Here is a 288,358-nt window from a genome sequence, read left to right as displayed (position 1 = left end):
TGCCACCATGCCGAATATCCAAATCACTCCATGGTTTCGCACCTCCCTATCTCTTTCATCTCCTCCAGCCCCACGAGCTTTGAAATATCTGCGTTTCTCTAATTCTGGCTTCATGGGCATCCCAGATTTTTAATCACAGCACCAGGATTTGGAGTACCGTTTCTCTACCTCTCCATCCTCTCTCCCTCATTTTCTTCCTTTAAGACACTCCTTAAGACATACCTTCTTGACCAAGCTATTGGTCATCTAACCTAACATTTGTTATGTAGTTTGATGTCATCCATTAGTCGGCACTGTAGCAGTGGTTAGCACTGTTGCTACACAGCGGCAGGGTCCCAGGTTCGATTCCCGGCTTGGGTCACTGTCTGTGCGGAGTTCTGCACGTTCTCCCAGTGTCTGCGTGGGTTTCCTCCGGGTGCTCCGGTTTCCTCCCACAAGTCCCGAAAGAATTGCATGTTAGGTGAATTAGGTGAATTGGACCTTCTGAATTCTCCCTCTGTGTACCCGAACAGGCGCCGGAGTGTGGCGACAAGGGGATTTTCACAGTAACTTCATTGCAGTGTTATTGTAAGCCTACTTGTGACACTAATGAAGATTATTATTATTAATGGATGAAGTACCTAATATGTCTTATTATGTCAAAGGTGCTATCGAAATATAAATTAATAACGTTGCGCAGGTTATTCTGTTTCCCTTCCAGTAACAAGCTGCAGATCAGTGTTGATGCAGCAGATCAGTCTGGCTTCAAGGTTGTAAATAGTGATAGGCAAAGATCAACCTCACAAAAGGAAGTATCATGATGGCCTCTAACTTCCTAGCTCCTCAGCATTGGATTTGGGGTCCCCGCTTCTGGGCTACTGACTCCTGGGCTTCCCACCCCTGGTCTCCTTGATGCTCGGCTCTCCGCTCCTGGGCTCCTGGGCCCCTGGGTCCCGAACACCCAATGGCTGGTGTTGGCTGCTCCTCCAAACAAATTATTTCCCTCCCATATGAGCTTATTGACAGCAGACGCAGTAGAGAAACATCCTGCGATTGGAGGAGAAGCTCCATGCAGAATCCCCTATTCAAACTTCCCTTAAGACCTGGATTTTGAAAACTTGCTCAGGGGGCCACGTCCGAGGCAGACGTTGGATGAGCCTGATTTAGACTGTGCTATGGTGACAGGAATTATGACTAAGTGATATCAACCTGTAACTTAACCAGCTAACCAAACATATACTGAACTGTTTTAAAAGGACCTATAAAGGCAAGAAAAAAATTGGTAAAGGTGGCTGCCACAAATCAGGCGCGGGATTCTCCACTCCCACGCCGAAGTGGCTGCGCCGTCATGAACGCCGTCGAGGTTCACGACGGCGCTGAACGGCCCCGGTCCTGACCGATTCAGGCCCTGACAATGGGCCAGTATCGGGGCCGCGTCATCTACCCGCGCCAGGCCTTGTCGCCCGCGTAAAAGCGGCGCCGCATAGATGACGAGGCCGGCGCCGCATAACGGACGTCATCCGCCCATGCGCGGGTTGGCCAGCGTCAACCCGCGCATGCATGGTTGCCGTCCTCTCTATGTCCGCCCCGCAAGAAGATGGCGGCGGGTCTTGCGGGGCCGCGGAAGGAAGGAGGTCCTTCTTCAGAGAGGACGGCCTGACGATCGGTGGGCCACCCCACATCTGAGGTACGCCCCGGTGCAGGATCCCCTCTCGCCCCCCCACAGGCCGCCCCCCCCAGCGTTCACGCACCGCCCACAACTGCGGCGACCAGGTGTGGACGGCGCCGGGGGGAACCCGCCGTTTTGGCCTGGCCGCTCGGCCCAGCCGGGCCTCAGAATAATGGGGGTGCCGGAGAATCGCCATTTTGGGTGTCTCCGGCGATTCTCCGGCCTGCGGCCCGCGAAACACGACCGGGCCATTCCCGCCGCTTGGGAGAATCGCGGGAGGGCGTCGGACCGGCGTCCCCGGAAATTTTGGCGGCCCAGGCGATTCTCTCAACCGGCGTGGGAGTGGAGAATCGCGCCTCAGATGTCTGATATTGTAAATTGAACAATTTTCTGGAAAGTTCCTATATGCATTGCACTGTTGACATGCCCTGACATGTTGCTCATTGGGATTTTCACACCTGAAAGTATCAAGGTCAATTTCAGAAAGAAACTATTTGCATCTTTATAAAACTACCTTTTCAGCCGAGACTGAAAGTCTCAATAGCCAGCTGGTAGGGGATCATCAAAATGGGTAATGATTCATTTAGAAGCTAATCACTGGGATATTGCAAGCCAAATTCAGACGTCAGATAAGCAACCCATTCTGAAATCATTGTGAGGGAAGAAGGTCATATGACTCATCACCATTTTGGAATCTCTTGAATACAGCTACTAAACACAGGAACAAGTGTGTTCTGGGAAAACTGCAATGGAGCAGTAAAGGAGTTCTCCCCTCCCTTACTCCTCAAGTTAAAGCCCTATCCCTTGCATTTTAAAATTCCAGCACAGAGAGTGAATTTCACCAAAAGGAACCTCAGGAGCAAAACGCATTGAAATGCAGATTATGGATTAAAAAGGAAAATTGTCTCCAGCAATTGTGGTTACATGGGCTTCAACTCAATTCCTGGAATTTAAAGGAAACAGGAAAGATCTCCGCCACAGCCAAGGACTCACAAACTGTGAATTTTAGATGCTTGTGTATGTGTGAATGTGAAAGTCGAGAAGCGCACGTTTACCTTTTTAAAATACATTACTATCTTTACCTGAGTGTGTTTTTAACTCAATAAAAACTTTTTATTTCAAAACCAGGAGAAAGCTCGCCACTCTCACTTCTTTCCCAGGTTCGCTCCCGGCTCTGGGTCACTGTCCGTGAGAAGTTTGCACATTTCCCCGTGTCTGCGTGGGTTTCGCCCCCACAACCCAAAGATGTGCAGGGTAGGTGGATTGGCCACGCTAAATTGCCCCTTAATTGGAAAAAAATGAATTGGGTACACAAAATTTTTTTTTTAAGTACATAATTGATTGACTGATTGAATTATTGTCACATGCACCGAATTACAGTGAAAAGTATTTTTCTGTGGCCAAGGGAATGTACACAGTACGTACATAGTAGGCAAAAAGAATAATCGACAAAGTACATTGACAAATAAGTAATTTGGTTACAGTGCGGAACAAGGACCAAACAAAGCAAATAATAACTATCACCTTTATTATTGTCACAAGTGGGCTTACATTAACACTGCAATGAAGTTACTGTGAAAAGCCCCTAGTCGCCACATTCCGGCACCTGTTCAGGTACACGGAGGGAGAATTCAGAATGTCCAATTTACCTAATAACATGTCTTTCGGGATTTGTGGGAGGAAACCGGAGCATACGGAGGAAACCCACGCAGACACGAGGAGAATGTGCAGACTCAGCACAGACAGTAACCCAAGCTGTAATCGAACCTGGGACCCATGTACTGTGAAGCAACAGTGCTAACCACTGTGCTACCAGCATGAGCAAGAACAGCATAGGGCGTCGTGAATTGTGTCTTACAGGGAACAGATCAGTCCAAGGGACAGTTGTTCAGGAGTCTAGTAGCTGTGGGGATGAAGCTGTTCCTATGTTTTCCTTTATTTCCTTTTCTTTTCATGTACTTAATGATCTGCTGAGCTGCTCGCAGAAAAATACAATAAATAAAATCCAAATCCAATGTCTGAATGTGCGGGTCTTCAGACTTCTGTATCTCCTGTCTGATGGAAGCGTCTGGAAGAGGACAAAGCTTGAGGGGTCTCTGATAATGCTGTCTGCCTTCCTGAGGCAGCGGGAGATGTAGATAGAATCAATCGGAGGGTGGCAAGCTTGTGTGATGCGTTGGGCTGAGTTCACCACACTCTGTAGTTTACTTGCAATCTTGGGCAGAGCAGTTGCCATACCAGGCTGTGATGCAGCCAGATAGGATGCTCTTATGGCACATTTGTAGAAGTTTGAGAGAGTCGATGCAGACATGATGAATTTCTTTAGCTTCCGTAGGAAGTATAGACGTTGTTGGGTTTTCTTGACTGTTGCATCAACGTGAGTGGACCAGGACAGATTGTTGATGATGGTGACACCCAGGAACTTAAAGCTATCGACCATCTCCACTTCGAGCCATTGATGTTGATGTGGGCGTGTATTAAACATAGAATTGATAAAAATCCTTCATCCACCTAAAGGAGGGGGGAGGGTGTGGGACAAGCGAGGGTGTGAGGGGGAAGAGAGAGTATGAGGCGGGAGAGGGAAGGTGAGAGGGAATGTGATGGGGAGAGTGTATGGGAGGGAGAGGATGTGAGGAGAAAAGGAGAAAAGAGGGGAGAGAGAAGGGGTATGAAGGGAGGGGGAGAGTGAGTGTGAGGGGATCAGGAAATAATGAGGTTGTGTGAGAGGAAGAGAGGGATTGTGAGGAGGAGAGGTTTTGAGTGAGGAGAGGGTGTGAGGGGGAGAGGGTGTGAGGGAGGGTGTGAAGGGGAAGGAGCAAGGGAGAAGTTGTGATGTGAGAGGGCGTGAAGGTAAGAAGGAGAGGGCGTGAGGGGAGAGGGTATGAAGGGTAGAGGATGTGAGGGAGAGAGTGTGAAGGGAAGGGGAAAGGGTGTGAGATGGAGAGGGTGTGGGGAGAGACGATATGAGGAAAGAGAGGGAGACGTTATGGGGGAGAGAGAAAGGATATCAGTGGGGAGGAGGGGTGAGTAAGAAAAAGAGAGGATGTGAGTGTGAAGGGGAGAGAGTGGAGAGACAAAAGCAGAAAATACTGGACAATTTCAGCAGGTCTGACAGCATCTGTGGAGAAAGAAGGAAGTTAACGTTTCAATCCGGTTGACTGTCAAAGCTTTATCAAAGAGAGGGGAGAAGTTATGAATGAGGAGTGTGAGGGGGAGAGGGTGTGAGGAGGTAAAAGGAAGAAAGTGTGAGTGGATATGATGGGGGAGGGGAAGAAGGTGTGAGGGTGTGTGTATTCATAGGCAGAGTGTTTCCATAACTCTGGCTCACTGCCAGTTTCAGGTTTTTCATTCCGCCTTGCTTACATACACAATCATGCACTCTCACTCTCACAGTGCTGAATGTGAGTGAGTGAGCACCCTGGGATTGGGAGTGAACCGGACATAACACTTTCACCCTATTACGCTTTAATATTCATCCAAAGATGTGCAGGTAAGCTGGATTGATCATCATCAATGTGCGGGGTTAGGGGGATAGGGCGGGGAGTGGGCCTAAGTAGAGTACACTTTCGGGGTGGTGGTCGGTGCAGGTTTGATGGGCCGAAGGGCCTCCTTCTGCATCGTGGCGATTGCATGGATTTATTTATTTCAGATTGTTTCGGTTTTGCTCAGCAAGTTGTTTCTATCTCGAACCTTTTTTTAAAAAGATTAAAGCGTAATGTTTCACAGAACATTATTTTTCCGAAATTTGCTCTTCAGCCCCCTGAGCGAAAAACGTTTTGAAATGTGGGCCCTTTGGCAAAAATGTTGGACACCACTGGTCTAGATTATTGCATGCTTTATTCTCTAGGATGGAACTGGAATTCCAAATTCTCTGGTTCACAGTGGAGAGTGCTACCACTGGGTGATGATTTCCTCAGTGACTCAACTAGTAAACCACAAATCAACTACCCTACCCTTAGCACACATTTTCCACATGATCGTTCTCTGTTATATATTGTGTTACTGCCTTGTCGGGTACTATTTTTAAATTTCCCTTCAAAAAGAAGGTAGATGCACGGAGTAAGAGTACATTATTAAACTTGCAGCACAAAAGACAGAACAAAGCAACCTGAGGGCTACGAAACATGATTCCCAGTATTTCAATTTATTAAAAGGAAGTTGGCAGCTGATAAGAGAAAACTAATAAAGTCTCCTGAAATTATCAGGCTGGTAATTTTTTTTATTGATCCATGAATGCACAGATGTACATTTCCCAGTATGCAATTTGGAGAAAAGGCATCCAGTGCAAATCCACAAACAATGTTTATGATTAAAATTTAATCAAGTCCCAGAGTCAACAAGTTTGTCTTTGCAAATGGACAGCACCTGAGCCCCATACCATAAATCTTTGCTTAAGCCAGGATCTGGTGGAGTTAACAACCTCGGCGATTGCTGCAGAAGAACTTCCAATTAAGCAACCTGCAATTTTCACCACATTACCTTACAATGAAATCTGCAAACATGAGTCACGTCAATGGCTGGCAGCCTGTCACACAGAAAACTCCACTAGTTTCACAAGCTCAGAGGATATGCTGCTTGAAAATAAGGCCTTGGAAACGTAACTATTGAAGTCAGCCAATATGTCCAGCGGGGCGAAGTACAATTATAGGAGATAACATTAATTACGACAGTGTTGTTGACATTTCCATTCCGAAGCATGCTTCTGAGTAGGTGGCTCTTTGTCATTCCGGGTACCCTGACAGTCTATAAGGTTCCATCTTCAATTGGCTGGGCAGCTGGGAGGTAAATGGATTTCGACGGTTTGTATGGTATCATTTGATTGACGTTTTGTTTTGCACTGAGCAATTGGGTTGAGCAGAGGCCTTGTGGAGGCTAAAGGCTGACAGAGAAATGTAGGCATGATTCTCCATCCAGCGATGCCAGGAACTGCGAAATGCGATTGGGCAGAGAATCACATGTGTCCAGGGGTTGTCCAGGTACACCATTGCTGAGCACCTCACTGACCGCCCACCATGGCCCGTGGTTGCGCAGAGTTGGAAACCCACAGTAGCGCGTACAGGAAGGCCCCGGACAGGGGCCGCAGAGCATACCGCTGACATGGGTAGCTCCAGCCACCAGTACCCCTGCCAGCAGGGACAGGTACTGGGGCCTGAGGCCTCCATGGTGCTGGGCCCCTACAGGGCCAGGGGTACAGTGCCAAAGGCAGAATGCCAAGAGTAATGGCCGGGGATGGGGGAGGGGAGGAAGGTGACATGCGAGGCAGGGGCTGCAGTGCAGGCCAAGTCCACTGTGCAGCCTGTTGGACTTGGTTGGGTACACGGGTACGCACCATGCTAACATGTCTTCCTTTCACCCCCTGCAGACAATAGACTTTGGAATCCAATCAGGAATGGTTATCTTCATCCTAGCTGCCACAGCCCTGGGGGATGCACTGAGGCTGTACAAGTAGGAGCTGCCCGGGGCAGACTCTGCAGCAACGGAGCCTGCCCCAGAGGAACAGGGAGCGGCCAGTGAGAATGGTGAACCGGCGCCCAATCGGCCAAGGAGGAGGTGGGAATGAGGCGCCACATCAGGCCTCATGTGTACTGGCAGCGCATGATATTCGAGGACCTGCCAGACCAGGCATGCCATCGAAGACTCCGGCTGACTAAGGGGACAGTGCGACATATCTGAAACATCATGGCGCAATTGGAGCCGCGGGGATATGGGGGCAGTATGCGCCCCGAGCAGTGACCTAGGACGTGAACAAGCGGTGCATCAGCATCCTGAAGATGCGGCTCAGGTGCCTGGACTGCTCTGAAAGGACCCTCCAATATAGAACTTGGAGGGCCTCCCACATCGGGGTGGCCTGCTGCGTCCTCCACAATATCGAGCAGCAGAGGGTGACATGCTGGAGGAATGGAATGAATGGAAGGCCTGAACCATCGGGGAGATTGCGGCAGATGGCCAGAATAGGCAGAGCATGGGGCCCAGGCAGGTACAGGAGGCCAGCGTGCATGGCCCGCTCTAATTGCCTCCAGGTTCAGCAACTAGGGGCCTCGCCGATGGCAAAAACATCCCATCCCACCCCCACACCCCTCTCTGCTGGCCGATCAGCCCCTTCGATGACCACCCTCCCTGTACCAATCCCCGCAACCCCCTCCATGATTCCTACCTGCTTCACGATGGCCCTGGACTTCACCAGGAGATGAGGCTGCAGCTGGAACAAACTCCATGGGCTCCTCCACCAATTGGCACTGCCAGTCCTGGAGGCCCGCTCTCATCTCGACCAGGGTCTCCATGCGCGCAGCCATAGGGCACAGGGACTGAACCACCTCCCTCTGGGACAGTGCCATATCACTCAGTGACCGTGCCACCTCCCTCTGGGTCTGTGCCACATAGGCTAGTGACTGTGCAACCTCCCTCTGTGCCCGGTGGTGTGAAGATAGTGGGATGTTCCCTGTTGTGTCTATCAGGTTGTCTTGAGAACATAGTGTTGAACAAAGAACATCAAGCTCAGTTACAAGCTCAGAACAAAGCTGATTTATTTACACAATTTAAACAAGATTTGAATAAGTCACAAGGTATAAGTTATTTAATTAAACTATACGATATCTCTAATACAGAACTCTACGCTGTGCAACAAATCTCTTTCATGCCAAAACACCTTCTCCCAGAATCCCAGGAATCACATGATATTTATATGGCTGCTCCTTATCTCCATCTGGTGGTGAGAAGTATTAACATAAAATTGTCAACCCTTTGTATTCCTTACAATATACATATTGTTACGTCCCCCTTTCTTTGAAGATGTTTGTACATCATTATAAACATTTATACATGGTAAGCATTGTATGCTCTGTACAGGTAAATGAATATTGTTATGTGTTAACAATTTTAAAAACTCTTTTACAGTTCATAGATTGAGTCTGTCTGGCTGTCTTTTGATTTGAGTCGACCTTCTCAATCTCGGTTGTTCCACATCAGATGTTTCTGGCTTTTCTGTAGTGACTACATCCCGATTTCTTGATGTGAAGTTGTAGCAGTGGATTTGAGTAATTCTTTGTTGAACGTAATATTCGGAAAGATCGGCTGAGTTGCCTTCACTTTTCGAAGTGCTCTCCTGTTTCTTCTCAGAATAGACCTTCATTTGTCATCATGGCATATGAGTGTGGAGCTGCCTGGCGTATCACACATGCCATGCAGGACCATCCTCCAGTGGGAATTTGTACTCCGACATGATCACCTTGTTCTAGCTTTGCTAGTTCTTGAGCTGCCCTGTCCCAATACTGTTGTTGCATTTGCTTGTGTTGCTTCATCCTGTTTACAGCATCTTCAGTATCAGGATCTGCTAGTTCTAAGCATGGTAATATTGTACGTAGCTGTTGACTCATCAACAATTGAGCTGGTGGCAAACCTGTAGCTAGCGGTGTAGCTCTGTAGCTAAGTAGGGCTAAAAATGGATCACTTCCTGGATCCAGAGATTTCTTCAGGAGTTTCTTCGCAATGTGAACACCTTTTTCTACTTTTCCGTTCTATTGCAGATGTAATGGGCTAGACGTTGTGTGTTTAAAATCATATCGCTGTGAAAATTCCATCCACTTGCAGCTGTCGAAACATGGGCCGTTGTCTGCCATGACTGTGAGCAAACACTTATTTTGTGGCTTTGATCACTGCTTGCGAACTAGTTAGGTAATCTTATCACCTCAGGGTAATTCGTATAGTAAAAAAAATTTTTTTTAATGAAAATCGCTTATTGTCACAAGTAGGCTTCAATGAAGCTACTGTGAAAAGCCCCTAGTCGCCACATTCCGGCGCCTGTTCGGGGAGGCTGGTACGGGAATTGAACCGTGCTGCTGGCCTGCCTTGGTCTGCTTTAAAAACCAGCAATTTAGCCCAGTGTGCTAAACCAGCCCCAGTAATCGATGATTAGTAAATAATCTTTACAATGAAAGTAGAATAGGTCAATGTGAACCTTTGATCATGGATCTTTCTAAGATCATGCATTGTCAATTTCTCTTTTTGTTGCAATGATTGGTTGCATTGAAATGTTTCACACTCTTAACATGAGGTTAGTGATGTCTGCATTAATGCCTGGCCAGTAGACTGATTATCCAGCTCGACTTTTGCACTTTCCGATTCCCTTGTGAACCTTGGTTAGGATCATCTGCCTTAGGGTAGTAGGATAGTTGGAATCACTATGCAATCTTGCCTAAGCAGGAATCCATTGATTATGCTCAGATCAGCTCCAATGTTCCTATGACGAGAACAATTTCCTTTAGGCCAACTATCTCTCATATAACGCATCACACACTGTAATGTGTCATCTTTGTTGGTTTCTTCTTTTATCAGCTTGAACTTTTCATCTGAGACAGGTAGATTCTCTTCCAAGCAATTAGCTTGAGCTTCTACTACCTGAACTATGTTAATCATCCCATTATCTTCTTCAATTGTATGTGACAGTGCAAGCTGCTTACCGGGTGTGTATGTAAGCTCAAAATCATAACGTCGAAGTTTCATTATGATTCTTTGTAGTCTCGGTGACATATCATTCAAATTCTTTTTAATGATGTGTCCAAGTGGACGATGATCCATCTCTACAGTAAAGGTCGGTAATCCGTATACATAGTCATGGAACTTCTCAATGCTTGTGAGAAGGCTGAGACATTCCCTTTCTATCTGCGCGTAGCGCTGTTCCATCAGAGTCATCGCTCTTGACACATATGCCAAGGGTCGTCATTGCTCATCAGAGGTTTTCTGAAGTAGCACAGCTCTTATGCCATCCTTATTTGCATCGGTGGAGATCTTTGTTTCCTTCAACGGGTCGAAGAATGCTAGTACTAGTGCTGTGGTGAGTGCTGTTTTTAAACCAGACCACACGTTTGCAGGTTCTTCTGTCCATGAGAATAGAACATTCTTTTTTATCAGCTGTCTCAAAGCTGTTGTTCCAGAAGATAAGTTTGGAAAACGCTTTCCAAGGAAGTTTATGCCACATAGCAATCTGGGAACTGCTTTCTAGTCCTTGGGCATAGACATATTGTTAATTGCTGCAACCTTCTCGTCGTCAGGTTGCACACCATGGGCGCGATTCTCCGACCCCCCCCCACCAGGTCGGAGAATCGCCGTGGGCCGTCGTGAATCCCGCCCCCGCCGCCCGCCGAATTCTCCAAAAGGAGAAAAGTCAGCAGGGCGTCAATCGCGTCACACGCCTCGGAGAATGGCACGGGTGGGCGCGAGGCAATGGATTTCGGGGCTGCCGATTTCTCCCGTCCGGATGGGCCGAAGTCCCAGTGCTCAAGGTTGACGCCGACCAGCGTGGAGGTGGGTGACGGCCTGGGGGGTTGGCCGTTGGAGAGGCAATGGCATGGCCGCAGTCTGTGTGTGTGGGGGAGAGGTGTGTGTAGGGTTGTGTGTGTGCGGCAGGGGGGGGGTTAGAGTGGGGTGGGCTCCGCGGGAATGCCAGGAGGGGGGGTGAGTGCCGGGGACGGGAGGATGACTGCCGGGGATGGGGACGGGGACGGGGGGGTGGGGGGGTGCCGGGGATGGGGACGGGGAGGTGCATGCCGGGGAGGGGGATGGGGGGGTTCCGTGCCGGGGACGGGGTTCCATGCTGGGGAGGGGGACGGGGAGGTGCGGGACGGGACGGCGGTTCGTGCTGGGGAGAGGGATGGGAAGGTGCATGGCGGGAAGGGGTACGGGGGGGGGTGCGTGCCGGGGAGGGGGACAGGGAGGTACGTGCCGGGGAGGGGGACGGGGATGTGCGTGCCGGGGAGGCGGACGGGGACGGGGGTCCGTGCCGGCGAGGGGGACGGGGAGGTGCGTGCCGGGGGGGCGGGGGGATGTGCGTGCCAGGGAGGGGGACGGTGGGGGCTCCGTGCCGGGGATGGGGACAGGGGGGTCTGTGCCAGGGAGGGGGACGGGGAGGTGCAGGATGGGGCGGGGGGGGGGGGGGTCCGTGCTGGGGAGGGGGTCGAGAGGGGGGGGTGCGTGCCGGAGTGGGACGGGGAGGTGCGCTCAACGTACATGACACCCCCGCACGCTTTGGACAGAGCACAAAGGCAGCTTCTGTAGGTGTAACATTGACTTTAATAACAAAAGCAGTTCATGCACGTGCCCTAGCCCCTAAAACACATCTGTGCCCTGCACCCGTGCCAACTTACTCAGTGTCTAATTGTTTGGCCTTACGGGCCCTTTGACTATGCTTAGGTGTTTCCCCAGACGGTACAGCAGAACTGGAGGTGGACTCCTGCGATTCCTGCCCTCTGACACGGGTTCCCTTTGGCGGCCGTTTCCTGGGGCGTCCTGGCCTAGATGGGCCAGGCTGCGGCCCGTTGGGATGGCGAGCTGCCAGCCTGTCCTGCCCGTTGCCCACCCGATGCACCTGGGACGGAAGGGGGGGAGCCCGAGGTGTTGAGGTGTTCCGGGACCTCCCCTACAATGGGACCCAGAACGGGCCCCAGCACCTCCTCCTCCCTCGGGGTGCCCGATGACCCCCAGGCCTCTACATGGGTGGGGGATGCGAACGGACTGGCCATCCGACGCCCCCCCGACATCTGGCTGTAGTCAATAAACAGGAGTCTAATGTCGGAGTCCCTGTTTTCGAGATGCTCTAGGGATGAGTGTAGGGCCAGGGAAATGGTGTCTGATGTGGACCGGTTGCAGCGGTATGTGAATTGCAGTGGATCAAGGCGTTCTGGGAGTATGGAGGTGATGCGCTTCATGATCAACCTCTCGAAGCACTTCATTACGACTGAAGTCAGGGCCACTGGTCGGTAGTCACTGAGGCATGTTGCCTGGTTCTTCTTTGGTACCGGTATGATGGTGGTCTTCTTGAAGCAGGTGGGGACCTCGGAGTGGAGTAGGGACAGGTTAAAGATGTCCGTGAATATCTCTGCCAGCTGGTCCGCGCAGGCTCTGAGTGCACGACCAGGGATACCGTCTGGGCCCGTCGCCTTCCGAGGGTTCACTTTCAGGAAGGCCAATCTGACTTCGGAAGCTGTGATGGTGGGTATGGGTGAATTATGGGCTGCTGGGGCATCAGCGGATTGTTGGTTACCTGCTCGAACCGGGCATAGAATGCATCGAGTTCATCGGGGAGGGGTGCGCTGCTGCCAGAGATACTGTTCGGCTTCGCTTTGTAGCCCGTTATGTTGTTTAGCCATTGCCACAACCGCCGAGAGTCTGTCTGTGACTCTAGCTTGGTTTGATATTCTCTCTTGGCATCTCGGATGGCTTTGCGGAGGTCGTACCTGGATTTCTTGTATATGCCAGGGTTGTCTGCCTTGAACGCCTCAGATCTGTCCTTCAGTCGGGGTCAATCTCGCGATTGAGCCATGGTTTCCGGTTGGGGAACGCACGTACTGCTTTCTTTGGCACGCAGTCGTCCACACATTTGCTGATGAAGTCTGTGACGGTGGTGGCATACTCATTTAAGTTGGTCGCTGAGTTCTTAAATATGGACCAGTCTACTGGGGAGGAGGGATATGGGGGATATGGGGAGGGGGGATATGGGGGAGGGGGATATGGGGGATATGGGGGAGGGGGGATATGGGGTAGGGGGTTATGGGGGATATGGGGGAGGGGGGATATGGAGGATGGGTGATATGGGAGATATGGGGAGGGGGATATGGGGAGGGGTATATGGGGAGGGGTATATGGGGAGGGGGGATATGGGGAGGGGGGATATGGGGAGGGGGGATATGGGGAGGGGGGATATGGGGAGGGGGGATATGGGGTATATGGGGAGGGGGGATATGGAGGAGGGGGATATGGGGAGGGGGATATGGGGAGGGGGATATGGGGAATATGGGGGAGGGGGGATATGGGGGAGGGGGATATGGGGGACGGGGATATGGGGGAGGGGATATGGGTGATATGGGGATATGGGGAGGTGGGATATGGGGAGGGGGATATGGGGGAGGGGGTTATGGGGAAGGGGGGATATGGGAGGGGGGCTATGGAGAGGGGGATATATGGGGAGGGGGATATATGGGGAGGGGGTATATGGGGAGGGGGGATATGGGGGATATGGGGAGGGGGATGTGGGGGATATGGGGGAGGGGGGATATGGGGGATATGGTGAGGGGATATGGGGAGGGGATTATGGGGGAGGGGGGATATGGGGCTTATGGGGAGGGGGATTTGGAGGACATGGGGAGGGGGGATATGGGGAGGGGGGATATGGGGGAGGGGGATATGGGGATGGGGGATATGGGGGATATGGATATCGGGCAGGGAGGGGGGGGCTCACCCTGGCTGCCCTGACGAGGTTGTTCAACTTCTTGTGGCACTGGGTGCCTGTCCGTGGTGTCAGAGCCACAGCGCTGACGGCCTCTGCCACCTCCCTCCACAGACGCCAACTGTGGTGTGGGGCGACTCTGCGGCCGTGTCCGAGATACAGGGCCTCCCTCTTCTGCTCCACTGCGTCCAGGAGCGCCTCGATGTCACGGGACTGGAACCTCGGGGCTGAGCGGCGGGCGGCCATCCGGTCGGGTGTTCTGGTCGGGTGGGGGAGCAGCGCGTCTTTTGAGCCGTCACTCACACCGCACGGCGTGAACCACGTGAGCCACCGCCAAAAGCGTCACGCCGCTGCTCGCACATTCCGGGCCGGAGAATTAGCAACATTTGGGGCGGCGCAATGCAGGTGTGATTCGCGCCGTTTTTGGCACTGGGGGCGGGATTCACCGCAATCAGCGCGCTGTCCGCCGACCAGCGCCAAAAATGGCGCAAATCAGTCCGTCATCGCGCCGCCCCAAAGGTGCGGAATCCTCCACATCTTGAGGGGCCGAGCCCTAACCTTGGGGGCTAGGCCGGCGCCGGACTGATTTCCGCCCCGGCAGCTGGCGGGAAAGACCTTTGGTGCCCCGCCAGCTGGCGCGGAAATGACTTTGCCGTGCGGCGCATGCGCGGGAGTGTCAGCGGCCGCTCACGGCATCCCCGCACATGCGCAGTGGAGGGGGTCTCTTCCGCCTCCGTCATAGTGGAGACCATGGCGAAGGTGGAAGGAAAAGAGTGCCCCCACGGCACAGGCCCGCCCGCGGATCAGTGGGCCCCGATCGCGGGCCAGGCCACCGTGGGGGCACCCCCCGGGGCCAGATCGCCCTGCGCCCCCCCCCCCCAGGATCCCAGAGCCCGCCTGCGTCACCTTGTCCCACCGATAAGAGAGGTGGTTTGATTCTCGCCGGCGGGACAGGCATTCCAGCAGCGGGACGTCAGCCCATCGCGGGCCAGAGAATCGCCGGGGGGGGGACCGCCAACCGGCGCGGTGCGATTCCCACCCCCGCCAAATATCCGGTGCCAGAGAATTCAGCAACCGGCGGGGGCGGGATTCACGTCAGCCCCCGGCGATTTTCCGACCCGGCGGGGGGTCGGAGAATCCCGCCCAAGGTCACCCAAAAATGTGAGTTTGCATACAGAAAATTGACATTTGGTCCAATTGACCTTCAAACCAATTTTATCTACTCATTACATTACCTGCAGAAGTCTTGCATTATGTTCCCCACGGGTTGAAGGCCATATAAACATGCACACCTTCAATTCCTTCAGTCATCTGCTCCATTGCAAAATGGAATACCTCTGAGGTGGATATTATGCCAAAGGGCATTCTTTTGAAGCAATATCGACCATAGGGAGTAGTGAATATGTATAACTTTCTATAATAATATAATCTTTATTGTCACAAGTAGGCTTATATTAACAGTGCAATGAAGTTACTGTGAAAATCCCCTAGTCACCACACTCCAGCACCTGTTTGGGTACACAGGGGGAGAATTCAGAATGTCCAATTCACCTAACAAGCAGTCTTTCGGGACTTGTGGGAGGGATCCAGAGCACCCGGAGGAAACCCACGCAGTCACGGGGAGAACGTGCAGACTCTGCACAGACAGTGACCCAAGCCGCAAATCGAACCTTTTGTATTCCTTTCATTATATAAATGGTGTGGGGGTGGTGGAGTGGGAGTTGTGCCAAGCACGCCACAGGGACACTGCAACTCAACGGGGGCTCATTTGGCTTGCCCGATGCCGACCTCTGCCTCAGTGACTGCCCTCTGTCCAGCCCATCAACCATGTCTAGTGCCTGCTGCTCTGCGATGGTGAGGGGCCGTAGGTCCGGCGGTCGCCCTTCGGTCTCTATCTCTGTGGTTATACGTACCTTCTCCTGGGGGTGGTGGGAAAGCGCACATTGTTAGTCATCTGAAGAGGCACATAAACAGACGGGGTATAGAAGGATAAATGCGGTTGTTCTCGAAAGGACACGTGTTCGGCGCAGGCTTGGAGGGCCGAAGGGCCTGTTCCTGTGCTGTATTGTATTTTGTTCAGTCGGACGTGTGCAACACAGGGGGTGGGCGACTGGTCGCCTTTGTGGCCAGGGCACCCGGGCATGGCAGGCGGTATGGGTGATGGCATGTGGTGCAGACTGGGGTGCGAGCAGACTGCAGTCGGATGGGGTTCGGTGCCCTCCAGGTCTGTGTGACGGGGTTGGTGCCAGGGGCATTGTGCTGTCCACTGGCTCTGGCCGTCCTAAGAAGGTCATGCAATGTTTTCCAGCGCTGCTCTCCGGTCCTGGCGGTGGGGCCCATTGCGCTCATGACCTCATTACAAACTGTACAGGTAATTCCTGTTCCATAGAATCCCCTGGTCGTTTGGCCCATCGAGTCTGCACCGTCCCTTTGAAAGAGAACTCTTCCGAGACCCACTACCCATAACCCAGTGCATTGATCATAGCCAATTCACCTAACCTGCATATCTTTGGTCTGTGGAAGGAAACCGGAGCATCCGGAGGAAACCCACGCAGACACAGGGAAAAAGTGCAAACTCCACACAGAAAGTCACCCAATGTCGTAATCGAACACAGGTCCCTGGCACTGTGTGACAGCAGTGCTAACCACTGCATAGTGCACAAGTATATATGTTATACTTTAAAAATGATTAGGGCTGAACAAATCAATGTTTTTGTAAATGAAGCAATTAGGATGACCATTATCATAACTTTGAGCCTGCCTTCTCTCTTACACCACTTCTTTAAACTTTGGGCGGATCACTAGCAATCAGGTTGTTTTTCCTAGCAACATGTCCTTTCTTAGGTTGAAGGATTGCAGCATCAAAATTCCAGCAAAGCAACAGAAGATTCTTCATGCAGAACTCCTCCAAAAACACCAGTGGATTCGTCTTCTTGAGTTTTCTGTCCAAAGGCAGCTCTGACCCACAGTTCCACAACCTCCTCCACTGGTAAGACAAGGAGGCAGGTCCTGAATCCACTCCAGTTGGAACAGGTATTGAACCCCAAAGAGTCTGAGATGCTGTGGCAACATTCACCTTTGCAGGCATGTTCACAGGACCACAGAACAACAGTGCAGAAGAGGCCTTTTGGCCCATCGAGTCTGCACGGATACATGAAAAGTACCTGACCTGCCAACCTCATCCTATTTACCAGCCCTTGGCCCATGTTGTGACATGCCAAGTGCTCATCCAGGTACTTTTGAAAGGATGTGACGCAACCCGCCTTTACCGTCCTCGCAGGAGGTGCATTCCGGACCGTCACCACCCTCTGGGTAAAAAGGATTTTCCTCATATTCCCCCAAACCTCCTGCCTCTCACTTTGAACTTGTGTTCCCGCGTGACTGAGCCTTCATCAAAGGGGAACAACTGCTCCCTATCCACCCTGTCCATGCCCCTCATAATCTTGTACACCTTGATCAGGTCGCCCCTGAGTCATCTCTGCTCCAAATAAAACAACCCAAGCCTATCTAACCTCTCTTCATAACTTAAATGCTCCATACCAGGCAGCATCCTGGTTAATCTCCTCTGCACCCCCTCCAGTGCAATCATATCCTTCCTATAATGTGGAGACCAGAATTGCACACAGTACTCCAGCTGTGACCTCATCAATGTTCTATACAACTCCAACATGACATCCCTGCTTTTGTAATATCTGCCTTGATGGATAAAGGCAAGTGTCCCATATGCCTTTTTCACCACTCTATTAACCTGCCCTTCTGCCTTCAGAGATCTATGGACAAACGTGCCAAGGTTCTTTTGTCCCTCAGAACTTCCTAGTATCATACCATTCATTGAATACTTTCTTGTCAAATTACTCCTTTCCAAACCTTTCATGGTTAAATTTCATCTGTCACCTATCTGCCCATTTGATCATCCCGTCTACATCTTCCTGTGACCCAACACAATCAACCTCACTGTTAATCCCTCAGCCAATCTTTGTGCCATCTGCAAACTGATCCTGCCCTCACATAGTCATCTATGTCATTTATATAAACAATGAATAATAAGGCACCCAGCCCGGATCCCTGTGATATGCCACTGGACACTGGATTTTAGTCACTAAATAGCCTTCTGTCATCACCCTCTGTCTCCTACAACTAAGCCAATTTCAAATCCACCTCATCAAATTACCCTGTATCTCATGTGCCTTCGCTAAATTCCAACAACACTCAAGAAGCTAAACACCATCCAAGGACAAAGCAGCCCGCTTGATTGCAACCCCTTCCACAAATATTCAAACTCTCCACCACTGACGAACAGTGACAGCCGTGTGTACCATCTACAAGATGCACTGCAGGAACTCACCAAGGTTCCTCAGACACCACCTTCCAAACCCACAACCACTACCATCTAGAAGGACAAGAGCAGCAGATACCTGGGAACCCCACCACCTGGACGTTCCCCTCCAAATCACACCATCCTGATTTGGAAATATATCGCCGTTCCTTCACTGTGGCTGGGGCAACATCCTGGAACTCTCTCCCTAATAGCACAGTGGGTGTACCTACACCTCAAGGACTGCAGGGGTTCAAGAAGGCAACTCACCACCTGAAGGGAAACTAGGGATTGGAAATAAATGCTGGCCTAACCAGCAACGCCCACAAACCGTAAATGAATAAATAATTAAATAAATAAGTCTCCCATGTGGGACCTTGTCAAAGGTTTGAACCAATTGCACAATCCTCATCTACACACCTGTTCACATCCTCAAATAATTCAATAAAATTTGTGAGGCATGACCTCCCTCTGACAAAGCCATGCTGACTATTCCTGATCAAACCTTGCCTCTCCAAGTGGAGATAGATTCTCTCCTTCAGAATTTTCTCCAATTGTATCCCTGCCACTGATGTGTGACTCACTGGTCTGTTGTACCCTGGCTTATATCTACAACCTTTCTTAAATCGTGGGACCACATTAGCTGTTCTCCAATCCTCTGGCCCCTCCCCCATGGCCAGAGGGGAAGTAAATATTTGGGACAGAGTGTGGTAGTATGCATTAGGGGTCATGTGGGACTGTGAAGCCGTGATGCTATTGGCTGACAGATCCCGGGTCCTGGTTGGCTGTTGATCCCTAGCTCCGCCCTGAAGGCGGAGTATAAGAACCTGGGCTTCTCCCCGCAGCTCCAGTCTGTTGCTGAACTGCGGGGAACACGTCACGCTTAATAAAGCCTCATCGACTTCATCTCTATTCGTCTCTCTCGTAAGTCATTGTGCGCTACAATTTATTAAGCATGCTTAAAGGACTATAGAGCTCAGGATCGCCCCGGAATGCCTGCGGATCAGCCCCCACGCAGTGAACTCAGCAGCAGTTTTTAAACACTGGCAGGCTTGTTTCGAAGGCTACCTCCGAACGGCCCCCGGCCGGATCACAGAAGACCAGAAACTACAGGTCCGGCACTCAAGTGTAAGCCCGGAAATTTACCCTCTCATAGAAAACGCAGAGGATTTCCTGACGGCGCTCGCAGCACTAAAGAGCGTCTACGTTCGCCCCGTGAACCAGGTCTACGCACGCTACTAACTCGCAACGAGACGGCAAAGTCCCGGAGAATCACTAGAGGAGTTCTACGCCGCGCTGCTAATTTTGGGACGAGGCTGCGGCTGCCCGCCGGTAAACGCGACTGAACACACGGACATGTTAATTCGCGATGCGTTTGTGGCAGGTATGAACTCTCCTCAAATCCGCCAAAGACTTTTAGAAAAAGAGTCGCTAGGACTCTCAGAGGCACGGGCCATCGCAGCTTCCCTAGATGTGGCCTCGCAAAATGCCCGCGCCTACGGCCCCGACCGCGCGGCAGCCCCTTGGGCTCCGTGGACCCCCGTCGCGACAAACCCCCCCTCCCTCACAGGCTTACGCGGTTAAGATGCCAGATCATCCCGGGGGGGCCCGCTGCTATTTCGGCGGGCACCCCCGGCAGCGCTGCTGGCCCGCGCAGCGATTTGCAAGAGCTGCGGCAAAAAGGGCCATTTCGCTGCTGTGTGCCGGTTCCGGGGGGTCGCCGCTGTCCCCAGAGAAGAAAGAGTCCAGCGCATCCCAAACGCTCCCCAACCCCCCCAGCGCCCCAGGTGCGACCCGCGGGTGCCGCCATTTTGGGTCCCGGCCACCACGAGGGGAGGATGGGCGCCGCCATCTTGTGACCCCCCAGCCATGTGCGATGCATGGGGGTGGCCATTTTGTCCACCCCCGACCACGTGCGATCCGTGGGGGCGGCCATTTTGTCCACCCCGGCCGCGTGCGATTCATGGACGCCGCCATCTTGGATGACAACAATGGACACCAGCATCGACGGCTCCACGGGGTCCGAAGAAGACGCTGAGACACTACAACCACATCTGGCCTCGGTGACGCTGGATCAAGCACGGCCCCGGACACTCCAGACGACGACAACAACGGTGCTGATCAACGGACACGAGACACCATGCCTGATCGACTCCGGGAGCACCGAAAGCTTCATCCACCCCGACACGGTAAGACGCTTTCGCCGTCCCAGTACGCAAAAGATTTCCCTAGCTGCAGGATCCCACTCCGTAGAGATCAAAGGGTTCTGCATAGTGACCCTAACGGTGCAAGGAGGGGAGTTTAAAAACTACAGGCTCTACGTCCTTCCCCAACTCTGCGCGCCCACATTACTGAGATTAGATTTCCAGTGCAACCTGCAGAGCCTAACGTTTCAATTTGGCGGCCCAATACCCCCACTCACTATCTGCGGTCTCGCAACCCTCAAGGTTGAACCACCATCCTTGTTTGCAAACCTCACCCCGGATTGCAAACCCGTCGCCACTAGGAGCAGACGGTACAGCGCCCAGGACCGGATATTTATCCAGTCCAAAGTCCAGCGGTTGCTGAAGGAAGGCATAATCCAGGCCAGCAATAGTCCCTGGAGAGCACAGGTGGTAGTAGTAAAGACCGGGGAGAAGCAAAGGATGATCATAGACTATAGCCAGACCATCAACAGGTACACACAGCTAGATGCGTACCCTCTCCCCCGCATATCCGACATGGTAAATCGGATTGCCCAATAGAAGGTCTTTTCCACCGTGGACCTCAAGTCCGCCTATCACCAGCTCCCCATCCACCCAAGTGACCGCAAGTACACAGCCTTCGAGGCAGATGGGCGACTATACCACTTCCTAAGGGTCCCATTTGGCGTCACAAACGGGGTCTCGGCCTTCCAACGGGAGATGGACCGAATGGTTGATCAACACGGGTTACAGGCCACGTTCCCGTATCTTGACAACGTAACCATCTGCGGCCACGATCAGCAGGACCACGACGCCAACCTCCAAAAATTCCTCCAGACCGCAAACGCCTTGAACCTCACATACAACGAGGACAAGTGCGTGTTTAGCACAAACCGGCTGGCCATCCTGGGATACGTAGTGCGCAATGGGATAATAGGCCCCGACCCCGAACGCATGCGCCCCCTTATGGAATTTCCCCTTCCCCACTGCTCCAAAGCCCTGAAACGCTGCCTGGGTTTTTTTTCATATTACGCCCAGTGGGTCCCCCAGTATGCAGACAAGGCCCGCCCACTAATACAGACTACTACCTTCCCCCTGTCGACAGAGGCTCGCCAGGCCTTCAGCCGCATCAAAGCGGATATCGCAAAGGCCACGATGCGTGCCATCGACGAGTCCCTCCCCTTCCAGGTCGAGAGCGACGCATCCGACGTAGCTCTGGCGGCCACCCTTAACCAAGCGGGCAGACCCGTGGCCTTTTTCTCCCGAACCCTCCACGCCTCAGAAATCCGCCACTCCTCAGTGGAAAAGGAAGCCCAAGCCATAGTGGAAGCTGTGCGACATTGGAGGCATTACCTGGCCGGCAGGAGGTTCACTCTCCTCACTGACCAACGGTCGGTAGCTTTCATGTTCGATAATGCACAGCGGGGCAAAATTAAAAATGACAAGATCTTAAGGTGGAGGATCGAGCTCTCCACCTTCAACTACGAGATCTTGTACCGTCCCGGAAAGCTGAACGAGCCGTCCGATGCCCTATCCCGCGGCATATGTGCCAACGCACAAATAGACCGTCTCCAAACCCTCCACGAGGACCTCTGCCACCCGGGGGTCACTCGGTTCTACCATTTTATAAAGTCCCGCAACCTCCCCTACTCTGTGGAGGAGGTCCGTACTGTCACCAGGAACTGCCACATCTGCACTGAGTGCAAACCGCATTTTTTCAGGCCAGATAGAGCGCACCTGATCAAGGTTTCCCGCCCCTTTGAACGCCTCAGTCTGGATTTCAAAGGGCCCCTCCCCTCCACCGATCGCAACACATACTTCCTGAACGTGGTGGACGAGTACTCCCATTTCCCTTTCGCCATCCCCTGCCCCGACATGACAGCGGCCACAGTTATTAAAGCCCTTAGCACCATATTCACACTGTTCGGTTGCCCCGCATATATCCATAGCGACAGGGGGTCCTCCTTCATGAGTGACGAGCTGCACCAGTTCCTGCTCAGCAAGGGTATAGCCTCGAGCAGGACAACCAGCTACAACCCCCGGGGGAAGGGGCAAGTAGAGAGGGAGAACGGCACGGTCTGGAAGACCGTCGTACTGGCCCTACGGTCCAGGGATCTCCCAGTTTCACGGTGGCAGGAGGTCCTCCCGCCACCGTGTATTGTAAATAGTTCACAAACCCTGTACATAGCCCAATGAGCTAAATAGCCCACTTCCGATGAGCAATTACCCTGGACCTGGAAACTTTCAGCCCCCCCACCTCCCTGCCAACGATCGCCCGACCATCGCTATTGGAATGCTGTTTCTGAACTTTTGCATCATTATTACTCCCTCACATTCTCAAAAGTCTCCTCTGATTTCATTGACCGAAACCATCAGCCAAAAAACATTTCATTTCTCACTCAAAATGTCTATATATGCAGTCCTTTCTTCAAAGTCCAAAAATGTAATTGATACACTTTATGGGCAAGCTCATAAGCATTAAGTAATGCAATTTTAACTGCCTCGGTCTTGGGTGGCAGGGAGCTCAGTTGCAGGGCCACAAGGCTGTCTCCCTACACCAGTTCAGGGAAACGGCAGAGATTCCTCACTGCTTAGCCGGCCTCAGCCAGCGTGAAGTGAAACAGTTGGGATAAAACTTAATTCCAAGTCTGAAAGGAAGGTGTTATGTTCTGTGTTGTGGCCATGGTAAAGGTGCACACAAAACATCTAGTTCTTGACTAGTAAGATAGTTTATTAACAAATGAACACGTGGAAATATAACTAACGAACTATGATATAAATGGGAACGAATAAGTGAATTCTCCTGGAGCTACTTTTAATGTGACTTTCCGCTAATATGACTTCCCACCAACTGCTGGATTTCTCGGGTCACATGGTAGATCTCCATCGCTACCTGCTGGTCGGAGGTCATATAGATAACTAACTACATTAATAGATAACTATATATTTAACTGTGCATATGCATATCACCGTAGAAGATATTGAAACTCCCAAGTTTCTCCACTTCCTCAGTGTACCCTACTTCCCTCTCTCTGACTCGAGCACAAACTGGTGGCAAAAATTGCAAGATTTCACAGCCCTTGCATGAGATCATGAGTGTGACTGAATTTGAGTGAGAAATCGCATCTGTCACAATCAACAGTGTCATGTCTGCATGCTGGAGAGATCCTGTAGATGTGCTACTGCATAGTTACTGCTTATATTGGACTAAAATGGCAGCCATATTTTTGGCAATCTTAATCCCCTGCACTGAATTAAATCCAATCTCTACAAATTTATATACTGTGGTAGTATGCATTCGGGGTCATGTGGGACTGTGAAGCCGTGATGTCATTGGCTGACAGATCCCGGGTCCTGGTTGGCTGTTGACCTCTAGCTCCGCCCTGAAGGCGGAGTATAAGAACCAGGAGTTCTCCCCCGCAGGCCAGTCTGTTACTGAACTGCGGGGAACAAGTCACGCTTAACTAAACCTCATCGACTTCATCTCTATTCGTCACTCGTGAGTCTTTGTGCGCTACAATTTATTAAGCGTGCTTAAAGGACAATGGAGCTCAGGATCATCCCGGAATGCCTGAGGATCAGCCCCCACGCAGTGAACTCAGCAGCAGTTTTCAAACACTGGCAGACTTGTTTCGAGGCCTACCTCAGAACGGCCCCGGCCGGGTCACAGAAGACCAGAAACTACAGGTCCTGCACTCGAGGGTAAGCCCGGAAATTTTCCCTCTCATCGAAGACGCAGAGGATTTCCAGACGGCGTTCGCAGCACTAAAGAGCATCTAATTTCGCCCAGTGAACCAGATCTACGCACGCTACCAACTCGCAATGAGACGGCAAAGTCCCGGAGAATCGCTGGACGAATTCTACGCCGCGCTGCTAATTTTGGGACGGGCCTGCAGCTGCCCGCCGGTAAACGCGATTGAACACATGGACATGTTGATGCGCGATGCTTTTGTCGCAGGTATGAACTCTCCCCAAATCCGCCAAAGACTTTTGGAAAAAGAGTCGCTGGGACTCTCAGAGGCACGGGCCCTTGCAGCCTCCCTGGATGTAGCCACGCGAAACGCCCGTGCGTACGGCCCCGATCGCGCGGCAGCCCCTTGGGTTCCGTGGACCCCCGTCGCGACAAACCCCCCCCCACCCCACAGGCTTGCGCGGTTCAGACTCCAAGTCGTCCCGGGGGAGCCCGCTGCTATTTCTGCGGCCAGGCGAAACACACCCGGCAGCGCTGCCCGGCCCGCGCAGCGATTTGTAAGAGCTGCGGGAAAAAGGGCCATTTCGCGGCTGTGTGCCGGTCCTGGGAGGTCGCCGCTGTCCCAGGAGAGGAAGCAGTCCTGCGCGTTTCTGACGCTCCCCAACCCCCCCAGTGCCCTATGTACGACCCGCAAGCGCAGCAATTTTGGGTCCCGGCCACCGCTGTCCCCGGAGAACAAGGAGTCCTGCACGTTTCAAACGCTCCCCAACCCCCCCAGCGCCCCATGTGCGACCCACAGGTGCCGCCATTTTGGGTCCCGGCCACCACGAGGGGAGGAGGGGCGCCGCCATCTTGGGACCCCCTAGCCCTGTGCGACGCATGGGGGTGGCCATTTTGTCCACCCCCGCCACCATCTTGTGACCCCCCAGCCATGTGTGATGCAAGGGGGCGGCCATTTTGTTCACCCCCGCCGCCATCTTGGACGGCAACAACGGACCCCAGTGTCGACGGCTCCACGGGGTTCGAGGAAGACCCTCAAGCACTACGATCACGTCTGGCCTCAATGAGGCTGGACCAAGCACGGCCCCGGACGCTCCAGACGACGACAACAACGGTGCTGATAAACGGGCACGAGACACCATGCCTGCTCGACTCCGGGAGCACAGAAAGCTTCATCCACCCCGACACGGTAAGACGCTGTTTTTTGACCATCCGTCCCAGTGTGCAAAAGATTTCCCTAGCTGCAGGATCCCACTCCGTACAGATTAAAGGCTTCTGCATAGTAACCCTAACGGTGCAAGGGAGGGAGTTTAAAAACTACAGGCTCTACGTCCTTCCCCAACTCTGCGCGCCCACATTACTGGGATTAGACCTCCAGTGCAATCTGCAGAGCCTAACCTTCCAATTCGGCGGCCCAATACCCCCACACACTATCTGCGGCCTCGCAACCCTCAAGGTTGAGCCCCCATCCTTGTTTGCAAACCTCACCCCGGATTGCAAACCCGTCGCCACTAGGAGCAGACGGTACAGCGCCCAGGACCGGACATTCATTCGGTCCGAAGTCCAGCGGCTACTGAAGGAAGGCATAATCCAGGCCAGCAATAGTCCCTGGAGAGCACAGGTGGTAGTAGTAAAGACAGGGGAGAAGCAAAGGATGGTCATAGACTATAGCCAGACCATCAACAGGTACACACAACTAGATGCGTACCCTCTCCCCCGCATATCCGACATGGTCAATCGGATTGCCCAATATAAGGTCTTCTCCACTGTGGACCTCAAGTCCGCCTACCATCAGCTCCCCATCCGCCCAAGTGACCGCAAGTACACAGCCTTCGAGGCAGACGGGCGATTATACCACTTCCTAAGGGTCCCATTTGGCGTCACAAACGGGGTCTCGGTCTTCCAACGAGAGATGGACCGAATGGTTGATCAACACGGGTTGCAGGCCACGTTCCCGTATCTCGACAACGTAACCATCTGCGGCCACGATCAGCAGGATCACGACGCCAACCTCCAAAAATTCCTCTAGACCGCTAAAGCCTTGAACCTCACATACAACGAGGACAAGTGCGTTTTTAGCACAAACCGGCTAGCCATCTTGGGATATGTAGTGCGCAATGGGATAATAGGCCCTGACCCCGAACGCATGCGCCCCCTCATGGTATTTCCCCTCCCTCACTGCTCAAAAGCCCTAAAACGCTGCCTGGGGTTTTTTTCATATTACGCCCAGTGGGTCCCCCAGTACGCAGACAAGGCCCGCCCCTAATACAGACCACGACCTTCCCTCTGTCGACAGAGGCTTGCCAGGCCTTCAGCCGCATCAAAGCGGATATCGCAAAGGCCACGATGTGCGCCATCGACGAGTCCCTCCCCTTCCAGGTCAAGAGCGACGCCTCCGATGTAGCTCTAGCGGCCACCCTTAACCAAGCGGGCAGACCCGTGGCCTTTTTCTCCCGAACTCTCCACGCTTCAGAAATCCGCCACTCCTCAGTGGAAAAGGAAGCCCAAGCCATAGTGGAAGCTGTGCGACATTGGAGGCATTACCTGGCCGGCAGGAGATTCACTCTCCTCACCGACCAACGGTCCGTAGCCTTCATGTTCGATAATGCACAGCGGGGCAAAATTAAAAACGACAAGATCTTAAGGTGGAGAATCGAGCTCTCCACCTTCAACTATGAGATCCTGTACTGTCCCGGAAAGCTGAACGAGCCGTCCGATGCCCTATCCCGCGGCACATGTGCCAACGCTCAAATTAACCGCCTCCAAACCCTCCACGAGGACCTCTGCCACCCGGGGGTCACTCGGTTCTACCACTTTATAAAGTCCCGCAACCTCCCCTACTCTGTGGAGGAGGTCCGTACAGTACAAGGAACTGCCACATCTGCGCAGAGTGCAAACCGCACTTTTTCAGGCCGGATGGTGCGCACCTGATCAAGGCTTCCCGTCCCTTTGAACGCCTTAGTCTGGATTTCAAAGGGGCCCCCCCCCCTCCACCGACCGCAACACATACTTCCTGAATGTGGTGGGCGAGTACTCCCGTTTCCCCTTCGCCATCCCCTGCCCTGACATGACAGCGGCCACAGTCATTAAAGCCCTTAACACCATATTCACACTGTTCGGTTGCCCCGCATACGTCCACAGCGACAGGGGGTCCTCCTTCATGAGTGACGAGCTGCGCCAGTTCCTGCTCAGCAACGGTATAGCCTCGAGCAGGACGACCCCCGGGGGAACGGGCAAGTAGAGAGGGAGAACGGCACGGTCTGGAAGACCGTCCTACTGGCCCTACGGTCCAGGGACCTCCCAGTTTCACGGTGGCAGGAGGTCCTCCCGGACGCTCTCCACTCCATCCGGTCGCTACTGTGTACTAGCACTAACCAAACGCCTCATGAGCGCCTCCTTGTCTTCCCCAGGAAGTCCTCCTCTGGAACGTCGCTGCCGACCTGGCTGGCGGCCCCAGGACCCATCTTGCTCCAAAAACATGTGCGGGCGCACAAGTCGGACCCGTTGGTCGAGAGGGTTCACCTCCTCCACGCGAACCCGCAGTACGCTTACGTGGAGTACCCCGACGACCGACAGGACACGGTCTCCCTGCGAGATCTGGCGCCCGCCGGCAACACGCACCCCCCCCCCGACACCAATCACCCCCTCCCTGCCACCGGCGCACCCCGCCACCGCCCCCTTCCCGGGAGGATCGGTCCTCCTCCCAGGTCCGACCAGAAGTGAAGCTGAAGCAGAAACCGTAAGGCTCCCGGAGACGACAACACGGGAACAAGCACCACCACCGGGGCCGAGGCGATCGACAAGGACGACCAGACCGCCCGACCGACTCGTGGCATGGATGTAACACAATATTGTGGACTTTAACGAGAACTTTTTTTCTTTCCCCCCTTACGACTACTGTAAATAGTGCAAAACAAAAAAAAACCCTGTACATACTGTGATGACATGCAAAAGTTTTCCTCCCAGGACCAGCCTTGTAAACCCCTACCACCATGCGAAGCACCACCCCGGTCATGTGGGACTGTGAAGCCGTGATGTCATTGGCTGACAGATCCCGGGTCCTGGTTGGCTGTTGACCTCTACCTCCGCCCTGAAGGCGGAGTATAAGAACCAGGAGTTCTCCCCCGCAGGCCAGTCTGTTACTGAACTGCGGGGAACAAGTCACGCTTAATAAAGCCTCATTGACTTCATCTCTATTCGTCTCTCGTGAGTCTTTGTGCGCTACATATACAATGGGTAATAGACGGATGAAGGCACTGTTGAAAGGTGGATCCCTCTCAGGCACTGCATTTCACATATATTTTATACAATAAATGTCTGCTTTAAGGCCCATTTGAAGTAGGCCTTTGCACTCACCATTTTGACCTCAACGTTATTAATCTTTTGTTTACAGAAATAACTTCCAGGATTCAAGAAGTCTCAAAGTGCTTACAACCAATGAAGACTTTTAAATCATAAGTGCAGGAAACATGACAGCTTTGAGCACAGCAAGGTTCCATCTCATGGAGGTGGGTTTGACTTTTGCCGATAATGTATCCCTCCTCTTCCTGTGTACAAGTTTCCGAATGCAGACCAGTCTTAGCCTATCCTGTAAACAACATGTGGTGCCAGTCTCTGAACTGATATTGGATACGGTGAGGTGTCGTGGGCCTTCAACCATTGTCAGATTCCTTCCTGTTCATTTCCTTTGAAATGAAATGAAATGAAAATCGCTTATTGTCACAAGTAGGCTTCAAATGAAGTTACTGTGAAAAGCCCCTAGTCGCCACATTCCGGCGCCTGTTCGGGGAGGCTGTTATGGAAATTGAACCGTGCTGCTGGCCTGCCTTGGTCTGCTTTCAAAGCCAGCGATTTAGCCCTGTGTTCCCATTTATTTTATTATTCTTGGTCCGTGGTTCCATAATCGGAATGTGCCTTTAAGCGGAGAACTCAAGCTGAAGCAGCCTGCGTGTCAGAACACTGTGTTCCCAGGTTGTGTATTTTGGAGAGGAGAAACTGACTTGTCGGCGCCGAGTGAACCTTAGCAACCAGCTTTTGAGGAAGTTGGTTCGATTATTTGGCTAGCAACCTGTGGGTTGGCCAGGGTCAGTGTTCTGACTGACAGCAGTCAGTGATTGGTTCCTGCATGATGGTTTCAGAGAGAGTTTGGCAGAAGTGATTAGACTTTGTAAAGTGAAGGAACAGTCACTCTCTCCCTTGCTGCTGAAGTAAAGAACTGCTTTACTTCCAGTGAATGCCTGGCACATTTTTGCCAGGCACTGTTGAAACTTGAAATGAGCTTGAAGCTACAGAGAAAGTAGAAAGCTTGCCAGAGAAAATCATCTCAAACTTGGGTAGCACGGTAGCACAGTGGTTAACACAGTTGCTTCACAGCTCCAGGGTCCCAGGTTCGATTCCCGGCTTGGGTGACTGTCTGTGCGGAGTCTGCACATTCTCCCAGTGTGTGCGTGGGTTTCCTCCGGGTGCTCCGGTTTCCTCCCACAGTCCAAAGATGTGCAGGTCAGGTGGAGTGGCCATGTTAAATTGCCCTTAGTGTCCAAAAAAGGTTAAGTGGGGTTATTGGGTTATGGGGATGGGATGGAGCTGTGGGCTTAATATGTGTGCACTTTCCAAGGGCCGGTGAAGACTCAGTAGTTCTAATGGCCTCCTTCAGCACTGTAAATTCTGTGAAAGAAAGTATCTAAACAGAAGCTGAACCTCAGAAAGAAATTAACTGGAAGTCATCCCAGTGCATCTAAGATCCTTCATCCTTTTATTCTTATTAATAATGTCTTTACCTCTCAACCACCCTTTCCCCTCTGTGTTTGTCTGTGTGTGTATGTGTTGAGAGTGGGGGCAGTTAGAAAGCATGGGGGTGGGGTGTTGGGAATGGGGGAATTAAGTAACCAGTTACATTTTTCTGTCAGATTAATTATAATTCTGTACATAATAAAAGGTTACTTGTCTTAAAGTTACAATCCTGGTGACTGCAGTTTATTGGGCTCAGCCAAAGCCCTCAGATTTTTTAAAATGACAAATAATTTCTCCTGCGGGAAGACCCCGGGTCAAATAGGGCTGGAATTAACCGTGCGCAAGCCCAAGGTGTCCTGACGCAAGCGGCAGGAATTACCGGCTGTTCACCCCGGTAGGAAATTCCGATCCCACACCGGTGTAAAAAGCGGCAAGGGGTGCTGTCAACGGAAATCATGGTGTCAACGACGGCACCGGTAGATCCCACTGGTGGGCCGCCTCCCCGTCGAAACACACGTGGCGGGGTGGTGGGTAAATCCCACCCTATATTTAAAAAAGATCACAAGGATCGTGCTGACTGAAGTGTCAATATACTTTCACCTTCCAGTCAGTCACACAGCCTCTGCTACATTTGTACTCTTGCTATTCATAATGAATCAAACAATGAAGAAATGTCTCATTCTAAAGAATGCAACCTCCAATAAGTATTTAACTACAACAAGATAGTGTTGCTATCCAGTGTGATATATTTGCTTCAAACATTGGAGGTGATCCAATAAAATCAACACTTACCATAAGAACAGTTTGATTCACTCTACAATGACTACAACAGCTTTGAAACCATGAGATTGATCACTTTTAGATTTCTTATTTGATTTTCATTTGTAAAAATCTTGTTTTTCACAAAGTAACCAGGCTGGCACTATTCCATTTCCTTGTGATCTGATTAACTTCCCATCACCAAATTACATTTGTGACTTCCTATAATTAAAGATTTGCTTCCTTTCTAAACAAGTTATGATGTACAGACAACTAGAGTTGGCGGCCATGGGAACAAATTCCCATTGGCACAGTAGGAATGTTTTCTGAGGTTATAGGACTGAGGCATGTTATTGGGGAAGATTGGAGGAAGTTTACCTTGTATAAAAGCCATGTTTTTGTTGGCCCGGGATGCAGACCTTTACGCCATTCTCTGGGGTTTCTGTAGATCTTCCACCAAAACTACAGCAGAGGACGGGGAGAATTTTGACTGGAAATTCAACCCTGGGCATTCAAAGCGAAACTTGTCTCTGTCTTCAGCATTTTAAGCTCTCACCAAGAAGTGGCAAGAGCCATGCAAAAAGGTAGAACCGTTTCAAGGGAATAACACCAAACAGTTGGATAAATGGGTGTGAAAAGTTTTATACTGTATTCTGTTACTGCAAGTTTTGGTAAACCAAGCAGAATAGTTTGCAATGTACAGAGGCTAGTTAGCAGTAAGGGTTAATTGGAATTAAATCAATCTCTGGACACAGAGACAACCAGTTAGTTATGGGTGATGTGAGTGTGGAATTTTAATAGCTGGATGAGCGATCTGGAAGTCATAGCTTGTGAACCGAGATGAGTTCTCGGTCCGTGAATAATATTGGTGCTAATCTTATTGGTTGAGTGTAACGGGTTTTATCAGTGTTTATAAATAAAAAATATTCATCACACATCTCTCTGTCTCTCGAGTCCATTACCCAAGCTCATCTCTGGAAGAATGGCCCAGGAATAAATCTTCAAATTTTCCTCACCGAAGGAAGAAATTTGGTTGTTGCTCTTCATGATCCTCAAAGGTCACACTGACCACCACGCAGACTGAGCTTGTATCAATAGATTCCTACGGGAAAGGAAGGAGAGAGAGAGAGAGATACACCGCGGCCAGGGAAGGAGAGGGAGAGAGAGGGAAGTGGGGGGGAGAGAGAGAGAGAGAGGGAAGGGGGGGAGAGAGAGGGAAGGGGGGGAGAGAGAGGGAAGGGGGGGAGAGAGGGAAGTGGGGAGAGGGAAGGGGGGAGAGAGAGGGAAGGGGGGGAGAGAGAGGGAAGGGGGAGAGAGAGGGAAGAGGGGGAGAGAGAGGGAGGGGGGGAGAGAGAGGGAAGGGGTGGGGAGAGAGAGGGAAGAGGGGGAAGAGAGAGCGAAGGGGGGGAGAGAGAGAGGGAAGGGGGGAGAGAGAGGGAAGGGGGGAGAGAGAGGGAAGGGGTGAGAGAGAGGGAAGGGGGGTGGAGAGAGAGGGAAGGGTGGGAGAGAGAGGGAAGGGGGGGAGAGAGAGGGAAGGGGGGAAGAGAGAGGGAAGGGGTGAGAGAGAGGGAAGGGGGGGAGAGAGAGGGAAGGAGGGAGAGAGAGGGAGGGGGGGAGAGAGAGGGAAGGGGGGTGAGAGAGAGGGAATGGGGGGAGAGAGAGGGAGGGGGAGAGAGAGGGAAGGGGGAGAGAGAGAGGGAAGGGGGGAGAGAGAGGGAAGGGGGGAGAGAGAGGGAAGGGGGGAGAGAGAGGGAAGGGGGGAGAGAGAGGAAAGGGGGGAGAGAGAGGGAAGGGGGAGAGAGAGGGAAGGGGGAGAGAGAGGGAAGGGGGAGAGAGGGAAGGGGTGGAGAGAGAGAGGGAAGGGGGGAGAGAGAGGGAAGGGGGAGAGAGAGGGAAGGGGGGAGAGAGAGGGAACGGGGGGGAGAGAGGGAAAGGGGGGAGAGAGAGGGAGGGGAGAGAAGGGGGGAGAGAGGGAAGGGGGAGAGAGGGAAGGGGGGAGAGAGAGGGAGGGGAGGGAAGGGGGGAGAGAGAGGGAAGGGGGGAGAGAGAGGGAAGGGGGGAGAGAGAGGGAAGGGGGGAGAGAGAGGGAAGGGGGGAGAGAGAGGAAAGGGGGGAGAGAGAGGGAAGGGGGGAGAGAGAGGGAAGGGGGAGAGAGAGGGAAGGGGGAGAGAGGGAAGGGGTGGAGAGAGAGAGGGAAGGGGGGAGAGAGAGGGAAGGGGGAGAGAGAGGGAAGGGGGGAGAGAGAGGGAACGGGGGGGAGAGAGGGAAAGGGGGGAGAGAGAGGGAGGGGAGAGAAGGGGGGAGAGAGGGAAGGGGGAGAGAGGGAAGGGGGGAGAGAGAGGGAGGGGAGGGAAGGGGGGAGAGAGAGGGAAGGGGGGAGAGAGGGACGGGGGGGAGAGAGGGAAGGGAGGGAAGGGGGGAGAGAGGGAAGGGGGGAGAGAGAGGGAACGGGGGGAGAGAGGGAAAGGGGGGAGAGAGAGGGAGGGGAGGGAAGGGGGGAGAGAGAGGGAGGGGAGGGAAGGGGGGAGAGAGGGAAGGGGGAGAGAGAGGGAGGGGGGTGAAAGGGGGGGAGAGAGGGAAGGGGGGGAGAGAGAGGGAGGGAGGAAGGGGGGAGAGAGAGGGAAGGGGTGGAAGAGAGGGAAGGGGGGGGAGAGAGAGGGAGGGGAGTGAAGGGGGGGAGAGAGGGAAGGGGGAGAGAGAGGGAGGGGGGAAAGGGGGGAGAGAGGGAAGGGGGAGAGAGAGAGGGAGGGGGGAAAGGGAGGGAGAGAGAGCGGTGGGGGGGGAGAGAGGGGGAGAGAGAGGGAAGGGGGTGGGAAAGGGGGGGAGAGAGGGGGAGAAAAAAAAATCCCCCCAAAAAAATCAATAGATTCCTCCCAGAGAAGGATGGCCATTCAACGCATCATATCTATGTTGATGATCTTCATGATCCATTTCTCTTTGCACCAGTTTTACTCTTTATTAGGAATGTGATAGCACAATTCCTATTGGATATGGCCAGCCACCTCATCTAAACAGTTACCTTGGCTGTGAGCTTCTGTTGTGACCGTCAGCAGATTACAGGACTTCTGTCACATTCAAACCCATTCCCCTTCTCCCCTTTATGTATTCAACAAGAGTGAGGGCCTAACAGATTTCACCCTTCCCTGCTCAATACCCTGTCCCCATAAATCAGATAAAACAGAACAGTCCAGGCTTTAAGTCCAGTAACTTAGACCCTACATGACTTGGTCGTACCAGTCAATGTATTTCTTCGCCAGAGTGCCAAGGGTGCTGTTTGATTGACACCCCTTCCACAACCATTCATCCCTCTTCCTCTGACAAACAGTGGCAGCCATGTGCACCATATACAAGATCCTTCAGCAGCACCTTCCAAACACACGATCACTACCGTCCGGAAGAGCATCCAATATCTGGGGACAACACACTTAATAATTAAATAATCTTTATTGTCACAGGTAGGCTTATATTGACACTGTAATGAAGTTACTGTGAAAAGCACCTAGTCGCCACATTCCGGTGTCTGTTCGGTTACACAGAGGGAGAATTCAGAATTCTCAGCTGGTACGGGAATTGAACTCGCGCTGCTGGCCTTGTTCTGCATCACAAACCAGCTGTACAGCCCACTGAGCTAAAGCATCCCCACCTGGAGGTTCCCCTGCAAGTCACTTACCGTCCTGACTTGGAAATATATCGCCGTTCTTTCACTGTCGTTGGGTAAAAATCCTGAAATCCCTTCCCTAACAGCACAGTGGGTGTACCTACACCTCAAGGACTGCAGCGGTTCAAGAGGGCGGCTCACCACCTCCTTCTGAAGGGCAACTAGGGATGGGCAACAAATGCTGCCCTAGCCAGCAACACCTACATCTCGTAAATCAATAAAATATTTTTTACAAATCTATTTTTATGTGACCTTTCGTGATGTGTATCCAAATTAAAATTTTGCTGCATTTCATAAACTATAAATTGCAGTTCACACTCTTCTGTAATATATTTGTGTTCAGTGATTGTACTTTAAACAGGTTTTGAAATATTATCACAGAAATATTATTATGGTGGCCATGAAGGACATGGGGGATCATCAATAGAATACAAATTCCCCAATTGAGCGGGCAGAGGCTCGCCCAATAGGAGATGCATGGTGGGAATTTAAACCCACCCCTCCTACCCGAACCAGCATCCCCGTAGGTCCCCGGGCTGGGACACGATATGCCGCAGCAGTGGCCCATTTTGTTACTTTAACAAAAGGAGTTATCATTAGGAAATTGACCTTGGTGAAGCTATTAAATTTGGCGATGAGGAATAAAAATAAGCTTTCCCGAGCAGCCTTCAGAGTTGAATGCGAGCAACATCTCCGGTAAGAAACTAAATATCTCTTTTCAATAAACTCAAACTTTTTTACATTAAGGGAGTAGACTGGGCAATATACGAGCACGTGCGTTACTTTTTCTGGGCTAATAATATTGTGGGAGATGAGAAGCAGAAAGTGATTCTGCAGACAGCATGAATTCTGCGTAATAGAAAGGATGATCTACCCAGATGCCCCTGAAGCAAAAACCTTTGACGAGTTTGTAGACCTAATGCGAGATCACTATGACCCAAAGCCCTCTATCACTCTCCAGAGATACCGCTTTAATATGGCAGTATGGATCCCAGGGAAACCCGTCACTGAATTTTTAATCAGGTTGTGGAAGCTCGCAGAACATTGTAAACTCGGCCAATTCCTGACTGAGATATTGCGAGACAGATTGGTATGCGGAATAAACAATGTCACAACTGAAAAAAGGATTACTGACAAAGCCTAATTTAGATTTTCTAAAAGGCATTGCGATAGGCCTATCTGGAGAATGCAGAAAAAGGGGGCTCAGGAGTGACAGTGGGCACCTCACAATAATGCCCTCCATTTAGGGGGAGGGACCTCCTGTAAAGGCACCCACTCCTCGGTTGAAGGCGCGTTTCTATGAATTGCCCATCACCAAGTCGGAGCTTAGTTTGTTTTCCAGGCAGTCTGGGAAATTTCATGACAATCCTAAGGATGCTAGGGAACCTACTCCGGAAGAATGCAGATGCCAGTTGACGGACTATTGTAAGCACTGTAAAAGGGCACAGCAAAGGCACAGTCGGAATTGGCAATACGCGTACTATTCAGTGAAGAAGCCAAGGCCAGCACAGGCACGTGCCATTCAGGTATGTCCACTCCCAGGTGAAGAGACAATGCAATTAAACTATCTCATCATGACCTTGGTCACCCCAATAATAGTAAACCTACTAGTAAATGGTTATCCATTAGAGATGGAGGTGGACACAGGGGGCTACTGTCTCTGTCATTCGGGACAGACATTTGATTGCCTCCAACTGGCACCCAATCCTTGAGTTTTGAAGACAATAGAGCAAGATTAGCCACCTACACAGGGGAACCGTTACAGGGTAAGGGTACTACAACAACCCTGGTGACCGATAGGCAGTAGTCAGCCCAGCTTCCACTCATCGTTGTGCGAGGAAAGGGACCAAGTCTTATGGGGAGAGATTGGCTTCAGCGGATCAGGCTGGATTGGCTGGAGATTTTTAGACTGGGCATTGGAGGACTATACAAAGTTATCAGCTAATGCCCTGACGTCTTCCAAGAAGGCCGTGGGAAAGTAAGAGGAGCTAGAGCCAAAATGTATGTCGACCCTGCGTCTAAATATTTCAGAGCAAGACCAGCTCCATATTCCCTTTTGGAGAAGGTAGAGACCGAGCTTGGGCACCTGGAAAAGTTAGGTATAATAAGACCTGTGCAATTCGCAGAGTGGCAGCGCCTGTCGCCTCTGTCCTTAAACCGAACAAATCAGTCCACCTTTGCGGGAATTCTAAACTTATAATCAATCAGGTTTCGAAAATGGGTAGGTACCCCATGCCCTGAATAGAAGATCCATATACCAAACTAGCAGGTTGCCAGACGGTCACCAAGTTAAATATGAGCCAAGCCTTACTTTAATTTGAATTAGATGAGACTTCCTGCAAACACGTCACAATCAACATACTGTGCGGAGTCTGCACGTTCTCCAAGTGTCTGCGTGGGTTTCCTCCGGGTGCTCCGGTTTCCTCCCACAGTCCAAAGACGTGCAGGTTAGGGGGATTGGCCATGGTAAATTGCCCTTTGTGTCCAAAACGTTTAGGAGGGGTTATTGGATTAGGAGGTAGGGTGGAAGTGAGGGCTTAAGTGGGTCGGTGCAGACTCGATGGGCCGAATGGTCTCCTTCTACACTGTATGTTCTATGTTCTATCTTCTATATATGTACAAGTGTACTCACTTCAGGGTCTCGTCAGTGTGCGCCATATTGCAACGGGTCAACTTCAAGGGTTTCCCAAAGTGGCAGTGTACTTGTATTTGATCACACGGAGTTTAGAACAAGCATACCGGGCAAACCTAGATGAGGCTGTGTGGTGATTTTCGAAAACAAGGATACATCTCAAAAGGGAGAATGCATTTTCCAAGCAAGCAAACTGACCTGTTAGAGCTAACAGGTGGCCAAAAAAGGGCTACATCCAGTAGAGGACAAGGTCAGGGCCATACAGGAAGCGCCAACAACAATGAATGGCACAATGGTTAGCACTATTGCCTCACATCGTCAGGGACCCGAGTTTGATTCTGGCCTCGGGTGACTGAGTGGAGTTCGTACATTCTCCCCGTGTCTGCGTGGGTTTCCACCGGGCTCCGGTTTCCTCCCACAGTCCAATGATGTGCAGGTTGGGTGGACTGGCCATGCTAAATGCCCCTCAAGGTCCAAAGTATTAGCGGGGTTACTGGGTTCCAGGGATAGTGTGGGGGCGTGAGCCGAGGAAGGGTGTTTTTCCGGAGGTTGGTGCAGACTAGATGGGCCAAATGGCCTCCTTCTGCACTGTTGTGAACACAGAACATACAGTGCAGAAGGAGGCCATTCGGCCCATCGAGTCTGCACCGACCCACTTCAGTCCTCACTTCCACCCTATCCCCGTCACCCAATAACCCCACCTAACCTTTTTGGTCACTAAGGGCAATTTATCATGGCCAATCCACCTAACCTGCACGTCTTTGGACTGTGGGAGGAAACCGGAGCACCCGGAGGAAACCCACGCAAACACAGGGAGAATGTGCAGACTCCACACAGACAGTGACCCAGCGGGGAATTGAACCTGGGATCCTGGTGCTGTAAAGCCACAGTGCTATCCACTTGTGCTACCGTGCTGCCCTTGATTCTATATGATTGTATAATCTATGATTAGTCAACTATTATGGGATGTTTATCCCAAATCTGGCTTCCCTACTGCCCTGCTACACAAAGGGTGGTTGTAGAGGGTTGCTTTTCAAACTGCAGGCCTGTGACCAGCGGTATGCCTCAGGCTGGGTCCACTGTTATTTGTTCTTTATAGTAATGATTTGGATGTGAATTTAGGAGGCATGGTTAGTAAGTTTGCAGATGACACCAAGATAGGTGGCATAGTAGATAGTGAAGAAGGTTATATAAGATTGCAACGGGATCTCGATCAATTGGGCCAGTGGGCAGATGAATGTCAGATGGAGTCTAATTTAGATAAATGTGAGATGATGCACTTTGGTAGATCGAATCGGGGCAGGGCCTACTCAGTTAATGGTAGGGCGTCGGGGAGAGTTATAGAAGAAATAGATCTAGGAGTTGTGGTAGTCACCACTGTTGCATTATATTGTATATACTGCACTGCATACGAGGGTATTACGGTAAGGCCCCTGTACGACAGGTACGGGGGTAGATCCCTGCCTGCTGGCTCCGCCCAGTAGGCGGAGTATAAATGTATGTGCTCTCTGAACTGCAGCCATTTCGGCAGCAGCTGTAGGAGGCCACACATCTCTGTGTAATAAAGTCTCGATTACTCTCTACTCTCGTCTCGTCGTAATTGATAGTGCATCAATTTATTACACAGAGATTCTACAAAGATGGATCTCCGCATCAATCCGGATAGCCTGCAGCTGCATCCTCAAGCAGACAATGCCAAAAAGGACTTCGCAAATTGGCTAGCTTGCTTTGAAGCATACATCGGATCTGCGACAGACCCAATCCCAGAAGCACAGAAGCTCCAAATTCTGTACACGCGGCTGAGCTCCAACGTTTTTCCCCTCGTCCAGGACGTGCCTACCTACTCAGAGACCATGGCGCTACTGAAGGAGAACTACGCCCGCCCACTCATCCACTCCACTAGTTTCCCACTGATGGCTGAGGCTCACCAAGCCTTCAACTGTATCAAGGCCGACATCGGCAAGGCTGTGATGCACGCGGTCGACGAGACGCTCCCCTTAAGTCGAGAGCAATGCATCAGACGTCGCTCTGGCCGCCACCCTCAACCAGGCAGGCAGGCCTGTGGCATTCTTTTCCCGCACCCTCCATGCCTCTGAAATTCGGCACTCCTCCGTCGAAAAGGAGGCCCAAGCTATCGTTGAAGCTGTGCGGCACTGGAGGCATTACCTGGCCGGCAGGAGATTCACTCTCCTCACTGACCAACGGTCAGTTTCCTTCATGTTTAACAGCACACAGCGGGGTAAGATCAAAAATGATAAGATCTTGCGGTGGAGGACCAAGCTCTCCACCTTTAATTGCGAGATTTTGTATCGCCCCGGTAAGCTCAACGAGCCCCCCGATGCCATGTCCCGAGGTACATGTGCCAGCGCACAAGTGGACAGACTCCGGACCCTGCACGACGATCTCTGTCACCCAGGGGTCATCCGCTTTTATCACTTCATTAAGGCCCGCAATCTGCCCTACTCCATCGAGGAAGTCAGGGCTGTCACCAGAGACGGCCAGGTCTGCGCGGACTGTAAACCGCACTTCTACCGGCCAGACCTTGCGTGCCTGGTGAAGGCCTCCCGCCCCTTTAAACGCCTCAGCGTGGACTTCAAAGGGCCCCTCGCCTCCACTGACCGCAACACGTATTTTCTCAATGTGGTTGACGAATATTCCAGATTCCCCTTTGCCATCCCATGCCCCGATATGACATCTGCCACCGTCATCAAAGCCCTCAACACCACCTTCACTCTGTTCAGTTTCCCCACCTACGTCCACAGCGACCGGGGATCCTCATTTATGAGCAATGAGCTGTGCCAGTACCTACTCAACAGGGACATTGTCTCGAGCAGGACGACCAGCTACAACCCCCGGGGAAACGGGCAGATGGATTGGGAGAATGGGACGGTCTGGAAGGCCGTCCAGCTGGCCCTACGGTCCAGAAACCTCCCGGCCTCCCACTGGCAGGAGGTCCTCCCCGACGCACTTCACTCCATTCGGTCACTCCTGTGCACGGCGACAAACGAAACCCCCCATGAACGTCTCTTTGCCTTCCCCAGGCAGTCCACCTCTGGGGTTTCGCTCCCAACGTGGCTGGCAGCTCCAGGACCCATTCTCCTCCGCAAGCATGTGCGGCTCCACAAGGCGGACCCGTTGGTTGAAAGGGTACAGCTACTCCACGCAAACCCGCAGTACGCCTACATAGCGTACCCCGATGGCTGCCAAGACACAGTCTCCCTCAGGGACCTGGCACCAGCTGGGTCACCACCCCCCCTCTGCTACCCTCCCTTCCCGCAGCGCACCCCACCACAGCCCCCGCTCCAGGACAATCCGTCCTCCCCTTGGTCCCACCCGGGGATGAAGAGGATGTCGACATGCTCCCGGCGTCACCGACGACCGAGCCGACGCCTGACACGCCACCAGCAATGCGGCGCTCTCAATGACGGATCAAGACGCGCGACCGTCTAAATTTGTAACCTTCTCTGAAATTTTACTGACAAACTGTATGTAAATAGTTTTCCACCACCCCCGCTGGACTCATTTTTAACAGGGGGTGAATGTGGTAGTCACCACTGTTGTATTATATTGTATATACTGCACGGCATATGAGGGTATTACAGTAAGGCCCCTGTACTACAGGTATGGGGGTAGACCCTGCCTGTTGGCTCCGCCCAGTAGGCGGAGTATAAATGTGTGTGCTCTCTGAACTGCAGCCATTTCGGCAGCAGCTGTAGGAGGCCACACATCTCTGTGTAATAAAGCCTCGATTACTCTCTACTCTCGTCTCGTCGTAATTGATAGTGCATCAGGAGTACAGTTCATAGCTCCTTGAAAGTGGTGAAAAGTGGTGAAAAAGGTATTCGGCATGCTTGGTTTCATTGGTCAGAACATTGAATACAGGAGTAGCGATGTCTTGTTGAAGTTGTACAAGACATTAGTAAGGCCACACTTGGAATACTGTGTACAGCTCTGGTCACCCGATTATAGAAAGGATATTATTAAACTAGAAAGAGTGTAGGAAAGATTTACTAGGATGCTACCAGGACTTGATGGTTTGAATTATAAGAAGAGGCTGGATAGACTGGGACTTTTTTCCCTGGAGCATAGGAGGATTAGGGATGATCTTATGGAGGTCTATAAAAGGAAGGCACGCGGCACAGTGGTTAGCACTGCGGCCTGTGGCGCTGAGGACCCATGTTCGAATCCCAACCCTGGGCACTGTCCGTGTGGAGTTTGCACATTCTCCCCGTGTCTACGTGGGTTTCACCCCCACAACCCAAAAGATGTGCAGGGTAGGTGGATTGGCCACGCTAAATTGCCGCTTAATTGGGAAAATAAATAATACTTAGATCGTCTAAATTTTTAAAAAATAGAGGTCTATAATGAGGGGCATAGATAAGGTAGATTGTCAATATAATTTCCCAAAGGTAGGGGAGTCTAAAACTAAGTTTAAGGTGAAAGGGGAGAGATACAAAAGCGTCCAGAGGGGCAATTCTTTCACACACAGGGTAGTGAGTGTCTGGAACGAGTTGCCAGAGGCAGTGGTAGAGGCGAGTATGATTTTGTAACTTAAAAAGCATTTAGACAGATATATGGGTAAGATGGGTACAGAGAGTTATGGGCCAAATGCGGGCAATTGGTACTAGCTTAGTGGTAAAAACTGGGCAGCATGGACAAATTGGGCTGAAGGGCCTGTTTCAATGCTGTAAACCTCTATCACTCTATGACATGCTACTGTGAAAGTGACAGAAATGTTCTTGTGGGGTGCTACAGGTGGAGGTCTTCGGAATTGTAAAATAGCAGTTGCTATCGTCCAATTTATTGGCCCATTTCGACCCCAAAAAGGAACACATCCTGACATGCGATGTTTCTCCTGACGGCACAGTATTCTCAAATTGCGGGAAAGAAAGAACAGAAAGACCTGTCGCCTACGCATCAAGGACTCTCTCGGTTAGATGATGACCCTTAATTTTTACGAGACATTACCAGTGTCTGCAAAACAAATCAAGGCCTGTTCATAAAAGGCTCCAACACTGTCAGAATTAGAGCACATGATCCTGAACTGCGGCGTCCGAGGACAACTCTCTGACAACATGAAACCTTACCTGACCAAGAAAAATGAACTTCGTATTGAGGACGGTATCATTCTGGGTAGTCGTCTCCCACCCTGGGCAGCGCCCAATCCTGCTGGATATACATAACGGCCTCCCATCTCTGAAATGAAAATGTTTGCCAGGAGCTACATCTGGTAACCCTGTCTCGACTCAAACATCACGGACTTGGTGAAGCAGTGTGATTCCTGCCAGGAAAACCAGAAACTCTCTCCTTCGGTCTCCCTACACCCATGGAAGTGGCCAGGCAGGCCATGGGTGCGAGCGCATGTGGGCCTATACAAGCCTTTTCTGTTTCTATGCTTCTGATCCTGGTGGATGCACAGTCCAAAGGATTGGAGGTACATCGCATGGCCTTCACCACCTCCCACACTAAGATCAAGAACTATGACAGAGTTCTTGCACGCATGGCCTGGTTTCCGACAATAGCACGGCCTTCACCAGTGGGGAGTTCCATTAAATGGCATGAGACATATTAGAAGAGTACCTTATCACCTATCGTCCAATGGACTGACACAACGGGTGGTGCAGACCTTCAAAATCGGCAGGAAAAAGCAACCAGGAGTGTGCATCAAGACCTAATTGCTGCAGGTTTTATTCAATTGGATTGGATTGGATTTGTTTATTGTCACGTGTACCGAGGTGCGGTGAAAAGTATTTTTCTGCGAGCAGCTCAACAGATCATTAAGTACATGAGAAGAAAAGGGAATAAAAGAAAATACATAATAGGGCAACACAACATATACAATGTAACTACATAAGCACTGGCATCGGATGAAGCATACAGGGTGTAGTGTTAATGAAGTCAGTCCATAAGAGGGTCATTTAGGAGTCTGGTAACAGTGGGGAAGAAGCTGTTTTTGAGTCTGTTCGTGCGTGTTCTCAGACTTCTGTATCTCCTGCCCGATGGAAGAAGTTGGAAGAGTGAGTAAACCGGTTGGGAGGGATCTTTGATTATACTGCCCGCTTTCCCCAGGCAGCGGGAGGTGTAGATGGAGTCAATGGATGGGAGGCAGGTTCGTGTGATGGACTGGGCGGTGTTCACGACTCTCTGAAGTTTCTTGCGGTCCTGGGCCGATCAGTTGCCATACCAGGCTGTGATGCAGCCCGGTAGGATGCTTTCTATGGTGCATCTGTAAAAGTTAGTAAGAGTCAATGTGGACATGCCGAATTTCCTTAGTTTCCTGAGGAAGTATAGGCGCTGTTGTGCTTTCTTGGTGGTAGCGTCAACGTGGGTGGACCAGGACAGATTTTTGGAGATGTGCACCCCTAGGAATTTGAAACTGCTAACCATCTCCACCTCGGCCCCGTTGATGCTGACAGGGGTGTGTACAGTACTTTGCTTCCTGAAGTCAATTACCAGCGCTTTAGTTTTGCTGGCATTGAGGGAGAGATTGTTGTCGCTGCACCACTCCACTAGGTTCTCTATCTCCCTCCTGTATTCGGACTCATCGTTATTCGAGATCCAGCCCACTATGGTCGTATCGTCAGCAAACTTGTAGATGGAGTTGGAACCAAGTTTTGCCATGCAGTCGTGTGTGTACAGGGAGTAGAGTAGGGGGCTAAGTACGCAGCCTTGCGGGGCACCGGTGTTGAGGACAATAGTGGAGGAGGTGTTGTTGCTCATTCTTACTGATTGTGGTCTGTTGGTCAGAAAATCGAGGATCCAGTTGCAGAGTGGGGAGCCAAGTCCTAGGTTTTGGATCTTTGATATGAGCTTGGCTGGGATTATGGTGTTGAAGGCGGAGCTGTAGTCAATAAATAGGAGTCTAATGTAGGAGTCCTTGTTTTCGAGATGCTCTAGGGATGAGTGTAGGGCCAGGGAAATGGTATCTGATGTGGACCGGTTGCAGCGGTATGCGAATTGCAGTGGATCAAGGCGTTCTGGGAGTATGGAGGTGATGCGCTTCATGATCAACCTCTCGAAGCACTTCATTACGACTGAAGTCAGGGCCACTGGTCGGTAGTCATTGAGGCACGTTGCCTGGTTCTTCTTTGGTACCGGTATGATGGTGGTCTTCTTGAAGCAGGTGGGGACCTCGGAGTGGAGTAGGGACAGGTTAAAGATGTCCGTGAATACCTCTGCCAGCTGGTCCGCGCAGGCTCTGAGTGCACGACCAGGGATACCGTCTGGGCCCGTCGCCTTCCGAGGGTTCACTTTCAGGAAGGCCAATCTGACTTCGGAAGCTGTGATGGTGGGTACGGGTGAATTATGGGCTGCTGGGGCACTCGCCAGTTGGTTACCTGCTCGAACCGAGCATAGAATGCATTGAGTTCATCGGGGAGGGGTGCGCTGCTGCCAGAGATACTGTTCGGCTTCGCTTTGTAGCCCTTTATGTTGTTTAGTCCTTGCCACAACCGCCGAGAGTCTGTCTGTGACTCTAGCTTGGTTTGATATTCTCTCTTGGCATCTCGGATGGCTTTGCGGAGGTCGTACCTGGACTTCTTGTATTCTTGTCAATTACAAGACCAGTCCTCATACTGCGGCAGGAATGGCTCCGGCAGAACTGTTAATAGGATGGCAGCTTCTCAGGAGTTTAAGCGTACTATTCCCAAACTTGGCGGGGAATGTGGAGTATTAATCAGAAAATAAATGATGATTCTGTGAGATCCAAAAGAACGTTGAAGACAGGTGACCTAGTCTATGTGAGAAGATAGCTCCAGTTGAGTCCCCGGAGAACCTGGACCCTATTTCCTCCAAAATGAAGGTCCAGGATAAGGTGTTGAGGGAACAAGTAAACCACCTTAAAGAAGGGAGTCCTTCCCGTACATAATCTCACCACCAGCCACAGAGGTGACCACCGCTAGCGCCAGGTTGCTACCTGTAGAGAGCCCTGTGTCCACCTCCCTTGATGACGAGGACTCAGGTTCCGAGGTGGAGGCAAAGGAATCACCTGTTATGAATGACTGTAGCAGACACCGAGGAGGAATCCGCATCAGTAACTCTTCAGTGTTCCCTCTGGACGTGAAGATCACCAATACGGTTCACACTTCCAGATCCTGTTCCACAGGACCTCAGGCCTGTTGCAGAGAGGTGGAAGAGACCTCCTCTTCACGGAAATACTGAAGGGGAAACAGACTTAAGGGCTCCGTGGAAACAAATTACCCAATTGAACGGGCGGAGATTCACCCACTAGGACGCATGGCAGGTGTTTAAACACAGCTCCAACCCGGACCGACATCTTGGTAAGTCCCCGGGCTGGGACAAAAGTGTTGTATGCCCCAGCAGCGACCCTTTTTGTTACTTTAACACAGGGAGTTACCATTAGAAAACTAACCTTGGTGAAGCGATAACAAATACACTTAATAATAATAATAATCTTGATTATTGTCACAAGTAGGCTTATATTAACACGACAATAAAGTTACTGTGAAAAGCCCCTAGTCGCCACATTTCAGCTCCTGTTCGGTACACAGACGGAGAATTCAGAATGTCCAAATGACCTAATCGCACGTCTTTCGGGACTTGTGGGAGGAAACCGGAACACCTGGAGGAAACCCACGCAGACAACATGCAGACTCCGCACAGAAATGACCGAAGCCGGGAATCGAACCTGGGATCCTGGCACTGTGAAGCAACAGTGCTACCACTATGCTACCATGCCACTCCCAAAAACAGGGCATTCATTCAATCAAACATCATGAGGAGAATCTGAATCTTTCCATTTGCGAACAATGGTAGTAGATATGAGGAGGTGCAAAATGGCAGCTTTAAAATAATGATCTTAGACTTCAAATGTGATGTACCATCAATGACCACGAGTCGAAATGGTGAAACTATCGAGGCTTTATTGCACTAGATGTTAAGCCTCCTGCAGCTTGAACCAGAATGGAGGCAGCGCAGGAGAGTATACACTTTTATACAGCGCCTGCTGGGTGGAGCCAGCAGGCTGGGATTTACTGTAATGACTGGAGTACAATGGCAGTACCGTAATACACGTAGTGTGTGACCAGTGGTGTTTACCACATTCACCCCCTGTTTAAAAAAAAGTCCAGCGGGTGTGAAAACAACATTACAGGTTGAGTCTGTCGGGTGCTTTGACCGTCCGCCGCGGTCGCCTCAGTCCTGGTTGTGGTGTGGGCGCCGATGTGGATACCTGCGACTCCGGGAGCGTGTGGTCCTCTCCTTCGTCACCCAGTAGTGGATCCGGTGAGGGGACGGATGCTGCTGGGGTGGGGGTTGCGGTGAGGGTCGCTGGTGGGAGGGTGGACGGCGCAGGGGCGGGTGAGGCAACTGGAGGGGGAGGGGACGGTCCCAGGTAGGGGGTGGTGGTGGTTGTGGGTGGGGAACCAGCGGGTGCCAGGTCCCGGAGGGAGACTGTGTCCTGTCGCCCGTCATGGTGTGCCACGTAGGCGTACTGTGGGTTTGCATGGAGGAGGAGGACTTTTTCAACAAGGGGATCAGATTTGTGGCTCCTCGCATGCTTCCGGAGGAGGACGGGCCCAGGAACTGTCAGCCAGGTTGGGAGCGAGACACCGGAGGTGGACTTCCTAGGGAAGGCAAACATACGTTCGTGAGGGGTCTCATTAGTAGCAGTGCACAGGAGCGACCGGATAGAGTGGAGCGCATCCGGGAGGACCTCCTGCCAGCGGGAGACCGGGAGATTCCTAGACCGAAGGGCCAGCAGGACGGCCTTCCAGACCATCCCGTTCTCCCTCTCCACCTGCCCGTTTCCCCGGGAGTTGTAGCTGGTCATCCTGCTCAAGGCGATGCCCTTACTGAGCAGCAACTGACGCAGCTCATCACTTAAGAAGGAGGATCGCCGATAGCTATGGATGTAGGTGGGGAAACCGAACAAGGTGAAGACGCTATGTAGGGTCTTGATGACCGTGGCAGACCTCATGTCGGGGCATGGCATGGCGAATGAGAAACGGGAGTACTCATCAATGATATTGAGAAAGTACACGTTGTGGGGAGAGGCCCTTTAAAGTCCATGCTGAGGCGCTCAAAGGGGCAGGAGGCCTTCACCAGATGTGCTCAGTCCGACCGGTAGAAGTGCGGCTTGCACTCTGCGCAGACTTGGCAGTCTCTGATGACGGTCCTGATTTCCTTGACGGAGTAGGGCAGGTTGCGGGCCTTGATAAAATGGAAGAACCGGGTGACCCCTGGGTGGCAGAGGTCATTGTGGAGGGCCTGGAGTCGGTCCACTTGTGCGCTGGCACGTGTACCGCGGGATAGGGCATCTGGGGGCTCATTGAGCTTCCCCCGGCGATACAAGATCTCGTAGTTATAGGTGGAGAGCTCGATCCTCCACCTCAAGATCTTGTCGTTCTTGATTTTGCCCCACTGTGTGTTACTAAACATGAAGGCAATCAACCATTGGTCAGTGAGGAGAGTGAATCTCCTGCTGGCCAGGTAATGCCGCCAATGTCGCACAGCTTCCAGAATGGCTTGGGTCTCCTTTTCGACAGAGGAGTGGCGAATTTCAGAGACGTGGAGGGTGCGGGAGAAGAAAGCCACAGGTCTGCCCGCCTGATTGAGGGTGGCGGCCAGAGCCACGTCCGATGCATCGCTCTCCACCTGAAAGGGGAGGGACACGTCGACCGCGTGCATCGTGGCTTTGGCGATGTCCGCCTTGATGTGGTTGAAGGCCCGGTGGGCCTCAGCCGTCAGGGGAAAATGCTGGACTTGATGAGTGGACGGGCCTTGTCCGCATAATTAGGGACCCACTGGACGTAATATGAGAAGAACCCCAGGCATCGTTTCAGGACCTTGGGGCAGTGGGGGAGGGGGAGTTCCAGGAGGGGGCGCATGCGGTCAGGGTCGGGCCCTAAGACTCCATTTTCCACAACGTAGCCAAGGATGGCTAAACGGGTAATGCAGAAAACGCATTTCTCCTAATTATAGGTGAGGTTAAGGAGTTTGGCGGTGTGGAGGAATTTCTGGAGATTCACGTCGTGGTCCTACTGGTCGTGGCCGCAGATGGTGACATTATCCAGGTACGGGAACGTGGCCCGTAGCCCGTACTGGTCAACCATTCGGTCCATCTCTCGCTGAAAGACCGAGACCCCATTGGTGACGCCGAAGGGAACTCTAAGGAAGTGATAGAGGCGGCCATCTGCTTCGAATGCAGTGTATTGGCGGTCCTCAGGGCAGATGGGGAGCTGGTGATAGGCGGACTTCAAGTCGACTGTGGAGAAGACTCGATACTGGGCAATCTGATTGACCATGTCAGATATGCGTGGGAGGGGGTACGGATCGAGCTGCGTGTACTGGTTGAAGGTCCGACTGTAGTCGATGACCATCCAGTGTTTCTCCCCAGTCTTAACTACCACCACTTGAGCTCTCCAGGGGCTGTTACTGGTCTCAATGACCCCCTCCCGCAGAAGCCATTGGACTTCCAACCTGATAAAGGTCCTGTCCTGTGCATTGTACCATCTGCTCCTCGTGGCGACGGGCTTACAGTCTGAGGTGAGGTACGTGAAAAGTGAGGGCGGATCGACCTTAAGGGTCGTGAGGCCACAGACGGTGAGGGGGGGGGCAGGGGTCCGCCGAACTTCAGAGTAAGGCTCTGGAGGTGGCACTGGAAATCGAGACCTAGTAACAGGGCAACGCAGAGGTGGGGGAGGATGTAGAGTCTGAAGTTGCTGTACTTACGCCCTGTACGGAGAGGGTCGCGACGATGTACCTCCGGATTTGTACGGAATGGGATCTGAAGGCCAGGGAGATTTTCTGGGTGACGGGGTGGACCGGGCGGGAGCAGCGCCTTACCGTAGCAGGGTGGATGAAACTCTCCTTGCTCCCGGAGTCAAAGAGGCAGGTCGTCTCGTGCCCGTTGATCCGTACAGTCTTCGTAGCATTCGCGAGGTTGCGGGGCCGAGACTGATCGAGGGGGATGGAGGCGAGCTGCGGAAGATGTCGGGAGTCGTTGGGCTGATCGGCGGTGGCGGAGGTATCGGCAGCCGACGAATGGCCAGGCGAGCAGAGGTCCTGAGGCGCGGTCCAAGATGGCGCCGAAGATGGCGGCGCCCACGGAGCGCACATGGCGGACGACATCCAAGATGGCGGTGCCCACGGGCCTCACGGGGCGGGCGGCGGCAAAGATGGCGGTGCCCCTGGATCGCACATGGGGGGGTGTAGCGATGCTGGGCCTGGAAACGGCAGTGACCGATCGGAGATGAAGTGGCCCTTCTTGCCATACCCGTTGCAGTTCGCGTTCCGCGCTGGGCAGCGTTGTCTGGGGTGCTTGTTCTGGCCACAAAAATAGCATTTTGGGCCTCCGGAGTTAGCTGGCTGCCGTGCGGCGCAGGCTTGCGGCGTACCCGGGTCGGACGATGGTGGGGCCCATGACGCCCACGAGGATGCCGCGCGGTCGGAGGTGTAGGACTCTAGATTGCGGGAGGCCACTTCTAGGGAGTTAGCGAGCTGTACAGTCTCTGTAAGGTCGAGCGTACCCCATTCCAATCGTCGCTGGCGAACGTAATTGGACTTAATACCCGTGACATAGGCGTCTCTGATCACCAGTTCTGTGTGTTGGACTGCCGATACTGCCTGGCAATTACAGTTCCTACCAAGTATCCGCAAAGCACACAATAATTCGTCCTGAGACTCCCTCGTGGCCAGGAGGTGCCTGGCGAACACTTGATTCACAGTCTTGATGTACTGTCCTTTTAGTGCTGCCATCGCTTCCGTGTAAGTGGGCGCGTCCGGAATGAGGGGAAAACTTGTGGGCTCACCCGTGCGTAGGGGATCTGGAGCTTCTGCGGGTCTGAGAGGGCTTCTGTGGATGTTCCGAGGTATCCTTCAAAGCTGGCTAGCCAGTGCTCGAAGGTGGCTGTGGCGTTGGCTGGGTGAGGGTTCAGCTCCAGGCGATCAGGCTTGATTAAGACGTTCATCTCTAAAATTCTAGTGCAATAAATTGATGTACCATCAATGACCACGAGACGAAATGGTGAAACTATTGAGGCTTTATTGCCCTAGATGTTAAGCCTCCTGCAGCTGGAACCTGAATGGAGGCAGCGCAGGAGAGTATACACTTTTATACAGTGCCTGCTGGGAGGAGCCAGCAGGCTGGTATTAACTGTATTAACTGTAGTACAGTGGCAGTACCGTAATACACGTAGTGTGTGACCAGTGGTGTTTACCAAAAAATGGCAGTGTATTAAGGCCACCTTTTGGCAACTCTATGTCGGTGCTTATCATTAACCCCTTACAAACCACCTCACTGACAGGTGTTTGGATAAATACACTACAGCTTGCCATATCTGAGTGACCTCTGATGCCATTACACATAAATAAAGGTTTTAAGGCTGTAGCTATTTTGCGCATATCAAATGGACATGGTGTCAGGTGTGTGCAGTAGGAATTGATCATGGATTTTGAAAGCTAAGAGAGCCAACAGATGTTTAGTAACTTGAGGAAACTTGAAAGTCCTCCAGCTGCCAATGGTAGGGCTTTGCCCAGGGCTGTGCTTCTGCCTGCGGCGGCTCTGGGTTGGGCAGAGTGTATCGGTTTGTCAGCCATTGTTCCTGAAGAGGATCTTAAATGATGTTGTCTGCTGGTATGGACACTTGGTATCCACCTCTGAGCCGGAGTCATCCATCGCCTGCTGGACTGGGTGCTGTGAACCAGTTGGCTGGGTCCCTTGGCTGAGGGGTGGTACACGTGTTTTCACTGAACTCTACCCTGATCCTGGACTTTGTACGAGACTGGGCCTGTTCTCTCCAGCACTACGCCTGGGAGCCAAACTGCCGCATTGCCAAAATTGTGGGCATAGACTGCAGTCCCCGAGTGAAATTTGCACCCTGGCGTCCTCAAGTCGTGGAACAGCTTCTGCGTCTCCTGCTGCGCTTCCACTTTCCTGCTGAAGCTCGGAAACGTGAGACTCAACCGGGCTCTAAGTCATTGGCTACAACAGTTCTGCAGGGCGATTACCGTCATTGATGTGGCGTTGTGCGGTAATTAAAAAGGAACTGGGCCAGCCGCGTGTCCATGGAATCCAAAAATGCTTTTGTATGCCAGGGGCTGGTTTAGCTAAACAGCTGGCTTGTAATGCAGGACAAGACCAGCAGCACGGTTCAATTCCCGTACCAGCCTCCCCGAACAGGTGCCGGAATGTGGCGACTAGGGGCTTTTCACAGTAACTTCATTGGAGCCTACTTGTGACAATAAGCGATTATTATTATTATATTTTGAAGGTGAGGATCTCCCTTTCCACCAGACCATTGTAGGAGGGGTGATAAGGGGCGGTGTCAATTTGCCAATTGCCATTTTGCTTTGTAAATGCGGCAAATTCTTCGCTCGTGAACGGCATTCCATTATTACCAGAATCTCAGGAATCCCATGCTTGCTCAACGAGTCCTGAGCTTTTCTATCGTGGCCCTGGATGTTGTTGGGGCCATCCTGTACACCTCCAGCCACTTTGAGGGGGCATCCACAATAATGAGGAACATAGACCCCATGAATGGTCCCGCAAAATCCACATGTAGACCCACGGGTATCCTGGCTATTCACAGGGATGAAGAGAGCCCGCAGGCGGGAGCTTCTGATACTCCTGGGATGCCTGACAGCTGCGCACAACCCTCTTAATGTCTCCATCAGTGCCGGGCCACCAAACAGATCTACAGACCAACATCTTCATCTTAGACAAAAGCAAATTACTGCGGATGCTGGAATCTGAAACCGTAGAGAAAATGCTGGAAAATCTCAGCAATGTGGCAGCACCTGTAGGGAGACAAAAGAGTTAATGTTTCGAGTCCAGATGGCCCTTTGACAAAGCTTTGTCAAATCTTCATCTTAAAGTGCCCTGCTGACCACTGTGAAGGTTCTGCAGCTTGGGTTCCTGACCCTGTGGTGGGATGATCACGCAAGCTCTCCACAATATGAGACCATCTTCCACGCTGAATTCCAAGAACCTCTGAGCAAAAGGCCAGAAAGTTACCGGAAGGGCCCACTTTTCTCTGCCCCTCAGGCTGGAGAACCACAGGAAGGGCCCACCTTTCTCTGCCCCTCAGGCCAGAGAGCCACCGGAAGGGCCCACCTTTCTCTGCCCCTCAGGCCAGAGAGCCACAGGAAGGGCCCACCTTTCTCTGCCCCTCAGGCCAGAGAGCCACCGGAAGGGCCCACCTTTCTCTGCCCCTCAGGCTGGAGAGCCACCGGAAGGGCCCACCTTTCTCTGCCCCTCAGGCCGGAGAGCCACCGGAAGGGCCCACCTTTCTCTGCCCCTCAGGCTGGAGAGACACCGGAAGGGCCCACCTTTCTCTGCCCCTCAGGCCGGAGAACCACAGGAAGGGCCCACCTTTCTCTGCCCCTCAGGCCGGAGAACCACAGGAAGGGCCCACCTTTCTCTGCCCCTCAGGCCGGAGAACCACAGGAAGGGCCCACCTTTCTCTGCCCCTCAGGCCGGAGAGCCACCGGAAGGGCCCACCTTTCTCTGCCCCTCAGGCTGGAGAGACACCGGAAGGGCCCACCTTTCTCTGCCCCTCAGGCCGGAGAACCACAGGAAGGGCCCACCTTTCTCTGCCCCTCAGGCCGGAGAACCACAGGAAGGGCCCACCTTTCTCTGCCCCTCAGGCCGGAGAGCCACCGGAAGGGCCCACCTTTCTCTGCCCCTCAGGCTGGAGAGACACCTGAAGGGCCCACCTTTCTCTGCCCCTCAGGCCAGAGAGCCACCGGAAGGGCCCACCTTTCTCTGCCACTCAGGCTGGAGAGACACCGGAAGGGCCCACCTTTCTCTGCCCCTCAGGCCGGAGAGCGACAGGAAGGGCCCACCTTTCTCTGCCCCTCAGGCTGGAGAGACACCTGAAGGGCCCACCTTTCTCTGCCCCTCAGGCCAGAGAGCGACAGGAAGGGCCCACCTTTCTCTGCCCCTCAGGCCGGAGAGCCACCGGAAGGGCCCACCTTTCTCTGCCCCTCAGGCTGGAGAGCCACCGGAAGGGCCCACCTTTCTCTGCCCCTCAGGCTGGAGAGCCACCGGAAGGGCCCACCTTTCTCTGCCCCTCAGGCCGGAGAGCGACAGGAAGGGCCCACCTTTCTCTGCCCCTCAGGCCGGAGAGCCACCGGAAGGGCCCACCTTTCTCTGCCCCTCAGGCTGGAGAGCCACCGGAAGGGCCCACCTTTCTCTGCCCCTCAGGCTGGAGAGACACCGGAAGGGCCCACCTTTCTCTGCCCCTCAGGCTGGAGAGCCACCGGAAGGGCCCATCTTTCTCTGATGCTCAGGCTGGAGAGCGACAGGAAGGGCCCATCTTTCTCTGATGCTCAGGCTGGAGAGCGACAGGAAGGGCCCACCTTTCTCTACTGCTCAGGCTGGAGAGCTACAGGAAGGGCCCATCTTTCTCTGATGCTCAGGCTGGAGAGCGACAGGAAGGGCCCACCTTTCTCTGCCGCCCAACAGCATGAGGTGGAGTATCTCCAATCCCGGATCTCGCTGCATCCATGCACGCACTTGAGTCGCCGTCACTGGCAATGTGTCCATAAAGGTGAGAGTTGCAACCACCTCATCCATCACTGATAGACACGGACAATGGTAGACAGCTAAGGGCATCAGCATGGACAATCTCCGTGCCTGGGCGTTGTCGAAACAAGTATTCATACGCTTCGAGCAGAAGCACCCAACGCTGAATTCTAGCCGATGAGATGGGTAGGATTCCGTAACCTTCCTTAAAAGGGCCGAGCAGTAGCTTGCGGTCTGTCACTATGGAGAAATGCTGCCCATAAACATACTGGCTGAACTTCTTAGCACCAAAAATTACTGCCAAGCCATCCTTCTCGATTTGAGCTTAATGTCACTCTGCGCCCGAAGTCCTTGAAGCGAATGCAATGGGGCGTTCCATGGCGTCTTCCCATCCGTGGACCAGCACCGTCCCAATGTTAGAATTCTAGATTCCCTACAGTGCAGAAGGAAGCCATTCAGCCCATCGAGTCTGCATCGACACTCTTAAAGAGCACCCTACCCAGGCCCATTCCCCTGCCCTATCCCCATAGCCCCATCTAAATAGCACATCATTGGACACTAAGGGGCAATTTATCATGGCCAATCCACCTAACCTACATATTTTTGGACTGTGGGAGGAAACTGGAGCACTCGGAGGAAATCCGCACAGACACAGGGAGAAAGTGGAAACGCCATACAGACAGTCACCCAAGGCCGGAATTAAACCAGGGTCCCTGATGTTGTGGGGCAGCAGTGCTAACCACTGTGCCACTGTGCCGTTCTGTAGAGGGTGCCATCTCTGCTACTCCACTACTGGGCCGATATCTGGGGTTTGAGTGCCTGTGTGTGTCTCTCTCCAGCTGGCACTGAAACTTCAGAGGCCAGGGGATGCCGCACTGGGACACTTCCACTGAAGAGAGCACTGAATCAAGCCTGCCGTTTATCCCTAACCGGCAGCCTGAGGCTTATATCACACAGATCTTCAGACCCCTACCAATACCCAGGTGATTCTCTCTCTTGCCGGTGGTGCAACACCCACCCGGTTCCTACTTCGCTAGAGTAGCTTTCCCAAGAGAGAGAATAGGACACTGCTGTTTATTACCTAACCAGCAGCCTGTCCTGAGTGAATCGCTCAAGATGACCCTTGATTCTTGAACCCGGAATTAAGGTGAGGAATATTTTAACAATGACTTGGTCAGAGATCGCTGGTGAAAGATTGAAGAATTTAAACGACTCCAATTATCAGCAAATCAAGGTTTATTGCAAAACCCAGGTCAAAATCATCAACAGAAAGGAAATATAATAAAATCTTAAACTCTAACACAAAATAAGTCTATTCAAAAGTACTATAACGAACACAACGAAAAATCTTATGGTTACACAGTTTTAGCAATAGCACAAAAACACAAATCAAGTTCCCTTCCCCAAAGCCTCAACCACTATTAAAGTCAAGGGAGTTTCGCAAGCTGCTGCAGGGTACTTACGGTCACAGGCTGCAGAGGTCAAGTCAAAGGTGGAGAGGTCGAGCCAAGAGCCAAGAGACCCTCAATCGAAACACAGCCCCTTTTATATTGTTTTACCTGGCTTTGTCCTGTGTTCGGCCAGCCCCTTTTGCATTGAATCCATAAGGTTTAAAGTTCCCGCTGGTCCTGCCCCCGTTGAGCCTGTCAGACCTGTCAAGATAGGAGTACCTCCCCTAGGTCCGCCTCCAGTCTGCTTTTTGAGATAACGAGGTTGAGCTCCCTTGTGAAGAAGTTCAAAGTCTTCCATCTGCTCTGGAGATCGCTGCTATGTTGATGGGGTGTTGATTGGATACTGCTCTGGTGGAGGCAAAGTCATTTACATCTGCATGGGGCTATGACCATCCCATTGTCCTGCTTGCAGGCAGGCCCCCTGTGTATTCCCGTGCCCCTTTGTCTGTGTTTTGATCTTATCTCGTTGTCTGGCTCCTTCTTCCTTGTAGCTCCTAGGGGGGGGTTTGTAAATACTTATGTCCCTACTCAGCTCAGCGGACCAGGCCTGCTGGGAAAACTGGTTACGTTCTCTTGGCTGAAAAGTCAGTTTACAGTCTCTGAGTTTTATTCTTGGGCAGTCCAAAAAGGGCCGAATTGCCCGAAAACCTTACAGTTCTTAGCGATCGGGGCCCCTTTTATAATCCGAACCTAATCTTCCACCGGGTGTGGACCATTCCTGTCCACCCTGTAACCTAAATAGGGGCAGCACGGTAGCTCAGTGGTTATCACAGTTGCTTCACAGCTCCAGGGTCCCAGGTTCGATTCCCGGCTTGGGTCACTGTCTGTGTGGAGTCTACACATTCTCCCCGTGTCTGCGTGGGTTTCCTCCCACAGTCCAAAGATCAGGTTAGGTGGATTGGCCATGCTAAATTGCCCTTAGTGTCCAAAAAGGTTAGGTGGGGTTACTGGGTTACAGGGATAAGTTGGAAGTGTGGCCTTAAATGGGGTGCTCTTTCAAAGGGCCGTTGCAGATGGGCCGAGTGGTCTCCTTCTGTACTGTAAATTCTATGATTCTACGATTCACCACTCGAGCATGGAACATACATTTGCTCCTCTTTAGCCAGGTGCCTAATTTGGAAAACTGCCGGAGCACATCCTGTAAGTTGTCCCTATTCACCCTCTCTGTGGTGCCCGGGATGAGCAAGCACCTTTGGCAGGCTCTGCAAGATATCAGCCATTACTCAGTGGGATATCGTCGGGGCCAAAGAAACCTTAAATGGGAAACGTGTATATTCAAACAACTCTCGATGAGTGTTTATGTTTGCAAATTCCCTGGACTCCGGCTCTGGCTCAGGATAAACTTCATAAAGAACATCCTCCAGCCAGTTTTGTGTACAAATCCTCCACCCTTGGCATTGAGTACCAGCCGGTCCAGGTGTGAAGCTCTGTTCACAGTGAGCTTGAAATCTCTGCGGAGTCGGACAAATTTGTCGGGCCTCATTACAGGCATCACGGATGCGGCCCATTCTGAAAACTGCATCGGGTGTTGTTGCTAACTTTTGGTTGGCTCTTATTAAATGTTGCTCATTGTGTCTTTACTTAATTTGCTCTGTTTCATAACCTGTGCTCTAGAGTCGCCAGGTATCTTTATGATACCACCATGAGGTTCAAGTTCAACTGCTGATCAATAACTCAATACACCAGTTAGTACGTTTCAAATCAAAACACATTTATTATACACAGTCAATCACTACTCATGTATAAAACTCTACTTACCAGACTATCTCTAACACTAAAAGGCCTATACTTGGCTTTGGAACTGGCCCACCAGGTCAGGGGAACAAATGGCCTTTCGTTCGATTCTGAGTCTGCAGGCTTCAAAGCTGGTATAGACTGGTAGCTAGGAGCGCCTATCTCGTAGCGTGCGTTGACTGGAGACTTACTTGGTTGGTGCAGCCACTAGACAGGTCACGGTCAAGGGTTGTTTCGAGCTGCTGAGAGACCCTGCCAAGAAGGATGAATTGAACTTGGGGACTCTATTTTATAGTCCCCAGGGGATTCACACCCTTTTGGGCGGACCCCGTACCTGGTTCCAAGTGATTGGACTAAGTTCTGATCACTTGGATCGATTTCTCTAATACTGGAGCTGTTCCCTGATCGCTGGGTGGTTCCTAAGTGTCCGTAGGCCTTCCTTTGTCTTGGCTCCTGCTGGCGCCGAGGAGTCTGGCTTGGCCTTGTTTACCTCAACTGTTTCCAATTGCTCCCGGGGATCGCTCATTAATATGTAGATGGTTGTTAGTTTCAGTGCTGTCTGGGTTCCTGCAAGTTCTGATTGCATGAAACTTTGCACCTGCTTGTTTTTCCTGCGTTGGCTGAATTTTCCTGCATTCTTAGCGGACCTCCATTTTAAAGTCGGGAAGTGGCCAACCCAGGTGGCAACAGTGTATGACCCGCAGATCATACAGGTGCCGAAGCTCCACCCCAACCGTGGCAAGCAATGTGTAAGGGACAGGCCTCACCCTAAAATACCAGGCCTGCGCATCAGGTTCCACATAGATATGGGCCTTGGCCCCCTTTATCCTGCCCAGACCCTCCTGGAACACCATGGGGTATTGTCCAGTATCTCATACAGACTCCTGGTGCCCATCCAAAAAGACTGTTGCCAGTTGAAACAGAGGACTCGCAATCAGTCTTGTCCCGACACATTGGGCCCTGGTCCCTGCAACACAACTAAGGGAAGACGGACCGATTGCTCCCCGTGCATTACCGGAGTCACAGTGGGTCCCCACGATATTGAAAGACTCACCAGTTATAGGTCGCTAACCTCACTTTGGTGTCGTGCAATGTCAGTGGCATGATCCCTGCGCGGAGTCGCCGAAATGTACAATGGTCCACGATCAAGACAGTAGCTCCAGTGTCTATTTCCATTATCACGGGGTGACCATTGATCTGTAATGTGACGTGGATTGGTGTTACCTTTGGGGCCGTGACGCAATTGAGCTGCAGTAAACAGTCCTCCTTATCCGGGGGGTCCATGTGCAAGGCCCTGGTTCACGGTGATCTCAGTGGCTGTTGCGGACGTCGTTCTCTGCGCCAAAATTAACGGCTCGGACCATCATGAACTCTCCAACCACACATTTGGCCATTGTGGATGGCTCTCCGCTTCACCCTGGGGGGAGGTATCCCTCCGGTCAGCGGTAACTCCTGAGATCCTGACCTAGCTGCAGAATTGCCCCTGGGGCCGCCCTTTCGGAGGTGGTCTGCTCAGACAGGCACTGCCCCATGATGCAGAGGGCGTTCGAAATGGAGGGCGGGCAAATCAATGGACGCCATAGTCCATGGGGCCCTGCGGCTCCTCCTCTCCTTTCTTCTCATGCTCTCAGGATAGTGAAAGCGCGATGGCCCATTCCAAATCTAAGTTGGGCTCTGCCAACAGCTGCCTCTGTGTGGCTGTGCTGTTTATGCCACACACGAGCGTATCCCTCAATATTTCAGAGAGGGAAGCCCGGAATTCACAATGTTCAGCGAGACATCTTAGGTGGATCAGTGACCGATTCACCAGGAGACAACACAAAATGATAATGACAGAAGGCTGGGGGCCATAATGTTCAGAAACCAAAGCGACCAGTTCAAAGAAATTGGAGTCTGACGCAAGAGGGTAAGTCAGGCTTTTTATGATCCCAAATGCCAGGGTCCTGCAGGCAGTCAGGAGGATCATAGAACATAGAACATAGAACTGTACAGCACAGTACAGGCCCTTCGGCCCACAATGTTGTGCCAAACTAGTCTGAAACTAAGATCAAATCAACCTACTCCCAATCATTCTAGTGCACTCCATATATATGCCTATTCAATAACCGCTTAAAAGTTCCCAAAGTGTCCGACTCCACTACCATAGCTGAGAGTGCGTTCCATGCCCCAGCCACTCTCTGAGTAAATAACCTACCTCTGACATCCCTCCTATATCTTCCACCATGAACCTTATAGTTATGCCCCCTTGTAACAGCTACATGCACCCGAGAAAAAGTCGCTGAATGTCCACTCTATCTATCCCTCTCATCATCTTATACACCACAATTAAGTCACCTCTCATCCTCCTTCACTCCAATGAGAAAAGCCCCTCAACCTTTCCTCATAAGACCTACCCTCCAATCCAGGCAGCATCCTGGTAAATCTCCTTTGCACCTTTTCCAATGCTTCCACATCCTTCCTATAATGAGGTGACCAGAAATGCACACAATACTCCAAATGTGGTCTTGTACAGTTGCAGCATAACCTCACGGCTCTTAAATTCAGTCCTCCTGTTAGTAAATGCTGACACACTGTAGGCTTTCTTTACGGCTCTATCCACTTGAGTGGCAACTTTCAGAGATCTATGGACATGAACTCCGAGATCTCTCTGCTCCTCCACATTCTTCAGAACCCTGCCGTTAACCCTGTAATCCGCATTCAAATTTGTCCTACCAAAATTAATCACCTCACACTTATCAGGGTTAAACTCCATCTGCCACTTTTCAGCCCAGCTCTGCATCCTATCAATGTCTCTTTGCAGCCTACACAGCCCTCCACCTCATCCACTGCTCCACCAATCTTGGTGTCATCAGCAAATTTACTAACCCAACCTACAACTCCATCATCCAAGTCGTTGATAAAAATCACAAATAGCAGAGGACCCAGCACTAATCCCTGTGGTACACTGCTGGTGACTGGGCTCCAGGGTGAAAATTTACCATCTACCACCACCCTCTGTCTTCTATGTGATAGCCAGTTACTGATCCAATTGGCCAAACATCCCTCTATGCCATGCCTCCTTACTTTCTGCATGAGCAGACCATGGGGCACCTTATCAAACGCCTCACTGAAATCCATGTATACGACATCAACAGCTCTACCTTCATCTCTGTACTTAGTTACCTCCTCAAAGAATACAATCAAACTTGGCAAGACTTATCCCTCACAAATCCGTGCTGACTATCCTGGATTAAGCTGTATCTTTCCAAATGATCATAAATCTGATCCCTCAGGACCCTTTTCAATAATTTACCTATGATCGAAGTGAGACTAACCGGCCTATAATTCCCAGGGTTATACCTATTCCCTTTCTTGAACAAGGGGACAACATTCGCCTCTCTCCAGTATTCTGGCACTATTCCTGTAGACAGTGCGGACATAAAGATCAAAGCCAAAGGCTCTGCAATCTCATCCCTCGCCTCCCAAGAATCCTAGGGTATATCCCATCAAGTCCAGGGGACTTATCTATCCTCAGGCTTCTCAAAATTTCTAACACGTCTTCCTTCCGAATATCTACCTCCTCCAGTCTACCAGCCTGTATCGCACTATCCTCCTCAACAATGTGGCCCCTCACTGAAGAAAAGTATTCATTTAGGGCCTCTCCTATATCTTCAGACTCCATGCACACGTTCCCACTAATGTCCTTGACCAGCCCTAACTTCACCTTGGTCATTCTTTTATTCCTCACATAAGTGTAAAAAGCCTTGGGGTTTTCCTTGATCCTACCTGCCAAGGACTTCTCATGCCCCCTCCTAGCTCTCCTAAGCCTTTTCTTGAGCTCCTTCCTAGCTATCTTGTATCCCTCAAGTGCCCTAACTGAACCTTGTTTTCTCATCCTTACATAAGCCACATTCTTCCTCTTGACAAGACATTCAATCTCTTTTGTAAACCATGGTTCCCTCACTCGACCATTTCCTCCCTGCCTGACAGGGACATATATATCAAGGACACGCAGTATTTGCTCCTTGAACAAGCTCCACATCTCAATTGTGCCTATCCCTGACAGTTCCTGTTTCCATCTTATGCTCCCCAATTTTTGCCTAATTGCATCGTAATTAAACCTTCCCCCAGTTATAAACCTTGCCCTGCCAAATGTTCCTATCCCTCTCCATTGCTATAGCATAAGTCACCGAATTGTGGTCACTATCTCCAAAGTGCTCTCCCACAAGCAAATCTAATACTTGGCCCAGTTCATTACCCAGTACCAAATCCAATGTAGCCCCGCTTCTTGTCGGTCTATCCACATATTGTGTGAGGAAACCCTCCTGCACACACTGGATAAAAACAGCCCCATCCAAACTATTCGAATTATAGTGGTTCCAATCAATATTTGGAAAGTTAAAGTCACCCATGATAACCACCCTCTGACTACCGCACCTATCCAAAATCTGCATTGCAATCTTTTCCTCCACATCTCTGGAACTGTTTGGGGGCCTATATAAAACTCCTAACAAAATGACTGCTCCTTTCCTATTTCTAACTTCAGCCCACACTACCTCAGTAGACAGATCCTCCTCAAACTGCCTTTCTGCAGCCATTATACTATCCTTGACTAACAATGCTACTCCTCTACCTCTTTTACCACCTTCCGTAGTCTTACTGAAACATCTAAACCCCGGAACCTCCAACAACTAATCCTGCCCCTGTTCTATCCACGTCTCCGTAATGACCACAACATCGTAGTCCCAGGTACCAATCCATGCTTCAAGCTCACCAACCTTATTCCTGATGCTCCTCGCATTGAAGTAGACACACTTCAAACCACCTTCATGCCTGCAGGTCCAATCTTGTGACCTTGGTACCTTCCTCAGTACTGCACTACCCTCAACTTTCTAAACTCCAGCAACGCTATCTCCTGGTCTACAAATCAGTTTCCCATCCCCTTGCCAAAATAGTTTAAACTCCCCTGAAGAGCTGTAGCAAATTTCCCTCCCAGGATATTGGTGCCCCTCTGGTTCAGGTGTAACCCGTCCTGTTTGTACAGGTCCCACCTTCCCCAGAATGTGCTCCAATTATCCAAGTAACTGAAACCCTCCCTCCTACACCATCCCTGTAGCCACGTGTTTAACTGCCCTCTCTTCCTGTTCCTCACCTCGCTAGCATGTGGCACTGGCAGCAAACCAGGGATGACAACATGGTCTGTCCTGTCTCTCAGCTTCCACCCTAGCTTCCTGAATTCCTGTTCTACGTCCCCGTCCCTTTTCCTACCTATATCGTTGGTACCGATGTGTACCATGACTTGTGGCTGCTCCCCCTCCCCCTTAAGGATCCTGAAAACACGATCAGAGACGTCACGTACCTTGGTACCCGGGAGGCAACACACCAACCATGAGCCTCTATCGTTGCCACAGAACCGCCTATCTGTACCTCTAACTATAGAGTCTCCAATAACTAATGCTCTCCTGCTCTCCCCCCTTCCTTTCTGAGCCACAGGGACAGACTCAGTGCCAGAGACCTGGTCACCGTTGCTTACCTCTGGTAGGTCGCTCCCCCCAACAGTATTCAAAACGGTATACCTGTTATTGAGGGAAACAACCGCAGGGGATCCCTGCACTGACTGCTTCTTCCCCCTCCTTTTAAACGTCACCCAGCTACCTTCATTCTTAGGAGTAACTACATCCCTGTAGCTTCTATCTATAACAGACTCTGCCGAATGATCCTCAGTTCATCCAGCTCCAGCTCTAGTTCCCTAACAAGGTCTTTGAGGAGCTGGAGATGGGTGCACTTCCCGCAGGTGAACTCAGCAGGGCCACTGACTGTGTCCCTCACCTCGAACATCCTGCAGTGGGAACATTGCACTGCCCCCTCTGCCAAACCTTCCATTTATCCACTTGACAATTACAGAGAGAGAAAAAAAAGCTTACCTGATTTTCACACTCCCCGCAGATTAGAGGTGATGGAAGGGTGGAGAGAGGAAAAGGAAAGAAAAGTTTACCTCACCAACTCACCACACAGTCTTTTTTTTTTGGTTAGAGAAGGAGGATGGGTGGGAGACACTACATGTGTAGTGTCTCGGGTTTATCCACTGCCTCAAAAATATATTAGTTCTAGAAACTTACCCGACAGCAGCTTTCCACAATTCACTCCCCACAATAGTCAATTAGCGTTGCCGCTCTCCCGCCCTCTGCAGATCACTTTCTGACGGTCAACCCCCAAACTCCCGTTCGCCTGGAATAAGTACCTCATGCACACCGCATACAGGTTATAGTCTGCCAGGCCTGCACAAAAGCTTCAAACTTTCCAAATAGCAGCATCTTGAACTGTTATGACCCTACACTCCGAGATAGCAAATTATCGGCTGACTAGGCGGTTCCACGAGTGAGTCCAGAGTTTCCTTTTTCCCTTGTCGTCAGTTTAGTAACTTGTGGAAGCCAGCGATAAGAGAGCAGAGGTTTATTTAATCATATACAATATTGTGATCAGGGCAGCAACTCACTCCCAGTACAGCCCTTGCTGAGAGAACTAACTGCACCAGGCCCTGCTTTGGCCTGCTTTTATGTTTGTTTTTAACGAGCTCCTGCTGGGTGTCCTCCACCCCCTATCTGGGAAGCCCATACTCCACGGGTCCTACGGGGAGATCAACAATGGTTTCCGTATGGTCCTTGTGGGGGTTACGACAAGATGTAAAAGGCAAAGCAGAAATAATTAAATCTTCAATCAATTATACAGCATGTATACAGCTGGGTAAGTTGTTGTGGCTTTGACTATTACAGTACTTGCTCCTCTGCAGATGAGATGAGAGAGGGGATTGGTAATTCTCCCAGTCTCAATTGTAAATTTAGGAGATTGCCACAGAGTGGGCAGTATGGGGGCACAGTGGTTAGCACAGTTGCTTCACAGCTCCAGGGTCCGAGGTTCGATTCCCAGCTTGGGTCACTGTCTGTGCGGAGTCTGACCGTTCTCCTCATGTCTGCGTGGATTTCCTCCAGGTGCTCCAGTTTCCTCCCACAGTCCAAAGATGTGCAGGTTAGATGGATTGGCCATTTAAAATTTCCCTTAGTGTCCAAAAAAGGTGAGGTGGGGTTGCTGGGTTATGGGAATAGGGTGGAGGCGCGGGCTTAAGTAGGGTGCTCTTTCCAGGCCTCCCAAGCATAAGTAAATGATTAAAATGAAGGGCAACTTGAAGAAGGGTCAGCAGAAAGAACAAGGCCAGGCTACCAAACATAAGTACTGTGGAAGACAGCACATGCAGGAAAAGGAAGCTGTCATAATATACACCAGTATATTATGGTGCAGACACACACACACACACACACTGATGGACATGCAGTGGGACCAATCAGCATACACAACACCGCAGCCAATCACCATTGAGAGCACACGCACTATAAAGACAGGGGACAGGAGAGTTCCCGCTCATTCTAGTAGCAGCCAGCTCGGAGCACAGAGCTCACAGCCTGCAACACAGACATTCACCATGTGCTGAGTGCATCACCTGGTTAGGACTAGGCAAGGGTCAACAGTTAAAGCTGGTATTGCATTTACCCACAGTTCAAGTATGTTAATATAGTTAACCTTACAATAAAATAGAGTTGCACCACTTCCAGTGTTGGTGACCTGTTTGTGATCCAGAACACCCAACACATCATGGTACAAGGAGTGGTTGCAGACTAGCACTTTTGAGACCCACCTGCAACTAAACAGCATTCTGGCATCCTGAAGTATGGAGAACATCAGCCCGCCGCCGCCGCTCCGCATCGCCGGCAATCTCGGGGAATTGGAAGATTTTTAAACAGCATTTCCAGCTCTTCCTCGAAGCCACGGACAGGGAGAACGCCTCGGGACACCAGGAAGATTGCTCTGCTCCTCTCCACGGCCAGGCAACACGCCATCCACATCTTCAACTCCCTCACATTCGCAGACGACGAGGACAAGACAAAGTGCAAGACGGTTCTCCTCAAATTCGATACCCACTTCAGCATAGAGGTCAATGAAAGCTTCGAAAGATACCTGTTCCAGCAGCGCTTGCAGGGTAAGGACGAGCCTTTCCAATCCTTTTTAACACACCTCCGCATCCTTGCGCGGTCCTGCGGCTACGGGCCCACCTCCAACTCCATGATACGCGGCCAGATCGTATTTGGTGTTCTGTCGGACCCCCTGCGTCAGCAGCTCCTCAAAAGTAAGCAACTCACCCTAGCGACTGCCATCGAGACCTGTGACCGGCATGAAAATGCCACCAGCCGGTACTCCCACATACAGGCGGCTGAAACGGCGCGGCAAGGTCCCCACGAGGCGGAACGGGTCCAAACAATTGAACACCTCCAAGGCTGCAGCCTGTATGAGGGCAGACATTTTGCGCGCTTTTCGTCGCCTCCCGCGCTTGTACATGCCAAACGAGGGGACGGTGATTTGGAGGAACATGATGCAAAGGCGCGCACCATGCAGGACTGTAACGCGCATGCGCGGTGGCGCAACAAGCGGACTGACGTCACGACGTGCGGCAACTGTGGCTCCGCCCATTTAAAGCGGCAATGTCCTGCAAAATCGCGACAATGCCTACGATGTGGCAGACGTGGCCACTATGCTGCCTGCTGTCGAGCTGCTCAGCCTGCCAATTCGCATCGCTTCAGCCAGCCTCGCAGGAATGTTCGGGCAATTCAACCCACGTTCACCGAGTCCGATTCTGACTTCCCGCAGATCAGTGACACCGAGGGAGCCTTTTCGAGTCACTGTTATAACAAAGAACAGGCTGTCCCCGAATGAAAACCACCAGACGCTGTCGGTGCACAGCATTGTTCCAGACGACGAGTGGTGTGCCACCCTGATGGTCAACCGATCCCAGATACGATTCCGCCTGGACACTGGTGCTTCCGCTAATCTCCTAGCGTGGTCAGATTTTCAGTCCCTTGGGGTTAAACCAACCTATCTTCCGTCGACTTGCCAACTAGTGGACTACAATGGCAATGTCATTCCTGCTACCGGTTCATGCCAACTCGAAGTGACGCACAACTCGCAAAAAGCCATCCTTCCCTTCGAGATCGTGGGCTCCTCAAAGGACTCTCTGCTAGGTGCACAGGCGTGCAAATTCCTAAACCTCGTTCAACGAGTACACTCTCTCTCTCCAGAGGACACGTCTGCCTTCCAGGATGCGGACTTCAGGGCGCAACTCAATGCCATTTTCGACCAGCACCGCAACGTTTTCGAAGGCATGGGCACGCTTCTATACACTTACAAAATCCTGCTCAAACAAGACGCCACGCCTGTGGTTCATGCACCTCGCAGAGTCCCAGCACCCCTCAAGGACCGCCTCAAGCAGCAGCTGCAGGACCTCCAGGACCAAGGAGTGCTCTCCAGAGTGACGGAACCAACCGACTGGGTCAGTTCCATGGTGTGCATAAAGAAGCCTTCCGGCGAGCTCCGGATCTGCATTGACCCAAAGGATCTGAATCGCAACATAATGAGGGAGCATTACCCTATCCCCAAGCGCGAGGAGATCACGTGCGAGATGGCTCGGGCCAACATCTTCACCAAACTTGACGCCTCGAAAGGATTCTGGCAAATTCAACTAGACAGGTCCAGCAGAAAGCTGTGTACCTTCAATACCCCGTTTGGCAGATACTGCTACAACAGGATGCCGTTTGGGATTATATCGGCATCAGAGGTATTCCACCGGATTATGGAGCAAATGATGGAGGGCATTGAGGGTGTGCGCGTCTATGTTGACGACATCATCATTTGGTCCACCACCCCACAGGAGCATATCAGTCGCCTCCAGCGCGTTTTCAAACGAATACGGGACCAAGGCCTTCGCCTCAACTGAGCCAAATGTTCCTTCGGCCAGACGGAACTCAAGTTCCTCGGGGACCACATCTCCCGGTTGCGTGTGTGGCCGGATGCGGACAAGGTGGCAGCCATCACGGCCATGCAGAAGCCAGCGGATAAGAAGGCGGTCCTCCGATTTTTGGGCATGGTCAACTTCCTGGGGAAGTTCATCCCCAACCACGCCTCCCATAGCACAGCTCTCCGGAACCTGGTCAGGAAGACGACAGACTTCCAATGGTTTCCCGCCCACGAGCGCGAATGGGAGGAGCTTAAGACCAAGATTACCACGGCCCCGGTATTGGCATTTTTTGATCCCACGAAGAAAACAAAAATTTCAACAGATGCCAGCCAATCAGGCATTGGGGCGGTGCTCCTGCAACGCGATGAGGCCTCATCATGGGCCCCCGTTGCATATGCGTCACGTGCCATGAACCCCACGGAACAGCACTACGTGCAGATCGAAAAGGAATGCCTGGGCCTGTTGACTGGGGTCGACAAATTTCATGATTACATGTACGGCCTCCCCAATTCACTGTTGAGACCGACCATCGCCTGCTGGTCAACATTATACAAAAAGACCTGAATGATATGACCCCTCGCCTCCAGCGCATTCTGCTTAAATTCCGGCGGTACGATTTCCAGCTCCTATACACCCCGGGAAAGGACCTGATCATAGCCGACGCTCTGTCCAGGGCAGTCAACACCCCGTGTGACCCAGAGGGGTTCGTCTGCCAGGTTGACGCCCATGTGGCCTTCACGGCCTCCAATCTGCCGGCCACGGATGAACGCCTTATCCACATTCGCCGCGAGACTGCGGCTGACCCCCCTACTACAGCGTGTCATGCGCCACATGACGGACGGGTGGCTCAAGGGCCAATGCCCGCAGTTCGACAATATCAGAGACGATCTGGCAGTAGTCGATGGTGTCCTCCTGAAGCTGGACCGCATCATGATCCCGCACAGCGTGCGCCAGCTCGTTTTGGAACCACCTTGGCGTGGAGAGGTGCCGACGGAGGGCCCGAGAGGCTGTGTACTGGCCCGGCATCAATGAGGACATCGCCAACACAGTGCTTAACTGCCCCACCTGTCAGCGGTTCCAGCCGGCCCAACCACATAAGACCCTACAGCCCCATGAGCGTCCACATCGTCAAACGGCTCATCTGCAAGGCTGCAGATGCAGGATCCGGCTTCTACCTCGCCTTGCTGGCCTATCGTTCGGCCCCACTCTCCACGGGCCTGTCGCCAGCCCAGCTGCTCATGGGTCGCACCCTCAGGACCACGGTGCCGTTCATTCACGTCCCAGACCTCGACCACGTTCCAGTCCTTCAGCGGATTCAACAGTCTCGCGCGCAGCACAAGGCGACGCATGACGCTCGGGCGACTAATCTCCCTGCTCTGGCGCCGTATGACAACGTCCGCATCCATCTTCCGGAGGGTGGTCTGCAACTGCTGTGATTCTTCGGCAGGTGTCTCCCCGCTCGTTCCTGGTTCGTCTGCCGACTGGTTCCATTCGCCGCCGCAATCGGCGTGCCCTTCGTCTCGTTCCACACTCACTACGTGATCCTCCACCGGTGCCACACCCTCCTGTTGTCCCCAACCTGGACTATGTGGAGATTTCTAATACTCTGCATCCTCCTCACTCTGCCGTGGCCCAGCCCGTTCCTCAGCCGGTGGCTCCTGACCCACCCTTGAGGCGGTCAACCAGAATTCGTCGCCCACCTAAGAGACTTGACTTATGAGTTTTACAATGTTGGACTCTTTGATCTGTTCTGTTATCCTGTTTCATCGTTCCAGTAGTTTGTGTATAATGTTCATTTTGTTGTTGGTGTGACACCCTATTTCTCTGCACCAGGCACCTTCCCGTGTAAATAGATTAGCCTCATGTACATAGTCATGTAAATAACACGCACACACAGAGTCAGGTACATTCACTACACGTTATTTATTGTCATGCAGGCACATGTTCTTTATATAAAAGGGGGGATGTCATAATATACACCAGTATATTACGGTGCAGACACACACACACACACTGATGGACATGCAGTGGGACCAATCAGCATACACAACACCGCCGCCAATCACCATTGAGAGCACACGCACTATAAAGACAGGGGACAGGAGAGTTCCCGCTCATTGTAGTAGCAGCCAGCTCGGATCACAGAGCTCACAGCCTGCAACACAGACATTCACCATGTGCTGTGTGCATCACTTGGTTAGGACTAGGCAAGGGTCAACAGTTAAAGCTGGTATTGCATTTACCCACAGTTCAAGTATGTTAATATAGTTAACCTTGTAATAAAATAGAGTTGCACCACTTCCAGTGTTGGTGACCTGTTTGCAATCCAGAACACCCAACACATCAGAAGCGTGTCCAATTTGGTGAAAGCAATGCTCTAACTGCAAGAAGTTGAACCATTATACATGCAGGTGTTTCGCTAGTAGGAAGAAAGGCAAACCAATAAGGAATAACAGCAAAAGGGATTATTATTTAAATGAAAAATATTAAAACATGCTGCTGTGCAGAGAGACCTGGGTGTGCTTGTACATGAGTCACAAAAAGTTGGTTTACAGGTGCAACAGGTGATTAAGAAGGTGAATGGAATTTTGTCCTTCATTGCTAGAGGGATGGAGATTAAGACTAGGAAGGTTATGCTGCAAGTGTATGAGGTGTTAGTGAGGCCACATCTGGAGTATTGTGTTCAGTTTTGGTCTCCTTACCTGAGAAAGGACGTACTGGTGCTGGAGGGTGTGCAGAGGAGATTCACTAGGTTAATCCCAGATCTGAAGGGGTTGGATTACGAGGAGAGGTTGAGTAGACTGGGACTGTACTCGTTGGAATTTAGAAGGATGAGGGGGGATCTTATATGGGGAAAATTATGAGGGGAATAGATAGGATAGATGCGGGCAGGTTGTTTACACTGGCGGGTGAAAGCAGAACTAGGGGGCATAGCCTCAAAATAATGGGAAGTAGATTTAGGACTGAGTTTAGGAGGAACTTCTTCACCCAAAGGGTTGTGAATCTATGGAATTCCTTGCCCAGTGAAGCAGTTGAGGGTCCTTCATTAAATGTTTTTAAGATAAAGATAGATAGTTTTTTGAAGAATAAAGGGATTAAGGTTCTGGTGTTCGGGCCGGAAAGTGGAGCTGAGTCCACAAAAGATCAGCCATGTTCTCATTGAATGAGGGAGCAGGCTCGAGGGACCTGATGGCCTACTCCTGCTCCTAGTTCTTATGTTCTTATGGTCTTATGTTTATTGCTGGAGTAATGTCGGACGACGATTCTGATGAACCACTCTACATCCAAGAACAGGTTGGTGTTGTCACGTCACGTGGCAGCACGGTAGCATTGTGGATAGCACAATTGCTTCACAGCTCCAGGGTCCCAGGTTCGATTCCGGCTTGGGTCACTGTCTGTGCGGAGTCTGCACATCCTCCCTGTGTGTGCGTGGGTTTTCACCGGGTGCTCCGGTTTCCTCCCACAGTCCAGATGTGCGGGTTAGGTGGATTGGTCATGATAAATTGCCCTTAGTGTCCAAAATTGCCCTTAGTGTTGGGTGGGGTTACTGGGTTATGGGGATAGGGTGGAGGTGCTGAACTTGGGTAGGGTGCTCTTTCCAAGAGCTGGTGCAGACTCGATGGGCCGAATGGCCTCCTTCTGCACTGTAAATTCTATGATTATTGGTGGCTATTGGAATGATGACTGCAGAAGGAGAGCATTAGGTTAATGTGAAGTGTCAGATAGACACTGGTACCTCCTGCAACATCATGGGTTTCAGACATGTGCGAAGTTGCTCAAAATGATGACCCGAAAGTAAAGTTGGGAATTTGTCTTGGAACAACTGCACAACAAGAGTCAAATGCAATGAGAAGAAAGAAGTCTATAATCCCAGATATTGGAGACTAACTAAAATCCCTCATCTCAATTGAAACAAGTCAAAAGCTTGAACTAGTAATCCTCCATGTATTTGGAGAGATTTGCAGTATTTTGCATGGCACCAAGTTATTGACTGCTGAACAGATCCTGCCAGACATGCGTCTTGCTCAGATCAAGCAAACTGCAGAACAAGATGCAACTCTTCAAGTGCCTCAGGAAGTAGCAGTGAAAGGACGGCCTGAAACCATGAAGGACACACACTTTGCAGTAAGAGGGTATTGGTGTACAGAGATGAAGTCAAGAAACTAGGGTCATTATCCCTCAAGAGATGAGAAATGTGACGCTGAAGTGGAAGTCATCGAGGAATTGAATCTGGAGTGAGTGGCAAGATCAAAGTGAAATGACAGAGAGCCAAATTCTTCTTCGATAACGCTGCCAAATCGTTGGCAGAAATGAAAGTTGGAGAGCAGTTCAGCGTACAAACATTTAATGCACTCAACAAAAGACTTGGCAATTTTGGGGCTTGGTGGGGAAGTTCTCACCTCAATCATGCATGGTGAAATTGAAATCCCAGATCTATCATCACAACTGCAGACATCTTCGTGCAACCGGAGAATCTGCTCCTTCATAGAAACGTAGAAAATAGGACTAGGAGGAAGCCATTCGGCTCTTCAAATCTGCTCCGCCATTCATTATGATCATGGCTGATCGTCCAACTCAATAGCCTAATCCCGCCTTCCCCCCCATATCCTTTGATCTTCTTCGCCCCAAGTGCTGCACCTAACTGATTCTTGAAAACATACAATGTTTTGGCCTCAACTACTTCTGTGGTAACAAATTCCACAGGCTCACCACTCTCTGGGTGAAGAAAGTTCTCCTCATCTCTGTCCTAAATGGTTACTCCGTATCCTCAGACTGAAGCCCCTGGTTCTGGACAGCCCCGCCATTGGGAACATCCTTCTTGCATCTACCTTATCTAGTCCTATTGCAATTTTATAGGTTTTTATGAGATCCCCCCCTCATTCTTCTGAACTCCAGCGAATATTTTTTTAAATAAATTTAGACTACCCAATTCAGTTTTTCCAATTAAGGGGCAATTTAGCGTGGCCTATCTACCTACCCTGCACATCTTTGGGTTGTGGAGGCAAAACCCACGCAAACACGGGGAGAATGTGCAAACTCCACACAGCCAGGGACCCAGAGCCGGGATCGAACCTGGGACAAAGAACAAAGAACAAAGAAATGTACAGCACAGGAACAGGCCTTTAGGCCCTCCAAGCCCGTGCCGACCATGGGACCTCAGCACTGTGAGGCAGGAGTGCTGACCGCAGTGCCACCGTGCTGCCCAACTCCAGCGAATATACCCTAACTGATTCAATCTCTCCTCCTACATCAGTCCTGCCATCCCAAGAATCAGTCTGGTAAACCTTTGCTGCACTCCCTCTAGAACAAGAACATCCTTCCTCAGATAAGGAGTCCAAAACTGCACACAATAATCCAGGTATGCCCTCACCAAGACCCTATATGATTGCAGCAAGATATCCCTGCTCCTGTATTCAAATCCTCTTGCAATGAAGGCCACCATACCATTTGCCTTCTTTACTGCCTGCTGTACCTGCATGCTTACCTTCAGTGACTGGTATACAAGGATTTGTACAATGTGCACAGATTTATCAGCCTCAAATCCCATCGATTTCCCCAGCACCATTTCTCTACTAATATTGATTTCCTCCAGTTCCTTCCTCTCACTCAACCCTGCGTTCCCCAAATTTTCTGCTATCTTACTTGTGTCCTCATACCAGCCTCCCCGAACAGGCGCCGGAATGTGGCGACTAGGGGCCTTTCACAGTAACTTCATTTGAAGCCTACTTGTGACAATAAGCGATTTTCATTTCATTTCATTTGTGAAGACGAAACTAAAGCATGTATTTAATTGCTCAGCCATTTTTTATCCCCCATTATACATTCCCCTGTTTCTGACTGTAAGGGACCTACATTTGTCTTCACTAATCTTTTACTCTTCACGTACCTATAGAAACTTTTACAGTCAGTTTTTATGCTCCCTGCAAGCTTACTTTCATACTCTATTTTCCCCTTTTAATCAATCCCTTGGTCTTTCTTTGCTGAATTCTAAACTGCTCCCAATCCTCAGACCTGTTGTTTTTTTTCATAAATGTTGTTTATTGGGGTTTTTCTTTTTACACAGAACAAAGATGAAACTGAACATATACAGAAACTAGAAACATCGGTTACCATTGACTATATATGTTGGTTACATTTTATATTTCTCTGACAGTGCCTAGCTTTAACTTGGCCTCCTGATTCTAACTCCCCCCATTCTTCACATTTCTCCCTTCCCTTCTTGCTATCTGGCATGTCTTCTTTGTTTATTGGATCTTCCAACCTGGACCTTTTGGGACAGCATGGTGCTATGTATACTGATTTGTATCACAGTAAGAAGTCTTACAACACCAGGTTAAAGTCCAACAGGTTTATTTTGAATCACTAGCTTTCGGAGCGTAGCTCCTTCATCAGGTGGGTGAAGAGGTAGGTTACACAAATGCAGCATACAAAGACAAAGCCAATGATGCAAGATGATACTCGCATTCAAATGAGAAAAAATTACCACTTCTCCACCATTTCAGATTGGCAGAGAGCGCCACAGACCATCCAGGCACAGCACTGCAGTGGCCAGAAGAGGAACTGCAGCAATGTGTCTGGTACTAAGTGTTGGGGCATGGAGGCCAGCTAAGTGGTAGGGATCGTGGGGAGGGTCAAGGACCCCTGTAGGGTTGTGAGAGCGGGGGAGTGATTGGGTTATCAGGGGATAGATGGGCGGGGGGGGGGGGGGGGGGGGGGCGAATAGATGGGCCGGGGGGGGGGGGGGGGGCAGGTCTGGGTAGGGCACTTCCAGTCAGAAGGGGGCTTCTGATAGAGGACTTTAATTGAGGTAAGGGTCTGCCCACGGCACCATAAAATCGTGTTTGGGTTGGGGTGGGTGGGATCCTGGAGGGACTCCATCCATGCAATGTCACGCTCTCCACCCCCCCCCCCCAATCCCCCCCCCCCTCCCCCCCACCCCTCTCACCACCACCCCCCACCATCTCAAAACCCGTCTGGGGAAGTGTAAAATTCAGGCCAAAGAGATTTTTGTTCATGCAAGATAATTTTCTTGATGGACTAATAATGTGGAGAAAGTTGCAAACAATAGTCCATGCAAATTGTTTAATTTTTATGAAATTTTTATGTTTGGATAAATAATTTTTTTTCAGTGACTGACCTGCCATACTCATGTGAGCTCTAATATCATTATATGTAAATAAAGGCTTTAGGTCAGTAGCCAGTTTAGAAGCACCACATGGAACAATAGGTAAATAATCAATTGTTTATATATTGTAACTCCGATAGCTGTGGATGAATGTCCATTATATAGTTTGTTTGTTTCCCGGTTTGATAAAGATGCCACCCAGTTCATCTACTGCAGAAGCATCTTCACCCCCAGTATCGGACCCAAGAAAAAGTGCCCATATAAGTCATCCTCGGTACGCAAAATAAGCCTTTATCTTCCTTCCTCAGTTTACATAATAACCAAAGTGCTTCAAAAGAATTCAAGAAGGAAGTAAAGGATAAAAGTATATTGGTTGTTGTGGTTGTAAATGAAACAGTCTTTGTTGTGGAATCATTGCTTTGTGAATGTGTTAGTAATATCCCCATTAACTCTCCTATTGTCACTGTGAGTTGATTTTGTCATTACAAATAGAAACATTTGAATTGTCTACTTGCTACTTTCCTGAGACTGTCTTATTACATTGTATTGCCACAAAAGCCCAGAACCAGAGAATCGGGAACCTGTAAGCCACAGAAGGAAGTCATGCCACCCAAAAGAGTCACCCACTTAGTCTCTTTCCTGTGCTCTTGCAGTCCAGCGGCTACTAAAGGAGGGCATAATCCAGGCCAGCAATAGTCCCTGGAGAGCGCAGGTGGTAGTAGTGAAGACAGGGGAGAAACAAAGGATGGTCATTGACTATAGCCAGACCATCAACAGGTACACACAACTAGACGCGTACCCTCTCCCCCGCATATCCGACATGGTCAATCGGATTGCCCAGTATAAAGTCTTCTCCACCGTGGACCTCAAGTCCGCCTACCATCAGCTCCCCATCCGCCCAAGTGACCGCAAGTACACAGCCTTCGAGGCAGACGGGCGATTATACCACTTCCTAAGGGTCCCTTTTGGCGTCACAAACGGCGTCTCGGTCTTCCAACGGGAAATGGACCGAATGGTTGATCAACATGGGTTACGGGCCACGTTCCCGTACCCCGACAATGTAACCATCTGCGGCCACGATCAGCAGGACCACGACGCCAACCTCCAAAAATTCCTCCAGACTGCCAAAGCCTTGAACCTCACGTACAACGAGGACAAGTGCGTTTTTAGCACCGATTGGCTAGCCATTCTGGGCTACATAGTGCGCAATGGGATAATAGGCCCCGACCCCGAACGTATGCGCGCACTCATGGAATTTCCCCTCCCGCACTGCCCAAAAGCCCTGAAACGCTGCCTGGGGTTCTTTTCATACTACGCCCAGTGGGTCCCCCAGTACGCAGACAAGGCCCGCCCCCTAATACAGACCACGACTTTCCCGCTGTCGACAGAGGCTTGCCAGGCTTTCAGCCGCATCAAAGCGGACATCGCAAAGGCCACGATGCGCGCCATCGACGAGTCCCTCCCCTTCCAGGTCGAGAGCGACGCCTCTGACGTAGCTCTCGCGGCTACCCTTAACCAAGCGGGCAGACCCGTGGCCTTCTTCTCCCGAACCCTCCACGCCTCAGAAATCCGCCAAAGACTTCTAGGAAAAGAGTCACTAGGACTCTCAGAGGCACGGGCCCTGGCAGCCTCGCTGGACGTAGCCGCGCGTAATACCCGCGCCTACGGCCCCGACCGCGCGGCAGGCCATTGGGCCCCGTACGTACCCGCCGCGGCAAACCCCCTACCCCCCCCGGACACCCCACAGGCTTGCGCAGTCCAAACGCCGAGTCGCACCGGGGCGCCCGCTGTTATTTCTGCGGCCAGGCGAAGCACCCCCGACAACGCTGTCCGGCCCGCGCAGCCATCTGCAAAAGCTGCGGGAAAAAGGGCCACTATGCGGTGGTGTGCCGATCCCGCGTGGTCGCCGCCGTCCCGGGAGAACAGGGAGCCCTACAGGCAGTCTATGCCCCCCAACCCCCCCAGCACGCCATGTGCGACCCCCAGGCGCCGCCATTTTGGGTCCCGACCACCGCGGCCCCGGGAGAACTGGGAGCCCTGCACGCCGCCTACGCCCCCCAACCCCCCTCCCCGCAGCCCATGTACGACCCGCCGCCGGCGCTCCCGATTTGGGTGCCGGCCAGCACTCTCCACGGAGAGGAAAGGGTTTTTCGCATCCCGAACGCCACCCTCACCCCCGTCCCGCGCCCCACGCCTGACCCGCCGGCGCCACCTACCTTGACCCCGACCACCGCTGTCCCCGGCGAGGGAGCTGCGCGCGGTGCCAGCGCTCGCGGCCCCACGACTGACCCGCCGGAGCCGCCGACCTGCGCCCTCACCCCCGTCCCGCGCCCCACGCCTGACCCGCCAGCGCCGCCGACCTGGGCCCTCGCCCCCGTCCCGCGCCCCACGCCTGACCCGCCGACCTGGGCCCTCGCCCCCGTCCCGCGCCGCACGCCTGACCCGCCGGAGCCGCCGACCTGGGCCCTCGCCCCCGTCCCGCGCCCCACGCCCGACCGACTCGTGGCGTCGATGTAAAACAAAGATGGACTGTCCAATGAACATTTTGTTTTTCCTATATCCTCTGTAAATAGTTGTAACAGGACGATACTGTCCCATATGGTACTACCATGTAACTGTTCTCTCCTCCCAGGACCAGTACTGTAAACCCTTAGCCCCATACGAAGCATCACCCCGCCGGGTTCATTTTTGACAAGGGGTGAATGTGGTAGTATGTATTGGGGGTCATGTGGGACTGGAAGCCCTAATGTCATTGGCTGACAGATCCCGGGTCCTGGTTGGCCGTTGACCTCTAGCTCCGCCCTGAAGGTGGAGTATAAGAAGCCGGTGCCTTCCCCCGCAGGCCAGTTTACTATCGGGCTGCTGGGGAACAGACACGCTGAATAAAGCCTCATCGACTTCACTCTATTTGTCTCACGGAGTCTTTGTGCGCCACAGCCACCATGCCCTTTTATTATTTTCCCATTTCAAATATTTATTCATCTCTCTCTCTCTGAACATCATGGGTTCTGTTTTCCACCACCACATCCTTGTAAGGCATCCAGTGTCCTGACGCCCATCTATGTAAAAAGAAGATTCCTAATCTCTCCTTTCATTCTTTTGGATATGACTTTAAATGCAAGACCTCTAGTTACATTTGCCATCTGTCGTAAATCCAAACATCTCCACGTCTCCTCCTAGCCGTATATGGCCGTGACAGCATTTGAAAAACTCGTGTGATGAGCATTCACTGTACACAAATATTTTTAATCCACAGTAAAAAGCAGTGCAACATTTTTTCTAATTTGAAACAGCACGATAAATGTCACAATGAAATAGACCACTGTGATCCTCCTCCGCTTTGATGGAGTTATACACCGACTGCTGTATTACTAAGTCATGCAGGTCAGGAAGTTACTAGACTTGAACCCTGGTCTGTTTAATCTTATTGGATTTGTGGTGACAGGGGTGCAGCTATTGGAATAAAAACAACCTCAAGTAGGGAGGGGAGAAATCAGTTAGGATCTCTCTTCTGGGTCCCTTCAAATGTGAGTGGCTGATGTGAGTGGAAGGTCATTTTGTCAATGTCATTGTAAATGAGTTCATCTTTCAACTGATGCGAATATATTACACTTATTGGTCCACAAGTGCAATTCAACTGTTTCATATTCTGCACTGTAAGTAAATTCTATGATATTAACAATTTCTTTAAGCAATGGTAATAGCCTGGAGAAGGAAAATGTTTTCAGATCAGCATTCCAAGGTAGCCTGCTGCACTTACATTGACACTGACAGTGTAATGTGTGAGGAACGTTTGGTATTGTGGGTATGCCTCCATATCCTAACATGGTAAGTTCCCTGCCTCAACGATGACACCACTGAGCAATACTTGTCTACTGGATGCAATTAGGGCAAATGGAGAAAGGCTCAGAGCAGATCTTCACCGAGCTGCTAGCATTTCAAATAAGGTTTGTTGCAGTTAAGCACCACAAGTCAAAGAGAAAAAGAATGTAGTTAACATTCCATCCCAGGCAATATCCTGATGAATCTTCAATAAATTGAATTCTCTCAGCTACAAGGCACAGCCCCCACTCTTGGAGAAAAACACTATGTGCACGATTCTCCGAGCCCCGCGCCAGGCCAGAGAATCGCCGCAACCGCGCCACGCCGCCCTGACGCCAGTGCGCGATTCTCCGAGGTGCGGAGAATCGGCGCCATTTGCACCGGTGCATTTGGCACGGTGCCAGTCGCAGGCCGAGCGGCCACGCGGAAACAGCAGAGTCCTGCCAGCGCCGCTCACCCCTGGTCACTGCCGGCGGGAACTCTGCACGAAGGGTTGGGGGCCGGCCTGTGGGGCGGGGAAAAGCGCTCCTTCACCGGGGGGGCCTCCGATGGGGTCTGGCCCGCGATCGGGGCTCACCGATCGGCGGGCCGGCCTCTCCCCCCCTCGGGTCTACTTTGTTCCGCCTCCGGCCCCAGAACCCCCACGCCATGTTGCGTCGGGGCCGGAGCATTGAAGAAGTCCCCCGCACATGCGTGGGTTGGCGCGGCCCAACTGCGCATGCGCGGGTTGGCGCGGTGCCCATTTGGCACTGGGAAGGGAGGCTGGAGCGGCGTGAACTGTTCCAGCGCCGTGCTGGCCCCCTGTGTGGGACAGAATCAGTAGTCCCCACACCCGTTTCACGCCGTCATGAAACGCGATGGCATTCACGACGGCGCGAACACTTAGTCTCCATTTTGGAGAATCACGCCCAAAATACTGAGGGAACTATAGTCTGATGCTAAAGATTGTGTTGCACGTGTAAGTGGCCTAGTGTCCGTTTAAAGGGCAGAATTTCAGTTCAGACAGTTTCAGTGGTCCTTGAACCATGGGCTGTTGTTGATCCTGAAAAATATGGGCATCCTTGTATCATAGAATTTACAGTGCAGAAGGAGTTCTGTGTGGAGTTTGCACTTTCTCCCCTTGTCTGTGTGGATTTCCTCCAGGTGCTCCGGTTCCCTTCCACAGTCCAAGTGGATTGGCCATGCTAAATTGCCCCTTAGTGTCCAAAAGGTTAGGTGGAGTTACTAGCTTACAGGGATAGGGTGGAGGCCTGGGCTTAAGTAGGGTGCTCTTTCCAAGAGCCGGAGCAGAATCGATGGCCCAAATGGCCTCCTTCTGCACTGTAAATTATATGATTCTATTAACCTGTCCTTCTGCCTTCAGAGATCTTTGGACAAAGACGTCAACATCCCCTTGTTCTCCGGAACTTTCCAGTGTGAGATGTATCATAGTATACTTCCTTGTTAAATTACTCCTTCCAAAGTGCACCACATCACAATTTTCAGGGTTCAATTTCATCTGCCACTTATCTGCCCATTTGACCACCCCGTCTATATCTTCCTGTGACCCAAGACACTCAACCTTACTGTTAACCATCCGGCCAATCTTTGTGTCATCTGCAAACTTACTGATCCTACCTCCCACATAGTCATATATGCCATTTATATAAATGACAACAGCAGGGGGCCCAGCACGGATCCCTGAGGTATGCCACTGGTCACTGGTTTCCAGACACTAAAGCAGCCGTCTATTATCAACCTCTGTCTCCTACATCTTAGCCAATTATGAATCTACCTTATCAAATCACCCTGCATCCAATGTGCATTTGCCTTCTTAATAGGTCTCCCATGTGGGACCATGTGAAAGGCTTTGCTGAAATCTATGCAAACTACATCAACTGCACTACCCTCATCTATACACTTGGTCACATTCTCAAAAAGTCAATCAAATTTGTTAGGCATGACCTCCCTCTGACAAAGCCATGATGACTAGTCCTGATCAAACCTTGTCTCTCCAAGTGGAGAGAGATTATCTCCTTCAGAATCTTCTCCAGTAGTTTCCCAACAACTGATATGAGGCTCACTGGTCTGTAGTTCCATGGCTTATCTCTACAACCTCTCTTAAATAGTGGGACCACATTAGCTGTTCTCCAATCCTCTGGCCCCTCCCCCGTGGCCAGAGAGGAATTAAAAATATGGGTCAGAGCCCCGGCAATCTCCTCCCTCGCCTCCCACAGCAGCCTGGGACTCAATTCATCTGGACCTGGAGTTTTGTCCACTTTTAAGCCCGCCAATACCTCCAATACCTTGTCACTCCCTATGACAATTTGCTCAAGAACCTTACAATCTCTCTCCCCGAGTTCCATAACTACCTCCTCATTCTCTTGGGTGAAAACAGATGTGAAATATTCAGTCAACACCCTACCAATGTCCTCTGGCTCCATCTACAGATTGCCCCATTGGTCCTCGTCCCATTGATATACTTATAGAATACCTTGGGATTTGTCCCTACTTTTACCAACCAGAGTTTTCTCATAACATCTCTTTGCTCTCCTAATTGATTTCTTAAGCTCCATCCTGCACTTTCTATACTCCACTGATGCCTCTGCAGACTTGTTCCCCTTATTCTTGTTAAAAGCCTCTCTTTTTCTTCTCATCATCTCCTGTTATCTGGGTTTGTTACTCCTTCCTATTACCCTAGAGGGAACATATTGGGCCTGTATGCTCCCCATTTTTTCATCTTTGAATGCCCCCCCCCCCCCCCCCCCTGCTCACTGCTCTTCTGTGGATTTCCCCACAAGTAATTCTTTCCATTCTATCTTGGCCATATCCTGCCTTATTTTGTTCAAATCTTCTCTCCCCGAATACAAAAAATGTTTTGCAACTTGTCTATTTCTTTATCCATAACAAATTTAAATTGCACCATGTGTGGTCGCTATCACTAAAATGCTCCCCCACCATCACATCAACACCTGTCCGGCTTCATTCCCCAGAATTAGGTCCAGCACTGCACCATCCCTTGTTGGATCTTCTACATATTGAGCTAAAATGTTCTCCTGTATACATTTTATACTCCATCTAAGCCCTTAACATGATGGCTATCCCAATTAATTTTCGGAAAGTTGAAATCACCTAATATAACCATCTTATTATTTTTACACCCCTCTGTGAATTGCGCACATATTTGCTCTTCAATTCCCGCTGACCATACGGGTGTCTATAATAAACACCTAACAATGTGGCTGTCTCTTTTTTATTCCTAAGCTCTACCCACAAAGCTTCATTTTATGCCCCCTCCAAGATATCATCTCTCTTTACTGCAATAACTGCCTCATTAACTAATAATGCAATGCCTCCTCCTCTTCTACCCTCTCCTCTGTCTTGCCTGAAGATTCTATATCCCGGGATGTTGAGCTGCCAATCCTGCCCCTCACTCAACCATGTCTCTGTGATAGCTATTATATGATAATTAAACGTGTCAATCATCACCCTTAACTCATCCATTTTACCTTGAATACTCCTGGCATTAAAGTAGAGACCATCCAGCCTTGTCTTACACCCTTGAAACTTACTACCACTGTATTGCCTCTGACCTGATTGCTTTTCTATGTTAAACTGTGTCCCTATTCTGCCATCAGTCTGTGTCCCCTCCCTCTGCCAAACAAACTTAAACTCTTCCCAACAGCACTAGAAAACAAGCCAGCAAGGACGTTAGTCACACTCTGGTTTAGATGTAGATTGTCCTGCTTGTACAGGTCCCACCTTCCCCCAAAATGGCCCCAATTGTCCAGGAATCTAAATCCCTTCCTTTTGCACCAACTCTTAAGCCACGCATTCATCTGTGCTATTCTGCTATTTCTATACTTGCTAGCACGTGGCACTGGGAGTAATCCAGTGATTACAACCCAAGAGGTCCTGCTCTTTAGTCTATTGCCTAACTCCCTGAATTCTTGATGCAAGACCTCATCCCTCTTTCTACCTATGTCATTGGTACCATGACCTCTGCCTTATCACCCTCCACCTTCAGGATGCCCTGCAGCCATTCAGTGACATCCCGGACCCTGGCACCAGGGAGGAAACACACCATCCTGGAGTCTTTTTCATGACCATAGAAATGCCTATCTGTACCCCTAACTGTGGAGTCCCCTATGACTATTGCTCTTCTGTGCTTTGGCCCTCCCTGCTGAACAACAGAGCCAGCTGTTGAGCCACTGCTCTGGCCACTGCTAGGCCATTCCCCCCCCCCCCCCAACAGTATCCAAAATGGTATACTTGTTAGAGGGGGGATAGCCACGGGAGATTCCTGCACTGACTGCCTGCCCTTTCTGCCATCTGCATGCTCTTAAGTGCATCGAGTGGCGGACCTACATTTTTGGGGCCCTAAAGCTTGAACTGTTATGGGGGCCCCTTCACAACCAGCAACGAGGTCTGGGTAACCACTGTTATCTTCCACGACAGAACACCACAATTTAAAAAAATATTTAACGACTACATCTCAGATTTTGATTAAAATTGCTGTACTGGATTATCTCACATGTCAAAGTTACTGGTGTGAATAACAATTTCCTATGCCTTATAGTTTTCAAGTTATGGGGGGGTGAAAATTAGGGAAATGTTATATATATCATAGCATGATGCATCATAGAATGATGAAATAAAACATAGAAAAGACCACAGACAATATAATCTTTTATTTTAGACACCTATGAGAATACATACTACATGAAGCACATTTTACAAAATACTCTTTGTTCTGTTTTTTCTAGCAACATATTCACGTACAGTTTTGTCATATGAGGGCTTCCTTGTAATGTAATTTTCTAGAGACAATATGCATAAGGAATTTAAGCGCTCTTCAGTCATGGTAGACCGAAATTTGTTCTTTATAAAGGATAGCATTGAAAAATTCCTTTCTGCATCACAGCTCGTGATAGGCATTGTCAAGTGCAGCTTAAGCGCAGTAGTAATATTGGGGAACACTTCAATTAAGTGTTGCTCACAAATAAGCTGAAGAACTTCTGCGCATTGCATTTTAGATGGCGTGTTTTCTTCTGTGTTCTGGGATTTCCTAAGGTGCAAATATTCTTTGAATGATAACACTCGTTTACTAATTTGTGGTCAATATCATCTTTGTAACATGATATTATAAGTTTAATACTGTCCTCATCAATTTCAGAATTGTTCACCAATTCTGAGAGGAACTTGAACCTTTTCGCAATCTGCTCATATGGGTCAATCCTCTTGTGTAACTGGATTTTCAAGCAGTCATAGAGTTGATGTAGAACTTCTATCCTAAATTTGTCAGCTCCTCTCAAAGAAGCAATACCACTTGTTCCATCTGAAAATTTCCTTGTAACAATGCATTCGGAAGCATCAGAATAACTTGAGGTAATATCTTCACACAAGCCTTTTGCTTCTGATTCATAGTGTGCAATCCTCTCAAACTTTGGGATTGTTGAAATAAATACAACAAAAAATTAATCAATTTGAGTCGTGCGACTATTGTCGCATGCTTTGAAAGGAAAAGAAAATTAGGTCTACTTTCTGAGAAAGGTTTTTTTTAAAAACCCCTTCTCAGAAAGTAAAGTGCCATTTTTTAAGATTTATAATAAATAAGCTAAATAGGCTAAACTAGGCTATGTTCAAGCTAGCCTACGCTAGGCTAGACTAAGTTAGGCAAGACTAGGCCACCAAAACTCATAGGCTAAGGTAATGTAACACAATTTTACCATTATTTGAACACTTTTCATAATAAACACCTGTAATTTAACACAAATTCACCTTTTTATTACTTTTTCATAAATACTTGTAATATAGTATTAGCCTAGGCTATGCGGTCGTAGCCTACCTTCCGTTCACCTCTTCATAAAAACAGTAGGCTTAGGCTAATCTAACACTATTTCACCTTTATTACTTACCTTACTTTTCTAAATATAACATTTATTTTTGAGTAGGGGTAATTAAAATATTGTATCCTTATGAACACTTTATTGAAACAAATTCTTGTCTAGATCGCAATCGTGAGTGCTATCACGTTGAAAATTCACGTTAGCATTGTGATTACCTTTTCAACGGCTCCCCTTTTTTGTTACGACACGTCATCTACTGTTTGTATTTCTGTCATAAATGTTAATAGTGTTTTAAATTATTTATAATTATTTTATATTAAATATATTTAGAATGAAACATCCTTAATTTGAACGTTTTTTTGTTTACGGCTAGTCTACATGATACTTTAATAACCTTTTAATTTTTATTTTAACTATTATTTTGTATTGAATTACACTATATTATTAATTTTTTATTTTTTTTTAAACCCCTTCTCATACAGTAGACCCAAATTTTTTTAGCAATATGGACTAAAGTCGCTTCTGGGGCCCCTCCGGGATTAGGGGCCCTGAAGCTTAAACTTCATTAATTTCATAGTAGATCTGCCCCTGAGTGCATCCAACTGCTGCTCCAACCAAACTGTGAGGAACTGCCATTGGGTACACTTCCTGCAGATATAGTCATCCAGAACGCTGGAAGTGTCATGGACCTCCCACGTCTCACAGTTAGAGCACTGCACCCCGCTGACTGACATTTTGCCAACTGGCTGAACTTCGGTACACATGCCAGCTGATCTTCGGGATCCACTCCACATTTGCCAATCCAGTCTATCCTGATTCAAGGCAGTGTTTGAGCCACTAAAGTTTTCTTGCCCAGGCAACAGAGGGAAAATAAATCATCTAGTTTTCTTGTTCTTATTCACTATCCAATAACCTCAGGTGCATTGAATTATGCCAACATTGAGTGAGGACAGAATCATATATGCCTGTGATATCCTCCCATCTATAAAGGTTCACTGCCCAGGGTCACGCATGAAGGATAGTTCCTCATGAGAGATGCTGGAGAGCCACCAACAACAGAGAACCTTGATTCCTTGTGGCACATTGCCTCAAAGAAACAAAGAAGTGAAGGAAGAAGACTGAGGTGTGGAGAACAAAGAACAGATATAGAACATAGAACATAGAACAATACAGTGCAGTACAGGCCCTTCGGCCCACGATGTTGCACCGAAACAAAAGCCATCTAACCTACACTATGCCATTTCAGATATCAGTGTGAGAGAGTCATATGTGGTTCTTGTAAATAAAACAGCCATAAATCTGAAGATAGTGATATTAAAATCTTGATTTATAATTGGCTTAAGTGCAATTCAATTATTTGGTGCACGTTTATTCAACTCCAAAGTACACTATTAGAAACAAGTTCACCAATATTGATGAATGCTGAACAACACTAAAATTGACCCACAGACAACTGACAAACTAACTGTTCTGGTTGTCATTAATCAGACAAAAGGGACATTGAAAAACATTTTCTCAAATATTCATTATTTTCTCTGATATTCAATGGTGGCCTTGTGATGTGCTCATGCCTCCCCAACCAGAAGGCATGCCATTGCAGTCACTTCATGGATTGTCGGCAATAATGTAGCTCCTGCTGCAATGATAGCCAATTCCCTCCCATTGAATGTGCCTCCATGCCATCACTGACACGCACATGTAGCATTGGGCAGCACAGAAGCACAAGTGGATAGCACTGTGGCTTCACAGCGGCAGGGTCCCAGGTTCAATTCCCTGCTGGGTCACTGTCTGTGCGGAGTCTGCACATTCTCCCGTGTCTGTGTGGGTTTCCTCCGGGTGTTCCGATTTCCTCCCACAGTCCAAAGACGGCAGGTTAGGTGGATTGACCATGATAAATTGCCTTTAGTGACCAAAAAAGGTTAAGAGGGGTTATTAGGTTACGGGCATAGGGTGGCAGTGAGGGCTTAAGCGGGTCAGTGCAGACTCGATGGGCCGAATGGCCTCCTTCTGCACTGTATGTTCTATGATAACACTATGATATCTGGCCCCAAAGCAGCGACCACCCTGCAAGACGGCCTGCAGACGATGTTCAAACCATTTGCCCACCCGGAAACACACTCACACACACCGAGGACTCTGACAAACTCTGATCCTCGGAACTGCAGTGAATTCTGTGATGGTCTCCTTCTGATTCAATATGGCTTCTTTTTGCAGCAGAGTGGTCTCCCCAAGCAGGGGGGGGTATGGTCCCCTAGATATCATCCACCGGACCACTGTTCTGCACTGGGGTCCACGTCCAGGGGGTTGGAAATGTAAATGAACCGCGTCTGGGTGAACCTTTGGGCTGATGGATTCAGAACACCGTGACCCTGAGCTCCGCGATCCTGACACCCGTCCGTGACGCACCCTGGGGTCGCGACATGCCCTTTGAAAACCCCTGATCTGTAGCACACATAACCCATATCATCTGTTCAACATCGGGCTGGACATTACGCAAGAGCGACAGTACAAAAGAGCGCTTGAAGCAGAGAGCCTCCCCATTTGGGAATTCAGACATGCACTCCTGGTGATTTCTACCCTCAATGTACAGGAAATCGTGGGAATCGAGTGCCTTTATTTTCAACATAAACTCCCAGTAGACATGGCTTTTGGTTTTAATAAAGTTATTCCTCTAGTGTCAGGCTATGAATTCACGAACAGGATACAGTCTAGCAAGTCAAGTATTAAGAAAATGTGATCCCCGACCGGGTGAAGTGACTCATGTACTGAAGTTCCTGTATTGCCTGCTGTTCTAATTCATTTATTCCACACGGTCTAGCTGGAGGGGGATAAAAGAGATAAAGAAGAAATCAATTCATGTGGCCGTATTCTGCCCTCTGGTGGCTGATTGGTATAATTATATTTTGCTATTATGGTAATTTAACTCGCACTCTTGCTGACTTTGGGATTTTATAGCTCAAATTATATTCACTGATGGTTTTGCAAGCTCAATATTGCCTCATGCCGTCGGGCACAATCTTTGAGCTGCACTCAATTATGAAATGAAAGTTCTTGTGCTGCCAAAATGCTTCTGCCCCTTTTGCCGAGTTGCAGTGGGAGCTTTTAATGCTGTGGTTTGATCAGTAATACAGATTACACGGGGACCTCTCGGTCTCCACGGGATCAACAAACTGGCTGGTATGAGGAAGTATAAGCAGAAAGAAAAAACTTCCCCCTCGAAAGTTACTGACGCCCCCTCTAGCTCTGTGTTTTCATCTGCACCAGTGATGGGATTATACTGTCCAGAAGCGCAACACCTATCTGGACGACATCTACTTCTTGAGATCTACTTCTATGGGCAGCACGGTAGCAGAAGTGGATAGCACTGTGGCTTCACAGCACCAGGGTCCCAGGTTCGATTCCCCGCTGGGTCACTGTCTGTGCGGAGTCTGCACGTTCTCCCCGTGCCTGCGTGGGTTTCCTCCCACAGTCAAAAGACTTGCAGGTTAGGTGGATTGGCCATGGTAAATTGCCCTGAGTGACCAAAAAGGGTAGGAGGGGTTATGGGGATAGGGTGGAAGTGAGGGCTTAAGTGGGTCGGTGCAGACTCGATGGGCCGAATTGCCTCCTTCTGCACTGTATGTTCTATCAGGCAGCCCTCCGTCCGTCCGCTCCCTCGGGAGTCCCTGCCTCCACCTTATATGCTGCAGCATGTGTGTAATGCGCACCAGTAGGTGACCCAGGAGCCCACCAAGGTGACAGTCTCTGCGATGGTGCAGATGTCAGCAGTGTCGGAATGTCTCCCCAGAGTGTTGTTCCATGTGTGCTGGGGATCTGGCTGGTGGAGCAGTGACCCCAGATGGGCCGGCCTCGTATGATGGTGACCCTGCAAGACAAAAGACTTGATATGGTGAGATATTGGGAAGGACTGGCTGTGGGAGAGGAGTAACTCTCTTACCATCGGGACATCTGCATTGCATTGGACTCGCACTTATTTGGCGGATGCTGACCTCCACCTCTGTCACTAAACTCTCTTCAGCCTCGCCTGCGAGCTACAGGCCCTCTCCTCAGCTTGGGTCTGCAGCCGAAAGTCAGCGGTGCCCCCTCTCGTCTTCTGGCGCTCTCACCTATTGTAGGCTGGGTTATCCTTGAGGACACAGAATGGACATAGTGAGATGCGGGGAGGCGAGTTCTATGGGGGGGGGGGAGGGGCTCTGTAGCTGGTGGCATGTGTGCACCTGGCCAAAGAGGGCAATACCTGCCTGGGGGTTTGATTGAGGGTGGGTTGTAAGGGAGATGGAGGCAGGTGGAGTGTTGTTGGCCTCCAGGGAATTGGGGAGTGATGTGAAGAGTGAGGGACATGAGTGATGCCAGGGGCACAAAGGCGGTGACTCAGCTGAGCTGCCCTAAGGAGGTCATTCATCTCCTTGCGGCATTGCGTGTCAGTACACCTGGTGATGCTGGCAGCACTGACTGCCTCTGCCACTTCCTCCCAGGTGTTGTTCAGTAGAGCGGGTTTCAGTTTCCTTCCTACTCTGGGAAAGAGGGTGTCCTCCTCTCCTCGATGGCATCTAGTGTTCTGTCCGCCTCGGATTCCCAAAATTGGGAGGGGGGGGCAGGAGGCGGTTATTTTACATCTATCTTGGTGGCTTGAATAAGAGTTTGCGCTATGTGGAGCGCCGATAAGCAGCTCCAGCTTGCCAGGCTCTTTAACGCGAATCTCGGCGCCAGCGATCAGGCGCCAATGGAGCCGGGAATCGCTTGCATTTCACGTGGAGTGCTGGCCCATTGCATCACTTGAATTTGCTCTGAATAGCACTCCCAGCGGGAATGCAAATTCCACGTGATTCAGTTCTGCAAAACATAGGGCTGAATTCTCCACTGCCCGACGCCGATGTCGTAATTGCCGATTGGATAGAGAGTAGGCTCTGACGCCCAAATCAGGGCTGCCACCGGTTTGACACGGTAGCATAGTGGTTAGCATAATTGCTTTACAGCTCCAGGGTCCCAGGTTCGATTCCCGGCTGGGTCACTGTCTGTGTGGAGTCTGCACGTTCTCCCCGTGTTTGCGTGGGTTTCCTCCGGGTGCTCCAGTTTCCTCCCACATTCCAAAGATGTGCAGGTTAGGTGGATTGGCCATGCTAAATTGCCCTTAGTGTACAAAATTGCCGTTAGTGTTGTTTGAATGGGGTTACTGGGTTATGGAGATAGGGTGGTGTGGGTTTGGTTAGGGTGCTCTTTCCAAGAGCCGGCGCAGACTCGATGGGCCGAATGGCCTACCTCTGCACTGTAAATTCTATGAAAAAAAAAATTCGGTGCTCTTTCCAAGAGCCGGCGCAGACTCGATGAGCCGAATGGCCTACCTCTGCACTGTAAATTCTATGAAAAAAAAATTCTATGACACCGTTCAGCCATGCTCTGCCCCATCCGAAATGGCATCATTGCGTCATGCACCGCACACCATTGCAACGGCATTGGCGCATCATCAGAAGGCCCTCCAGCGATCCTCCGCCCTTATTGGCTGAGTTCCTGACCGTACTGTGGTCTCAGCGGTTGGGAACCTGGCGTGGCGGCTGCGGACTGTGTCCAGCGTCGCCACACTCAGCCAAGATCCGTGCCGCTGGTCAGGAGGGCTTCCGCGAGGGCTGGGGGACTGGTGGAGGATGGCGGGTCGGGTCCGCACACGGCGGGCGCCATGTTGTACAGTGCGACCGCTGCAGGTCATCGCCGTGCATATGCGTGGCCAGCACCCGGCCATTCGCTAGCCGTTTTCAGCACGGGAGGCGGGAGTTTCACTCTGCTAGCCGCTGCTAGCCTCTTACCGGTCCCGGAATCGGTGTGGGGTCGGTGCCGATTTAGGCGTCATAAAACAGCCGCAAATTCTCCGATCGAGCCGGCTCTTAACCACGGAACGGAGAATCAAGCCACCGTCTCCCAAACAGAGAATCCAGCCCTGTATGTTAAGCATGTAAAATATGACTTGTGGGGTGTTTTCTTGCCTGTTAGTGAAACTGCCTCCTGTATGTTGCGGAGAGATAGCACAAACAAAAAGGAGAAAACGAGAACAGGCCAGCAACAAAGGAAATCATTCACTGCTCATTACACTTCAAACTGCCTGGCGACTGCTTTGTAATCCATTCTGGTGTCTTTCTCAGTCAGCACAGCACCCTCTACAGGAAGTCTGTGCAAAGTGTGACTATGGCAGGCAGCAGCAATCAGATTGAAGAATCCTCCAGTGTCACACGCGGGGGAGGATTTCGCTTTCAGTGGCTGTCAACCCTGTACCACAACAGGTGGGGGGGGGGGGGGGGGGGTTGTGGGGTGGGGGGGTGGAGATGAAGGGGGAACTAATTTAGTAACTTACTGGTGAATTTTCTCAATGTCAGCTGCTTATTGGCTGAGGAGCAGGTAGTAAATTGAGCCTCTATTCTCTGGAGTTGAGAGGTGATCTCTTTGAAAGCTATAAGATTCTGCAGGGGCTTGATAGGGTGGGAGGAATCTACAACATGTGGTTACAGTCTCATGATAAGGGGCCGATCATTTAGGACTAAGGTGAGGAGAAAACCACTCAAGGGTTATCAATCTTTGGCATTTTCTGCCCCGGAGGGTTGTGGGTGCCCCATTGTTGAATAAGGCAGGGACAGATTTTTGGCCTCTGAGGGAATCAGGCGATATGGGGTGTGGGCAGGAAAATGGAGTTGAAGCTCAAGATCAGCCGCAGTCATATTGAATGACAGAGTGGACACAACATGCCATGAGGTTTACTATAAGGCCATAAGGAATAGGAACAGGAGTAGGCCATTCGGCCCCTCGAGCCAGCTCCGCCATTCAATAGCATCATGACTGATATGACATTCCTCACATCCACTCTCCTGTCCTTTCAAGAATCTATCGATCTCAGCCTTATATACAAGGACTCTGCCCCCACAACTCTCTGTGGCAAAAGAGTTCCAAAGACTCACAATCCTCTGAGAGAAGAAACTTCGCCTCATTTCAGACTTAAATTGGCACCACTTTATTCTGAGACTATGCCCTCTGGTCCTAGACACATCTGTTTTCTCTTTATTACTTGTGTTAGTGGCTGCAAGCACTGGATGCAGATGGGACTTGTGAAGTGTGATGCCGATTTAAAGACATGACCATAACCATTGCTGAAGCTGCCATTCTGAGTTCCTATATAAGTCCATGCTCCGCGGGAGAAGAGGCAAAAATTAGGTAGCTGTGTTCATGGATACAGCGCTTGAAGTTGTGTTGGAGGCTGTGTTTCTGGAAGGTAGCAGGAAAAAGTGTGCGAAAGTACAGCAGCATCACTGAGAACCAGCGCAGACCCACTCACAGCTGTGGATGCTCACGTACAATTACAAAGAGTGGCACTGGGTGAAGAACACCTGGGGCAGGTAAGAGAGGCTGAAATTGCTGTGAGAAGTCCCAGTTGGATGTTGAAGGACAGACATAACCAGGCTCAGCTGGGCACGGGTGCAGGGCTTTACTTTGACTATAAGCCTGACTGTGTTCCCACCTACTGGCATTCCCTGATGTAGTGGGAGAGTGAAGGGCTGTGATTGCAGGCGTCAATCCAGCTCATGTCCATCAGCAAGGGATCACTCTTTCAACACATGAGTTTTTCCATTGATTCCAACCATCTAGATTGCCAACGAAGGGCTCAGGCAGCCACTGAAGAGGATGAGTGTGCCAAGCCTCACTTGCTGCCATCATCATTATTGACCTCTAGGCAGCAGACCCCTATGACAGTGGCTGCCTCTGCATTGATGCTGGTGCAGAAGCCTTGGAGATACCTGTACGAGGATGACTGCCAGGTGCATCTTGGCCCCAAGTAGACATGAGGCCACAGAGGGAGGACCATGTAGAAGTGGCCAAGAATGGAGGTCATAGCGTCAGTGAAAGCACTGAGTGGATCACTGGGTTTTACTTCAGGTGTGAATGTGTACATTGTAATTTATTAATAACACTGAAAATGTTGAGACATTTTCCCAGATGTGTGAGCTTCCAATGGCAAAACTGGAAAAGAGAGAAGCGAAGAAGGATATATGTGGTTCTGGAATGGGGACAGTGAGACCACTAGACAGATGTTCATCATGTATTGGCAGCAAGAGTGGTTTTATTTAAGGTTGTGTCATCAATGGAAGTGTTTTCGCAAGCAGACTGTGGTGATATACATTACTGTAAGTACACAAAGGGTTAATGGACATACACTACACCTAGCTAGACACTAGAGGGAACACCAGAGACATGCAGTCAACCAATAGGTCAGTAAGATAGGACATGACCAATGGGCAGTCACAATACACACAGAGGTGACACTACCACAGGAGGGCATTACACAAACCCATATAAAAGGACACATCACACATGCTCAGTCTCTTTCCAGTGGAGACTCTCAGTGAGTACAGACACAGGGTTGATTGAACATCACACCCACCACATGGATTGTAGCAACCATGTTTTGTTATGCTCTTGACATAGCATAAGCTGCTTCCTTGATGTGCACTCTGACAAAGGAGGATTCAGACTTGGAGATAGCTTTAACACGTTTATTAAACTATTAACAATTCTCCTACTTGGATTCAACGCTACTGTTAATCCTGCTATAGCTACTCAGGCTGACGAACCAGTCTGCTACAATCCACATGGTGGGTATGATGTTCACCTCTGTGTGTATCGTGACTGCCCATTGGTCGTGTCCTATCTTACTGACCTATTGGTTGACTGCCTGTGTGTCATGCCTCTGTTGTTCCCTCTAGTGTTTAGCTAGGTGTAGTGTATGTACATTAACCCTTTGTGTACTTACAGTGATGTATATCACCACACAGCCCACAGCTAGCTCCCAAGCATGCAGAAGTGTCAGGAGAAAGGTTCCTGGATCAGATGTGTCGTAACTTTCGCACCATCTTGATGAGAGCATTGAGTCCTGAGCTGGTCCTGGCCACCTGCCTGCTGAGCATGGCCACCTCTCCACTCTGCTTCTTTCTCCTCTCTCTCCTCCTTCTCTTGGTTAATTGTTATCCCTCAATCAACATCACAAAAGCTGATTATCTGGTCAGTATCAGATAACTATTTGTGGGAGCATGCAGTGTCCAAAGTGACTGCTGAATTTCCTCCATTACCCCATTTCATGATAATACTTCATCACCTGTAAAGCAGTTTGCAATATCAGATATTTATCTTTAATTAAGACTTACCATGCAAATAAAATCCAGTTATGTATGCATTAACTCTAATTTCTGCTGGCATGATTAACGGATAGCTAGTGGGCAGAACCATAGAATTCCTACAGTCCAGGAGGAGGCCATTTGGGCCATCTAGTCTGCACCGACCCTCTGAAAGAGCGCCCCACCTAGGCCCACCCCTCCACCCTATCCCATAACCTAACCTGTACATCTCTGGTCAATAAGGGGCAATTTAGCATGGCCAAACCACCTAACTTGCACATCTTTGGACTTTGGGAGGAAACTGGAGCACCCGGAGGAAACCCACGCAGATAAGGGGAGAAAGTGAAAACTCCAAATAGGCAGTCACCCGAGGCCGGAATTGAACCCGTGTCCCTGGAGCTATGAGGCAGCAGTGCTAACCACTGTGCTGAGGAGGTAATTATGCATCTTCACGCCTTTCAGCTGTTTTACTGCTGTATCTTTTGTACCAGTGTAGAGAAGCTTGTGGAGAAACAGCATAAGTCAGACAGCAAAATCCCATGTTTAGCTGCAGATGGACAGAGTATTCACCACACAAGTTCCACCAATTTGAGCCACATAATAGCAATCAGCATCCAATGCCTTAGAATTCTAATGTGTATATTGCAAAGGACTGTGTGGACACCAGACTCCATTATATTTTTGATCACTCATATACTCACTGTGATTCCCATTGCAAACACTAAACCGACCATTCCTAGCCTCTGTCTATCCCATCTTCCTCATGTTCTGTCCCAGTTTTCCTTCGGGGGATTTTTAAAGAACATAAATTTCTCCGCAATTCAAAAAGTGGCTGAAAGAAAGTGAGAAAAAAATGGAAAAATGAAATTTGTGAATGTGACAAAATCATTTCTACTTATGTATTATCTCAAAAATGTTACAGTACATTATAAATACTGTACGGATCCTGTTTCCATCTTTAGTACAAATAACTTAATTAAAATATTCTAATACAACAGCTGTAATCAAATGCTCCTTATCGGCCGTTCAGCAATAAAGCGAAAATAACAAATTGCATGAAAATTGCGGATCTTCTTTGGACCTTCTCCCATTCTGTCTTCGCATGTCATTGGAGGTTATGAAAAATATTATTTATGGAAGTGGGATTTCCTCCATATTTCTAATGAGGTTATGAAGGAAAAATGGGAGTGGCTCCCAGGAGATTCCCACTATGTCTGAGCCCATGTTCCTGAGTTCCAAGTTTTTAAAAAATCTACAAGTTCTGTTATTTTCTTTCCTGCCTACGATACAATAAATTTTCCACATGTAGTTATGTTGCCAAACAAGTGTTTCTTGGTGTGTCTCAACTATCAATCTATTCACTGGTGGATACTTACAATTATCTGACCACTACATCTTCTCCCAAAAGGACCCTCAGTAAAGCTAGATATCTTGAGGTTTTTCCAAAAGCCCTGAAGATGTATCCAAGCATCTGTAACTCTGAAACCCTATTTAGTATTTGTGGCACTTCTTTCTATAATTCTTGGAAAAACTAGACAGCCCAACATCAGTTGGGAATTGTCTGCACACAGTCACTTGAACCCTCCTACTTTTGTACTAGCCTCTATTGGCATAATTGTTGCTCGTTTCAGCCTTAGTTTAATTGCTCTTATTCTGTCACCTTTGCTCTCGAGTCGCCAGGTATCTTTCTGATACCGCCACGTGGTTCAAGTCCGAGTAATGATTAATAATCCAACACACCGCTTAGTAAGAGTTAAATCAACGCTCATTTATTATATACAGCAATTAATATTGATACATTAATTCTACCTCCAAGCTACTTCCTACAACTAACAGGCCAATACTTAACTTTGGAAATGGCCCACCAGGTCAGGGAAACAAATGGCCTTTCGTATGGGTTCTGAGCCTGCGGGATTCAAAGCTGGTACAGGTCGATAGTCAGGAGTGTCTATCTGGTAGCGATCGTTGGAGTAAGACTTACGTTTCTTTCGGTTGTTGTTGGACAGAGTGAAGAAAGGTGCAGCCGGGAGGAGAAGAAGGGCCGATTTGAATTTGGCTCCTATTCTTATAGTCCCCAGGGGCTTCCCGCCTCTCGGGGCGGACCTTGTACCTGGTTCCAAGTGATTGGACTTGGTCCCAATCACTTGGTTCGATATTCTCCAATGCTGGATCGATTCCTTGATCGAGGGGTGGTCATTTACCTCTCTTTGTGTCAGCTCCTGCTGGCGCCGAAAGGTCTGGGTCGGCTTTGTGTTACTAATTTGTTGCATATTGTTCTCGGGATTGCTACTTTATATGCAGATGGCTGGGGTGTTGTTATGTTGATGGCTGCAGGTATCAATTCGGTCTGGCTTCCCCAGAGGGGAATATACTGTTTCACCTGCAACTGTCTGTTTGAGTCCTGTTGGCTGATTTTCCCATCAGCCTCTTCCGTTCGCCATTTTAAATCGGGGTTTGGCCATTCTAATCGGGAGTTAGCCATTTTACATGGCTACATAATTTTCTGTAAATTCGGCTCCTCCTCACGTGATTCAAGAAAAACGCTCAAGTAAATAGCACTTCTAAAATCAAAACAGTACGTTCATCAAAATGTTTGATCACCGGCTTGTTATAAGGGTACCAAGGAAGAGTCACAGCTGAAGTGGAACAGAGCAAGTGATCACAATGATTCATCTGTCCAGTCCCACAAATATCAGAGTTCATCTTCCTCAAAACATGACCTGGGGGATGCTTTGTCTCTAATCACTGTGGTGAGGTGATTTTGTTTTTGTTTATTGTTTATTGTCATGTGTACTGGGGTACAGTGAAAAGTATTCTTCTGTGTGTAGCTCAGACAGATCATTCCGTACATGAAAAGAAAATGCATAATAAAATACACAATGTAAATACATAGACACAGGCGTCAGTTGAAGCATACAGAAGTGTAGTCTACTCGGTAGAGAAGATGTGTGAAGAGATCAGATCAGTCCATAAGAGGACTGTTTAGGAGTCTGGTAACAGCAGGAAAGAAGCTGTTTTTGAATCTGTTAGTGCGTGTTCTCAGACTTTTGTATCTCCTGCCCGATGGAAGAAGTTGGAAGAGTAAGCGGGTGGGGGAGGGGGGGGGCGGTCTTTGATTATGCTGCCCGCTTTTATAAGGCAGCAGGAGGTGCAGACAGAGTCAATGGATGGGAGGCAGGTTCATGTGAAGGACTGGGTGGTGTTCACGACTCTCTGTAGTTTCTTCTGGTCTTGGGCCGAGCAGTTGCCATATCAGGCTGTGATGCAGCCAGATAGGGGGCGGGATTCTCCCAGCCCTGGGCCGAGCCGGAGAATCCTTGCGACCGAGCCACGCCACCCCGACACCGGCACGCGAATCGGCGCCATTGGCGCTGGCGTGGTTGCCGTGGCGCCGGTGGCGGGCCGCCCTACGCAGCCGGCCGATTCTCTGGCCCGGATAGGCCTAGCGGCCGTAAGAAAAAAATCGAGTCCCGCTGGCGCCGTTTTATACAGCTCTAAGCCGGCGGGACCTCAGCGTTGAAGGGTAGGGTGGCGGCCTCGGGGGGTGGGGGGGGTCCAACCCCGGGGGGACCTCCGATGTGGCCTGGCCCACAATCGGGGCCACCCGATCGGCCGGCCGGCCTTTCTGGCTGTGGGCCTTGTAGCGCACAAAGACTCCATGAGACGAATAGAGTGAAGTCGATGAGGCTTTATTAAGCGTGACTGTTCCACCGCAGTTCAGTAGTAGACTGCCTGCGGGGGAGGACTCCAGGTACTTATACTCCGCCTTCAGGGCGGAGCTAGAGGTCAACGTCCAACCAGGACCCGGGATCTGTCAGCCAATGACATCATGGCTTCACAGTCCCACATGACCCCTAATGCATACTACCACATTCACCCCTTGTTAAAATTGAACCCGGCGGGGTGATGCTTCGCATGGTGGTAAGGGTTCACAAGGCTGGTCCTGGGAGGAAAACCTTTGCATGTTATTACAGTATGTACAAGGTTTTTTTTGTTTCAAACTATTTACAGTAATCGTCAGGAAAAGACAAAATGTTCTCGTTAAAAGTCCACATATTGTACTGTTAGATCGACGCCACGAGTCGGTCGGGCGGTCTGGTCGTCCGTGTCGATCGCCTCGGCCCCGGTGGTGGTGGTGGTGCTTGTTCCGGTGTTGTCGTCTCCGGGAGCCTTACGGTTTCAGCTTGGGCTTCATTCCTGGTCGGGCCTGGGAGGAGGACTGATCCTCCTGGGAAGGGGGCGGTCGCGGGGTGCGGCGGTGGCAGGAAGGGGGGGGGTTGGGTGATTGGTGTCGGAGGGGTGTGTGTGTTGCCGGCGGGCGCCAGATCTCGCAGGGAGACCCGGACCCGTTGGTCGAAAGGGTTCACCTCCTCCACGCGAACCCGCAGTACGCTTACGTGGAGTACCCCGACGGCCGACAGGACACGGTCTCCCTGCGGTCTCCCTCACATGCTTTCGGAGCAAGATGGGTCCTGGGGCCGCCAGCCAGGTCGGCAGCGACGTTCCAGAGGAGGACTTCCTGGGGAAGACAAGGAGGCGCTCATGAGGCGTTTGGTTAGTGCTAGTACACAGTAGCGACCGGATGGAGTGGAGGGCGTCCGGGAGGACCTCCTGCCACCGTGAAACTGGGAGGTCCCTGGACTGTAGGGCCAGTAGGACGGTCTTCCAGACCGTGCCGTTCTCCCTCTCTACTTGCCCGTTCCCCTGGGGGTTGTAGCTGGTCGTCCTGCTCGAGGCTATACCGTTGCTGAGCAGGAACTGGCGCAGCTCGTCACTCATGAAGGAGGACCCCCTGTCGCTGTGGACGTATGCGGGGCAACCGAACAGTGTGAATATGGTGTTCAGGGCTTTAATGACTGTGGCCGCGGTCATGTCAGAACAGGGGATGGCGAATGGGAAGTGGGAGTACTCGTCCACCACATTAAGGAAGTATATGTTGCGGTCGGTGGAGGGGAGGGGTCCTTTGAAATCCAGACTAAGGCGTTCAAAGGGGCGGAAGCCTTAATCAGGTGCGCACCATCCGGCCTGAACAAATGCGGTTTGCACTCTGCGCAGATGTGGCAGTTCCTTGTGACTGTACGGACCTCCTCTAAAGAGTATGGGAGGTTGCGGGACTTGATAAAGTGGTAAAACCGAGTGACCCCGGGTGGCAGAGGTCCTCGTGGAGGGTTTGGAGGCGGTTAATTTGTGCGTTGGCACGTGTGCTGTGGGATAGGGCATCGGATGGCTCGTTCAGCTTTCCGGGACGATACAAGATCTCGTAGTTGAAGGTGGAGAACTCGATCCTCCACCTTAAGATCTTGTCGTTTTTGATTTTGCCCCGCTGTGCATTATCGAACATGAAGGCTACCGACCGTTGGTCCGTGAGGGGAGTGAATCTCCTGCCGGCCAGGTAATGCCTCCAATGTCGCACAGCTTCCACTATGGCTTGGGCTTCCTTTTCCACTGAGGAGTGGCGGATTTCTGAAGCGTGGAGGGTTCGGGAGAAAAAGGCCACGGGTCTGCCCGCTTGGTTAAGGGTGGCCGCTAGAGCTATGTCGGAGGCGTCGCTCTCGACCTGGAAGGGGAGGGACTCGTCGATGGCACGCATCGTGGCCTTTGCGATATCCGCTTTGATGCGGCTGAAGGCCTGGCAAGCCTCTGTCGACAGAGGGAAGGTCGTGGTCTGTATTAGGGGGCAGGCCTTGTCTGCGTACTGGGGGACCCACTGGGCGTAGTATGAAAAGAACCCCAGGCAGCGTTTTAGGGCTTTTGAGCAGTGCGGGAGGGGAAATTCCATGAGGGCGCGCATACGTTCGGGGTCGGGGCCTATTATCCCATTGCGCACTACGTAGCCCAGGATGGCTAGCCGGTTGGTGCTAAAAACGCACTTGTCCTCGTTGCACGTGAGGTTCAAGGCTTTCGCGGTCTGGAGGAATTTTTGGAGGTTGGCGTCGTGGTCCTGCTGATCGTGGCCGCAGATGGTTACATTGTCGAGATACGGGAACGTGGCCCGCAACCCGTGTTGATCAACCATTCGGTCCATCTCTCGTTGGAAGACCGAGACCCCGTTTGTGACGCCAAATGGGACCCTTAAGAAATGGTATAATCGCCCGTCTGCCTCGAAGGCTGTGTACTTGCGGTCACTTGGGCGGATGGGCAGCTGATGGTAGGCGGACTTGAGGTCCACGGTGGAGAAGACCTTATATTGGGCAATCCGATTGACCATGTCGGATATGCGGGGGAGAGGGTACGCGTCTAGTTGTGTGTACCTGTTGATGGTCTGGCTATAGTCTATGACCATCCTTTGCTTCTCCCCTGTCTTTACTACTACCACCTGTGCTCTCCAGGGACTATTGCTGGCCTGGATTATGCCTTCCTTTAGTAGCCGCTGGACTTCGGACCGAATGAAGGTCCGGTCCTGGGCGCTGTACCGTCTGCTCCTAGTGGCGACGGGTTTGCAATCCGGGGTGAGGTTTGCAAACAAGGACGGGGGTTGCACCTTGAGGGTTGCGAAGCCGCAGATAGTGAGTGGGGGTATTGGGCCGCCGAATTTGAAGGTTAGGCTCTGTAGATTGCACTGGATGTCTAATCCCAGTAATGTGGGGGCGCAGAGTTGGGGAAGGACGTAGAGCCTGTAGTTTTTGAACTCCCTCCCTTGCACCGTTAGGGTAACTATGCAGAAGCCTTTGATCTGTACGGAGTGGGATCCTGCAGCTAGGGAAATCTTTTGTGCGCTGGGATGGGTGGTCAAAGAACAGTGTCTTACCGTGTCGGGGTGGATAAAGCTCTCCGTGCTCCCGGAGTCGGCTAGGCATGGTGTCTCGTGCCCGTTTATCAGCACCGTTGTCGTCGTCGTCTGGAGAGTTCGGGGCCGAGCTTGGTCCAGCGTCATTGAAGCGAGACGTGGTTGTAGTAGTTGAGCGTCTTCTTCGAACCCCGTGGAGCCGTCGACACTGGGGTCCGTTGTTGCCGTCCAAGATGGCGTCGGGGGTGAACAAGATGGCTGCCCCCATGCATCGCACATGGCTGGGGGGTCACAAGATGGCGGCGGGGGTGGACAAAATGGCCACCCCCATGCGTCGTACAGGTCTGGGGTGGTCCAAGATGGCGGAGCCCTTCCTCTCCTCGTGGTGGCCGGGACCCAAAATGGCGGCGTCTGCGGGTCGCACATGGGGCGCTGGGGGAGGTTGGGGAGCGTTAGGAACGCGCGGGGCTCCCTCTTCTCTGGGACAGCGGTGGTCGGGACCCAAATTGGTAGCGCCGGCGGGTCATACGTGGGGCGCGGGGGGGGGGGTGGTTTGGGGGGCGTTAGAGATGCACAGAACTCCCTCTTCTCCGGGGAGAGCGGTGGTCGGGACCCAAAGTGGTAGCGCCGGCGGGTCATACATGGGGCGCGTGGGGGGGGGTTGGGGAGCGTAAGCGGCGTGCAGGGCTCCCTGTTCTCCCGGGACAGCGGTGGTCGGGACCCAGAGTGGCTGCGCCTGCGGGTCGTACATGGGGCGCTGGGGGGGTTGGGGAGCGTAAACGGCGTGCAGGGCTCCCTGTTCTCCCGGGACAGCGGCGACCTCGTGGGACCGGCACACAGCCGCGAAATGGCCCTTTTTCCCGCAGCTCTTACAGATCGCTGCGCGGGCCGGGCAGCGCTGCCGGGGGTGTTTCGCCTGGCCGCAGAAATAGCAGCGGGCGCCCCCGGTGCGACTTGGCGTTTGGACCGCGCAAGCCTGTGGGGTGTCCGGGTGGGTGGTGGGTTTGTCGCGACGGGTACGTACGGAGCCCAATGGGCTGCCGCGCGGTCGGGGCCGTAGGCGCGGGTATTTCGCGCGGCCACGTCTAGGGAGGCTGCTAGGGCCCGTGCCTCTGAGAGTCCTAGCGACTCTTTTTCTAGAAGTCTTTGGCGGATTTGGGAGGAGTTCATACCTGCCACAAAAGCATCGCGCATTAACATGTCCGTGTGTTCATTTGCGTTCACCGACGGGCAGCTGCAGGCTCGTCCCAAAATTAGTAGCGCGGCGTAGAATTCATCTATCGATTCTCCGGGACTTTGCCGTCTCGTTGCGAGTTGATAGCGAGCGTAGATCTGGTTTACTGGGCGGACATAGAGACTTTTTAGTGCTGCGAACGCCGTCTGGAAATCCTCTGCGTCTTCGATGAGAGAGAAAATCTCCGTGCTTAACCTCAAGTGCAGGACCTGTAGTTTTTGGTCTTCTGTGACCCGGCCGGTGGCCGTTCTGGGGTAGGCCTCAAAACAAGTCTGCCAGTGCTTGAAAGCTGCTGCTGCGTTCACTGCGTGGGGGCTGATCCTCAGGCATTCCGGGATGATCCTGAGCTCCATAGTCCTTTAGTCACGCTTAATAAATTGTAGCGCACAAAGACTCCGAGAGACGAATAGAGTGAAGCCGATGAGGCTTTATTAAGCGTGACTGTTCCCCCGCAGTTCAGTAGCAGACTGCCTGCGGGGGAGGACTCCAGGTACTTATACTCCGCCTTCAGGGCGGAGCTAGAGGTCAACGTCCAACCAGGACCCGGGATCTGTCAGCCAATGACATCATGGCTTCACAGTCCCACATGACCCCTAATGCATACTACCACAGGCCTCCTTTCCTACGCGGCGGCCCCTGTAGTCCTGTGCCATGTTGCGTCGTGGTCTGCACGTTGAAGGATGCCACTGCGCATGAGCGTGTTGGTGCTGGTGCCACTGCGCATGCGCGGATCCCGTGGCGTACAGTTTGCGTGAACCACTCCAGCGCCACGCTGGCCCCCTGTAGGGGCCAGAATTAATCCTGGCAGCGGCTCGTTCACACCGTCGTAAAACGCGACGGTGTTTACACTCTGCTGCGGGATTGGAGAATCCCACCCAGGATATTTTCAATGGTCCATCTGTAAAAGTTGGTAAGAGTCAATGTGGACATGCCGAATGTCCTTAGTTTCCTGAGGAAGTATAGGCACTATTGTGCTTACTTGTGTATAGGGAATATAGTAGGGGGCTAAGTATGCAGCCTTGTGGGGCCCAATATTGCGGACTATCGTGGAGGAGGTGTTGTTGTTTATCCTTGCTGATTGTGGTCCATTGGTGAGAAAGTCAAGGATCTAGCTGCAGAGCGAGGAGACAAGTGCTAGGTTTCTGAGTTGTGATATGAGCTTGGCTGGGATTATGGTGTTGAAGGCGAAGCTGTAGTCAATAAATAGGAGTCTGATGTAGGAGTCTGATGTAGGTGGTGCTCCAGGTAATGAGTGTAGAGCCAGGGAGATGCCGTCTGCTGTGAACTGTGGGAGGAAACCGGAGCACCCGGCGGAAACCCACGCACACACGGGGAGGATGTGCAGACTCCGCACAGACAGTGACCCAGCCGGGAATCGAACCTGGGACCCTGGAGCTGTGAAGCAATTGCGCTAACCGCTATGCTACCGTGCTGCCCAAATTATTGATTTTTTAAAAACATTAAATGCATATCATTATTCAGCTTGCCTGGGCATTGTTAATAGAACTTACAGGTTCTATAATCAACCTCCTCATCACACATGGTGAATCGCAAGTAGGTTCTTTCCGACACAACTCCAGAATGTTGGTAGTGGTGGTTCCCAGATCCTCTCAACTCCTGAGGGAAGTGGCTGGTTTATGATAACATCCTGCTGACAGTCTTTAGCTCTGAAACAGTTGGAGCCTGCATTGCTGGTGGCAAATGCAGTCAAGATTACCCCCAGTTAGCCCTGGCTTGAGGTAAGAATCTCTATCCCAAACCAGAAGGACACGATTAACAGAAGTCATCAGTTGACAGAATTCCCATTCAGTGCCTGCAGGGGAGCAATGTCAGTACGGAATTCTTTTGAATTCAAGCCAGTGTGTTCCTTAATCCAGTTAGCTTGTGAATTGGGCCCTCGCAGGTTTGGTTGCTGTTCACAGAGTTGAAATCTCACTACTTGGCTTTGCTGCTGATGTTAACCCTTACACCATGAAATTTCTGAAGCAAGAAACAGTGGAAAGTAAGATTTGCACGAGTGTTGGATGGGCGGGGGGGGGGGGGGGCTGCGGGGAGAGGAGGGGGGAGCAGGGGTGGGTTTCCTCCGGTTTTCTCCCACAATCCAAAGATGTGCAGATTAGGTGGAGTGGCCAGGCTAAATTGCCCCTTAGTGTCCAAAGATGTGCAGGGTAGGTAGGGTTACGGGCAAGGCAGTGGGCCTAGGTAGGGTGCTCTTGGTAGGGTTGGTACAGACTTGATGGGCCGAATGGCCGCCTTCTACACTGTAGGGTGTCTATGGATTCTATGGAGGCAGAAATTTAGGACAGAAGCTGTCTGTGCTGGTATTTCGTTCCATTGATATGGCTCTGTTAAATTCTGAGGTAGATGGGCATTGGGGCGATCTTCGGCAGACTGCCCCGTGTCAATGGCAAGAATTTCCAAGGGATTTTTGGTGATCTCCCTCTGGAATTTCAATGTGAAGGATTGGCAGGATCCCAGGATAAATGTGTGAGCAACCATTTTGGACATTTCTCCCAGGTTTTCTGCCAACCTTACAATGGAAATTAGGATGGAACGTCTATGGGGATACTCCAAAGTGTCTCTGAACTAGTGACTTGCATTGACCCCAGTTCATGGAATCATATTGACTGCGTTTGCAAATAGACCTGCGATTTTATCCTAAATCAATCATTCCGGCACCTGTTCGTTAACAGAGGGATAATTCAGAATGTCCAAATTACCAAACAGTATGCCTTTCGGGACTTGTGGGAGGAAACCAGAGCACCCGGAGGAAACTGTTGCTGATTTTCTCCTTGCTTCAATTGCTCTGTTTTATTACCTTTGCTCTCGAGTCGCCAGGTATCTTTATGATACCGCCACGAGGTTCAAGTCCGAGTAATGATCAATAACCCAGTACACCGATTAGTAAGGTTTAAATCAAAGCACATTTATTATACACAGTAATCGCTACTCATGCACAGATTCTACGTCTAAGCTACTTCTATAACTAAAAGGCCTATACTTAACTTCGGACTGGCCCACCAGGTCAGGGGAACAAATGGCCTTTCGTTCGGGTTCTGAGTCTGCGGGATTCGAAGTTGGTACGGATTGGTAGCTAGGAGCGCCTATCCCATAGCGAGCGTGAATTAAGACTTACTTCAGTCGATGATCACTGCTCCGGTCACGGTCAATGTTGGCTCGTGTTGCTGGGTGACCCGGGCAGGAAGAAGAGGTGAAGAGAGAGCGATTTGAACTTGGGCTCAACTCTTATAGTCCCCAGGGGCTTCCCGCCTTTCGGGGCGGACCCTGTACCTGGTCCCAAGTGTACCCGAACAGGCGCCGGAGTGTGGCAACTAGGGGATTTTTACAGTAACTTAATTACAGTGTTCATGTAAGCCTCCTAGTGACATTATTAAAGATTATTATTCTAGATGGTTGTGGGTTTGGAAGATACTGCCTAAGAGCCTTGGTGAGTTCTTGCAGTGCATCTTGTAGATGGTACACACTGCTGATACTGTGCGTCGGTGGTAAAGGGAGTGAATGCTTGTGGAAGGGGTGCCAATCAAGCAGGTTGATTTGCCCTGGATGGTGTTGAGCTTCTCGAGTCCGTTGGAGCTGCATTCCTCCAGCCACGTCAAATTCTTGACGTGCCTTGTAAGCGGTGGACAGTCTTTAGGGAGTCAGGAGGTGAGTTACCTGTCGCAGGATTCCTAGCCTCTGACCTGTCCTTGTAGCCACAGAGTTTGTATGGCTGTCCAGGTCAGTTTCTGGTCGATGGTAGCCCCCAGGGTATTGACATTGGGGGATTCAGTGATGGTTATGCCATTGAAAGTCGAGGGATGATGGTTTGATTCTCTCTTATTGGAGGGGGTCATTGTTATTACAGTTCCTTTTAACATCGATCTCAAAGTATAGAATTACACCGCTCTACCAGAAACAGAAAACCTTCTCAAAGGCTTGATTTATAATTATAACTGAACATATGTATATAGTTTGTAATTAGAACTCAGGATTCAGTACAACTGTAATTATTTCTCAGATGTTGATAGTGCTTTCTATTCACTTGTATGAAATAATTTGATAAATAAGGATTGCAGAAAGTAATTAAAGGGGGAGGGATGTGTTGATTGTTACTTTTAAGACCAGCCTTACTCAGGGTCATGTGTTCTCATTAATCAATTAATACTTAGTGTTATAACCTGCCTACTGACGATTGGCTGGGGACTAATGATTATCCCACAATCCTATGGGAGTATGAACTTCCCCAATGAGGGGGGCGGAGAAACTCCTACTATAAATAAGCTGGCCAGTCCAGGAACCAGTAGGAAGGAGAAGGTAGCAAGGGAAGTTACTGCTACTGCTATGTATATGTTGTTATAGTAAATAAACTTTATTATTTTGTATCCTTAAAACTCGTGCTGGATTCTTCGGGGCCCTTACAAAACTTAGCATGAGGAATCTCTCTGAGGGGAGGAGTTTTCCTAGTTAGAAAGAGTGTACTATGGAGGAATGCAGCTAATGAAGCAACCTGGAAAATAAAGTTTGTTTGTTCAACTTAAGAAGCTTCCTGGCGTATATCTTCCCAGTCTCCAGATTCTCACTCACTCACTCTCACCACCCCACATCAACATATATGCATGCGGGTGAGAGTAGGCGAGCATGCTGAGATTGGCAGTATGCCAGACACGCATACACTGAACCCTCTCACCTGGTCATTTTTATTATTTACTCTTTTTAACTTATCAAATTAATGCTAAAACATTGCTAGCTTTCATTCAGCCATTTCGTATTTTCTTAATACAACAACATTTTTGAAATTCAGTTTATTGGTGTGTCAAATGTCATCATCCTGAAACTTGTTCATCGGCCCTGTCGTGTTATTCACCCTGGGGTAACACGGACTGCAACTGGATGCAGTTGTACCTGAAAACAGACACCAAACTTAGACCTTGGTTCAATACGATTTATTGAACATCTGTAACAATGCACACAGTTTGCTGTGGGTTGACACTCTACTACTCTAAGTGTGTTAACTCTAACTAACTAGACCAGACTAGCTCTGAGCCATGTGTAGAAGGTGCTAACTCTTACATACACCCTGACTGTCACTACAGTTGTCACCAGTGGAAAGAGGCAGAGTGCTGATGCCTCGTGTGTTTTATAGTGGGAAACCCTCTTCTAGTATTCTGCCTGGTGATTGGCTGTGTTCTGTCCTGTGTGTTGATTGGCTGTACTGAGTGTTTGTCACTGCCTGTCTGTATCTCATTATGTGCACGAGTGCATATTATGATCTCGCCCCTTTAAAAAAAAAAAAATTTTGTCGGTTGCTTAGAGCATATACGACAGTATATACAGATATAACTATTCACAGTAATTGGCGAATGAATGAATATGTACATGGAAGGCGTCTAGCGTGCAGATACAGAACAATATGTACAAGATAAATGTCTATAAGTCCAATCTTTGGGGCTGGCGTCGGATTCTTGTCGACCGCCTGAGAGGTGGGGACGATGGCGCCTTGACAGGCGGGATTGCAGCCAGATTGGTGGCCTCGTAGAGAGAGGTGTCCGGAGGAGGCATAACAGCTGGAAAGGTAAGATTCGGTGGTGGGCAGGCAAGTTTGCGTAGTGCCCTTCTGTTGCGCCTGAAAATGGAGCCATCAGCCATATGAACCACAAACGATCTGGGAGCAGCCGGTCGAACAACAACAGCTGGGGCTGACCAGCCGCCTTCAGGTAACTTGATGCGAACAGCATCTCCCAGAGAGAGCACAGGCAAATCCATAGCGTGAGCATCGTATGTCAGCTTTTGGCGGTTCCTGAGTTGCTGCACCTTTTGCAGCACTGGGAGGTGATCCAGCTCTGGTAAATGAATGGCCGGAACAGTCGCCCGCAGGTCACAATTCATAAGGAGTTGTGCTGGAGACATACCGGTGGACAGAGAGGTTGCCCTGTACGCCAACAGCGTAAGGTTGAAGTCAGTAGCCGAGTCCACAGTCTTGCAGAGCAGTTGCTTCGCGATATGGATCCCTTTCTCGACCTTCCCGTTAGATTGCGGGTAGTGCAGGTTTGAGGTAATATGTTTGAATTGTTACAGCTTGGCGAAATTGGACCACTCTTGGCTGTGGAAGCAGGGACCATTGTCACTCATGACAGTGAGTGGAATACCATGCCTGGCAAATGTCTCCTTGCAGGCCTTGATGACTGTCCTTGATGTGAGGTCGGACAGCTTCACAACTTCCGGGTAACTTGAGAAGTAATCCATAATGAACACATAGTCACGCCCATTGGCGTGAAAAAGGTTGATTCCCACCTTAGACCACGGAGAGGTCACGATATCGTGTTGCTGGAGTGTTTCTTTGGCGGCTGGAAATGCTGGCAGGTCACACAATTGAGGACCATGTTGGATATGTCCTGGTTGAATCCAGGCCAATAGACAGCCTGCCGGGCCCTGCGCCTACATTTCTCGACACCGAGATGTCCCTCGTGGATTTGTTTGAGCACTAAGCTCTGGAGGCCCGAGGAATAATGATACGATCTAGCTTGAGGAGGATCCCCTCGACGACTGTTAGGTCGTCCTTGACATTAAAGAACTGAGGGCATTGCCCTTTCTGCCAACCATCTGCAAGGTGGTGCATTACACGCTGCAGAAGAGAGTCCTTGGCAGTCTCTTCTCGAATGTTGACCACTCTCTCATCTGAGGCCGGGAGGTTGCTGGCACACAGTTGCACCTGTGCCTCAATTTGGCGGATGAAGTCTACCTGTTCACAGGGCGAGGTGATGGAGCGGGACAGGGCATCTGCAATTATTAGCCCCTTGCCTGGTGTGTATACTAACTCAAAATCGTACCTGTAGAGTCGAAGGAGAATGTGCTGAAGCCTGGGCGTCATGTCATTCAAGTCCTTATGAATGATATGGACTAGGGGTCTGTGGTCAGAGGAGCTGGCACCCGGCATGGGGCATGGATCACAGACGTGGCATCAGGCCTGAGTAAGATTTTGTAACAGTACGGCAGCGTACCCATCCCACTGAACACATCCGGGTATTGTGTCAGTGTTTCATCAATGTCAGCCTGAAGATCCACATTGGCAGAGGACGTGGCATGGACTCGCTGCACGAGATTGAGTAGCTTGCATGGATGGGCACCAAGCCTTGTCAGGCTTGACGATTTTGAATCGCAGTGTGGCATTGATGGTCTTGTTGGAGACTAATAGATGACAAGATCCTAATGCAGTTATGGCATTGCCATTATAATCAAGAAGCTGGCAGGCCGGCGGAAGAATTTTTGGTTGCCTTTTGATGCGCTCAAAATCTGCTTGAGATATAAGATTGACAGAAGCACCAGTGTCCAGCTTGAACTGGATGCTGCATTGGTTAACGTGTACGACAGCACGCCATTCGTCCGCAGGAATCCACATTGAGGATAGATAGGCGTCTTGCTGAATTTGAAGAGGCATACTCACATGTAGTGATGATGCCAACACGATAGGGGGACTCCAGGCAGTCGTCCTCTGGATCCGTAGTGCTACCAGGATCAGAATCCAGTAAACCTTGCTGTACACATCGAACGCGTTTGTGTTGGAAATGGGATCGCTGGCCCACGACCGGTGGTGCAGACCTGCACAAGGCTGCATAATGTCCAGGCTTCCCACAATTTAAACATCGCCTGCCTCTTGCAAGGCATTGCTGCTTTAAGGTGCCTAGCAGGTCATGACGTTGACATCGTTACGCTCCGTGCGTCGTCGCACATGAGCAGTGCAGTCAGCCGGCATTCGCACCTGCGCAGTTTGGTCTTTGCCCGCTTCGTTCTCCCGTTCGTGGTGAGTATGCGTGGGACCCCGGGAAAAGTGCGCGAAATGGCCGCCTTCATCGATACTGAGGCGCCGCATTTGGGCGATGGCCTGTACACTCTCTGCCTCGTGGGAGGCACGTTGGTCCTGTTCTGCCGATTTAAGACGGGAGTAGCGACTTCTCGCCTGTTCGTGCACTTTACACGTCTCGATTGCGACTGGCAGTGTCATGGTTTTTATTTTTAGGAGCTGCTCCCGCAAAGCATTGGAGTGGACCCCAAACACGATCTGATCCCTGATGATGGAATCAGCGGTGTCACCATAGTTGCAGGACTGCGCCAATATACGGAGATGAGTTAGAAAGGATTAGAAAGGTTCATCCTTACGCTGAAGGCATTGCTGGAAGACATAGCGCTCAAAGGTCTCGTTCATTTCGACTTCACAGTGACTGTCGAATTTGGCTAAAACGGTCTTGAATTTGGTCTTGTCCTCGCCGTCGGCAAAAGTGAGCAAGTTGAAACTTTGGATGGCTTGTTCCCCCGCAGTTGATAGGAGCAGCGCAATTTTTCTGGCATCGGACGCATCCTCGAGGCCCGTGGCCTCAATGTAAAGACTGAACTTCTGCTTAAAGACCCACCAGTTGGCGTCGCGATTTCCGGAGATCCGGAGCTGTGGAGGGGCCTGGATCTTCTCCATGTCGCTGGAAGGCACTTGCTGGTCATCACTGAATCACTCACGGTAAATTACTTAGATGAAGTAGACTACTGGTACCATGTCGTGTTATTCACCCTGGGGAAACATGGAGTGCAACTGGATGCAGTTGTACCTGAAAGCAGACACCAAACCTGGACCTTGGTTCAATACGATTTATTGAACATCTGTAACAGTGCACACAGCTTGCTGTGGGTTGACACTCTACTACTCTAAGTGTGCTAACTCTAACTAACTAGACCAGACTAGCTCTGAGCCACGTGTAGAAGGTGCTAACTGCTATATACACCCTGACTGTCACTACAGTTGTCACCAGAGGAAAGAGGCAGAGTGCTGATGCCTCGTATGTTTTATAGTGGAAACCCTCTTCTAGTATTCTGCCTGGTGATTGGTTGTGTTCTGTCCTGTGTGTTGATTGGCTGTACTGAGTGTCTGTCATTGCCTGTCTGTATCTCATTATGTGCACGAGTGCATATTATGACAGGCCCCTTGGGTGAGAAAAAATGCAAGCATGGCTCCGCTAGCGTAAAGATTGGACAAGCCTGGTCCAGAACTTGAAAGTTGCAATTAGCTGCTTAGGAACTGGCCTGGCCTTTGGGTGCATTTTCACCCTGACCAAAAGTAAGTGTACATCGGACATCGGTTGTTAAAAAAGTCCTCTTTGGATAATTTTATAATATGTGCAATCGCAAATTGTTTAATTAAATTATCTTTAAACATTTACTTTTGGTGAGCCATTTGTTTATATATTCTTTCAGAGCTCCTTTTTCTGCAAATCCCTTGGGGGAGTATCCTCCCTTTAGATCTGGGAGGCAGCTGTATCAGATGTTGCACAATAATCACATCAATGGCAAAACCATTCATATGGATGATATTTCAATTTATGAGTGAAGTAACAATGAGCACATACTACACACTCATGTAGGTGAGATAGCCGCAGAATAGTGATTTTGATTTTGTCGGTGCACTGATGATTTGTGCCAATCCTTGTGCTAAGTGCATGTTAAATATTTGGAAAGGTTGGAAAAGTTACTGTAGGAGTTGATAGCATTCGGAGAACTAGAAAAAATATTTTTAACAATAAACAAATCTTAAAATGTAGCCTCATCAAGGCAATTAAATCAATTCATATATATTCTTTATATCAATTATTTGAAAAATGGAAGGAGCAAACATTTTTAATGAATTACTTTATTATTAAAAGGAGGATGTGCTCCCTGATGACTAAGTGTATAATTGCACCTTCCAATCGGATGTGGCACAACCACTGTGTGGGACACTCTGCACAAAGACACGGCGAACACCACAATAGCAGACGACTTATTCAGTTTAAAATTCATTGGTTAATTTTAGATGTTCTAATTGTATAGAAAACTAAAAAAAAACAAATCATGGGAGATTAAAGCATCTGCAGGAGGAGAACATTCTCACTCAATTTGATTATTAGCAGACTTTTGGAGAAAACAGGGGCGGAATTCTCCCCCAACGGCGCGATGTCCGCCGACTGGCGCCAAAGACGGCGCCAATCAGACGGGCATCGCGCCGGCCCAAAGGTGCGGAATGCTCCGCATCTTTGGCGGACTAGCCCCAACATTGAGGGGCTAGGCCGACGCCGGAGGGATTTGCGCCCCGCCAGCTGGCGGAAATGGCGTTTGTTGCCCCGCCAGCTGGCGCGGAAATGCGGCGCATGCGCGGGAGCGTCAGCGGCCGCTGACAGTTTCCTGGCGCATGCGCGGGAGCGTCAGCGGCCGCTGAAAGTTTCCCGCGCATGCGCAGTGGAGGGAGTCTTTTCCGCCTCCGCCATGGTGGAGGCCGTAGCGGAAGCGGAAGGGAAAGAGTGCCCCCATGGCACAGGCCCGCCCGCAGATTGGTGGGCCCCGATCGCGGGCCAGGCCACCGTGGGGGCACCCTCCGGGGTCAGATCGCCCCGCGCCCCCCCCAGGACCCCGGAGCCCACCCACGCCGCCTGGTCCCACCGGTAATTACCAGGTTTGATTTACGCCGGCGGGACAGGCAATTTCTGGGCGGGACTTCGGCCCATTGAGAATTGAACGGGGGGTCCCGCCAACCGGCGCGGCCCGATTCCCGCCCCTGCCCAATCTCCGGTACAGGAGACTTCGGCAGGGGCGGGGGCGGGATTCACGGCGGCCTACGGCCATTCTCCGACCCAGATTTCAGACATCAGGGATGGGATTCTCCGTCGGCCGACTCCGAAATCGGGAAAGGTGATTGGGCGGAGGATCAATCGTGAAGCCAAAATCGTGATGAGCGCCAGGTGCCGGACAGAATGCCATGCTCCAGTACCTCAACAGTGGCATCAATGAGTTCTACTCCACACATGCAGTAAGCACCGTTGGCATATCATCAGAGGTCTGGCCCGGAATTCTCCGGGGCCTCTGCTATGCTCCGGCTCCGCCGTGGGGAATTTCCAATGGCGAGTTTCAATTGTGATTTTAAAATTCAGGAAACAGGCAGCGTGGCCGATGAAGGGGAGAGTGGAGTTGGGTCATGCAGAGGCGTCACCATGGGCTGCCGATCCTGCCACTGGCAGGGCTGGCTGGGTGGGAGGGGGGGCTTTTGTCAGGCCCGGGGGGGGGAGGGGGGGGGGGTGCAGCGAGGGATGACGGGGTGACCATGGGCTGTGGAGTTGGGGTGATCCCCACGGGACCGGGGTACCCAGGCATGGACTGCCACTGCCACAGCTCGCAAGGCAGCCATCTTGTTGTGCACTCCACTGACCCCGTGGCCCTTGGCTGTGAAGAGTGAAAATGGCCGTAGAGATGCACCCACCCCACCACCCTCACACCTCAGATCCCACCCTCCACCCACTACCCCGCACACCACCCTCCACCCCACTAGCTACCACCCTCCTTACAACCGGGCAGCATGCGGCCCACCCATAGACAACGTCCACAGTAGTCCCTGCAGGAGGGTGGCGGACGGCGGACGTGGAGCGTACTGTTGGCATGGGTAGCACCATGGTACACTTGGCAGCAGGGATGGATGGCAGGGCCAGAGACCCCCACGGTGCCAGGCACCGACAGGGAGATGTGGAGAGCAGAGTGACAGGGGGAACAGCCGGGGGTGGGGATGGGTGAGAAGGGGGACATTTGGGGGCAGGATCTGCAGTGCAGCCCGGGGATACCTTGGTTGGGTGGACCAGGTTGGCCACGGGAGTACGCACCATACTAAGATGTCTGCCTTTCATCCCTCGCAGACAATGGACTTTGGGAATTAAGGAATGGTGGCCTTCATTCTAGTTACCACAGCCCTGGGGGATGTACTGAGGCTTTACGAGCTGGAATTGCTCAAGGAGGACCCTGCAGCAGAGGAACATGAGGCAGCCGGCAGGGATGAAGACCCAGTTGCCGAGGAGGAGGTGGTGGAAAGGATACGCTGCATCAGGCCTCGTGTGTACCGGCAGCACTTGTCATTCAAGGACCTGCGGGCCCGGGCATGCCAGTAAAAACTCTGGCTAAGCAGGGGGACAGTGTAACATCTCTGCCAGATCACGGCGCATCTTGCACTTTGGGGATGTAGGGGACGACATTCGTTTCAGGTGGCTGTCAAGGTGACGATCGCCCTGAACATTCACGCCACGGAGTTTGTCCAGGCACCAATTGGGGACCTGCCCTCCAGTATCGTGCTCGGAGAGTCTCCCACATCATGATAGCCTGCTGTGTTCTCCACAATATCGTGCAGCAGAGGAGCGTTGTGCTGGAGGAGGAGAACAAATGGCAGGCCGCTTCCGGCAAGGAGGATGCGGGGGAGGGGGAGGCTGGGCAGGACATGGCGTCTGGGGAGGCACAGGAGGCCACTCAATGTGATGTGTGCACCTGGGCCAGCGCGCAACGGGACACTCTAATCATCTCCAGCTTCACCGGTTCAGTGGACTGGCCAATGGCACAGACATCCCCCCCCCCCCCCCCCAACGGCTGACCACCCCTGCCCATGAACACTCTCCCTGCGCCACCACCACCATCTCTTCAAGCCCCTTGTGATTCCTGGGTTGGCATAACAGTGGGTCTTGGCCATGGGATGGTGGATGATGACAACCTGCTCTGGGATGGGTTCTGGTGTTCCACACCCTCTGGGCCTGTGCCACGTCGGCCAGCGCCTAAGCAATGCCACCCACGGTAGCACATTCCACCGTCCACCTGGATAATCCCCGCATGGGAGCTGGCCATTCCATCACGCAGTCATACCGAACCTTTGTGGTGGCATATGTGGGGGGGGGGGGGGGGGGGGGTGGTGAGGGATGGCATGAGACACCGGAGTGGTGAGCGCGGCTGAACTGGGGTCCTTGGCACATGCCTACCCCCAACATCCGACCATTCCCACTGCCTGCACCCCCCCCCCCCCCCCGCACCCCCCCCCCCCGCACCCCCCCACACACCATCCCAGACCAGCCCATCCCTCATTCCATTCTGACACAATCCGCTGCAGATTGTTATGTTGTGAACATGTGTTTATCGTGAACAAGTGAACATATATACAGGTTTATGCCCCAGCCCTTATCGCTATCCTAAGTGCTGCATCCATGCCAACTTAACTGGTGTTGCCCTTTCTGGCCATATGGGCCCTAACACTACGTCTAGGTAGATCCCCCGGTGGCACTTCAGGAGTGGAGGCGGCCTGCTGTGATTCCCGCCCTGCGACCTGGGTCCCCTTTGGCATCCGTCTTCTGGGAGACCGGGCCTGGATGGGCTGAGCTGCTGCTTGGGTGCCCCACATGGCATTCATAGAATCATAGAATTTACAGTGCAGAAGGAGGCCATTTGGCCCATCGGGTCTGCACTGGCTCTTGGAAAGAGCACCCTACCCAAGGTCAACACCTCCACCCTATCCCCATAACCCAGTAACCCCACCCAACACTAAGGGCAATTTTGGACACTAAGGGCAATTTATCATGGCCAATCCACCTAACCTGCACATCTTTGGACTGTGGGAGGAAACCGGAGCACCCGGAAGAAACCCACGCACACACGGGGAGGATGTGCAGACTCCGCACAGACAGTGATCCAAGCCGGAATCGAACCTGGGACCCTGGAGCTGTGAAGCAATTGTGCTATCCACAATGCTACCGTGCTGCCCCATTGTACCAGCCTGTTCTGCCCGCTGCCCATCAATTGTTCCAGGGACAGGAGGGGGGGCATGTGGAAGGTGCTGTGGTGATCCGGCACTTCCCCTGCGGGAGTCAGCGGCACAGGCCCCATTACCTCCTCCTCCCTTGGGATGCCCGATAGCTCCCGGGCTATTCTTTTTATTTTATTTTATTTCCATGTACTAAATGATATGTTTGAGCTGCTCGCAGAAAAATACTTTTCACTGTGCCTCAGTACACGTCACAATAAACAAATCCATCCAAGAGGGTGTGAGCGGAGCTAACCCCTGAGGCTTCCCTGCCATCTGGCGCTGCCTGTATTGGAGGCCCACTACCCAGCCCAACCAGGATCTCAAAGCTCGCAGCCATCTGGGTCCATGCCGTATCAGCAAGTGACTGTGTCACTTCTCTCTGGGTCTGTGCCATGCTGGCTAGCGCCCGAGCAATGCCACCGGCACTCTCAGCCATGGCCTGCTGTGACTAGGCTATGCTCAGGAGCTCCACTGCAATGTCCTGGTACATGGCTGCCTGGGATAGGGCAGCCCTGTCCTGGACATCGGCTACCATCCGCACAGAGTGCCCCAGGCCTTGGACATCTTGACCCATGGCCGAAACCTCCGCCCACAAGGCCTCCACCCTGGACGGCACTCCTGCGGTGTTGGCCTGGGTGGCACGCATAGTCAGCACCACCTCTTCTGGTACTCCTTTTGTTGTGTGCTGGAATTGATTTGAATCAGAATGGAAACTCCTTTTCTTGTCCTCCAAAAATGGAGCACCGATTTCCCTCGTCTCCAATGTAATAACGAAAGCTCTAGGCAATCACCAGTGAATAAGGCAATAACTTATTATTTCCAAACAGAAAGTCTAATTACAGGAAACTATTTGCAGGACACAGCAATGGTGATCCATACTCCTACTACACTTTTTAGTCACAACAAGAAAAATCGGGTTTAAAGCCTGCGTTTTCCTGTAGGCTGCACACGCTCCCATCTATTAGACGAGAGGGCACATGGTCTCCGAGAATTGCCACAACATACCTATTGTGCCAAAATAAGCATTTGCTATGGTTTAATTCTTCAACATAACAAAAATGTTTCTCAGCGGTTCCTTCAGTACTCTTGGGAGGTCAAAAGGGTTCTGTGGCTGGGAAAATTTGGGAAGCTCTACTGTCAGTTTTGAAGCCGCATTGATATTTCCAGTGCTCAGGAGAATGGTTTTTCTCCTTTCTTTGTCCATTATTACTGATTTTGTTACTCTTCCTACTTTTAATGAAGCTACCCTTCCCCTACCTCCTCCTTATCCTGCACCATTCCATATTTGCCAGTGCCAAACAAGTGTCCCAGAGAGGGAAGGTGGCTCTCCTTTATTCCACCCCTTGACTGACAGCAGATAAATGTGTTTTAAGGTAAGTTCTTTCTCCCCCTCTCAAGAACAAACAAAAGACAGATTATCGCTAAGTTTTAAAGAAGGAACAATTAATGATTATTTCTCTACACATGAATGTATTCACAACATCAGCCATTCACTCACCCACCCATACATACAAACACACACACTTAAGAAAAGGTGATTCCAAAAGAGGTAGCATGCACTTAGGTTTTGAAAAAATCCAAAACTTCCCTGTTTTTCTAGAGTCCTTCAAGATGAAACCTTGAAACATTACAGGCCTGATGAGTCCCTTTTGGTTCGCTGTAGAAAATGGAGGTTGGATGTTTCTGTCAATGAATTTGCAGTAGTATACTACTTGCAGCAGCAGGTTTCTAGCTTTGCTCCAGTTGGGGTGCAGTCGATCCCATGTAATGAAGATCGGGCTTGGTTCATCAAATTGGTAGGTTAAAGGCTAATCCCACTTCTCTGCCTAGGATGCTGGGCAGGGGGAGCCGTTCCTTTGCTGGGCTGGATCTCCTCCGAGTCTCCTCATCTTCCAGCTGTAGCTGCTCTCAAAATGTATGTTAATAGATGCTCCTTATCACAACATGGTTTGTTTCTCCGTTGTCCACACAAATGGCCTCCAATGGCTTAAGCATTGACACAAACTGGGGTTTAAGTGTCAGCTAGTTGCATCTCCTTGTGAACGAATGGGTCTCCTCACCACCATTCTGTAGAATTCCATTCTGTAGCTGAGAAATCTGCAGGATCAAGGCACTAGGTTCTGCAGGTATTTGGACAACAGCAGCTATTAACTCCACAGGAATTACCTATTGTATTGTAATGTCTCCTCAATGGAATAACCTAAAAGGTCATTTGTATTTTAATCTCCTGTAGACAAGCAGGCTAAGGTCTTTCTACTGTTCATGTTTATTGATAATAGCGAAGGGAGATCACCTCTTGACTCCATCTTGTTTTGAAACAGATTGTCCATTTGCCATTTTGTTTGTAAAACTAGCATATTCATTTCCCATAAATCCATGGGGAAAACTGCATGGGTGTGGCCCAAGCCAGGTCTAAGCTTCCTTTCCATGTCTATTTGAGATGCTCATTCCTGGTATGGGATGTGTGCCCTGGCCAAAGGCAGGTTCTTGGCTCATTGTCTACTGATAAAGAACAAAGAACAAAGAAAAGTACTGCACAGGAACAGACCCTTTGGCCCTCCAGACCTGTGCCGATCATGATGCTCCAACTAAAAAACAACTTGCCCATACTCGGTCCATATCCCGCTATTTCCTCCCTATTCATGTGCCCATCCAGATGCCTCTTAAATGTTGCTAATGTGCCTGCTTCCACCACTCCCCTGGCAACGTGTTCCAGGCACCCACCACTCTGTGTGAAAAACTTACCACGCACATCTCCCTTAAACTTTCCCCCTCGCACCTTGAACCTGCATGCCTTTGTAATTGACACTTCCACCCTTGGAAAAAGCCTCTGACTATCCATCATGCCTATACCTCTCATAATTTTGTAGATCTCTATTAGGTCTCCCCTCAGCCTCCGTCTTTCCAGTGAAAACAATCCTAGTTTATTCAACCTCTCCTCATAACCAACACCTTCGAGATCAGGCAATATCCTGGTGAATCTTCTTTGCACTCTCTTGAAAGCTTCCACGTCCTTCTGATAATGTGGTGACCAGAACTGCACACAATACTCCAAATGTGGCCTAACTAAGGTTTTATATAGCTGCAACATGATTTCCCAACTCCTATACTCAGTGCCCCGGCTGATGAAGGCAAGCATGCCATGTGCCTTTTTAATCACCGTGGCCACCCGTGTTGCCACTTTTAGGAAACTGTGGACCTGCAAGCCCAGATCCCTCTGTATACGCTCTGACCCAGGAGAAGATTTTTATTCTATTCAATGCAGTCTTCCTGCCTGAAGTGGCGGCAGAGAGCAGATCAAGTGCCCCGAATACGTGCTCTGGGCCCAATTGCAATTCCTCCATTTTATCATCAGCAAATAAGCAACAGGACTGTAAAATTTTCAATGGATCATTTTGTAATAAGGAAGAGAGGGCCAGAGACACAAACAGGCCAGGATCTCACAACTAAACCTGCTGGAGAGAGTGGCTCAGGAGAGACCACAGCAGGACAAAGCAGTGGTGGTGTAATCTCCAGGCCCTCTGATGAACAACACATACAGGAATGTAACATTGAATTACAAAGCAAGTGAGATCATGAGGACCAAGCAGGCTCACCTGCCACATTAAAGGTAAGCAAAAATGGTGGGGCATGAAGTTCGAGTAGCATGGGTCGCGAAGGTCGGCTGGCATGGGGCGCGAATGTCGGCAGGAGTGGGTCCCGAAGGTTGGACAGTTGGTAAAAATGGGTCCCGGAAAAAAAGTTTGAAAAACACTGCTTTCGTACACTCCCAACATTGTGATTTCACCCTTCTTATTCCTGAGCTCCACCCATAATGCCTTACTACAAGATCCCTCCAACGTGTTCTCCCTCAACACAGCTGTGATCTGCTCACTAATCAGCAATACAACTCCCCCACCCCTTTTATTTCCCCTTCTGTCCTGTCTAAAACAACAATATCCCGGAATGTTAAGCTGCCCTCCTTTAACCATGTCTCTGTAATTGCAATTACATCATAGTTCCATGCAGTAACCCAGGCTCTCAATTCATCTGTCTTAACTGTTATACTTCTTGAATTGAAGCAAACACACTCGAGACCTACAGTCCCTCTGAGACCTACAGCTTCCCTCTGCCTGCTCTTACTCCGCGCTATGTTTATCTCAGTCTCACTTTTATCCCGATTCTCTACAATTACTGGCCTGCTGTTCTGTTTCCCAGCCTCACTGCCACACTAGTTTAAACCCTCCTGAACAGCACAAGTAAACCTCCTGCCCAGGATATTTGTGCACCTCCAGTTCAGGTGCAATCCGCCCTTCTTGTACAGGTCCCACCTTCCTGAGAAGACAACCCAGTGATCCATATATCTAAAGCCCTCCCTCCTATATCAGCTCTTCAGCCACGTGTTCAACTGTACTATACAATTCAACTGATACTTCATCCTGAGCTGTTTCCTTGGCAGTATTTTTCATTGGTGGTGGTTTGGCATTTCCTTCCACTCTCAAAGGACAAGGCAAGGAGGCAGGTCCCAAGTCTACCTAAGAATCAGAATTGAACCCACACTGTTGCCGTTATTCTGAAGCACATTTAGCCAACCGTGCTAACCTGGTAATTTTCTTAAATTTAAGCTTTAAACAGCTTGTATTAATTTATATGAATTCAAAATTTGGGAATGTCATTGGCACAGTCAGCACTTATTGTCCACCCCCAATTATTCTTGAGAAGGGAGTGGTGATATGTCTTGAATATAACTGAGTTGGGTGGCATGGTGGCGCAATGGTTAGCACTGCTGCCTCACAACGCCAAGGACCTGGGTTCGAACCCGGCCCCGGGTCACTGTCCGTGTGGAGTTTGTACATTCTCTCCATGTCAGAATCACAGTATACTACAGTGCAGAAGAGGCCCTTTGGCCCATCGAGTCTGCACCGACACATGAAAGGCCCTGACCTGTCTACCTAATCCCATTTGCCAGCACTTGGCCCATAGCCTTGAATGTTATGGCATCCCAACATCCAGGTACTTTTTAAAGGATGTGAGGCATCCCGCCTCTACCACCCTCCCAGGCAGTGCATTCCAGACCGTCACCACTCTCTGGTAAAAACGTTTTTCCTCAAATTCCCCCTTAAACCTCCTGCCCCTCACTTTGAACTTGTGTCCTCTCATAACTGACCCTTCAACTAAAGGGAACAGCTATTCCCTATCCACCCTCATAATCTTGTACACCTCAATCAGGTCACCCTTCTGTCTTCTCTGCTCCAGAGAAAACAATCCAAGCCCATCCAATCTCTCTTTATAACTTAAATGATCCATCCCAGGCAACATTCTGGGTGAATTGCCTCTGTGCCCCCTCCAGTGCAATCACATCCTTCCTATAATGTGGCGACCAGAATTGCACACAGTACTCCAACTGTGGCCTCACCAAAGTTCGATACAGCTCCATCATGACCTCCCTATGTGTCTGCGTGGATCTCACCCCCACAACCCAATGCAGCAGAGGCGGATGGTCACTCTAAATTGCCCCTTAAATTGGGAAAAAAAGAATAGTTAAGAGTTTATTCCATTTTGTTGGTTTGAAGTCACATACAGGCCATAAGGACAGCTGATTTCCTTCCCCAAAGAACAGCAGTGAACTTGTTGAGGTTTCATGACAGTTCAATGGCTTCATGGTCACCATTACTGATGCAAGTTTTTTTAAAATTCCAGATTTATTGAATTAATTGAACTTAAATTCCCCAGCTGTCATGGTGGGATTTGAATTCATTTATCCAGGCCTCTGGATTGCTAGTCTACTAGCATAACTACTGTTCTACCATGTCCCCCAAAGAGGCAACCTGCAAGTGATATTTATTCTAATTTAGCTGCCACCAGTGATTCATAGATGGACATTCCCCACACTTTTAACTTGAGTTCATAGCCAAAAGTCAAGCTTCATGAACAGACCAATTTAATTATTCCTCATTGGGCACCCATACCTCTAAGTAGGATACTGGGAGAAACAATGGCAAATGGAATACAAAGGCCTACTACTGCTTTCTCCTACTAACATGAACACTTCCCCTCCTCTGCAAAGACCATCACAGCAGTCTCTTCTCCCCACCCACTGCATTAAATGCCAATACGAGCAAGGCATAGGTTCCTGTCCTATTTCCCTCCTATTTACCAATCTGACTCTCCAGAACTGCCTGCCTGGACACTGAATAAATGACTCCAATGTTCATAAGTAGAATGGGAGGGCATTATTAATGTGACATTTTACCCAGTATTTTCTTGTGGCCCAATTATGAATATGCAAACTGCAGCAGTACCAGGCATATCTAAAAATGATGTGCCAACCTTGTTAAGCTACAGCATAGGACTACATCCATGCTAAAGAGCAGAAGCAGCATGCGATAGATATCCCAAGCGATAGACCAACAGATCAGATCAAAGCTCTGCTATCCTGTCATATCCAATTATAAAAACAATTAGGAGGAGGTTCCTTGAATATCCCCACTCTCAACAATGCAGAATCCAGTTCATGAGTGCAAAAGACAAGGCTGAAGAATTTGCAACCATCTTCAGCCATAAGTGCCAAGTGGATGATCCAACTTTGTCTCCTTTGGAGGTCCCAGCATCACAAATGCTGGTCTTCAGCCAATTAGATTCACTCCGCTTAATATTAAGAAACATCTGAGTGCACTGGATACTGCAAAGGCTAAGGGCCCTGACAATATTATGAAGACCTGTGCTCCAGAACTATCCGAGCTCCTGGCCAAGCTGTTCCAGTACAGCTGCTACACTGGCATCTACCCGGCAATGTGAAAATTTGACCTGGTATGTCCTGCACATAAAAAGCAGGACAAATCCAACCCAGCCAATTACTGCCTCATCAGTCTACTCTATATCATCAGCAAAGTGTTGGAAGGAGTAATCAATAGTGCTATCAAGTGGAATGTAGAAATAACCTGCTCAGTTTGGATTCCAGGAAGACCACTCAGCCCCTGACCTCATACTGCCTTGTCCAAACATGGACATAAGAACTGAACTTAAAAGATGAGGCAAGAGTGACTGCTCTTGACATTAATGCGGCATTTTACCCGGTGTAGCATTAAGGGGCCTGAGCAAAACTAAATTGATGAGAATCAGCAAGAAAGCTTCCCACTGGTTGGAATCCTATCTAAATGGTTGTGATTATTGGAGGCAAATCAACTCATCCTCAGAATATCACTGCCGGAGTTCCTCAGGGTAGCGCCCTAGGCCCAACCAGCGGCTTTACCAATGAACTTCCCATTATCATAGGTCAGAAGTTGGGATGTTCACTGATGATTGCACAATGTTCAGAATGTTCAGTACCATTCGCAACTCCTCAGATAATCAATAAGTCCGTATCCAAATACCTTACAGTCTGGACAACATTCAGTCTAGGGCTGCAGTGGTAAGTAACATTCACACCACACAAGTGCCAGGCAATAACCATCTCCAATAAGGGGGAATCAAAACATCGCCCCTTGACATTCAATGGCATTACCATCACTAAATCCCCCCCTATTAACATCCTGGGGATTGGCATTTTTGGACCAGCAATATAAATACTGTGGCTACAATGGCAAGTCAGAGAATTCAGTGGTGAGTAACTCACCTCCTGACTCCCAAAGCCTGTCCAAGGGGCAAGTAAGGAGTGTAAAAGAACATTTTCCTGGATGAATGCAGCTTCAAAAACACTCAAGATACACTATCCAGGACAAAGCTGTCTGCATGATTTGAAATATATAAGATCCAGAGGGGTATTTACAGGGTGGATATAGAGATGTTGTTTCCTCTTGTGGGAGAATCTGGAACTAGAGGTCACTATTTAAAAATAATCGATTTAAAATGGAATGAGTGTTGAGTGTCTTGGGAATGCTCTTCCTGAAAAGGTGGTGAATATTTTTATGACAAAAGTGGATAGATTCTTCGTAAGCAATGTCGTGTTATTCACCCTTTATGACAGTCCTGGATGTTAGGTCAGACAGTTTCACTACCTCGGGGTAACTGGAGAAGTAATCAATTATCAGGACGTAAAAGGTCAACGCCGACCTTAGACCACGGAGAGGTTCACGATCTTGTGCTGAGGAGCATTTCTTTGGGCTGGGCAGGCTGGAAGTGCTGGCAGGTCGTGCAATTGAGGACCATGTATGATATATCCTCATTGATGCCGGGCCAATAGACAGCCTGCCAGGCCCTGCACCTGCACTTCTCAATACAGAGGTATCTCTCCTGTATCTGCGTGAGCACCAAACCCTGGAGGCTGCGAGGAATGACGATGCGATCCAATTTCAGGAGGATTCCATCGACAAGTTAGGTCATCCTTTACATTATAGTATTGGGGGCATTGCACTTTCTGCCAGCCATTCGTGAGGTGATGTATGGCCCACTGCAGAAGAGGGTCCTTGGCGGTCTCTTCTCGAATGATGACGTGTCGTTCGTCGGATGTCGGGAGGTTGCTGGCACACAGTTGCACCTGTGCCTCAATGTCGTGTATGAAGTCTCCCTGCTCACATGGCGAGGTGATGGCACGCGACAGGGCATCTGCGATTATTAGCTCCTTTCCAGGTGTATAAACCAGTTCAAAATCATACCTGCAGAGTTGAAGGAGAATGCGCTGGAGCCTGGGTGTCATGTCATTTAAGTCCTTGTGTATAATGTGCACTAGAGGTCTGTGGTCTGTCTCTACTGTAAAGGTCGGGAGACCATAGGCATAATCATGGAATTTCACGATGCCACTGAGAAGGTCCAGGCATTCTTTCTCTATCTGAGCATATCGTTGCTCAGTGGGGGTCATGGCCCTTGACGCGTAGGCCACTGGAGCCCAGGACGAGGTGTCGTCCTTCTGGAGGAGCACCGCCCCAATGCCGTCCTGGTTGGCGTCTGTGGAGATTTTAGTCTCCCTCGCTGGGTCAAAAAAAACTAGAACAGGAGCGGTGGTTAGCTTCGCTTTCAACTCAAGCCACTCTGCTTGATGTGCGGGTAGCCACTGGAAAGTGGTGGACTTCTTCACCGGGTGCCTGAGAGCCGTGGTGTGTGACACGAGGTTGGGAATGAACTTCCCCCCAAAATTTATCATCCCCAGGAAGCGGAGGACCGCCTTCTTGTCCTCTGGGGTCTTCATTGTGTTGATGGCCTTGACTTTGTCCGAGTCTGGTTGCACGCCCTGCTGGGAGATCTGATCACCCAGAAACTTAATTGACGACATGCCAAAGGAGCATTTGGCTTTATTTACTTTCAGGTCGTTGGCATGTATGCACCTGAAGACGTGTTGCAGACGAGAAATATGTTCCTCCGGGGTCGTGGACCATATGATGACGTCGGCAACATAAACCCGCACACCGTTAATGCCCTCTAGCATTTGCTCCATTATTCGATGAAAGATTTCGAAGGGTGTATTAAACGTGCAGAGCTTCCTGCTGGACTCATCCAGTTATATCTGCCAGAAGCCACGCGATGCATCCAGCTTTGTAAAGAATTTGGCATGTGCCATCTCACTCATCAGCTCCTCCCACTTCGGGATTGGGTAGTGGTCCCTCACAATGTTGCAGTTAAGATCTTTGGGATCGATACAAATGCGCAGTTCTCCAGAGGGCTTCTTGACACAGACCATCGAGCTGACCCAGTCAGTTGGTTTTGTACCTTGGATATTATTCCCTGATCTTGGAGCTCCTGCAGCTGTGCCTTTAGACGGTCTTTTAGGGGCGCCGGCACCCAGCGTGGCGCATGGATGACAGGCGTGGCATCAGGCCAGAGCAGAATTTTATAGCGGTATGGCAGCGTACCCATCCCACTGAACACATCCGGGTACTGCAATAGTACCTCAATGTCGGCCTGAAGAGTGGTGTTGGCAGAGGACATGGCATGTACACGCTGGATGAGATGGAGTAGCTTGCATGCATGGGCACCAAGCAGAAAAGCTTTGCCGGGCTTAACGATCTCAAACCGCAAAGTGGCCTTGATGGCCTTGTTGGATACATGCCGGTGACAGGACCCTAACGCAGTGATGGCATTTCCATTGTAGTCGAGCAACTGGCAGGCCGGCGGAAGAATTGTTGGCTGCCTTTGGATACGAGCAAAATCTGCTTGGGAAATTAGATTGGCTGAAGCACCAGTGTCCAGCTTGAACCGGATGCTACAATGGTTGACTTATACTGTGGCACGCCACCCGTCCGCAGAATCCACATTGAGGATGGGTGTGTGTTACTGAATGCGAGGAGGCCTTGTCATGCATGGTGATGCTGCCCACTCGATATGGGGACTCCGGGCAGTCATCCTCTGGATCCGTGACGGGATCAGGTACCAAATCCAGCAGCCCTTGCTGCACACTTCGAACGCGTCTACATTGGAACTGGGATCGCTGGCCCCTATTGGAGGTGCAGACCTGCACAAAGCTGCATAATGGCCAGGCTTCTTGCAGTTGAGACATCGCCTGCCTCTTGCAGGGCATTGCTGCTTTAAGTGGGCGGTGCCGCAGTTGGGGCACGCTATTACGTCGACGTTGTGATGCTCGGTGCGTCGTCGCACATGCGCAGTGCGTTCAGCCGCCGCTTGCACCTGCGCAGTGTAGTCTTCATCTTCATCGATGCTCAGGCGCCGCATTCAGGCGATGGCCTGTACACTCTCAGCCTCGTGGAAGGCAAATTGGTCCTGCTCTGCCGACTTAAGGTGGGAATAGCGACTTTTTGCCTGTTCGTGGACTTTGCACGTCTCGATGGCCGCTGGCAGGGTTATATTTTTTATTTTTAGGAGCTGCTCCCGCAGGGCGTCGGAGTGGCCACCAAACATGATCTGATCCCTGATGAGGGAGTTTGCGGTGTCACCGTAGTTGCAGGATTGCGCTAGAATGCGAAGATGAGTGAGAAAAGTCTGGAAAGCTCATCCCTACCCTGAAGGCGCTGCTGGAAGACATAACGCTCGAAGCTTTTGTTCGTGTCAACCTCACAGTGACTGTCGAATTTGGTTAAGACGGTCTGGAACTTGGTCTTGTCCTCACCGTCGGCAAAAGTGAGTGAATTGAAGATTTGGATGGCCTGGTCCCCCGCAGTCGACAGTGCAGCGCGATTTATCGGGCATCGGACGCACTTTCGAGGCCTCAAGGTATAGACTGAATTTCTGTTTGAAGACCCGCCAGTTGGCGCCAAGGTTCCCGGAGATCCGGAGCTGTGGAGGTGCCTGGATCTTTTCCATGCCGCTGGAAGGCAGTTACTGGTCGTCAGTGAATTTTCGAAGGTAAATTACTTAGAAGCAGTAGCCACTCCTGGTATCACGTCGTGTTATTCACTCTGGGGTAACAAGGACTGCAACACGATGCAGTTAAATGATCAAGCATACAGCAAAAGTAGGCGTTGGTTCAATAAGATTTATTGAACTTCAGTAACGAAACACACAGCTGCTTGAGGGTGGCTCTTTACTACTCTAAGTAAACTAATATTAACTATCTAGACCAGGCTAGCTCTGATCCACGTGTAGAAGGTATTGAATGATTTGTACACCCTGACTGTCACTACAGTTGTCACCAGTGGAAAGAGGCAGAGTGCTGATGCCTTGTTTGTTTTATAGTTGGAAGCCCCCCTCTGGTGTTCTGTCTGGTGATTGGTCGTGTTCTGTTCTGTATGTTGATTGGCTCACGGGTGTCTGTCGCTGCATGCTTTTACCTCATGATGTGCATGGGTGCATATTATGACAAAGCAAGTGATAGGTTATCGGAGGTAGGCGGGATTTGAGCTTACTATTAGATCAACCATGATCTTATTAAATGCGTGGTGTCTACCTTCTGGTAGGCCAAGGGCATCAAGTGCATGGGTACACCACCACCTCCAATTAACACTACCCTAACTTGGAAGTATAGCCATTTATTCATTGTCACTAGGTCAAAATCCCGGAACCCTCTCTCTCACAGCACATGAACTGCAATGGGTCACCTCCACCTTCTGAAGGGCAATTAGGGATGGGCAATATATTGCCAGTGAGGTCCCCATCTCGCGAACAAATTAAAAAATATACTAAGCACAGAATTCATTGGTAATCAACTCCAGATTGTTTCTTGATTTACTCAGAGCAATGACATAATATTCATTATTCCCTGGTGCGAGCATCAAACAAGAAGAACTTGGAGTGCACCAATAGTTGGCATCAGCTTCTGGCACCATTTGAACAGCATATGTTATAATTGATAACATACAGAGGAGGGTGCATATGTTGTAATTAAGAACATTTATAACTTCAAGGTCATTACTGCACTCAGGATTCAGACAATGGGTATGCGGTTCACTCGCATGATGAGCTCTTGGCATCTTCCGACGTTCTCAGACTATTATTCTGTTGTTACATTTTATGATTAATATCGGAGGGTTGTGGCATGCATGGGTCTCCCAAAGAGGAGGAATGTAAAAAGTTTACAGCACATGTTTCAGCAGTCTATTGGCAAGGAGGTGCTTAGTGACTAGCACCATTGTGGGCAAGTTTCTGCCAATCCACAGCCCAACTGTTACGACTCCCTGGTAAAGTGTCCAGTCAATTCCAGTCCCACTTATCCTGGAGTCGCAAGGCTGCCTAATAATTACTGTCACCAGGATTGTAAGTTTAAACACAATTGCTGTTTAATAATAATAAAGAACTATAATAAACCATGTAGCAAATAAAATTGGTTAACTATTAACTAATTCCTAACTCCCCACTTTAACTTAACCCCCACTCTCTACACACAAAACAGACACACACAGAGAGGTGGAAAGGGGTAAAAATAAGCAAAAGGGAAAAGATTCTTTGTTTCAGATGATGATTTTTAGCACACCTTCCTTCCCAACAAGCTTGCAAGTCTCTGTCTGCAGCCTGTAATGGTATTATTCATCCAGGTTTTCCGTAACTTCAGAAGTACAACAGTCACAGCCTTTTCGGGGAGAGAGTAGCAAGTTCTGGTCTTTGTTGGCAGCCTGCACTGGATTTCCTGTAGATAGATTCATTCAGGTACTCTGTAGGCTCAGAAATATAGCACTCAATGGCTTTCTGGAGAGAAACACAGAGGAAAGAGGGTCGGATCCTCTCTCAAAGATGCGAGGAGTCAACCTGAAACTCCTTGGAACTTTGAAAAACATTTCACTGGGATAGGATCCAATCACCACATGCTGCTAGGCAGAGTATGGCTTTTTGGACCCATTCATTGGCCACCAACCAATCAATCAAACTGAGCCCCACCACATCTCTCTCTGAAGCCTCCTGTTCAAACCAGCATGAACTAGTATGCTCTCTGGTAACTTCTGAACTCTGATGTTTGCCTTAAAGATACATGTCTACGAATCCTGCTTGACTTAAAGATATATGTCATTAATCATCCATGGATCAAAAATAATAACGGCAAAATGAAAGAAATGGGAAATAAGGAATAATCCTTACACAGCTACCAGCTGGTATACTTTGTAACCTCCTTGAACAAATAGGTGCCCTAAGGGTACCCATTAGTGATAAGAGGACACCCACAGGGAATAGTTATATTAGGCACTCAATATGATCCACAGGGTTCAGTAGCAAAGGCCACAAGTGCAATCTTAGCAATAACTGTTGCCAATTCTGGACCATCCATCTTTAGACCAAAGGTATATTTTGTGGCCAGAGGTCCCATCTCTTATTCAATGCAATAATCATAGTTTTTCCTAACCATCCAACTCCCTTTCCCCAACGATTTCAGTTCATCTAACATGAAGAAAAACATAGGAATTTTAATTCTCCTGGTATCCCTCCATATTTCTATTTAATTCATTGTGGTTGAAAATATTAAAGTGCACACGCAGCCATGTGTATTTCATTATGAATGTGTTTGACTGAAATATGTACGAAATATTGTATTTCACACAACAATTCTATAATTTGATCCGCATGGTTAAAAATGCTGCTTAACGTCTAAATCAGACTCAGATGCATAATGCCATCAGGGTTTCTGAAAAATGTTACCCAAAAATTAGATCTCACGGTACACTACCAGCAGGAGTGAATATTCTCAGGGTTTCTCATGACTTTAGCTGAGTTACCACTCATTCCACCCTGCTCTGCTGTGTCGGAAAAAGCAAAGGTGAGAACAAAACCAGCTTCTGAAAGGTAAGTCTCCCAAATTGCGAAAATCCAGATTAAGTTATCAAGAGCCATGAAGATCCATATGGAATCGAATCATTGACTCTATTTTCTCTCTCCACAGACTTGCTGAGTTTTTCCAGCATTTTCTGTTTTTGTTTCAGATTTCCAATTTGAAATGAAAATCACTTATTGTCACAAGTAGGCTTCAATGAAGTTACTGTGAAAAGCCCCTAGCCACCACATTCGGTGCCTGTTCGGGGAGGCTGTTACGGGAATTGAACCGTGCTGCTGGCCTGCATTCAAAGCCAGCGATTTAGCCCTGTGCTAAACAGCCCCTTACTACTTCTGTAGTATTTTGCATTTATTTATGTTGTTTGCCTTGCCTCAATTCTTAATACTCTTCCGTGCCCCAGACCAGGCTTTAGGACATAATATAAACGGACATTTCAGTGTGTGCTACCTTGTTAGAGATGCTCTCTTTTGGATGAAACATTAAACCAAGGTCTTCCAGTCTCCTCAGGTGAATGTAAATATTACTATGACAGTCCCCTTGCGATGTCATGAAATGCACTACAACATCATGCATTTTTATGGCACCTTTAATGTAGTACACTCCATGAAAGCACGTTCTTTCTTCTTAATTTCAAAGATTTTTATTTCTTCTTTTTTTTTAAATTTAGAGTACCCAATTAGTTTTTCTCCATTTAAGGGCAATTTAGCATGGCCAATCTATCTAAACAGCACATCTTTGGGTTGTGGGGGTGAAACCCACGCAGACATGGGGAGAATATGCAAACTCCACACGGACAGTGACCCAGGGCCCAGGGATTCCTGGAAGGACCCAGGAATTTGAACCGGGGTCCTCATCGCCGCAGTCCCAGTGCTAACCACTGCACCGCATGCTGCCCATAATTTCAAGGATTTCGATCATTGGGCTTTTGGTTTGGCCTGACTGTTGGGAGAAAACAAATTTTTCACTAACAAACAAGATGGACATAGACAAAGAAAGGTAACGTATGCTTATATTTTTGGTGATTTAGGCAGGTCTCTTTCTCATCTATTTTTTTTATTTGGGAATTAGGTCACTTATAAATTCTTGACATTATGTATCTAATTTCCAATATGGCTGTTGATGCCATCATCCAATCCTTCTACTGTGCGGTGAGAAATGAAGTCCTAGTAACACGTTTATCCAATCACTTGAGGCAGAGGTAAGAAAATGGACAAGGGCCACGTTACCAAGCAGCAACTGTTGGAGCTGCACTCATCCAGGCAAGTGGAGAGTATTCCATTACACTCGTGCCTTGCAGATGGTGGACAGGCTTTGGGGGGTCAGGTGAGTTACTCGCCGTAGGATTCCTAGCCTCTGACCTGCCACAGTATTTATATGGCTAGTGGTGTAAAATGAGCTGAGAAGCTTCATGCCATTTGATCTAAACAGTTCAGAAAGGTGTTTGGCACCCAGTCTGCGTTTAGACTTCCCAATGTAGAGGAGACCACATTTGGAGCAGGGCACTGATCGAATTTAAGGAGGGGCAAATGAAATGTTGCTTCACCTGGAGGAATGTTTGGGAACTTGAATGCGAGGAGGAAAAGGGTAAATGGGCAAGCATGACACCTTCAGCGATTGCAAGGGAAGGAGCCATGGAAAGAGGATAAGAAGTTGGGGTGATGGATGAGTGTACCATGGTGTCACGTAAGGAGTGGTCCCTGTGGGATGCTGACAAGAGGAGGAGAAGATGTTTTGTGGTGGCATCATGTTGGAGTTGGCAGAAATGGCAGAGCACGATCCCTTGAATGCAGAGGTGATGGGTGAAAAATGAGGACAAGGGGGAACCGTCATGATTTTGGGAGGGAGGGGAGGAATGAGGACCGGGGCAGGAAATGGGTCGAACCTGGTTGAATGCCCTGTCACCACAGGTGAAACCTCGGTTTAAAGGAAAAAGTTAGACTCGTCAGAATTGGTATTTCGACGGTGACATCATTGGAACAGATTCAATGGAGGCGGATAAACTAGGAGAATGGGATGGAGGCTTTATAAGAAACAGGGGGCGCGATTCTCCACTCCCCCGCCGAAGTGGCCGCGCCGTCGTGAACGCCGTCGAGGTTCACGACGGCGCGGAACGGCCCCGGTCCCGACCGATTCAGGCCCTGACAATGGGCCAGTATCGGGGCCACGTCATCTACATGCGCCAGGCTTTGTCGCCCGCGTAAAAGCAGCCGGCGCCGCATAACGGACGGCAACCACGCATGCGCGGATGACGTCCTCTCTAAGTCCGCCCCGCAAGAAGATGGGGGACGGATCTTGCGGGGCCGCGGAAGGAAGGAGGTCCTCCTTCAGAGAGGACGGCCCGACGATTGGTGGGCACCGATCGCGGGCCACCCCATATTCCAGGTGAAGCCCGGTGCAGGATCCCCCCTCGCCCCCCCACAGGCCGCCCCCCCCAGCGTTCACGCACCGCCCATGACTGCAGCGACCAGGTGTAGACGGCGCCGGGGGGAACCCGCCGTTTTGGCCTGGCCGCTCGGCCCATCCGGGCCTCAGAATAGTGGGGGTGCCGGAGAATCGCCATTTTCGGTGTCTCGACCGGGCCGTTCCCGCCGCTTGGGAGAATCGCGGGAGGGCGTCAGACCGGCGTCCCCGGAAATTTTGGCGGCCCAGGCGATTCCCCCAACCGGCGTGGGAGTGGAGAATCGCGCCCAGGGTGTGAGGAGCTGTAGTCGAGGTAGCTGTGGGAGTTGGTGAAATGAATATTAGTGGTTAGTCTATCACCGGAAATGGAGACAGAGAGATCAAGGAAGGGAAGAGGAGTGTCAAGAGATGGACCATGTGAAGGTGAGAGGGAGTTGGAAATTGGAAACAAAATAGATAAATGTTTCCAGGTCCAGATAAGAGCATGAAGCGGCATAAATTAGGATGTAATGGAAAAACATTTGTGCTTGCTGGCCTGAGTAGAACTAGAACAAGGAATGTTCCATGTAATCAACAAAAGACAGGCATAACTGGGACCTATGCAGGTACCCATAGCTGCACCTTTTATTTGCAGGAAGTGAGACAAGTTAAAGGAGAAATTATTTCGGGACAGAACTAGTTCAGCCAGGCAAAGAGAGGTGGTGCACGGAGATGGTTCAGGCCTCTGCTCAAGTAGATGCAGGGAGCTCTCAGGCCCTTCTGGTGTGTGATGGCGTTATTTTTTCTTTATTCTTTCATGGATGTAGGTATCGCAGTCAAGGCGAGCATTTGTTGCATGTCCCTAATTTGCTCCTGAACTGAGTGGCATTTTTTTCCAAGAGTCAACCACATTGCTGTGGATCTGGAGTCGCATGTAGGCCAGACCAGGTAAGGACAGCAGATTTCCACCCTAAAGGTAAAAAGCGAGCAAGCTGGTTTTTTAGGACACTCAACAAAGGTTTCATGATCATCATTAGATTTTTAATTCCCGATTTTTTAACTGAATTCAAATTTCACCATCTGCCATGGCGTGATTCAAACCAGGTCACCAGAACATTACCCTGGTTGTCTGGATTACTAGTCCAGTGACAACACCACTACCCCACCATCTCCATAGATTGGGCATCCATATTGAAGAGGGCATCCATATTGAAGAGGTGGTCAAGGCCAGGAAACTGGAAATTGCAGGAATGCACTCTATAAAGCAAGCAAAGACAATAATCAATTCTACAATAATAATCTTTATTAGTGTCACAAGTAGACTTACATTAACACGGCAATGAAGCTACTGTGAAAATCCCTTGTCGCCACAGTCCGGCGCCTGTTCGGGTACACAGGGAGAATTCAGAATCTCCAATTCACCCAACAAGTCTCTTGTGGAGGAAACTGGAGCACCCAGAGGAAACCCACACAGACATAGGGAGAACGTGTGCACTCCGCAAGCAGTGATCCAAGCTGGGAATCGAATCTGGGCCCTTGGTGCTGTGAAGCATCAGTGCTAACCACAGTGCTACCGTGCTGCCCAACTAAGTACCCACAAACAGCAAATGGATGACTGACCAGGTAATCTGTTCTTTTTATGTAGTGATGCACAATTTGTGAACCAGAGTTTTCCTTCAAATGGCCAGTACCATTCTCCAGGCCCAGATTACAGCCTTTTGCTGCTAATAATCCTTCCTGCCCATCAGCCAGATAATGCTCTGCTGTTAAAAACAGTGAAGCCTCTCTGCCCCCAAGTTCTTTGGGCGTTTTTGTTATTTCCTGCACCCGTCCTATTAATATCAGTTCTTCGGAATCCCCTAGAGAAACAAACCCTCTTTTGGTGGATAAGGGACTGTGTAATGGGTAACACGGTTAGCACAGTTGCTTCACAGCTCCAAGGTCCCAGGTTCGATTTGCGGCTTGGGTCACTGTCTGTGCGGAGTCTGCACATCCTCCCCGTGTCTGCGTGGGTTTCCTCCGGGTGCTCCGGTTTTCTCCCAGTCCAAAGATGTGCAGGTTAGGTGGATTGGCATGATAAATTGCTCTTTGTGTCCAAAAAGGTTGGGTGGGGTTAGTGGGTTGTGGGGATAGGGTGGAGGCATGCTCTTTCCAAGGGCCGGTAGAGACTCAATGGGCCGAATGGCCTCCTTCAGCACTGTAAATTCTATGAAAGTCAATGTGCATTATAAAATAACAACTTACATTAAGCATACTTAAGGCATACAACTGTAATTCAAGGCCATTCTAGATGTCTTTTTCTCTGCTCAACATGAGAACACTTTCATGGTGAGCTCTCACCCTATAGAACGAAAACAAACTTATGTGCAAGTAACCCGGGATGGAGTCAATTGAGTATAACATTATTGCAACTGGATAATATTTAAGAATTCAACTGCATCTCATCAGTTTTTAAGCTAAATGATATCAACCACACCAGACACTGCTCTCAAATTATCAAAAACATATTAATGGATAATTAACTACAACAGGAATTGCGGAGGCAAACTACACAATGTTCAGATAGAGCCATCTGGTGTCAGTTAAGTGACAAACTTGTTAGATGAGATTCCTTGAAAATTCCTTCGAACACAAGATGAAAACAAATGTTTGGAGTAATAGCAAGTATCCCTTACTGTCCCAACAGAATTTCTGTCATTGCAGAACTTAAGAGGTACATATCTATGAAATGAAATGAAATGAAAATCGCTTGTCACAAGTAGACTTCAAATGAAGTTACTGTGAAAAGCCCCTAGTCACCACATTCCGGCACCTGTTCGGGGGGGGGCTGTTACGGGAATCGAACCGTGCTGCTGGCCTGCCTTGGTCTGCTTTCAAAGCCAGCGATTTAGCCCTGTGCAACTCATTAGGTGACATGCCTCAGTCAAAATGCCAGACTTCTTCAGAAATAGGCAATAAAAAAAAAGCACAATTATCTACTTGCGCCTTATTAAAAAAGAAATGTTTTTATTGAAGTTTTTACATTTTATACACTGTACGTTCAATAAGGATCTATGCCTCGGTGACAATATACAAAATATTTCCCTCGATCAATCCACCCCGCCCCCCCTTTGTTGTTTCAGGGTCCTTTCCTGGGTCGCTTATTATGCAATGGGCAGATATAGTCTATTTACATGTGGCAGTATTTTCCCCTTCCCCTCTCCACCCTTTTGTTGACCCCCCCCCCCCCCCCCCATTGGGGGCTCCGTTTCTTGTGGCTTTGCTCTGAACCCCCTAAATATCTATTTTGGCTGGTTTCCAGTTTCCCCTCCTCACTGGCCTCCCACCTCCCCTCCCTGTCTGTTCCCTGCAGTCTCGTAGGCTCCCATGCCACCGCCCCCCTTCTCCTCGCTCTATTGGTTGTTGTCCTCTTAAGCCATCCTCTGACCTTTGGGTAGCGAACTTGATCTTCTCCAGGTGGAGAAATTCTAACTGGCCTGCCAGCCAGTCTGCAGCTGTGGGTGGTGCTCACGATCACCAGCCGAGCAGGATTCTCCAGCGCGAAGGAAAGGCAAGAGCGTCAACCCTCTTCCCAATGAAGTTCTGGCTGGTCCGATATCCCGAAGACGGCCAGTCGTGAGCAGTTTCACCCCCACCCCCAAACCTTGAACATTGCCTCGAAGAAGGCCGTCGAAAACCCTGGGACATGCACAGAACATGTTGACCGGGCCTCTCTGGAACCGTTCACATTCGTCTTCCATCTCTGGGAAGAATCTGCTAATTCGGGTTCTTGTCACGTATGCTCTGTGCACCACTTTCAGCTGCTTGAGGCTTAGCCTTGCACACAAGGTGGAGTTGGTACTGCTCAGTGCTTCGCTCCAAGTCCACAACCTATTTCCATAACAGCTCTTCCTCCCATTTTCCCCATGTTTTGTCCAATTGGGAGTGTGTCCTTTCGAACAGTCACCTCTTCTGTGATTCTGTGAATTTGAGCAGCTGCAGTATAGTAAATTGCTTTTGTTGCAGTAGAGGCAGTTTATTTGGATTTCCAAAAGGCATTCTATGAGGTGCCAGAAGCTAAGAGCTCATGATTTTGGGGTAATATATCAACATGCAAAGCTGTCAGGAAACACAGTTGAGGAAAACACATCACGTTCAGGTTAAACTGTAACCAAATCCCCATTGGGATCAGTGGCGGGGTCCCCATCACTTATGATGTACATTAATGTTTTTGATGAAGAGACAGTAGCCAAATTTGCTTCTGATAGATAGATGGGAAAGCATACTCATTGGAGTTAAGAATGAATGGTTATTTTATTGAAAAACAAGATTCTGAGGAGATTTGACAGGTTAGATACGGAGAGGATGTTTCCCTTTTTGGGGAAATCTAGAACTCGGGGCCATACTTTCTGTATAAGGGATCATCATTTGGGCTGCACGGTGGCGCAGTGGGTAGCACTGCTGCATCACGGCACTGAGGTCCCAGTTTCGGTCCCGGCTCTGGGTCACTGTCCTTGTTGAGTTTCTCCCCGTGTTTGCGTGGGTTTCGCCCCCACAACCCAAGATGTGCAGGGTAGGTGGATTGGTCACGCTAAATTGCTCCTTAATTGGAAAAGTGAATTGGGTATTCTAAATTTATTCTTTAAGAATTCCAGTGAAAAAAGGGAGCATCATTTAAGACAGAGATCAGGAATAATTTCTTCTCTCAAGAGGGTTGTGAATCTTTCAAATTCTCTACCTTAAGTTGTGGAGGCTGAGTCAAAGATTCCAATAGATATTTGAAGCATGGAGAATCAAGGATCAAGGGAACAGGTGGGTGAGCGAAGTTGAGGCCAAGATTGGATCAGTCATAATCCTAAATTGGTTGAGCAGACTCAAGTGGTTTACTCCTGCGCCTATTTTTTGTATTAGGGAAGGGAACCTGTGACTTCTACCCAGTCTGGTGCACATATAATTCTAGTCCATTGTGTATTGATTATTACTGCTCTGTGCAATAATCAGGTGTGATATGCCTTCAAATGCTTATGCCCCAAGATCTGGAATGTCCTCCCTGAAACTCTCGCCTCCTTTAAGATACGCCTTAAAACCGGTCTCTTTTTCCAAGCTTTTGATATTTGTCTTGATAGCACCATCTGGCTCGATGTTAAACTTTGACAATGTTCCAGTGAAGCACCTTGGGATGTTTTACCACATTATAGACACAATATAAAAAGTAAGTTGTCATGCAGTGGTCTAGCAAGCCACTCAGTTGCCTGAACTACAAAGGGTAAATGCAATAAATACAACTTCACTCACATCTCCCATGTCCAGTGAGCATATAAATTGACCCGTTTGTTTCCAGTACTTATTTTTCCCCTCCTGAAACGTGTTATTTAAGTAATCATTTACTTTTTATTAAGCCTCTGTTGCATCAATGCTTAGAAAGAATGGTGCAAGAACGCAAGAGGGAAAGAATTTTCTTTGATGTAAGCAAAGATCAATGGCAGCTTTTCCCAGATAGGCAAGTGACTTCCACATGACTCTAAATAACTTTCTCAGGCAATTCTCAAGTTTATTTCATTCGCCATCAGGATACTAATGTCATTTTGCCAATAGTGTAAAAAATAACGATTGTAATTTAATGCAGACATTTAATACTCTGCACTAAAAACCATCAAGAATATTTTAATTGTATTGGAACAATCATGGTTATTAGAGGACCTCAAGACTGAATATCTTAGTGATCAAGGTAGAAAGTCTCCTACAAGAATGAAAATATGAAAAAAACAGGGGCGTCATTCTCCGACCCCCCACCGGGTTGGAGAATCGCTGGGGGCTGCCGTGAATCCCGCCCCCCCCCGGTTGCCGAAGTCTCCGGTACCGGATATTTGGCGGGGGCGGGAATCGGGCCGCGTCGGTTGGCGGGCCCCCCCGCTGGATTCTCCGGCCCGGATGGGCCGAAGTCCCGCCGATAAATTGACTGTCCCGCCGGCGTGGATTAAACCACCTTTTGAACGGCGGGACAAGGCGGCGTGGGAGGGCTCCGGGGTCCTGTGGAGGGCGCGGGGCGATCTGGCCCCGGGGGGTGCCCCCACGGTGGCCTGGCCCGCGATCGGGGCCCACCGATCCGCCGGGCGGGCCTGTGCCGTGGGGGCACTCTTTCCCTTCCGCCTCCGCCACGGTCTCCACCTTGGCGGAGGCGGAAGAGACTCCCTCCACTGCGCATGCGCGGGAAACTTTCAGCGGCCGCTGACGCTCCCGCGCATGCGCCGCCCCGATATGTCATTTCTGCGCCAGCTGGCAGGGCAACAATGGCCGTTTCCGCCAGCTGGCGGGGCGGAAATCCCTCCGGCGTCGGCCTAGCCCCTCAATGTTGGGGCTCGGCCCCCAAAGATGCGGAGCATTCCGCACCTTTGGGGCGGCGCGATGCCCGTCTGATTGGCGCCGTTTTGGGCGCCAGTCGGCAGACATCGCGCCGTTTGGGGAGAATTTCACCCCAGATCTCTGCTGAAGTTAAGACTTTTAGAAATTGAAACTTCAATGGAAATTCTTATAAAAATGCCACTGCACTTCTGCAAAAGATTTAAAAATGTTTTAAAAACATTGTTTCTCAAAGTGCTGCCAGTGACAGTAGAAAAATAATTTGACTGGGATGGCACGATGTGGTGAAAATCTAGTGCAAGGATAGTATTTGAGCGCCTATTTCTTTTTGGATCATTGATTGAGCTTTGAAATGTTGAAACTGAATGAACAGGAAAAATTGATTAGATCTGTAAACAAAGCACATATTGAAGATACTGTATTGTAATTAAACAAAGTATCACACATTCAAGTCAGATACACATTTATTGCTTTCATTTTTTTCCAGCTTGCCACCGGTCACAACTAAACACCATGATTATGATGAAAATACATTTCTTTTAAACAATGAAGGATCATGTACACTGCATCTTAAGTGTTACTTTTGTTTGCCCCATCCCCTCTATTTATCTTTTACACGGTGACACTCCTTTCAAGTGGTTAAGCTTAATTTGCCAAGTAATCCATTGCACGTAACAGATATTTTACTTGCTAGAGTCCAAAATTACACTTCAGTTTTGACAAGGAAAGAGAACAGCTCCAATCTCAAATGTGCAAATACGAACACATCATGCAGGACCACTATTGCCCAACCACACACCTACAATAAGGCCTTTCAAACACAAATGCAAAAATACCGGTGTTGTTTCAAATATTGTATAATAGGAAAGCTCGGCAGGATACCAGCTAAAAAAAAAAAAATCTAATCCAGCAGTTTGCATCATGTTCAACAGTGTAAGCTCAAAACCTCAACTGTGCACCAGCAAAAGAAAAACGCTAAGATGCTTCTTGAAACGCTTCTCCCTATTCCATGCACAAGATTATTTTATGTTAACAAATTACTCATTAGAAATTTATTTCAGCACTACAAAACCAACACAAGTGTTTGAGCTGTATTGGTACAATAACATTTCAACATATGACAGTTAGCATGATTGCATAATTGCTATCTAATCTTGTTAAGTTTTTAAAAAAGCAAAGCTACTGCTGTTGGAGGCATCATGGTTGTTCAAGAGGGGCTTTCATTTAGAACTTGCACTCAATAATTTCCACTGGTACCAAGTATAAACAGCGACCATTATTGTCATCAAGTTAAGGTCAGCCTGTCGGCAGGCAGGCTAAACTGCAGCTTGCCTCGAGCTAAGCCTATAATGGTAAAGACAACTTTGATGCTACTGGCAATCAGATGGGCATTTAATCAAACTTTAGTTTAAAATAACAGCAATGGGAAGAATAATGTGCTGTTGCCATTGGTCTTGGCTTCGCTGTTCTGTAGAGAACATATGGACAGTGTTGGAGATTTTGTTTTCCGCTTTTGTATAATAAATTGAATCTTCTTAATTTTTGACACTGTTACAAGTCTTTGGATGGCAATAAAAACTAGCATTTTATCATACAGATCTGAACATATGCTATCCCAACATCGGCAAACAATGCTGTTCTTCAGTAGATTCCATGGATTTTTAAATTTAGTTGTTAAATAATTCTGCAACAGTTATCACTAGATCATTGTATGATTTTTTTCCCCCACTTTCTTTTACCAACTGTAGTTTAGAGAATGGCTGATTTGTGGCTAAGACTCCAACAATGCTTTCATTCAGGTGTCAAGAGGTATGTGTACATGGTTGATCTTTCCCTTTCCTGTGGACCAGGCACCTGGACTCTATACCTCACCATGACAACAATGATGAATTTACAAATCAAATTTACGTTGGTTCTCTATGCATTGAATCTATTCAGTGTGTTGTGCCTTCTATACAAAAGCTGGAGTTTGCCAAGGAACAAAAGTAACTCACCAGGTGTTCCCCTCATCCCTATTAATTTAAAGATGTAGTGGCTCATTAAAATAATTTTGATTTTAATAGCACCTATGTTTTCTAATTGGCTCAACAAGAAGCATTTTTGTTCCCCTCCCCAAACATCCATTAAGCTTATACTGTAAGAACACTCTGCCACTAATTTTGTTCAGCTGTAACTAAAAGTATTTCAAAAGTGCGTATGGTGGGGAAGTGGAGAGAAAACAAAATACAATATCTGATTAGCACCTAATATATCAAATTCTCATTTACAGAGTCAATGAAAAGAGGTATCTAAAGATATATATTGCAAATGAAAGTATTGCCTCAGCAGCACTTAAGGTAAAACACAATAGTTGATTGGCTAGAGAAAGGAGCAATTCTTTTGTTCCTCTGCTGTTTTGAAAATGCAGCCTTTTCAGAGCAATTACTGACATTTGTTCTTGTTAGCTGTAGATGGAGATACAAGAATCAGTGTTTACTCCATACTGGGGTTGCTATGGGCCCTTGTGGTGATCGATCTATCATAATTAATTCTTCAGGGTTGCCACAGGCTTGGTAGTGGATTAATAAATCCTGGATAGCACGCTCCTCAATCTGAAAATTGAAGGTAAAAATTAGTAAAATTTTGAAGACAAGACATTAGAGTAATTTTTAACTCAATTCCTCAATTGAAAGACCACTGGAAATGGTCTACCTTTGCTAAATTCTGCACAAATCTAGAATGATAGCTAGCTGACTATGGATTTCTGTTGCTGGGTTAAAAACTAGAAGTGCCCTTAACAGCACTGCTGGTGTACTTGCACCACTTGGACCGCAGCAGTTCAAAATGGTGGCTCACGGCCACCTTCTCGAGGACAACCAGTGATGGGCCACAAATGCTGGGCCTGGCCAGAAATTTCAACATCACATGAAAAGATAAAAATAATATTGGCCTTGCAAGGGACACACATCCAGAGAACAAATAAAAAAATACTGTTTAAATTAAAACAAATAGAATAACAACAATCTGAAAATTGAGGCTCCAGACATTCAAGCTCAGTCAACCAGGGGCTGGTTTAGCACAGGGCTAAATTGCTGGCTTTGAAAGTAGACCAAGGCAGGCCAGCAGCACGATTCAATTCCCGTGCCAGCCTCCCCGAACAGGTGCCGGAATGTGGCGACTAGGGGCTTTTCACAGTAACTTCATTTGAAGCCTACATGTGACAATAAGCGATTTTCATTTAATTTCACAAGAATACCGAATGTGTAGTACTGGAAGGTAACAGGTAAAGCTGCTTAGGTTTTACAGGTGAGAATGGTGAATATTTCAAAAACATTCCATTACTCGTAGAAAAGTGCAGAGTGATGGTGTCTGGGGTATTCAACGGCAGCTGTGATTTTGATGCTGCTATTTTCTGCACAGGTTAGAAAGTAGGGCCTAAAGTTGCATGTGCAGCCTCTGACCACCTGTTTTTTTTAGCAGATTCCAAAGTAGGTTACATGTGTACATAACAATGTTTTGTCAGTGGTCAATATTGTGCAGTTGCCAGCTAATTGTGACCTTCTATTAATCGGAGCTTCGAACAATGCATCCCAACTTCAATATTACAGCAACTGCACTAGCTTGACATCTATATGTTACTCTCCAGCCTTTTGCTCAGATGGGCAGCACAGTAGCACCGTGGTTAGCACTGTTGCTCACAGCGTCAGGGACCCAGGTTCGATTCTTGCTTGGGTCATTGTGCCGAGTTTGCATGTTTTCTGTGTCTCTGTGGGTTTCCTCCGGTTACTTGGGTACTTCGGTTTCCTCCCACAGGTCCCGAAAGACGTGCTGCGAGGTGAATTGGGCATTCTGACTTCTCCCTGTCCCCAAAAAGGCGCCGGAATGTGTCGACTAGGGGATTTACACCCTTAATTCCAAAAGTGTGCAGATTAGGTGGATTGGTCATGCTAAAATGCTCTTAGTGTCCAAAAAGGTTGGGTTGGGTTACTGGGATAGGGTGGGACTTAGGTAGGGTGCTCTTTCCAAGGGCCGGTGCAGACCCGATGGGTCGAATGGCCTTCTTCTGCACTGTAAATTCTATGATGGCGATGATCTATGATTGCAGTGTTAATGTAAGCCTACTTGTGACAATAAAAAAAAAGAGCGCTGCGTGAAATGTTAACTTCCAAATGTGTGTTTTGTTCGTTATCAGCCTTAGGCTACTTTGTTTTGACCAGATTTAACCAGTGCGACGCACGCCGGCCCCAGGACGTTACCTCAGGCCCCCACTCCACCCCGCACAATGCTCCATTCCCGATGGGCTGAGTACCCGACAGTGTCGGTTGCGTGTGGTATTTATTTTCAGAAACTTGGCGTGACGGCTGCGGAATAGGTCCAGCGCCTCCACAGTCGGGGGGGGGGGGCCGATCCGCAGGCAAGGGAGGCTTTGGCGGGGCCTGGGGGCACTGGTGGGGAGTTGCCTGGGGGTGGCGAGCCTGGCCAAGGGGGATCACTATTTGGCAGGCCTGGTCCTCGCGTGGCCAGCGCCATGTTGCACGGCGTAGCCGCTGCAGGCTGCCATCGTGCTCCGCCACAGACCCGGCAATTCTCTGGCCTTATCTGCAGCTAGAGCTGGGTGCTCTAAACTGCTTACCTGCTAGCGCCCAACCAGAGAGGATTGGTGGCTGTTTCTTCAGTCCCAGGCCGGCGTCGGCAGTTAGTCTCAGAATTGGAGAATTCAGCCCATGGATTTGAGATTGAGGATCAGTCATGATCATGCTGATCATGTGATGAAGGACCGGCACTCCGAAAGCTAATGATTCTAAAGAAACCTGTTGGACTTTAACCTGGTGTTGTAAGATTTCTTACTATGATCATATTGAATGATGAAGTAGGCTCGAAGGGCCGAATGGCTCCTAGTCTCTATGTATAAAATAGTACTTTTCATCGATGGGAGTACACTTCTACAGAGAAAATAAAAGGATGTGAGGAATGGGGTGGGAAAAACAGGGCGAAAGGAGTAGAGTAGAATCACGAATAGTTTGGACAGAGTAGATAGGGAGAAATGTCTCCCAGTCGTGGAAGGGTCAAGAACCAGAGTGCACTGGTGTATGGTGACTGGCAAAAGAACCAAAGGTGACAAGAGGAAGAACAGTTTTATGCAATAAATGGTTATGATTTTGACTGCACTGATTAGCGTGTGGCAGAAGCAGGTTTAATTGTGGTTTTGAAAGGAAATTGTAAATGCATATGAATGAAAGATAATGCAGGGATACAGGGAAAGAGTGGTACTGGGCTCTTAGAGAATTGACACAGACAAAATGATCTTAATGGCCTCTTCTGTGCTGCATCCATTCGGTGTGTCTAAGGAATTCAAATTGCACAACCTGCTCTGGCACAGGATCAGTCGATGGAATGGCTTCTTGTGCCGCATTAAGTTCCTACACCGTCTTTGCCTCTAAATGTACATAGAGAAAATCTATTCCTTGCATCGAGATAGACAATTGTGTAGTGCTCAAATGACGAACACATTAACACACCTGCCAGGTTATAATACCACTGTCATCTATGAAACCTTTTATTTCCTTGCATCTAAATTATCATTGGCTTTGTTCGATATCTCAAAAAATTAGGTTAATTTTGCAAAAACCTTCTGAAACTGTGCCCAGAACAGTTTACAGATAGTGTTACCTGAATCAAAGCCAGTGGTTTCTCTCTGCTCTTCACAAGTGCAGCTTCTTGCTGACGTTCTTCCTCCACTATAGCCGCAAAAGTAATTGGAGTCATTGCTGGTGGACTTTCCGTAACTGTCATTAACCAAGGACTGTTAGAATGAAAATATTTATATTTAATATATATTGAAAGCAATTAATATAGTCTTTGAGAATAAGATACTTTTTGTGTTGGCTACATTAGTAGCAGCAAATTTTGCAGTGACATGAATTATATGTTGCCCAGTTGTCATGGTATTAAAGTAATAATGTTGGCTACACAATGCATCAAAAAAAAATTCATAGGTGGAAGGCTAAAAGATTTTTCTTCAACAAATGTGTTTACAAATAAAATCAGTAATACAGAAGAGATTTAAATAATTAACTGGTTCTTAAAAGTTGACAGTAGGTTTGCAATTCTGGGTGTCTGTTGTGATTCCAGGATTCAATTGTGATTATCCTGAAATTGGAGACTGAGCTGACTATTTCCCTGCACCTATGATCCACTATAACTTGGAGGAAATGCAGTTAAAACATAAAGTGGCCCTTAATTCTGCAAAGATGTTCTTCGGGATCATTCATATTCAGCACATCTGATCAAAATGACTAGTCTCAGATCGTGAGACTGAATGACATATCATGGTTTGGATTCTCCAATCCCGCGACCAAGTTCTGACGCCGGTGTGAAAAGTGGTGCAAAACACTCCGGTGTCAACTGTCCTCGATTGTCAGGTATGCACCCCTTCCTAGGGGGTAGGTCGGCGCCGGAGTGGTCTCCGCTGTTTCAGCCGGCGCGAGTTTGCGCATGCGCGTGGGTTCCTGTCTCTGCGCCAGCCCCCGGGCAATATGGCGGAGCCCTACAGGGGCCCGGCACGGAGGAACATAAGCCCCCATGGAACCAGCCCTCCTGCCGATCGGTAGGCCCCGATCGCGGGCCAGGCCACCATGGAGGCCCCCCCCACCCTGGGGTCGGATTCCCCCCGTTCCCCCCACCAGGACGGCTCCCGCAGATAGAGCTTCCAGGTCCCGCAGTGTGGGACCATACGTGACCCATGCCGGCGGGACTCGGCCGAACTCGGCGGGCACTTGGCCCATCGAATCGCCGGCTTGGGGTCGAAGAATCCCGGCCCATATATATCCTTCCATTTCAGTTCCATGACATGCAACAAAGCCACATCCAGTAAACACAACACTCCAATAATCCAACAAATACAAGTAAAACTACATATGAGAAATATACCCAGTAAATACCCTCATCCTAAATATTAAATTTGTTATAGAAAATTAAAACCTCACAAACACAAGTCACTCGTAGGTGTCCACGTCACAACAATGCAAAAATCCATCAGAAAGTAGAGCGCCATTACTAATGTCTCCTTTAAATTGTGCAGCCCAAACTGCACAATGAGTCACTGCGCATGCATGGCTGTGCAAAACTATTTAAAGCGCCTGCTCAGTTAACTAACTTGGTCACAAACTACAAAGAAAAAAAGACAGGTACATTGGTCACCACCATGATAAAAGTGAAACTGTGTAAAAATTATTCAAGCCATGGTCATCACCCAACTGTATTGAAGTTAGCAATTCTGACTGACACCAACAATGCTAATTCTAAATGCTGTTTCTGTTGGCATCAGCATTGCTGACAAAAGTTGAGACCTTGCATTTACAATTGCCTTTTCTACAGAAATGCAAAATGAATCCCTTAGCTTTGAAGCAGAAGATAAATATTTTCTTAAAATAGGCAATGGTCTCTACTTTGACCACACCATGCAGCAAAATATTCTGTACTCTTGTTATTCCATTAATAAAAGTTATCCTAATCTATCCAGTCAATCCCTATAGTAATTTTGAATGTTGGTTCCTCTTGCCAACCAAAGGAAATACTCTTACCTTATGCACCATCAAAACCAGTAAGAAACATCTACTAAATAGTCTTGGGGGGGGGGGGGGGGGGGGGGGATTCTCTGGCCTCACAGCTGTGTTTTTCTCTGGAACAGGAGGCAGCGCACAGTGCGCTGGCGGCAGAATTCTCTGTTCCCACCGCTCTCAATGCCATTTCTTAGTGAAGTCACCACGCCTTGCCAGGAAACCCACGGCAGGGATCCAATCTCGACGCCAGCACATAGCCGGAGAATTCCGGCCTTAGTCTTCCCTGTTTCAGAAGAAGTCCTCACTAGATAGGAACATAGGAATTAGGAGCAGAAGTAGGCAATTCAGCCCGTTGAGCCTGCCCCGCCCTTCAGATCATGGTTGATTTCTTTCTAATCTCAAATTTTCATCAGAGATCTAAAACTTCTCATTTGTATGAGACCATTGCAAAACCAGTAAATTACCATTTATATTCAATCACATAATTTACAGTGCAGATTCAATTTGATTAAACATGTAATGTGTCGCTAATGCAATTATAAAAAACGGCTAATATAAAGCAGAATTTCTAGATCTTGCAATATAATCTAAATGGTTACAGCTACAGCAACTATCTTATATTTTGTGAAAAGGGTGATCAAAAATAATTACTCATATTAACATAACAGGTAGAAACAGAACATTATTCTCATTTGGGTATGAATTGTACTCCAAATTATGACTGTCAAAGTCCTGAAATATATGGTGCAGAAGGAAGATACAAAGGAAAGATGCAAGTATAAAACAAAAAGTTTATATAATTGAGCCAGGATTGTGTAAAGTTACAGTCTAAACCAGGATTTTTCAAAGTGCGGGTCGTGACCCGTGGGTGGGTGTCGGGAGAGTCGCGGATCTATCAGTCGAGCGTTCCCGCGGTGGTACCGGTCGCAGGGGAAGTGTCAACTATCAGCATTTTTACCGAGAATGGCAGCCACTTTCACCCTTTAAATGAAGAAAGAAAGAAGGCTCTGTGCAGTCTTCTGGCTTGAAGAGGCAGCAGTGAGCAGATCATATGCCCTGCATGTACACTGGATGTCAAACGTCATCTATGTAAAAAGCACTGAGGAGAGCTTCTTTCATTTTCTCGCTGCTCGGCCAGCAAGTCAAGAGGACTGTCAAGAAGAATTGTTTTGTTACAAGTAAAAGGCCTCCAGAGACACAAATAGGCAGTGTACCTACTGGACAGAATCTAACAACTGAATCTGCTCGAGAGAGAGAGCTGCTCAGGAGAGTCCAGGGCAGCATAGAACAGTCCTAGCTCTCTACAGAGCTCCAGGGCCTCTGGTGAACAGCCTACAAAGAAGAATCATAACTCGAGAACAAAGCATGATTTCTTGAGTTATGATTTTGTCAATTGTGTCAATGCAAATAAGGATGCAAGACCCATGGGTGGCATATGCAGGGAAATACCAGCAAATGAGAAGTTTCAGATTTTGGAAAATTGGTGGATGACAAATTCCCTTTGAGGTTGAGACCCCAGGGTCTGTTATTAACTTAGTGCTGACTCCAAACAGAACAACGGTGTTTATGTACCTGAACTGTGATACGTTAAAAACACATGAGACTGTTAGCATTCTGTATTAGCATCTCCCAGGAGTATCCGGTGCAGAGTAAAACAAGCATTTTGTCGCTATTGCCCTTGACCACAACCTACATGTGAGAGGTTTGATTTTCAGTTCTCAAAAAGATGTAGACGGCACAGGGGAACTGGAAGAGGTTTACACCCGCGATGAGCATTGCCCTCTCGTCCTGTGAACATAATTGGAGTGAGATTGTGAAAACCAAGTAGGCTCCCCTTTCACATTAGAGGTAAGCAAACATGGCATGGGTAGCAAAGGTCGGCCGGCATGGGCCCAGAAGGACTACCGCTTGGCAAAAGTGGTTCCCAGGAAAAATAAGTTTGTAAACACTGCTCCAAACCAATCTGCCTGTTTTCACAATCACAAGAAATGCTTGAACAATGGCTTTAAAAGTAGGCCAGGTTAGCAGTTAAACATCACAATCATGTTCCCAAACAACACCACAGGAAATTTGTCGCTCTCAAGTATTTCTGCTTTTATCAGCTATCAGCTTCTCTGTCTCAATTTCCGACATTGATGACCCAGGCAAAACCCACATTGTACGGTGATGTTCCAATGTATCATGAAGTGTGTCAAAAGTCAAATTGATGTTATTTGTTCAATGACCTTCAGCAATAAACAATCCCCTGACATTTTTAAGCTGGATCAGCATTTGTGAACTGCTGACGGAATTGTGCACAGGAATTTCCCACAGTTAGTATGATACTGGGATAGGAGGAAGCGAACAACTGACAATCAAGTTTTTTTAAAAAACCATCCTTTGGATTCCTGAGGAAAAATTATATAAGAGTCAAACACTTTGGTGGTAAAGGTAGTTCACCATCATTTTCTCAAGGATAATTGGGGATGGAAAATAAGTGCAGGCCTTGCCAGGGAGAATCCCATCCCATGAAAGAAGAAATAGAAAATGTGTACTTCCTTATGACCAATTGACAAATTAGTGAAATTAAATCATCTACATTTGCAAGACATTTGTAATCAGTTAAAAAACAATGCACTACATAAACATAGTCCAGTTTATTCAAATACTAAATTACCTTAATTAAAATTGATATTTTCTTTGTCTGTAAGACCATAATACATAGGAGCTGAATTAGGCCACTCGGCCCATCGGGTCTGCTCCGCCAGTCAATCATGGCTGATATTTTTCTCATCTCCATTCTCCTGCCTTCTCCCCGTAACCCGCGATCCCCTTATTGATCAAAAACCTATCTATCTCTGTCTTAAAGACACTCAGTGATTTGGCCTCCAGAGCCTCCTGTGGCAGAGTTCCACAGATTCACCACGCTCTGGCTGAAGAAATTCCTCCACATCTCGGTTTTAAAAGATCGTCCCTTTAGTCTGAGATTGTGTCCTCTGCTTCTAGTTTCTCCTACAAGTGGAAACATCCTCTCCTCCTCCACTCTATCCAGGCCACGCAGTATCCTGTAAGTTTCAATACGATCCCCCCCTCATACTTCTAAACTCCAATGAGTACAGACCCAGAGTCCTCAACTGTTCCTCATATGACAAGCTCTTCATTCCAGGGATCATTCTTGTGAACCTCCTCTGGACCCTTTCCAAGGCCAGCACATCCTTTGTTACAGGGCTCAAAACTGCTCACAATACTCTAAATGGGGTCTGACCACAGGCTTATCCAGCCTCAGAAGTACATCCCTGGTCTTGTATTCTAGCCCTCTCGACATGAATGCCAACATTGCATTTGCCTTCCTAACTGCCGACTGAACCTGTACGTTAACTTTAAGAGAATCACGAACAAGGACTCCAAAGTCCCTCTGTGCTTCTGATTTCCTAAGCATCTTCCCATTTAGAAAATAGTCAATGCCTCCATTTTTCCTTCCAAAGTGCATAACCTCACACTTTTCCACATTGTATTCCATCTGCCACTTCTTTGCCCACTCTCCTAGCCCGTCCATGTCCTTCTGCATCAAAAGATTTTGAAATTCAATATTAAAAACTTACTGCAGGGAAAAAATGTGTATAAGATCTTAATCAAGTTATTTCTGATCTGACACCCACCTGCTGAATACCCACCTGCTGAATGTAAATATTTACTCAAGGCCGAGCACCTGATGAACAGCATAAAGTCAACTGGCGAATTAAGAAACGAAACCCTAGAATGTCTTATGGATGTTGACACATGAACTTCATGAATGTTTAACTGGGACAGGATTTGAATTATTTCTCGCCAGCTAGAAAGCCTGTCACATGCATTTTCCTATAAAGCTGCTGAAACATCCTCTGACTGTGAGCGAGAGAGAGAGAGAGAGAGAGAGAGAATCTTTCTGTCACTTTCACCCAGCTCAAGAAATAGCAGGATCTTTTCACCCTTTTAAAAAGGGAAACTGCATATTTAGCAACTGGAAGAGAAAACAACTTCTGTTTAAGTGCAGGCAGATAAAGAGATAAAAGTTTTTTTAATAAACGGGTTGAATCATTTGCACAGAAAGCAACAGTACTCACAAAAGATATAGTTCCAAACATAATGGCAGGGGTAGACCAGACCAGGGATCACAGTCTGAGGATACGGGGTAGACCAATTAAGATGGAGATGAGGAGAAATGTCTTCACCCAGAGAGTGGTGAACCTGTGGAATTTACTACCACACAAAGTAGTTGAGGCCAAAACGTTGCGTAACTTCAAGGAGTTAGATATAACTCTTGGGTTAAAGGAATCAAAGGATATGGGGGGGAAGGGAAAGAAGAGTGGGAGCAGGTCACTGAGTTGGATATAAATAAAAGCAAATTACTGCGGACACTGGAATCTGAAACAAAATCAGAAAATACTGGGCAATTTCAGCAGGTCGGACAGCATCTGTAGAGAGAGAAGGGAGCTAACCGAGAGTCTGGATGACTCTTTGTCAAAGCCGAGTTGGATGATCAGCCTTGATCATAATGAATGGCGGAGCAGGCTCGAAGGACTGAATGGCCTACCCCTATTTTCTATGTGTCTATAATCAAATCTAAAGCCATTATTTGAAGTACTAAAATGAAAAAGTTGTTAAATTTTGTATCAAGTGGTTATTTCTAAACACTGCGCTATGTACATTCAATATAGCAGCAGCATGCTGAACGGACCAGTGGTGCCGTTATAGATGAAGCTTTTCTCCTGAGCGGGTACTTTTGAAACTAGATCTATGGCAGAATTTTTTTACTACATTCTCATTAGCTGCAAGCTTAGCCATATACCAATTGAAGTATTTTGTTTATTTACCAATTCATTAAACCGTCTAAAGGTAAGCCGTTTAAAAAAAATTCTTCACCTGGTAGGTTGCTCATATTTGTTGCTATGTTGTTCTTGTTGTTTAGAATTATTTTCCCATGAGCTGGATGGCAGGGAGTCACCTACTTTCTCTGATGACTTTTCTTCCACTAGTAGGTCACGAAATGATTTTGGGGAGGAGAGGTCATTGAATGGAGTCGCCCTAAGTGAAAATGTTTTGTAACAGTTAACAAATTTAAAACCAAAATGACTGATTAAATAAAAATGAATAATATTGCTGTGGAAAAAAAGAAACATGGCGTTGAAGCTTTTAATTTTGCACTCATCAGGACAGATTCACAAGAAAACCAAATCTCAAAAGAAACAAGTTGTTCTGCTTGGGACGAGGGTGCTGATTTGTTGGCCAATGCACTCTGATTGACAGAGATGTTGCCATGGAGAATGCACCAGGGATCAGTAAATTACCAAGCTTTTGTTGAAATTCAAACTAGGCAGGACAATGGTTAAGGCATTACCATTAACGGCTGTCCCCTAAACAAGCTTTTATGTAGTTGAAAAAGGCACATTGTGCAGGCATGTTTTTCTGCTTGCAAAGGAAAGGGCCTCGTGTGAATATATGGACTGTCTAGCACACGCGAGCCACACTGCCAGCCCAACTGATGACCTTAAATTGACTGTCAGTGTAATTCTTAGCATAATCAGCATTGTTTAGTAAGTTTGCCCGATATACAGTAAGCAGTGATCTGATCAGGGGAGCCATTATCCCACATGATAGCTCTGATGTGCACTGTTATAACATCAATCTTGCGTGGTGAGCAAATGGTTTGGCCTTTATTTAAGTAGCTGCTGATAAGGCCAATCATATAGCGTGTGGGATTATAAGAATCACAACACATATACTGACCAGTGAAAGTAGGCTTGCGGTAGACTGGAGCAGTGATGATATCTAAACTAGAACATCGAGGAAAGGATGGAGCCCATTAAAGCATGTGAGGAAATCATTACGTGCAGCTGCAGATCCAAATACAGCAAACACATGAGCTACGCATCGGAATTATGCAAGGGGTAGTTTTGTATTACAAAAAAGCTGAAGCCGATATTATTTAACAAGAAATTTGCCATCCAGTTTTCAAACTTCACTTACCCAGTTGGATGTCTAGGCCAGAGATCATCTACAACTTTCAATGCTGACTCATGTATAATAATAGTAATAATGGCTTATTGTCACAAGTAGGCTTCAATGAAGATACTGTGAAAAGCCCCTAGTCGCCACATTCCGGCCCTGTTCGGGGAGGCCGGTACAGGAATTGAACCGTGCTGCTGGCATTGTTCTGCATTACAAGCCAGTTGTTTAGCTCACTGTGCTAAACCAGCCCCTGGTTGCCATGTAATGGCAAGTGTACTTATTACAAGTGACATGCAAATGCAGCTGACAAATAAAGGAAAAAAAAACACAAGTAAAGGCACCAAGGTCGTGTGGCCAGCACATCAGAAATACAGCAAACGCCTTAAAAATTACTGAAGATCCACTTATTTTGTATATTAACAATTTGTTCATGCTTGTCATCTTACCAAGCATTTCCTGTCTTTGATGGGGTTAATGATATGGTCAGATTCGATTTCACAGGCATGCAGTCCACTTTGTTGTTTGTGCTCGGTTCCTTAGCTGCCATGGCAATCATCTTCCTCTGTTTCTGAGAAAGCTTTGCTCCATGGCACATTGACTTATTCCCACTGTGAAAATATTGCATGGTTAAACAACCATCAGGGTTTTTTTAAATAAAAGTGTTACGTGCGAGTTTAAAATGCAAATTTTATTTAGAGTATCGGTCGGAATTAGCAGATAACCTGGCATGTAACCTAGAGATAAAATTATCTTGCATTTTAACCATAGTGTAGAACATAATAAAACTAGTACTGTTCATCGTCTATAAAAAGGTTTACAAATATTTAGAAACGGAGTTACAATATTTAATATAGAAAAGTTAGAATATTTAGAAGGCTTTCATTCATTCCTACTCCATAACTAACCTTTCATCCATATGGTGATAATCTTCACAGACATGTAGGAGCCATGCTAAAACAGTGCCAATTTAGAAGGGAAACACCAGCTAGGAATTTCTAACCTTCGGTGCCAAATTAGTCTTGTGTAATAATCAGATTTAAATGGTAATGTTTGCTAGACACATGAGAAGTATTCCATGCAGCTGTAAATCAATGCTGATAATAGGACCCGCAGTATGTGGTAACTGAAGAACTGGAATAGCCTTTTCTTGACCCCCGTGGACTCCTATCATCCAGATGAAAGCATTGAAGATAACATTCCTGTAGTCACGGTTAAATAAGCTTTGATTTCCTGAATCCCTCTGTTTGAGTAGAGAGCAATTTAGAGGCAACCACAGCATGGAACCAAATCATACTCACCTACTTGGTGTGGAGACAGATTAAATGAAGGAAAAACAATTTCCTGATTAAAATGAACCTCGGAAAGTTCTCAACCCCATGAAGTTAGAATCTAGATACGTATCATCCCAGCAGTCCCAAAGCCAGCAGTTTATAAATGCTACTTAAATGGAGGTCTGTTCAAATGATAATTTTATATCACAACCAGAAAGAGCATTCAACATTTTTCCTACTGATGATAAACTTTACATACAGCATTATAGAATTTCCGTAGAAAGTGCATGCATATGAATACAGAGGAGGAGGAAGGAAAAGGCTATGTGCAGAACCTCCTATGCCCAAGGAAAGGTTAAAGGCTAGCCACCTCTCTCTCTCAATACCTTCAGGCTGTGGTTTTCTAAGCTTGCTTCTAAAACAATAGTGCAAACATGTTACAAGTTATATGTACAGAAGTAAATCTACCACTTCCATTAGCTACTGTCATATACCTGCTCTAGGCGCGGCAAAGCTTCTTGCTTCAACCTACTAAAATCTCTACTCTGCTGAACCACCGTCAAACAGTTTTCCACTTATAGGTCAGAATTTTAGACCTGTTCCCCAGGAGCGGACTGGCAGGAAATTGGGTGGCATGACAATATGCCCACCTGCCAGCTTCTGCTGGGATTTTACCAGTGGCTGAGTAGGTGCTAGATGGCACCCCCCCCCCCCCCCCCCACCCCTGCTCATTTACTTACATTGACTTAATTCCCACATGCAGAGCCACGAGCAGCAAGATTCCTTCACAGGCAGCGATCCATTACAATCTCTCCAGATGCCCTAATCTTGTAAATCTTCCTTAAATGTACTTCACCGGGTCTTCTTTGACTAACCCCATCTTCTTTGTTCATCTGCTGGTTTCCATACGACTGTCACTCTGGTGGCGCATAAGCGTTGGAGGCGAAATGTGTGTCCTGCTCGTCACAATTGTCTCCGTTACAATGTCCCACAGGTGACTGTGGTTAATCCTCTGTAGTACTTCTTCATTGGTGGTGCTGTCTTGCAATGTGACGCCCAGGAACTTGTAGGCAGCGCTGCTGTAAGATGGCCAACTAATGTGACATTTATGCTGTTCTTCCCGTGGATTGTAGTTGGTACTATTATGGACATGTAAGAGTCGTAGCTTCATGGCAGTCTTGGGCACTTAAATTCCTGATCACCGTAAAAGCCAGTTGTGGCTTCCTAGGCTGCCAGAGGCAGATTCACCCCAGACATTTGAGTGGGTGGACAAGGCCCTAGCCTCTGCAAAAAAATTCTGCCATAATTGCCAAGAAACTGGAGGTCCATAGTAATGTAATTCCCATGTGATTACCACCCACCGCCCCCCCCAGGCTCTCTACTGTAAACTACACCTCCAATTCAGAAATTTCACTCGTTGACTCATGCTCCAGATTACTTTTGAACAGTTATACTAGAAACAACATACCAGTAGACCCAAGATCTCTGCTTTAAGTCTCTGCTTAAATCCATGCATTTCTGAGATGCGTATATGAGTTCTTGCCTAGTGTCAGGATTCAAAGTGTGACTGAAATCCTGAATAATGCCTGGAATAGTGGGTTAAAAGTTGGACAGGTTATGCTTGTAACCACTGGAGTTTAGAAGAGTAAGAGGTGACTTGATTGAATCATATAAGATCCTAGGGGTCTTGACAGGGTGGATGTGGAGAGGGTATTTATTTCCTCTCGTGGAGAAACTAGAACTAGGGGATCACTGATGAAAAATATGGGGTTGACCATTTAAAACGGAAATGAGGTAAAACATTTTCAGTCAGAGGGTCATGTGTCTTTACAACTCTCTTCCTCAAGATGCCGAATGGCCTACTCCTGCTCCTTGTCTGTATGAATTTTATTTTTCTGGAGAGAAACTTTCTTTAAAAAAAAGACACGAAAACTTTTTTGAGCAAGTGTTTTGTACCAAACTGCTTTGTGTCCTGAAAAGGGCAGACTCTTTTATCCGATAAAAACATGGTCAAAAGAGATGATCTCAAAAGCAGAGGTGAGAGTATGTCCTGCAACAAGGCAGACCGAGTTTGGCATCAAACAGTCCTGACAAAATTGAAGTCAATGGGAATCAGTGGGAAAACTCTCCACTGATTGGAGTTGTACCTAGCACAAGGGAGTGAATTGTGGTTTTAGGAACCCAATCATCATGGCCCCAGGACATTGCTGCAGCAGTTCCTCAGGGTAGTATCCTCTAGGCCCAACCATCTTCAGCTTCTTCATCAGTGATCTTCCTTCCAACCCAAAGTCAAAAGCGGGGATGTTCACTGATGATTCCACAAATTTCAGCACCATTTGTGACTGCTCAGATATCGAAGCCACCCATGCCAATATGCAGCAAGACCTGAACAACGTTCAGGCTTGGGCTGGTAAGTGCCAAGTTAGATTTGCACCACTCAAGGACCAGTCAGTGACCAGCTCCAATGAGAGAATCTAACCATCTCCCCCACTGACATTATCATTGCTGTATCCCCCACTATGAACATTCTGGGGTCTTACCATTGACCAGAAACTGAATTGGACTAGCTATATAAGCATTGACTACAAGAGCACATCAGAGGCTGGGAACTCTGAAGTGTGCAACTCACTGTCTGGCTCTCCAAACCTTATCTACCATCTACAAGGCACATGCCAGGATTGTGATGGAACACTCTCCACTTGCCTGGATGAGTGCACTTCCAACAATACTCAAGAAGCTTAACAGCATCTAGAATAAAGCAACCCGCTTGATCGGCCCCCTATGTTCCACTTTAAAGATTCACTCCCTCCACCACCGACATACAGTGGCAACAGTGTGTACTACATAGAAAATGCACTGCAGCACTCACCACGGTTCTTTTGACTGTATCTTCCAAATCAACCAACGGCGGCCTGCGGTACAGTGGCTAGCCCTGCTGCCTCACAGCTCCAGGGACCTGGGTTCAATTCCGACCTCGGGTGAGTGTGTGTCGAGTTTGCACTTTCTCCCCGTGTCTGCGTGGGTTTCCTCCGGGTGCTCAGATTTCCTCCCAGTCGAAAGATATGGTTAGGTGGATTGGTCATGCTAAATTGCCCCTTGGTGTCCAAAAGGCTAGGTGCGGTTACTGGGTTACGGGGATAGGGTGGAGGCGTGGACTTAAGTAGGGTGTCCTTTCCAAGAGCCGGTGCAGACTCGACGTTTTGAAAATTAAAATGAAATGAAATTGAAATGAAAATCGCTTTATTGTCACAAGTAGGCTTCAAATGAAGTTACTGTGAAAAGCCCCTAGTCGCCACATTCCGGCGCCGGTTAGGGAGGCTGGTACAGGAATTGAACCGTGCTGCTGACCTGCCTTGGTCTGCTTTAAAAGCCAGCTCTTTAGCCCTGTGCTAAACCAGCCCTCCTTCTGCACTGTAAATTCGATGATTTCTATGAACAACTTATACTACCTTAAAGCGACAAAGGCAAAAGATGCATGGGACCACGGCCACCTGCAAGTTCCTCTCCAAGTCACCACCATCCTGACTCGGAAATATATCGTTATTCCTTCACTGCTCCGGGATCAAAGTCTTGCAATTTCCTAGCACCGTTGGCGGCAGCTCAACCGCCTTCCCGAGGGCAAATTGGAATGGACAAACAAATGCTGCCTTTGCCAGTGATGCCAACATCTCATGAAATCATTTTTCAAAATGTAATCAGCTCATGCCGGCTTTTTTGGTGAGGGGATCACGGCTAAATATTATCAATTAAGACACAGTAAACAACTAGAAACACAATGTAACAAAACTACACTAGTCTCTAAAAAGAAGCTAGCTTGATGTATAGGAGTTCGAAAATGGAGATGGTAGGAACAGATTGCCTTTAAAAAGGAGGTATGGGGAATTTTACAAAGGACCTGGGCTTTATTGATAGTGAGACATGGGGTTACACGTGTTATAGTCTTAGTGACATGATGCAAACTTTACATGTTTGTTTACACAAATGTTTTCCACAAAAACAAATCTAGTTAGGACAAGTTTCTACAATGTGCAAAAATGCAAGGACAGAGAACTAAAATATTAATAACTTTGTTCTGATTACTTTTGACAAGTAAAGCTTTATGCTCACCTTGCATTAGTCTTTGATATAGTCACACATTTTTGCATATGTTCTTCCATTTCCATAATAGTGCGTAGGCCGACAGTGGGAGGACTCGCAGGACTAAATAAGAAGAAATTATTTTCGGAAGCGCAGGAGAATTCGGTGGTCACATTTGAACTATTCTTGGATTAATGAAAGAAGGACGAAGACAATGATGCAGCTTTACCAGACTGGATCCAGGGATGTCAGGACTGTCATATGAGGAGAGATTGACTAGGATCGGATTGTTCCCGCTGGAGTTCAGAAGAATGAGGGGGATCTCATGGAGACTTATAAAATCCTAACAGGACTAGACAGGGTAGATGCAGAGAAGATGTCCCCGATTGGGGGGGGGGGGGGGGGGGGGGGGGGGGTCCAGAACCAAGGATCTCAGTCTGAGGATACATATCAGACAGAGATGAGGAGACATTTCTTCACCCAAAGAGTGATGAGCCTGTGGAAATCATCACCACAGGAAGTAGTTGAGGCTACAATATTGAATATATTCAAGTGGTGGCTAGATATTGCACTTGGGGCAAATGGGGGGACACGGGGAGAACGTGCAGACTCCACACAGACAGTGACCCAAGCCGGGAATCGAGCCTGGGACCCTGGCGCTGTGAAGCAACTGTGCTAACCACTGTGCTACATGCAATTTAGGCAATTGAGTTGGATGGTCAGCCATGATCGTGATAAATGGCGGAGCAGGCTCAAAGGGCCAAAAGGCCTTCTCCTGCTCCTATCTTCTACGTATATATGTATATATCTATGTGGAATAAATTTAAATTGGATTCAAATGTTGCAGCTGACTATGTTATTGGGAATGCCTGTATAAGCAGGAATGGGAATGGCAATGACAGCTAGGCTCCCAAAGCATGAAAGTTCAGCAGCAGGATCACAAGTATGAAAGGGGGACAGTCAAGATTAGCAGCGGCTAGAGAAAGTGGGCGCATGCCAGGGAGGGAAGGGGCAAGCGCCAGGAGGCGAGAGCCAGCAAGCCCAGGTAGGAAGGAGGGAGTGGCAGCCAGCGCACAAGCAAGGAGGAAGCGAGCCACACCTCTTGAGCGAGGGAGGGGGCGAAAGTCAGCGAGTGAGAGAGCACCAGATAGTGAGAGACAGAGAGAAACAACAACAGAGAGAGTAAGGAGGACTCGGTCAAGGAGGGGAGAAAGAGGCAACAGAAAGAATGATGGCTTTAAAAAGAAATGGAGTAGCAGTGGGAAGGAGGATTCAGTGAGGTAGAAATTCATCTTGGGCAGGAGCTCTAGTCAGCGCTATTGCATCAGCTTCATGTGACATGGCCTGCCTGATCCTCGTTTCCACTGATGTCAGTTCAACTGAATATCGGATGCAGTATATAAAGGTAGCTAATGAGATTGTGTCTAATTCTGTACTGCTGTTCAAAATCAATTTTGACTCAGAAAGATTGCCTTCCTTTGCCCATTGTAGACCATTCAAAGAACAAAGAACAATACAGCACAGGAATAGGCCCTTCGGCCCTCCAAGCCTGCGTCGACCATGGTCCCTGCCGAAACTAAAACCGTATGCACTTACGGAGTCCGTAGCCTTCTATTCCCACCCTATTCATATATTTGTCTAGATGTCCCTTAAATGCCGCTATCATACCTGCTCCCACCACCTCCCCAGGCAGCAAGTTCCATATATATTTACCACCCTCTGTGTAAAAACCTTGCCTCGCACATCAGTTCTAAACTTAAACCCATGTCCCCTAGTACTTGACTCTCCTACCCTAGGAAAGAGCATCTGACTATCCACTCAATTTTTAAAAACTCTATCATGTCGCCTCGCAACCTCCGTTGTTCCAGTGAGAACAGACCGTATTTATCTAACCTCTCCTCATAGCTAATTCCCTCCATACCAGGCAAATCGCTTGTGTACCCTCTCCAAAGCAGTAACATTCTTCTGGTAGTGGGCGACCAGAATTGTACACAATATTCCAAATGAGGCCTAACTAAGCTGCAACACGACTTGCCAATTTTTATAATCAATTATATTCTCCGACTGATGAAGGCCAGCATGCCATATGCCTTCTTGACCACCTTACCCACATGCGCTGCCACTTTGTGATTGGTGGACATGCATGCCCAGATCTCTTTGCCTGTCAATACTCGTAAGAGTTCTACCATTTATTGTGTAATTCCTACATGCATTGGACCTTCCAAAGTACATTACCTCATACTTGTCCGGATTAAACTCCATCTGCCATTTCTCTGCCCAAGATTCCAAGTTTATATCCTGCTGTATCCTTGGACAATCCTCTTCACTATCCGCAACTCCATCATTTTCTGTGTCATCTGCGAACTTACCAGCTACATTTTCTTTCAAATCATTTATATACACCACGAATAACAAAGGTCCCAGATCTGATTCCTGTGGAACACCGCTAGTTCCATTCAGAAAAGCACCCTTCTACTGCTACCCGTCTTCTGTGCCCAAGCCAGTTCTGTATCCAGCTTGCCAGCTCTCCTCTGATCCCATGAGACTTCACCTTTTGTACCAGTCTACCGTGAGGTACTTTGTCAAAAGCTTTACTGAAGTCCATGTATACAACATCTACTGCCTTCCCCTCATCTATCATCTTTTCCGGTTTCTTAATACATACTTTCTTGATGTCTGCTTCTAAGTGTGGAAATCAGCAGCAGATCAAAGAAAGAGATAACGAGAGTTCAGAACAAATATGTTGCCTTAAAGAAAACTAGTGGGACAAACAAATCCACAGCCCCTTGGATGTCATTACTTTAAAGAAGTGAACATGAAAAAATGGGAAGCTTATGAAAGGTGCCAAAAACTCAAAACTGCAGAAAACCTAAAGGAATACAAGTGTAAGGGTGAAATTAAAAAGGAATTTAGGAAAGCATTAGGGCATGATACGTGTTATCAAGGAACACACAAATATGTTTAATAAGGTAGGTGAGGGAAGTGAATGAAGTGTGAGAGGGTGAGTGTGAGAGTGAGAGAGTAAATATATAAAAGATAGAGCAATTGAGGAGTGCAAAATGCCAGACGAAATTAATATACGAAGAGAGGAGATATTAAGGGGTTTAACATTTTTGAAACTGGATAAATCCTCAGGTCAGGATGAAATGTATCCTCAGCTTTAATGGGAACCAAGAGAAGAAATACACAAGATACTGACGATAATTTTCCAATCCTCTCTAGCTACAGATGTGGTGCCTGAGGAATGGAGAACAAATTAACATTGTACCATTGTTTAAAAAGGGAAAGGAGTAGACCGAATAATTGCTAGCCTGTCAGCCTAACCTCGGTGGTGGAAATATTATTGGATAGGATAAAACTTAATTTTAAAAAGACACAGATTAATCAAAGACACTCAGCATGGATTTAGAACATCGAACATTACAGCGAGTACAGGCCCTTTGGCCCTCGATGTTGCGCCGACCTGTGAAACCACTCTGAAGCCCATCTACACCATTCCCTTATTGTCCATATGTCTATCCAATGACCATTTGAATGTCCTTAGTGTTGGCGAGTCCACTACTGTTGCAGGCAGGGCATTCCACGCCCTTACTACTCTCTGAGTAAAGAACCTACCTCTGACATCGGTCTTATATCTATCTCCCCTCAATTTAAAGCTATGTCCCCTCGTGCTAGACATCACCATCCGAGGAAAAAGGCTCTCACTGTCCACCCTATCCAATCCTCTAATCATCTTGTATGCCTCAATTACGTCACCTCTTAACCTTCTCTCTAACGAAAACAGCCTCAAGTCCCTCAGCCTTTCCTCATAAGATCTTCCCTCCATACCAGGCAACATCCTGGTAAATCTCCTCTGCACCCTTTCCAATGCTTCCACATCCTTCCTATAATGCGCCGACCAGAATTGCATGCAATACTCCAAATGCGGCCGCACCAGAGTTTTGTACAGCTGCAACATGACCTCATGGCTCCGAAACTCAATCCCTCTACCAATAAAAGCTAACACACCGTACGCCTTCTTAACAACCCTCTCAACCTGGGTGGCAACTTTCAGGGGTCTATGTACATGGACACCGAGGTCTCTCTGCTCATCCACACTGCCAAGAATCTTACCATTAGCCCAGTACTCAGTCTTCCTGTTATTCCTTCCAAAATGAATCACCTCACACTTTTCTGCATTAAATTCCATTTGCCACCTCTCAGCCCAGCACTGCAGCTTATCTATGTACCTCTGTTACTTGTAACATTCTTCCGCACTGTCCACAACTCCACCGACTTTAGTGTCATCTGAAAATTTACTCACCCATCCTTCTACATCCTCCTCCAGGTCATTTATAAAAATGACAAACAGCCGTGGCCCCAAAACAGATCCTTGTGGTAACTAGATTCCAGTCTGAACATTTCCCATCAACCACCACACTTTGTCTTCTTCCAGCTAGCCAATTTCTGATCCAAACTGCTAAATCACCCTGAATCCCATGTCTCTGTATTTTCTGCAGTAGCCTACCATGGGGAACCTTATCAACCTTCTATGTTCTATAAACGCTTTACTGAAATCCATATACACCACATCAACTGCTTTACCCTCATCCACCTGTTTGGTCACCTTCTCAAAGAACTCTATAAGGCTTGTGAGGCACGACCTACCCTTCACAAAACCGTGTTGACTATCTCTAATCAAATTATTCCTTTCTAGATGATTATACATCCCATCTCTTATAAACCTTTCCAAGATTTTTCCCACAACAGAAGTAAGGCTCACTGGTCTATAGTTACCGGGGTGATCTCTACTCCCCCTCTTGAACGAGGGGCCAACATTTGCTATCCTCCAGTCTTCTGGCACTATTTCTGTAGACAAAGATGACTTAAAGATCAAGGTCAAAGGCTCAGCAATCTCCTCTCTAGCTTCCCAGAGAATCCTAGATAAATCCCATCCGGCCCAGGTGACTTATCTATTTTCACACTTTCCAGAATTGCTAACACCTCCTCCTTATGAACCTCAAGCCCTTCTAGTCTAGTAGCCTGAATCTCAGTATTCTCCTCAACAACATTGTCTTTTTCCTGTGTGAATACTGATGAAAAATATTCATTTAGCACCTCTCCTATCTCCTCGGACTCCAAGCACAACGTCCCACTACTGTCCTTGACTGGCCCTACTCTTACCCTAGTCATTCTTTTATTCCTGACATATCTAGAGAAAGCTTTAGGGTTATCCTTGATCCTACCTGCCAAAGACTTCTCATGTCCCCTCCTGACTCTTCTTAGCTCTCTCTTTAGGTCCTTCCTAGCTAACTTGTAACTCTCGAGCGCCCTAACTGAACCTTCATGTCTCATCTTTACATAAGTCTCCTTCTTCCTCTTGACAAGTGTTTCGACTGCTTTAGTAAACCACGGTTCCCTCACTCAACCACTTCCTCCCTGCCTGACAGGTACATGCTTATCAAGGACACGCAGTAGCTGTTCCTTGAACAAGCTCCACATTTCCATTGTGCCCATCCCCTGCAGTTTTCCTCTCCATCCGATGTAACCTAAGTCTTGCCTCATCGCATCATAATTGCCTTTCCCCCAGATATAACTCTTGCCCTGCGATATATACCTATCCCTTTCCATTTGTTAAGGGAAGGTCACATCTGGTTAATGTGATTGAATTTTTTCAGCAGGTAAATTGAATTTTTTCAGCAGGTAACAAGGAGGATCTATGAGGGTAACACTAAGGTTCCAGGTGGCAGACTAATCACAGAAGCAAAATAATCTGAACAAAGTGGCAAGTTGGATCCAAAAGGGACTCAGAGGCAGAAAGCAAAGAGTGTGCAATGAGTGTTTTGGTGACATGATGGCTCTTTGCAGTGGGGTTCTGTAGGGTTCAAGTATTAGGTCCCTTTGTTTCTGTGGCATACATCAATGATGTGGAATTGAATGTAATACATATGGTTAGGAAGTTTGCAGATGATACAGAAATTTGAGAGGTGTTTAATAATGAAGCAAAATACTGGGAGATATTAATGGACTAATTAGGAAAGCAGCACAATAACAACAGAGTTCAACTGAGAGATGTATGAGGTAATGCATTTGGGAGAAGCTAACATGAGGGAATATATAATAAATGATACAAAACTAAGAAGTATAGAGGATTAGAGGGATGTAGGAGTTCATGTCATAGATCCCTGAATGTTGGCTAACAGATAGTCAAGATGATCAAGTAGACATAAGGGATATTTGGCTTTAGAAGCTGAGGTGTAGAATAAAAGAGCAGGGAGGTTATGCTGGAACTATATAAAACTCTCGTTCAGGCCACGTTGGAGTACTGTGTGCAGCCTTGGTCACTGCATTTTAGGAAAGATGTGACTTGAGAAATTTAAAGGAATGTTGCCAGAAATGGAGAGCTTCAGCTACAAGGAAAGATTGGATAGATTAGGGTATTTTCTTTGGAACAGAGGAAGCTGATGGGAGATATAATTGAAGTATATAAAAGTATGAGGGGTTTAGTGTGGCCAATTCACCTACTCTGCACATCTTTTTGGGTTGTGGGGGTGAGACCCATGCAGACACGGGGAGAATCTGCAAACTCCACAAGGACAGTGACCCAGAACCAGGATAGAACCCAGGTCCTCAGCACCGTGAGGCAGCAGTGCTGACCACTGCGCCACCGTGCCGCCTGTATTTCTATGATTCTATTATAGATGATATAATTACCATATCCAGAGTTTGGTTTCAATTTTAATATGCCAAATTCGTTTCAAACATCAATCATTTCTTGATCCTCATGGTTCTAGCAAGACTATCCTCACGTCAGAGTATGTTTCTTCATGTGAAACTAGAACCAGGGGACACCGTTCAAGAATAAGAGGTTTCCTTTTTACGATGGCGATAAAGAGCTTATTTTCTTCAAGGATCGTTAAGTTCTCGTTCTCGTCCCCAAAACGCAATGGAGGCTAGGACATTGAATTTATTCAAGGCAGACCTTGATAAATTTTCAATAGACAATGCAGTCATAGGTTACGGGCAGACAGGAAAGTGGAACGCACGTCAGCCATGCCTGCAGAGCAGACTTATAGGGGGAAAATGGCCTACTCCTGCTTCTAATCTCTATATTCCTGTAAAACTCTCCTTTAAATCTACCTCTTTTTTCTCTCTCGGTCTCTCTCTCCAGTGTCCAGTACTAACATTTTTATCATGCACAGACCAAACGTATAATTCTTCACATACAAACTTGCAATCTATATATTCCTGTCAATGGAGAAAATAAGCTTTTTAAATCAGAACATGAGATTTATATACCTGAAAGGACTGCTTGTCCAGCCAGTACCCTTTCCAGAATTGGTTCTAGGAATGGGTTTTGGGTTAGACTCTCTCTTAGCTGTCGATATTTTTTCATTCATTTTTGCCTCTTCGGTTGGATTTTTCATCTCATAAATGTGGACTCTTTCATTATTCTAAAACATGAAACAATCATGCATAAGATACCACTGCAAAGATTCTTTAAACTGTTGAAATTACTGATCAACTCGTCATTAAATTCTCATTATTAAAGACCACAGACAATTACATACTGCAATGGATAGCTGTTAGTACATTACAATGCAGTGAATCAAATGTTCTGACAATGTCAAACTACAAGGGCAAAGCTTCAGACTTCTCAGCTTGGACATCCACCATCAGGAAAATTCTCCCTTTCTTCCTTAAATGGAGGCGTGACCACTTCCCATCCTGCCACCTTCCTCCAGTTATTTGAACTTGTTCTCATATTGAACAACTTGTCCTTCGACTCCATTCACTTCCTTCAAATAAAAATGTTGCTACGGGTACACACAGGGGTCCTAGATATGTTTCTCTTTTTGTGGGTTATGTGGAACATTCTTTATCCCAGATCTAATCAGGCCCCCTCCCTCGTCACTTTTTCAGGCACTTTGATAATTGTCAGTGCCATTCCTGCTCTCACCATGAACTGGAAAATTTCAGCGATTTTGTTGATGAAATAAAAGTCGTTAAATGCGATCAGCAGCACTAACTCACCAATGATACTCAGTTTGAGTTACCACCAGAACCACCTGACTCGAGACTGTATTACATCCAAATGTGGACACTGAAGCCAAATTCCAGAGGAATTAAGAGTGACTGCCTGTTATATCAAAATGACACTCCACCGTGTTTGCCTTCAAAGAGCTCTAATAAGACTGAAGTCAATGGGATTCGGAAAATACTTCTTTTAATAACTGGCACAAAAGACATCGCGATTGGAGTCAATCTTTTAGTTGAAAAGTCACAAAACAGCCAGTTATAAACGCAAGGAGGAAATCATTTTCAGGACTAGCCTAAAGTAAACTAATTTTGTATGTTGTAACAGAGTACAGCATATATTGCAAGCACATAATTTAAGTGCTAAGAATTGGGCTCAAAGATTCCTCAGAAATAAATCTACCAGATTATGCCTGTAAAGTTATATGCCACACACTGGCCAATAATTATCTACATATTAAGTAATTTGATTTGTACAATTTCTAATGCAGTTAATGCAGTGCAATCAATAAACATTAGACATAAAATGTTTTGGTAAAATGCTAGATCAGTTTCAGTAATTAGAAAACTATATTGTTTGGAATTTAATGAAAATTATACCGAGAGAATATATGGAATACAATGCAAAAACTAACAACATTAGTTTAGTTTATACCTAATATCGTTTGCTTTTATTTTAAAGCTCAATTTGAGTAGTTGAGATGTGAAGAATTCCATTTTTATGTAGGATAGAAACATATTGCTGACGGTCTTAAAAAGATTAAGTTTTCTGAAACTGGTAAATTTATGCAATTCATTCCAGAAGCTGCAATGTTTATACTTATATCTCACTGTGACTGAAGCACTAACTCTGCAAGATTTCATATTTACTGTCAGAAAATTTTAAATGATACTCCCGTCAAGTACACTTAACTTACATTTCCTTTGTCAATAAAAACGAATGCACAAAACTTATAATTTTAAAACAGTAATATTCACATCGTTCAAAATACAGCAGCTCGTCAGTAAAATAGTGACGATCTGTGTACGATAAAGGACAGGAAATTAGGGAAATAGAAAAGGACTGCCAAAGCTGCCCAAAGCTGTAAGGTAATTTAAGACGAGTGTTTTAGCCTGGTTTGCATTGCACTATACTACCGTAGTCACAACGTGCTGCATATAGCTTGCAGACCTCAGATTTCTCCTGGCAGAGTCCAGCTGAAAAATCAGGTGAAGCTAATTCTCTGGGGCTGGCTAGTCCACCAGCATAGCTGCCTTCAGAATCAGACATCAACATCTCCTGCAGGGATTCCACAGAATTGGTTTTAGCAGGTCTTTGCAAATCTGGAAAAATAATGAATATTGATCTTAAAGCAACAGTTATAAAATGCTCTGTGCACAAGTCTTGCATACACACCATTTTAAATGTGTAGAGCACAATTTAATATATCCATAGTATATAAAATGTTATATATTTTTTACAAATTGGGTCAAATAACCAGTCACACTTTTCACGCAGAATTGTACTAATGTTTTTTTAAGCTCCCAGGCAAAAACTAGAGCCTACAAAGCAAAACTACAGCCTGAATTTTTTCAGACTCCCGCCAGCCAAAGACTCAGAAAGAGACTCCAACTGCCCCGCAGACAATTTACACTCCCAACAAATATTCATTGGCTGCAGGCAGGATTTGCGCCCCTCACTCAGGAGGAAGTCCCATCTCAGAGAACTGTCGTCCAATCTAATTGGCAGGCAGCTTTCCAGCCCCTGCAGGAACAGTAGAAGAGAAACTAAAACACCCTGCCTGTGCCAGAGGACAAATGTATGGAGCTCCAGGGTGAGGAAGGTCTCAAAGAGCTTGGGAATGGGCAGGGGGCGGTGGGGGTGGTAGGAGGCAGGAATATAGGGTTGAAGTTGTAATCAGATCAGCCATGATCTTATTGGATGGTGGAGCAGGTTCAAGGGTCCGAATAGCCTGCTCCTAATTCTTATGTTTGTACATACGTATCGTGTTTGACACTATCTGGGTCTCAGTGGAAACGCCTTACCTGAGAGGAGTCCAGAGGCCTTGACAAATGGCCCTTAAGTGGCCATTAATTAGCCACTTGGATGATTGTCACGATAGAGCTTCAAAACTCCACACCAAAATACACTCGTATAAATACATTCACTTAGTGCTTCACCTTCTGTAATCCACTCCACATTTTCCAAAGGACTCTCTTTTGACCAGAGCTTCCTCTCCACTTTCAACAGCAAGTCCCTTCCAGGATTTTGTACCAACCCCTTTTAGGTTTTTTTTGTTGCCTTGACTGGCTTTCACTGTTGCACTGATTGTACAACCAATACTTTCTTCCCAATTACTTTCCAATTTGTTCATATACGGTAGGAAGCAAGACATTCCAAACTTTTAGATTACTTTAGAAACCGTTTTCTAGCATTCCCACCAACCGATTTCTCCTCAACTTTGTTTGGGGTCTATGAATGAAATCCTGTTTTATTTTCAGGCTTTCAGAACCAACCGTCCCTTAGTTCCTCTGGAGCTTGCTTTTTTGCTCAGTACTTCATTATACAGATTTACTTCTAGCAATGCTGAGAGAGCTGGTCTCTCTCTCTAGCTTCCCTGAGTAGCATTGAAAGAGAGTTGGTCACTGCTCCTTGACCGGTCTGCAGCTGCTCTTAGCTGCCAGCTAAAAACGAAAGAAGAAAGTGTTTTGCTTTACCTTACAAGGGCTCGGGTTGCTAAACAACTATGTTGTTTCATTCAGCATTAAATGAATCATTTAACTGATTCAGCGTTAAACATCTGCTGAACGGTGCATTTTCTTCTCTGATCCCCCCCCCCCCTTTACAGGCCACCCCACATTTTTGACCCCCCTAACCTTGGGGTGGCCCCCATGACCCACCCCTATTCCAGCCAGCCTGGCACACTGGCAGTGCCAAAGTGTCCAGGTGCCAGGGGAGTGGTAGGTTGCCACCCTGCCCTGTCCCCGACCACCTGGGGGTCTCCAATGGCCTGGGAGAACCCTCCCCCAGGAACCATAATGCCTGGTCCACATTTGTGTGTCTCAGTAGTAAAAGGCCACCTGGCGAGGTCTCCCAGGCGCGGTTGTTGACTCCATTCAAATGAGCCATAAGGCAAGGGCAAGATCCAGATCGCACTGTGCAGAGCGAGTCGGGTGACTTGTGAACAGCGCGGCATCAAGCCCGATTTGGGGCATGCAGGTGATTCACCCGTTGTGCCCAGATCTATGCGGGTGCAATGGGATCGCTGAATCGTGCCCTATATTCACCTTTCATGCACAGCTCTCTAAACAAAATAGAATCCCAGCTAGAACTGAAACTAACCCCCACACATGCAAACATCTTTGGTCAGCGTGAAGTCTAACTATAGGTTTCTTTCTGGTACAGAACCATTAAAGTAAACACACCTAAAACTAGACCTTATTTTTAATGTTTACCAATGCAAATATAAATCCCTTAAAACTACTTTTAGTTTCCTAACATATGGACACTGATGAACTGTTAGGATGGCTATGGGGTTTCCCCTTGAATGGACATGCACAGACAGCACTCTTCTGTGGAATTCACACCTGCCATTGGTGTGATGGTTTGGAGCTTACGCCAAACAGAGTCAACGGACTCCTAAACTCTTACGCTCTTTGCAATGGAGCATGAAAAGCTGTTGACTTCAATTCTGATGTCTGATCCCAGTCATATGTTGGACTTCAATTCAAGAGTGGGAAATGTTTCCTTTTTCAATGGACTCGCAAAGAACTTCTAGCCATTCTTTCGGTTTACACCATCTTCTTCATAGAACATAGAACATTACAGCGCCATACAGGCCCTTCGACACTCGATGTTGCGCCAACCTGTGAAACCACTCTAAAGCCCATCTACACTATTCCCTTAGCGCCCATATGTCTATCCAATGACCATTTGAATACCCTTCGTGTTGGTGAGTCCACTACTGTTGCAGGCAGGGCATTCCATGCCCTTACTACTCTCTGAGTAAAGAACCTACCTCTGACATCTGTCCTATATCTATCTCCCCTCAATTTAAAGCTATGTCCCCTCGTGCTAGATGTCACCATCCGAGGAAAGAGGCTCTCACTGTCCACCCAATCCAATCCTCTGATCATCTTGTATGCCTCAATTAAGTCACCTCTTAACCTTCTTCTCTCTAACGAAAACAGCCTCAATTGCATCATTTTGGATCGTGTGGCGTGCGACTGATGCAGCATTTAGACCTTTCAATGAGGTTAATGGGGTGGGGGAGGGAATGTGTGACTAAATAATACTTTGTTTAAACGCACAAAAGTCTGCTGTCACATTAACAGGGGTTTTACAAACACAGAACTACCTTTTCTAAAATGAACCACTGACAGAAGGGAAAGGAGCTGGGAGTTTCAGTTTATCTTCCCCTGTCCGTAACAATTGTCAAAATATATCCGTTACTCACAAAGCAAAAAAGCAAAGCCAGTATGCATGGGAAAAACTGAACAATCTTAGACCCCTTATGCCCTTGCACAATAATAATTTATAGCCAAATAATGGCTGTGCTTGCAATAGTAGAAAGCAACTACTTTCTCTGAATAGTTCACGGCTATTGGTGCTGTAAAGATTACTACTTTACAAACAACTTATATAAATCATGAATTTGCGTTCTTTCTAAAAATAAATTTAGAGTACCCAATTCATTTATTCCAATTAAGGGCCAGTTTAGCGTGGCCAATCCACCTACTCTGAACATCTTTGGGTTGTGGGGGCGAAACCCACGCAGATACAGGGAGAATGTGCAAACTCCACATGGACAGTGACCCAGAGCTGCGATCGAACCTGGGACCTCGGCGCCATGAGGCTGCAGGGCTAACCCACTGCGCCACCGTGCTGCCCAATCTTCCCTATTTCTAACCGTCCAGGATGCACAAGATGCATTATGTGGCACAAGGACATGACAAGCCAAACTATTGTGTAAATCTTGTACAATCTAGTCTCCAAGGCTATGTTTGTAAAGGCTTAACATGTAGATCACAAAGGCTTGCATCAACTGTACATCCATTGCATCATATCTACCAAAGGCCATCATCACAAAAAGTATAATTTCAGGATATCACACCTCAAGATGTTAACCATTCTTAGGGCAAATAAAATCCAGATAATTTGGTTAAATGACATAGCTTAAATTAGCAGTATTAAGTTGGTTATTCTAAGCAAATTAAAAGCATTTAGGGACAAGTAAACAAAACAGATGCAACAAATTGCCCAATTGTTTTTGGAAAGGTACTAATTTTAGGAATAAAATAGTTGTAGTTCTATAAAGTTGAGCTACCTCTTTAATTTTCCATCTACTGAAAACCTCGGGAGTTAAAAAAATAGTATTTGTAATAAAAATTAAATAAATCTAAATAAGATATTTATTCTTACTCAGAGTTGCCTGGAACTGTTGGAAGTAACTGGAAAGTTCACTCCCTTATGGAATACCTGGGGATCAAGCTGGAGTATTTGAATGCAATTTGAAATTGTAGGGTGGATCTTGTTACCAGATTTTCTGCAAATGTCCCGTCTCCCAATTTATATCAAACACGGCAACATTCCTCCGCTACATTCATCTAGGTTTACTCACTGCTTTGCTGAAGTTCCTTCGATCCGATCTGTTCTTTGTCTGTTCCTTTGTGTTCTCCTCAGCAGCCTAACCAGATCGGCATTACACTCTTCCTTCCTTGCCCAGAAGTGTTCCCACTTTGTACCGTTCAGTTGCTTCTGAAGCTCAAACAGAACAGTTCCTGTCGACGTAGTTTCCTACCTACCAGTTTTTTGCAGAGCTCTTGTTGCATTCATCTACTACTAATTGACAATTTGTAGCTCTGTTCAACAAGTATTTTGAATTGATTATGGAATGAAAGGCTTGGCATGCAATCAATATGGAAGGTGAGCTGGTATCACTATCTTTAGTAGGACTCCCAAAGGTTTAGAACTATCAAGTGACTATTTTGTCATATTTATAGTCAAACAGAGGGGCAGCATGGTGGCACAGTGGTGAGCATTGCAGCCTCACGATGCCGAGGTCCCAGGTTCGATCCCGGCTCTGGGTCACTGACCATGTGGAGTTTGCACATCCTCCTGTGTTTGCGTGGGTTTCACCTCCACAACCCAAAGATGTGCAGGGTCGGTGGATTGGCCACGCTAAATTGCCCTTAATTGGAGAAAAAAAGAATTGGGTACTCCAAATTCATAATTTAAAAAAATATTTATAGTCAGCCATGTTGCATGAGTAAGCTGGAAGTGAACTTAGTAATATGGTATTTTGCTTTAGAGTTTCAGCTTTGTTTTGACTAGGTGGACCTATCCCTGACTAGTCCAAGGGAAGCAGTGATCTCCGTATATTATCCAATTTTTTTTGCAAATTAAGGGGCAATTTAGCATGGCCAAACCACCTCCCTGCACATCTTTTTGGGTTTTGGAGGGTAAGACCACGCAGACACGGAGAGAATGTGCAGTGATCTCAATATGATCATGCTAAGGAACTCTGGCTCACTGGTCAATTAAATATATCTTCATAAAATAAAAGCAAATTACTGCAGAAGCTGGAATCTGAAGCCAAAGAGAAAATGCTGGAAAATCTCAGCAGGTCTGGCAGCATCTGTAGGGAGAGAAAAAAGCTAACATTTCGAGTCCAGGTGACCATTTGTCAAAGCTTTGACAAAAGGTCACCTTGACTCGAAACGTTAGCTCTTTTCTTTCCCTACAGATGCTGCCAGACCTGCTGAGATTTTCCAGCATTTTCTCTTTGGAAATATATCTTTATATTCTTAATCTGTGTATTCTTTGTAACCCACACTTTACCTGCTGTGCAATATTTGTCCTGTGTACCAAACTTTGCTGCACACCTATGCAAAAATTTCTAGCTGGTCAATACTTGAATTTTTCTTCTTCAGTGCTCTGGCTCTCATCCCATTCTTCAGTGCTTCCAGACCCCCAGATTCTTGTATTATCCATAAATTGCAAGCCCAAAAGTTCTCAGCTTCTTCAAAATGTCTGGCCTTCCCCAGTATCCAAACTTCTTTCTCCTGCTACCCTGTGTACATCAGAAACACTACATCAGTCTTTAAACTTCTTTGAATGGTCCAAATCTGGCAAAAAGTTTCAGACATCAACTTCCCCTCTCCTCCCTCTAGTGCAAGTCAACCTCATGTCCTCCTCTGTAACACAACACCATACACAACCACACCCCAGCAGGAATCACGTCATGCCAGAACCCAGCCACCTGTAACATACGTGTTCCCAAATCTGCATTCTCCTACAAGCCATCCGCATGGCCAGCCACCCACATTCGAACCCTAACCTGCTGCTTCCTTCCAACTGCAGTCCTTCTTCCTCCACACCAATCCTCCCCTAGATTTAATACTTTCCCATTTTCTCTTTCAACTGCCCAACTCTATGGAAGCCTTTCCTCATTATCATCTCTAAAACACTATGCGCTGCCTCCCATTTCCTGCATACATCAGGTATGCTAAATCTTGAATACCACAGTACAGGAACATATACAAGTGCCAGAGAGATTTAGCAGAAAGTTGATCCTCTAGTATAAGCTATGCCACAAAATATCAGTTTATAATAAAAATCCCACTCATTACTATACTTAATTTTTAAAAAAGCACCATCATACCACCCATAAATTAGCAGCTAAAAGATGCATGATATAACACTGAACAATATCAAGTAGAAAAAACTCATCAAATTGCAAGACTGTTGAAAGGGATTCCAATAACTGGGGTGTGGAACCGGATGAAAAACCCACCCAACTTAGTATCTAATTCTGTATGGAATGTTCATGTGTTTAAACAGTGGATGAGTGGACACCAGGCTCAGTGTTTTCCATGAAGAATAATCTTCCCAAACTACATGGTTAGGTTCAGGCATGAAGCATTGCCATTTACCAAAAGGTTGTTGAGCATCCACAGAGCTCCATCCCAGCAAGATTCTGTCCCTTCAGAAGTCAAAGGAGAAATTTTCAAATGCAAGGTACAAATAAATGCACTTCTGATGGAAGGTTTATACTATACAATTTCAAATTTCAATTGATTTGGATTCATTTTCTGCAATTCTGTTTTCTCCCTTTAAATCGCTGCCAGAGCCATAAAGACCAATTCATACCATTTCTCAGAAACATTGCTCAGCCTAGCTTTTTCAAGCTAATCCGCTACAAAATAAGCATAATTCCCTAATCAAACAAACCATCACCACCATCATTGTCTTATGGGCTATGGATATTGTTGTGTACATGGGCTCTTCATTTTCAAAGAATGACAAAAGCATCACACTTAGAAGACATTCTTCCCCAAGCCACCTTTCTCCCCTCTCACATATTTGTGGACTTGTTCTGGGGTACGGTTCCTAAAGGCTAGTTAGTCTATGGGTATTGGCTATTCAGATGAAAGCCTCAGAAGTGTTCACAGATATTTAAAAGGTGAGGGGATCACAAGCAAGTCTGACTCGGTCCTCACAAATGTCTTCCCAAGAACATTGTCACCTGGTGTAGGCAACGTTTGAAGATTGAAAGGACAGGATCCTAACCAAAAAATCCTTTCTCAATCCCTTGCCGCTCCATTCAAAAAAGATAATCCTTCATGTTTTGTGTATCTGAAGTCTAAACCTTTCAGTCTCGGAACTACAGCATAATCTTAGTTTTGAATGGAAATATACCTGCCAGACATTGAATGATCAGCAGCCCAAACCCAGATCACACCCTTCCTTCACTATGTTACTTCAACTGTGGCTTACCTGCTGAAGTTGGACTCTGAATGAGATCAGATAAGTGGTATCCTCCAGAACTGTCCGAGCGCCGTCTCTGCTTCTTTTTTGCCTTTGCTTTTGCCTTTTTGAGAAGCGTTTCTCTAAAGCAAAAACAATTTTAATTTGCCTCTTGCTTTATATGCCACAAGCTTCACACAAAAAATGTGGGATTAAATTTAGGTTTCTCCACATTCACTTATCTAAATATATAAAAAGCAAAGAGTTGCAGTAACTTGTTGGTCTTTGGAATGAACAGTTGTAAATCATGCTAATTTAAGCTCAAGATTATAGAACTAATTAATTTAACTAAAAAACACAAACAAGTATTTAATAAAACTGTGGGGGTGAATTTTCTGAAATCGGGATTCTCCGTTGCGCTGGCACGCATGCCTGCCCAAGGGTTTCCTGGCAGCATGGATTGGCCACAATAGGAAATCCAATTTTCCGGCAACACGAACACCGCTGCTGGTGTCAGTGTGCCACTGTGGAACATGCGGCTGAGAAGATTTTGATTTGATTTATTATTATCACATGTATTAGTATACAGTGAAAAGTATTGTTTTTTGCATGCTGTACAAACAATGCATACCGTACATAGGGAAGGAAGGAGAGACTGCAGAATATAATATTATAGTTATAGCAAGGTGCAGAGAAAAGATCAACTTAATACGAGGTAGGTCCATTCAAAAGTCTGATCGCAGCAGGGAAGAAACTGTTCTTGAGTCGGTTGGTACGTGACCTCAACTTTGGTATCTTTTTCCTGACGGAAGAAGGTGGGAGAGAGTATGTCCGGGGTGCGTGGGGTCCTTAATTAAGCTGGCTGCCTTTCTGAGGCAGCGGGAATTATAGTCAATGGCTGGTTTGCGTGATGGGCTGTGCTACATTCATGACCTTTTGTAGTTTCCTGCAGTCTTGGGCAGAGCAGGCTCCATACCAAGCTGTGATACAACCAGGAAGAATGCTTTCTATGGTGCATCTGGAGAAGTTGGGGAGGGTCGTAGCTGACATGCCAAATTTCCTTAGTCTTCTGAGAAAGTAGTCATTGATGGGCTTTCATAACTATAGTGTCAGCATGGGTGACCAGGACAGGTTGTTGGTGATCTGTACACCTAAAAATTTGAAGCTCTCGACCCTTTCTACTTCGTTCCCATTGATGTACACAGGGGCATGTTCTCCACTACGTTTCCTGAAGTAGATGACAATCTCCTTCGTTTTGTTGACATTGGGGGAAAGATTATTGTCATTGCACCAGTTCACCAGATTCTTTATCTCATTCCTGTACTCTGTCTCGTCACTGTTTGAAATCCGACCCACTACGGTGGTGTCATCAGCAAATTTGAAAATCGAGTTGGAGGGGAATTTGGCCACACAGTCATAGGTGTATAAGGAGTATAGTAGGGGGCTGAGGACACAGCCTTGTGGGGCACCGTTGTTGAGGATGATCGTGGAGGAGGTGTTGTTGCCTATCTTTTCTGATTGTGGCCTGTGGGTTAGAAAGTTCAGGATCCAGTCGCAGAGGGAGGAGCCGAGGCCAAGGCCATGGAGTTTGGAGATGAGTTTCATAGGAATGATGGTATTGAAGGCTGAGCTGTAGTCGATAAATAGGAGTCTGACATAGGTGTCTTTGTTATCTAGGTGTTCCAGGGTAGAGTGCAGGGCCTTGGAGATGGCGTCTGCAGTGGACCTGTTGCAGTGGTAGGCGAACTGTAGTGAATCAAGGCAATCCGGGAGGCTGGAGTTAATTTGTGCTATGGTGGAGAATTCACCACGTGATCTCACTGTGGGATTATGGAAGACTCTTGAATTTTCAAGTAAAGCAAGAAGCAGCTTACAAATGTTTGGTGATAAAGATATATTTCTAAATTTAGTTTTTTCCTTTTCACAGATGTCTCAAAGTCAGTGAGCCCTTTCCTCAAATACAGGTTTCTTCCATATGCTCCAGGGATAGCTTATATCTTAGATTTCAATAATTCTCCAATCTGATATTTACTTCTTCAGAAATGTCTGGAAAGTATTGAGTGCAATGCTGTTTTGTGCTATAATTTGGGAACCAATTGCTTGACTACGAAGTTCCCATACCACTAAATGGTATTGTTTGATGCATAAATTAAGATACTTCACTTTGTTTGCAGTGTAAAATGGATTATGCAAACTGGGTTCTATAATATGGCAGTTCAGTATGTTGGAACATTAGTATAAAGTTGCTGAGGGGGTGTTGGTACATGAACCCATAATAATGATAATAATCTTTATTGTCACAAGTAGCATACATTAACACTGCAATGAAGTTACTGTGAAAAGCCCCTATTTGCCACATTGCGGCGCCTGTTCAGGTACACAGAGGGAGAATTCAGAATGACCAATTCACCTAATAGCACGTCTTTCGGGCCTTGTGGGAGGAAACCGGAGCACTCGGAGGAAACCCACGCAGACATGGGGAGGACGTGCAGACTCCACACAGACAGTGACCCAAGCGGGAATCCAACCTGGGACCATGGAGCTGTGAAGTAACAGTGCTACCCACTTCCAATACCTGGGCTTGAAACCAGATCTAAAGAACCAAAAAGCTACATGCTCTTTGTTATTTAAGGTTTATAATCTTAGCCTACTCACACATTAAACTCTAATTAACTCCTTTGTGAGAGTTTATCCAGAAATCTAAAAGATTCAGTGCAAAGTAGCTACTAATTCAAGTTAAATAATAAAGTATAATAGTAAAGTTTAAGCTCAACACCACTGCTAGCTCAGCTGGTCTAACTCAGAAATGAATCTAACTACTTACCTTAAGTGAAACGCCAATTTCATCGTTCCTTATAACGTGCTAAGCATAAAGCAGGTTTACAAATGCATATGCAGACAGCAACAGTTACCAATGCTGTACCCTGCATCAATACAACATTAGAATTCGAACATGTTCCTTTATGAGTGCACTTGCAACGATATCAAGAAAAATGTCAATAATAATATTTATTAGTGTCACAAGTAAGCTTACAATAACACTGCAATGAAAGTACTTTGAAAATCCCCGAATTTACTGTTCTGGTACACTGAGGGAGAATTCAGAATGTCCAATTCACCTAACAAGCACGTCTTTCGGGACTTGTGGGAGGAAACCGGAGCACCCGGAGGAAACCTACGAAGACACAGAGAGAATGTGCAGACTCCGCACAGACACTGACCCAAGCCAGGAACCCTGGCACTGTGAAGCAACAGTGCTAACCACTGTGCTACTGTGCCACCTCTACAGAATTAGTCAAGAGGTCAGCTTGGTTTTTAAAAAACCTGTCAATAAAGACTACTGTTAGGCATAAATGGACAGGCACAGATCAATCATAACAGATGGCTATCGCCAATATTTGCTGTATTTCCTGCAGCCATGTATTATGGTTGCCTTCACTATTGAACCATTAAAGATGTTTTCTAATTGCTAATTTAAAAGAATTACCAACAATTTAAGTAGACACTGCCTTTGTTTGATCTATTTGAGCAAATTAGTTTAAAAATCAAGTTGCATATGAACAGATTTATCAGAAGTCACAACCAACATGGCTATACATACAGCAACATCATTCTTTTTCAGATAGCAGCGATGAGGAAAACCCATAGTATTATCAAAACCTGGTCTCACTTACTTAGAAGTTTGTTCAAGGTCCAATTCAATTTTACTGACTATAGAGTTATCATCAATTTCTTCGCCCAGGAAACTGATGTCTGGGCCACTTGGATAAGGGGTGATGATCCTTTTTTGCATGGCTGGAATCTATAATTTTAAAACTCTGAAGTTTCAGATTTCTGTTCTCTAAACTTACCAAGGAAATACATAAAATAACAAATTATCTCTTAATTTGGTACTGCTGGTTGTAATAATCAACAATATTACAACTTTCCTAATCTGCAAGAGTGAAACTAGTGAGATTAACAAAATGATTCACTAGTCCCCCCCAATGTACAAACATTAATGTCGCATTTTAAAAATATCTCAAAATAATAAATATAGCTACTCAGGAAATAATAGGCATTTGACAAATAACACAATAGATCTATTTTTATATTAAACCAAAATAAAGTTAATATATAGTAGCAGCCATATGATCAATGTATATCAAAATTAAAATGGAAAATGCTGTAAAGACTCAGCAGGTCTGGCAGCATGTGTGAAGAGAGAAACAGAGTTAATGTTTCGAGTCCGTATGACTCTCCACAGATGCTGCTAGACCTACTGATTTTCTATGTCATTTCAGATTTCCAGCATCCATAGTATCTTGCTTTTATATAAAAATAACCGGTACAGAATTCAATCAATAGTTCTCTCAAGTGTTTACAGATCATCTTAGACAACTATTTACATATTATTGCTGGATAGCATGCCAGCGGAGAAACTGATATTTCAGGACAGGACAATGTGGATGAAGACGTTATTTATTTTAAATTTCAGCTTTCGACTCATTTCATTCATGGGATGTGAACATTACTGGCAAGGCTAGTATTTATTGACAATCAATAATTGCCCTTGAGAAAGTGATGGTGAGTCGTCTTCTTGAACTGCTGCAATCCACATGACGTAGGTAGTTCCACGATACTAATTCAGCGACAGTAAAAGATTGGCAATATAATCTCAAGTCAGGATGATGTGTGGCTTGGAGGGGGTGGTATTTCCAAGTATCTGCTACCTTCTGGTTTTGCAGGTTTGGATGGTGCTGTCAAAGAACACTCGCCTTTGAGCCAGAAGATTAGGTGTTCAAGTCTCACTCCCCAGAGACTGAAGGAAATAATCTAGGTTGGTACTTCAATGCAGTATTTGGGGAGCATTGTACTGACAGAGGTTTCACCTTTTTGATGAGACATTAAACCAAATCCCCAGCTGTCCTCACAGGTGCATGTTAAAGATCTCACCACAATATTCAAAGGGAAGGATAATTGAGTGTGTCATGCTCAACCAAATGTGCTGAATCATATTATTGGTCATTTGTCTAACCGCTGTTTCTAGGACCTTACTATGTGCCTAGTTTACTAGAGTGATTGTAGGCTCGGGGGCACCTGGGTACATTTTGAAAGGCACTATATAGATGCAAGTTCTTGTTTTCTTATTCCACTATACAAATACCATTGTAGAACTGCCCTTGTATTCAGAAACTACAATTATATCAGCAGCAAACAGCTCCCATAGGGCATTACCAGAATTACCCTTTACAATAGTGTGCACATTCGCTTGCAAGTCAGTACATCTGATAATTCTAGGAGATAAGTCAATCTAACAAAGAGGTTTAGTGTAGCAAATGCTATAAATAGGTCTGAGAATTCTTACCATATTCCTATAAGCAAGTGAGAGCTCCTTCAGCACTTCATCACTAAGAATGTCCAGAGATCTGAAATTAAAAATCAGTAGCAATGTTCGATGTATATCCCTCCTTCTTAGGTATGCATGCGTCAAAATAGATACTGTGCTTACCCACCTTCACCCTGATCAAGTCCACAGTAGGAGGTCCTATGTGCAGCCTTCCCAAGCTGCCACAAATTGAGGCCCTTACTCAAGGTTGGCTCGCCATGCAGGGAGCACAAGCAAACCCTGCCATATTTGTTGTGGGTTCCTGAGTTCACTCACTCAAAAGCACTTAATTTTGGTTGAGGGATCCAGCCTCGGGAAAAGGGGTTGGGGGCAACCCCTTGGGGTTGGGTTGAAAGCCACCACCTTCTATTGCTCCACTCCCCATGACCCCATCTCGCAACACTCTTTCCACCATCACTCACCTATGCCTGGCTCCCGCCTCGATTAAAGGCCTCAAATAGATGTGGTACCCAGAACCACACAGTGCAGAAGAGGCCCTTTGGTCCATTGAATCTCCACCGACACGTGAAAAACACCTGACCGATCTACCTAATCCCATTTACCAGCACTTGGCCCATTGCTTTGAATGTTATGACCTGCCAAGTGCTCATCCAGATACTTTTTAAAAGATGTGAGGTAACCTGCCTCTACCACCCTCCCAGGCAGTGCATTCCAGACCGTCACCACCCTCTGGGTAAAAAGGATTTTCTTCACATCCCCCCAAACGTCCTGACCGTCACCTTGAACTTGTGTCCCCTCGTGACTGACCCTTCAATTCCAATTAGCTACCAGCTCTTGGCAGGTGGGATTTCACTGGCTCTCCAGCTGGTGGCCAAGACCAGAGTACGTCCAATCTGTTGCCACCTAAAATGGCCTCCCGCAAAGAACGCTGGGAAAAATGGTCAAAGTCAGGGACAGACAGGCTGCAGTTTGCAGATACACAAAAGCTGCAGCTCAGACATTTTTAAACAGCCCAGGAAAAAGACCACCTCCAGGCCATCCCAGGAACAATAGAACTATCCTGTCAATCACACTTGTTTACCCGACACACTACCTGCCCCCAACACTTCCAGGCATGGCCACTGAGTGCCCACCACAAAATCAATGTGGTAGCCCCTGATTGGACTTGATCGATCAGGGTGATCAAGCCCATATGAATTGATTGAGAATGACCTAGAGACCGCTCACCAAAGGGCACGAAAATCCAAGCAGGTTGAAAGGTGCTGCACCACCTTAGAATCTCTCTGCAGCAGCAACCAACAACGGTGACCCTTCACTGGCCAAAGAAGAAGACCATCCACGACACCAGCAGAAGGAAGAACAGAGTCAAGGATGAAGAAAACCAACAACTAACCGTCGATAACTACAAGACTGCAGGTCACAGATAAAGGTCATATCTGCCTGGTACACGCCAGTCACTTGGAAGTGAAGTTGAGGTCTTGTGCGTACTAGCTTTGTAGTTTAACTTGTGTTGTATGTGTGTGTGATTGAATAACTCTAACAATTGTGTGATGGTGAATAAATATTGAATTGTTTCAGGAAACAGACTTGTAGTCATTTGTCCACCGTATACGGGTTAAGACACACCGTGGTTTAGGAGATACAACAAATCCAATGACTTTCTATTCACGTTACATTTAGATAACACACATTTCACAATAAACATAGAAACATCACTTATTTTCCACCTCTGCAACAAGTTGAAGCACAGAAAATAATTTTGTAATTAGAAGAATAGATTGTGAACCAAAGGATCATTTAGCAGAGAATACCAAATGCTTGTTTAAGGAGGTGAGATCTAACAAAGTCTCACAAGGAGGAGACTAGTAGTAAAGACATTTCGGGAAGGAAAGCAAGAGTGCAACCATAGATGGCTGAAGAGTGGGGCTTCGAATTTAAAATTCTCATCTTTATGCTCAGATTTCTGTGGTTTCCTCCCTCCCTACCATTAGAACTCTGTGTTCCTTGTGCATCCATTTCCCATTCCAATAGGCTCCATGCGCTTGAATCTTTCTACCTCTCTACCTTTAAGACCCCCTTCAAATGCTCCCATCCCTTATACCAGATTCCGATACATCTCTTCAGACTCCACCACGGTGCCTTCAAAGGGCAGACTCCCACTTTTACCAGGCCTAGAAGCTGGCTAGGCTGCCCAATATTAGTTATGCAGAACCAGTAAGCCTATTTTTTTCTGCCCACCAGTCTTATGCTAATGAGACCCAGCCCTCAAAGATCTATGTTTTCAATCAATAACATCAGGCACTGGCATATTGCTGCAAAACCACACAAAGACATGGGGTGATATCTACCCAATGACCTCTGCTTCAACCACCAACTCCACGCCCCTCAATTCACTGTGTACAAATTTCTAAAAGCCTGCATCCATATAAATTATCAGACCTTTTATAATCTTAAACATCTTTATCAAATCGCCCACAATCACCACAATCATACTTTTTCAAATAAAAACAGGAAACTCTGGAAAACCGCAGCAGGTCTGGCAGCATCTGTGGAAAGAGAAACGGAGTTAATGTTTTGAGTCTGTCTGACTGCTTCAGAGCTGAAGAGAGGTGGAAATGTGATGGATTTTATGCTGCTGAAGAGAAGGGGTCAAAGATATGAAGCAAGGGTGGTCAGGAATAGGTTGGAGCTCAGAAGACATTAAATGCCAAAGATATCATGGACACAAGACAAAAGGAGTATTAATGTTAGTGTTAAAGTCTAAGGCAGGTGTTAATGGAGACATAAAGGTCAGATAGTACAATGTGTTAATAGCAGAACAAGGGTCAGCACTTAATTTTTCAAGTCTTTGTGCATTTGCATTTCCTCGTACTAGACAGCATCAGACTGAATCTGTGCTGAACCCTTTCTACTGCTTCAGCATCTTTCCATTAGGTAAAATGCTAAAAGTTCCCACAGTACTCCAGCCTCAGCCTTCCTAACGTTCTATAAAAGATCCACTGTTACAGTTTAAAATGTTTCTTAAGGTTTTGGGTTACACAGGCAATGCGCATTTATTGCCCATCTCTAGCTGTTGTGAGAAGGTGGTGGACCTTCTCCTAGAATCACGAGAATACTTCTGGTGATGGTGCTCTTACAATGGTATTAGATGGGGAATTCCAGGATCCTAACTCATAGAATCACTACAGTGCAGAGGGAGGCCATTCAGCCCATTGGGTCTGCATCGACCCTTCAAAAGGGCACCCTAACCAAGTGCCTGCCCTATCCCTGCAACTCCATCCAACCCACACATCTCTGGACACTAAGGGGCAATTTAATGTGACCAATCCAGCTAAACCTGCACATCTTTGGACTGTGGGAAGAAACCGGAACACCAGGAGAAAACCCACTCAGACACTTGGCGAAAGTGCAAACTCCACACAGACATTCACCCTAGGCAGGAACTGAACCCGGGTCCCTGGCGCCGGGAGGGTGCGTAGAAACATAAACATAGAAAATAGAAGCAGGAGACCATTTGGCCCTTTGAATCTGCTTCGCCATTCATTACGATCATGGCTGATCATCAAGTTCAATACCCTAATCCTGCCTTCCCCCCATATCCCTTGATCCATTTCGCCCCAAGAGCTATATCTAATTCCTTCTCGAAATTACACGATATTTTGGCCTCAACTACTTTCTGTGGTTGTGAATTCCACAGATTCACCACTCGGGTGAAGACATTTCTCCTCGCCTCAGTCCTAAAAGGTTTACCCCTTATCCTCAAACTAAGACCCCTAGTTCTGGACTCCCCCACCATCAGGAACTTCTTTCTGAATCTACCCTGTCTAATCCTGTTAGAATTTTGTAAGTTGCTATGAGATCTCCTTTCAATCTTCTAAATTCCAATGTATATAATCCTAACTGATTTAGTCTCTCCTCGTATGACAGTCCCGCCATCCAAGGAATCAGCTTGGTAAACCTTTGCTCCACTCCTTCCATAGCAAGAACATCCTTCCTCAGATAAGGACATCAAAACTACACACAATACTCCAGGTGTAGCCTCACCAATGCCCTGTACAATTGCAGTAAAACATCTCTATCCCTACTCAAATATTCTCGCTATGTGTTTCTCACAGTAACTACACCAAAATCACTTAATTGGCTGTAAAGCATTTTTGAGATGACTGATGATCATGAAAGCCCCTTTGATCCTCAGAATTATTTACTATGTCTATTTTAGTGTCATGTGCATGGCTGGATGCCTCTCCTTCTATTTCCAATCATTAATGTATACAGTGAAAAGTAATAGTCGCAGAACAGAACCCAGTGAGACACAACACTCTTCCAATCACCTTCAGAAATTTCCCTTCACTCGGTATTCTGTTTCCTTCTTTCCTATAACTTTTAAATTCAAAATGTTCGATTTGTTTCCTAGGCTTTCTGAAAGTTCATATACACCACAGTCTCACTGTCACCTCCTCAAAGAACGTATAATGCGCATAATTAGGAGTTCCTCTTAAAAATATTTAAGACAGCGAATCCTACTACAACCCCGATCTATCAGTTCCATAATTCTTCTAGCTACAAAAATAACTCAATAGAAGCACTAAACTGCATATTAATAGTGGTGATAGTAGTTAGAGAATTCTCAGAGAATCGAAATAACAAAATGTATTTACATAGAGCTTATTGTGTCGTTGATCTTGGCATCCTTTGCAAAGGGAGATGATAATAATCATACCTCAATCTGAATTTAAGAGACTTTTGAAGTGAGGTAGCAAGGCAATAGGGTTTTGGAAGATAGCTACAGGAGGATTGCCTGCAAGGTTGGGCTCTAATGGTAGAACAGAAGAGCATGAACAATATCAAAGTTGACTAATAAATCATATATTCATTTTTCTTGTCCAATCTGTAGCCTCATGAAAAGGTAAAAACAGACTAATTATAAAAGAAGTTTAAATTCGAAAAGCAGCAGCAAATCAAGGGACAATTGTTCTTACCTTGCTTCAAGCAATGCTGCCATATTTAGACCAATGAACTGTAGACAGGACAGTTTTAACTGTTCAGCATTGTACATTGCCGCAAACTCCAAAACTTCTGAAGCATTTTTCAAAGTTACTGAAAACAGATCATAATGAAGTCTGTTAATGTTCAAGCGGACATAGCAATACAGTACAAGCTATTAAAGTCCCTCAAATCTTTTCTACCATTCAAAGAGATCATGAATGATCTGCATCTTAATTCCATTTGCCTGCTTTTGCTCCACATTCCTCAATCAATCTCCCACTGTTCCTACGCATCCCCGCACTCCCCCCCCCCCCCCCCCCGCCCAAAACCAGGTCTTCCCCATTGTTCCTACTCTCCCCCGTTCCCCCACCCAGTGATGTCTGAACCATCACTCGCTATTCAAACTTATGTCTCCCTTTAAATTGTCTCTTTAAACACCTCCTTTACGGCAACTAGTGCTGTAAATAGGTGGGGGGGGGGTTCTTTCCCTTCTGTGCACCAGTCACTTTGCACCGTTGGAGACAAGGGCATGTTTTGCTGCTCCTGCCTCACCCAGCCTGAGTGAGGAAGGTTGGGTGAGACAGGGGATTTGGAATTTCAATGACAGCAGTCCCTCCAGAGTCACAATCCACAGTGGTTGCCACTCTGAGGAAGTTACAGGTCACAATTTCTACGAACTGGAGGTAAGGCTGATTATATTACTGAGCAAGTAATCCAGAGAACACGAGTTCAGAGCAGTGTGAGATTTCAATTCAAGTTTTTAAAATCTAGGAATTAAAAAGCTAGCCATCAATAAAACTAGTCATGAAGCCATCGGGTTGCCATTAAAACCAAACTAGTTTACTAATATTCTTGAGGGAAGGAAACCCGGAGCGCTTACCCAGACTGGTCTATATGCAACTCCAGCCCCACACCATAAGTGTTGGCTTTTAATTGCCCTCTGTAATGCTCCAACAAGACACACAACTCTATCAAAAATTGCGAAGAACTGCAGTGGTTCAAGAAAATGGTTCACCACAATGTTCTCAGGGCAATTAGGGATGATTGTAAATGAGAGCCTCGTCAGCTATGCACATATCCTAAGAATTAATAAAAAGTATATCTAAAAATAATCAAGTTGCAAAATTTCAGATCATACAGCAAATTCAATCTAAACAATATTGTGAGAGCTTTACTAATCAGATCTGGAAACCACTACATGGCAGCTAAGATGTGCAAGTATTTTGGTGAAGTCAAGCTGCCATGTATGTTATTTGTACTACAGCCTGTTAAGGGATCCCTTTGCAAAGTGCTCGGTCTTGATTTAGTACCTCTTAAACATGGATGCTGGAAGATTATTGCTGAAAAGAGATATGTTGCCAAAGGGTCATGTGCTGGTGATATTACTGAACGAGTAATCCAGAGAACATGAGTTCAGAGCATGAAAAGCTTTGACAATATGTCTCTCTTTTCAGCAATATTCAAGTTCTGTACTACAAAAAGTAAGTGAAGAACCTCACATTTTTCTGTAATAGCCACTTCACAAATTTCCTTGAGACGATTGATCAGAAGCTGATCGGCCACCATGAGCACATTACAAATAAACTCCACATCTGGCGATTCTATCAGAAAAAATATATAATGTGGTCATTTGTATTCTCCATCAATACTAAAAGTGTCAGCAAACTTCAGCATAATTGAGAAAATTCTTCATATTGACAATACACACAGTTGATTATTCAGAGCTTTTCATGGTGCATGAAAGACACTCCAAGCAGTTCTAAGAGCTACTGATATGAACTTTTTAAAATGTCTTTAACTTTTATGTGCATTTCACTCACACACCAGGCAACAGAAATTGAAAACGCCAATAGCTCCATCAAACATTACTGTGAGGAGGAAAAACGGTTTTGTTTTGTTTTTAAACTGGATGGTACATTCCGTTTGAAACTAGCTCAGATTGGTGCACTCTGCTAACTGCAAACACCACACATTCAATTATTTAGATTCATCTTAGCAGATTCATCTTAGCCCAGTTTGATTTGTCTATGAACCTACAATAGAAAAACAGGTAACCAAGCAGCAAAACTGATAATCTTACTCAGAACTGGCAGGGCTGACTACAGTGGAAAAGAAGGATGTTGCAGTGAAGTGTTTTTCAAGTTGGTACAAAAATGGTTTGTGCTTGTCGGCAAGGCAGGGAACCCAAAATACCAAATTTTAATTTAAAAAATCTATCATGCCATGAAAGATTACAATTTCATAGAAAGCAAAGATGTTAAGAGCCCAAATGAGATGCTTCAAGAACCATCCAAAGAACAATTCAAAGGGGACTGTCCCAATAGGCAGCATGAATTTCACCCAGAAAAATTGCTTCATTTTAGGTGCCAGTGTGTGCTGAAGTATTACGAGTACAAGGTCAACTTTAGATTGCAAACTCAGCACATTTCTTCAACAAAAAATTCATAGCTTAAACAGTGACTAAGGTTAGTATGTTTAAACCAAAACTTTCAATGATGTTGACTCATTATATTGGCCACCGGCCAAGTTGCCATCCAACTACCTGAATTAACTGGCCATTTTTTAAGAATGAGCCCAGTGAGTGCTGGTCGGCTGTGTTTCCTCAGAAGACATTCTAGCATAACAAGATCCTGCCTTCACCAAATAGTTATGCCTACATAGTGGGACCCTTTTCCTGTATGGCGTAGAACAATTCACTGAAGCAGTAACAGAGTGGGTATATAAAGGTACTTCAGCAAGTGTAATATAATTTCATTTCAAAAAAGCCTTTGATAAAATCGCAACAAGTGGAGTTAGGGGACAAGTTTGGACAGCAAACTGGCTCCAAAACAGAAACCAGAGTAGAGATTAAAGGCAATTAGTTAGATTAATTTGCTTTTCAATCCTAGGCCTGTGGGAATGGCAGTTCCTTGCTGGAAGCACAGTTGTTCACTATTTACAAAACAGTTTGCACTTGGGAATTGACAATACAATATTTCAAATTTGCAGATGACATCCAAATTGAGGGTGTAGTTAATGCAGAGGAAAACAAAATAGAATATAGGCAGATGTTAATAAACTTGCAGAACGGGCATGCAATTGATAACAATAAATGCAAGGTAAAACATTTTGGTAGGAAGAATAAGGAGGTCACATACTTGGAAGTATCCAAATAGGGGAGAGGAACAAAGGATCTTGGGATAGCATTGCAGGCCAATAAGCCCATTAAAAAGCAGACAAAGCACAGTGATTCATTTTACAGGGCTAGGACTGAAAAGCAAAGAACTTATGTTAAACCATGCAATGAACCTTGATTGGACCACACAGTATTTATTGTGAACAGTTCTGATGATCTTGTTATAAAACAGGCAGAGGCATTGAACATAAGAACAGAAACCAAGAACAGGAGTAGAGCTCGAATCTGCTCTTTCATTCACACAATCGTGATCATTCACCTCAATTCCATTTTTCTACCCACTCCCCATTTCTCTTTATTTCTTGAGAGGTTAATATTCTATTGAGTATATTCAATCGTGATACATCCAAAACTCTCTGGAATAGAGAATTCAAAAGACTTACAAACTCTGAATGAAGGAATTTCTCATCTCAGTCCACCCTTATCCTGAGCCCCCATTTTCTAGATTCCCCAGCCAGAGGAAATAATCTTTCGTGCCTACCCTGTTAAGCCCCATCAGAATATTGTATGTTGTAATGAGTTCACCTCTATCCTTCCAAACTGGAGAAGGTGCAAAAGGCATTTACTTAAATGATACCAGAACTGAGCGGTTATACTGGTCAGGAAAGAGTATACAGGCTGAGGTTCTTTTTTCTGCGAGGGAAGACCGAGGGATAACCTAATGGAGGGCTTGCAAGATTAAGGAAGGGTTTGATAAGGTAGATGTTATGAAGATATTTCCCACTTACAAGCGAGTCCAGAATTAGGGTTCATAACAATAAGATACCGACTAATAAATCCAATAAGAAGTTCCACAGAATCTGCTTTACACCGCCACATTTGTGCCTTTGTTATTTAGTGGCTAGACCAACATTTACTGCCCATCCCAAATTGCCCGAGTTGGAGGTGGTGAGTCGCCTTCTTGAACTGCTGCAGTCATCTGGTTTAGTTAAACCCACAGTGCTGGTAGGGACGAGGGATTCCAGGATTTTGACCCAGCAACTGTGAAGGAATGGCGATGTAGATCCAAGTCAGGATAGTGTGTGGCTTGGAAATGAACTTGCAGGTGGTGGCATTCTCAGGCATCTGCAGCCCTTGGCCTTTTAGTTCGTGGAGGACACAGGTTTGGATGGTGCTGTCAAAAAAAGCCTCAGTGAGTTGTTGCAGTGCACGTTGTAGATGGTATACACATTGCCGCTACTTCGGTAGGAAGTGAATGTTAAAGGTGCTGGATGGAGGCCAATCACGCAGGCTACTTTGTCCTGGATGGTTTCAAGCATTTTGAGTGTTGGAGCTGCAATCATCCAGGAAAGTGGAGCACATGGCATCACACTCCTGACCTGCGTCTTGTCGATGGTGGAAAGGCTTTGGAGAGTCAGGTGGCCAGTTATTCTCGGCAGAATTCCCAGTCTCTGACCAGCTCTTGTAGCCACAGTATTTATATGGGTGGCCCAGTTCAGTTTCTGCTCAATGGTAAACCCCAGGATGTTGTTAGTGGGAGATTCAGTGGTGGTAATGCCATTGAATGTCATGGGGAGGTGGTTACATTCTCTCGTTAGAAATGGTCTTGTCTGACTTCCGGTTGCGGCAAGGATGAGCTAGCCGCACGTTTCGGCGGCTCCAGCTCCGACGGACCTTCGGGCTCTTTTAAGAGCCCCAACGGGGACTTTGCCGGCCGAAAAACCCGGTGGGAGGTGCGTGGGAAGGGAGGAAATGGCTAAAGAGTGGGTGGGCGGGGGCGGAGTGCGACGCTGGGGGAGCGAGCGGGAGCGCGGAGGCGGGATATGGGACTGGCCTAGAGAAGGTAATGGCTAGTCGACACGGGAGGGGGGCAGGTAGCCCCCCAGTGAGGCTGATCACGTGGAACGTGAGAGGCCTGAATGGACCGATAAAAAGGGCCCGAGCGCTCGCGCATTTGAAAGGACTAAGGGCAGACGTGGCTATGCTCCAAGAGACGCACCTAAAGGTGGCGGACCAAGTTAGGCTAAGGAAAGGATGGGTGGGACAGGTGTTCCACTTAGGACTGGACGCAAAGAACAGAGGGGTGGCCATTTTGGTGGGGAAACGGGTAGCATTTGAAGCAAAGAACATCGTAGCAGACAGTGGAGGTAGATATGTAATGGTGAGTGGTAGGCTGGAGGGAATGGAGGTCGTGTTGGTTAATGTGTATGCCCCAAATTGGGACGATGCGGGGTTCATGAGACGGATGCTGGGGCGTATTCCGGACCTGGAGGCAGGAAATTTGATTTTAGGAGGGGACTTCAACACGGTGCTGGACCCGGGGCTAGATAGATCCAGCTCAAGGACTGGAAGAAGGCCGGCAGCGGCCAAGGTACTTAAGGGGTTTATGGACCAAATGGGGGGAGTGGATCCATGGCGATTTCTTAGACCCAGGGCTAGGGAGTATTCCTTCTTCTCCCATGTCCATAAAGTGTACTCTCGGATAGATTTTTTTGTTTTAGGAAGGTCGTTGATCTCTAGGGTGGAAGAAGCTGAATACTCAGCCATAACAGTTTCGGACCATGCCCCACATTGGGTGGACCTGGAAGTAGGAGAGGACAGGGAGCAGAGAACACTCTGGCGATTAGATGTGGGACTGATGGCGGATGAGGGAGTGTGCGCAAGAGTGAGGGGGTGTATTGAGAGATACCTGGAGGTCAATGACGACGGCGAGGTCCCTGTGGGAGTGGTATGGGAAGCACTAAAAGCGGTGGTCAGAGGAGAGCTGATTTCTATTGGGGCCTACAAAAGGAAAACAGAGGCCAAGGAAAGGGATAGACTACTGGGGGAGATTTTAAGGGTGGACAGGGAATTTGCAGAGACCCCGGAGGAGGAGCTGTACAGGGAGAGGAGACGACTCCAGACCGAGTTTGACCTTCTGACCACCAGAAAGGCGGAGGTATTGTGGAGGAAGGCACAGGGGAGGAGGTATGAATATGGGGAAAAGGCTAGTCGCCTGTTGGCGCACCAACTGCGAAAGAGGGCAGCAGCGAGGGAGATAGGAGGAATTAGGGATGAAAGGGGAGACACTGAGCGAAGGGCAGGAAAGATAAGACCTTTTATGAGGAACTGTATAGGTCTCAGCCCCCAGAGGGAGAGGAGGGGATGCGGCAGTTCCTGGACCAATTGAGGTTCCCGAAAGTGGAGGAGCAGGAGGTGGAAGGCCTGGGGGCACCGATTGAGGTGGATGAGGTTATTAAGGGACTGGGAAGCATGCAAGCAGGGAAGGCCCCGGGGCCGGACGGGTTCCCGGTGGAATACTACAGAAAATATGTGGACTTGTTGGCCCCGTTGTTGGCGAGGACGTTCAATGAGGCCAGGGAAGGGGGGACTCTACCCCCGACGATGTCGGAGGCGACGATATCGCTAATTTTGAAGAGGGACAAAGATCCGTTGCAGTGCGGGTCCTATAGACCTATTTCACTATTGAACGTGGACGCCAAATTGCTGGCAAAGGTGCTGGCATCGAGGATAGAGGACTGTGTCCCGGGGGTGGTGCACGAAGACCAGACTGGGTTCGTAAAAGGGAGACAACTGAATGTTAACGTGCGACGACTATTAGGGGTGATAATGATGCCCTCAGTGGAGGGGGAGGCAGAGATAGTGGCGGCAATGGACGCAGAGAAGGCATTTGATAGGGTGGAGTGGGAGTATTTATGGGAAGTGTTAAGGAGGTTTGGGAACGGGTTTATTCGCTGGGTTAGGCTACTTTATGGGGCACCAACGGCAAGCGTAGTTACAGGTCGACATAGATCGGAGTATTTCCGATTATATAGGGGAACAAGACAGGGATGCCCGCTGTCTCCATTGTTGTTTGCATTGGCAATCGAACCTCTGGCCATGGCGTTGAGAGACTCCAGGAAATGGAGAGGGGTCATTAGAGGGGGAGAAGAACACCGAGTCTCGTTATACGCGGATGACCTATTGTTATACGTGTCGGAGCCAGCGGGGGGGGATGATAGAGGTTATGCGAATTCTGAGGTGGTTCGGGGAATTTTCGGGGTATAGGTTAAACATGGGGAAGAGTGAATTATTTGTGATACATCCAGGGGACCAGAGTAGAGAGATAGAAGGCTTACCGCTGAGGAAAGTGGAAAGAAACTTCCGATACCTGGGGATTCAGATCGCTAGGAGCTGGGGAACCTTGCACAGACTTAATCTGACACGGTTGGTAGAACAAATGGAGGAGGACTTCAAGAGGTGGGACATGCAGCCTCTATCGCTGGCGGGCAGGGTACAAGCAATTAAGATGATGGTCCTGTCGAGGTTCTTATTTGTATTCCAATGTCTCCCTATTTTAATCACCAGGACCTTTTTTAATAAAATAGACAGGAGCATTACGAGCTTTGTGTGGGCAGGGAAAGTTCCGAGAGTAAGGAGAGGGTTCCTTCAGCGCAGTAGGGACAGAGGAGGACTGGCACTACCGAACTTGGGAGATTATTATTGGGCCGCCAATGTGGTAATGATACGTAGATGGATGATGGAGGGTGAGGGAGCGGCGTGGAAAAGGCTGGAGAGAAGGTCCTGTAAAGGGACGAGTCTAGAGGCGCTGGTGACGGCACCGCTACCGCTCTCACCTAAAAAGTACACCACGAACCCGGTGGTGGCGGCAACACTGAACATATGGGGACAGTGGAGGCGACAGAGAGGGGTGTGGGGTGCCCTGGTGGGATCCCCTATCAGGAACAACCATAGGTTCGCCCCAGGAAGAATGGATGGAGGATTTCAGAGTTGGTACCAGTTGGGAATTAGGAAGGTGGGAGATTTATTCATAGATGGGACTTTTGCGAGTTTGGGAGCATTGGAGGAAAAGTATAAGTTACCCCGGGGAAATTTCTTGAGATATATGCAGGTGAAGGCGTTTACTAGACAACAGGGGAGGGAATTTCCACGGCTCCCGACACAGGGGATACAGGACAGGGTGCTTTCAGGGGTGTGGGTCGGAGAGGGCAAGGTGTCAGCGATTTACAGAGAGATGAGGGAAGAGGGGGAGGAATCGGTGGGCGAACTAAAAGGAAAGTGGGAAGAAGAATTAGGGGAGGAGATAGAGGAGGGTATGTGGGCTGATGCCCTAAGCAGGGTAAACTCCTCTTCCTCATGCACCAGGCTTAGCCTGATTCAATTTAAGGTGCTACAGAGAGCACACATAACAGGGCAAGATTGAGCAGGTTTTTTGGAGTGGAGAACAGATGTGGGAGGTGTGGCGGGAGCCCGGCAAACCACGCACATATGTTTTGGGCGTGCCCGGCACTGGAAGGATATTGGAAGGGCGTGACGGGAGTGATCTCGCAGGTGGTGAATGCCCGGGTCAAACCTAGCTGGGGGTTAGCTATATTTGGAGTTGCGGAAGAGCCGGGAGTGCAGGAGGCGAAAGAGGCCGATGTCGTGGCCTTTGCGTCCCCGTAGCAGGATCCTACTCATGTGGAAGGAGGCAAAACCCCCCGGACTGGAGGCCTGGGTAAACGATATGGCGGGGTTTATTAAACTGGAGCAGATAAAGTTTGCCCTGAGAGGATCGGCTCAAGGGTTCACCAGGCGGTGGCAGCCATTTCTCGACTACCTAGGGAAACGTTAGAGGGAAGACAGATGACCAGCAGCAGCAACCCAGGGGGAGGGGGGGAGGGAGGAGGTTTAGTTGAATATAGGGCAATTGAGAATGAGGTTTTGTTATTTGTGTATTATTATTATTATTATTATTGTTAAAAGCTAAAAATTTCTGTTTTGTTATTGTTATCGTTTCGTTTGTTTTGAAAGCGGGAAAAATGTTGTTCAGGGAAAAAAAATTTCAATAAAATATATTTTTTAAAAAAAGAAATGGTCTTGCCTGGCGTTTGTGTGGGTAAATGTTGCTGCTCAATGTTAAACCCCAGGATGTTGTTAGTGGGAGATTCAGTGGTGGTAATGCCATTGAATGTCATGGGGAGGTGGTTACATTCTCTTGTTAGAAATGGTCTTGCCTGGCGTTTGTGTGGGTAAATGTTACTTGCCATTTATCAGCCCAGACCTTCGTTAATACGACCTAGCTCCTCCTCATCTCTGCAACTTCCTTCTACGCTACAATCTTCTGAGATACCTGCACTCCTCTAACTCTGAATTCTTCTGCATCCCTGATATTGTGTGTTACCAATGATGGCCAGCCACAAAGCCCCTAAAGCTCAAATTTTCTCCTTAAATCTCTTGTCCGTCTTCAAGACACTCCTTCTGGCAGCTTGGGAGAGGGGGTGGTGTAGTGGTATTGTCACTAGACTAGTAAACCAGAGTAATGCTCTGGGGACCCAGGTCAAATCCCACCATTGCAGATGGTGAAATTTGAATTCAATAAAAATCTGGAATAAAAAACTCTAATGATGTCAATTGTCACAAAAAACCATCTGGTTCACTAATGTCTTTTAGGGAACAAAATCTGCAGTCCTTACCTGGTCTGGCCTACATGTGACTCCAGATCCACAGCAATGTGGTTGACTCTTAACTGCCCCCTCAAGGTCAATTAGGGATAGGCAATAAATGCTGGCAAAGCCTGCGATGCCCACATCCCATGAACGGATAAAAAAAATCTTTCCCAATATCCTTTTATAAGTAGTTTGGTTTGAAATTTTCTTTGATAACACTCCTGTAATGAGCCCTGGACATTTTACTACATCAAAGGCACAGTATAAGACAAGTTATTGTTGATGAGTATGGTTAGAATATGGAACTTACTACCACGGGCATTGTTGAGGTTGCTAGCATAAATGCATTTAAGGATAAGCACGTGCAAGAAAGAACTAGAATGATATTTTAACGTGTTTAGATGAAAAACAGTTGAATGGGGCTCAGAGGAAGCATAAACGCTGGCACCGATCTATCCCTGAAAGCCTGTTTCTGTGCTGGAACTGATTTGCAACACCTTGCACTCAACTACTGACAGAAGGGATAAGAAAAGCGAGGCTTGTAAAATAATTTACATAATTTAATATGATTTGTAAATTATGATAAATGGAATTCTGACCTTTAACAGCTGGAGCTTCACCAATATAAATATAATCCAAAATAACCTCCAAAATGTCAGAATGGATGGGCATTTCCAATGCTGTGCAACAAGAAGCCTAAACACAGAAAATGCAGAGGTGGATGGCGAGGGGTAGGAAGAAAAAAACAATAAGGTCAACTTTAAAATTAATCATATGGGATTATGTTTACTAAACTTGGTGGGCAGCACGGTGGCACAGTGGCTTAGCCCTGCTGCCTCAAGGCGCCGAGGTCCCAGGTTCAATTCCAGCTCTGGGTCACTGTCCGTGTGGAGTTTGCACATTCTCCCAGTGTTTGCGTGGGTTTCGCCCCCACAACCCAAAAGATGTGCAGGCTAGGTGGATTGGCCACGCTAAATTGCCCCTTAATTGGAAAAAATGAATTGGGTACTCTAAATTTATTTTTAAAAAAATATTTACTAAACTGGGGCAGGAGACTGAACATGTATGTGCAGTTAACACACTTGTTCAGACGTTTATACTGGGACAGCGACAGAACATATATGTGCAGTTAACACACTTGTTCAGACGTTTATACTGGGACAGCGACAGAACATGTATGTGCAGTTACCACACTTGTTCAGACATTTATTTTTAATTAAATAGATGGGGTGGCGGAAGAAGTGTTACTAAAAGGAGCAACACAATGCAAATTTGTGTGAACTGTGAACCTAAAACAGTGGCGTTTCTTTAACTGTTCAGTTTTTCAACTTCAGCAACATTAACTAAAGTGTATTAACAAAAAGTTAGTTGGAGTACAGTTTTATTTCACGATCCAATCACACGTTGCACATTGAAATCTTCCCCCCCAAATTCAGATTATAAATAGAACATTAGCACATGAGGCATGTTCCACTCTTTTTGTGTAATCATTTACCCATTTTATTATGCAAAATACTTGGTTCTGAAAAATGGTTAAACTTAAAGTACTGATGGACACTTGTTGATCAGAGCATTTATTACTTGGAATTTCTAACAATTCAAAGTTATATTTCTCATTTTCATTAGTTTTTAGTACAACTAGGTTTAATTGCACAATAAAGCACAATTTATAAGTACCTCAATCCAGGCATTACTCAGCATTCTGTGAAAATATTCTGGGGAAAAAAAGAAATATAATTCATAAATATTTCTGAAGAGAAATATAAACACAAACATATAAATAAACATGTATCAAAAAGATGAACATCTTTACCAAGTCTAGCACATAGCACACATTTGTGGCAGACAAATTCTTTTCCATCTTCTGATCGCAAAGTTACGTCACACAAATAGGAACTAATGGGGAATAAAGCAAAGGTAGGAATGAAAGTTTGTTTCTGGCAAGATCTATACACTGGAGATTTTAGAAATTGGGGTTCTGAAATAAAATCATGGAGATTTTTTAAAAAATCACAATGAAGTTAAATCATTACCTTTTTACAACAGAGGCAGTTTTAGTCAGAATAGTTACGATGGTTATAAATATAAAACGCAACACTTTACAAGCTTTTTATGAGATTTGTTTCCTTCCTATCCCATATGCTTGGGTTTTGTTCCATTTGCTTTGGTACCTCAAACACTATTCTTCAAATGCTAACCTAGGCAGTTAAGTGCTTTCTGTTTATATGGTCATATAAAGCATCTGCATCTCGCAGAGCTGATCTCATCCGAAGTAATCACATACTTGCCAGCAAATGTAAATGACTGGCAATGAGGTGTGCAAAATCAGACTGCTTTTCCATCTCGTGCGTAGGAACATCCCAGCTGTGAACATCTCACTTGTGCAGATTAGCACCATCACCCGATAGAAACTTAATGTTTGGTTCATCACAAGACATCTAAATCTAATAAAAATAGATACCTACAATGCTGCTACTGGAAAAAACATTGCAAAATGCAGAAAATATACTTAAAAGTATAAACTGACATTTAATACTTTACTTTGAATTTGTTTTTAAATTTTGCATTAAAATTAATTACATAGAACAAAATAAATATTTGAGAATAGTAATCTCTAATACATGAAGATTTCCAGCAAATATCTTTCTGGCTATCACTATTCTTGAAAATTGTTTACTTGCATGACCTAGGAGTCTTGGGAGTCTAGGAACTATATTTCCGTTCCTATCCTGCGGTTGGCTCAAAAACCTGGAATGACCTCGGAAACAAAACTGTGGGCGTACTGACATCACATGGATTGCACCCATCTTCTCAAGAGCAATTAGGGGTGTGTAACAGTCATTTTCAAATTCGGGGTCGCGACCGGCAACGAGTCCGTGGGCGGGTGTCGGGAGGGTCGCAGAGCCATCAATCACAGCGTTGCCGATTGCGGGAATGGATGCGCAACCGCCGCAGCAGCCGGTTTTTTTAAATGCCGGCTGCGATCGGCTTTCAGAATGTGGCCGCACTGCGCTTGTGTGCCCATTCATCAGTGCTCATGCCTGGAGCCCAGTGAGAAACACCGCTTCTTCTGACGTCAATGCGCTGACCCAGGAGAAGATTGTTTTTTTAATTAAATGCAGTCTTCCAGCCTGAAGTGATGGCATAGTACAGGTCATCATGCGCCCCGAATACTGACATCACGTGCTTTGGGCACGATTGCGATTCCTCCATTTTGTCAGCAGCAAACAAGGAACAGGGCTGTAAAATTTAAAAAGGATTGTTTTGTAATATGGACGAGAGGGCCAGAGACACAAACAGGCCAAGATTTCACAACTAAACCTGCTGAAAAGTGTGGCCCAGGAGAATCCACAGCAGGACAAAGCAGTGGTGGTATGAGCTGTTCAGAAGAGTCCACAACAGGACAAAGCAGTGGTGGTGCGAGCTCCAGGACCTCTGATGAACAACGCATACAGAAATGTAACATTGAACGACAAAGCAACTGAGATTGTGAGGACCAAGCAGGCTCACCTGTCGCATTAAAGGTAAACAAAAATGGTGGGTCATGAAGGTCAGCCGACGTGGGTCCCAAAGGTTGGCCGATTGGTAAAAATGGTCCCCGGAAAAAAAGTTTGAAAAACACTGGTGTAACAAATGCTGGCCTTACCAGTGACACTCGCATCTCATGATCAAATAAAAATTCAAAAGTTAAGTACTTGCAAATCATTCCCACATTCCATTTTTTGACTAATAGTCTAATTTTTCTCCTTCCTTGGAGGAATTAGAGTTAGGGTGTCAAAGATTCCTGGATATTCAATGTACCAAGTATGCTAAGGTTAGGAACAAAGCAAAGATACTAAACTTTGCAAAGCCTTAATGCTAACATAAGATGCATTTTACTGCATCTAAATTCAATCAACCGGTTTTAATATTATTTCTTTAGATTTTTTAAAAGATAAATACAGTACCTACCATTTCTTCTGATTGAACTTCAATTTGCTTCCACCTTTCTTATGCACAACTTTTATCTTCCAATTTTCCAATTTGACCCCATCTAATCTGCAAAGTACAATATTTAAATTGTAATGAACAATCAAATTACACAATGTGACTTGTTGTAGACCAGCATAGTAATGCAAGAGTATTGTATTTCTAGTTATTAGTTGACCTTTGAACTTCCTAATTCAGAATTAACAATTGAAGCTAATTTTCCTCATCCTAATACACCGAGGAGAATACATTTTTTGGAGGACATTCAATGTCAGTCACAATAAATGGCAGCTCAACAATGTTATGCCAATTAAACTACCCTCAGAAAATTAAATGGGTGATGCTAATATTGGACCTTCTGATGAATGCCTAATCCGAGGCCCAAAAGGAAAATCTACCCAGATGAGTGCCTTTCGAAGGCCTAGAATGCGAAGAAATCAAAATAAATCAAAATCCTGTGGAAAAAGGAAACTTGTTCAGAAATAATGGAGGCTAGCAATGCATTCTTCTGCAAAAAAGAAAAAGAAACTTCTAACGTCTATAAAAAAATATACAAATTTTACTCCGAATTGGGCTTCTCCCCCTAATCTTACCTTGCAGATAGACTCGCAAGACCAAATTTCTTTGCCGTAGCCTGCAGCAATTTAATTGGATTAGCCTCTTCATTAAGTCCTCTGGTCTTTTTGCTGCTCTTACTTTTGGTCTTCAGTTTCTTACATGGCTGGTTTTCATAAACCTCAGATGCAGATTTTTCTTTTACTTCTTCACAAAAGCTGAACTTTTGCATAGATCTTTCCAATTTGGATATCAGTGGATCTTGATAAGTTTCTATTTTATCTTTGCAGTAGATTTTTGGTTTGTAGCCATCAGTTAGCAAATCACAGGTATTTGTATATATAAACTGCAAAATGTAGGCAAACAAGTCGGTCTGAATCTTATCCAGAATGTACAGGTCACACCCCACTGCATCACCTTCCTGAAGTTGGGCATCGGGGATCTCAGTGTTTTCGCCATCAGGAAAGAAAAGCTTTCGAAAGTAGTCGGATCGCATGGCCAGGATATACTTATGACTGGGAAAAATCTGATTGCCAACTTGACACGTGACATCATGGATACTGTCAGTTTCAGTGGCCTCCCTGAGTAGTTTGCCGAAGTCTTCATTAAAACTCGAGGAAGACACATTTGGAATTTCATATAGGCTAAAAAAAAAAGTTAAACATTGTATGAAAGGGCAAAAGTACAACAAGAATACCAAAATAGGCAGTACAACAAATGGTAGCAGAATGTATGTGACTACAGGAGGGGGGACAAGTTAACAAAATGAGCAAATATAGTTTAATATGGAGAAATGAGAATATATTTATAGGACAGTGCGACTGAAGGGTAAAGGAAAGCTTGAGCAGAATGGATGTGGAATGAGTTAAGGATGCTGGTGCATACATCTCTAAACAGGTAGAAATACACACAGACCAAGCTATAAAATACAATGGGACAAGGGTTTTATATATATATCAAAACAGTTAATATAAAAGCAAGTAAGTGATGTTGAATTTTTACAAAAGGTTAGGCCACATTTGGAGCAGAGTGTGCAGCTCTTTCCAGCCCGTTACAGGAAAGATATTAAAGCCACAATATCAGAAAGACTTGAAGAATTAGAACATTTCTTCGCCCCTCCCCCGATGATTTAGTACTGACAGCAAATTATTTGGCTGAATGCCCAATGCTACCATTTCCATGATGCTATAATTTTTTTTTTTATTTGCTCAAGGGATGTGGGCATCACTGGTTAGGCCAGCATTTATTGCCCATCCCTAGTTGTACTTCAGAAGGTGGTGGTGAGTTGCCTTCTTGCTGCTGCAGTCCTGGAGGTGTAGATACACCCACTGTGCAGTTCGGGAGGGAGTTCCAGGATGTTGCCCAGCGACAGTGAAGGAATGGAGATATATTTCCAAGTCACGGTGGTGAGTGACTTGGAGGGGAACCTCCATGTGGTGGGGTTCCCAGGTATCTGCTGCTCTTGTTCTTCTAGGTGGTAGTGGTTGTGGGTTTGGAAGGTGTTGTCTAAGGAATCTTGGCAAGTTACTGTGGTGCATCTTGTAGATGGTACACACGGCTGCCACTGTTCGTCGGTGGAGGAGGGTTTGAATGTTCTAGTACAGGGAGCAATCAAGTGGCCTGCTTTGACCTGGGTGACGTCGAGCTTCTCGAGTGTTGTTGGAGCTGCACTCATCCAGGCAAGTGCAGTGCATTCCATTACACTCCTTAATTGTGCCTTGTAGATGGAAGATGGGAAATGATAAGCCGGTTAGCCTGACTTCGGTCATTGGAAGATTTTAGAGTCCGTTATTAAAGATGAGATCACGGAGTACTTGGAAGTGCATGGTAAAATAGGACTGAGTCAGCACGGCTTTGTCAAAGGGAGGTCATGTCTGGCAAATCTGGAAATCTAAATAAATCACGTCCACTGGTTCTCCTTTGTCTAACTTCTTGTTCCTTCCTCAAAAAAGTGTGAGGTTATGCACTTTGCAAGGAGAAATGGAGGCATAGACTATTTTCTAAATGGAAAGATGCTTAGGAAATCAGAAGTGCAAAGGGACTTGGGAGTCCTTGTTCACGATTCGCTTAAGGTTAACGTGCAGGTTAATTCGGCAGTTAGTTTTTTGAGGAAGTAACAAGAAGTTAGACAAAGGAGAACCAGTGGACGTGATTTATTTAGATTTCCAGAAGGCCTTTGACAAGGTGCCGCACAGGAGACTGCTAAATAAGTTAAGAGTACATGGTGTTAAGGGTAAAATCCTGGCATGGATAGAGGATTGGCTGACTGGCAGAAGGCAGAGAGTAGGACTTTGTCAGGATGGCAGCCGGTGACTAGTGGTGTGCCTCAGGGGTCGGTGCTGGGACCACAACTTTTCACAATATACATTAATGATCTGGAAGAAGGAACTGAAGGCACTGTTGCCAAGTTTACAGATGATACAAAGATCTGTAGAGGGGCAGGTAGTATTGCGGAAGCAGGCGAGCTACAGAAGGACTTGGACAGGCTAGTAGAGTGGGCAAAGAAGTGGCAGATGGAATACAATGTGGAAAAGTGTGAGGTTATGCACTTTGCAAGGAGAAATGGAGGCATTGACTATTTTCTAAATGGGAAGATGCTTAGGAAATCAGAAGTGCAAAGGGACTTGGGAGTCCTTGTGCACGATTCTCTTAAGGTTAACGTGCAGGTTCATTCGGCAGTTAAGGCGGCAAATGCAATGTTAGCATTCATGTCAAGAGGGCTAGAATACAAGACCAGGGATGTACTTCTGAGGCTGTATAAGACCCCAGTTGGATGGAGTATTGTGAGCAGTTTTGGGCCCCGTATCTAAGGAAGGATGTGCTGGCCTTGGTAAGTATCCAGAGGAGGTTCACAAGAATGATCTCTGGAATGAAGAGCTTATCGTATGAGGAACGGTTGAGGACTCTGGATCTGTACTCATTGGGAATCGTATTGAAACTTACAGGATACTTCGTGGCCTGGATAGAGTGGACGAGGAGAGGATGTTTCCACTTGTAGGAAAAACTAGAAGCAAAGGACATAATCTCAGACTAAAGGGACGATCCTTAAAAACAGAGATGAGGAGGAATTTCTTCAGCCAGAGGGTAGTGAATCTGTGGAACTCTTTTCCGCAGAAGGCCGTGGAGGCCAAATCACGGAGTGTGTTTAAGACAGATAGATAGATTTTTGATCAATAATGGGATCAGGGGTTATGGAGAGAAGGCAGGAGAATGGGGATGAGAAAAATATCAGCCATGATTGACTGGCGGAGCAGACTCAATGGGCCGAGTGGCCTAATTCTGCTCCTCTGTCTTATGGACAGGCTCTGGGGGGTCAGGAGGTGAGTTACTCGCCAGAGGATTCCTAGCCTTTGACCTGCCCTGGTAGTCACAGTATTAATGTGGCTTGTTCAGTTCAGTTTTGATCAATGATAACCCCAGGATGTTGATTGTGGGGGATTCAGCGATTGTAATGCCATTGAATGTCATGGGACGGGGTGAGAAATTCTCTTGTAGGAGATGGTCAGTGCCTGGCACTTGTGGCGCGAATGTAACTTGCCACTTGTCAGCCCAAGCCAATCCAGGGCGAGGTAGCCAATTGGATACAAATTTGGCTTGGCGATCAAAGGTGGTTGTGGAGGGTTGTTTTTCAAACTGGAGGCCTGTGACCAGCGGTGTGCCGCAGGGATCAGTGCTGGGTCCACTGTTATTGGTGATATATATATATATATATATATATACATATATATATATATATAATGATTTGAATGAGAATGTAGGAGGTATGGTTAGCAAGTTTGCAGATGACACCCAGATTGGTGGCATAGTGGATAATGAAGAAGGTTATACAAGATTGCAACAGGATCTTGACCAATTGGGCCAGTGGGCCGATGAATGGCAGATAGAGTTTAATTTGGATAAATGTGAGGTGATGTATTTTGTTAGATCAAATCAGAGCAGGACCTACTCAGTTAACATAGAACATACAGTGCAGAAGGAGGCCATTCGGCCCATCGAGTCTGCACCGACCCACTTAAGCCCTCACTCCCACCCTATCCCTATAACCCAATAACCCCACCTAACCTTTTTGGTCACTAAGGGCAATTTATCAAGGCCAATCCACCTAACCTGCACATCTTTGGACTGTGGGAGGAAAACGGAGCACCGGGAGGAAACCCACGCAGACACGGGGAGAACGTGCAGACTTCGCATAGACAGTGACGCAGCAGGGAATCGAACCGGAGACCCTGGCGCTGTGAAGCCACAGTGCTATCCACTTGTGCTACCGTGCTGCCCACTAATGGTAGGCAGTTGGGGAGAGTTACAGAACAAAGAGATCTAGGGGTACAGGTTCATAGCTACTTGAAGGTGGGGTCGCAGGTGGACAGGGTGGTGAAGATGGCATTCAGCATGCTAGGTTTTATTGGTCAGAATATTGAATACAGGAGTTGAGACGTCTTGTTGGAGTTATACAAGACATTGGTAAGACCACACATGGAATACTGTGTTCAGTTCTGGTCACCCTATTTTAGGAAGGATATTGTTGAACTAGAAAGAGTGCAGAGAGATTTACGAGGATGCTACCGGGACTTTGTGGTCTGAGTTACAAGAAGAGGCTGGATAGGCTGGGACTTTCCCTTCCCCCCCGCCCCCCGAGAGCGTAGGAGGCTTAGGGGTGAACTTATGGAGGTCTATAAAATAATGAGGAGCATAGATAAGGTAGATAGTCAACATCTTTTCCCAAAGGTAGAGGAGTCTAGAGCTAGAGGGCATAGGTTTAAGGTGAGAGATACAAAAGAGACCAAGAGGGGAAATTCTTTCACACAGAGGGTGGTGAGCATCTGGAATGGCTGCCAGATGCAGTGGTAGAGGCGGGTACAATTTTGTCCTTTAGAAAAGTTAGACAGCAACATGGGCAGGGTGGGTATAGAGGGATATGGGCCAAATGCAGGCAAATGGGACTATCTTGGTGATAGAAACTGGGTGGCATGGACAAGCGGGGCTGAAGGGCCTGTTTCCATGCTGTAAACATCTATGACTCTAAACAAAGCCTGGATATTGTCCAGGTCTTGCTGCATTCGGACATGGACTGCATCATCAGCTGAGGAGTCATAAATGATGCTGAACATTGTGCAGTCAACCGCAAAAATCCCCAAATCTGACCTTATGATGGAAGGGAGGTCATTGATGAAGCAGCTGAAGATGGTTGGGCCGAGGACACTACCCTGAGGAACTCCTGCAGTGATGTCCTGGAGTTGAAATGATTGACCTCCAAACACCACAACCATCTTCCTTGTGCCAGGTATGACTCCAACTAGCAGAGAGTTTCCCCCCTGATTCTCATTGACTCCAGTTAAGGTAGGGCTCCTTGATGCCACACTCGATGAAATGCTGCCTTGATATCAAGGGCAGTCACTCTCACCTCACCTGTGGCATTCAGCTCATTTTGTCCATGTTTGAACCAAGGCTGAGTGGAGCTGAGTGACCCTGACGGAACCCAAATTAAGCATCCTAGAGTAGGTTATTGCTGAGTAAGCGCCACTTGATAGCACTGTTGATGACTCCGTCCATCACTTTGCTGATGATGGAGAGTAGACCGATAGGGGGGTAATTGGCTGGGTTGGTTTTGTCCTGTTTCTTGTGTACAGGATACGCCTGGGCAATTTTCCACATTGCTGAATAGATACCAGTAGTGTAGCTGTACTGGAACAGCTTGGCTAGGGGTACGGCAAGTTCCGGAACACAAGTCTATTGCCGGAATATTGTCAGGGCCCAGAGCCTTTGCAGTATCCAGTGCCTTCAGCCGTTTCTTGATATCATGAGGAGTGAATCGTATTAGCTGGAGACTAATATCTGTGATGCTGGGGACCTCTGGAGGAGCCGGAGATGGATCATCCATTCGGAACTTCTGGCTGAAGATTGTTGCGACTGCCTCAGCCTGGTCTTTAGCACGTATGTGCTGGGCTCCTCCATCATTGAGGGTGGGGATACTTGTGGAGCCTCCTCCTCTAGCGAGATGTTTAATTGTCCACCACCATTCACAGCTGGATGTGGCAGGGCTACAGAGCTTAGATCTCATGCGTTTGTTGTGGAATTGCTTAGCTCTGTATATTGCTTGCTGCTTATGCTGTTTGGCACACAAATAGTCTTGTGTTGTAGCTTCACCAGGTTGACACCTCATTTCTTGGTCTGCCTGGTGTTGCTCCTGACATGCTCTCCTGCACTCTTCATTGAACTCGGGTTGATCCCCTGGCTTGGTGGTAATGGTAGAGTGGGGGATATGCCAAGCTAGGCCATTTCAGAGGACATCAAGAGTTGTGGGTCTGGAGTCACATGTAGGCCAGGCCAGGATGGCAGATTTCCTTCCCTAAAGTGAACCAGATGGGGTTTTGCAGCAATCAACAATGGTTTCATGGTCATCATTAGTCTCCATTGTTCCCATGCCGGCATCAGCACTTAGTCTTCAAATCGGAGAACCCAGTCCAGGGTCTTCACCAAAGAGTAGAAACGGGAAGGATGGGCCAAATCCCATCCTTATGCAGTGTATTATTCTTCGATTTATGCATGATATATTTATCCCCTTCAGAATAACAGTCTCAAAAACCTAAATTGCCAATTCTTCCCTGTCACAGCTTAGTCTTGTATGCTATTTTAAAGACAGTACATAATACATAATTTTGAGAAAAAGTTGAATTTTGAAGCCAAATTACCACACTTCATTATCACCAGCTATGTTAAGAGTTAGTAATTAGAACTTTCACAATCTAATGGGCATTATGCAGAAAAACACAAGGTGAGAGGATTTCCTTGCGTTTGGTTTATCCTCCCTGTCAATGTAAATCATCTACAGTTATTTGGCATAAACTAAATGCTTACCTAGTTTTTGGGTCAGATTGTAAAATAGCAAAGTTGCGTCCATTCAAATCCGTGGTAACAGAAACAGCACGATGAACACAAGGAAGCTTTTCAAGTTTAATCCTTTCATACAAGCTGTTGCTCATTCCAGCTGCGTTAACAAACTGATCCAAAGGAGTTTGCAGAATGTTGGGCAATTCCTCTAATAAAAACAGGAAAACCAGTTCAAGCGATAACATATTTCCTTGCCAAATTAGAGTCCAGATTCAAAGCAGAGTCAGATTTACTTAGTGAAAATGCAGGTATACAAATTCCACTGGAAAAACAATATGTTTGCATATTTGAGATGTGCATTATGCAAATTTTACAAAGTCTTTTGGTGTGTGACCAGTTTAAATACCATGCTGGACATTTTAAATTTTAAATAGGAGGATGACAATATTCTTACAAGTTACATTACAATATTATAAAAGGTATCCTTTTCCACCAAGGACAGAAAATAGTAACCCAAAGCACTGAAACAATCTTCTATGGCCGATATCAACTTCCAAAGAGGAAACTTCAAATAGGGAATCCAGAGATCAACAATAAATCAACCAGCCTATTTTTAATAATTCATACTATTAGTTTCCCACCACTAATCTAAAAACAAGAAAAACAAATCTCAAACTATAACCACCCAGGCCAACTATCATTGATGAAAATTATAAAAGTCTGCAAGTTAAACCGTCAAAAGTCTAGCATTTAAAGCGGTGGTGTTTCATAATAAATCATTTTATTTTGTAATACACAAGTATATGATTGATACAGCGTGTTTCAAATAGTTCCAAATAATATTGTTTCATTATTAAGTTGTTTAAAAATTTCTACCAATTTTTTTGTTTTAAATACTACGGCATGGTAGTACAGTGGTTAGCACTGTTGCTTCGCAGCATTGGGGTCCCAGGTTCGATTCCTGGCTTGGGTCACTGTCTGTGTGGAGTCTGCATATTCTCCCTGTGTCTGCGTGGGCTTCCTCGGGTTTCCTTCCACAAGTCCCGAAAGACGTGAATTCTCCCTCCGTGAACCTGAACAAGCACTGGAATGTGGCAAATAGGGGCTTTTCACAGTAACTTCATTGCTGAAGAAGCCTACTTGTGCCAATAAAGATTATTAATTAATTGTGGACATCAGGCGACTGCTAAATGTAATATTGACCCCTATCTGGGGAGACACCACCAGACGTGATAGTCTCCCTGGATGTTGAAATGGCCTTCGACAGAGTCGAATGGAAGTACCTCATTGAGGGGGTAGAGCAGTTTGGGCAAGGGATGGTGTTACTCATGGATGAAACGCCTGTACCATGCCACGGTGAGCGTTCAAACCAATACCACCTGCTCTGAATATTTCCAGTTGCACAGAGGCACAAGGTAGGGATACCCTTTGTCCCTGCTCCTGTTCACCCTGGCAATTGAACCCCTGACAATCACCCTGCAAGATGCGAAAGGCTGGAAGGGCATCCAGAGAGGAGGCAGAGCACAGATTCTCACTCTATGCGGGTGACCTGTTCCTCTACATCTCGGACCCACAGAGCGGCCTGCAAGTAATCATGAAGTTCCTGGAAGAGTTTGGGGCCTTCTTGGGCTACAAACTCAACCGGGGCAACAGCGTGGCATTCCCAGTGAACCTGAGCGGGTGAGGGACACAACTGGGAGGTCTACCATTCAAACTAGCCCAAAGCAAATTCTGCTACCTGAGGATCCAGATAGCCCATGACTGGACATCGATCTGCAAATGGAATCTGACCAGTCTGGCGGAGGAAGTTAAAAAGGACCTACAGAGATGGGACACGCTCCCGCTCTCCCTGGCAGATGATCAAGATGAAAATGCTGCCAAGGGTCCTCTCCCTGTTCAGATCCAGAACGGCTTCATCCCCCAAGCTTTTTTCCAAGGGATAGACAAAATGTTCATGTCATTTGTGTTGGGGGGAAAAGAACCCAAGGATTCCCAAGTAGACACTTCAAAGGAGGAAAAATATGGACGACCTGGCCCTACCGAACCTGCAATACTACCACTGGGCAGCCGAGAGGGTGAGGGGATGGATATGAGAACCCAACAAGGAATGGATGAGGCTGGAGGAGACCCCCTGCAAAGGAATGACCCTCCGAGCCCTCGCCACGACAGTGCTCCCATCACACTCTTCCCCTTCCCCTCCCCTCCCCCCCCCCCCCCCCCCGGCAAAATACACATCCTGCCCAGTGGTGGTAGCCACATTGAGGGTATCATAATAATAATCTTTATTATTGCCACAATTAGGCTTACATTAACACTGTAATGAAGTTATTGTGAAAATCCTCAAATCACCACACTCCAGCGCCTGTTCTGATACACATAATTGGATATTCTGAATTTTCCCTAACAGCACGCCTTTTGGGACTTGTGGGAGAAAACCGGAGAATCCGGAGGAATCCCACGCAGCCATGGGGAGAAGTGCAGACTCCGCACAGACAGTGACTCAAGCGGGAATCGAACCTGGGACCTTGGCGCTGTGAAGCAACAGTGCTAACCACTGTGCTACCGGGTCGCCCTATGGAACCAAATGAGGCAGCATTTCGATTTAACCAGGATGTCCACCATGGCCCCACCTGCTGCAACCACAAATGCCCGGCAGCCATGCCCGACTCCACCTTTAAAAAATGGAGACAGGACGGGGGGGGGGGGGGGGGGGGGGGGGGGGCGGGGAAGGCAAATGGTCAGGAACCTTTACGTAAGGGACAGACTGGACGAACTAACGGAAGAACTGGAGCTACCGACAGGACAGGAACTCCAGCACATTCAAATCAAACACTTTCTCCGCAAGGAGACAAAGAAGTACCCTAGAGCCCAAGAGACACTCTACTGGAGGAACTACTAAACACAGGCAGTAAGGAGAGTGGGGACATCCAAGGGTGACTTCTGGAAAAGGCAAGGCCACCACTGCACAGAGCTGGGCAGAAATGGGAGGACAATCTCAGGATGAAAGTGGGTTGGAGACTCTGGAGCGAAGCACTAAGTAGGGCCAACTCCACCTCCTCCCGCGCAAGGCTCAGCCTCATGCGATTTAAAGTGGTGCTCACCTAACTAGTACCCGAATGAACAGGTTCTTCCTGGAGGTGGAGGAGAAATGTGAACGGTGCCAGGAAGGTCCGGCCAACCATGCCCACATGTTCTGGGCCTGCCCCAGACGAGTCGGGTTCTGGACAGCCTTCTTCGAGGTGATGTCAAAGGTTGTGGGGATGTGGGCAGAGCTGTGCCGGAGAGAAGCAGTCTTTGCGGTTTCAGACCAGCCAACTACATATGGGGAAGAGGGCCGACATCCTGTTTCGTGCTTCCTTAATGGCACGCCAGAGAATCCTGCTCGGCTGGCGATCGGCGGCACCACCCACAGCTGCAGACTGGCTGGCAGACCTGTCAGAATTTCTCCACCTGGAGAAGATCAAGTACACCATCCGAGGGTCGGATGAGGGCTTCCACAAAGTGTGGGGGCTAATCATCGGCCTGTTCCAAGACCTGTTTGAAGTCAATAGTGACTAGGAAGGGGGGGTGGGGGGGACTGAGGAGAGCAGACAAGAGCACACATAATGGACGGCACAGTAGCATAGTGATTAGCACTGTCGCTTCACAGCTCCAGGGTCCCAGGTTCGAATCCTGGCTTGGGCCACTGTCTGTGTGGAGTCTGCATGTTCACCCAGTGTCTGCATGGGGTTCCTACCACAGCCCAAAGATGTTCAGATTAGATGGATCGGCCATGCAAAATTGCCCTTAGTGTCCAAAAGGGTTGGGTGGGGGTGCTGGGTTATGGGGATAGGGTGGAGAATGGAGGGAATGTATGTAAAATGTGTAAATAAGAAATGTCATACTATGTAAATATTAGATGCACTGAAAGTTAAACTGTTACACTGGAAGATGTCAATAAAAATATTTTTTTGAAAATAACATCTATGCCACACAACTGCCAACGAGAGAATCTAAGCATCTCCCCTTTACACCCCCCCCCCCCCCCCCACCCCCTCCCCCCTGTCAACATCTTGAGGTTGCCATTGACAAGTAGTTGAACTGGATTAGCCACATAAATACTATGGCTACAGGAGGTCAGAGTCTAGGAACCATGTGGCCAGTAACTCTCACCCCGACTCCCCAAAGCCTGTCCAACACCTACAAGGCACAAGTCAGGAGTTTGATGGGATACTCTCCACTTGCCTGAATGAGTCAGCTCCAATTATGCTAAAGAAGTTTGACAAAATTCACAGCAAAGCAACCACTCAAATGGCACCCCACCCACCACCTTCAACATACACTCCTTCTACCACTGATGCACAGTGACAGAAATGTGTATCCTCTACAAGATGCACTGCAACAACTCAACGAGGCTCTTTCGACAGCATAAGAACATAAGAACTAGGAACAGGAGTAGGCCACCTGGCCCCTCGAGCCTGCTCTGCCATTTAATGAGATCATGGCTGATTTTTGTGGACTCAGCTCCACTCTCCGGCTCGTACACCATATCCCCGAATCCCTTTATTCTTTAGAAAGGTATCTATCTTTTTCTTAAAAACGTTTAAAGAAGGAGCCTCAACTGCTTCACTGGGCAAGGAATTCCAGAGATTCACAACCCTTTGGGTGAAGAAGTTCCTCCTACACTCCGTCCTATATCTACTTCCCCTTATTTTGAGGCTATGCCCCCTAGTTCTGCTTTCCCCGACCAATAGAAACAACCTGCCCGCATCTATCCTATCTATTCCCTTCATAATTTTATATGTTTCAATAAGATCCCCCCCGCATCCTTCTAAACTCCAATGAGTACAGTCCCAGTCTACTCAACCTCTCGTCATAATCTAATCCCCTCAACTCTGGGATCAACCTAGTGAATCTCCTCTGCATTCCCTCCAGTGCCAATATGTCCTTTCTCAGGTAAGGAGACCAAAACTGAACACAATACTCCAGATGTGGCCTCACCAACACCCTATACAATTGCAGCATAACCTCCCTAGTCTTGAACTCCATCCCTCTAGCAATGAAAGACAAAACTCGATTAGCCTTCTTAATCACCTGTTGCACCTGCACACCAAATCTGTGACCGCTACCACCTAGAAGGACAAGGGTAGCAGATGCAGACAAGGGGAACACCCCCACCTACAAGTTCCTGACTTGGAACTATATCATCATTCCTTAACTGTTGCTGGGCCAAAATCTTGGAACTTCCTTCCTCGCACCTGTGGGTGTTCCTACAACACATGGGCAACTGTGTCCAAGATTGCAGCTCATCATCACCTCCCCAAGAGCAATGAAGGACGAGTAGCCAACGACCCCCACATCCCAAGAAAAAAAAAATGCACAAAGTGGACATGATAAATCAGTTAATTAAAATAAATGCATGGAACTTCATGAGCAGCTTGCGCTTGGATCTCTGATCAATATTTACACCTGTGAAGTTCTTGCATCCAGGTCTTTTGATCAGCTGATATAGCCTGTTCACAAAAAAAAAAATTAGTTTTTAAATCTTCACCTTCAAATATCATTTGGTTTTAAGAAATGGAAGGTCAAAAAGATAACCAATAGATTTCCCTGTGCGCCATGACTTTAACAACCTGATTTTTAAATTTTCAGGCAAAACTGAGATTACGTATGTTTAGTGATAACCAGTTACAGAGGGACCATCATATTTCTATGTTTAAAAAAACTCCAAATGTCTTAATCAAATAAATGTATCAACAATTGAACTCCAAACTATATAGACATGCTCCTTGACCAACTCCAGAAGACTGGAGGATAGCAAATGTTGTCCCCTTGTTCAAGAAGGGGAGTAGAGACAACCCCGGTAACTATAGACCAGTGAGCCTTACTTCTGTTGTGGGCAAAATCTTGGAAAGGTTTATAAGAGATGGGGTGTATAATCATCTAGAAAGGAATAATTTGATTAGACATAGTCAACACGGTTTTGTGAAGGGTAGGTCGTGCCTCACAAACCTTATTGAGTTCTTTGAGAAGGTGACCAAACAGGTGGATGAGGGTAAAGCAGTTGATGTGGTGTATATGGATTTCAGTAAAGCGTTTGATAAGGTACCCCACGGTAGGCTACTGCAGAAAATACAGAAGCATGGGATTCAGGGAGATTTAGCAGTTTGGATCAGAAATTGGCGAGCTGGAAGAAGACAAAGGGTGGTGGTTGATGGGAAGTGTTCAGACTGGAGTCCAGTTACTAGTGGTGTGCCATAAGGATCTGTTTTGGGGCCACTGCTGCTTGTCACTTTTATAAATGACCTGGAGGATGGCGTAGAAGGATGGTGAGTAAATTTGCAGATAACACTCAAGTCAGTGGAGTTGTGGACAGTGCGGAATGATGTTACAAGTTACAGAGGGACATAGATAAGCTGCAGCTCTGGGCTGAGAGGTGGCAAATGGAGTTTAATGCAGAAAAGTGTGAGGTGATTCATTTTGGAAGGAATAACAGGAAGACTGAGTACTGGGCTAATGGTAAGATTCTTGGCAGTGTGGATGAGCAGAGAGACCTCGGTGTCCATGTACATAGATCCCTGAAAGTTGCCACTCAGGTTGAGAGGGTTGTTAAGGAGGCATACGGTGTGTTAGCTTTTATTGGTAGAGGGATTGAGTTTCGGAGCCATGAGGTCATGTTGCAGCTGTACAAAACTCTGGTGCGGCCGCATTTGGAGTATTGCGTGCAATTCTGGTCGTCGCATTATAGGAAGGATGTGGAAGCATTGGAAAGAGTGCAGAGGAGATTTACCAGAATGTTGCCTGGTATGGAGGGAAGATCTTATGAGGAAAGGCTGAGGGACGTGAGGCTGTTTTCGTTAGAGAGAAGGTTAAGAGGTGACGTAATTGAGGCATACAAGAAGATCAGAGGATTGGATAGGGTGGACAGTGAGAGCCTTTTTCCTCGGATGGTGATGTCTAGCACGAGGGGACATAGCTTTAAATTGAGGGGAGATAGATATAAGACAGATGTCAGAGGTAGGTTCTTTACTCAGAGAGTAGTAAGGGCGTGGAATGCCCTGCCTGCAACAGTAGTGGACTCGCTAACACTAAGGGCAGTCTAATGGTCATTGGATAGACATATGGACGATAAGGGAATAGTGTAGATGGGCTTTAGAGTGGTTTCACAGGTCGGCACAACATCGAGGGCCGAAGGGCCTGTACTGCGCTGTAATGTTCTATGGTCTAACTTCAACTGTTTCGTTTCATAGAAGCACAGAAAATAGAAACAGGAGGCGGCCATTCGGCCCTTCGAGCCTTCTCCGCCATTCATTATGATACAGGCTGATCAAATTCAATACACTGATCCCACCAACAGCCTCATATCCCTTGACCCCTTTAGCGCCAAGAGCGATATCAAATTCCTTCTTGACATTAAATGTTTTGGCCTCAACTACTTTCTGTGGTAGCAAATTCCACAGATTCACCTCTCTTTAGGTGAAGAAATGTCTTCTCACCTCAATCCAAGGTTTACCCCTTATTCTCAAACTACGACCCCTAGTTCTGGACTTCCCCACCATCGGAACATTATTTCTGAATCTACTCTTGTCCAATCCGGTTAGAATTTGATAGGTTTTGATGAGATCCCCTCTCACTCTTCTAAACTCAAATGAATATAATCCTAATCAATGTACTCGCTCCTCATATGATAGTCCTACTATCCCAGAAATCAGTTTGGTAAACTTTTGCTGCACTCTCTCCATAGAAAAAACAAAGTTCCTCAGTTAAGGACACCAAAACTGCACACAATACTCCAGATATTGCCTCACCAATGCCCTATTCAATTCCCTATTCCTATTCTCAAATCCTCTCGCTATGAAGGTCACTATTTGCCTTTTTTACTGCCTGTTGGGACTTAGAACATAGAACATACAGTGCAGAAGGAGGCCATTTGGCCCATCGAGTCTGCACCGACCCACTTAAGCCCTCAATTCCACCCTAGCCCAGCAACGTCACCTCACCTTTTTATTTGGTCACTGAGGGCAATTTATCATGGCCAATCCACCTAACCTGCACGTCTTTGGACTGTGGGAGGAAACCGGAGGAAACCCACGCAGACACGGGGAGACGGTGCAGACTCCACACAGACAGTGACCCAGCGTGAAATCTAACCTGGGACCCTGGCGCTGTGAAGCCCCAGTGCTACCCACTTGTGCTACCGTGCTGCCCTTGTGCACTTACTTTCAGTGACTGATGCACATGGACACCAAGGTCTCGCTGAGTATCCGCCTCTCTCAATTTACACTCATTCAAATAATAATCTGCCTTCCTATTTTTGCTACTGAAGTGGATAACCTCACATTTAGCCAATTATACTGCATCTGTCATGCATGTGCCAACTCACTCAGCCTGTCTAAATCCTGAAGCATCTCTGCATCCTCCTCACAGCTCACCCTCCCACCCAACTTTGTATCATCTGCAAATTTGGAGATAATACATTTAGTTCCCTCATCCAAATCATTAATATATAATGTGAACAGTTGAGGTCTTAGCACAGATCCCTGCAGTACCCCACTAGTTACTATCTGCCAATCAGAAAAAGACCAATTTCATAGAATCAAAGAATTTACAGTGCATAAGGAGGCCATTTGGCCCATCGAGTCTGCACCAGACCTTGGAAAGAGCACCCTACTCAAGCCCACGCCTCCATCCTATCACCGTAACCCCATTTAACCTTTTTGAACACGAAGGGCAATTTAGCATGGCCAATCCACCTAACCCGCACATCTTTGGACTATGGGAGGAAACTGGAGCACCCGGAGGAAAACCATGCAGACATGGGGAGAACGTGCAGACTCCGCACAGACAGTGACCCAAGCCGAGAATTGAACCTGGGGCCCTGGAGCTGTGAAGCAACTGTGCTAACCACTGCGCTACCGTGCTGCCCATCTGGAATTAAAAAAATTATTCCAACTTTTTGGTTCCTGTCTGGTAACCAGATTTCTATCCAGCTCAAGACACTACCCGTAATCCCGTGCACTTTAACTTTGCATATAATCTGCTACGTTGTGACACTGTCAAAAGCTTTCTGAAAGTCTAAATAAACCACATCCACCAGTTCTCCCTGGTCAACTTTACTAGTTACATCTTCAAAGAATTCTAGTAGCTTTGTCAAGCATGATTTTCCTTTCGTAAATACATGCTGACTTTGGCGGATTACACCACTGCTTTCCAAATGCTGTGCTACAAAATCGTTGCTAATGGATTCGAGTAACTTCCCTACGACCGACGTTAGGCTCACTGGTCTATAGTCTCCTGTTTTCTCTCTACCTCCCTTTTTGAATAGTGGGGTTACATTCGCTACCCTCCAATCTGTAGGAACCATTCCACAGTCCATTTGGAAAATGATCACCAATGGGTCCATTTCCAGAGCCTGTGGTACTGAAAACAGGCTGAGAAGATACACATAGGCCAAGAACAGAAACTGCCTCATGATACCCTGGCTGGAATCGATACTGGTCATCTGCAAAAGCACTCAAGTCAAAGCATAAACCTGTTATTGCGATATGGACTTCGATTACCCAATCCAAGTCCATGAATATGTAACAAACTTCCAGGCACAGGTGATCAACTTTGCAGCAGGACAAAGAACAGACAAAAGAAGCCATCAGACTCCTTAATGAGCTGATGGCTGGTCAGACAAAGGGAGTTTCAGAGAGGACAATGGGTCTTGATTGAACCACCATCGATAAACAGGAGTATCCTGTATTTCCCATTAACCAGTTGGGATCTGGCTAGGACAATGGCCGGTCGTGGGCGTATACATATGACTCAATCCAAGCTTCCGAGTATAAGAAAGCAGCATCAAACAGATCTTGAGCGAGAACCTGGGAGTTGCCCAGGCACAACCATCGCAAGAAGGGCCCTGGGTTTCGAACCCAGAGAAGACATTAACATCCAGTGATCGAAGCCTCCCAGTCTAAGTGTGGGCAAAACCTAAAGCTCAGCTGTGAATCAGAGTCATATTTTCCTGAGTAATAGAATTGTGAATAAAATTGCATTAGACTGTGAACCTGTTTTGTCATTTGTTCACCTCACAAATAAGGGCACCTGTAAGTAAACTGGTCGAATGCATCAAACATTTTAAAGGTACAACAGGCCACTTCCTCAAGTACTCTGGGATTTAGATCATCAGGCCTGGAGATTTGTCCACCTTCAACCCATTCATTTCCCCAAAACCATTTCTTTACTAATACTAATTTATTTCAGCTCCTCACAAAATTTGTGCTCCTCAGAACTTCCAGTATATTATGTCTTCCCTTGTGAAGACAGAAGCAAAATACGAATTTAGTTCCTCAGCCATTTCTTTATTCCCTGTTATGAATTCCCCCATTTCTGACTGTAAGGGGCCTACATTAGTTTTTAAGCAATCTTTTTCTCTTTACATACCGATAGAAACTTAGTCTTTATGTCCCCTGCTAGTTTATTTTCAAATTGTATTTTTTCCTTCTTAATCAATCCCAAGTCTGCCTTTGCTGAATTTTTAACTGTTCCCAATCCTCAGGCCTATTACTTTTTCTTGCTAAGTTGTATGCCTCTTCTTTGAATCTAATACTATCTCTAATTTTCCTTGCAAGCTATGGCCTGGCCACAGTTCCCTTTCTACTTTTGCGCCAAATAGGGATAAACAACTTTGAGTTCACCTATTCGTTCCTTGAATGCCTGCCATTGCCTGTACACTGTCCTTCCTTTCAGTAATGTTTCCCAGTCAGTCATTGCTAGCTCATGTCTCATACCATCATAGTTACCGTTATTGAGGTTCAGGACCCTGGTTTCAGAATCATCTACCTCACTATTCACCTTGATAAAGAATTCTACCATATTATGATTACTCATCTCCAAGGGATCTCTCACGACTAGATTGCCAACTAATCCTTTCTCATTGCACAACATCCAGTCCAAGATGGTCCGTTCCCTTGTTGGTTCCTCAACATACTGGTCCATTCAATCAAATTAGTTACAAGAGCAGCAACAAGTTAAAAATATTTACCTTTCTTTTCCGAATATGTCTTTTCTGCTCCAGTCCAGTGTCCTGTAAATCCATCTCCATCTTGTGTTACAAAAATCATTTCATTCTTGCTCAGAGCAATGTCTGACATGAAAACCTGTCGCCCATAAGCCCAACGACACTGTTTAATGAAGCAACTTGAAGATCGCCAACAAAACACCTGATAGGGAAGAGAGAAATCAAATTAAATAATTGTCCATAAGTAAAATAAATGGAGGTTTTTTCTAAAGAAACAATCAATTTCTGAGCAAAGACAATGAGCATAACTATAACTCTAAAAGCATCAAGTTTGCACTTGATTCTTCTGGATAGGGCACTTAAACACAGCACCCAAGATCCATGATCTTGAAGATTAAAAATTCTAACTTTTTTTACTCCTAGTCAGACTATTACACACAATATGATAAGGGAGAAGGAAAGATAAGGTGCCTTAAATAGGGACCTTGAGGTGGACAGAGGTATTGTAGAAGCTGAAAGAAACCCATTTTCCTCACGTACTTGCAGAAAAAAAATGAATAGGCAGAGAACCCCCACCCAGATAACCACTCCCTTGATAAAAGAGATTGGGTGGGGGGGGGGGGGGGGGGGGGGGGGGGGGGGTCAGGATTTATTTTTCTAAAAAGGTTGCTGAAAATTAAGTTATTACATTTTCTGCGTGATTAATGACTAGAACCTTAAATATTTACAATACCAAGGCAAACCATGTGGCCTATCTAGGCTCTGCTAGTCCTTTGCTATCACATTTTGAAAACTAATTTGACTGCTCTGCTCTTGCTTGATAGCTGTACTCATTTCAAATATGCATTCAATTTCCCCTTAAAGCATGCAATTGTCCCTGTGTCAATCAATATTGGGCAGCATGGTAGCACACTGTTAGCACAGTTGCTTCACAGCTCCAGGGTCCCAGGTTTGATCCCCGGCTTGGGTCACTGTCTGTGCGGAGTCTGCACGTTCTCCCCATGTCTGCGTGGGTTTCCTCTGGGTGCTCCGGTTCCCTCCCACAGATGTGCAGGTTAGGTGGATTGGCCATGATAAAGTGCCCTTAGTGTCCGGAAAAAAAAAGGTGAGGTGACATTACTGGGTTACAGGGATAGGGTGGAGGCGTGGGCTTAAGTAGGGTGCTCTTTCTAAGAGCCGGTGCAGATTCGATGGTCCGAATGGTCTCCTTCTGAACTGTAAATTCTATGATTTTATATGGCATGGTATTCTCTGCACCAGTGCCTATAGTACCAACATCTTCAGCTGCTTCAATAACTTTGCACCCATGATTGGGTCAGAGGGGTGTTTGCTGTTGCTCTGTGTTCAACTCCATTTGTAACTTCTAACAACCTCTGACTGATAACTAGTCTCACATCTGCTGCAGAGAGTTCTGCTCAATAGGTGATTAGTGCTTCTGTTAACTTCCCATTTGCTTATATTGACAAGTTGCCAAGTGTAAAGTATTTCCAGCCACCCCAACCATAATCCCTTGGGTCTGCAATTCATTTGGCTTCAGTCTTATGTTACAATCCATGTAGAGATCAGTAACTGTTAAAAATATATTTGAATTTCTAGTGACCGAAAAGGTCACATAGCAAGATTTTATGCTTTTAGGATTTTACAGTAAAAAATTAAAAGCGACATTCACTGAACTCGAATTTTGTTGGCAACTATTATTTAGACTACAGAAATAAAAACACCTAAAATCCCCTGCCACGGTTGTATATTATGCTATCCCTTAAGTGCATACTTCATTCACCCAGAGCTAGTCAAAAGTTATTCTATACTCGCAATTGCTTGTTTTACTTTCCCAGCCAGAATCCGCCTAATCCCAGAACGGACTTTCATTGTGACGGTTGCACTACAAATGCCTCTCTATTAGCCCAAGCTAGGTGAATCTTCCAGCCTCTTTTACAAAATCACAATCTTGGTCTCTTCAACCTGCGGATGAGCTCCCACCTGTCTTCTGTCTGATGAATAAAATGGTCAGCATTTACTCCAGTTCAGGTGCAAGGCTAGCTCTGTCAATATCTAGCTCGCTTTCTGATTCTTGAGGACTAACTTGTGTCTGTGAGATTCAGTGATAACACAGGAAAACCTTAATGTTATACTACAGTGGCCTTTGCCTCTCAACACTCCTCTGCATGAAAATTGGATCACATGGGCCTTGTATACAGGTGGAAATGCTAATTAGCTATCTTCTAGGCACCCAAACTCCATGCCATCTTGGAACTAACAGTTAAAGTGTAACCATTTATAAAGCCTGACATTCCTAACACCTTGGTGTGACTTGGAGACAAACAATCTACCACAGTCAATGCAACTGCTCTTATCAATGTCTACAGGTGTGAACATCTTGTGCCTTCTCAACAAGTCTCTTGACCTGGGCCCCTCTTGTCCTCACAGGAATCAAGACAATTGGCTTTCTCGCCTTGCCTCCCATATTTGGAGGCCAACAAAATACCTCCAGCAGCGATCATATTCTAACCAAATAGATTCTGCCCTTGCCCCAGACACACATCCTGTTTTCAGGACATCCTGGCAACACTACAATGTCTTCTCTAATGAGTACTACCATTCTTTATTTCTTTACCCCATCTTTTCTGAACACTTTGTACCCTTGAATATCAAATGTCCAGTCCTCACCATTCTTAAGCCATGTTTCCATTATTGCAACATCATATTCCCACACAGCTATTTGTACTTGTAGTTTACCAACCAGGTGGAGAGAATTTCAGATCCACACTGTACTTAAAATGAGCCAATCCAAATTTCTGTTCATTAATTTATATGGATGGCTACAAAAATCAGGCAGGTTCCATTATAGGCATATGATCCGCTCTGATCAATATTCCTCTGCTCTCTCCAGCTCAATGCTCACAGTAGAGAGAAAATTTGGCCATTTCTCTCTTGGCTTTCATCCTCAACATGGTTTTGAGGAAGGCAGCTCCAAGAGTGACAACGTTTACAGGCGAATACTTTCTGACCTCATCCCACCGGTACAGGACAAATTTACCTTTGTGTGTTTACATTATGATTGCCGCAAAAGTCTTTATAATGTAGTCAAATGCTTTAAGAAAATTGGTCTTATCTAGCCAAATCTCCCATTTGGTTCTTATCTAATGTGAGAAGTAGTAAATAGTCAAAGCAAATTACTGCAGATGTTGGAATCTGAAACAAAAACTGAAAATTCTGGATAATCTCAGCAGGCCTAACAGCATCTGTGGAGAGTCAATGGAGCTAATGTTTCAACATCATCCAGACTTGAAACATCAGAAAAAAGTAGATGGGACAGGGATAACAGAGGTGGAAGTTTAAGAGACAGGTCAATGTAATGAAGGTATTTAAAACAGAAGAGTGAAAATTTTAAACCAAATGCATTTGCAGCACTGGAAGTTGATGTTTGAAGCACGGAGACCAGCTACGACAGTTGCGATGGATCATGTGGGATACGGTTCAAACATCAGAGCGTTGGATGAGCTTAAGTTTATAGATCATGAAGGATCGGAGAGCATTGGATTAATCCAGTCTGGGTGTAATAAAGGCATGGATAAGAGCTGAACGATGAGGTAGCTGAGGAAATGGGGAATTCACAGTGGGGCATGGAGTCCATCTGTCTGTTTTTATATAAATATTGCCAGCGTTTCTGATTTTCCTTTGACATATTTTCTTTAAATTATGCCACCTCTTTATAGAACTGTGTATCGAAAGAACTTTCCTGAATTAATTTGCCATGCCCATCACTTGCCCTCAATATTGACTTGCAAATATTTCAGTCAGGTTCAAACTTGTGTGCTGGGTTCCACCATAATTTAGAATGAGAATGTTGATTGAGCTTCACCCTCCAGTTAACTGCCTGAATTCTCATTTAAATATAATAGGGCTATGTAATTTTGCTCTGGTCGGTTAGTCAGGATTTATATCCAACTAAAATCAACTGCTACTGATGTTTAGCATGCAAGCAGCTCTATACTGTAGCAAGCTACCTTATTTTAAAGTAGCCCCGATGATGGTCCGACATGCCCTTCCACACTGCCCTTTAACTCACCTGATGAAGGAGCTACGCTCCGAGAGCTAGTGATTCCAAATAAACCTGTTGAACTTTAACCTGGTGTTGTAAGACTTCTGACTGTGCCCATCCCAATCCAATGCCGGCATCTCCACATCTGGTGCCCTTTGAAGCATGGTTATCTTTTGGCTTGGTGATTGTGGGGCGAAGAGAAGTGTCGGGACATGATAATAAAGCTTCTGGTGATATATAATTCTGCTGCTAATGGTTGTTCACATCTCAGATGTCCAGTTTTAGGTTTCTAAATCTGTCCCTAATTTGTCTCTCAGTAGAAGAATGGTGCAATCAATGTGGAGACATGTCTTTAGAAAAACTGAAGGACTTGCACCAGTCTATCATGGCCAGTATGTGACTGCAACAGATAGGTTGGCGAGAATGAAGTCAAATTCGGTCATTTCTTGATGTTAATTACCTTACCATTTGATAACCAAGCTGGCAGTTAGGTACTTTAAAGTTTGGTCAGTGATTGGAGAGACAGAAGAATCCTACCCAGAATACGTTCTACATCCTTGTTTTGTAGCCACCTGGGTTGGCCAATTCCCAACGTAAAATGGAGAACAACAAAGGCTGAAGGGAAATTCAGCCAACACAGGCAGAAACTAGCAGGTGCAAGTTTACTGTGTATTAGACTCTGCAAAAGCCCAGACAGCATTGATACAAGCAGCCATCTGCATAATAATGTAGCGGCCATCTACATACTAATGAGCGATCCCCGGGAACAATCAAAACATTTGAGATAAACAAGGCAAAGCCAGATACCTCGGCGCCAGCAGGAGCCAACACAAAAGAGGTTAACAGACACCTAAAGACCGCCCATCGATCAGGGAACCGCTCCAGTATTAGAGAAATCGAACCAAGCGATTGGAACGAAGTCCAATCACTTGAAACCAGGTACGGGGTCCACCCCGAAAGGCGGGAAGCCCCTGGGGACTATAAAGTAAAGCCCCCAAGTTCAAATCGTCCTTCTTGACAGGGTCACTCAGCAACGCGAACCAACCCTTGACAGTGACCTGTCCAGCTGCTTCCAAGAACGCAAGTCTCAAGTCAACGCTCGCTACGAGATAGGCGCTCCTAGCTACCAGTCCATACCAGCTTTTGAATCCCGCAGACTCAGAACCCGAACGAAAGGCCATTTGTTCCCCTGACCTGGTGGGCCAGTCCGAAGCTAAGTATTGGCCTGTTAGTGATAGAAATAGCTTAGAAAGTAGAGTTTATGAGTAGCGATTTACTGTGTATAATAAATATGCTTTGATTTGAATCTTACTAATAGGTGTATTGAGTTATTGATCATTACTTGAACTTGAACCTCGTGGCGGTATCATAAAGATACCTGGCGACTCTAGAGCAGAGGTTATAAAACAGAGCCAATTGAACCAACCAAAAGTTAGCAACAGTTTCCCCACAAAAGCGCCCACTAATTAATGTTCAACATGAAAAACATACGGATTCATCAAATGAGGGAGGCTAGTAGGTGGTGATCAGCAGGTGTATTTTGCCTTGCTCTGCCTGAAGCCTTGAGAATCCATACGATTCAGAATTAATATTCATAATTCCTGGTAATAATTGCATAAGTTGTCAGTCATACCCTTTGGCATGCCTACATAATCTAAGTTTTTCCATGTCCATTTGCAGTCACATCTCGGCAGCTGCTCCAGTTTCCTCTATCGCCTCGTTTATCTGTATCTTACTCCTCGTGCCCTTTTCTCTTGTCTCCTTTGCCTTTAAGTTACCTGGTTTTGCCTCCTTTCATTTCTCTCCTCTCTGGTGCATTCCCATTTCAAACCCTACTCAAACCTTCATTATTTCTTGAGATTCCTATCTATGTGTTCATCCTAGTCTTGGTTCAACTTTGATAAGCCCACAATTTTCCTCAGTGCCACTCTCTGAATTTGACAAACGAGGCACGCCAACTCCAACTGTTCAATTCTATTCTCTCACAGATCCTCCAACCCAGCATGCCAACTTGGGGCAAATCTGGTCAACATCTTTCCAGTCCTTAATCACCTTTGCCCACCTCTCTGCCAGTAGATCAACAATCACCGAAGAGAGATAGAGTCTCAATCACAACGGTGATCTCTTATTACAACCTTGTATCTATTTGCCCGGTTCCTCCATCCAACCTCAAAATCCACTCCCATAAGTCACTACCAACAGCATTTTCAAACTCCCAACTACCTAGCCTTTGGCCATCCACTCATCTAAATATTTTTGTGGCCAATGATCTCCTCCATCACACCCACTACAACTGTGGTCTGGTTGTCTGCAGTAAATCCCTTATTATATTCCACCCTAGTGAAGCACTTTGGAACGTTTTATTATTTAAAATACATTATATAAATGCAAACTGTTGATATTTATATATAAGATAATTACATGATAGCAGAAATTTCAGAGCAAGTAATTAGTAGCACATTATATAATTTAAACAATAATGATACCGGTCCAAGAATTCAAAATTCATACTGGCACATTTTAATTGAATCACTAATGTAACATTTCATGCATAATGGCCCTTCTGGCCACCCCATCAAGCTGTTCAGTAAATCGGCATATAAAAACCAATAGCTTCATGTTTTAGAGATAAAATACTAAACTATGCAAAAGCCACTAGATGGCATCCACAACATACATTCAAGGTAAACATAAATTTCAATGACTAAAACATGAATTAAATGGACTTTCATAGTTCAAACATCAGAGATAAATGTCTCTCCAGTCCTGTAAGCTCACATGCCTTTGCATTTTAAAAACATTATTTTTGATGAATCTAGATACAGACAACAATGCTTTTACATAGATCTAAGCCTGCTGCACCTGGAAATGTGGTTAACACCAGAGGGTTTTGTGTATTGTTTTCTCCACTGGCACTAAGAAAATTTCTCTCCTAAAACCTAGACAAAAGTCTTCATCTAAGAGAAGTCAAAGGCTTTTCAGTTTGTGGCATGATCACACTCCATCACAATGGGCAAATGGCAAACCTGATCAGCAATTTTCTCATTTCTAAAACCTGGATCTAATTTCCACTCACAGCTTCTCCAGATATCACCGCCACAACCAACCGCAAGAACTCAAAAAGAATAAGCGGTTCCTGGGCATCAACCTTCTCAACCACGCTGGCTAACGTTTGAGAAAAAAAATTATTGTTCGTAACAATACCATATTCCAAAAAAGCAAACTGCAACTTTAGAGATTAAAATGTTCACCTATGCTAAGACCACTAGATGGCACCCATGACACTACACTTCAATCTCAGATATAGAAGGCTGAATAAATTTCAGATTGAAGTTTGAAATAAAAGGGGTTGGATTCTGCGCCCCGCTGCGCCACATTTCTGCCCCAATTCTCCGTTACGCCATCCGATCAATGGGGTTTCCCATTGTGGGGCAGCCCCACGCCGGCGGGAAACCCCGAGGCGTTGGCAAAAGTTCTATCGGAACTTTCAAGCGGTTATTGGATAGGCATATGGAGTGCACTAGAATGATTGGGAGTAGGTTGATTTGATCTTAGTTTCAGACGAGTTCGGCACAACATCGTGGGCCGAAGGGCCTGTACTGTGCTGTACAGTTCTATGTTCTAAAACGGAGAATCCCGCCCAAGGTCTTTCCAATCAATTTTGCAAATGCTGAATTACTTGAAATTCAAACTGTCAAAGTATTGGAAGGGAACACTTAACTGACAAAATGTGATTTCTCATTTTATAATGTAAATGATTTGTCAGCAACCTATAATTGCTAATAAGGGTTCATATTTTACAAATATTTAAGGATCTTATTTGCACTATAATCAAAAGCAGTTGCCACATGCCACAATTTCTATTTCTGCGCCAAGTGGCACTATTGTCTCTAACTGATCCTACTTACAAAGGGAAAATCTGAACCAATTAAAGAACTCTATCACTACCCTTTTTTCCAGTCACGTAACCATATATATAAGGTAGTTTATTTTCTTTATGTTGCATTAGTTCAATATGTGAAGAAATCAGAAAATAGGAACAATTATGTAAATTTAATAAGTGTTTTTTAAATTTACATGTCACAACAAACCTTTGTTCAGCCGTGACTGACTCTTCATGGCACCAGTGCTCAAAGTATTTAGAATATATCACAACCCTTTGCCCTTTTACAGTAATCAATACCTCAAACTATAATTATATCCCTGCTTCAGTATCATCTCTCCTTCAGCTATTTTGAGAAGAGTGGGATGCTGACCATTTCATTGTTCTATTTGTTCTGTGGATAACTCTAGCAAAGCTACATTTATTTCTCATCATTAGTTGCCTTAAGATGGTGTTGGAACTTTCAAAACAATTGCTTGTACAACTGAATGGCTTGCTCTGCCACTTTGGAGGATATCAAGAATCATCCATATGAAGTTATATGTAGAATCTGACTGGGTAAGACTTCGTTCCCCAAAATTGTGGTTGGCTTTTACAACAAAACAGTTGCACCTAAACATGTGAAAAAAAAGAGCTTTAAAATGTTATCCAACTCGCTGGATATTGATTTTGTGAAAGTGTGGCAATAAGTAAATCCGTCCATATAGGAGGTAAGTACTTGACTATTTTTTTTTTTTTTTAAAAAGTACTTAAAGCTGAATGAGATGGGGTACACGGTAATTTTCTTTCTAAATATACCTTTCCCCATCCACACTCTCCATCCACCAGAAGACACTTCCCATCGTTGAAAAAAAATAAGAGTAGCAATTTAGCCGAGTGGGGACACCAAATTTTCTAATACTAATGATGCAACTAGCCTTCATTTAGCAACACTAAAACACATCACTAAATCAAATCTGTGAGCTTCAGACTTTAGTGCTCTAAAAATATGCATCATATTAGGAATCAGAGGGGTAGAGGAAAATATCTCCACTTACTCTGCCTGCTTCATCCAGGGAAAGAATAAAAATGTTTTCACCTCCTCCTTCATTAAGTACCTGAGGGTCAACCTTATGATCCAGGTGTCCACCAGTAACAAGAACTTTCTTCAAGTTTAACTGCCTGCACATCCAAGAAAACAATTAAATTCAGCACCTCCTGGAAAGATAATTATCATACATACAATCAAATGCTAGCAATAAAGAAAATCACCACGCATTACATCTAACTCCATAACGCTACCAGACTACCAACTAGATGTCTCTTGAATGTTCCTAGAGTTTGCACCTTTATTACCCTGATGGGTGATAAATATAACCTATTACGTGTAGAAATTTTAATATCCAATTTAAATGTTCAGTAATTTATACTCCACTCTGGACCTATCTCCCTTTGGATTTATTCTCGAACCCACTTAATATTTTATATACTTAAGCAAGTAATGTAAACTTAAATTATTTAACTCTTTCTCATAGGTCATGATGCTGCAACCTGAAATCACTGTTACACATCACCTTTCCACTTTTGCCAATGTTAGTATATCTCTTTTGCAGCACAATGGTCAGAACAGTGCACAGCACATTTAACTGGTTAATAAATCATACAAATATTGGACAGTAACAAATTCACTATTATTCTCACGACAAATGAAATAATAAATATGCAATATTACAGTCCTTACCAACAGCCTTTCTTGAAGTAAATATTAAATATTTCATTATCTCACATTTCCCCTAATATGCCTGTATAATTTAGAAAAATTGTTATCTCAGAACAGCACAGATAACTAAGCAATTATTTAAAATGAAATATTCCATGGTAGGGTTTCAACAGATAAGGATTACCTTCAATTCAAAAATATGTCACCTCCTAGAAAGATTAGAGAAATGCCTCAGGAGGTATGCTGGTTTTATAAATCAAAGTGCAGCGCAAGTACGAGATACATAGAAATATAAGAAATAGCAGGAGTAGGCCATTTATTTGATCGCTTACACCTGCTCTATCAATCAATAAGATCATGCCTGATCGGACTGTGGCTTCAATTCCATTTCCCTCCCTGCCCTCCCCTCTCCCCCATAACCTTTTGATTCTATTGTAGACTAAGAATGTGTCTAACTCAGTTTTAAATATGACCCAGCCTCCACTGCCCTCTGGGATACAGAAATCCAAAGATTAATAACCAAAGAAGAAATTCCTCATCTCCATCTTAAATGGGATACTCCTTATTTTTCAATTGAGTTCCCTAGTTCTAGAGGGGAATTATCCTCTCAGCATCTACCCAGTCAGGCCCCCTCAGAATCTTTTGTGTTTCAATAAGATCAGCTCACATTTTTCTAAATTTTTATAAGCCTAACCTGCTGAATCTTTCCTCATAATTTAACCACTTTATTCCAGGAATCAACAAGACAAAAGTAGTCACCCATAAAATGTAAACCCCATAGCTAAGGCACGCTGGTTCATGTTGGGAGCTTTGAATAATATGTGAACAGTTTAGACTTTCACTCAATAACACCAAGAATTGGGCATACTTAACTTCCAAATTGAGTTCTCCAATCTGTGCTCTGGCAACAGAGATACCATCAGATATACAGTTTTATAACTTCAGGCCTGTAGACACAATGACTATTCTTTGAAACAACCCTACTGTAATAGTTAAAAAATGTTAAAGACAAATAAATACCTAGACGCAATTTTCTTGCATTGATAGCCTGCCAACAGGTAAACATCTCCTCTTTCCGTAACACACACAGTGGCTCCATCACTTGCTGCTGCCAGAGAAATCACTATGTCTTTATGATGCAACGCTGACACTTGCCGAGGTACAAGCACGCATCGTTCACCATTAGGATCCATTAAGTAACCTGAATCGATAATTCAGATAAATTGTAAATACTGGCATGTCAGAGCACTCAAGGAATTCACACACATTCAGGATAAACTGTAACATAACACTCAAAATGTTGGCACCTCCAAAATTTTGAAAGGCAAGACCAAAAAGTAATGGACTGAAAGCAAAAGAATATAAATATTGTTGCATCTTTAAAAACTGAGATAGGTTTGCAAGAATAGTGGGCCAATGTTTTATCACTTTTTAGCATAGCACACATTATCAGAGTATGTGGAGAACAATTTCACCACCTACGTTTCTCTCAAAAATTATACTTACATAAGTCATATTCATAAATTGGCTTTAAACCAGTAAGTCACCCACATACAAAATAATTTTTTTTAAATGTTAAAACAGAGGGTACAGATCAGCAAAGTAGAAGATAGTGGCGTGGCACGATATCCTGTCACCTATTTGACCACAGTTCAAATCTTGCTCAGACTGACAAAAATACCAATCACTTCCTTTAAACTGCTGCAGGCATCTCAAGTAAGCCCATGCAATCATACACCAAACAGCCCATGTCTTATCTTTCAAATGTAAAGATAAAAAGTTTTCAAAGTTAAAATATCACACCCGTGTAGTAGTGTGTGGACTTCTAAGGCTAAGCAAAATATAGGAGGTTTACCTTGCATTTAACTTTGGGAACAATTGTTTTGCATTGGGGAGAGTAGATTTTAATAAAATAAGGCAGGATCTGGCCACGGTAGACTGGAAAGAGTTACTTGTGGGGAAATCTTCAGAAAAGCAATGGGGAGCGTTCAAAGATAAAACAGGGAGGGTACAGGCCCAATATGTTCCCTCGAAGGTAATAGGAAGGTGTAATAAACCTAGAAAACCATGTATGAGCAGAGACATTCAGGATACGATGAGAAGGAAAAGAGAGGCTTTTAAAAAGCATAAGGGGAGCAAATCTGCAGAGGCATTAGTGGAGTACAGAAAGTGCAGGATGGAGCTTAAGAAATCAATTAGGAGAGCAAAGAGGGGATATGAGAAAACTCTGGCTGGTAAAAGTAGAGTAAATCCCAAGATATTCTATAAGTATATCAATGGGAAGAGGATAACCAGGGAAAAAGTAGGGCCCATTAAGGACCAAGGGGGAAATCTGTGGGTGGATCCAGAGGACATTGGTAGGTGTTGACCGAATATTTCACATCTGTCTTCACCCTATTTGGACGCCGAAACACTAATACATTTAAGGAAAAGATTAGATAGGTTTATAAGTAGCAGCAGGATGAAGGTTGATGTGGAGTGGGCAGGAAGGTGGAAATGAAGCTGAGATGAGATCAACCAAGATCGCATTGAACGGTGGCGCAGGCTCGAGGGAATTGTCTACCCCTGCTCCTGTCTGTGCGGAGTCTGTACTCCTATCTGTCACTGTCTGTGCAGAGTCTAGACGTTCTCTCTGTGTCTGCATAGGTTTCCTCTGGGTGCGCTGGTTTCCTCCCATAAGTCCCGAAAGATGTGCTTGTTGGGTGATTGGACACTCTCAACTCTCCCTCAGTGTAGCCGAACAGGCGCTGGAGTGTGGCGACTAGGGGATTTTCACAGTAACTTCAATGCAGTGTTAATGTAAGCCTACTTGTGACACTAATAAAGATTATAATGGTTCTTATGTTCGTATATTTATAGAAAGTGGAGGAACATGCAAAGTGAAAAAAACAATTTGCTAAATATAATAATTAGTTTATAAAATGTCACAGCTTCATGCTAGGTTTTAATGACATGCAAAGCTGGAATGGCATATTCATTAATGCAAGCATTAGAAGTGAAACAGCTTCTACATCTTACCAAGCTGGCCAGCATTCAGACCCATGGTATACAGCGCTTCCCTTGTCCACAGAACAGTGTGAAACCGCCCCACAGCAACTCCAATCACAGTTCTTCCTTTAAGAGTTTTGGACTGTACCTTCATAAATGTTTTTAAAAAAGTATAGATCCACAAACATTAAGTAAATAAAAGCTCAAAAAAGGTCCCATTTGTATTTATTCCAAACCAGTTATGTTTCATACATTGTTTTACAAAAATTCTTAACATTATGGTACATCATACTCAAAAAGTGCACTGGCACAAAGCTGTCAACAGTATGTGCAATTGAGATCAACATAAATTTTAGAACATGGTTCCTATAAAGCTGAGAGTGTAGTTACTCCAAGCTAATTTAAGGTTTCCATTCAGCCTTCTCAGATAATTTAGCTCGGTTTTATTTTTTTTAAAGTTGGAAGTTTTAGGAAACATTAGGTTGAAAGAACTTGGGAAACAGGAACAGAAGGCCATTCAGCCCCTCGAGCCTGTCTTGCCATTCAATGAGATCATGGCCGATCTGTGACCCAACTCCATATACTTTGGCCCACATCTCTTAATATCTTGCTTAACAAAAATCACCTATCTCAGAATTAAAATCAACAATTGATCTAGTTTCAACTGCTGTTTGTGGGAGAGAGTTCCAAACCTCTCCTTGAGTGAATAACTTCTTCAAAAATAAAACCACACATTACTCAAATGTGCTGGTTCTGGTTAGATTGCAAAAGCAACATTTTTAATAAAAATGAATACTTAACCCAGCATCAAATGTAATTAATAGCCTCTTTGGAGGTACTAATTCGAGCTGTAAATTAAAACTATTATTTAATTCTTCCAGACATTTACTGCGCAATTCCAGATCAAATCCTCATATACAATTAATTTAAGTATTGTTCAACGCCAGTGGCTGCAAAACGTCACACATTTCTTTGGTACTTCGTCTCCTACAATCATAAAGTAGGATCTTGCAGTACAGAGTGAAGCTATTCAATGCCTGTCTGACTCTTACAAATGGATACGCAATTAGTCCTACTCACCTGCTTTTTCCTCATAGTCCTTCATTTTTATTTCTTTTCAAGTATACATTTGAAAGTTATGAAGATATCAAATTTCAAAATTCAATTCCCACCCTATTAAATATGGCAAAACCTAACATAATAAATTTGTTCAGGTTTTGCAGTATACCCACAATTTTCTTCAACCTTAACGCCATGAAATATATTTGCACTAAAAATTCTCTCATTATCTTGGATCAATTATTTTTGAAAAACCTTTTGGTGGTGACATGAAAATTTCCAGTTTGCATTGAATATTCAAAACAAAATTGATTAATTATAAGGATATCGACCCCTCACTGGCCATTTTTCACGCAACCCCAAAAAACATCCCATAAATACCTGTCTTGGTATACTGCTGTTGGCCGGTGGAGGTGCAATACCTAACTGCTTGTAAGTGTTCAGCCCAAAAGCAAAAACGGATCCATCTTCTGTCAAAACAATTGTATGGTCCTTTGCAGCTGCTACTTGAGAACAATGATGGTTTGCTAAACCTTCCACCATTCGGGGAACCTAACAAAACAATAAAGTTACGAAGTAAATGTATAATAAAGAGGTCGCATTAGAAATATCTACACATCTTGCACAATAATGTCTTACCAGGTAGGTGAGTCATGAGGACCAGAAAGGTTCAACAAAAACTTGCATTTATACAGTACCCTAAATGCAAAAATCTATCCCCAATTATTTCACAGAAAATCAGACAAAAATAGACTCAAAGACAATATTAGAAGGGGCGTCCAAAAGCAATATTGAGAGGTGTTTTTTTTAATAAAGTCCTAAAGGGGGACTGGGAGGTGAAGGGGCAGGAAGGTTGGGGAATAAAATTCCAGAGCACAAAGCCTGGAATGGTTTCAGGCATAGCTACCAATGACAAAGGAAGAGTGTAAACCCAAGAGGAACACAGAGTTCTGGGGTGCATATGTGACTTGAGGCGGTGAATGAGATAGGGAAGGGAAAGGACTGCAGTGGATTTAAAAAGATCAGAATTTAAGATTTTGGTCATTGGAAAAGTAGAAGCTAATATAGAGCAGTAAGGTCAGTGTTATGTATTGTATGCTTGCTGCAGTTTTATAGCCAGTGCATTGTGAAATTGCAGGATCCATGTTTTCTCATCAGTTTGACTGCTGCAGCAATCAAGGGCCATTGCAACGTTAATCATCTCCTGTGTCTCCTTGTGTCCTGATTGATCTTGAAAGGTACCAGGACCAAAAACATAACTAGTGACGAGGACAATGGATCTTTACATAATGCCACTACAAAAGTGACCTCAGTAAGGAATCTTTAATTTTCACCTGAGCTGCAAGTAGGATTCTGCATGGCAGAAAAGGGCTGACAGTTAAACACAGGGACCTGCAGCGTTTGGAACAAAACAAAACCTACAGACTAAAAAAAAGGAAACTGTAGAGTATTGTTTTACAAAATTTGTGGCTGTTCTGAAAAAGAAACTGCCTGCAACCAGAAACACTGTTTAAAAAGCAACCTGGAACTTTTAAGAAAAAAAATCAAAGGAGCGAGTAAAAAGAAAATACTGGTGAAAAAAACAGCTCCAGTTTAGATGACGAACACACCAGGTCTCCCGATGCGTGGGAAACAAAGTGAAAGACCCTGCCAAGGTCAAAGAGGAAAATAAACCTCTCGAATCATATAGAAAAAAAAGAACACATCTTTGCTGTGCTTTAACCAGCAACTAAGAAGTTTTGAAACATTTTAAACCACAGAGCAGCCACGCTGCTGGTGAGCCCGCCAAAACATCCAAATCGCGGGAACTCGCAGCAAAGAACGCCGACAGTTGCAGTGGCAACTTGAACAACAAAAAAATTGGTTCCAGCTCTTAAAGTGACAACACATTTCAAACAGCAGTACAGTAAAGAGAAAATAAAAGGATGAAAATGACCAAACCCAAGGGACATTTTGAGACTGTTGAACAGTGGAGCTCCTACATGGACGGTTCTGAGTCCTTGCACATGGAATTGAAAATAATAGAAAAGGTGGCAACTTTCTTAAGTGTGATGGGACCTAAAAACCTTGGGTTATTAAGAGGTTTGATGCAGCCTGACAAACATGGCACAAAATCATAAGGGCATTGTAAAAGTCCTAGAGACGCATTTTTTCCCTAAGCCACTTGTCATAGTATTAAGATTTAGGTTTCACAAAAGAAACCAAGAACAAGGAGAAACAATTGTGCAGTGTGTTCCAGTTCTTAAAATGCTCCCTGAACATTGTGAATTCAGTGAAGTACTGAACTATTTCCTCCATGACAGGCTGGTCTGTGGCCTTTAGTGGCGAAGCAATCCAGAAATGCCACCTGACCAAGGCTAACATCACTTTGTATAGAGATTACAGTCCTCCACAAAATGAAGCACAGCAGCTGAATGCATCAACTTGAGTGCATAACGCGACAGCTGAGCATGCACTCAAGTTGGTAAGCTGTCAAGATGGTTACCATTGTGGAAAGCCTGGTCACCATCAATCCAAATGTTGGTGCAGAGATCTTGAATGCCGTCAGTATGGTAAGAAGGGACACAATGGAGCATGCATGTGAAAAAAAAAGTGCTGAATCAGAAAAGCAAAGCAGAGGCAAAGACATCTGCAGTCTGACATAATAAGAAGAATCTGCATGTCATACAGCAGGGACGGAAGGACCAGAGAGGCAGAGAGTCCAAAGAAGAAATTCCCTCCAAATCTTGTCTGCAGCAGTCACAGGACTATTAGATAATATCACTGCTGAAGGGCAAACCAATACATATGGAACTGAATACAGGGGCAGCAGTGTCTCTGGTCCCAGATGCTGTTTATAAAGAAAAGCTTAAACATCTTCCCTTGATGCCTGCAAAATTCATTCTGAAAACATATACAGAGGAATTTCACCTATGATGGGCTGAACCCAAGTTAACGTGGAACTAAATGGGCAAACTCCAAAGCTACCGCTGTTTGTGGTGGAAAGCAACTACCCAGCTTTACTTGAACGGTCATGGCTGGAGAAGATCCGGTTAAACTGGGCGGAAGTACACAGCATTACAACAGAAGAAACTGGACTCACAGCTGTTATACAAAACATACTGTTGTTTTCAAAGGAGATTTGAGAAGCAGGAAGGAAATTATCTAAAATTGAATATCAAAGTTGACTCACAGCCAAAGTTTCTGAAGGCCAGAACCGTGCCTTATTCCAAAAGTCAAAGCTAACCTGGAGCACCTGGTCAAGAAAGGGTACCTGTACCCCATAGAGAATGAGCAACCACCATTCCAGTCCTCAAGAAAGACAACTCCATACACATCTGTGGAGATTTCAAGGTTACTGGTATCCCAGTGTTGTGTGCTGCACAATATCCACTTCCCGAATTGGGGAACCTTTTTGCAGCTGGCTAGCGGACAGACATTTAACAAAATAGACCTCTGCCAAGCCAACTAGCAAATGCACATTGATGTGAAGTCACAATAATATCTTACCATTACAACACACAAGGGACTGTACAGGTATTGTAATTTGTCTTTCAGAATAAAGTCAGAACCAGTCCTATTCCAGAGGACCAAGGGCCAGATCTTGAATGGCTTGTCTGGAGTCCAGTGCTATAGACTTTATGGTAACTTTTTATTGTTCCAGCAAAATCTTATGTAAACATTAATTCAAGTCTTATGGGGTAATGCTAACCCTCCACGGGTGGGTGAGAATTAAAAATACAAAATTAAAAATACAAACCAATAATGTCCACTTCTGGTCATAACAGAGGTGGATTAGAGTAAGGGTGCTGGGGGCAGATAACCAACCAACCCATTCTAAATAGGTAGGTCATCCTTAAAATACAAAAACTATCTGCTCCCACTTCAATGACTGACTTCCTTCTGTTAAATGCTGATCACTTACTGTGATCGCTTGGCCCTCATGACGGCAATCATCAGGAGCAGAGAAGCCAATCAATTGTTTCCCTCTTAATGATTGTTCCACATTCGATGACCAATCCTCTCCTGTTATCTTGTTCCATGGTTGCAACTTGGAACAACCATGAAGTCCAGCAGGACCTCTCGGATATTTTTACATTTTCTGGCTTCCAGACCACACCCAACTAAGGTGGCATTTGGTATTGTCACTGGTCTAGTAATCTAGAAACCCAAGGGCCTGGGTTTGAATCCCAACACAACAGATGCAACAATTTGATTCCAATCTGCAATTAAAAGTCGAATGGTGACCATGAACCTAGCGCCAATTGTTGCAAGAACCCATCTGATTCACGAATGTCCTTTAGGAAAGAAAAATCTGCCATCCTTATCTGGCCTGGCCTCCATGTGACACTAAATCCACAGCAATGTGATTGACTCTTAAATGCCCTCTAAAATGGCTGAGCAAGCTGCTCAGTTGCACCACACCATGACAGAAATTGGATAAGGAATAAAACCGGACTGATCATCCAGATGAACCTAGGTTCCAGAAACAACAACAGCAAACACAGCCCTGTCAACACTGCAAAGTCACTAGCAAAACTGGAATCAACGGAAATCGGCACCATTTACGACTCGTCAGGTACTAAAGCAGTCCATGTCCAAATGCAGCAAAACCTGGACAATATCCGGACTTTAGCTGACAAGTAGCAAGTAACATTCACGCCACACAATGGCCATCTCCAACAACAGTGAATCTAATATTTGCTCCTTGACATCCAACAGCATTATCTTCACTAAATCCCCCACCATCAACATCCTGGGGGTTACCATCAATTAGAAACTGAACTGGAGCAGGAGAAATGAGGTGCTGAGGTGTGGAAGGGTAGAGGGGAACCCCGTTGGGAGGAGGAGAGGAGCCCTTATGCATTTATGATCAAAGGACATATGTCAACAAACTTTTTAAAAAACTGTTGTAAAAGTCTTAATTAGCACTTAAAAGTTGTAACAGTTTGAAAATATTAAAAATCATTAAAAAATGAAGTACCTGACACTAAGCTGAAATCTGGCCTCAAGGGGCACGTCTTCAGTTCATGGTGTCAAATGAGGCATGGCTTCACCAGCAGTGCAGTACACTGGAAGCCCTTGCTGCTTCATTCGACACTAGACCCTGCTGCAGGAAGAGGTATTTTTCACTGCAGCCTACAGATAAAGCATGTATGGGTATTTTTGGCAGCAAGCGACTCAGCTTTGCCGTTGAGGGGAAAAGCTTGCTCAGCTTCTTAAAACTGTAGCATGAACTTTCAATGTATCTGCATTCTCTTTCCCTAAAAAGGGAAAAAAATTACGATAAAAAAACAAAGATAGAATTTCTACCTACAAGGTATGTTTGTTCGTCTCCATGACCAAGACGCCCTCCTTGGCCATGTCCACAGGTGTACACTTGGCCTTTTTGGGAAAGGAACACGGAATGGAATTTGCAAAGCACAACCTGGACCGAAAAACAAAGCATGTTATTTGAATAGTTACTATTTTGTGATCCCAGTCTTACACATCTGAGTGGTATCTGCCTTTAAAGTTTTAAAGCAGTCTTCAAAACATTTATTAAAAAGCAACTTCTGATTCAAATCATAAGAGTTTCAAATTTAGCTTAATCATTACTTTCAGAAGCATAATCAATAGAATAGACTTTGTGTTTTTCAACAGATCAACAGCACATTAATTTTTATTTCTATTGCAACCTATCCAATCTATAGAGCAAATAAATTCACACCAGATTATGAGCCATCCACTGAACAATAGCCGGTTGCTAAATCATGATTAAATGAGGGACATTTCCTTAGACAAGTGGTAGCCGTGTCACACAAGTGCTTGGTAATGACCATCTCCAACAAGAGAGAATCTAACCATCTCCCTTTGACATTCAACAACATTATCACTGAAAAATGCACCAACATCATCCTGGAGATCACCATTGAACAAATGTTGTGGCTACTGTGAGAGGGTCAGAGCTTGGTGATTCTGCTGCACGTACCACACTTCTTGACTCCCCAAAGCCTGTCTACAAGTCAGGAGTGTAATGGAACATTCCTTATTGCTTGAATGATTGTTGATCCAACAACACAGATGGTGACATAATGGCAATGTATCTTGGAGGCCCAGGCTAATGCTCAGGAAGACAGGTTCAAATCCTACCACAGCAGCTGATGGAATTTAAATTCAATAAACCAAAATAAAATCTGGAATCAATAGGAACAGAGTAGGCAATTCAGTCCTTCAAGCCTGCTCTGCCATTCAGTCAGATCATGACTAGTTTCAACAATGGTGACCATTGGATTGTTGTAAAAAACCATATGATTCACTATTGTCTTTATGAAGGAAATCTAACATCCTTACCTTGTCTAGCCAGATCCACAGCAATGTGGTTGACCCTTAAATCTCTGAACTGGCCAAGTTCAAGGACAATCAGGAAGCACACCAAATGCTAGCATTGCCAGTGATGCCTACATCCAAAGAATTAAGAAAAAGCTCAACAGCATACTGCCTGTTTGATTAGAAACATATCTGGCACCTTAAGCATTCACTCCCTCCACCACAGATGAACAATATGCAAGATACACTGCCAAACCCACTAAGGCTTATTCAATAGCACTTCTGAACCCATGACCCCTACCATCCAAAAGAACAAGGACATCACGTGCATGGGAATACTATCACCTGTGTTTCCCTCAAAGTCACCAACAATGCTCACTTGGAAACATGTCGCCATTCCTTCACTGTCACTGGATCCAAATTTTGGAATTGCCTCCCTAATAGCATTGTGCAAGTACCTACAGCACATGGACGACAGAGGTTCAAGAAGATAGTTCACCACCACCTTCTCAAGGCCAATTAGGGAAGCGTAATAAATGCTGGCCATGACAGCAACTTCTCACGTTCCATGAATCAACTAAAAGGCTATAACGCTGAAGTAAACCTACTGACAACTGCTTCTCTTGTTCAAGATGTATACGGCAATAAAAAATTATATAATCAATAAAGTAACACAAACCACCCACCATAATGTTACAGTTTGAATGGATAACAGGCACCAAATGTCTAAAACTTGGTACCATTCTTTCCTTTTACATCACAGAGCATTATTGCAGATTACACACATTCCTCAACTAGTAAATTCCATACATCAATTAGGATTTAACTTGTCTGATTTCAATTTCCTTTCCAGCACTGTGACTAACCAACATTAATAAAAAATACTGCCACTTATAAATCACTTCAAACAAGATAATCACAATAGAACATAGAAAAATACAGCACAGAACAGGCCCTTCGCCCCACGATGTTGTGCCGAACCTTTGTCCTAGATTAATCATAGATTATCATTGAATTTACAGTGCAGAAGGAAGCCATTTGGCCCATTTGAGTCTGCACCAGCTCTTGGAAAGAGCACCCTACCCAAAGTCAACACGTCCACCAAACACTAAGGGCAATTTTGGACACTATGGGCAATTTATCATGGCCAATCCACTTAACCTGCACATCTTTGGACTGTGGGAGGAAACCGGAGCACCCGGAGGAAACCCACGCAGACACGGGGAGGATGTGCAGACTCCGCACAGTGACCCAAGCCGGAATCGAACCTGGGACCCTGGAGCTGTGAAGCAATTGTGCTATCCACAATGCTACCGTGCTGCCCTTAAGAACAAATTAATCTACACTATATCATTTTACCGTAATCCATGTACCTATCCAATAGCTGCTTGAAGGTCCCTAATGTTTCCGACTCAACTACTTACACAGGCAGTGCATTCCATGCCCCCTCTACTCTCTGTGTAAAGAACCTACCTCTGACATCCCCCCTATATCTTCCACCATTCACCTTAAATTTATGTCCCCTTGTAATGGTTTGTTCCACCTGGGGAAAAAGTCTCCGACTGTCTACTCTATCTATTCCCCTGATCATCTTATAAACCTCTATCAAGTCGCCCCTCATCCTTCTCCGTTCTAATGAGAAAAGGCCTAGCACCCTCAACCTTTCCTCGTAAGACCTACTCTCCATTCCAGGCAACATCCTGGTAAATCTCCTTTTCACCTTTTCCAAAGTTTCCACATCCTTCCTAAAATGAGGTGACCAGAACTGTACACAGTACTCCAAATGTGGCCTCACGAAAGTTTTGTACAGCTGCATCATCACCTCACAGCTCTTAAATTCAATCCCTCTGTTAATGAACGCTAGCACACCATGGGTGCGATTCTCCACTCCCACGCCGGTTGGGAGAATCGCCTGGGCCGCCAAAATTTCCGGGGACGCCGGTCCGACGCCCTCCCACGATTCTCCCAAGCGGCGGGAACGGCCCGGTCGCGTTTTGCGGGCCGCAGGCCGGAGAATCGCCGGAGACACCGAAAATGGCGATTCTCCGGCACCCCCGCTATTCTGAGGCCCGGATGGGTCGAGCGCCAGGCCATAACAGCGGGTTCCCCCCGGCGGCGTCCACACCTGGTTGCTCCAGTCGTGGGCGGTGCGTGAAGGCTGGGGGGGGCGGCCTGTGGGGGGGGCGAGGGGGGATCCTGCACCGGGCTTCACCTGGAATGTGGGGTGGCCCGCGATCGGTGCCCACCGATCGTCGGGCCGTCCTCTCTGAAGGAGGACCTCCTTCCTTCCGCGGCCCCGCAAGATCCGTCCGTCATCTTCTTGCGGGGCGGACTTAGAGAGGACTGCAACCGCACATGTGCGGGTTGGCGCCAGCCAACCCGCGCATGCGCGGATAACGTCCGTTATGCGGCGCCGGCCGCGTCATCTATGCGGCGCCGCTTTTACACGGCGACAAGGCCTGGCGCGGGTAGATGACGCGGCCCCGATACTGGCCCATTGTCAGGGCCTGAATCGGTCGGGACCGGGGCCGTTCCGCGCCGTCGTGAACCTCGACGGCGTTCACAACGGCGCGGGCACTTCGGCGTGGGAGTGGAGAATCCCGCCCCATAGGCCTTCTTCACAGCTCTATCCACTTGAGTGGCAACTTTCAAAGATGTATGAACATAGAGCCCAAGATCTCTCTGCTCCTCCACATTGCCAAGAACTCTACCGTTAACCCTGTATTCCGCATTCATATTTGTCCTTCCAAAATGGACAACCTCACACTTTTCAGGGTTAAACTCCATCTGCCACTTCTCAGCCCAGCTCTGCATCCTATCTATGTCTCTTTGCAGCCGACAACAGCTCTCCTCACTATCCACAACTCCACCAATCTTCGTATCGTCTGCAAATTTACTGACCCACCCTTCAACTCCCTCATCCAAGTCATTAATGAAAATCACAAATAGCAGAGGACCCAGAACTGATCCCTGCGGTACGCCACTGGTAACTGGGATCCAGGCTGAATATTTGCCATCCACCACCTCTCTCTGACTTCTATCGGTTAGCCAGTCCGTTATCCAACTGGCCAAATTTCCCACTATCCCATGCCTCCTTACTTTCTGCAGAAGCCTACCATGGGGAACCTTATCAAATGCCTTACTAAAATCCATGTGCACTACATTCACTGCTTTACCTTCATCCACATGCTTGGTCACCTCCTCAAAGAATTCAATAAGACTTGTAAGGCAAGACCTACCCCTCACAAATCCGTGCTGACTATCCCTAATCAAGCAGTGTCTTTCCAGATGCTCAGAAAACCTATTCTTCAGTACCCTTTCCATGACTTTGCCTACCACCGAAGTAAGACTAACTGGCCTGTAATTCCCAGGGTTATCCCTTGTCCCTTTTTTGAACAGGGGCACGACATTCGCCACTCTCCAATCCCCTGGTACCACCCCTGTTGACAGTGAGGACGAAAAGATCATTGCCAACGGCTCTGCAATTTCATCTCTTGCTTCCCATAGAATCCTTGGATATATCCCGTCAGGCCCGGGGGACTTGTCTATCCTCAAGTTTTTCAAAATGCCCAACACATTTTCCTTCCTAACAAGTATTTCCTCGAGCTTACCAATCTGTTTCACACTGTCCTCTCCAACAATATGGCCCCTCGCATTTGTAAATACAGAAGAAAAGTACTCGTTCAAGACCTCTCCTATCTCTTCAGAATGTATTACAAAAAAAGTTATGAATGCTTTTCTTCTATAAAATACTGAAATTTTAGAGTTTTTAATCTTGTGGATCATGGGACATTCTCTATGATGGGTTTGGAGGTTAACTGAAATACTCAAAACACTGGATTGCACACCTTTTTCAATATTTAAAATCTCAATCCTAAAATACAGCATCATGTATATGCTTCAGGTGGAGTGTAAACGTTAAATCATGCTGAAATAAACAATTGCATTCATGCAGTATCCCAATCTCAGGATGTCTCAAAATATGTCAGAGCCAATGAATTACTTTTGAAATTACTGCTGCTTTGTCGACATGAGTAGCAACCAATTTTCACATAATATTCTGCAAACAGCAAAATGAGATCAATTACCAAATGTTAGCAAGCCCAGTAGGAGCCTTCAAATAGTGCTATTTAGTCTTTAACATCTGTCCAAAAGCAACAGACTGGGCTGACTTCACATCTTATCCAAAAGATGACACATTTCAAAACATTACACTCCCTCAGTCGGATTATTTGCTCATGTCCTGGAGAGGGTCATGAACACAAACCTCTGACTTAAGAGGCAAATGTACTGCCACTGAACCAAGCAGATACAGGTTGGATTGGATTTGTTTATTGTCACGTGTACCGAGGTACAGTGAAAAGTATTTTTCTGTGAGCAGCTCAACAGATTATTAAGTACATGAAAAGAAAAGGAAATAAAAGAAAATACATAAAAGAAAATACATAATAGGGTAACACAAGGTACACAATGTAACTACGTAAGCACCGGCATCGGATGAAGCATACAGGGGAGTAGTGTTAATGAGGTCAGTCCATAAGAGGGTCGTTTAGGAGTCTGGTAACAGCAGGGAAGAAGCTGTTTCTGAATCTGTTCGTGCGTGTTCTCAGACTTCTGTATCTCCTGCCCGATGGAAGAAGTTGGAAGAGTGAGTAAGCCAGGTGGGAAGAGTCTTTGATTATGCTGACCGCTTTCCCCAGGCAGCGGGAGGTGTAGATGGAGTAAATGGATGGGAGGCACGTTTGTGTGATAGACTGGGCTGTGTTCACGATTAGTTGTGTTCACGATTAGTAGGTGATTAGTTTGTACACTCCACACAAGTTAATTGGCAAAAACTAAATATCTGCAGACTTGTTTTCAGCTAAGAGCAGATTTTAAAACATGAATTCTCATCATAAGAAAGTTTTTGTACCTCCTTGATGTAGATCCCGGACCTGGAGAAGAAGTCTACAAGCTCAGGATGATGCTTGCTTTGTTGGCTTCCATGACCAAGAGTAAAATTAGTGTTGTTACCCCAGGTATAGACTTCAGTAGGATCTAGAAAATAAATCTGAATATACATGTCAAAAATTCAAAAGCCATTAAACCACTTAAGTACAATGTTGATCAGCCAGATAGCTAAATTAGTTTGTTTAATAAATACAACCTACAACGGACATTAATAAAAAGAATTAAAAATATTCGGACAAATTTCAAATCAGTTTTTGTAATGTTGGAACCTAAATGAACAGAATAAGAAAATAACACATGTTTTCTATTAAATATATTTGATGGTGCTTTTAGAATGCTTTGCCAATCCTCCTGCATTGCTACTTGTCATAACCAACAAAGAGGGAAAGCAGATGGCCTGCTTAATGCCAACAGCAGGTCACTCTATCCTCTATTTCCTCCCCCCCAAGAAACTATCTTTTTTCATCAGCATCTCCCCAATCTTTATTGGACTTCAATGAAACTAGTCACATAGCAAACCAGGACTTTTTAAGACTATTAAATCACTGGATCAGAAAATTGTCAATTTGCAGCTTTTTCTAGTCTTTCGTTGGTGGCATAAATAATGCAACAAGCTCACTTTTAAAATGTCACTAATTGCTCCTCTAACTCAATTAGCAGTAGCAGCTAAATTATATTGTATACACTGAAGATTTCTACAGATTTCAAAATACCCAGGTACCCATATCTAAAAGAACCGTTAGAACTCAGTCACATGATTCATAAATGATTCTGTAGAGTTTTTCTAAGGATTTGTAAGGACAATGAACAGTTAAACAGATATTTCAATGTTATCTTCAGGTTTTTTTAAAAAACTTTAAATTACAACACACATTTATTGAGAGAATGAAGAGAGGACAATACCAGTCTTTCTATAAATCACATGTGATGGTCTATCTTTCATGGCCAAGTCGAGTGTAGATAATCCTTCTTTATCCTGCATGTAAAGACTACTCCCATGCTGCAAAAAAATGGTCAAACAAAAATCGGAAAGTATAAACTGGACATATCTAAAAGACAGGATATAACAAGATACTTCCAATCTAAGTATCTTGTTAGGGTGCTCTTTCCAAGAGCCGGTGCAGACTCGATGGGCCGAATGGCCTCCTTCTGCACTGTTATTTCTATGATAATCTCATTTCTATGATAATCTACAAAGAAACGGAAATCTGAGACAAAAGTCCATGAAATTCTAGAAATCACATTTACTTTAAATAGCACGCGAGTTTAAAATTTTAATTATAGCAACTGGGCCTTTCTGTCAGAGTTAGCCTCAATTGGGGTTATAATCTCAATACCCTGTTCTTTCCACATATCTTCTTATATTTTTCCTTTGTAAATACCAATCTACTCCTTTGAGTGATCTCCGAGTCTATGTCTCAATTTGTGATTCAACAATTCATGTTTTCAATAAATTTGTATTTGCAAACATTTTAACTAATCTCCTCTTTGATCTTCCAATAACAATTCCAAATTTACGCCCCCGTACCTGGTTCAGTGGGAACAATATATCTTTATCGATGCAAAACCTAATTCTTTTGAAAAAGTAATAAATTCCATACAAACCCCAATTATAAGCTTTTCTTCATATCTAAAATCATGTCAAAGATTTGACAATGAGTCATCCAAACTCAAAATATTAGCTCCTTCCTCTCTCCAGACGCTGTCAGACCTGCTGCGATTGTCCAGCTTTTTCTGTTTTTGTTCCATTAACTAAAGCCTTATCTTTGTGTCCTTTTCGGCAGGTTGATGATCTGTGTGCAGATCACCTTTTGCTCCAAATAATCTAACTATTTTTACTATATATTCCTTCACTATTACTTTCATACTTACTTGCATTTGCCCATCACCTACTCTGCTAATCCATCCATATTTTCCTGAATTCATGGTGCTGCTCACCATATTACCTATTTTGGTGGTGTCAGTAAATTTCTGTAGGCCATAGGTGCAGGAGCAATGCTATAATAATAATCTTTATTGTCACAAGTAGGCTTACATTAAGACTGCAATGCAGTTACTGTGAAAAGCCCCTAGCTGCCACATTCCAGCGCAGGTTCAGGTACACAAGAGGGAGAATTCAGAATGCCCAATTCACCTAACAACACGTCTTTCAGGACTTGTGGGAGGAAACTGGAGCACCCGGAGGAAACCCACCCAGACACGGGGAGAACGTGCAGACTCCGCACAGACAGTGACCCAAACCGGGAATCGAACCTGGGAACCTGGAGCTGTGAAGCAACAGTGCTACCCACTGTGCTACCGTGCTGCCCATAATGTATAAATCAAAAGGGTGCTTGCACAGATTATTACTTACATACCTCAAATTAAGAATTATCCATTTACCCTACTCAATGTTACCAACTTCCCATGGGATCTGACTATCCAGGTACTCCTGCTGCTCCAAAAATCAAGTTTCTTTTGTGTTGGATGACGATGAATTGTCAATCGCTGTTAATGATGCCAGTTTATGATTTGCATCCAATTTAATACAAGCTGTCGGTTCTCATATGACTGCACATACTGCCCCTCAAATACATCGTCCAAAAACAGAGTGCCGTTTCTATATGTACGATGGTGACACCCAGGTCTATCCCACCGCCACCTGCGGCGGCCCCTCGTCTTGTTTCTAACTTGCCACATTACTTTTCAACATTCAGTACTGAATGATAGGGTTGCCAACTGTGATTAAATGGAAGTTTCATCACATGCCCTGCTTCCACACCCTAGTCATTAGTCAGCTAATACATCCATCCTTGTGATGCACTGCCTTCCTACGCCAAATAGAAAGCAAAAAGACTCATTACCCAACTGGATGATGCTTGACTGACAGCCAAACAGCATTTTTTCACATTTTCAATATTTTTGTACCTGTTAAAGAGGGATGTTCAAGGAAAATGACTAAAGTAAAAAATATTTTTTGATGCTCTGTTGATCTTTCTCCAGGTTTGCACACATCAGTGTCCTGACGATTGATCCTAATTTCCAGGAGACACCGGGCCAATCCTTTGGGCTGGCAACTATACTAAATAAGTGGCAATTTCTTCAAATTAAACATTTTACTCGCTCCACTATTGGCATAGGTGGCTTAGCTGTCAAATCCCAAGTCGTGTAATTCCCTCCTTGAACGTCAGGACCTCACTTTCCTTCTTTAAGATACATCTTAAAATCTGCCTCTTCTCACAAAGCTTTTGGCCATTAATATCTCATGAGACTCAGTGTCAAATTTAGTTTGATAATGTTCCTGTAAAACTTCTTCAGGTGTTTTACTATGCTAAAGAGGAAGTTGCTGTAAATTTCAATGTTTACAAAGAATATTTTCCCACCTATGGCATTGGAAGTCAGACTGACATAAGGGCTGATCTTTCCTTTGGCTTATTTTTTTCACCAACCAACATATTACAGGCAGTGGTAAAGAAGCTTCCCTGCCTAGAGAAATCAAGAACCAACCAGTATAATGAGATAGCTATGCAATTTTTGCAAGAAAATTAAATGGACTTTCAATACATGCACAAACAGAAAAGAGCACCATACCTTGAGAAGAAACATAGCACAATCAATGTGTCCATAGAACATACTTCTGTGCAGAGCTGTCCATCCAGATTCTTTATCCTTCACGGAATGATCAGCACCTTTTTTTTCAAGAAGCCAATCCAAAACAGATTTTTTACCACAAGATGCAGCCATGTGTAGAACTGTTCTGCCAAATCTATCCCTCAGGGAAGTTGCATTGTAGCAATAAGATGAAAGGAAGGCTTTATTCTGACCTTCAGTTCCTTTAGTCATCACTGAAATCACGTCTAGGGCATGCTGCAGAGAGCGGCACTTTGGAGTGCAATCAGCAGTCACCGAATTCATCTTGTTCCCACTTTCTAGGTCTCAAAAGACTTAAATTTCTGTTGAAGTCTATGGAACTTAGTTGCCTGGCAGCTGTACCATCAAAGTGCTAGATTTGTGCTTGTGTTAAGAAAACACTGCACTCTAGCAACCCTCGAGCCTTCGTTACATTAGTTCAGTACATGAGAATGATGGTTTAGTTCGAGAAACTGTTCTTTCAAGGTATAAAACACTATTTATAATATATGGCACTTTGTTGCAATTAAATAGACAAAAATATAAATTTAATTATAATATTTCTGTGGAAAATAAAAACTTGTAAACTTTCAGTCAAAATATAACCACCACACTCTCCTGAATATCTTTCCTTCGAAGTCAGCCACCACAGGGGAAGGGAAGCTCCCCCACTACTCCGTTCTTGCTTAAGCCTCCATAATTGTAAGTGCCACCTGTAGAAACAAATTTAAAAACACAGTTCAGTGCACGCAAAATATTTCCATGAGTTGTATTATTTAAATATTGCTGCTTTACAAAAAGAGGATTGCCTAATTTACCAACTCATTTTAAATTCTCAGTGAAGATCACTTTATTTCCCCCATTGGGTTTTCAAAAAACTTTACAAATATCAATTCAGGCGAGCATAACCAGATACAGTTTTTCTTGCAGTACTTCCATTACACTGAAGATACTGGGTTAAAAAATAGTGCAGTGGTGCAATGTGACAGGAAGCAGAGGTAGTTGTAGGTAATATAAGTTTGTATTGTTGAATATTGGAATAAGATATAGGATGGAGTTTAATTTAGTGTTTTTGTGTAAGAAAGGGTAAAACTCTGGTTAGATTCATGTTAAACAAAAGTCTTTTGCATGCAATGGAGGTTATGGTTTCAGTTCAAACTGTCTGCATTTCATTTAGGGAGTTTACAACAAAGGTAAACAAGAGCATTGGAGAAGTGATGAGCTGTAGCTCAGCAACCAGACACCACATTTTAAGGTTAGGAAGGGCTTTTGTATTTTTATTTAATTTTAAACCAAACCTATAGCAGTCAGAACTAGGAAGCTAGAGAGGGAACAGCTCTCTCAGCTTTGTTAGAAGAAAAGCCATACCATGGAGTAATGGACAAGAAAGGAAGTCCAGAAGCTAAAGGACAGTTGGTTCTAGAAACTAAGAAATGAAGAAACGTTTCCAGGAAGATTGAAGTAAAAAGGAACAAAGTGGAATTGCCATTGGAACAGGCTACTGTTCGTTGAAGTTAAAGTGCGAGCTGAAAAGTGAAGACCTGGTGGAGCTAGCTAGTGAAAACCCAGTGGCATCTGAGGCGCTCTTAATGTTGGTGATCGCTTACTACAGCCTGTGAAGTAAACGGTTGAAGCAATTGGTGTCTGGATCCCCAAGATGATTGAAAAGCTCCTGGCTATTCAAGACAAAGGAATGCAGAGAGGGGAGTTGGGAAACCTGGAGGTGAATCCTGGCTGAAAACAGCTGAGTGAAAGCATTGCTTAAAATAAGATTCTATGGCGTGACTGTTCAAGAGTGGAGTTTGGAAACACTCAGGTAGAAGCGAGATCAGTTGACTCAATAGTCATGGGGGGGGGGGGGGGGGGGGGGGGAGAATTTAAAGAGAATTCAACAGAAGATTGACTTGAGTGGCATCTGCCACTTGGTTTCAGAGTGAGGTATTGTCTGACCAGTTAGCCTGTTGGGTTACAGGGACTGTGTTCATTGAAAACCTGATAGCACAAGATATATTTTGTAATCTGTGTCATCCTTAAAATCTGTGTACATTTGCGAAGATAAGTGAGAGTGAAGAAGTTTCATATTCTGGTCAAACCTTTCATGTTTAATAAATGGTTTTGTTAGTTGTTAAAAGCTAATTGACAGTCCTGTGACTCTGTCACCATGTTTCCTAAAAGAAAAGTAAAAGTTACAGTCTTTTGACCCAGGGTTCTATTCTGGAATCTTCCTGTCCAGTCGTAACTGATAGCACGGTAGCATAGTGGTTAGCACAATTGCTTCACAGCTCCAGAGTCCCAGGTTCGATTCCTGGCTTGGGTCACTGTCTGTGCGGAGTCTGCACGTTCTCCCGTGCACCTGCTGTGTGCGTGGGTTTCCTCCGGGTGCTCCGGTTTCCTCCCACAGTCCAAAGATGTGCAGGTTAGGTGGATTGGACATGCTAAATTGCCCTTAGTGTCCAAAATTGCCCTCAACGTTGGGTGGGATTACTGGGTTATGGGGATAGGATGGAGGTGTGGTCTTGGGTAGGGTGCTCTTTCCAAGAGCCGGTGCAGACTCGATGAGCCGAATGGCCTCCTTCAGCACTGTAAATTCTATGTAATCTATGTAACGCCAACAGGGATTGTAACAAGTGTTCAGAATTTTAGTGCAATGGCTGAAAAAGTACTTATGAACTGACATCAGAAAAAGTGGAACTAAAAACAGAAAATGTTAGAAATACTCAGCTGGCCTAGTAGCATCGGTGAAGAAGCTCAAATTTTCTGTTGAATGTGACTCTTCTTAAAATGTAACTCTCTTTCCACAGATGCTGCCAGATCTGCTATGTATTTCTAGCATTTTTGTTTTTAATTTCTTCACTCAGAGGGTAGTGAGTGTCTGGAATGGGCTGCCAGAGGTAGTAGTAGAGGCGGGTACAATTGTGTCTTTCAAAAAGCATTTAGATGGTTACATGGGTAAGATGGGTATAGAGGGTTATGGGCCAAGTGCGGGCAACTGGGACTAGCTTAATGGTAAAAACTGGGCGGCATGGACTGGTTGGGCCGAAGGGCCTGTTTCCATGCTGTAAACTTCTATGATTCTATGAACTTCAGATTTTCAGCACCTGCAGTATTTTGCTTTTATATCAGAAAAAGGTTGCTATGCCACTTTGAAGGGAATGTTGATCTAGGCTATTTCTATCACAAATGGCCTTTTGTTCAGGTCCGGAGTCTGCGGGATTCAAAAGCTGGTATGGACTGGTAGCTAGGAGAGCCTATCTCGTAGCAAGCGTTGACTTGAGACTTACTTGCTTGGAGACAACAAGACAGGTCACTGTCAAGGGTTGGTTCAAGTTGCTGAGTGACCCTGCCAAAGACGGACGATTTGAACTTGGGGCCTTTGCTTTATAGTCTCCAGGGGCTTCCCACCTTCGGGGCGGACCCCGTACCTGGTTTCAAGTGATTGGACTTTGTTCCAATCACTTGGTTCGATTTCTCCAATGCTGGATTGGTTCCCTGATTGTTGGGCGGTCTTTAAGTGTCCGTTTACCTCTTTTGTGTTGGCTCCTGCTGGCGCCGAGGAGTCTTGGTTGGCTTTGTTTACCTTAAAATGTTTTGATTGTTCCCGGGGATCGCTCATTAATATGTAGATGGCTGCTACATTACTATGCAGGTGGCTGCTGGTTTCAGTGCTGTCTGGTTCCTTACAGGTCTTAATACACATGATTTCTGTATTTGCTAGTCTTTGCCTGTTTTGGCTGAAATTCCCTTCAGCCTTTGCGGTTATCCATTTTAAGTCGGGAAGTGGCCAACTCAGGTGGCTACAGCAGTCAAAGGACTGCATCAGCCTACATCCTTCTGAACTGTATCTGTAAGTATGAGGAGAGATTGAACAGTTTAGGCCTATACTCTCTAGAGTTTTGAAGGATGAGGGGAGATCTCATTGAGGTATACAAGATTCTAAAAGGTGTGGATAAAGTAGACATGGAGCTGATGCTTCCTCATGTGGGGCATTCTAATCTTAGAATAAGAGGCAGCAAGTTTAAAACAGATTTGAGGAAAAACTACTTCTCCCAAAGAGTTGTGAATCTGTGGAATTCACTACCCCAGAGTGCGGTGGACGCAGGGACAGTGAGTAAATTTAAGGAGGAATTAGACAGATTTTTAATTGGTAATGGGTTGAAGGGCAGGACGGTGGAGTGGAGGCCAGGATGGGATCAGCTATTATCACATAGGGGGTGTTTACTCCTGCTCCTAGGTCATGTGTTCTAGGGAGGAGATCCTCTGGCTGATTACGCAATCCAGTTCTTGGTCTGTAACATTGTAGATAGATGGGGAACATATCAGCCATGATAGAATGGCAGAGCAAACTCGATAGGTCAAATCACAGAATTTACAGTGCAGAAGGAGGCCATCGAGTCTGTACCGGTCCTTGGAAAGAGCACCCTACCCAAGCCCACCATCACTCTATCCCCATAACCCAGTAACCCCACCCAACCTTTTTGGACACTAAGGGACAATTTTGTGTGGCCAATCCACCTTACCTGCACATCTTTGGACTGTGGGAGGAAACTGGATGGCTTAATTCTGCTCCTATATCTTATGAACTTATTATGTTGGACATGCAGGCCTCTAAATGAAGTCTACTTTGTTATGATGCTCAATGCTTATTGACAGCAAGCAGTCAATGGAAAGTAAGGTCTCAGTCAATCCCACCTACTCAGCTACCAAAAACAAGAAAGATACAAAAGTGTTATGTGCAGAAAGAAGTTTCATTCATAAAACATTTTAAGGTCCGAGGACAGAAAGCAGGAGAAATTTGTTTATTCACAACACATTGAGAATCTAGAGAATGCCTCACCTGGCATTGAGACCATGACTGCACTTATAAATAGGTGGTTGAAGGAAAGAGGGGGAAAAGAGAATTGAGAATAGGGTGGGTACAAGCTTAGGGTTAATGCTCAAGTGGAGAATAAATGCTAAATAAGCTAATGGCTGCAGTTAACAGTGCACTTCAATATATTCAAAATTAGAATTCAGAAAAGATCAGTTCTTCGTTTCCAAATCCACTGAAACCGATTGATGTATTTATTGCATGTCCTATGTTTTAATGTATGGGACGACCTGCCGGTCTGTACGCAGAACAATAGTTTTCACTGTACCTCAGTACATGTGACAATAAATCTAAATATAAGGGGGCTAATGTTAACTCGTGGCAGGTTTGAATGGATGAATGCTGAGAGGAGGGAGTTAACCTGCTGTTTCAAGCAAAGCGGCCAGAGCTATTTCAGCTCCTGGGCTTCATCCCAATGGCCCTTGGTTTCTTTTTTTTTTTAAAAAACAGTGTGGACATGCCTCACAGCTAAGAATGGGAATGCCCAAGCTTTCCTTGCAGGACACCAGTTCATCCAGGTCCCACAAAGTGGAATTTCAAAAATACATATATTTCAGAGTTTCTTCAAACCTCAATCCTCTTCTGAGTTGCAGGAAGCTGCTTAGCCGAAGTTACAATCTGATTATGTTCTTGATGGCTTCAAAATGTGCCTGATGTAATCCTTCCCTAATGTGTATATTTTAAGCAGAACCCCACCAGTGTACCTGAACCTACCCAAATCACATGCGGCAGGATCCGGGTGCTCAAGATCAGGTAATTGACCAAGGTGATTTTAACTGCCCTTAATTTTATTCATATATAGTATGAGGTATTCTTAATCAAGCTCTTCAGCTGTAAAAGGCCCACAGAGCAAGATGCTGACAAAATGAGCATTTGCTGAAAGTAAGGCTATGAAGCAGATTTGAACAGGAATATATCACTGAGACAGTGTGCCTTAATCAAAAGATCAAGGAAATAAGCTTTAAAAGTTTACTAGTTATAAATGATTATAATTATTCAAAAATGGCCAAATTGGGAATTGCTATGGTAAGAAACGGGAGGAAGTTTTTTGAAGTGTGTTTGAAGTCTGAAGTGTGAAAGCAAAGAGAGGGACAGAGTTGTAGAGAGGGAATTCCAGAGCTTGAGGCCTTTATAACTGAAGGGAAAGTCACCAATGGTGGAGCAATTCTAACTGGGGATGTGCAAATATCGCAAAGGGTTGTGGGGCTGGAGGAGATTTATAGAGATAGAAAGGAGCAAGGTCATGGAGGGATTTGAACACAAGGGTGGGAATTTTAAAATCAAGATATCGCTTAGCAGGGAGTCAATGTAAGTCAACAAGCACAGGGGTGATAGGGGAACAACACTCAAAGCGATTTAAGACCGGGCCAGCAGAGTTTTCGATGAAATCAAGAAAAACAAGATAATTTTTATGCACAGTTAATGAAAAAACAGTAATGTTTATTAGCACTTGTATGTTATGTTTCTGTTAAAACAAGCTGTATGATTATTCATGAAATAATTAGATTATCAAAACCAATCTGTGGAAAGACATTTTTTTAAAGAACTGACAGCTGTACAAATAGTGTATCCAGATAACTAAGTTAAGTGCCAGGATATCAGATCATGCCTCCCATATAAATGATTAGCCCAGTGTTTTTCAAACTTTTTTTTTCCCGGAACCACTTTTGCCAACCGGCCAACCTTCGCGACCCACACCACATTCACTGACCTTTAATGCGAAAGGGGAGCCTGCTCGGTCCGCATGATCTCACTCCACAGGAGGAGAGGGCAATGTGCATATCAGGTGCAGAGTTCAGCCAGTTCCTTTGTGACATCTTCATCTTTGTGAGAATGGAAAATCCACCCTCACACATGTAGGTCGTCATGAAGGACAATAGCATCAAAATGCTTGCTTTACTCAGCACTGGATTCTCCTGGGAGATGCTATTTTAGAGTGCTGACAGCATCATGGACTTCTGGCGTGCCTTTAATGTGCCACCACAGGTCAGGTACAGCATCTTAGTCTTTCATTTGGAGTCAGCTAATAACTGACTCTGCAGTCTCAACCTCAAAATGAATTTTTCACCCACCACTTGTCTTTTAAAATCTTAAACTTCTCCTCTCATTCCCCTGTACTTCCCTACATATAACACAAATGGGTTTTGCATCCCGATTTGCATCGGCATAATCAACAAAACCATAATTCAAGAAATCATCTTTATACTGTTTTGTTCCGGAGTCAAATTTCTTCTTTGTAGGTTGTTCACTAGAGGTCCTGAACTCTGTACAGAGCAAACCCGAGCACAGCTCTGACCTGCCCTGGACTCTCTTGAACAGCTCTCTCCAGCATATTCAGATAAGAGATTCTGGTCATTGGGTACCTATCTCTTTCTTGTAACAAAACAATCCATCTTCACAATCCTTCTGCCTTGCTTGCTAGCAGCTAGAAAATGGAAGGCACTCTCCTCTGTGATTTGGCACCAAAAGCATATACATATATGGCACTTGAAATCAAGTGTACTTGCAGGGCGTGCTGACATGCTCACTGCTGTTGCTTATAGTCAGAAGACTGTACACAGCCTCATTCTGTTCTCATTTATAAACCGATAGCAGCCGCCATTCTCATTTCAAATGCCTGCAGTGGCCACTGGGCTCTTCTCCCACAATCGGGAATGTCGCGATCAATCGTTCCACAACCCTCTCGACACCCACCCGTGACCCACCCACTTTGAAAAACCCGGATCTAGTCTATAATCTTAACTGGCATTGCAGTGAAGAACTAAAAGGTCTGTTACACGTGGTACGTATTCAAGCAATAACAATCATGGGATCATCAGCTTTCAGTTGGTTGTATAAATCACTGTTACTTAAGTGTTAAGAGTCGTTCTTCAGGAAGGCCCTGAAGTAAACATACAGAAAAAGACAGAGACAGAATGCTCCTCGGCAGAAGTAACTGTGGATAAAGAAAGAAATCTTGAAATGTTTACTTATTTACAAAGAAACTTAAGTCTTTTCCTTGAATATCTGTGCATTCGGTGGTAGTGGGTGGGGGGGGGGGGGGGGGTGATGGGATGAGATGTGAGGGAAAACCTTTTCACCCAGAGGTGGTGGAAGTCTGGAACTGGCTGCCTGAAAGGATGGGGGAGGCAGAGACCCTCATAACATTTCAGAGACTGCCTAAGATGGAAAAGAAGATCTTTGGATAACAAAGTGCAAAAGAGAAGTTAATAGAGAAATTAACCTCTTCATCAGGTATAAAAGAGACTTACTTCAGGTGAGCCACATTGAGCATTAAACAAGGTTGAACATAAACCTAAAGCTACTAGAAATGCTACTGAAATAATTCTGTTCAACACTGCACTATGGTTACAGTACATATCACCTACAGGCTAGACTACAACAGCTCAACAAGTTACTTTGACAACATATCTCCCTCTATTGTCGAGAAAGAAAGCAGTCATTATGCCATGGGAACTTTATCATACCCCAGTTACACACCATTCTGATTTGGCAATATAATCAGCATTCCTTCATCTCTGCTGGATCAATATCCTGCAGTTTCTAATGTAAAACTACACAATAAAGATTTTTGTGAATTAATGAGACTTATCAGTATCTTCTCAGAAATTAGAGTCACATAGAATCCTACCGTGCAGAAGGAGGCCATTCGGCCCATCGAATCTGGACTGACCCTTGGAAAGAGCACCCCACCCAGGTCCAGAGCCCCACCCTATCTCCGTAACCCAGTAAACCCACCTAATTCTTTGGACACTTAAGGGGCAATTTAGGGTGGCCAATTCTTCTAACTTGCAGGGTTGGGCAATAAATGCAGTCTTGGCAACATCAATCAAATGCCAAATATAAAAAGCTGAAAACTGACCAAGGACCACATAGATACTTGAGATTTAGCAGAACAAGTTAGATTTGAGGACCTAGATATTAATTAAAGGCAAATGGATACTTTGCATTTGCTTTCATTCGCTGTAAACTAGGGAAATAAATCTGTGCTGAAGATAGCCGTCAATGTGAATAAATTACGCATATGTTTGAAGCACCTTTGAATGGTTATGGAGAGAGATCTAGAAGTTAATGGAAATAAATCACTGAAGGTCCCAAAACCATGGAAAAAAGATCAGGTTTCAGCTGGTATTTTTGGAACACTACGATAATCAAAAACAATATATTTTGGTCAAGCAAGCCACATCTGGAATAATGCGGCTAGTTTTGATGTTAACATTAAAAAAAATTAAGTTTTAACAATAATGAATTTAATTCATTCTGTCCCGTTTGATAGCTTACTTGCTGGATTGAGATGGGGAACTCTCTATCAAATGAGTCAGATTAGATGCCAGGAAGTTATTTAGTTTTATCATCTTCTTTAAACATATTATCAAAGTGTGCAGTGCACATGGATTCTCTGCAGACTTCCAGAAGAGATCTGGGCACATTTATGAAAGGAATTTTCAAGTCCTAAAATGTAGCGTGCAGTGCAGAAGACAAGATGAGAGATTTATAAACTGGCAATGGAGTTTATCCTTCGGCTTCTCTTGGCCAATTTCAATGTTCGTCTTTCACTGACTATTGAATGAACGCTGCATGTCCGTGGGCAGGATCAAAAAGAAGTATTTGTTTTCTTTGAAGGCTGCTCATAGGGACTCAGCCCAGTCAAGGACTTTTACTTAAATGTTGCAAGGCCATCACACAATAAAGCCTTTCAAGTTCCTCTCGAGAATCATTTGATGCTTTCAAGATGTTCTCATGTTTAGTTAGACATTAAAATATAAACAAAACATTTCAATGCACTTTGAATGTTGTAAAACAAAAAGGACTGAATTAGTACTGCTGCTAATCATTTTGTTCAAGAAATGGAATTGAAAAACAGAAAAATTTGCTAAACTTGTTCGGAACCTTGGTTATACCACACGAGGAGTACAGTGAACAGTTTTCGTCTCCAGATTATTAAGAGCATGAGAAATAGGAGAAGACGTAGGCAGATTTGCCAGAATGATACCAGGACTGGCATGGCTGTGCCTGGTGTGGTGGTGGTTTTGTGTGTGTGCGTGGAGGAGGGGGGGGCGCCTTGCAAGGGGAATGAAATGTTGTCTTTTCTGTAGAAAAGAGAAGACTGAAAATTCACCTGATGAGATCTTTCAGATGACATAGGTATTTAATAGTGTAGATGTAAAGAAGACGTTTCCAGGGTAGATCAGAACTAGGGGCCATAAAATAAGATAGTCGCTGATGAATCAATGAGCAATACAGGGGAAACACCTTTATCAACTGTGATGAGAATATGGAACGAGTTACCATGGAAAACGATTACATAAAATAGCATAGATGCATTTCAGAGGAAATTAGATAAACATGAGGGAGAAAGGAATGAAGGAAATGCTGTTGGGTTAAATGAAGAAGGGTCTCAGTGAAGTATAAACACCTGTATAGTATCATTGGGTTGAATGGTCTGTTTCTATACTATAAATTACTGTACATTTAGCAGCAATTCCCTTGATAAAGCAATAATCAGGTTTTGAGACGAGGCACCTCCTGATGCCACAGGCATAATTAGGGCTCTGAAGATCTATTCAATTTTTGAATCATTTATGGAATGTCAGTACTGGAGATTTAAAATAAATGAGACTTCTCAGCTGGTTTTATTTGGATCACAGAATCTTATATTCAGTTCAATACATCTGCTTACTCCAAAAACAAAGTGCCTAATGAGCTTGCGTCATTCAGTTCTATGTCCCTATTTCAGCCCGTCAGACAATGGCAAGTAAAATTAAGTTATTTTAGGAACTGTCCAGAATTGTAGTCCTTCTTACAAGAGTTCTTTTTTGCTTGTTTTTCTACCTAAATTATGAAAATGATAGCAATTCTGAATGACCTCCTAACTATTGAAAAGATTTCTTAAAATAGCAAAACCAAAATTTGATATGGCAGTCAAGAGCAAAACATCAGTCTCAAATATTATAACTATATTTTCCCTCAAGTTTTTTCCTCTTCCCCTCCAAAATGCAATGAACCATGCCCAAGTTTCCCAACACTTTGAGGGCCTTTTTTCAAGTGTAGTCCTAGGCACCGAGCATTGGCAAGCCAGCATAGAACCAATCTTAGTTGAGCCTAATTTGTATCTACTCCAGCATAGAACCAATCTCAACCAAGTCTAATCTGCAGCAGCCCCCACCACCACCAGCTCTTTGGCCGAGATAGCCAAATAACCCTGGATCAGGGATTGAGCAAGATCATGTGATGCCTTATTTCAGACCTCTGATTATTGTTTTGTTAAAAAAAGCACTGGTAAATGTAATATAGTCATTTACAGAATATACAGTATAGAAAAACTTGGATGTGAGTTGTGACTGGAGAAATGTCAAGAATTCACAATTCAAATCTCTCAAATATTAAAAAGGTATGGATAACAATATAAGCAGTCTACTTGAACTCCAATGACTGAACTAGCAAAACAAATACAAATATAATAAACTTAAGAGATCCCACATATTCTTCCTGATTTCCAACAGATATTTAAAATAGCTTGTCAATAATGGAAGCAAATGCTGCATAATTTTAAGTTAGGTAAATAACAACCAGCAAAATTGATGGTTACAGAGATATAAATGTAGCCATTGAGCAGAACAATACTAAGGAAGCTCCCCAGTTTGATGTTCAGCGTCCTGAGTTATCAACAAAGGTGCTAGAATCAGCTTTGGTATCCAAGGGAGTGTCATACATTAGAAAGCCAAGTGACGAAGGATAAAACTGGAGCCAATCCTTACCACTTTCACAAGCATTTATTTAGTGTTAGGAAATTTAAGCATACATCTCCGAGTCAAAGAGCCATGGTTTCAGTCTATCTATTTATAGGAGCCCAAGACAGTCTTCAGTTATGCCCGTCACAATTATATATAATAAATATATTTATTAAACAATCAATATTTAATTAACAGGGATAAGCAATACAAATCAGCAATAAATATAAATTAGCAAATTTGCACCCTTTGTGTGAAATTTGTTCCTCTTGTATGGAAGTAAATATAGTCACCTTTATAGGTTATGTAAATTTTTATATATTTTGTTATTCATCCCCACTTACATGGGTTGTATTATCACATTGGTTGTGGGAGATTGTTCTTGCTCCTTTGTAATCTATCTATATTGATGAAACAACTTCTATTTGCATAACACCTTTAAAGTAATGAAATATCCTAACATGCTTCACAGGGGCATTATAAAAGCAAGTGTGGCACTGAGCCACATAAGGAATACTCGGCCAGATGGCCAAAAGCTTTGTCAAACAGACAGATTTTAAGAAGACTGTTAAAAGAGGAAAGCAAGTCTGTTAAGAGAGGAAAACAAAATAGTGAGGAGCAGAGGTGTTGGACACACTCCAAACTTCAAGCATAGGCAACTGAAGGCATTGCCACCAATGGTGGATGAATTATAATTGGGATGCATAAAAAGAAAAGAGGAGTGCAGATAACCTGGGAGGGTTGTGGGGTTGGAGGAAATTAGAGCTAGGGAAGGGCAAGGCCTTGAAGAGATTTGAAAACAAGGGTAAGAATTTTAAAATCAAGGCATTGGCTGACCAGGAGCTGATGAAGACTTGCTGCAAGTTAAGACACAGGCAGCAGAGTTTTGGATGATGTCATGTTTACCAGGTAGAGTGGTGAGGGATAGAATGTGGAATGCATAGGATAGTTGAGTCGAGAGGGTAAAGGTGTGAATGAGGGTTTCAGCAACATATCAGCTGAGGAAAGGGTAAAGTCAAGTGACATTACAAAGTCTTAGTGACCATACGAACGTATGGTCAGAAACTCATCTTGGGGTCAAATATGCCACCAAGGTTGTGAATACACTACGTTCGTCTCAAAGTTACCGGTGAGAAGAATGAAATAGGTAGCCTGGGAATGCAGTTTGGAAGGGACCCAAAAACAATGGCTTCAGTAAAAAGACATAAAAATATTAATCCATAAACAAAAGAGCATTTTGAATTGAAACTGCACTTATCTATTACAACAATGGCGTAATATTTTAAAACACATTAGAGAATTATAGCTTATAAAAGCACATTGCAATCCATTTCAGAAGGCATTTGAAAATATGTCACACACGACCTTACGAACATTACACAAATGCAATTAAAAGAGAATGTAGTCAAGAGTTTAGATTGTATCCAGATTCAGTTATAGGCTAGTATGGGCTGCTTCATTTACACCGTAGTGGTGATTAAAGCTGAGCACTGTGGAATGGCTAGCATACAGCTCCACTCCTTATAGCAAAAAAGGCACTAACGTTGGCTGAACATTGGGAGGAGGCCGAGCAGAAATATAATTTCCAATCACTTAATGTTGCCTGCCCCCAAGTCCTGTGTTCTATGTTCCTATTTATCTTGTCCCTTCTTAAGCTTGGCCACAGTTAACAATGGAGGATATTCTTGGGCATTCTTCTCCTTTGATAATAATCTTTATTAGTGTCACAAGTAGGCTTACATTAACACTGCAATGAAGTTACTGTGAAAATCTCCTAGTCGCCACCCTCCGGCACCTGTTCGGATACACGGAGGGAGAATTCAGAATGTCCAATGCACCTAACAGCATTGTATGGTTATCGACTGGCAGTATCAACTGGATGCGAACAGGCTGAAGATCATTAGAAGAAAAAAGCTATTGGGAAGATTTAATAAAAGTGAGCTTTTTGAGGTGATGAGCAGAATTATTTCCACACTGATAAATCACCAACACAGACTTTATTTGTCATTAGAACAGAGATTCAGTATGCATATTTAAACATGTTGATCTCAAAGCATCTACTGTCTGTCACAATGCAAAGGAGGCAAATCGGGTCTATGGAAATAGGCACAGGTATCGACAAAATGCAGGCCCCACATTAACAGCCAGGAGGCTAGTATGCCTTACTTATCGTTTTTTATGAAGAGCTCAGTTTGGAGCCAAGACAAAATACCTAGGCTTTCCTACCCCAACCTTAGCCACAGTGCAGCTAAGTGACTCTATCCTCACCTGGTTCCACTCTTCACCATCCAATCAAAACCTGACATATTGTACAATGGCTGCAGTTCTCCAAGGAATTATCCTTGCCCCCTCCTATTTCTCATCTGCATGCTCCTGCTCAACAAAATCTTCGAATCATAGAATCCCTACAGTGCAGAAGGCAGTCATTCGTCCCATTAAGTCTGCACTGACCCTTGGAAAGACCACCCTACTCAGGCCCAATCCCCATCCTATTCCTGCAACCCCACCCTAAGGGGCAATTTAGCATGGCCAAGCCACTTAACCTGCATGTCTTTGGACTGTGGGAGGAAACCGGATTCCGGCCTCCAGAGGAAACCCATGGAGACACGGGCGAATGTACAAACTCCACACAGACAATCACCCAAGGTCAGAATCGAACCTGGGTGCCTGCCGCTGGGAGGCAGCAGTACTAACCAATGTACACGCTGGCGACATCCCATTCTCTGCACCATCTCTCTGACTCCTCCACACCCGCCATGTTACCAGCTTACTTGCCCACACTTAGTACTGGATGAAAACAATTTAATCCAATTAAACACTGGAAAAACATAAATCGTTTTCTTCAACTCCTACCATAAATTGCAGCCACCAATTCTATTCCCCCTATTGCTATGTAGCGCGCATTGTTGAATGAGAATTTTCTTTATTAGTTAATCCTGAATTGAGCTTCTGATTCCATTTCCTCTCCATCACAAAGACTAACTACTTCCACCACTGCCATCACCTACTGTTGAAATGAGGATGAGCTTTTATTATCTCCAGACTTCACTATTCTAGTGTTCTCTTGATCTTACCATCTTCGACATACAAACTCATGCACTCAGTCAAAACTCTGTTGGCTGTAGCCTAACCAATGGCATATTATTTCACCCATCATACACACTGCTCACTGCCTAATTTTGGCTTCCGGCCAGCCAACACTTCAATTTTAAAATTCTCATCCTGGATGTTCAAAACAACCCATGGCTTTCTCCCTTACTGTCCCTATAACCTTATCGGCCCTCAAGCCCTTCGAGAACGCTACGTTCTTCCATCTCTAAGATCTTGTGCATCAGTCACTCCCTCCACCACATCACTGATATCTGTGCATTCAGCCAACTTGACCTTGAACTCAAATTTCCTCTTTAATGATCTCCAGCTCTTATCTCCTTTTTGCAGGCTCCTTTAAACCTACCACTTTGACGAGCTCCAACAAAACCCAATGTATCCATCCTAATATATCTTTCATGGTTCTGTTTCAATTTTTCTCTGATTACTCTCCTCTGAACATCTTCCTACATTAAAGATGCTATATCAATGCAAACTGTTATCCTGTCTAACATAGGAATCATGTTTGGCATGGATGGACTTTTTGTGAACAGAGATTTTTCTTAAATTTAAATTAAAATTAAGAATCCAATTTAAGAGTTTAGCAAAAGGGTATGGAGGGATTTGTTTATGAGAAGATGTTAAGTATGGAGGGGTATGGAGGGATTTGTTTATGAGACGATGTTAAGTAGGTTGGGCCTATACTCATAGGAATTTAGAAGAATAAGAGGCCACCTTATTGAGACATATATGATTCACAGCAGGCTTGATAGGGTAGATGCTGAGAGGACGTTTTCTCTTGTGGAAGAGTCTAGGACCAGAGGGTATAGTCTCAGGTAAGGGGTTGGTCATTTAAGATAGATAAGAGGAGAGGGAATTTCTTCTCTCAGAGGGTAGTGAATCTGTGGAATTCTTTCCCACAGAGGTCGGGTCACTAAGTATGTTCAAATCTGAGTTAGACAGGGGCAGCACGGTGGCACAGTGGTTAGCTGAGGAGGCGGGTTCGATCCCGGCTCCGGGTCACTGTCTGTGTAGAGTTTGCACATTCGCCCAGTGTCTGCGTGGGTTTCACCCCCACAACCCAAAGATGTACAGGGTAGGTGGATTGGCCATGCTAAATTGCCCCTCAATTGGGGAAAAAATAATTGGGTACTCTAAATGTATGTTTTTAAAAAGTCTGAGATGGACAGGTTTTTAATAAGTAAGGGAATCAAGGGTTCTGGGAATAAGGAGGGAAAGTGGAGTTGAGGATTATATCAGATCAACCATGATTTCATTGAAGGCGGAGAAGACTTGCTGGGCCGAATGGCCTACTTCTGTTCCTACCTCTTATGGGCCTGTAAAACAGGTTTCCATGGACAATATAAATGATGACAGGTTGTCATTTGACTTGTCTGTATTCCTTGACTCCAGTTTTCTCAATGTTGAAACAGAAAGAGTTACTTGGTGAATGTTGTTGCAGCTTCAACAACAGAAATGGGAAGGTTTTCCACTGCACTCCTGACTTCAACCTTGCAGATGCCTTTGAGGGGCCATGTTTCCGGTGATGCCGATTGAATTAATTTTCTCTTCAAAGTAGACCCAACATATGTTAACGATGGGAACTGAACAATACAAGTACCATTGAAATTCAGGAGAGGTACCAATTTAATAATAATCTTTGTCACAAGTAGGCTTACATTAACACTGCAATGAAGTTACTGTGAAATTCCCCTGGTCTCCACACGCCGATGCCTGCTCGGGTACACAGAGGGAGAATTCAGAATGTCCAATTCATCTAACAGGCACGTCTTTCAGGTCTTGTGGGAGGGAAACCGGAGCACCCAGAGGAAACCCGCGCAGACACAGGGAGAACGTGCAGACTCCGCAGACAGTGACCCAAGCCGGGAATCGAACCTGGGACCCCGGCTCTGTAAAGCAACAGTGCTATACACTGTGCTACATTGGTTATTAAAGATGGTAATTGTCAACCATTTCTCAGTCCAAGTCTGGATTCTGTCCAAGTACTATTGCGGGTTGGCTTGAGTGGCTTCATTATCATAATAGATGTAGTTGGTGCTATTAATTGCATCGTCATCAGCACACAGGTACAGTTTATCTAATAGTAGAGGAAAAATTGTTTCGGGATTTAGAACCAAGACTGTGGAGGCTCCAGGTTAACATCAGGAACTTGGTAGAACCAAAAGGTTAAATAACTTGAAACTAAAATGAGATAATCCAACAGTTTTACTAAAATTGCAATAAAACAAACATTTTATTTTTCTAAACTTAGGTTGTATCTGGAAATGACATTTTGAGCTGTATGCGTGAGGCAGAACTGCGGGTTTTAAGCCTGGTAATTATTTTACTTTACAATGATGAAGGAAATTGAATAATGGATTTGTATTACAGAAATTAAGTTCAATGTGGCAAATGGCTTTTCCCTCCGCTTTGAGGGTACTATTCAGGAAGTATATTGACAAAGTGCATTTGCTTAAGTTCCTTTTGCTAAAATTAACCCATGATAACTTGTACTACTTTGTTTAAGATTTTCAAGCTACTCTCCACCCCTGTGGTTATTACCAGATTCCATCCTCACATAATCATCATAAGGAACAAAAGAATGACAGGCAAAACATGTTCAATGGTACCCAGAGAACTTACTCACACCCAGAAACTGGGTCCCTCAGTAGGGAAGTAGCAGTACGTTTGGGACCCAGACACCCTGTGTGCACTGGCATGTGGACATATCCCAAGACTCATGAACCAAGTTCCCAGCTATGGGTGAACAGCTTAGACAGACAGCAAGAAAAGCAGTGATGAGGAAGGCAGGAGACAAAGGAAATCAATGGAAATTTTGCGCAGGACTGCATCTCCTCGCTATGAACAGGGGGAAAAGCTCAGAGGAAGGAGGGTCAAGTGCGGCAGAACGGAGGAGAGGGTGAGGAGGAGATAGTGGCACGGTACATAGTGGTTAGCACTGTTGCTTAACAACGCCAGGGACCTGGGTTCGATTCCCGACTTGGGTCACAGTCTGTGCAGAGTCTGCACATTCTCCCAGTGTCTGTGTGGGTTTCCTCCAGGTGCTCCGGTTTCCTCCCACAAGTCCCAAAAGACGTGCTTGTTAGATGAATTGAACATTCTGAATTCTCCCTCCGTGTACCCAAACAGGTGCCGCTATGTGGAGACTAGGGGATTTTCACAGTAACTTCATTGCAGTGTTAATGTAAACCTACTTGTGACATTAATAAAGATTATTATTATTAGTAGAGACACGAGCAGAGTGGGTGTAGGAGGAAGTTAAATCAACCCTGGTAGGGGGGTGGGGGCACCACACTAGTGGGAAAGCTAGAGCCACGGGGCATGAGTGAGAGTGGGGCGACGGCACTGGGGAGAGAGACTAGATATGCCAGTCGTGGGGGACAGACAGAGAGAGCTGGAAGTACCATTAGGACTGGGAGAGGTTATGGAGAGCATCAACTCCATACAGGCGGGAGATGTACGCAGACTTGCTAGCGAGGGCACTCTGCACAATGACAAGTCACCATATCGCTGATACCAAAAAAAGACACAGACCTAATGGAATGCGGATAAAAAATACTCTCAGAAGTCCAGGCTAAGTGGCTGGAGAACGTTGTACCAGGGGTGGCCACGGAGGACCAGATAGGCTTTCTTATGGGCAGACTGCTAACTGCGAACATCAGGCGACTACTGAACGTGATAATGACCCAATCCGGGGAGAAATCACCAGAGGTGATCGTCTCCATGGACACAGAAAAGACCTTCGACAGAGTCAAGTGGAAATACCTCACAGAAGTACTAGAGAGGTTTGGGCTAAGGACAGAGTTCACCTCATGGGTGAAACACTTGAACAATACCCCCAACGCGAGTGTACGGAACAACACCACCAGCTCGGAATACTTCCAGCTGCACAGAGGAAGGCAGGGATGCCCACAGTCCCAGCTCTTATTCGCCCTGGGAATCAAGCCACTGGCGATCGCCCTCAGAGCGACAAGAAGCTGGAAGGGAATCCAAAGAGGAAACCGAGAGCACAGAGTCTCGCTCTATGTGGATGACCTGCTCCTCTACATCTCAGACTCGCAAAGCATCATGGAAGGAATCATGAAGCTCCGAAGAGAGTTCAGTGCCTTCTCCAGCGACAAATGCAACCTGAGCAAAAGGGAAATATTCCTTGTGAACCCAAAATGGAGAGGGCAGAACTGGAGGGACTACCATTTAAACTAGCCCAAATCAAATTCTGCTTCCTGGGGATCCAGATTGCCCATGACTGGGCACAGATCCACAAGTGGAACTGACCAGTCTGGCAGAGGAAGTAAATAAAGGACTTACAGAGAGAGGATGCACTCCCGCTCTCCCTGGCGGGAATGGTCAAGGTGAACATACTGTCCAGGTTTCTTTTCCTGTTCAAGTCCATACCGATCTACATCACCAAGGTCTTTTTCAACTCGATAGACAAGATGATTATGGCGTTTGTGTGTGTGTGGGTGGGGGGTAATCACTGGGCAGCCATGGCAGAAAGAGTAAGGGGATGGATGGCGGAGCCAGACAAGGAACGGGTGAGGATGGAGGAGAGCTCTGCACAGGAACGACATTCCGGGCCCTCGCAGCCAACGGGACCACGAGGGGTGGGGGGCAGAGAAAAAGGAGGGGGAGGCTGAAGAACAGCCGATACAGAGATCAGGGGGCCTAGAACAAGGCCACAAGAAATGGAACCCCCAAATAAACATTGAAACAGAGTGGGGTGGGGAGGGGAAGACACCATACATATGTAAATAGCAGATAACTGCCCATTGTAGAATAGGCGACCCAGGAAATGGCCCTGAATCAACATATAGAGGCAGTGAGGGGTTGGAATCGGTCCAGAGGGAAATGACTTGTATTCTGTAACCGATGCATATATCCTCACCGAATGTACAGTGCATAAAATGTAAAAACTTTAATAAAAACATTTTTTTTTTAAACTCCTGCAACCAAGCTGCTGCCAAACATAGCACTTTGCCATCCTTTAAACTCAACTGTAATTGTGGAGGTCGAATGGAGTCCCTGAAGCCCAGGGTTTCCATACATATTGCCTAGGCTTTCACCCTGGGGAGGACACTCTAGTTTCACTGCAGATTATTAACACAACACAGGAGACAGCAGTTATGAGTGATAAGCCCAACTTGTTTGGACTAGAAAAAAAAATGGTGCAGGCTGTATCCGATGATGGGAGACACCATCACTTCCCCTGGTTAGCTACCGCCCACCTCAAGTTGGACAGCCCATGAATATGAAAGTCCTGACCCCAATCATCCTGATGCTTCAGTGAGTGCTTGGGACGGAATCCATCGCATCGGGAAAACAAAAAAGAAAGATTCACACTCTTCAACTGACAAGCTGGAACATTAAGACCATGTGCATGGGGGCTGACAGACAGCTTGCAGCTGGTTGATAACATGTACAACACAACCTGGAACTTGATAGGCTGAACACTGACTTAGCCCCGCCTGCAAGAGACCAGACCTAGTGGCTCACGGAAAGAAAACATCATACGTTCATAGAATCATAGAATTTACAGTGCAGGAGGGGCCATTCGGCCCATCGAGTCTGCACCGGCCCTTGGAAATAGCATCCCACTTAAGCCCACACCCGTAACCCAGTAACCCCACATAATCTTTTTGGACATTAAGGGCAATTTAGCATGGCCAATCCACCTAACCTGCACATCTTTGAATTGTGGGAGGAAACCGGAGAACCCGGAGGAAACCCACACAGACATGGGAAGAATGTGCATACTCCACACAGACAGTGACCCAAGCCGGGAATCAAACCTGCGATCCTGGAACTGTGAAGCAACTGTGCTACTGGCAGGGGAAAGAATTCAGAGGGAAAGTGTGACAGAGATGTAGGCTTCACTATTCTTAAAGATAGAACTCACACAAATGGTTTAGATTCTCTTCGGCCGCCTCGCAATTCAACTTCACCTCATGAGTGGCTATGTGACAACACTGTGCTCCAGTGCAGACAAAAGACCAGTTCTGAGAGTAGATTGACACTGCTGTCAGTAGAATCTCTACGTCAAAACATCTTCACCGATTAGAGTATTTTATTGCAACTGTGGGTGCAGACCATTAGATATGACCCCTAATATTATAGGACTGAACTGGTGATCCACAAAGCTAGTGCAAAGCTCCGGGGTTACAGGCTCGAATTCAAATTTGACCATCGACCGCGGAGGATTCAACGAAATAAGCCTCCGGCCTCAGGCAACATAGCCTTGAAAAGATAAACGAGAACAGATAGAAACTACTGGAGCTTTGCAGCTACGAGGTTTGAGTAACTAACACCTTCTTTCAGAACAAACCAAGCAAGGTGTTCTGGAGTCACCCAAAGTCAGGACATTGGCACCAGCTGAATCTAATCATCACCAGATCTGACACTCTAAACAGCATTCTCAACACACACCTACCACAGTGCTGACTATGTTTGCCCTTGAAGTTCTCATTCAAAGCAGAAATGCAGTCATCATATCAATGTCAACTATATTGCCTGCCCAGATGACCCAATATCACATGCTCAACATATGGGAAAAAAGAGCAGAAAAATGCTAACTGGCTCAAGGTTAACATCATTGTGATGGAACCTATCATTGTACTAAGCAGTCCACTCTCAATAATTAAAAGAAAGATCCAGGCAACAAAACTTTGAATGCACTAAGAGCAATTTGAAGTAAAGTCCAACAGACTGCTAGATACAAAGAACAAAGAAAATTACAGCACAGAAACAGGCCCTTCGGCCTCCCAGCCTGAGCCGATCCAGATCCTTTATCTAAACCGGTCTTCTATCTTCCAAGGATCTACTTCCCTCTGTTCCCCGCCCATTCATATATCTGTCTAGATGCATCTTAACTGGTGCTATCGTGCCCACCTCTACCACCTCCGCTGGCAAAGCGTTCCAGGTACCCACCACCCTCTGCGTAAAAAACTTTCCACGCACATCTCCTTTGAACTTTTCCCCTCTCACCTTGAAATTGTGACCCCTTGTAAGTGACACCCCCACTCTTGGAAAAAGCTTGTTGCTATCCACCCTGTCCATACCTCTCATAATTTTGTAGACCTCTATCAGGTCCCCCCTCAACCTCCGTCTTTCCAACGAAAACAATCCTAATCTACTCAACCTTTCTTCATAGCTAGCACCCTTCATACCAGGCAACATCCTGGTGAACCTCTTCTGCATCCTCTCTAAAGCATCCACATCCTTCTGGTAATGCAGCGACCAGAACTGCACGCAGTATTCCAAATGTGGCCTAACCAAAGTCCTATACAACTGTAACATGACCTGCCGACTCTTGTACTCAATACCCCATCCGATGAAGGCAAGCATGCTGTATGCCTTCTTGACCACTCTATCGACCTGCGTTGCCACCTTCAGGGTACAATGGACCTGAACTCCCAGATCTCTCTGTACGTCAATTTTCCCCAGGAAAAGTCCGTATAGTCCGCTCTTGAATTAGATCTTCCAAAATGCATCACCTCGCATTTGCCTGGATTGAACTCCATCTGCCATTTCTCTGCCCAACTCTCCAATCTATCTATATTTTGCTGTATTCTCTGACAGTCCTCCTCGCTATCTGCAACTCCACCAATCTTAGTATCATCTGCAAACTTGCTAATCAGACCACCTATACCTTCGTCCAGATCATTTATGTGTATCACAAACAACACTGGTCTGAGCACGGATCCCTGTGGAACACCACTAGTCACCTTTCTCCATGTTGAGACACTCCCTTCCACCACTACTCTCCGTCTCCTGTTGCCCAGCCAGTTCTTTATCCATCTAGCTAGTACACCCTGAACCCCATACGACTTCACTTTTTCCATCAACCTGCCATGGGAGATGGTGTGTCAATGACTACTGGTTACAACTTGGCCAGAATATCCAGATGTCCTTCAACAGAGGGAATGTCAGGGGCTTTTACGAAGGAATTAAAATGGCTTAGCAATGGCAACAAGTCCATCAGCAAAGAAAATGACTCCACTGATAACAAAGGCAAGGGAGGTCATCACTGACTGCAATGAACAGTTGGAGAGGTGGATGGGGCACATAACTTAGTGTCCTCCCTGGAGCAGGACTTATCACTGAGGAAGTTCCAGTTACCGAGGAAGTTCCAGTCAGGGTAGAGCTGGATATCAAACCCACTGCGGAGGAACTTAGCAAAGTTATTGACTCGTGGGTAAAGATCCAGGTGGTGATGCTGCCTGAACTGATTAACAAGAGAAACTGATGCTCCTGCAGCATCTGCATGAACTTCTCGATCTCTGCTGGAGGGAGGGGGCATGATGCTAAGGTTGTGACCGTATCCAAGAACAAGGGTGATCACAGCGATTGCAACATCTGTGGAGTTGTTCATTTTAGAAGGGAGAACAAAAGAGCAGAGTATTATTTAAAAGGAGAAAAACTGCAGAAAGCTGAAACGCAAAGGAACTTTGGGGGTACCCGTGTAACAGATAGCACACAGGTACAGCAGGTAATCAGGAAGGCTAATGGAATGTTGGCCCTTATTTCAAGGTGTATGGAGTTGAAGAGTAGGGAAGTCTTGCTGCAACTGTACAAGGTACTGGTGCGACCACATCTGGAGTACAGTTTTGGTCCCCTTATTTAAGGAAATATATTATTTCATTGGAGGTGGTTCCTGGAAGGTTCACTAGGATGATCCCCAGTGTGGAGGGAGTGTCTTATTTGCAAAGATCAAACAGGTTAGATTGTCCTCATTGGAATTTAGAAGAATGAGAAGTGATCTCATTGAAACAGGTAGGAATCTGAAGGGGCTTGGCAGGGTAAATGCTGAGAGGATGTTTCCCCTTATGGGTGAGTCTAGGACCAGAGAGCATAGTTTCAGAAAAAAGGGGTGCCAATTTAAGAGAGATATGGTAGAATTTCTTCTCTCAGAGACTTGAGCCTTTGGAACTCCTTGCCACATCGAGCTATGGGGGCAGTGTTCTTGTGTATAATTAAGGCTGACATAGATAGATTCTTGATCTGTAATGAAATCAGGGTTATGGTGAAAGGGCAGGAAATCAGCCATGATCCTATTGAATGGCAGAGCAGGCTAAAGGGTGTGAATGGTCTACTCCTGTTCCTATTCCTTATGGTTTTATTATCTATCGAGGCATCGCCCTTCTGAGCATTGTGAGAAAAGCTTTCACTGTGTTGCCCTTTTCAGACTGCAGATCCTGGCTGAATGCATCAAACCCAAATGCCAGTGTGGTTTCAGAACTGGGAGGTCTAGAGGGCTGGTTTAGCTCAGTGGGTTAGACAGCTGGTTTGTAATGCAGAACAAGGCCAGCAGTGTGGGGTCAATTCCCATACCAGCTGAGAATTCTGAATTCTCGCTCTGTGTACCCGAACAGGCGCCGAGTGGGCGACTAGGGGCTTTTCACAGTAACTCCACTGCAGTGTTAATGTAAGCCTACTTGTGACAATAAATTATATCTACAATTGAAATGATCTTCTCAGTCCAGCAGCTGAAAGAGAAATGACGTGAACAAAGCAGACCACTATAGCAGCCTTCAATGGATCGCACCAAGGCATTTGACCATGTGAATTGAGGTGGTCTATTTGAGCTGCTGGAGAAAACTGGCTGCCCACTGACTGCTCAATGTGACCGCCTCTTTCCATGAGTAAAGTCAGCGAAGATGAACAGTTTGAGATCCGGAGTGGGGTCAACAGGGTGTGTCCTGACACTGACAACATATTCTTCTCTTTGCTACCTTCAGGTCATCTATAGAGGGTGTCTTGTTTTGTATCAAAACTGACCAAGTTGACCAAACATGCTCACCTGAGATCCAAGTCAACGGTGCAACAAATCCTCAGAGTTTACTCTCAGCTGACAAGGCCGCACTAACATTCCATACTGAAGATCACATGCAGCAGCAATTGGACAGACTCTCTCACCCCTGTCAAGTGTTTGGTATGACCATTAGCATCAGGAAGACAAATGTCATTGTCCAGGATATTGTCATATTGTTATCTATCAGCATCGACAATGTGACACTGGAGGTTGCTGCTTGCTTCACATATCTAAGCTCCACAACCACTAGCAATCTGTCACTTGATGCTGAAATTAACACACACAAAGCAAAAGCTGCAGTTGTTATATCCAAGAGATTATGAGATTATGGACTAAGAACATAAAACAATGGGTCTTCGAAGCCTGTATCCTCAGTGCACTCCTCTACAATGGTGGGACCTGGACAAGATATTCTAGCAGGACAAAAGACTCAACTGTTTCCAGCTAAACATTTTCACTGTCTCAAACCTATCTTTGGCAATGCTTGGCTGGGCAAGGTCACAAATTCAGAGCTCTTAGAGCATGCTAATTTTATCAGCTACGCTAATTCCATTCATTGCTAAGCCAAAGGTATCTGTAGTCTCAGCCACATTCATCAGATAGATGATGGTCAAACATCCAAGACCTTCTGTCCGATGAACTGGCCGCTAGATCATGACCTCCTGGATGTCCATACCGCCGCCACAAGGGCACATGTAGCAAGGTATAAATATGACAGGTATTTGGAAGACACTCGCTGAGACGTGGCTCCCGAATGCTCACTGGAAGGGCATTGATAAAGGCATGCAGAAGCTGAACTGGCTGAGAAGAGGGTCCAGACGGTATGAACCTTTTCAGTACTTTGCCTATTGCGAGCAACCGATTGGGTGTGGTGTGCTTTTTCATACGATCCGTCAGTCGACCTACATACCTGGCATCGCACCGGCACCGAAATGTATATACATCGTGCTTTCCACAAACAGGATGCTGTCGTCAAATCACAAAAGGGTCTCTGCCTACCATATAAGTGAGTAATGTGGTACCTGTATGATGCTCGATACATGGGCTGTACATCCCATCCCCTACTTGCAAAACTCAGAACATAATGTCTAACGTTAGATGTGATTCCACGATTTGCTAAACAATCCCGAGTGTGCCAAGAATTACTCAAACAAACAATTTAAAGATCATCAGTTAGGCTCATAACAGAGCTCACATATGCTGGCAAGAAACTACATACATTCATGTGGAGAGACCCGTTCTCTGCAGGTAAAAGGAATATGTCCAGACATTGCTTCTTTCTTGAATAAAAAGATGGACAATAATTCGCTGGTACATTCACATTGCAACATCTCAACCAATGAAGGTCAACTCATCAATCAATCATCATCCCTTTTCTCATGCAGTGTCAATTGTTGTTCCTTTGACTTTTGCATCTTTCCGGATAGAGAATCGTCAAGTCTCTAAAATGCAGAAGGAGCCCTTCGGCCCATCACATCTGCACAGACCGAAGGAGTACTCCTCGCAGGTCCACTACCCCGCCCTATCCCTGTAATCCACCAAACCTGCACATCTTTGGACAGTGGGAGGAAACCGAAGCACCCGGAGGAAACTCATGTAGACAATGGGAGAACGTACAAACTCCACACAGACAGTCACCCTAGGCCAGACTCGAACTCGGGTTCCTGATGTAGTGATGCAGCAGTGCCAACCACTGTGCCACCATGCCGACCTGAATGCAAGAGGAAAAGCTTCGACAACATGGCTTTTTCAGCAATACTTTCAACACAGTCGATCATTGCAGTCTACAATGATAATCTATCATTTCCTCAACACTCCTCAACAAAGACAAAAAGTTTAATTACATATGATGGCGCCTTCCTGTACGTATGTTAGAATACTGCTTAACAAATTGATTATACAGATATCCTAATCAATTCTATTATTCTCAATACTGAACTAACACAACAGGATTTGCAGTTACTCGGTATTAGAGCTACATACCAAAAAGTATCAGAATCGCTTACTGTAATACTATATATAAAAACATAACTGATGCACAAACTAAAATAAAACTATAAGTATGTTGATATTTGACAATATACATTTAGGTTTTAATTGGAAATCATTTCCATACCAACCATAATAGATTTTCACAAGATTCCAAACAGTTCTACCCACTTATGCTGGGATCCAGATCAATAGCCACTGGCCATCCTCTGGTAGCTCGTACAAGTGGCCATTTTGCATGTGTTAGACCAGAGAGTCTGCGTTAGACCAGAGAGCTCTGGTAGGCCATTTGACGATACACCTCATCAATGTGTATTACCCTCATCAGAAATTCAAAATTTCATACATTTACAAGAATTTCAGCACATAGCAATCAAGACTCCATTTGTGACGTACTTGCCCTACCTATCTAGGTATTTCAAACCAACTGGAGTGCCACTAACAACCACTACATTGGCATAAATCCATTAATGCACAATAAATCTGGGACCTTCTGATCTTTACAGTTCAGTGCTAAAATGGGTAGTAAATTTACCCAGTCAATTAATTACCAATTGGTAGGATGCTGCTTTTATGAAGCATAATAAAATTTTGTTTAAATTGGAGCCCATGGAGCTTGTGGAGACTTACCCAGCAACCAAATTTATTCACATTGATAAACTCATTGTGAAAACTGCTGCACTTGTTTACACAAAAATGTAAAAAATATATGAAAGAACCTAATAAAGCCTGAGAAAATTATATATAACTTCCGTGAAAAGAATATAAGAAAAAGTGCTCTTGATACAACAAAGGGCAATTCCAAAATTCAATGAGTACCTCAATCCAAATGAAACTATTCTCTAAATCCATGTTTATAGGTAGTCTCTAAATAATGAACTTCTAAAGCAGGGCTTGATGGCCATTCTGTCCGTTTCTGTTAAAGCTGATGGAAGGAGACACCAAGCAACACCTATCCACCAGGAACCTGCTAGATGATAATCGTTCACGTTTCACAGAATCACTCAGCTCATGAGTTTGTGACAGCCTTGATCCAGAAATGGACCCAAAAGCTAAATGACAGAGGATGGGCGAGAGTAGCTGTTCTTGGCATCCAGACAGCATTCAATGGAGTATGACAACAAAAGGCCCTAGCAAAACGAAGGTCAATAAGTATCAAGAGGATAATCCTGCAGATTAGAATCATACTCAATGCAAATTTAAAATAACATTTCCAAAGTGACTCAAACTATCATGCTCACCATTATTTTCTTTATTGCAGCAATCACCTAATTCCAGCGTCACAACATGGTTCAACTAATCAGGAATAGACAGCATGGATTTGTTAAAGAAAGGTCTTGCCTCACAAATTTGATTGAATTGCTTGAGGAAGTGACAAGAAGGGTTGATGAGTGGATATGATGTGTATGGATTTTAGCAAGGCATTTGACAAAGTCCTAAATGGCAGATTGGTCAAGAAAGTGAAAGCCCATGGGACACTGGGCAATGTGGCAAACTAGATAAAAAGTTGGCTTTGTAACAGGAAACACAGGGTAATGGTCGATGGCTGCCCTTGCAATTGGAAAGCTGTTTCAAGTGGTGTTCCACAGGGCTCGCTGTTGAAAAATGAAATGAAAATCGCTTATTGTCACAAGTAGGCTTCAATGAAGTTACTGTGAAAAGCCCCTAATCGCCACATTCCGGCGCCTGTTCGGGGAGGCTGGTACAGGAATTGAACCGTGCTGCTGGCCTGCTATAAAAGCCAGCGATTTAGCCCAGTGTGCTAAACCAGCCCCCCCCCTGTTGGGGCACATGTTGGGACACTTACTGTTTGTGTTATATTAACGATTTGGACTTGAACGTGGGAGCATGATTGGGAAATTTGCAGACAACACAAAGATTGGCCGAATGGTGGACAAAATGCAGAGGATAGCTATAATCTCCAAAACGATATAGATGGATTGGGAGTGGGCGATTAAGTGGCAGATGGATTTAACACAGAAGTGTGAGGTCATGCATTTAGGGAGGTCTAACAGTTGTAGGGAGTATATAATAAATGGGAATATACTAAGAGGGGTAGATGAAGTGAGATCTTGGCGTACAAGTACACAGGTCCCTAAAGGCAGCAGTTCAAGTAGACAAGGTTGTTAGGAAAGCATATGGCATGCTCTCTTTCATTGGCAGAGGTACAGAATATAAAAGTAATGTTGGAATTGTATGAAACACTGGCGAGGCCACAACTCGAATATTGTGTGCAGTTCTGGTCACCAAATTACAGGAAGGACGTTATTGCTCTGGAGAGTGCAGAGGTTTACAAGAATGTTACCAGGGCTAGAAAAGAGGCCCATCACCCTCACGGATATACAATGGCTTTCAATTCACCAAAGGTTTTATATTAAAATGTGTTCCTGTCTGTAAATGCTTCTCCTTCCATACAATACGACTTGAACTCTTCATTCACTGACTCCAATCTCTCATGCATCTCTCTTCCTCATGTCTTACATAGAGGCAGTGATGTAGTGGTATTGTTGCTGGACGTGTAATTAGAGACTCAAGCTAATGCTCTGGGGACCCGAGTTCAAATCCCACCAGAGCAGATGGTGAAATTGTAATTCAATAAAATCTGGACTTAGAAGTCTAATGATCACCATGGAACCATTGTCAACTGGCTGATATGTGACTCCATATCCACAGCAATGTGGTTGACTCTGTAATGCCCTCAGGGGTGGGCAATAAATGCTGGCCCTGCCACATCCCATGAACGAATTATAACAAACTGACAGTTGCACTTTCTGTCACAGCGATTCCACAATTATTTTCTATCCCTAAAAATCTACGTTTCCTATATTGGTCTCTTCTTGAAATCCACAACCTTGACCAAACTTTGAGTCACCTCGTTTACCTCGGAGTCACCTCTGTGGGGATGGTTTTCTGTGATAAATAGCACCACATAATTGCAAGTTGCTGTTGCTTAGCATTTAAATGCAGTTTTATTCTCATGAACAATTGAGAAACATTCTCAAGCTTTATCTGCAATTAAAACCACTAAAGCCTTGCATAATCAAGAAGGCCATACTTCCTCACAACAGATGATCTGTTAAAATAAAGCCTTTGCATGTTGTAAGATTAAATAAAATTGCAATTTTGTGTTTAAAAACAATTAATAAATGCATATGACAAAAAATAAAATTCACGAGCAAACATGAGTCAGTCATTCTTCTAAATGTAAAAACTTTGAAATTATAAGAAAAAGCCTGGATTTTCCTCTTCATTGTATTGGTTTTCATAATTTACCTGATATTGCAAAAGATTGCAAAACTATGTACAATTTGCATTTGGAGCTCCCCTGACCTTTTCATTAGTTTTAAATACGTTAATGTCAGGGCCTGATTATAGTGCAAACAGGCCATGCTCCCAGGGTGATTTCATTATCTTTGAGAGTTTCCACAATTGCACATGTTTTATAATAATCTTTATTAGTGTCACAAGTAGGCTAATGTTAACACTGCAGTGAAGTTACTGAGAAAATCCCCAAGTCGCCACATTCGTGCTTGTTCGGGTACACGGAGGGAGAATTCAGAATGTCCAATTCACCTAACAAGCACGTCTTTTGGGACTTGTGGGAGGAAACCAGAGCTCCCGGAAGAAACCCACGCAGACACGGGGAGAACGTGCAGATTCTGCACAGTGACAGAAGCAGAGAATCAAATTTGGGTTCCTGGTGCTGTGAAGCAACAGTGCTAACCACTGTGCAGGTCTCAGAAGGTTCCAAAAATTAACCTGCAACTTTCAGAGGCAAAGACACGGAATGTTCTAATTGTTTTTGAATGAATGAAAAAAAACACTAAGGCTATCAGTATTTTTACTGAATTTGTTCATGGGATGTGGGAACCGCTCGCTAAGCTAGCTTTTATTGCCCATCCCTAATGGCCCTTGAGAAGGTGGTGGTGCGCTGCCTTTGTGAACCACTATAGTCCATGTGTTGTGGAAACACCCACAGTTCTGTTAGGAAGGGAGCTTCAGGAGTTTGGCCCAAAGATTGTGGGACAGTGAAAGATTTCATCCCAATCTAACTAGAAAGTATTAGTATTTTTTTTTTTTAATTCAGGCTACTCACAGGTGGCGAATTGACATGGTAACTTGTGCTAGACACATTTTCACTGACACTCAGTTTGGGTTCCATCAGGGCTGCTCAGCTCCTGGTCTTATTACAGCCTGCGTTCAAACATGGATAAAAGAACTCAACTCCAGAGCTGAAATGTGAATGACTGCCCTTGACACCAAGGACGCATTTGACTGAGTATGGGATCAAGGAGCCCTAGCAAAACTGGAGTTGATGGGAATCAGGGGGGAAACTCTCCACTGCTTGGGAGCCATATCTGGCATAAATGAAGATGGTTGTGGTTATTGGAGGTCAGTGATCTCAGTTCCAGTACATCAGGAGTTCCTCAGGGGACTGGCCCAAGCCCAACCTTCTTTAGCTGCTTCAACAATTACATTCCTTTCATTGTAAGGCCAGAAAGTAGAGGTGTTCGCTGATGATTGCACATGTTCAGCACTATTTGGGACTCCTCAGGTACTGAAGCAGTCCATATTCAGGTTTCTGCTGACAAATGCATTCTTAGAGTACCCAATGCTTTTTCCCAATTAAGGGGCAATTTAGCATGGCCAATCCCCCTATCCTGCACATCTTTGGGCTGTGGGGGTGAGACCTACACAAACACAGGGAGAATGTGCAAACTCCACACGGACAGTGGCCCAAGTCCTTGGCGCCATGAGCCAGCAGTGCTAACCACTGTGCCAGCATGCTGCCCAAATGCATTCTTACCACACAAGTGCCAGGCAACAATCATCCCCGAGGAGAGAATCTAACCATCACCCCGTGACATTCAATGGCATTACCATCACTGAATCCCCCACGGTCAACATCCTGGGAGTTACCATTGACCAGAAACTGAACTGGATTAATCATATAAATACTGCAGTTACAAGAGCAGATAACAGACTAAGAATCCAGCAGCGAGTAACTCACCTCCCGACTCCCCAAAGCCTGTCCACAAACTAAAAGGCACAAGACAGACATGCGATGTAATACTCTCATTTTGCTTAGATGAGTGCAGCACCAAAAACACTCAAGCAGCTCGCTTGATTGGCACCGTATTCATAAACATTCACCCACTCCACCATCGATGCACAATGGCAACAGGGTCTACGGTGTACAAAATGCATTGCAGCAATTTACCAAGGCTCCTTAGACAGGATCTTCCAAACCCACAACCATGACCATCTAGAAGGACAAAGAGAGAAAATACATGGGAACACCACCTCCAAGCCACTCACCATCCTGACTTGGAAATATATCTCTGTTTCTTCACTGTTGCTGGGTCAAAATCCTGGAACTCTCATCCTAACAGCACTGTGGGTGTACCTACACCACATGGTTTGTAGCAGTTGAAGAAGGCATTGCATCACCACATACTCAAGAGCAATTAAATGCCAGGCTAGCCAGTGAAGCCCACATGCATTGAATTATTTTTAAATCAATCTTTACCAGGTTACAGCAATTAAAGATATCAAGGATTTTCTTAAAATATTTTTACAAATTTTTTTTAAAACGCTGACTATTCTAAAGCAAAAAATAACAGCACTACTTAAAGTGGGCAGAAATTTTGGAGCAATTTGTACCTGAATGGCGAGCCGTACCAAACAGAAACTCTATTTCCAACTGCTTAAGAGATAGTAACTTGCTCAGAACAAGAAACACACCAAAAGGGCCATACCAAAATTATACAGCATTATAAGAATTGCAAATACAAAAACACACTGAAAACAAAAGTTCTCTTTAGAACAGCAAGCAGAAGTGGAAAACTTAAAACCTGGGGATGTCAGAGCAACCAAACTAATATCTAAAGGAAGAGATCAGAAGATGCAAGATTGCTTATACTAAAGAAGAGATATTGTTCAAGTATTTAAGTTTCTTAAAAGAATTGAACTATGATGTGTTCCAGGTTGCCCTAAATTCCAGAACCAAAAGGACACAGGCTGATGCTTCAAAAAGGAAGAGACATAAACAAGTGGGTAATTGGGTCCAGAAGATGGACTCCTGAACACGATCCAGTCCTACACTTTCAACAAACTCAACACCATCTAAGACAAAGCAACCCACTTGAACAGTACCACCAATGACTATTTAAACATTCACTCCCTCCACTAGCACAGTGACAGCAATGGAAACCACATACACAATGCACTACAGTGACTTATCAAGGCTCCTTCCAAACCCATGATTTGGATTTGTTTAGTCACATGTACAGAGGTACAGTGAAAAGTATTGTTCTGCATACAGTTCAGACAGATCATTCCATACATGAGAAAAATACATAGGGCAAACATAAATACACAATGTAAATACGCAGATACAGGCATCGGGTGAAGTACTATTCAGTAGAGAAGATGTGCGGAGAGATCAGATCAGTCCATAAGAGGGTCGTTTAGGAGTCTGGAATAGCAGGGAAGAAGCTGTTTTTGAATTTGTTAGTGTGTGTTCTTAGACTTTTGAATCTCCCGCCCGATGGAAAAAGTTGGAAGAGGGAATAAGCCCAGTGGGAGGGGTCTTTGATTATGCTGACCACTTTCCCAAGGCTGCGGGAGATGTAGACAGAGTCAATGGTTCGTGTGATGGACTGGGCTGTGTTCACGATTCTCTGTAGTTTCTTGGTCTTGGGCCGAGCAGTTGCCAAACCAAGCTATGATGCAGCCAGATAGGATGCTTTCTATGGTGCATCTGTAAAAGTTGGTAAGAGTCAATGTGGCATGCTGAACTTCCTTACTTTCCTGAGAAAGTATAGGCGATATTATGCGCTCTTGGTCATAGCGTTGAATTAGGCACTGTTGGTGATGTGCACTCCTAGGAATTTGAAGCTGTCAACCATCTGCACCTCGGCCCCATTGATGCAGATGGGGTGCATACGCTACTCTTGCTTCCTGAAGTCAATGACCAGCTCTTTAGTTTTCTGACATTGAGGGAGAGATTGTCATCATTACACCACTCCACTAGGTTCTCTATCTCCCTCCAACAGTCGTGCATGAAGGAGACGAAAGTACTGGAGAAGCATTGCCAGGAAAAATCTTCAGGAGATAATGAAAACCTTTTGAAATAAACTGCTTATGGAATCAACGGGATTATTATACGATCAAAGACTGCAAGCATGTGTTGCACAGAACAGGGTCACTCGCTCAGTGCAATCTCATTTCACTGTGGCTCAGGACGTTCACCTTTAGCTTTGCCCTTGCTCACAAACTCACACAGTCAGAGGTTTCAAGTGTCCTGGGGGTCCCTGACAGCAGACGTGGCATTTTAAAAAAAAATCAACCAACATTCCCCTTACAGAGCTACAGCAGAAAGGCTGGAGGCGAGCCCGACCCGCCCGCGCCAGATCACCCAGGGGCCGGGAGTAAACACCGAGTGTGTTACGAGGTGTGCCTCTCACTGCTCGGGGCTCCTTACCTCTCGCTAGTTGAAACGGGCGCTGTAGAGGGCGGTGGACTGAGCTGGGGATGAATTGCCGGACACCATTATCACAAACTCTGCTCCGTCTCCTTCTCTCTCTGCTCCGACTGAACCAACCGTCCGCAGCAATCTCCACCCTCAACCGTCGCCTGCTCCCATTGGCTTCCTCTCTCAGCATTCCCAGTGCTGATTGGATGTGCGCTGCCCCTCGTCTCCCCAGGTGGACAGTGAGTCATGGTCAGTCTGTTTGGTCAGCTCTGACTGCACTGCAAACCTCAGCTCCCTTCTCTCTCCACAGATGTTGTCAGAGCGGCTGACGTTGTCCAGCATTCTCTGTTTTTGTTTCAGATTCCAGCATCCGCAGTAATTTGCATGGTCAGTCTGGTTGAATGGATCTGAATGTCTTGCCTGTTTGAATGTCTGGCTGTTTGATTGCCTAAGTCTGTCAGATGTCTAAGTCTGTTTGATGGTCTATTTGTTTGAAGGTCTACCTGTTTGAACATCTAGGTGTGTTTGAATGAGCAGGTCTGTTTGAATGTTTAAGTCCATCTGTTGAATGTATTTGAATGTCTATCTGTTTGAATTTCTAAGTCTGTCTGTTTGAATTTATCTGAATGTCTGTCTGTTTGACTGTCTACGTCTGTTTGAGTGTATCTGAATGTCTGTTTGAATGTCTATCTGTTTGAATCTATGTTTGAATCTATGTCTGTTTGAATCTATGTCTGTCTGAATCACTGTTTAAATGTCTATCTGTTTAAATGTTTAAGTCTGTCTGATGTCTAAGTCTGTCTGTTTGAATGTATCTGAATGTGATCTGTTTGAATGTCTGTCTGTTTGAATGTCTAAGTCTGCCTGTTTGAATTTATCTGACTGTTTATCTGTTTGAATGTCTGTTTGAGTGTATCTGAATATCTATCTGTTTGAATGTCTGTCTGTTTGAATGTCTATCTGTTTGAATGTATCTGACTATCTATCTGTTTGAATGTCTAAGTCTATCTGTTTAAATTTATCTGACTGTCTATCTGTTTAAAAGTCTAAGTCTGTCCGTTTGAACGTCCATCTGTTTGAATGTCTACCTGTTTGCACGTCTACTGCTTGAACGTCTACCTGTTTGAATGTCTACCTGTTTGAACGTCTACCTGTTTGAACGTCTACCTGTTTGAACGTCCAGGGCTGTTTGAATGTCTAAGTGCGTTTGTTTGAATGTATTTGAATGTCTATCTGTTTGAATGTCTAAGTCTGTCTGTTTGAATGTATCTAATGTTTGTCTGTTTGAACGTCTACCTGCTTGAATGTCTTCCTGCTCGAACGGCCACTTGTTTGAACGTCTACTTGTTTGAATGTTTACCTGTTTGAATGTCTAGGTTTGTTTGAATGTCTAGGTCTGTTTGAATGTCTGAGTCTGTTTGAATGTCTGAGTCTGTCTATTTGAATTTATCTGAATGTCTGTCTCTTTTACTGTCTAAGTCTGCCTGTTTGAATGTATCTGAATGCCTGTCTGTTTGAACATCGACCTGCTTGAACGTGTACTTGTTTGAACGTCTCCTTGTTCAAATGTCTACCTGTTTGAATTTTTACCTGGTTGAATGTCTAGGTTTGTTTGAATGTCTAGGTCTGTTTGAATGTGTAAGTCTATCTGTTTGAATGTATTTGAATGTCTTATCTGTTTGAATGTCTATAAGTCTCTCTGTTTGAATGTCAGTGGCTGAATATCTAAGTCTGTCTGTTTGAATGGCTGTCTGTTTGAACGTCTGCTATATTTGAAAGCCTGTCTGTCTGTTTGAATGTCTGTCTGATGATTGTCTGTACATCTGTTTGATGATTTGAGTATCTGCTAGACTGTCTGAGTATCTATTTGACTATAACTGTTTGACTGTCTCTCTGTCTGACTGTTTGACTGCCTGCCTGACTACGTTTTACTGTCTGCCTGACTGTTTCCTGCCTCTGTCTGACTGACCGTTTGAATGTCTGTTTGTTTGAAAATCTGCTATAATTGAAAGTCTGAGTGTTTGAATATCTTGTCCGTTTGAATGTCTGTCTGATGACTATCTGAGTATCTGTTTGTCTGACTGTCTGTACATATGTTTGACTATCTAAGTACCTGCTTGGCTGTCTGCCTATCTGACTGGTTGTCTGTTTGGCTGCCTGCCTGACGGTTTCCTATCTGTCTGACTGACTGTTTGTCTGTCTACCTGACTGTTGACTTTGTCTATCTGTATTTGACTGTCTGGTTGACTGTCTATCTGATTGACTGTCTCTCTCTCTCTCTCCAACTGTTTGACGTCTGACTGTGTGTTATGTGTCTGAGAATACATTCTTGCTGATTTGCTTCACCTGATATATACTGACATCAGCAGACCCCATACCTTTTCTCTTTGCAGCAACAAAAAAAATAATGAGAATTGAGGCAGAAACATCCCTGGAAAGAAGATTTTACTCGACTAACTGTGGTATTGCATCGAAAGCAAAGGTAGATTCTCGGTGGGACTCACGCACAGACACAGACTTCGGGCGAAGCACTGCCACCGATGTGAAGGTTTAACAAAAATTTTCGACTTGCTTGTGTTGAAGTGAGTAGGGTCTGGGCTGCAGGTACTTGCGAAGCTACATTAGCTGCGGAGAATGGAGAGTCTACCGACTCTGCATGAGCCACAACTTGATAAAAAATTTGAAATACTCAGGCAAAAAAGGGAACTATTTCCTGGTTGCATGTTCAAGGGATTGTTTGTGCCATACTTTGCAACACAGTTGGCAGGGAGGACGTGTAGACCCTAAGAACCGGGATCCAAAAATGGCGGAGAAAACGGGCACCATTGATGCGCTTGATGAGGATTATGAAACATGTTATTTATAACCAAAAGAAAAAGCTGCAACGCGGCATACAGCACATAGGTCCCAACCAAGGCTACCGATCATCCGGTCCCAATCCAGGCCTGCTTTTAAGGGTTGTTTCCATGAACCCCAGCTGATGGGCCTTCGTCCATCAGACGTGAGCTTGTATTCCACGACCCCCACAGGGAGATCAGTCAGGTTATCCCCGTGGGTCTCGTGAGGGTTATTATGGATTCCAATTGTTTTTGATAGCTAATCAGACACCAGAGAACCTAAATGTCACAATATTTCTCAGCTCAGTTAGCCATAAAATGTTTATGCTGCTGCAGAATCTTGTTCACCCGGCAAAACCAAGTGGCAAATCCTTCAGTGAGTTAATGAGTAATTAACATTTTAGAGGGACATTTCTCTCCTAAACCATTATTGATTGCAGAAAGATTCCCTTTCCACCAGCATAGCCAGGAAGAAGGTGAAACCATTTTACAGTTTATAGCATCTTCAACAAGATTAGCTAGACATTGTGAATTTGGTACAACACTTGATGATACTCTTTGTGGTTTGGGGTTATGCAGTGAAGCAATTCAGATGAAGCTGCTTACTATCAGTGATTTAACTCTGAAAGTTGCTGTGAAAGTTGCCACATCGATGGAGTTTGCTTCAAAAGAAGCTTTGAAAACAGGGGCTGGAGCGAAGATCCACAAAATGGATACCTCAAGGAACAGGGCTGCAAAGGTGCAACCATGTCACCGTTGTAAACAGATTGGACACTCAGCGGAGGAACGTTGGAGTAAATCAAATATGTGCAGGAGCTGTGGTAAGAAGGCCACATTCCCAAAGCGTGTTGGGCTGAGAAAACGTCTTCTATACCAAGAAGGTGCAAGAAGAACGATGCAAATAAACAATTTAACCGTGGGGCAGCACGGTGGTGCAGTGTGTCAGCCCTGATGCCTCATGGCGCCGAGGTCCCAGGTTCGATCCCGGCTCTGGGCCACTGTCCGTGTGGAGTTTGCACATTCTCCCCGTGTTTGCATGGGTCTCACCCCCACAACCCAAAAGATGTGTTTTGCTCTTTGTGCTCTTTGGGGGGGTTTAAACTAATGCAGCAGGGGCATGGGAACCTGGATTGTAGTTTTAGGGTAAGGGAGAATGAGAGTATAGAGGTCAGGAGCACAGATTTGACGTCGCAGGAGGGGGCCAGCGTTCAGGTAGGTGGTTTGAAGTGTGTCTACTTCAATGCCAGGAGTATACGAAACAAGGTAGGGGAACTGGCAGCGTGGGTTGGTACCTGGGACTTCGATGTTGTGGCCATTTCGGAGACATGGATAGAGCAGGGACAGGAATGGATGTTGCAGGTTCCGGGGTTTAGGTGTTTTAGTAAGCTCAGAGAAGGAGGCAAAAGAGGGGGAGGTGTGGCGCTGCTAGTCAAGAGCAGTATTACGGTGGCGGAGAGGATGCTAGATGGGGACTCTTCTTCCGAGGTAGTATTGGCTGAAGTTAGAAACAGGAAAGGAGAGGTCACCCTGTTGGGAGTTTTTTATAGGCCTCCTAATAGTTCTAGGGATGTAGAGGAAAGGATGGCGAAGATGATTCTGGATATGAGCGAAAGTAACAGGGTAGTTATTATGGGAGACTTTAACTTTCCAAATATTGACTGGAAAAGATATAGTTCGAGTACAATAGATGGGTCGTTTTTTGTACAGTGTGTGCAGGAGGGTTTCCTGAAACAATATGTTGACAGGCCAACAAGAGGCGAGGCCACGTTGGATTTGGTTTTGGGTAATGAACCAGGCCAGGTGTTGGATTTGGAGGTAGGAGAGCACTTTGGGGACAGTGACCACAATTCGGTGACGTTTACGTTAATGATGGAAAGGGATAAGTATACACCGCAGGGCAAGAGTTATAGCTGGGGGAAGGGCAATTATGATGCCATTAGACGTGACTTGGGGGGGATAAGGTGGAGAAGTAGGCTGCAAGTGTTGGGCACACTGGATAAGTGGGGCTTGTTCAAGGATCAGCTACTGCGTGTTCTTGATAAGTATGTACCGGTCAAACAGGGAGGAAGGCGTCGAGCGAGGGAACCGTGGTTTACCAAGGAAGTGGAATCTCTTGTTAAGAGGAAGAAGAAGGCCTATGTGAAGATGAAGTGTGAAGTTTCGGTTGGGGCGATGGATAGTTACAAGGTAGCGAGGAAGGATCTAAAGAGAGAGCTAAGACGAGCAAGGAGGGGACATGAGAAGTATTTGGCAGGAAGGATCAAGGAAAACCCAAAAGCTTTCTATAGGTATGTCAGGAATAAGCGAATGACTAGGGAAAGAGTAGGACCAGTCAAGGACAGGGATGGGAAATTGTGTGTGGAGTCTGAAGAGATAGGCGAGATACTAAATGAATATTTTTCATCAGTATTCACTCAGGAAAAAGATAATGTTGTGGAGGAGAATGCTGAGCCCCAGGCTAATAGAATAGATGGCATTGAGGTACGTAGGGAAGAGGTGTTGGCAATTCTGGACAGGCTGAAAATAGATAAGTCCCCGGGACCTGATGGGATTTATCCTAGGATTCTATGGGAGGCCAGGGAAGAGATTGCTGGACCTTTGGCTTTGATTTTTATGTCATCATTGGCTACAGGAATAGTGCCAGAGGACTGGAGGACAGCAAATGTGGTCCCTTTGTTCAAAAAGGGGAGCAGAGACAACCCCGGCAACTATAGACCGGTGAGCCTCACGTCTGTAGTGGGTAAAGTCTTGGAGGGGATTATAAGGGACAAGATTTATAATCATCTAGATAGGAATAATATGATCAGGGATAGTCAGCATGGCTTTGTGAAGGGTAGGTCATGCCTCACAAACCTTATTGAGTTCTTTGAGAAGGTGACTGAACAGGTAGACGAGGGTAGAGCAGTTGATGTGGTGTATATGGATTTCAGCAAAGCGTTTGATAAGGTTCCCCACAGTAGGCTATTGCAAAAAATACGGAGGCTGGGGATTGAGGGTGATTTAGAGATGTGGATCAGAAATTGGCTAGCTGAAAGAAGACAGAGGGTGGTGGTTGATGGGAAATGTTCAGAATGGAGTACAGTCACAAGTGGAGTACCACAAGGATCTGTTCTGGGGCCGTTGCTGTTTGTCATTTTTATCAATGACCTAGAGGAAGGCGCAGAAGGGTGGGTGAGTAAATTTGCAGACGATACTAAAGTCGGTGGTGTTGTCGATAGTGTGGAAGGATGTAGCAGGTTACAGAGGGATATAGATAAGCTGCAGAGCTGGGCTGAGAGGTGGCAAATGGAGTTTAATGTAGAGAAGTGTGAGGTGATTCACTTTGGAAGGAATAACAGGAATGCGGAATATTTGGCTAATGGTAAAGTTCTTGAAAGTGTGGCTGAGCAGAGGGATCTAGGTGTCCATGTACATAGATCCCTGAAAGTTGCCACCCAGGTTGATAGGGTTGTGAAGAAGGCCTATGGAGTGTTGGCCTTTATTGGTAGAGGGATTGAGTTCCGGAGTCGGGAGGTCATGTTGCAGCTGTACAGAACTCTGGTCCGGCCGCATTTGGAGTATTGCGTACAGTTCTGGTCACCGCATTATAGGAAGGACGTGGAGGCTTTGGAGCGGGTGCAGAGGAGATTTACCAGGATGTTGCCTGGTATGGAGGGAAAATCTTATGAGGAAAGGCTGACGGACTTGAGGTTGTTTTCGTTGGAGAGAAGAAGGTTAAGAGGAGACTTAATAGAGGCATACAAAATGATCAGGGGGTTGGATAGGGTGGACAGTGAGAGCCTTCTCCCGCGGATGGATATGGCTGGCACGAGGGGACATAACTTTAAACTGAGGGGTAATAGATATAGGACAGAGGTCAGAGGTAGGTTCTTTACGCAAAGAGTAGTGAGGCCGTGGAATGCCCTACCTGCTACAGTAGTGAACTCGCCAATATTGAGGGCATTTAAAAGTTTATTGGATAAACATATGGATGATAATGGCATAGTGTAGGTTAGATGGCTTTTGTTTCGGTGCAACATCGTGGGCCGAAGGGCCTGTACTGCGCTGTATTGTTCTATGTTCTATGTTCTATGTGTAGGCTAGATGGATTGGCCTCGCTAAATTGCCCCTTAATTGGAAAAAATGAATTGGGTACTTTAAATTTATTTTAAAAAACAATCTAGACTTCTCTACAAATTAGTGAATGAAACTCAGATCAGTCAAAAAAAGAGACCAAAACTGTGCTACAGAAAGAGCTAAAGCGAGGTATTCCTTTTTAAAAAAAATATATTTATTAAAGTTTTTGAACACAATTTTTCTCCCTTACAAATAATAAACCCCCCCAACCCCCGTAACAAAAAAAAAAACGAGAAATCGCGCGGAGCAAGATATATACATGGCAAAATGATATATTTACACAGCTTTGTACACTGGTCCTCACCCCTACGTGCCAGTTTCTCCAACCCTTCATGTTATCTCTTGCTCATCCACCCTCCGAGGCAGTCCCCCCTTTTCCCCCCCCCACCCTCCCAGGACACCCCCCCCCCCCCCCCCCCCCCCAAGGTTGCTGCTGCTGCTGACCGACCTTCCTCTAACGCTCCGCGAGATAGTCTAGGAACGGTTGCCACCGCCTGTAGAACCCCTGCGCAGACCCTCTCAAGGCAAACTTAATCCTCTCCAACTTTATGAACCGAGCCATATCATTTATCCAGGCCTCCAGGCTGGGGGGCTTCGCCTCCTTCCACATTAGCAAGATCCTTCACCGGGCTACTAGGGACGCAAAGGTCAGAATGCCGGCCTCTTTCGCCTCCTGCACTCCCGGTTCGTCCACTACTCCAAATATTGCTAGCCTCCAGCTTGACTTGACCCGTACTTTCACCACCTGAGATATTGCTCCCGCCACTCCTCTCCAGAACCCCTCCAGTGCCGGGCATGACCAAAACATATGGACATGGTTCGCCGGGCTCCCTGAGCACCTTCCACATCTGTCCTCTACCCCAAAGAACCTACTCAACCTCGCCCCCGTCAAGTGCGCTCTGTGGACCACCTTAAATTGTATCAGGCTGAGCCTGGCACACGAGGAGGAGGAATTAACCCTACCTAGGGCATCAGCCCACAGACCTTCCTCGATCTCCTCCCCCAGCTCCTCCTCCCATTTACCCTTCAACTCTTCTACCAGCGCTTCCCCCTCTTTCAACTCCTGGTGTATTTCCGACACCTTGCCCTCCCCGACCCATACACCCGAGATCACCCTATCTTGAACTTCTTGTGCCGGGAGCAACAGGAATTCCCTCACCAGTCGCCTCGCAAAAGCCCTCACCTGCATATATCTAAAGGCATTTCCCGGGGGTAACTCGAACTTCTCCTCCAGTGCCCCTAGGCTCGCAAACGTCCCGTCGTTGAACAGGTCCCCCATTCTTCCAATCCCCGCCCGATGCCAGCTCTGGAACCCCCCGTCCATCTTCCCTGGGACAAACTGGTGGTTACCCCTGATCGGGGACCACACCGATGCACCCATTGCACCCCGGTGCCGTCTCCACTAGCCCCAGATCCTTAGCGTTGCCGCCACCACCGAGCTCATGGTATACTTTGTCGGCGAGAGCGGCAGCGGTGCCGTCACCAAATCCCCCAGGTTCGTTCCTTTACAGGACGCCATCTCCATCCTCTTCCATGCCGCCCCCTCTCCCTCCATAACCCACTTGCGGATCATCGCCACATTTGCTGCCCAGTAGTAGTTCCCCAGGTGTGGCAGCGCCAACCCTCCTCGGTCCCTACTGCGTTCCAGGAACCCTCTCCTTACTCTCGGGGTCTTATTCGCCCACACAAACCCCATAATACTCCTGCCTACTTTCTTAAAAAAGGCCTTAGTGATCACGATGGGAAGGCACTGAAACACAAACAGAAACCTCGGAAGAGTCATAGAATTTACAGTGCAGAAGGAGGCCATTTGGCCCATCGAGTCTGCACCGGCTCTTGGAAAGAGCACCCTACACAAGGTCCACACCTCCACCCTATCCCCATAACCCAGTAAGCCCACCCACCACTAAGGGCAATTTTGGACACTAAGGGCAATTTATCATGGCCAATCCACCTAACCTGCACATCTTTGGACTGTGGGAGGAAACCGGAGCACCCGGAGGAAACCCACGCGCACACGGGGAGGATGTACAGACTCCGCACAGACAGTGACCCAAGCCGGGAATCGAACCTGGGACCCTGGAGCTGTGAAGCTATTGTGCTATCCACAATGCTACCGTGCCACCATTTTGACCGACTGCACTCTACCCGCCAGCGAGAGCGGTAACATGTCCCATCTTTTGAAATCCTCCTCCATTTGCTCCACCAACCTCGTCAGATTCAGTTTATGTAGGGTCCCCCAACTCCTGGCTACCTGGATCCCCAGATACCGAAAGCTCCCCTCCGCCCTCCTCAGCGGTAGGTCCCCTATCCCTCTTTCTTGGTCCCCCGCCTATAATACAAAGAGCTCACTCTTCCCTACATCGAGCTTATAGCCTGAAAACTCCCCAAACTCCCTTAGAGTCTGTATGACCTCCACCATCCCCTCCATTGGATCCGCCACGTACAGCAACAGGTCATCCGCATATAGCAACACCCGATGCTCTTCTCCCCCTCGGACAACCCCTCTCCATTTATTAGACTCCCTCAATGACATGGCCAATGGTTCGATCGCCAATGCGAACAACAGGGGGGACAGGGGGCACCCCTGCCTCGTCCCTCGGTACAGTCGAAAGTACTCCGACCTCCGCCGGTTCGTCACTACACTCGCCATCGGGGCTCTGTAAAGGAGCTTAACCCAATTGATAAACCCTACCCCGAACCCAAACCTACGCAGCACCTCCCAGAGGTACTCCCACTCTACTCGGTCAAAGGCCTTCTCCGCGTCCATAGCTGCCACTATCCCCGCCTCTCCCTCCTCCGATGGCATCATTATCACGTTTAAAAGCCGCCGCACATTGGTGTTTAGTTGCCTGCCCTTTACAAATCCCGTCTGGTCCTCGTGGATTACCCCCAGGACACAGTCCTCGATCCTTGTGGCCTGCACCTTTGCCAGCAACTATGCATCCACATTGAGGAGCGAGATCGGCCTGTACGATCCACATTGCAGTGGGTCCTTGTCCCGTTTTAGGATCAAAGAAATTGTTGCTTCTGACATTGTCGGGGGCAGGGTCCCCTCCTCTCTTGCCTCATGAAAGGTCCTCACCAGTAGCGGGGCCAACCGGTCTGCATACTTCCTGTAGAACTCCACCGGGAATCCGTCCGGTCCCCGGGCCTTCGCTGCCTGCATGCTCCCCAAACCCTTGCTCAGCTCCTCCAACCCAATTGGTGCCCCCAAACCAGCCACCTCTTGCTCCTCCACCCTCGGGAATCTCAGCTGATCTAGGAATCGTCTCATCCCCTCTTCCCCCGCTGGGGGCTGGGATCTGTACAGCTCTTCATAAAAGGCCTTGAATACCTCGTTTATTTCCGTCACACTCCGAACCGTGGCTCCCCTTCCATCTTTGACTCCCCCTATTTCCCTCGCTGCCATCCTCTTACGGAGCTGGTGTGCCAGCATCCGACTAGCCTTTTCCCCATACTCGTAGGTTGCCCCCTGCGCTTTCCTCCACTGTGCCTCCGCCTTCCCTGTGGTCAGCAGGTCAAACCCCACCTGGAGCCGTCGTCTTTCCCCCAAGTAATCTTTCCTCCAGGGCCTCTGCGTATCTCCTGTCCACTCTCAAAATCTCCCCCACTAACCTCTCCCTTTCCATACCCTCTGTCTTCTCCCTATGAGCCCTAATGGAAATTAGCTCTCCCCTGATCACCGCCTTCAACGCCTCCCATACCACCCCCACCCGCACCTCCCCGTTGTCGTTGGCCTCCAGGTACCTTTCGATACACCCCCTCACCTTCCCACACACCACCTCGTCCGCCAGCAGTCCCACATCCAGCCACCACAACGGGCGTTGGTCCCTCTCCTCTCCCAGCTCCAGCTCCACCCAGTGTGAGGTATTCTTTCAAGGGGCGATCACAACGTTTTTGGGCAGATCCAAAACTTGAAGGTTATGAAATTAAAATGGAAGTGGATATGGGCACAGCAGTATTGCTAATACCTGAGACAATTTATCATTGAAAACTGATGCATCTGCCTTTAAAACCGTCAAATGTGATCCTAAGGATGTACACTGAAGAAGTTGTACCATTAATAGGATACATTATGATGAAAGTAGAAGCAAATGAGCAGACGGCGAAGGTACTTCTTCACGTAGTCTGTGAAAGCATTCCTGCCCTATTTGGCAGAGCATGGTTGCCGAAGATTAGGCGTAACTGGGAAACAGTCAGTCGATTAGTGTATTCAAAGAACAAAGAACAAAGAAAAGTACAGCAAAGAAATAGGCCCTTCGGCCCTCAAAGCCTGCGCCGACCATACTGCCCGTCTAAACTAAAATCTTCTACACTTCCGGGGTCCGTATCCCTCTATTCCAATCCTATTCATGTATTTGTCAAGATGCCCCTTAAACGTCACTATCGTCCCTGCTTCCACCACCTCCTCCGGCAGCGAGTTCGAGGCACCCACTACCCTCTGTGTAAAAAAAACTTGCCTCGTATATCTCCTCTAAACCTTGCCCCTCGCACCTTAAACCTAT

General features: G+C 46.4%; 1 protein-coding gene across 2 annotated transcripts; it reads right to left on the bottom strand.

The window, feature by feature from the left end:
* Positions 1-137,051: 137,051 nt before the first annotated feature.
* ibtk (inhibitor of Bruton agammaglobulinemia tyrosine kinase) lies at positions 137,052-277,046 on the bottom strand. 2 transcript variants are annotated; one of them, XM_072499802.1, is made up of 28 exons: positions 276,907-277,046; positions 242,879-243,630; positions 240,212-240,308; positions 239,271-239,395; positions 233,367-233,477; positions 228,452-228,622; positions 227,042-227,159; positions 225,044-225,224; positions 223,362-223,485; positions 214,424-214,601; positions 203,443-203,623; positions 196,626-197,231; positions 196,015-196,101; positions 193,877-193,959; positions 193,741-193,778; positions 192,663-192,759; positions 184,020-184,121; positions 182,514-182,631; positions 177,553-177,613; positions 175,880-176,007; positions 172,236-172,348; positions 164,649-164,800; positions 162,740-162,894; positions 155,492-155,584; positions 150,560-150,721; positions 149,028-149,189; positions 142,255-142,387; positions 137,052-139,196 (listed from the first exon to the last, which is right to left on the bottom strand). In XM_072499802.1, the coding sequence occupies exons 2-28, from the start codon at positions 243,200-243,202 to the stop codon at positions 139,071-139,073; spliced, it is 4,026 nt and encodes a 1,341-aa protein (XP_072355903.1). In that variant the 5' UTR covers positions 243,203-243,630; positions 276,907-277,046; the 3' UTR covers positions 137,052-139,070. The 2 variants fall into 2 exon arrangements, with proteins under 2 accessions (XP_072355903.1, XP_072355904.1); XM_072499803.1 differs by lacking the exon at positions 155,492-155,584.
* Positions 277,047-288,358: the final 11,312 nt, after the last annotated feature.

The sequence above is a fragment of the Scyliorhinus torazame genome, chromosome 4 (genome assembly GCF_047496885.1).
Source record: "Scyliorhinus torazame isolate Kashiwa2021f chromosome 4, sScyTor2.1, whole genome shotgun sequence".
NCBI lineage: Eukaryota > Metazoa > Chordata > Chondrichthyes > Carcharhiniformes > Scyliorhinidae > Scyliorhinus > Scyliorhinus torazame.
This window is presented reverse-complemented; position numbering and strand designations above follow the sequence as displayed.

Coding starts and splice junctions, on each gene's coding strand:
- ibtk (XM_072499802.1), bottom strand. CDS start 243,202: ATGAATTCGGTGACTGCTGATTGCACTCCAAAGTGCCGCTCTCTGCAG. Junction 196,102..196,625: donor CTTGCGAGTCTATCTGCAAG/GTAAGATTAGGG, acceptor TGTACTTTGCAG/ATTAGATGGGGTCAAATTGG. Junction 176,008..177,552: donor CACTTGCTTATAGGAATATG/GTAAGAATTCTC, acceptor TTAAAATTATAG/ATTCCAGCCATGCAAAAAAG.